Consider the following 288,358-nt stretch of genomic DNA (forward strand, 5'->3'; position numbering starts at 1 on the left):
CTTGGTTGAGCATTACAGCTGAATTACACCTTTTTACAGCTGAGGGTAAAACAATGAAAGACTGCAGAATGAATGGGAGGAGACCATGGGAAACGATACCTTTCTCAGAAGAAAATGGTAAGTTCTTAAAATATGCTCCATTAAAATGATGTCAATGTGAGTGAGATAGGGGCTAAATGTGAACTGGGAAGTCTTTGAATCTTATCTCTGCCATTAATTCCTTTGGTTGCCTTGGTCAAGTCTCTCTCTTTTTCTATCTCAGCCTATTATTTTACTTCTGCAATTTACTTCTGGCCTAATTTCCCAGGTTTGCAACGATTTCCAAAGATGACCCTCAGGGTCTCTTCTAACTGTACAGTTCTGTGATTGACCTGGTATATTGATGCTGGTTTATGAATATTAGTATGTCAGTAGATCCAAAGTGCAGTTGTTTGCATAATATCATCCGAAGCTTGGGTTTATTTATGCACAAAAAATAGGATTTTCCTGGAAAACAGTCTTGGTTGCCAAATTAGATTTATCCAGTCTGACTCCCAATTTGATAAATCAGCTGTGTGGTATCACGAGTATGTGCCCTGCATTTTCTAATTCCTGAGTGCATGAGAAGGTAGGGGTGGAAAGACTGGAAAGAACAGTTTGCTTCAAATGCGGAGAACTCAGCATTTGAAATGACAGACCATGATGTGGTTTGGGAAAACCTGCTGTTCATCCCTGCATATAGGGTACACAGTGATGTTGGCATGTTCATCCATTATGCACAGACTTGTACTACAGCCAGCTGAGCTTAATTTTGGTGTTCATATTTGAAAGTTAGGAAGCCCTTTTGACACTATTGACTTTATGTAGTGACAGAGATGTTTGTTTTGCACAGCAAATGACAATGAAAGCCTAACCATCTATGTTCCTAATCCCACTTACTTGGGAGGAAGCCCCATTGAATTCAACAGAGCTTTCTTCTGAGTAAAGTGGGATTAGGAACATAGCCCCAGTGTCGAACACTACAAGTCAGCCTCAGGAGATAAGCAAGACTATTGCTCCCTCCAGATCTAGACCATTGCTTTATTGGGGGAAAAACACAAAATATACCAGAACCCTGCACAATCTGAAAATGAAGGACAACTTTTCTAAAGTTTACCATCCGTTTACTGAATACATTTAAGTAAAGGAACATGATTGGCAGCAGGCAATCTTCTATGAGAAGATTATTTTAGGAAAACATTCTTGGATAATATGAAGGGCAACTGTCTGGAATTTTGCTGCTGTTTTTGGAATGGTACTGCTCTCTTCTTGTATCCTTCCTTCCATTCTCTTTCTTGCTTTCATCTCTTCATTGTTTTTATTGCCTTTTGTGTATTAGAAAAGGAAAGTAAAAACAACTGGGGGGGGGATGCATCCTCTGTCACCAACTTCAAGGATTATAACTGCAGTTCATTTCTGAAACTGGTTGAAACGTATAGATGGAGCAAATATTCAATTCAGTTTGGGCAGGGGTCCCCCGCAGTAAAATCATTCAGAAGTCACTTAGCTTTATCTAATATTCTAGCATTCAAGGACCTAGTCCCCACTGAGGTAATAAATCTGCACAAACCTGGTTTGTATGTATAGTACTACAGTGGTACCTCGGGTTAAGAACTCAGTTGGTTCTGGAGGTCCGTTCTTAACCTGAAACTGTTCTTAACCTGAAGCACCACTTTAGCTAATGGGGCCTCCCGCTGCCCCCACGCCTTTGGAGCACGATTTCTGTTCTCATCCTGAAGCAAACTTCTTAACCCGAGGTACTATTTCTGGGTTAGCGGAGTCTGTAACCTGAAGCGTCTGTAACCCGAGGTACCACTGTAGTTCATAGAATATAACTTCAGAAAGACAGAATATGCGCCTGTGAAGTTTTCAAAATTTGCTGTTAACTTTTCATTAATTTCTCTGCCTTTCTCAGGTACGATGTGTGTAATTGGTTGGCTTTCTGGTAACTGATGAGTTTATCTAGATTTTTAAACAAAAGAATTAGGAGGTGTGATAAATACTTAGGAGAATTTTGTTATTTATTCAATAAAAGTAAATCCCCTCCCGAAAGAGCTGTAGTGATTTAAAATAAGTTACTAGCTTTCTGGTGCTTCCTAAAGAATTGCAAACAAAAAATCAAATTCACACACACAAAGAATTTAACTTTCTTTCATATTAATCAACTGCTAAGCAAAATATAAGCACATCTGCTCAGCTACAGCTATCTGTGAACAAACAATTTATCATTTTTGTTGGTTTTGAATTAATGACAGCTGCAAGGTTCTGGCTTAGCTTCAAGGTTTCTGCAGAGACATATAGAATGACCCATGTGTAAATGTATCTGACAAATGCCAGTGTCTGGTTCAAGAAGAAAGAGAAACATTTAGAGATATATATCAGCAGCCAAGCATTTGTAAATTGAGGCTGGAGTACATTTATGCAACTGGACTGGTGTTTAAATAAAGTAGTGAGAGATTAACTGAATATCTTGAGCTTCCGAAGTCTGACTTACAGCTTTCTAAGATTCAGAAGATTGATTCATTGCAAAACCAGATTTGACAAGTATTTGCATGGTAACACACATGTAGGATCCAGTCATGCTGTTGTGTCCACAGAAAATCTTCCACTAGGACCAGGTAAAATGAGGGGAAAGCTTCCTATATGATATTAGTGGCTTGAGCTGGCCAATTCTCTCTCCACTCCCCACCCCGCTTCTTCCTGTACCATCTCAGTATGTCATACATTCTGGGAACTCGTGTGTCCTTGCCAGGCCATTTTGGTGGGGCGTTTATGCATTTTTTAATTTTATTCAAGCATTTGGTACACTGCTTTTCATCAAGAAAAAGATTGCAACCACTCCTCTAGCCACCCCCCTTATACTATACTAATTTTACGCACCTGTGTACTCCTCTGTGAGTTAGGGATGGACAGGATTGAGCGGTTGGATGGAGCCTTGTATTCCTCTTTCCAGCAATTCCTGCAGCCAAGCTGGTGCCAAACATATTACTCTGCTTTCCTTTGTTTCACATCCGTGAGGCCAAGAGAGGGGCATCTTGTCATCTGGGCAGCCCAGGACCTCCACACACATTGCCCAGGCTTGCACCCCGGTTTGACTTCACTCTCAGATCTAATGATCCCTATCCCAGAGTTAACAACTGCTATATTAGGATTTTTTGTTTAGGGGAGTTGATCTGTACAGAGATGGTCTACTTCAGTGGTTCCGAAGCCTTTTTCTTCATGAACCACTTGAAAATTACCAAGGATCTTGATGGATCACTCAGTGATTTTTCTGCTTGTTGCAGCCATTGTAACGCACTGTGCTAGATGCTGTAGGACTATTCACTTGTATTTTATTGCTTCTTCTTTTATTTCTTACATATCCAGTGCTAGTCCTACACAGAGTAGACCCAATGAAGTTGATAGACATGACAAGTTCATTCATTTCAAAGAGTTCCTCTGAGAGGAACTTAATTGGATAGAATTTAAACTAAAATACAATATAAGGTATAGAAAGCAATAAAAGTACAATTAAAAATCAATATGAATATTTAATGCACAGCTCTACCACCTCCTGTCTTCAAACACAAATTCATAGACATGCCATCGTCCACCTGAATGCAGCTTGTGGACCACTGGCTTCTCATGGACCACAATTTGGGAACCCTTGGTCTACTTTAAATGGTCTGCAAGACATACCAAAAGCAGTAGAAAAGTTGGAAATTCAAAAGGAAACTATTAAATACTAATTGTTGTGGTTTGCATACAGCAATATATATATATATATATATAGAGAGAGAGAGAGAGAGAGAGAGAGTGTTCCTATAAATTTTATTCATGAACATTTTGTTCTATGCTCATATTGCACACGATTCCCTTTCCCCATGCTTTTTAACTCTCAGAGTGATTCCTCTTTTTTTTGCCAAGCCCTTTATTGTATGACAGCTTATGCAAACTAACGTCTTCCAAATGTCCTTTAAACTTTTTGAATGAAAAGGTTTACTTTGGGAATAAATATTTGAGCTTTTGCATGAAGAACACTCCAGCCAACGTACATTAACTCGCACACATAATAATGTGTATATATAATGCACTGCAGTTTGGATTACTGATCTGGGAGTTGCAATTTTGACCACGCTTGTAGAAATAGTTGACTGTAACTGATTTGTTACATAAACAAATTGGTTGCAAACCAACAATGTACAATTATCCAGCTACACTCCAACAGCCATTTTCTTGTCACCAAATGTTTCTAAACGGATAGTCTGCTTTTCCACTTTATGTTGCCTATAATTCACCTTATTTTTCTAAAAGGTGGGGAGCGGAGCACACATATCCAGGAGAAAGAGCTGTCAGCCAGGCAACAAAGATATTGCAGTAAAAATCTGGAAATCAAGGGTAGTGTTTGGACCAGTGCATCATGGTGTGCTGGTACTTCAAATTGGTTTAATTCTTAATGAATTCTGTTTATGAAACCTTGAGAATTTTAATTTTGTAGGATGCTTACATCCTAACTCTAGAGCCTCTTAGGATAAACAAGTGGTGTGCCTCACCCCTTTTAATCCACCAACTCCCACCAAGTTTGCAAAAGCATTTATTATGACATTTATATCCCACCTTTCCTCAGAGCTTAAGGTAGTGTACATGGTTCCCCCCCCTCACCATTTTATCTTTACAACAACTCTGTAAGGTAGTTACAGATAGGTAGCCGTGTTGGTCTGCCATAGTCAAAACAAAAAAAATTCCTTCCAGTAGCACCTTAAAGACCAACTAAGTTAGTTCTTCTGTAAGGTAGGTTAGCAACTGCCCTAAGGATACCCAGTGAGCTTCAAGAGAGAGTTGCAGATTTGAGCACTAGTCTCCTAGGTGAAATTCAACTCTCACCACCACACCACATTGCCTTATAATAAAATGCTCCTCAAACCACAAGTAAAAAATTAAGATTTCAACACTTTAGGCAAGGCAGTCTGAGAAGCCTTGGAATTGCTTGGAATTGAGGTGAAAAGGGATGGAATATGGACTGATAGGTTCAAGAATCTCACACTGACAAAGGAGAAACAAGTTCTACAAAAAGTGTCAGTTTGAACCCAATTGGCACTTTTTGAGCAAGTCCTTTGTCTTAGCTGCTGTTACAGTGCTTTACTTCTGTTGCTTTCCTTCCAAAAGCTTTGCATAGAGCCACATTGTAAACAGAAGGAGGAGTTTTATTATTTTCTTCAAGCAGATTTAAACTTGGATGCCCTTAATCCTGCTCTGTGGCTCTTAAAGCTCATAGTTCTCCGAAGGAACAGGTGAAGATTTAGTGGACTCTCTTGACAGGGTTGTACATTCTGTTAATAACATGCTTTCACCATCCTAAAGATACCCTCAAATCGTCATGTAGGTTTGCCTACCTCATCATTGACAGCATGAAATTGATCTGAAGGTAGAAACAGTTTCTTATAATGTGTGACCAGCAGACAAAGCAATTAGCACCTTTTATTATTAAGTCTCTCTGCTCCACCCAGTTCTGTATTACAGGGGTCTAGAAAACGAACCATATTTTTCTTCAAAAGCATTGCACTGTTCTAACCAAATCATATAATTGACAAAATGAATGGACATCCAGTATCCAGAAACTCAGTGATGCAATTTTTGAGGATTAAAATTGAGTTTATTTTCGGGCACTTGTCATATGTTTACCAGATTTCAGACAATTGTGTGGGATGGATTGTTGATAAGCCTCTGAATGAATGGAAGACTGTGGTGCCTAACTGGAGTTAATGCAATCAAACTGTTTTCAATATGTAATAGATGTTGGAAGGGAAATACTGTGCATGCTATCACTCACACCAATAATAGTCATGAGAAATGATTTTGAAAAACAATATTGCCAAATTATCTGTGTTCTATTAACAATCTGTCAGCATAAACTTCACATCAATGCATTTTAGATTTCTGAAAGGGCGCCAAATTTGTAACATCCAAACTAAGGTATTGTGGTATTTAATCCAGTGCTAGATGTCTGCTCCTGCAAAGAGGGCTTCCCAAACCTTCCTAAGCACACCACTAAGGAAAGGCCTAGGATGTGCTGCAATAGGATGGGAGAACTGCTTAAAATCTGATTGAGGTAGCTTGCAAAAGCTACTTTTGCAAGCTCTCATTCTCCAGTTCTTCCCTCTACTGCACTGCCTTGCTCCACTTTCCAGTCCCCCCCCCCCCCAAGTGTCCCTGGTTCCTCAAGAGAGGTTTTGGGGGGCACAATAGGAAAGAGAGAAAGAGAGGTACCCTACTTACACAGCACTGGATACTTGATGGACAGTGCCAACTGCTGACTAGAAGCAGCAGCAAATACATCATCCAATAGACAATAGTATTTTGGTTCCTCCTGTTAACCTAACACTATAATGCAGTACAGTTATGTTAAAGTACTATCCAAAAAAGGGCAAAGCTTCTTTCAGAAACCCAATACTGTACTGAACCTATGTACATTTTTTTAAAATGAAAGTTGCAGGCCTGCACATAAAGATTTACTTCTATTGGCTGTAAAAAGAAAGAAAGCTTGTTGACATTTGGTATATTGAGGAGAGTACAAAGCAGTAAGCCAGAAACTTGAACTCATTTGCAAAGACCAAGAACAGTGAGATACATGAAGTTATGGACATTTCACAGCTGTTTGGCCACATGGGAAAACAACAACACTTTTTTTCAATTTCTGTAAAATTCCTGGGCTTTTTTTATGAAAAGAGAGATCCTGCATTTGAAACCCTAGCTTCCCCCAACCCCAGTAGGTAACACTGAAAGATAGCACAGACATTCCCAGATAATTTTGCTTGGTGCAACAGCTGCTGAATTCAAGAAGCTGCATATATACCCCATAAAATGCATTAAACCGCACCAGACAGCATTATTCTTTTAATGCTGATTTTCTAGGCTGACCCAAGTGAGGTAAAGCATCTTAAATAATGAATCAAAATCTTAAAAAGTGGAAAAGATATTTCTGTATCATTTCCCACTATCTACACCCACTAGTTAGAATGCAGGAAACAGCATGTCTTGAAAAACATTCCTTAACACTGCCACTTTACAATAAATTACTTAGTACTGCTTTTTTTTTTAAAAAAAAAAAGTTCTTGCTTTGGTTTTTTTATTACAGAAGGGTTTCAAGAAATATTATATTTATTTGCTTTGGTGTATTCCAATATTGTTGCAGAGATACATGATAGGCATTCTTCAAAAATTCATGCTTGTCATACTCCAGGAAAACATGGAAGCTGCAGAAGTCTGGAAAAAAGAAAAAAAGTTAAGTATTTCAAGAATTCCTTTTTTCATTGTTTGAAGAAACATGTCTTTTTTTGGTTCTCTACTAAAAAAGGATATCAGACTGCAAATTATCTGTAACATTACTGTGCTTGAATTATTTTGCCTGGAGGGTAAGTAAAGCAAAACACTTAACTGTTCTACATGGTGTAGTGTACTTTCTCCTAATATAGACAGATCCCTAATGTATTATCCAGGTCTGTGTATGTTAGAGCAGTGAAGAAAAAATTATTCTCATCTTTCATATTTATGTCAGTGCAGCTACTCCAATCTCATACATGGAATAAGTTTGCGAATGCCTTTTTCTCAATTAGAATAATTAATTAAATGCTACAGAGAATTATAATTACCAGCATTATTACCAGCTAAGGTCCAATTCTACATATTTTTCCCCTGCACCATAAATTCCTGTAGAGACCGGAATACTCCACATCATTGATCCTTGGAATTTGAGGTTGTGCTATGCGAGTGTGGCCAGAAATAAAGGGCATGCAGCAGCTCACTGCAGCCAAGATGCTACTACCCTGCAGGCCAGGGTAGAGATTTTTTTTCACCCCTGAGGACTGTATTCATTCATGGGAAAGTGGTTGAGGGCCATATGCAGTGGGTGGTGCCAAAGCCTGAAGTAGGTGAGACTAAAGCCCATTCACACACACTGTTTCCTTTCGTAGCTTGGCTTCCTTGCTGTGTTCCGAGAAAGGAGCACAGCGAAGAAATGTAGAAGGGAAGAGATCACCAAGCGAGCATCTCTCTCCATTGTGAGCTCTCTGCAGGTCAAGCAAGGAGGAGGTGAGGGAGAAGGGATATGGCTTGGGGAAAATGAAAGAGGTTGGGTTAGGAGACTCGTGGAGCAGAGGTTCCCCATTTCAGCTGTAGGCCATGAAAATTGTGTTTTCCGCCCCCCTGGCAATTCTGCGCATAGTGTCAATGGTTTCTTTTAGCAGATATAGATGCATTAGCTATCATTTTATAACTTCAAGGCTTGAAAATAGTACTGCACTCTGAGGAGGTGCCTATTATGATGGTCTGCAAGCTTCAGATTGGTGCAGATCATCACAAGCTGATCCTTTATTTTGTGGGGGGAAGAGAAATGCTGAAAGCACCAATGTTTCCAGCATTACCTTCTGGGTTTATGATTAAAGTGCTGGTTATGATCCACCCTTAATGTCCTAGTTGCTGTTGGAGTGACTGCCTCTTCTCTTACATCCCATTGGCATCTCCTAAACCTGATGCTTGCTATAGTCTTATTTGAGTATGCTGCTTGCATATACACCCATACTCATAAGTGAGGACAAGTGCATTACACTCCACTCCCACCCAGCATCACTCCCTGTCACCTTCCACAAGTTGGAGGGCCAAGTCTAAAATGAGGGTTGGGTGTGTGTGTGCTCCTTTGCACATGGAGGCATGTATATGCCAGCAGCATGTCTGAATAGGGCTTACCTGTACACTGAGTTTATGACCACAATGTCTGTAGAGATGTGGTCTGAACAGTGGCTCTATAGTTGTAGAATTCCTTTCCCCCTGTGTTCATCAAAGTCCAAGCATATTTCAGGAATGTAGGACTGGGTGATCCCAAGTAGCTGAGATCTTAATAACCGCTTTCCAAACGCTTAAGCACTTTGTGTGCAATTCAGAGTAATTAAAATCAATGGTTGTTTTGCAATTGACTTTAATAGGATGCGACTACGTCCCCGGAGTCTTAAAATAATCCACGGTGCATTTGTAAGGAAGGCATAAACTTGTTTATTCAATACTTGCTGGAATTCTCTGGAAAATTCAGGCAGTACTTTTTGTACTTGAAATGGGAACGAAAAGTATAATTGCAAAAAGGCACTTCATAAAGCCTGGGTGCAGAAGGTTACACAAAAGGGCTTTTGATATTCCTGTAAGAGAAGCTGGACCAAACATAATATTTTATTTTTTTTTAAATTTTTATTTAGCAGCATTTATATAGTGCTTAACCATCCATAAACTGTAAGTGATTTACAAAAAAATCCAGTTTACAAAGAACTGGATGCCACCCATAAGATTTCCTTTAGCCAGTATCTGAATTGTTGCCATATTATGGAATGTTTTAAATGCTGATGTGCAAGATGTCACAAACTGAACTCAAAGTCTGGTGAATGAAGTGGGATATCAGCCTGACTCAAAGAAATCTGTGTAGGTGCTAAGGACAGGAAGAGCTGTGTGATACTGTCAGGAAATGGGATAGGCTCTCCAGGTTCCCCCTCCCAGCTGACTCCTTGGAATGCGGGATATTAAACCTTGGGTCTTATTCAAGCACAACACGAGGCTCTACCACTGAGCTATCTTCCCCAAAGAGGTTAGATAAGGTTGGGATAGAGAGCAGTATATATATCTCAATAGTGCAGAAATTAACTTGGTGGAACATACTCCCTCAGCCTTAATTCCCCATCTTCTAGAGATACTTACTATATGTGGTGAGGGACACAGCAGGCTAATTTCTTCTGGCCCTCCCTGACTAACCAAGTCTCAGCTGCTCTCAACTGTAGACTTAACTTAGAGTCATGCAGTTTGCTGGACTTCGCTGGATCCTGTTTCTTCCTCCCCACCTCCTCCACCCCATGGTGAAAATGAGAACTACAGTCATACCTCGGGTTACAGCCGCTTCAGGCTGCGTTTTTTCGGGTTGTGAACCGCCAAAACCCGGGAGTACCGGAACGGGTTACTTCCGGGTTTCGGTGGTCGCGCATGCACAGAAGCGCTAAATCACGCTTTGCGCATGCACAGAAGTGCCAAATCGCAACCCGCGCATGTGCAGATGCAGGTTGCGAACATGTATCCCGCATGGATCACGTTCGCAACCTGAGCATCCACTGTACCAATAGAAAACCGATGGGGCATTGGAGGAAATGATAAGCACTTAGTGAATTTAGATTGACCTTCCAAAGCATACAACTATCAGCAGTAAAACATAATCACATTCAAATCTAAATAAATAAATAAATAAATAAATAAATAAAATAAGTGATTTCCTATGAAACATCCTTAATATATCTTATTAAAGATTTGGGTATGACACAGATGAAAGCCACAAGGTGTGAGAAAAGAAACATTAAAAGTCCATTTGAAATCTCTTTAGCTCATTACTACTGTCAAACACCAAAGGGACCTTTAACAAGAACTTCCACTCACCTTATTTTTGTGCTTTTATTAAAACAACCCCTTGACTTGTTCCGTTTCAGGGTCCAGGTCAATGTCATAGAAGCAAGGCCTTGTAGGCAATCCTGGCATTGTGCTCATCTAGGGGAACAATGAACTAGAAGTTACGGTCCTGCAATTGTAAGCTGATAACCACACTGTGCATATACACCCATGATGAAGTGAAAGACCATATTGTTCTTCGTGGGCTCATAATTTCACATGCATTGAAATGAAAAGAATCAAGCCATCTGGTACTCCAATCCCTTTTGCTAAATCAGGTTCAGAAACTTTAAACAGATTCACTTATGCCTCAGATTGCTTACAAATGTGTACAAGAACTTACGGAAAAGCAAAGTAAAAGCTATACTGTGTGAAACCCTGTGGTGCAGAATTTTAGGAAATGGTGCATTCTTCAGGAGGAATATGGCAAAGGAAGTAGGAATGTAAATAGTTAACAACAAAAAAGACATTCAGATACCGCATTTTTTGCTCTATAAGACTCACTTTTTCCCTCCTAAAAAGTAAGGGGAAATGTGTGCGTGTCTTATGGGGCGAATGCAGGCTGTGCAGCTATCCCAGAAGCCAGAACAGCAAGAGGGATTGCTGCTTTCACTGTGCAGAGATCCCTCTTGCTATTCTGGCTTCTGAGATTCAGAATATTTTTTTCCTTGTTTTCCTCCTCCAAAAACTAGGTGCGTCTTATAGAGCGAAAAATACGGTAAATGCTGTACTAACGGAGAGGCCTGCATTCTGTATTAGGCTCCTCTAGCCAAGACACATTTGAAAATGAGTTATCAATACCTAGATGTTATTTAATGCACACGTAGAGGTTATAGGCACACAACAGCATTTTCAACATCAAACAATTGTTCTGTAAACAGAAATAACCTTCCATAAATAATAAGTTAACTCATTACACAAGTAACAATAATGTTATACAATATTTTATAATTAGTTGAAACTAATTTTGGCCCTGATAGTGCAAAATAGTTTAGATTAATTTGTGTGTCAGCGAAAAGAAAAAGTAAACTATATGAAGGCTCAACACAAATTCTGCAGATGTTCCTACATTTAAAATTATGCTGAATGAGAGGAATGCTTAACCCTTCCCAGCTTCCCCTGCAAATACCCTCCCCATTTCATCCCATCCCCATAAGCTCTGAAACAGGAAGGTAACCCAGCTGGAGGAAACAAGTCCCCTGGGAGACATTTGCAGGAAATTATGTCTGTGTGTGTATGTATGTGTGCTTAAGGGGGTTAAGTACTTCTCTTTCCTTTCCACAATTTTTTCCTGCAAGTTTTCCTTCCCTTTATTCCCGTTATGTCAGTCCTATAGTGTTGGGACGATACATTTGCTAAGAATGTCTCTTAGCTCCATTCTAAGATCATAATGATGGAAAACAAGACCCTTTCTCCCAGAGCACAAGCTGTCACTGGCAGAATTCAAAATCCCTTACTAAAAACTAGATTAATACAGAATTAAAGAGAACCACTGCCAATTTAGAACAGCTTGCCAAGCATAATCTCTTAAAATAAAATGTCTGCTTTCACTAAACATAAAGGATTTCTTTTTTTGGCAAAAGTGAGAGCACCACTAGGATCCTCCAGAGATACACATTTAGAGCATGTGTGCAGTGCCTCAATTTGTATTTGGATGCCATGCAGCTAATTTCCCTTTAAAACTGGAGCTGCCATCTTAAGCATGCTTTCTTAAAAGTGTGCTTAATATGTTTACTGTTCAATTCTCAAATTCATAGTATGCCATTGTTTTGTTAAAACTAATGATACTTTGTTGTTTGCTAGTTATTAGTTGAAGTTAAATCTATTTCTTATTAGGTTATTCCAAAATAAAAGATTCTATCAAATTTCCCCTCTGATTTCATTTAGACACAAAAAAGTCTAAAGCATTTCAAAGTGCAGGTTTTGTGCCACAGTCATCTCTAAACCAAAGCCAAAGCCAATACATTTGCTTTTACAACATCTCAGCAAAGTGGGTTACACAGATCAATAATTGCCTCCTTCCCTCAGCACTGTTGCCCCTTTCCAATCAGCAGTGGCAATTTATCATTTAAAAAATCTTAACTGCAGAGCTCCCATTTATTTGGTTCTTAGTTAAGGGCTTTCTGCAGGCTCTGCTCATACATATTCATTGTCCTGTATCAGGGCTCCTTAGTTGGCCCCCAAGTCCTCTCTCTAACAAACCATGGCCACCTGCCCCACACCTGTTGACACACATAATGAAAACAGGTAAAAATGTGGCTGCAAATGAATAGTTGGGAGCTTTAAAGGGTGCTCTGCTGATTGCGCCTTGGCAAAGTTATGCATGTTCTTAGCGCTGATCAGCAGTCCCATAGAGATCGGGAACGCTGTAGAGCAGCCAATCTTCCCTAAGCAGGGCTGACTGTAAATGCCAGTCAGCTGAACGGTGCTTAGAGCCAGCCCCCCGCAGGAAACGCTTCCTTCAGCAGCATGGTTCAATTTCACACTGTGCAGGCAAAGGGTCTGAGGTTGGAAGTTGCCGCCAGTCACCACCAGCAGTTGCAAACCTTGCTTCCTTTACCTGCAGTTTAAAATTAAGCCATGCCAGCAAAGGAAAACAGTGCTCTTGGCATTATGGTGACGTCAGCTGGATCCAGTTCCTCAATCCTGTCCTATATGTCAATAGCAAACTCATTCTTCAAGTGTAGTTCCTGATACAGGGGTGCAGGGGAGAAACCGTTCACACACAAGAACAAGGTATCAGCAGGCTTGGGAGAACTCCAAGCTTTCCAAAAGTACGGGAATATTTTAATAGAAAACACAGAAGGAAGGGGCGTCACAAGAATAGCTCAATGAGACTACAGTTGCTCAGTGGGCATGGGATGCTGTCTGATTGTAGGCAGACGTAGAAATGGGAGGGAGGGAGGGGAGAGAGGATGAATGGAATAGAACGAAGTATCCTGGAAGAAGACATGGCTAGCTGGAACCCTGGACAGCTCCACACACTGCAACGTTTTGTTGCAGAATCACTTGTGGAGAAGAATAAAGAATTTGGTGAACACAGAAGGTCCAACTGATACTCTGAAGCTTCAGCCAACCCCACTTACATTGAACAAATTGCAGCCACAATTAGCTGAAGAGCAGGTTTTTATTTTACCTTTTGAAAAATGGAAACATTCTCAAACGACTAGGTGCACCACAACTTCTGCACAGTGAAGTACACAGTACACATACTCTGCAAATAAGCATCTTTCCCCCAGTAGTCCTGGGACTTTAATCAGTTACTTAAAATGGCCCAATAGATTTGAGGTATCGTGTTCCCATAATAAACGTCAGCACTCCTTGTTGTACTCAGTACGACTGGGAAATGGTTAATGCTTAAATAAAAGGAGAAAAATTATGTGAGAGGGGTATAATTTAATTAGGCTTTAGTAGTATAGTTTGGCTCAAAGAAACAAAGGGCATATATACTGAAGCTTTATTCAAGATGGAATTGGTTGTCATAGGCAATCCTCACAAAGCTCCCTTTCCTACAAAAATATAAAAACAAAATCCCAAAACCTCAGATTGAAAAAACAGATGCTTGGGGCAGGCAAGATGGGGCTGCCTTGGAAAAGAGTCAAGATTTTAAGAACTCTAATAATTTCAGACTTTCAGGCAACATTCTTTTCCCAAAACAATTGATAATACCTAAACAATTCTTTAAAAACATAATCTCGCTGTATACATTTAGTACCTCAAAACAAATACATGGGTTTATGAAAGCCATTAATCACAATTTTAAGCAGTTGGGGTGGGGGGAGATTAATAATGCGCTTTTCTGAAGTTCTGCTTGGATTTGACTACATTTTTAGCCAAAGGTAAGAAGGTCCTAAACCATCACCACAGGAACCATATTAGCCATGATGGATACAGAGGAAAAAATGCTATCAAAACCCCACCCTTCCTAGCCAGGTATTTCTTCAGAGATACTTTATAAAAATCAATTTCATACAAAGAAATGTAAATATCTAAATAAATAGTCACTATGATGTTTCTCAAGTAGTAGGCTGGGCAAAAGTGAGATTCATGAGCCACCACAATCCATCTATGCATTAATATAGTGAATTTTACAAGCATAGTAACATTTGAAAAGCACAAAATACATTGTGCCACATAAAGTTAAGAGATGCTTCATATATCCTATTCTCTTTATTGCAATCTGTTATGTTTTTAATATATTTTTTAATTGTTATAACACGCCCTGGGACATTATGGTGAAGGATGGGCAAGAAATAGAAGTAGCTTATATGTAGGAAATCGGAGTCTCCATCTTGAAATCAAGCAGTTTGTATAAGAATTTAGCAGTGTCGGTTTTGAGCCAAATTCTGGGATTAGAACACAGTTGGGGACACTTTTCATCTGTCACTGCACATCTGTTAGTAACACGCTAATGACAGGAAAACTCATTTATTAGGCCTGTTAATGTGAAGCAAACTAATTGTTCCCTGAAGTAACAATTCCTGAATACAAATGTTCATATTAAGCACTAGTCCCCTAACTGCTTTTCTAATAAAATATTATTTTACTATGTTTTCTGCTAAGCATCCAAATAAAATTGTTTTACTAGAACAGCCAAAGGAGGAAACAAGCGCCTGTGTAATCCCAGCCACTGTATAGAACATACTTCTTCCAATATCTCTGTTGAAATCTCAACTTAGTTGTGGACTTACTGGGTGACTAAGACAAGTTAATGCCTGAAATTTTGCTCCCCAGTCAGTTAAACAGAAACAGCACTCCCCTCATCTCCTCACAGGGGTATCCAAAGAGTTTTTGGCACCCATCTGACTTGAGAGACAATGGAGTAAGCCTCAGGGGGTGAAGTGAAACCACTGTGTTACCAGCACTGAAGTGACCTCCCTGGGGCACGCACACCCCAGGGTTCCCCCAGGGAAAGCCTTTTTAAACCAAAGGTCTTCAATACCTGCCTAAATATCAAATTGGTAGTGATTTGTCTAATTTCAGTTGGTACCAGGTTGGGCCTGCAACTCTAAAAGTCCACTAAATTTACCTGTAGGGCATGAGCTATACAGTGGTACCTCGGGTTACGTACTTAATTCGTTCCGGAGGTCCGTTCTTAACCTGAAACTGTTCTTAACCTGAAGCACCACTTTAGCTAATGGGACCTCCCGCTGGTGCTGCGCCGCCGCCATGTGATTTCTGTTCTCATCCTGAAGCAAAGTTCTTAACCCAAGGTACTATTTCTGGGTTAGCAGAGTCTAACCTGAAGCGTATGTAACCCAAGGTGCCACTGTACTCCCACCAGAGGAGCACAATTGCTCAGCTGGTGAGGTGGTCACATTAGTGTTTATAGCCTTAACAACTCCAGCCCAAAATATCTGAAAGGCCACTTCCTTCTCTGTAGACCCTAAGTTTCTAGAACTCCATCCCCACAGAGGTGTGTCTGGGAACATCATGATGCCATTTCCCATGAATGCTGAAGATGTACCTCTTTACCCTGGCTTTTAAGTTGTTTTTAATGTTGCAGGTGAAGGGTGGGTAACAAATCAATAATCTGCAATCTTACATGCTTGTTCTCTGACCCTACCTATTCAGTACCGTGGTGACTGAAGCTATCCCCTGAGCCAGCATTGCTTTGACAACGTTAGAATCATAGAAGCATAGAGTTGGGACCACAAGGATCATCTCGTCCAACCACCTGCAATGCAGGAATCTTTCACCCAACGTGGGGCTTGAACCCACGGCGCTGAGATTATGAATCTCATGGTCTACCAACTGAGCTATCAGAACACATCTTGCAGTTATAGCTACATCTTTGCATATACTAGTTTATTCATTCTCCAACTACCAGGTAGTCAACATGGTACCTTCCAGATATTGGACCACAGTTTCCACTGTTCCTGGCCATTGCCTATCTTGACTGGTGATAATGGTAGCTGTAGTCCAACAGCATCTAGAAGGTGCTATATTAGCTGACCTTGCCCAAACATCCGCAGCTGGGGTTGGTAGTATTACTGAACCACAAAATAAACATATTTAATACATTGTTTTTTAAAAATATATATGTTAAACTGATTCAGGTTTCAAACAAACAAACCCAAAGGATGATAGATCCATTTTTCTTAAATCAAAAGGAGCTAATTTCTGGTGAAGCATTTTTGGCACAGAAGCCTTTCTACAACATCACTGTTTAGCCAGAGGCAAAATCAGCCAGGAATCATCTAGAGTTCAGCTTGCCTCCTATTACTCCCCCTCTTCTGTGACCTCAAGTAAATTAAAGCTTTCCATCATGACAGGGTCTCAAATAATAAGCAGCTCAAGAGTTTAAGAAATCCTTCAGCATATTTAAGGGAAAGTGATGCCATCAACCAACTAAAGTATTTTCCCACAGAAGGCATCCAAGTAAGTTCACTGTTCCTCCTAGAACGTAACTCCTTGTACATTGCTGGCAAAGCATGCATGTTCAAACCCAGCCAGCATTTCCAGCCATAGCTTATGTTGAGCAATCTTTTGATTAGAGAGAATAATATTTTGACATTACCTTCTGCTGCATATTTTTGTACTTAAATGTACAACATAGCTGTGCAGAAATGGTTGCTACCTAAAACACAGTTATCATTAAAAGAGCGATCATCCATGCCCTTACTACAATTAGTCCCCTGCTAATGACTACGAATTGCAACATGTGACCCTTGGAGGGGTTACTTAGGAGCAAGTTTAAGCTTAAGCCTCTATTAGTTTCCAAAGTTCCAAATATAATTGATTTTATTCCACAGCTAGCCAATAAGAGTCAGTCAGTATGAGAACCCCCCACCCCCTGCATACCCCAACCCTCTCCTCATCCAGTCAGTGAGGATAATACTTTACACATCTGAAGAAGCAGGCCTGAGTTCATGAAATCTTATGCTGCAATACAGCTCGAACGGAAAAGTCAATTTAAGAGCAGAGTTAGTGTGGTGTGGTGGCTAAAATGTTGGGTTTGAATGTGGCATTATTCAAATCCGTACTACCCCTGTGAGGTCACAAGCCAATTAATGTTATGTCCCCTGCATCCACATCCCAGTGAAGGAGGACTCAGGTTCAGATGACTCACAAGTCAACCCCTGCTCAGTGGGGAGGTGGAACCCACAGCAACCCCTTCTACCCCATCCTTGCCTGAGGACACAGCTCTTCCAGCATCCCCCACTCTGGGGATGACTCCTCCGTAGCTTCTCCTGTTCCACAGCCATGCAGGAGCATGCAACTAAAATGAGCTACTTAAAAGATTGCACCCAGCTCACCCAAGATGGTGGAACCACTAGAAGGGAAGCCTTGGCACTCTTCGGAAAACTTTGGTTCTCAGCTGAAACACCATCTTCCAAAGCTCAGCCAGAAGAGTCCACTGGGAGTAGCTAGAGTCCTGATAGGCCCTTGTTTTACAGGAAGAGACTCTGGGAATCTCTATCATTTCCCTGGTGAGCACCAAATCCCAGCAGAACATGATAGTGTATCCCAAGCTGAGCCTTCCTCGCAGGGTTGCTTGAGACGAACACATTGCTCTGAATTCCTAAGTCTAATATGCAGATGAAACAATAATAAAAGTCGGATAATTCTCGCTGGAGACTCAAAGCATAGAAATAGGACATCCAGTTCATATTCAGGTCTATCAGAACACAACAGTATGAAGCTGTTGTTTTAAACGGTAGATTCAAGAGGAGTGCCATTTTCCTGCCTCCAATCTCCTTTTCTCTGTGCCATTTGAAATTGCCAGAATGTATTCAGATTTTTGAAATTGTGTTTACTTAACATTCAAGGAGTGAGTCACAAGCTTCACACCACCACCACGGTTTGGGTCACATTCCAACTTGTGAATTCTAAAATGAGGAGCCTTCCAAATTAATGAAAGCTCCCCATGAAAAGCTCCCCATTTAGAACTCCATAGTTCTAAATTTAACACTGACTGTATATTGGTTTATAAATTATGACAGTAAAAGTAATTGCAATCCTATGCCAAAGCAATACCTCCAGAAGGTAGGAGGCATCATTTTATCAGGTACTCCAGGGCACAAGAAAAAAATTGTGATCTATTATTGTGAGGTCAAGATACCAGAACTGGCATGCTGTGTAAATAATAGCCTAAATTACATATTTCAATGTTTCCTTTCATCTGGGTTACACACATTTGCTGGTTTAGTTATTAGAGTTTGGGGTTCCAGCCGCACAGCTGAAGTGGTGCCTGGGTTCTCTACAGCATAATTAAAAGCCTTTATTTCCCCTGCCCCCTGTGTCTTCTGGGGTTACCAGAAGCATGGCAGAGCATAACAGCCCAGTTTTAAAGGAGATAGAAAACGAATTTAAAGCAAAATGTAACAATGATCTAAAACACAATACACAATTTTTAATATATCAGTATTTTTTTCTAGCACAAAGTGTTTTATGTTAGTTTTGTACATGAGGCAATCAGGCTCTGAAAACAGTTGAAGGTAGTACTGGCACAGCTTGGAAAAGTCAAGATTGGGATTTGCACAGATTTGTCGCACAACACCTTTTCGCAGAGCCAAAGAGCTAGTCTGATAAATAGCCAAACACTAAAGAAGGGACAGCACAGGCTGAGTAACTTGCAACCTGAACCCTTTCCCTTGTATACTTCCTGCTTTTGCAGCTGTAACAACCATGTAAAACTAAATCTCTTGTTAGGGAGATTTGCTACAGAGCATCTTATTATGCATTGAATTGTTTAGGTGGCCTCAGTGGCCCAGAGTTCCTTCCATCAGCTTCAGCTGGTGGCCGAGCTACGCTCCTATCTGGACAGGGATAGCCAAACTACTGCTGACTGTGCTCTGGTAACCAGTGGCAGAGGAAGCCTCTCCAGCACCCGGGGTGGGGTGCAGCGGGCAAATTGTCCAGCTGCGCAAGCATGGTGCCCATATGGACAGTGCTTGAGCGGCAGCCGTACAGACGGTGCGCACGTGCGTCCTCAGCTGCTCTACACGGGGGGGGGGGGGGGGCGGGGCGGGAGGCAGTGGGCCATCTTGTCACACACACACCCCGGGGTAGCACCCGGGGCGGAGCGCCCCTCCTTCGTATGCCCCTGCTGGTAACCTCAGGGTTAGATTACTACAATGCATTATACATAGGGCTGCTTCTGAAGACGGTTTGGAAACTTCAGCTAGTGCGGAATTCAGCGGCCAGGTTGCTCAACAGAGCAAGATGGTTTGAGTATATTACACTGATCCTGGTCCGAGTGCACTGGCTACCAATTAGCTTCTGGGCCCAATTCAAAGTACTGGTTTTGACCTTAAAAGCCTTAAATGGCTCAGGACCGCCTCTTTCCATATGAACCTACCTGGACCCTGAGATCATCTTCTGAGGCCCTCCTTTGTGTGCCTCCTCCTCAAGAGGTCCAGAAGGTGGCAACACAAGAACGGGCCTTTTCTGCTGTGGCTCCTCGTCTGTGGAATGCTCTCCCCAGGGAAGTTTGCCTGGTGTCTTTATTATACACCTTTAAGCACCAGGCAAAAATGTTCCCTTTTAACCAGGCCTTTGGTTGATTTGATTGACATCCTATGCCCTTTTAAAATGTGGGTTTTTTGGGGGGGATGTTATTGGGTTGTTTTTATTTTGATTATATATTTTGTGGTTTTATATTTTGATTTAATTCTGTGAGCCGCCCTGAGACCTCTGGGTATAGGGTGGCATAACAACAACAACAACAACAACAACAAAAATAAAAAAGAATAAATAAAAAATGCATTACATTAGTCATTTATTAATTATTATTTTTTATCCTATTTTATCCTATCCTCCCAGAGGAGCCGAAGGTGGCAAGTAACAAGTGCACACACTCTCTCTCTCCTTTATGGCAATTATTATTATTTCTGTGTATTAGAAAATGAAATTTAAAAAAAAATCTTGAATCAAAATCTTAAAAACCATTCCAATACACATGCAGACTGGGAAAGATCTCAGCTTTCTTTTTTGAAAGAAAAAAAAAAACTTCAGTAGACAGAAGAAACAACAGAGAGAGTACCTGTCTAATATTAATATTCAGGAGCAGGGGATTCCCATAGCTATGATTCCTGCGTTGTGTGGAATAGACCTCTGAGTAGACTGAGTAGGTATGAAAGGAGTGAGACAATCTTTCAGGTATCCTGGACCCAAATTGTAAAGGACTTTATACACCAAAACCAGAAACAGTAGCTAATTGTCAGTCAATGCAATTTTCTCATCAGCAGGGTAACGTGGTAATATCCTGCCCCAGTGAGCAGCTGAGTCACTGCATTTTGCACCAGCTGCAGCAACCCACCTAGAGTGCATTGTAGTAATCCAGCCTGGAGGTTACCAGCACATGGACAACAGTGGTCAGGCTATCTTGGAGACCCAGCCAAAGGAGACCCAGAAGCACCCACAGACTGCAAACCTCCAAAGCAGGCAGTTGTCCAATTATCCTGATACAGAATGCACCCACCCATTGTGCCTCCATCTTACCAGGATTCAGAATCAGTTTACTGGCCCTTATCCAGCCCACCACTGACACCCGGCCTCATGGCACCTCACAGCACAGCCAGGCGGGCAAAAGAAAATCACCCAGTTTCTCTGAAACTGACCCTGAAGATAGTATTGAAACCACTGCTTAATTGTCTCCAACACCCATCTCACTAAGTTGGCTCAGTCAGTATTATCAAAAGCTGGTGAGAGAACAAGGAACAACAACAGGGTTACACTCCCCTGTGCTTATTCCAATAAAGGCCATACGTTAGGGCAACCAAGGCTGATTCAGTCCCATAATCACGATCCAGCTTTCTATAATTTGATTTACATTTGAGGTACTGTATATTTAAAACAACCACTACTGAAATGCAAAAATGTGTGCCCCGTGCAGAAACAGCTTAGCACAGTAAAACAGTAAATCATTTTGACTTTCTCTTACTATATGTTAACATGGAGATAATGGCATGTTTTTATTTTGCTTTTTTACCATGTTTCTGAAAGACAAAAGGTTAACTTGTACTCATGTAACCTAAAGTCTATATCCATATTCATCCTTTTGTGGGGGGCGGTTCACATACCCCCTTGAGTCAACATTAATGCTCCAATAAGTATATTTATCTCCCTTTGCCAAACAGATAGCTATAATTTCCTGCACAATGGAGGGGAAAGATTGGAACTAATATATCTGTTTGGATAGCTGTGTAATGCATTCCTCTTCTGTTTTTCCTGTACTGCATTTGTAATCAGAGCTCTCTCTCAAAATTCAATTAAATGGAAGCTAATAAAAATTAACTAACTTAGTCTTTTGACAGCAGCATCCCATGGAAGGAATACCTTATTCAATCAGAGGAAAATAGTATAGTAGAAAAAATACAAAGCACATTCTCTCTCGCGTTCCTGCTTTGACCTCACTTAAAGTCCTTTCTCAACATTACCTTTGTGATTTAGGAACAGCGGCAGCAGGCCACCTCCTCACACCACCAAGGGAACCAGGAGACCTGGGCCACATGGAAGGACCCACTGGCATGGCTTTCTCTCTATTAGCATTACGCCAGCTTCTGAAAGGGGCTATGCTAACATGGAGAGGAATAAAAGTTGAAATTGCCTCCTGCAAGTTTATTTCTCAGGCTATAGGCAGACCCGGAAGCTGTACGCCAGCTCCCTCGGCCAATAAAGCGAGATGAGCGCCACAACCCCAGAGTCGTCCGCGACTGGACCTAATGGTCAGGGGTCCTATAGGCAGGCTAATGCCAAACCTTGGTTGAACAAAACTATGCTTTAAAATAATGATGTCAGATTAACAGAACAGAGAAGAGGAGGTATATTGATTTTATAAAACAGAAAACTGAGCTGTAAAAACAACTTATTGTTGCTTGTGGCTGCACTGCATGGGCAGCCAACATCAGTGTGTATATGAGAGAGAAATGAATAGGGTTTATCCATGGGGACTACTGGAATACTTCACACACACATGAAGCCTGTTGGAATAAAAGGATCCTAATGCGACATTGTGACCTGAGGGATAGCTCAGTTGGTTGAGCATGAGACTTAATTTCAGGGTTGTGGGTGAAAAAATTGGGTGAAAGATTCCTGCATTGCAGGGGGTTGGAATAGATAATCCCTGTGGTCCCTTCTAACCTGCTTTCATAACACTGAATACGCTGGTGACTTACAGACTAGACTGAACCAAAAAACTATAGGGTGTGGCAACCACATTGTAAAACACTATCAGCTGGTACTAGTGAACTGAACATTTAGATATTCAAACGTAAGTTAGTGACATTATCAAACTAGACAATCAGTGAATGCTATCAAATCAAGAAGAACTAATTTTGATGGTAAAAGTTAGATTTCATACATGGAATCTGGGTTCTGCCGTCACATACCAGATCAATGGTATATCTACTCTTATCTGAGAGTCAAGACTAGGAGTCCCCTGACACTGTGAACCACTCCAAATCACATCCTGCATTGGTATTTTGAGGGAGGATACTGTAAGGCATCAATGGGAGCTTGTATAATGTGAGAATGCAACTTGATCATTAATTGCTCAGGTCAATCTCTGGATACCTGAAAGTATACAGCAAGGCAGTCTACTATAGCAGCACCTGCTGCATTTCAAAAAACATATTTGTGGTATTTATCAGATTTAAATGATTAATCAACATTTAGGGACTAAAATGGCCGACTAGTAAAATGTAAGTTATTTGTACAGCTGTCCATTTCTTCCTCCTTTAATAACACTGTATTTAATAATATATTGAACTTTTAAAAAGAAACACACACATGTCCTTTCTAATTATGTGTTGTTTGTTCTCCTATTTATTATCATCATCATTAGTAGTAGCAGTAGTGGCATCAATTTTATACAGTGTATAACATAAGCTAGCTACTTACTTGAGTTACTGAGATAGATTACCTGGAGCTACTTTTCTATTCTGTTTATATCTGAAGGATTACATTTTAAGCAGTGCCATGCAAGACATTGATTGTTTTTCTTTGCTAACTACAGTAAAAAACAGAAGAGCAAATCATGAGGAGTAACTCGCTAAAGATAGAGAAATAAACTGAATTACAGCTAAAGCAGGAAGTCTAAAATATGTTAGGAGGTCATTTGGCTACCAAGCCAGGAAAATGATATTACGGTAGAGAATTAACATTCTGCAACAGTCATCTTGCAAAGGCCAAACACAAACAAATGCATCATTAAGAGGTTTTAGAGCAAACCAAGGAACCAAATGAGATAATACTTTAGGTACTTCTAATACGGAATTTTAGGTTTCCTGGTTGTTGTTCACTTTTAACGTTCTAGCCTAAACATACCTGTTGTCATAATCTTCATGCATGCCTTGCATTCCAATTGCCTCCTCCTCTTCCTTGCTCTCTTCCAAAGCCACTTTAGTCTTTCTTTTTTTTTAAGTGTCATGACCAGAACTGAGCACAAAAACACCATCTGACATTTCACGGAAATGAAAATCAACTGACAAATCTGAATGTGATCTAGTACATAAATGTTATAAGCATTCAATTATATCTCCTTCAAGTATCCCATGACTCAAGTCTTTCACAACTAAAATTCACCTTTGATCTGTTGTGCTTTGTTTTGCTTTTCAGGAGGTGCATTCCTGCATTCTGGATAACTTTAGAGCATGGGTTTTAAAAAATATTTCTAATGCACTCACAGCTCCTTCCTTTCGTTTCTCTAAGGAGATATTCCTGATAAACAAATGCTTCCAAATTCCAATGGCCCCACCATTAAGTTTCTTTTTTTATGAATATTTTTATTGAAATTTTTCGACATAAAATAAGTAAGAAACAAACTAATTTACAGATCAAGAATATTAAAAAGCCAAAAGATAAAAAAAACGAGAAAACAGAAAGGAGAGAAGGGGGGAGGGAATATGTATAAGGCATATACCATATTTATAGCATATTTATCCTGTCATTTATCTGCATGCAGAGAGTTAGACCCTCCCATCTCCCAACTGGGGACCTACTTCTTCTCCCAGTCTCTCACCCTGGATCTGTTAGCCTGCCACCTAAGTTTCCAACTTACTGTTCAGTAAGGTGAGGAAGCTGTGTGGGTGTTTAATGTATGCTTCAACAGAAAACATTCTTTATGGATCCCAGGCACATGGTGATTGCAAAGTGGGCAGTGGAGGAACATTTGGTTAGATGCATAGGCCCTGAAGGTTAGGGAAAGAAAGTATGACTGAAATATAAGGAAGCTGTCTTATACGGAGTCCAACCACAGATCCATCCAACTCAGTATTGTCTATGCTGATGGCAGCAGCTCTTCAGGGTTTCAGACGGGATATTCCCTGCCTGACCTGGAGATGCTGTGGACTGACCCTGGCACCTGTGTGCAAAGCAGGTGGTCTACCACCAACTTAAAGCTCTTTCCCTTTTCTGTACAAGCATTGATTAATTAAAATGTTAGCATCATAAAGGGCCAGGTGAAATTGCTTTTGAGGTCAGAGCCAGCCTTTCAGTTGATCACCTCTCACCCACATCAGTGTTTAGAGAGACTCTCCCTTCCTTCTTGGCTTTATGCTCTCAAAAAAGGAAGGAAACGTGATCTGGTTTGCCTCTACGCCAACATCTGTAGGCACAGCATAGATAAAATGATCTGATTTAATGATTGATACCCAAAACATTTTACAAACTGTCAGGGGCTCAGGAGCAGAGGCACAGGAAAGGGAGGAAATAGAGAGCGAGGGGGAGGAATCCGAAGGAAATGTTAGCGATGACAGCGGTCCGAGGTCTCTGAGTCTTTCCAGCGAATCGGAGGATTCACAGAAAGGGGCTCCCATGGTCAGAGCAAGGGGGGTGCCTAGGGGGACACCCCAGGAAGAAGGGGCCAGAGGGGACTCAGAGAGCAGCAGTTGGAAATCAGGACCAGCTTCCCCACCAGAGCGCAGTAGGGGGGAGGAGTCCCAGGTATCGGGAGCAGGCGGCTCACCGCCAGCGGGAGGACATGAGTCAGGATTGGCCACGCCTCCATCGGGGAGCGAGGAAACGGTCAAGAGGAAGGTTGAAGGCTGGGCGCGCGCGCCAAGTTCAAATGTACAGGAGGGCGGCGCAGTTGGCAGCCCGGATAGGGAGCCAGGTCCCAAAGCCCGCCGAAAAGAGGGGGAGGAGTCAGGGGGGTCAGCGTCAGAAGAGTCCAGAAAGGAGGAGACCCCGGGGGGCAGAAGGACCCAGAGGAGAAAGGAGAGACGGAAGAGGTGGAGTAAGGTTAGAGTCTTAAGTTGGTGTACAGGGGGTGAAGACTCAGATGGAGCTTCGCCGGTCTAGCCTCCAAGACGTAGAGCTGGGCGCTGCGGCTTGAAAATGGAAACTGTACTGCAATAAAGACTTTTGTACATTACTACCGGCTAGCGTTGGTCCTCTGTGAGCTGGGACCTGGAGCCAGCTCTGACACAAACTATGTCAGATACCTGTAATAATGTGATCAGCTGAATAAGAGATTGGTATTAATAACGGAAACTCACCAAATTTAATGGCATGCAATGACTGGTACTTTAGTGTGAGTCTCCTGGAAGCCCATCTTCCTATGTCCAGTGCAAAGATAAGCACAACTCACTCATTCTCCCTCGTTTCTAGTACATTTGAAAATACATCTTCTCTTCAGACTCCCCCCAAGATCACTGTAAGCGGGGTTTTAAAAAACACCATTGAAAGAACTGTAAAGTACAGCTACAGCTTCATTACAATTCTTACGGACCCCATATTGGGATGTCATCTGGATTGTGTCAGCCTTTGGAACTTTCATTCTGACATATATATATATAGAGAGAGAGAGAGAGAGAGAGAGAGTGGTCATTTGTTGGAGATTAAGGGATTACAATGGAAAATGACAAACAACAAGTACACTCTCATAATTAACCCTGAAAAGCTAGGGCACTCAAGCAAGACACACTCTGCGAACCTTAAAATGTGACACCCCCGTCCCCTCTCACTGCCTAGAGGGGGAGGGTGGACTAGTCAAAGCAGAGTATTAACAGCTGCCACCACCCCAGTCTCCTTCCTTCAAACAGACTCAATTGACTTGTCATTCAACCACCCAGCAGTGATTTTTGCCAGCCTTCTGTGGCTGCTCCATGGTGTATTGTTTGCTCACGCTTTCCCTCTGGGTAACGAAGTGAAAAGTCTTACAAAAACCATTGCTGGATGGTCAAATGTAAGTCTGGCTGCAGCAAGGAGAAAAGGATTGTGGCAGTGAGTAGAAACAGCAGCAAGCTGGCAAAAATACATGTTCGCTGCACATGAAGCAGAGCCTGACCTGTCAGGCAGCAGCTGGAGATGAGTTGAGACTGAATGCACAAGACAACAGATTGATCAGTGATCAACAGCAGCAGTGACTTCAAACCTGCCTATCTAGACGTTTCACTATCCTTGTGGCAAATTTGCCACCAGTGTTGTTGCCATGGGTAGACTTGGAGCACCTAACAGGATAAACAATAGTGAACAGTAGGTTTGGTAAATGTAGGAAGTTGCTGTCCTTTAAATCCCTTCTTTCCATGCCCTGTCTGGAATCCAAAGGAAAGGAGTAAGCTTAGTGGTGCTGACAACTTCCAACAGATGGTTTCACCCTTTCACCAAACTGAAACTCCCCATTGTTTTGAGGTTGTGTAATCTGTGCATCTCATAACATGGTCATAAGATTAAACTTGGTGAGCCAAGCCATGGGAGTAAGCAGATGATAGACTATGCTGACCCTCAATGCCTGATCTAGTTATCAATATTTAAAACAGATGGGTCCCTCCACTTCCCCCCAAAAGAACTGCCACTGAACTAAATTGGTTTGGTTGTGATGAAAGTGAAGATCATGGTTACATATAAAATGTTTTGAAGTAGAGCTTTTTGCTTTGATCACGCTTGTGTTCAAATGATGAATAGGACAAGTTTCAGAGCCAAAAGATGGCATTAGTTCAATCAGATTTTCAAAGCCACCAAATGATCTTCCCAATTCTCATTCAAACAGCTACCCAAGATGTGTGCTGAGATCACCTCAACATCTTTGAAAATATATCAGACTATGTGTTGCATTATTTCTGTCATCAGTTTCTTCCCTCTAAAAAGCTGCCTTCAAACTGTAAGAAAGCAGAGTTTCCAGATGATCAGTGAACTCTGACAAAGTGAAGAGATCTCATAATGATTGTAAACTTATCTGGAATTCATAAAAAAATTGAGGCGCAGCAGAATAGTTTTTCCTTCATTCTGCTGGGTTACTTTTCCCAACTGCTGACACTCTTTAAGAAGCAATCAAAAAACTAAAAGATGAAGCCCTAATCTACTGAAAGCAGTTGTGCTTAGGGTACTTAAGACAGAAAAGTGTTCAACAATTAAGCAAGTATATGCAAAATATTTGTACCCTGGTCCAGTCATAGTGACAGACAACTAGCACAATGGCCTGCAAGCAGACAGCACCTCCACATGGAAGCAGGAGCTCCACGGTCTACAAGTTCTAGTACCTTACTGTACAACAGAATTAGAATCACTTTTATATATTAAAGTGGGAAATGATAAACCAGGGTTAACATTTTCTTTTCTTCCTACAGGCATTTATTTTTCAGATAGTTCCATGAAACTCTGAAAATAGCCCCTTTCCACTTTGTAATACTCCCTCCTTGCATTCCTTTCTGAATGATCTGGATAAGAGCAAAGATGGCTGGCTAGTAATGAAAAAAGCAAGAAGAGGGACTCTCCTGAGGAAAGGAAAGCCTTCACATCAGTACAAAGGCATGCCAAAACTTTCTAGCAATGGATTAGATAAGGAATGTGAGCTGACAGTTTTCCTGACTGTAAGAGAATGGAGAACAAGTAATAAGATATGACCAGTAGAATAAAGCAGCCAGACCTCATGGGTATGAGAAGCTCTGGATTGGTAACTGGCAAAATAGTATATACACCAGTGGAGGCTGGACTATTAGGATGGATTATTATTATTACCACATTTGTTAGTCGTTCTTTCTTGCTCAAGGCAACCCAAAGCAACTTACAAGCAAACAACCCCCCCCCCCCAATCCCACATAGATACATGAAAACCAACATTAAAAGCATCATCCCACCCACTTCTAAAAGGCCACAGATAGTTCAAGGCCAAAGGCCTGGTTATAAAGGAAAAGTTTTTGCCCAGTGCCTAAAGGTATATAATGAAGGTGCCAGGTTTTCTAAAAGGGCAAGTATGTTAAAAGTATGCTTCCCCCGCCTATATTGTTACTTCCTCATGATGGATTCCTCCCATTCTAATTTAGACATATTCTTGTGGATAGTCAACGAATTCCACTGCAATTCTGGTTCAAAGTTGCTTTTGCACTGCAAGTAACAGAGCAGCCCATGCTGCCACAGACATTGTACATTAAAGTAAAGGTAAAGGTACCCCTGCCCGTACGGGCCAGTCTTGACAGACTCTGGGGTTGTGCGCCCATCTCACTCAAGAGGCCGGGGGCCAGCACTGTCCGGAGACACTTCCGGGTCACGTGGCCAGCGTGACAAAGCTGCATCTGGCGAGCCAGTGCAGCACCCGGAAACGCTGTTTACCTTCCCGCCAGTAAGCGGTCCCTATTTATCTACTTGCATCCGGGGGTGCTTTCGAACTGCTAGGTTGGCAGGCGCTGGGACCGAGCAGCGGGAGCGCACCCCGCCGCGGGGATTTGAACCGCCGACCTTTCGATCGGCAAGCCCTAGGCGCTGAGGCTTTTACCCACAGTGCCACCCATGTCCCTTTGTACATTGTACATTGCCTATCAGTAAATAAGAATTTTAAAATGTTCTGGAGGAGAGAATGAACAAAACTTCAGTGCCCAAAGTCGGAGTGTGTCATTGTCTCATTTCCCCTTAAACTTTCCCTCTGATATTTCTGGCCTCCAAAAATGAACACATTCCATTCTTTATGTCAAACTTATCAAAATTAAACTACCACCAGCTGCCAAAACAGCTACGGGGTGGGGGGTGGGAAGCATTGTTATTATATTATAAAGTGCTGCTAGCTAGCTGTGGGACTTTTTCCCATCTACTACAACAATACAGTATTAATAAAGCCCAACATATGCAAAAATATTGCACTGAATAGTACAGTACACATGGCGATTAAATAATAAACATGTATGCTACCCTAACACATTATATAATTAGAACCAATTGTCAGAATCAACTGAAAGTAGTCTGGAATGTAAAGCAGGAAATGAGAATACTGTTTTCCTATTGGACTCAGTGCAAATGACCTTTATAATGCAATTATACTGAAATAAAGCCTACTTTACCATTGTGCTTAAGGTTATTATGAGAAAGTTTTCACACATCCAAACACAACTAACTATACAACTTCTCCAATTATAGAATTCCCCCTCAATTTTTACAATTCTCTCAAGTGCACAAATGAACATCTTGTCATTCAGAGCACGTTTTTCAGCTGACAAGTTTTCAAGAGGAAAATAATGACACATACACGCATTATAGCAATGTGTTCTCAGTTACCAACTTTGGGGCAAGCAGCATGGAAGCAAGTTGAGATATCTGATCAGATTGCACACTGAGAAAGCGATAGTGAAAACATAGGGCTATATTCAACTAAATCATTGCACTAGTAGAAGCCAGCGCAACAGTCCCCCCTAGCACAGCAGGACTTGCCCCCCTCCCTCCCCCACTTTCCAAATCTGCTGTGGAGGGTCAGGAGAACCCCAAGAACAGTTGGGTTATGCTTGCCTGACTGAACAATCACCTTAGCGCTATGTTGAATTCAATCCACAGTGTGCTACCAAGCCAGTCTTTTGCATTAAAGTGTAGGCAGTGGAGCGTGCACTTAAACTGCATGGCTGGTAAGCAAGGGACTTTGTCACCTCTGGGCCCTCCTGGTATTCTGCACTATATAGATGTTTGGTGGCATGCTTTGAAAAGAAAGATCTTTTACAGAGAAACGCTTAAGTATACTTGCAACAAAAAGGGACAATCTTTTCCACTCCTTAGATTATTACAAGGAAACATTTTAACCAGCAGATGCTCATTTTCGCTCTCCTGTTTTAACAAATATAGTTAATACTTTGGCTAATAAACAATCTATTCTAAACTGATGCATCAGTAAACATTAATAGATAACATTTGAACAGAAAATAGATTGCTGAAATACTATTTTTTTAAAAAACCATTCCTTACCCTTTTGTGTCAGTAAAACATGACTAAGTAGGGTACAATGAACAGTCTCCTAATATTTTGTTATATATAAAATTTTAATTACATTGATAGTTTGCCTTTCTTCTATTAGGTAACCAAAGGCAGATATCCAAGCATTGACCAGACTTACTTAGCTCCCACAGTTTATGGCCTTGTGTACCTTCACTATAAAACCAGAATAGCATTAAAGTGCTGGAACATCAGTGTACAGTTTAAGCAGCTACACTTCATTGCACTAAGGATTTAATGCAATGCATTTTATTGGTTCCCTATTGATAAAATATTTGGGTTGTACGCAACAAAGCTGTCCTGTTAGCACAAACACTCTGGCTTGCACAATGGAACTTTCCCCCTCCCTCTCCACACCCAAAATCTGTCCTGGGGTTTCTCCCAACTAGAGATGTAAAATTGGCTTGATAAGAGTGACTTCAAAAGCTGGTACAGTGAAATGTTTATCTTGCCCCTATACAGAATACAGCCCTGCCTTGTCTTTAATGAGTGCTGTCACAAGAGTAAGCCAAAGTTGCATACTTAAGTACTGTATGGAATACACCACCATCACAAAAGCAGATTAACAGAAAATGTGGGAAAATACAAAGCTGCAATAACTTTTGGGCGGAGATGACTCTGTTTGCATGCACTAGAGAATCCAGTGATTCTCCACCCAAACATAACTCACCAATGACCTCACCAGTTTCCTAAACACACTCAACAAGGCTTCCTGCCTGTTCTCTCTATAGCCAAGCCATGATCTCAACAGTCCACCTGCGAGTATATGGTAGTGCCGTGATCAGGGTCAAAGGGAGAAGAGATAAAAGTCATGCCAGTGTTAATTAACCCCCCCCCCCCCAGTTTTACTGCCTACTTCCTCTGATAAAGCCTGGTACATTTTTTTCATAAAAAGACTTCCCCATTGCACACGGAATTCCCACTGCGGGAAGAAGTAAAGCAAGTACTGTTTATTATAAAGGAAGTTCCAAGATTATAGGTTGCTTTAAATTTATGCATTACAGGAATATGCCAGAATATCATTAATTCCTCCTCACATCTAGCTTATAAAAGCAGGTCTGACAGCCAAAAGTGCATTGTGTGGGCATAGAAGGGGCTAGACTTGGCCAGCTCATATCCCTGTGACTTCAGTGAGGCTTAGTAGTAATTCAGCATTTCAACTTGCTCATAACATTCCACGAAACATGAACACATTTCCCAGGAGTGCACAAAAGGGCTGAAGTCACATTATGGATTACCTCCCTCTGCGGAAATGTTAACAATTTACTGTGCTTGTGGTGAAAGGAATGTTTCCTGATCGTGTACATCGAAAGCACACCCCCAAGGCCAGAGAGTCCTCATGACGGAATTTCCTGAACTCCAAAAACACATCGAGTCAGGAATCACTTCCTTCCTTGCTCCCTTTCACTGGTAATGCAGAACAATAAGTCAGATACTCTCAGTCGCTCCCCAATGTGTTGCTAATGTGAGGAAGCCGGCTTGTACTCTGGGATAATGAGATAACACTGCAAGAGCACTCTCTTTTTACGTTTTTGCTTGGTGCCTGGGTTCCATTTCTAGCACGGCTACATAAGAGGTCTTCCAATTAGAAATAATCAGTGCCAAGGAATGTATAAAAAATAAATCAATCGATGAGAGCAACAAGATCAGTCTGAAACTTTAAAAGGGGAACATATATGCTAAATAGGGACGCGGGTGGCGCTGTGGGTAAAAGCCTCAGCACCTAGGGCTTGCCGATCGAAAGGTCAGCGGTTCAAATCCCCGCGGCGGGGTGCACTCCCGTTGCTCGGTCCCAGCGCCTGCCAACCTAGCAGTTCGAAAGCACCCCCAGGTGCAAGTAGATAAATAGGGACTGCTTACTGGCGGGAAGGTAAACGGCGTTTCCGTGTGCTGCGCTGGCTCGCCAGATGCAGCTTTGTCACGCTGGCCACGTAACCCAGAAGTGTCTCCGGACAGTGCTGGCCCCCGGCCTCTTGAGTGAGATGGGCGCACAACCCCAGAGTCTGTCAAGACTGGCCCGTACGGGCAGGGGTACCTTTACCTTTACCTTTATATGCTAAATGTTTTGTAAAGGATGAAAAGCTTACATGAGCAGTTTTCTCAAGCTAAAAGAAATGGACAGGATCCCACAAGGAAGCCTTGTGAGCTGGCCCAGCTGAATTCTTCCCTTTACAACTGATCCTCGAGAAATAAATTATTATTATACGCCCTGTGGAATGCCCTCCCATCAGATGCCAAAGAAATAAACAACTATCTGACTTTTAGAAGACATCTGAAGGCAGCCCTGTTTAGGGACGCTTTGATGAATTATTGTATTTTAATATTTTGCTGGAAGCCACCCAGAGTGGCTGGGGAAATCCAGCCAGATGGGTCGGGTATAAATTATTATTATTATTACCATCATCATCATCATCATCATCATCATCATCATCATCAGAAATTGCTCTCCCCGCAGTTTCAAAAGCAGCATCTGGTAACTGCTGTTTGAAGTCGAAAAGCCCATTTGGGTTTGTGAAACAAATTTTACACTTCTTTAGATCCTAGTCCATATACGTTGAGATTACAATGTACTGGTGTAACTTGCAGGCTAAGGCACTTTCTGATAGGTGGTGTCGTATTGCTATTTATATTTTATGAATTTCTATACTCCTTTATATCAAGAGCTCCCAGGAAGATCTTCAAAGCACATAACAGCTAAGGCACAGATTGAGAATGAAGTGGACCCTACTCACCGTTCCCACCAGTGGATAAATGAAACCAGCTCCAATACTGGCTCTCACATCACTAATAGGCAGGATGAAGCCAGTGGGGACACCTTTCTTCTCAGGCATGTGAGAGAGGGACAGGTGAGTTTTTGCCATACAAATTGGGAGATTTCCAAATCCCTGACAAATGACAAATGGAAAGGACAGATTACTGTCAAGTTTGTATGTACGCTGTAATGAAGGAACAACACTCCTTCCAAGATCCTGTGCCAAAATAACATTCTTCAATGAATATAGCTAAATTCTATGACTAGTAAAAATTAATGGAGTGTACAAAAAGAACTTGGGCCCATGCATAGTTTTTTGTGGCCCAATGAATGTGTATGCACATGCTGCATCACACATGCTTTTCATGCTTGTGAACTGTATGAACTGGATCTCTTGTACCCAGAACATTAGAAGCCCTCACTACAAACTAGATAGTTCTCATTCATCTTCCAAAAATATATACGCAATTTATAAAACAGCGGGGAGTGACCCCTACAATATATCCCACAGCATACACCTTTATTGTTTTTACCTGCTGAGTATAACGATTTATCTGAGATTGTGCTGTAGGAGACAGCTCTATATCCTCTGCTCCATAGATTTTCTGTGCTATCATCCTTATTTTTTCAACAATGGGAAGCTGTGGAAACAAAAAGGATGACAGAATGTTAACGCACATTGCCAAGAGTCTTAAGACACTCTCCTGATAATTATTTCAAGATAATTATTTCAACATTTTATATTGCCCAAGAAAATGTACATAATTCAATGCTAATACAGTGGTACCCCGCAAGACGAACGCCTCGCAAGACGGAAAACCCGCTAGACGAAAGGGTTTTCCGTTTTGGAGGCGCTTCGCAAGACGAAGTTCCCTATGGGCTTGCTTCGCAAGACGAAAGCCCATAGGGAAATCTCCGGGACAGCGGGGAAGCGCCTCCGCTGTCGCCCGCCAGCATTTTAAAAAGCCCCGGGACAGCGGGGGACTTCTCCGCTGTCCGGGGCGATCTTAAAATGCTGGCGTGCGGGAGCAAAGCCTCCGCTGTCGCCCGCCAGCATTTTAAAAAGCCCCGGGACAGCGGGGGACTTCTCCGCTGTCGGGGCGATCTTAAAATGCTGGCGGGCGGGAGCGAAGCCTCCGCTGTCGCCCGCCAGCATTTTAAAAAGCCCCGGGACAGCGGGGGACTTCTCCGCTGTTCCGGGGCAATTTAAAAGCCCCGGACCATGCCCCGATGCCGGGCGGTGGGGCGGGAACGCCTCCCCCCGCCGCCCGCCATCAGGACCATGCCCCGATGCCGGTGGACGGGCGGGAACGCCTCCCCCCGCCGCCCGCCATCGGGACCATGTCCCGATGCCGGGGGCGGGGCCGCGAAGCCTGGGCGTGCTGATCTCGGCGCGCCCAGGCTTCAGGATGCCGGCATCTCTCCGCAAGCAGCGGCAGCGCTGCCGCTTTTTGCGGAGAGGTCCGCGAAGCCTGGGCGCGCTGATCTCGGCGCGCCCAGGCTTCAGCATGCCGGCATCTCTCCGCAAGCAGCGGCAGCGCTGCCGCTTTTTGCGGAGAGGTCCGCGAAGCCTGGGCGCGCTGATCTCGGTGCGCCCAGGCTTCAGGATGCCAGCATCTCTCCGCAAGCAGCGGCAGCGCTGCCGCTTTTTGCGGAGAGGTCCGCGAAGCCTGGGCGCGCTGATCTCGGCGCGCCCAGGCTTCAGCATGCCGGCATCTCTCCGCAAGCAGCGGCAGCGCTGCCGCTTTTTGCGGAGAGGTCCGCGAAGCCTGGGCGCGCTGATCTCGGCGCGCCCAGGCTTCAGCATGCCGGCATCTCTCCGCAAGCAGCGGCAGCGCTGCCGCTTTTTGCGGAGAGGTCCGCGAAGCCTGGGCGCGCTGATCTCGGCGCGCCCAGGCTTCAGCATGCCGGCATCTCTCCGCAAGCAGCGGCAGCGCTGCCGCTTTTTGCGGAGAGGTCTGCGAAGCCTGGGCACGCTGATCTCGGCGCGCCCAGGGTTGGCATGCCGGCAACTCTCCGCAAGCAGCGGCAGCGCTGCCGCTGCTTGCGGAGAGGTCCGCGAAGCCTGGGCGGACAGCTTTTGAAGGCAGGGGGGGAGCAAAGACTTTCGCCCCCCGCCGGCCTTCAGAAGAGGTCCTGGACCTCTTCTGAAGGCCAGCGGGGGGCAAAAGTCTTTGCTCCCCCCTGCCTGCCTTCCCGGGAGAGCGGAGAAACGCAGCGCGTCCCGGAGGGCTTTTGAATGCAGGATGAGAACAGAGATCCTAGCGCAGCGGCAGTGGCAGCAGGACCCCCCATTAACTAAAGTGGTACCTCAGGTTAAGAACGGACCTCCGGAACAAATTAAGTTCGTAACCAGAGTAACCACTGTACTCCAGAAAATCATTTTCTAATGATCCCTAGCACTGAATTTGCCTTTTCCCCCACAGCTGCTGCACACTGGGGTGACATCTTCATCAAACTACAATCCCAAGGTCTCATCCCAGGTCAGTCTCCACCAGTTCAAACCCCTTAAGAATATATGTGAATTTAAGTCTTATTGCCCTGGCATGCATAACTTTACACTGAATTGCATTTGCCATTTTGTCCACCAATTCATTGGGTTTGGAGAGGTTCTTCTAGAACTCTTCACAGTCTCTTGTTGTTTTAATGACCCTGAACAATGTAGGACCATCAACAAACTTGGTCACCTCACTCACCCCTAACTCTAGATTGTTTATGAACAAGTGAAAAACTTCACCTCTGCTCTTTCTTCTTATGGTTCATCTTTAAAATGGACTTGGGACAGGACTAAAGAGAGGACTGTCCTCCGCTTATAATGTTGCCTGTAAGGCCTTCTTAGCTAGACTGGCTTACAACAGCTGTGCTTAAGCAAGTGTAAGGTAATTTTAACTCATATATATTTAACTATATATAGTATTTTATTATATAGGTACTTCCTTTTTATTGCAAGTTTGTCAACCACTTTGAAATGAACTGGGATAGAAATGAGAATAAATGCCCACCCCCATAGGAAAAGAGGATAAAAGGATGAATGAAAAATCGGAACACAGGTACGAGTTAACACAAGCAAGGCTCCTCTTTCCCCGCCCCCTGGCCACGTAACAGCAGTTACCTCAGCTACATTTCATTTTGTGATTAAGGAGACACTATAGTGAAAGCCTGATCCTCATAGCAGAGGGGATTTTACAGCAGGATGCCTTTGAAATCAATAGTGCATTGATCAAACTGTGACCAGCTCATGCTGCACAAGCTTTGATTGCTGCACTTATGCCTGTAAAGCACTTACAGGATCCCTTCGATTAAAAGTACCAAAGAAACATAATGCTTCATTGCTTTCCTGTAAAATGACAGGGCTTAACCTGATCATTATCCAATTTGAGAAGAAACCTCATTATCACATTGCTTTTCAACAGAGAAATTCCCATTCCCTCCTCAAACATGCATTCGAATAAAAACCACAAAATTGCTTAAAGAAATACCCGTGGAGGCATCAGATAATTTCCCCCTCTTTGCGTTCATTTTCCATTCACATCCTATCCTCTCCGTTTATCTTTACCTGCTGTGTGTCACTATGCTGGCAAGGCCTGTCAGCATAGTGACAGGGTATGGATTGGATGACGAGGGTAATGGATTGACCATTGTCATCATTGCTGCCAGTGAGGAATTTCCCCCAAACCAAATGCCAGCTTCAGAAGAGGAATTTTCTCAGGAGAAGAGCAGGGAAAGGGTTAAATTCTTCCCCTACTCCTGCTCTGATACCATTAGGGAACACACAAGTCTAGCAGATGCAATTTGCTCTGAAGCAAAGATTCACTTAACTTCTTATGTTTTTTGGTCCTAAGAGGAGGAGGATAATTAAACTCACTCAGAAATATTTTTCTTTTCTTTTGTGAACTTGAAATTGTGTCCCTTGGAAGATTTGTCACTTTCAAGTATGCTGAAAGATGCAAGGTTTGATAATATTCTTTAAATTGATCCTTTTAAATCCAATAACTTCATCTATTATTTTTTTTAGGGCTGAGCAAAATGTTTGGAAGTAAACACTTTGGGCTCTAAGAGGGACCTTTGGGGAGCCCAAAATGTTTCACAGAAATAGACCTTTTGCACACTGGCTTAACTACCCTAATTGTGGGTAGCTCTCACTTTAGCACTTTTGTTTGTTTCTTTGGGGGTGAAGGAGTTAAAAATCAGTTTCCCTAGAAATTATGAGGTTGTCTTGTAGTCAAATCTAACACATCAAATGACAACACTGTAATGGGCAATTTTTTAAACAAACAAAATCATGCTGAAGCAGCAAGTAATTGGGTTCAGGAAGGAACCAAAAGTGAAAAGGCTTATTTTACTGAACAAAAATATTTGTAAAATGTGTCCCCTATTTCATCTCAGCCTCTGTAATACATATCTTTTAAGAAACTGCTCCTAATACTTAACCCTATGTCTGCTTGAAGATCTTAAGCTATTTTATTGATAATAATCTTATTTCAATGCTTTTGTGTTGAAAATAAGCAATTGATGTCATTTTAAGTACTATCACCTGCATTTCTAAATAGCCGGATACAAATATGGCTCAACAAAATCTAGTTTGTGTTGTTGTTGTTGTTTAGTCGTGTCCGACTCTTCGTGACCCCATGGATCAGAGCACGCCAGGCACTTCTGTCCTCCACTGCCTCCCGCAGTTTGATCACACTCATGCTGGAAGCTTCAAGAACACCATCCAACCATCTCATCCTCTGTCGTCCCCTTCTCCTTGTGCCCTCCATCTTTCCCAACATCAGGGTCTTTTCCAGGGAGTCTTCTCTTCTCATGAGGTGGCCAAAGTATGGGAGCCTCAGCTTCACGATCTGTCCTTCCAGTGAGCACTCAGGGCTGATTTCCTTCAGAATGGAGAGGTTTGATCTTCTTGCAGTCCATGGGACTCTCAAGAGTCTCCTCCAGCACCATAATTCAAAAGCATCAATTCTTCGGCGATCAGCCTTCTTTATGGCAATCATCCTTCTAGTTCATGAGTTACCAATAAAGATCTTACTAGCATCCCCATATAAAGGCCTACAGACAGTGGTGATATATATGAAGTTAAGCCACTGGAGAATCACAGTGCCTGTTGTGGCTGCAGAGACCAGTCACTCGTAACTGCTGCCTCCCATGTTGTTTTTTGCTGCATGAGCAGCACCAAAGTGCCCACGCCTGGGCAGTGTGTTTGGAGGTCCTGGACTGCCCTTACAAATCTAACTTGTAAATATAAAATCTGTCAGTGGAGACTACAACAAGCCATGAGTAGCACAAATAAAACCAGCTCAGGGAATCAACTAGAACTGGCATTTGTAAGCTTTGTTCTTTACATGGTAACTATAGGAAATGGGCTTAATGAAATCCATGCCTCAAGACATTTTTTGAATCACAAGTTACGTGCTTATTGTGGTTAAACTGGATAGGCTGGTGTCACATGCTGGATTTCAGGCGTTTTCATGGATGCCATCAAGTACAGTACAATATAATGAATGTCTGAGATAATACCTCATGAATAGCTTGGATATAAATCCTGGCAACCTGGACCCAAGGAGAGTATTCCAGCTGGCAGAGTTTGCCATCATAAAATTGTGACTCTTGTTACAATACCTCCATGTCAGCTGTCATTGCGAATGAAGGGGAAGAAATGCAAAACATCCTCATTAATGTAACTTTTGATTGCACTCTGGATACAGCCAAGAACGAAAAGTTGTAAGGAAAGAAAACATTCCACTGTCTTTTCTCAGAAAGCTCCTACTTGTAGTTCAGAGTTCCTTGCTGCTCTACTGTCTACTTTGCAAAACTTTAAAATATATATATATATATATGAGAAATTTGCCGAAATCTTCCTGATAAAAGTAGTCACATAAGGGTGATGAGGCTTAAATTATATTTGATTTCAATCTCTACGATAACATATTTAGAGCAGAGAAAGTTAACAAATAAAAAAAATATCTGAATGGGCGATGGACAACTCAACTCAGCTACAGGTGAGATACAGGTCCAAAATCACATTATATAGCCCTAATAGCCCTACCAATTTTTAAACCATCTTTGGCAATAACTTTAATCGACTTTAGGATACTAAAATACATGTCAATGCAGAAAACAAATCTATAAAGGATTAAGGAATACTGCTTCTTCTGCTGCAAATAAAGCCTAGGGGCTGCCAGCTGGTAGAAATGGCAGTAGGACTGAAGGATCTCCACCCACAAATATAGAAGGCATTTGGGTCAAGGGATCACTAGCCACAGGCAGTACAGAATATGACCTTAAACCCCAGGGACTCATGGTGCCAGATTCACAACTGGAACTGTCAGAAATAGGAGGAACTGAACTTAAGCAAGCTTATATACACTATGGATGAAGCCGGGAACTCCGGTCCCTTCTGTTGGGTATCAATGAAGATACATCTAAATTAGAAAAACATTAGCTCCAAACCCATGGTGATCAGTGACAACATTATGGTCAAGTTCAAATGACAGGGCTTGCTAAACCTCTGTAAGGAATATAAATCACAGAAAGGCAAACAACCCTCTGCTGCAGTTGGAGTTGCATGGATGACTGCAGCTATGTGGTTTCAAACAAATGCCACTTTGAGAGAAGATCTTGCAAAATCTGAATCAGATAGGACTGAAGAAGTGCAAAACATCTTAAAGCTCAAGTCGCTGATGCTAGCATGCTTCAGGTATGCACTACAGTGGTACCTCGGGTTACAGACGCTTCAGGTTACAGACTCCGCTAACCCAGAAATAGTACCTCAGGTTTGCTTCAGGATGAGAACAGAAATCGTCCTCTGGCAGCACGGCGGCAGCAGCAGGCCCCATTAGCTAAAGTGGTGCTTCAGGTTAAGAACAGTTTCCGGTTAAGAACGGACCTCCAGAACGAATTAAGTTCTCAACCCGAGGTACCACTGTACTGAAAAATGGGCCAAATTACGCCACGTTTGCCAAGCTTATAAACAGTGAAAGGTTATAAGCCTCAGCTAAACAAGTGCCTGTCCAACAAGGATTAGTTAAAGAACTGACTCTTAAAAGTCAGCTCTGTGGCACCAGCTACTGACTGTAAACAGCATGAGCGACAAATTAAATAACGTGAACAGAACAGGCAGTCAGATCAGTACAAATTGCTAGCATCACTCAAGACCAATTCATTTAAAACAAAACAAAATGTTACTGAACATATGACCTAGTAATTGGAGTCAGACTGTGCTGATAAAAATTGGCCTTATATTTAATGTCCACATAAATACATTTTGCAGTTTGTTTTTAAAGAGATGGTGAGCACCACCAGTTTTAAAACAAAACTATAAATTATCAAGTCCCAACACAACAAAAACTTTTCATAATGCCCCCTACCTCTATGCTGCTTGGAGACTATGATATTTTACAATCTTTGCCCATTAGAAAAAGTTTACATGCACTTTGAGTTAAATTCAAATATTTAAGCATCCAAACATCTTGTTTCTTTCAATTAGGCCGGCAGGACATTTCTGCATGGAATCATTATTGTTGTTTATTATTATTTTATTAAATTTGTATACTGCCTTTCATTCAAAAATCTCAGGCAGCTCACAACATAAAAATACAAAAATAAAAACACAAACTACATTTTTTAAGAACAAGATCAAGAACAAAACAAACCAATAACCCCACACACCCTCACACAAACACATTTTAAACGACATAGAATATTAATCAACCAAAGGTCTGGTTGAAGAGAAACATGCTACAAAACTGTTCTTCATTTGGCCTTAAGCCAAAGAATTTGGAAGTGAGGTTATGATGTGTACCTTCAGCAAATGTAACCAGTTGGGCACAATTTACATCTAAAAAAATGTAAAACAAAACTTACCCTTTCTATTACAAACAGAATTCTCTGTCCATTGTGAATATGAACCTTTACAGTATTTACCTCATGTTACAATGTTTTATACTCAGCCTTCCCTCAGAAGCCCACCGCAGCTGTGGACCAGAAAAAGGCATTTTCTGTACAAAGCTGACCCAAAGGCAGCAGCAGCATGTGTGAATGTGCCCAGTGACTGAAAACTGTGAGACGCTGTACAGCTACAACAGTTTATAAATTCTGGATTAAGGCTTTAGACTCTTCTGCAAGCGTAAAAGGAGTGTTTTAGTGAAACAGAACCAGGCTGGCAAGAGTGCTTTTCAGCAGTGGCAGAGCTAACTGCTCCGGCACCTGGAGCGGCGACGGGGATGCGCATCCGGGGTGTGGGTGTGTGCGCTGCCCATGGTGAGCGTCCCGGGGTGGTGGCAATGTCACCCCCCTCAGGATGACACCCAGGGTGGTCCGCACCCACCTTGCTCCACCTCTGCTTTTTGGCTCCCCTTTTTATCACCCTGTGAGCTTTCAAGCCCACAACAGCCACAGAGATGAACACAAAGATATAGCAGCCATATTTCATAACTGGAATAAGCATTGACTTCATGTTGGGTGGACCTGGTCCAAGTCACTTGCGAGACTTCCATGACTATACAAATCCACTGTCTACTTTGCTATAGTAAATGTGTGTTTTAAAACCAAACATTTATTATGATTCAGTACATTGTATCCTGAAATCAATTGGGGTAACTAAAAAACAACAACAAACAAACCAAAAAATGTTATGCAAAACTGTCAGTCTTTCACATGACACTTCTTGAAAGATCCTGCAGCATTCAGTTCAGTTGGACCTAATTTGAACCTGGGTAAAGGTAAAGGTACCCCTGCCCGTTCGGGCCAGTCTTGACAGACTCTAGGGTTGTGCGCCCATCTCACTCAAGAGGCCGGGGGCCAGCGCTGTCCGGAGACACTTCCGGGTCACGTGGCCAGCGTGACATCGCTGCTCTGGCGAGCCAGAGCCGCACACGGAAATGCCGTTTACCTTCCCGCCAGTAAGCGGTCCCTATTTATCTACTTGCACCCGGGGCTGCTTTCGAACTGCTAGGTTGGCAGGCGCTGGGACCGAGCAACGGGAGCGCACCCCGCCGCGGGGATTCGAACCGCCGACCTTTCGATCGACAAGCCCTAGGCGCTGAGGCTTTTACCCACAGCGCCACCCGCGTCCTGGGTATAGTGGTGCTTAAATCTTACATTGACCACATGGCACAGCTCCCTTCAGATTCATGGTGAAAATGGAACACATGCATCCTGACCATCGGGATCAGGTGTGCTTCAGCCCAGAGGTGGAAAGCGATTCAGCCAGCCGTGCCCTGTTCTCCCTCTCCCAGACTCTTTACACAGGTGATGGTGTTGTGAATGAAATTAATGAAAGCTTTGCAGTCCGGGATGTTTATATCCTATAGTGAGTGGATGGGTATCCTAAAAAGAAAAGTACCTGCCCTGCCTGGGACATTTTGTGAGGTCCAGATTATGTGATACTATCAGACTGGAAGCCCAGGAGAAATATGATATCTACATGCAATGCAGAATTTACTATGGTGATAGGTAACAGCTGTACACCTCAAAGGACGCAGGTATAGTATTCTCCCCGTGTAGAATGCATTCTATCTTGTTTCAAAGAGCTGCTTACATAAGAATTTGCTGTGTAACACAATGACTACTACTTATACTGTTCATCCCTACATTGGACAAAATAAAGTTGCCAGTATATGTCCAGGATGTGAGGAGTGCTAAGTATCCATTCAAAGGAGCTGGACAAATTAAACTGACAGAATATATTTTAATACACTAGGGCTGCCTAAAGAGTCCTGGAAAAGTATATCTCAATGTGGTTTGATGCAAGTTTTGTATTGTTGGAAACATGACAGAAGAATAACAGACTTTTTCATTATTAATTCCTTAATTTCGGAAACTGTGCTGTGGTTTTTAAGTGTTGTATAAATTTATTTGTAGCAAAATACCAGGGCCTTTCTTCCAGTGGAAGTGTTTTGTGAAATCTATACTACGAAACTGTCAATGTAAGCTTATATTGAACATGACACAAGGTACCATGAGGGTCAAATTACAAGCATATTTGCCTATGGCTCAGTAGCTCTGGTGCTGCTTTGAGGAACAACAGATCCCTTCCAGTTTTGCTATGAAGCACGTAGCCTGACTGAGACTAATACTTTAAGAACAGTATAACTCATGTGTTTCTTCCCATGTGTATGCAGAGTGTTGAAATATGCTCATTCAAAACTGCCAGCTGTTGGATCAATATACAGAATTTACCCCTTGATTACATCCTAAGCAACAACTTAGGATGCAAAAAGTGACAGTAAATCACTTTCATCAGTGAAGTAACAATGAAAATCATGTTGAAAAATATCAGCTGCAATTTTGTTATTTTGGGGAAAATTCACTCTGGGAGAGGTGCCTATGAAGACACGTTTATCCTTAATAATTCACCTTTAGCTAAAAGCCAGGGAAAGTTGGCGATCAGCTCACCCTGGGCTATGGGGCAATTTTATCCGGTCTCACATTCAGTCGTACCAAAGCTAAAGTTAAAGTGTGGCTCACAGTTTCACTCACAAAAAGAGGGAGGAAAGATTTTTTATTCCCAATATGTACGAAAGAGAAACCTTGCAATTTCAAATGTTACAAGACTCTGTCAGATGTTAACCCAGAGTGGCTGCTTGAATGTTGTCCCCCACCCATACATTCCTTTACATACTCATGCTTTCCCACTCCTCTTCTCACGGGTGGTGTTCAATTTTTACTCAGAGTAGACCCTCTGAAATTGATGACTAAGTTAGGTCCATACTGAATACCATTCCATGTGTACAAAGTGAATAGACATTGTTTTCAGCTACAGAAATATCTTCTGTCTCAGCTTTTATACACCATGGAGCAAGACAGAAACAAGGAACCATGGGCAGAAGCATGTGTGGGGAGCAATGTCTGAATAATGCAACTTGTGTTCAGTGTCATGTGATTAAAAAGATTTAAAATAAGCCTTCTGTTTTGTTTTTAATCTTTTAACATCATGAGGACAAATCTTTGGATTTGTTATTAGTAATATTTTCATATTCAATATATATATATATATAATAGCCTTGAGCTTAGGGATCAGTACTTCTTCATTTCTACACAGACTGGGAGAAATAATAAATAACCAAGCCCCAGCTAAATGAAGCCATCTATATCTTCCTCAAATCTATTGTGAGGAACACAGCCAAGACAAAATGCATAGTTCAAGGTGCTTTGGATTAATATGGCTTGGTGCTAAAATAGCAGCTGACTCTGCACATTTCATCTTTCATTACTTTTTCTTGTTCCGTTCCCATTACCCTTTCCTAAATCTGTTTGTAATTTCAGCCTTCTCTTTTGATTCCACAAGTTCAGTGGATGACAGAGGGCAATTCCTAAACTCAAAGCACCCTCCTTAGCTAGATGGCTGTAGGACAGAATTGGCGGCCTAATGTATGGAAGAAAATGTTCACTTAAAAGTTTAAACTGTTATGTGAATCTACACCTCCATCTGTGGCCATACGAGATTTGTTTTCATCTTCCCAACATGGAGCCACTTCCCACCCCGTGTTTGAGAACATGAAAGGAAGGGAAAATATTTAATAAAAACAAATATTAAAAGTGCCATGCTGTCACGTGGGATGGGCGGAGTGTGCGAATAAGAAAGGGACAAAGCTAGCTTTCAAACTCATCACTTTAAAAAAAAAAAAGATCAGGCAAAAAGCACATCCAGATTTTGTTTGAAAGAAACGCACATTAGGGGGTATTGTACACTTCACTGTATTTATGAATGCTTTCAAGTGCCATGCTGACAGATGTGATTCCATGGAGGGGGTGGGGAAAAAAGCAGGGTGGCCTACACTTCAGATTAATATGATTTGAAGGAGCAAAGAGGAGCAAAGAAGCTTTATTCGTCTCCCCACTGTGACTATCCATGAGCAACATCTGTAACAGGGGTAGCCAATGTTGTGCCCTCCAGATGTTGGATTACAACTCCCATCAGCCTCCACCAGCATGACCAATGGCAAGGAGTGATAGGTGTTGTAGTCCAATAACATTTGGAAGCACCATGCTGGCTATCCCTGCTCTATAAGGACCAAAACCTCAGTGCACAAGCATAAAATAACATCCTTGGGTCACAGCCAAACACGTATCTATAATTCCAGCAACGTCAGATGCTGACTTAATATCCTGATTAGTTAACTGAGATCAAGCCAGAATTCCCTGGTATGGATATCACAGGGGACTATGGCTTAATACAAGTACCAAAGCCAAAGAGAAAGGAGAATTCAGTCCATGGACCACGTGGTGAAGGATGGGCTATAAATGTCTATAAATAAATAAAACAGATAGTTGTTTCATAAAGGCCCTAGCTTGGCCACTTCGTTTTGCATAGGCTAGCCCAGGAATTCCTCTGCAGTTTGTATTCTCCCTTCATATCCATAATAATAATAATAATAATAATAATAATAATAATAATAATAATAATTTATACCCCGCCCTCCCCAGCCAGAGCCAGGGAGAATCACAGTAAAAACATAATAGGGGGGAAAGAGGGGGGTGGAAATCCAATTTAAAATACAGGTTAAAATGCAATCTAAAATGCAGCCTCATTTTAAAGTAGCCGATAAATCAAGACCATAAGGGGAGGGAAACATAAGGGTCAGAACGAGTCCAAACCAAAGGCCAGGCGGAACAGCTCTGTCTTGCGGACCCTGCGGAAAGATGTCAAGTCCCGCAGGGCCCTAGTCTCTTGTGACAGAGCTTTCCACCACGTCGGGGCCAGTGCTGAAAAGGCCCTGGCCCTAGTTGAAACCAATCTAACCTCCTTGAGGCTCGGGACCTCCAAAGTGTTGTTATTTGTGGACCTTAAGGTCCTCCGCGGGGCATACCAAGACAGGCAGTCCTGTAGGTACATGGGTCCTAGGCCGCATAGGGCTTTAAAGGTCAAAACCAGCACCTTAAACCTGATCAAAATCCTAGCATTTATTAATTTCTAGGGTTTAAGGTGGTCCTCCTCCCAAATCTACAACACCATTATTGATTATTGATGAAATTTATATCTTACCCTTTCTCTTGGATGAGCCCGTATCACTAATATGGCCAGGCAAAAACTTTCCTGTTTCCCACAGGCTTTTGGCCCTCAGTTTGAAGGGTTTTAAGTATTTGTGGCCACATTTAGTGGGCCAGCATCTACAAAACCACTCTTTTTTATTTGTATAGAGGTGTGTTTTTTGTTTTTTATTGATTGTGCTTAATTTAAATGGTTTTAGTATTTCCAGTGTGTCTGGAAAACGGCTTGAATCGTTTCCATTAGCAAAGTGGCTCATGAATAATAATAACAAACATTTAAAAAAGCATTCTAAAAGCAGTTTAAATCATTCAACCCAGTGATTTTAGGGTTGTCAGAAATCCTTATATCCATCAGGGTTTGGCTCCTGATCTACAAACCCTGCATCTGTACCGTATTTGAAACTGCTTCAGTGTCGTTACTAGAGTTGTACCTTGGTTCTTGAACAGAATGCGTTCTGGGAGTCCATTCAACTCCCGGAACCGTTCGAAAACCAAGGCGCAGCTTCTGATTGGCTGCAGGCACATCCTGCAGCCAATCAGAGGCTGCGGAAGCCATGCCGGACGTTTGGCTACCGAAAATCGTTCAAAAACTGGAACACTCACTTCCAGGTTTCGATTGTTCGGGAGCCAATTTGTTCAGGATCCAAGGCATTTGAGATCCAAGGCATAGTGGTACCTCGAGTTACATATGCTTCAGGTTACATACGCTTCAGGTTACAGACTCTGCTAACCCAGAAATAGTGCTTCAGGTTAAGAACTTTGCTTCAGGATGAGAACAGAAATCGTGCTCTGGCGGCATGGCAGCAGCAGGAGGCCCCATTAGCTAAAGTGGTGCTTCAGGTTAAGAACAGTTTCAGGTTAAGTACGGACCTCCGGAACGAATTAAGTACGTAACCAGAGGTACCACAGTATGACTGTATTACATTACTATTATTTTTGTCCACCTTTCATCCTAAAGTCCTAGGGAAGGTTCCAGCAACTCACAATAATATAAATTTAAATCAACAGAAATAAATAAAACAGATGAAATATTTTTGAAGCAGAGACCCATGTTTACAAGCAGACTCCCTGTGTTCAATATAAACATTCTCAAGGGGGGGGGGGAGAAATTATGCAACTTTGTAGAACTTGGTTCGGCACAACTCTGATTGGCAGGTGTCCAAGTAGTTCTATACTTTTTCCTATCAAATTAATAAAGCAAAAAACAGGCTGTCTCATTTGGGGAATGGTAGAGCATCTGCTTTGCATGCAGAAGGTCCCAGGCTCAATGTCTGGCACCTTAAACAGGACTGGGAAAGGCTCCCTGTCTAAAATTTTGGAGAGCCACAGCCTGTCAATGAGGACAATACTGAGGTAGACAGACCAATGGTCTGACTCCATATAAGGCAGCTATGTTCCTATATACATGTACATGCAGCCTTTAAAAAACAAAGTGCTTGCCTGAAGCGTGAAGGCAGAGCGAGACTCACAGAGGAACCAGCATTTGATTTACTGGTATGCGTATCTGTCAATCAAATTGTGAAGTGAGGAAAAAGCTAGGCTCATTCCATTGCTGAGGGACATGCTGCAGGCTCTCTTTTTAATTATGTCTGTCTTCACCCAAGTTGATGTGGTGAGAGACGGCTTGTGTCATGTTTTCTGTACTTTGATTTCTTATGAGGAGAAATATGTAGTTCTGACAAAAAATCTCCAGTCAGCAGAAATCTCTGAGAGCCAAATGGGATTTCGGCTGGCCGCAAGTTGTGAGCAATAGGAACCTTACGCTACAATCTTGTAGCACAAAGGTAGGGGAACTTTTTCAGCGTTCCCTTCTGGACGACCACATGGTGGTAGAGGGCAAGGCCATGGGCAAAAGTAGGTGGAACAAGGAGTGGAAACTTCCCCTTTCTACTGCTGACTGGGTGCTACACACACCTTCTCCATCCAGACAAATAAGGGGCATTGTCTGAGTTCAAGGACCCATTTGCATTTAAGCAAAAATACTCTAGAAAGGTGTGAAGCAAGGCCAGTGAGGAGTGTTCAAGGACGCATTCCAGCCAAGAACAACACTCAAGGAGGGTGGCAAGAAGGACCAACAAAGGGGTGTCAGAGGGGAGAAAGTGTGGTGTGGAGACAAACCCAAGAGCCAGAGCTTACAGCAGGCTTCCTCAACCTCAGCCCTCCAGATGTTTTTGGCCTACAACTCCCATGATCCCTAGCTAGCAGGACCAGTGGTCAGGGATGATGGGAATTGTAGTCTCAAAACATATGAAGGGCCGAGGTTGAGGAAGCCTGGCTTAGAGGGCCACATTTGGCCCCTGAGTCTGAAGTTCGCCACCCCTGTATTACTTAATTACTGAAGCCTGGAAGGTTTGGGAAAGGGATGTATAGGATTCAATATCCACCCTACCCTCATTCTCTAAGCTTATTGCTAATGAATGCACTTATGCTGAGTAATAGCTTTCTGCTTCAACTTAAAGCCTTGTTCAAAACACTGGAAGGGCAAAAGTAGTCTTCTTAGATGGGAGCACTGATATGTTGATGATCACTATTTGTATTCTAGCTGATACTAAAAAACAACAACCCCAAATCCTGTGAAATACAGATTGCTTCATACAGAATTCAGATGGCTTTCGTGGGCAATTCTCTTTAACAATGGGAAAGGAATAATAAACAACACAGAGTCAAACCATTTAGATGGGTTCTTGTGTGAAGACAAACATTGTGAATATTGCAAACTTCTCTGTGGTCTTCTCAAAGCCGCTTGCCGCCTGTCTGCATTTTTGCAAAAATCCCTTGTGTAATTCCCAATCCCACAATTTATTTGGATATCTTTAGCTTCACCTTATTTCTTAGTATTTCAGCCCCTTGACAAACGATGTAAGGCTTTTCACATCTCACTCACGCTCTCAAATCAGGGCACTGTTGTTTCTTCACACCACATTCCAACTATGCCAGAAATTTAATTACTAATCTTGATGCTAATTAACTTGCTTACATCAGCTGACAACGCACTGGTTAATCTAGTGCTATACGCTCACTGGTATAAAATGGTAGGATTTAGAAGAAGAAACAGAGAGCAACTGCATAAAATGGAACTAAAATTAAGACTGACTGTTTAAAAGGGCAATAATCTGGAGAAATCCAACAATAAACAAATGTTCAACATGTACTTACTTCTTAATTATTATTTTAAATATCCACTCCTCCTTAAAAAGCAAAGATTGGCTCCCAGTAGTCTCCTATCTAAGCAATCATCAGCTCTCCTTCTCTCCGCCCCCACCCCCGACAGCTTGCTTTCACAAATACTGCAATATCAGATGCTCCCAGACAGATTAAAGATTTGAGCTAAGGAATATCCTATTAGGCAGAGGCATATGAATTAAAATGGGACGTGGGTGGCGCTGTGGTCTAAACCACTGAGCCTCTTGGGTGTGCCAAGCAGAAGGTTGGCGGTTCAAATCTGCATGATGGGGTGAGCTCCCATTGCTCTGCTCCAGCTTCTGCCAACCTAACAGTTTGAAAGCATACCAGTGCAAGTAGATAAGTAGATACTGCTGTAGCAGGAAGGTACATGGCATTTCCGTGTGCTCTGGCTTCTGTCACGGTGTTCCGTTGCACCAGAAGTGGTTTAGTTATGCTGGTCACATGACCTAGAAAGCTGTCTGTGGACAAACGCCGGCTCCCTCAGCCTGAAGCGAGTTGCCTTTGACCGGACTTAACTGTCCAGGGGTCCTTTACCTTACCTTTTAACCTAATGAATTAAAAGGGTTGCATGTGTGCCAGATCCTGAGTTAGACGTTAAAACAGAGCACAATTCAAAACAATGCATACAGAATTTAGATTCCATCATATATATTTGAACCTAGTTTTCAAAGTGTGCAGAGTAAGAACGCTTGTAACAGGACATGTTTGAATTAGAATTTTGACAAAAACCACCAACATAGATACGATCCTAACAGGAGTTATGTGTACACCTAAAGATTCAGACTGAACAGCTACAACTTCCACTATGTGGAAATAAATGCACATACCACAAAGAAATTGGTTGGATCTTTTGCTTACCTCCAGGTCATAGAGATATCTGAAGCTATTCTGCTGATTGGCAGCTCTTCTTACAGCCTGAGCCAATTCCACAGCTCCTCTGCCCCCATATGACCAGTGACTGCATGGCACTGCATCAGAAGCTCCAGACTGCTTGGCAATCTCACAGACTAAATCAATCTCAGCAGGAGAGTCCGTACTGCCAACAAAACAATCATTTCATTTACAACTTTATTTATCAGTCAAATTTGCTAAGTGGCTCTCCATACTAATGTACTTAGGGACAACAGCAGTTCATTAGATAAGAGCTGGGATGGAGAGCCTGTAGCCCTATAGATATTTTTGGTAGACTCCAAGTCCCATCAGCCACAGCCAGCATGGCCAATGGTCAGGGATGATGGGAGTTGTAGTACAACAATATTCGTAAGGCCACAGGTCCCCCTGTGCCTGGGTAAGAGAATTATACAAAATATCTAAGCAAAATGTCTATTCAAACTTAGCACTATTCACAGTTTTAACTTAGGCAAGACTAAAAACAATATGGCTTTATACACCATAGGTGCAAGGTCCAAGGTCCATTCACCACTGACTCCTACAAAATTGAAGAAGAAGAAGAAGAGTTTGGATTTGATATCCCGCCTTTCACTCCCTTTAAGGAGTCTCAAAGCGGCTAACAATCTCCTTTCCCTTCCTCCCCCACAACAAACACTCTGTGAGGTGAGTGGGGCTGAGAGACTTCAAAGAAGTGTGACTGGCCCAAGGTCACCCAGCAGCTGCATGTGGAGGAGCGGAGACGCGAACCCGGTTCCCCAGATTACGTGACTACCGCTCTTAACCACTACACCACACTGGTTCTCGTGGTAATTGAACGTGGTAACTGGCACTGGGTTACTGAAGAGATGAGAAAACTGGTTTCTCCTCCTTCCATGTGTGCTGCTACATATCAGATTGGCTACCTCTATTACTTTTTTAGTCTCTAGTTGCAATCAGCAGCCACTCTCTGGAGGAAGGGCTCACAAGTCAGAGGAGCAAGGATAGCTGCAGACCTCAGAAAGTACTGAGGTACACTATTTCTAAAGACCCATAAGACCCAGCATGGATTTCTAAAAAACAAGTCTTACCTGAAAACATTGAGAGCCACTACAACTGGAACACCAAACTGCTGGGCAATTTCAATTTGTTTCCGTAAGTTGCTGCAGCCATCAGATACCAGCTTGAGATTCTGGTGGACAGAGAACAAAAAGTCAATATAAATTTAACTGCAATAAAAATACTTTTCACTTATCATTCAATGCTTTTTTTTTTTACACTAAAGCCAGATGGTACAGTGAATTTCTCCTCAAGATCATCTTATTAAGAGTTCTTAACCGTCCTTCATTCTAAGCCCCCAGGGTGGGTTGCAACAATGTAAGAATGCAGTATTAAAATCAGTTAAAACAACTTACATTCAGACGAATTGGCAGCAGCATGGCAAAAAAAATAGACACTCAGTCCTACTAGCCACGAAAATGATGCCTATCATGCACTATGTCTGTGGATTAATAAAAACAAGCTCCTGGAAGTTGTATAGGCCACAGCCAAGTTTCCCCAGGTCTAACCCACAGCTCCACCTAAAGGGTTTATATGGTAAGCAGGATTAAATAAAGAGATTTCTGCTTATCTCCCAAAGGTTGCAATCCTATGCAGTAAGCCTACTTCTGAACAGAAATACATAGCATTGTGGTTCTTATTAACTATATTCCATACTGCTTAGAAAACTCTGTTCAACATGTGACTAGTTCAAGGAAGCTCAAATCTGGACAGAATCATGAAATCCAGTCTGCTGAAAAATCTTTCAAGCCTATTATGTCTGAGATTCGAAACTAATTTTGGACACTGCTAATCTATAGATCTCAAGATCTTTACTTGTAGAACTGGTATGGCTGCTGAGTGAATCCACACCTGCAGTTCACATGGGGCTGTTGGTGGTGCACGATGTTATCAGAACAATGAGATTCTTGCTGCTTCTAACTTTTCTGGAAGCACCCCTCAAAAAAGGTTCTACATACACATCCCCTCCAGTCTTGAGATGCACATAGGATTTCAGGACAAAGACTAGGTGATTACCAAGAGATATTTTTTTTAAGGATGTATTGAGAAAGGGAAGCCAAAGAGGATATTGAAATGTGGATGTGGGAAACCGTTAACACTTTATGAAGTGCATATGCGAGAGAGACAGCAAAGGCAGGGGACACTCCTTCCAGTGCTGCTGTTTAAGGGAACCCTGATGGATCTTGGGGCTACCAGAAGTCTAGATCCTGCTGTTAGTGTGGGATTATCAAATTGGTCCCAGAGTCACTCACTGTAAAACTATATGCATAACCTATGGTCAGAATATTTGTGGCATGAGCTTTGAGCTTTGTGGCCGGAAGTCTACTTCCATCAAAACCATGAAGCAATAAAAAAGTGTTTTGCGGGGAGAAACTAACCAAATAAACAACACAAGAGCTACAGATTGTAGCATCCTTGTTTCTTAAGCAAGAGTTATAGAAACAACCTGCATTTATTAGCTCATCGAAACAGGAACACACAAACACTGTTGCACAATTTGTTAATGCTACAGAAAGGCCTGGACAATCGCTTTGCTTTTTCTTATGGAAAATCTACGAAGTCCTGTGCATTCAGTTATCAAAATGAAGGAAAATGAATTTTTGTTGAAAAGTATTTGGTTACATCTATTTTTATAATCATTTATATCCCGCTTCCGTAGCCCAGCAAGAGTGTTCAGACACAACTAGGTGACTAACAAATACAACAGAAATGCCAAAAGCATATAAAAACTTGGGGATTTTCTAAATTAAGAGTGGTAAATAAACAAACACACAAACAAACAAACAAACAAAATAGGAGCATAGGGAGCTGCCTTATACCATTGGTCCATCTTTCTCAGTACTGTCTACACTGATTGGCAGCAACTCTATGGGATTTCATGAAGGGAGGCTTCCCCAGTTCTGCCTGGAGATGCTGAGGATTGATCCTGGGACCTTCTGCTTGCAAGGCAGATGCTCTACCACTGAGCTGCGACCCTTCCCCTCCGTCCAGGAGTCTAGTCTTTGTAAATGTCAAATTTAATTCCTCTGTTACCTTGACTGCCTACAAAGTGACAATGAAAGATTTAAATCTTACCTCTTCTGTATATTCTTTCTTAAGAGGGGCACCAGCTGTCACCTAAGATAACAAACAAGTAGTTAAACAATGGTCATAGAACAGACCTGTCAAAAGAGGTTGCTTCATGTAATCTTATTTTGATACCTTTATAAAAAGCAGCGAGGGTCAGCATTTAACAGTATCAACAATGGGAATATTAGAATTTCACATTGCTTCTTTCATTCATTATTGTATCTACACAAGCAGATCATTGATGTTGTAGTGTGATTTGGCAACATCTAGTATTCTTCAAGCCAGCACTAGCTAAACAATGTCAGATTCAAGCCCCAAGTTCATTTTTAGGAGACCTCAGAATAAAACCATTAAGTTTTACCAAAATGTTCATGCTTCCATTTTGAAACTGAAGTTACATTGCATCAGCCACTGCTGGAGGAAAATGTGGCCTGTGAGGAGAGGTTGTAGGGGAAACTCTGCAAGTAGGGGGAAGGGTTAAGCACCCCTGCTTTTCCCCTGCAAAAGCCTCCATCCCTGTGTTCACACCATTCATCTCAGTTGGAAACTCCAATAACATGTTCAAATAACATGCTGTTTCAGGCACATTTTAAGACACTTAAGGTGACTGTGAAACTTTAAAAAAAAATGATAAGAGACAAATATGGACCACCTATTGCCTGTCATTTTTACCATGCTATATAATAAATTGTTCCCTGCTAATGCCCCAATGCCAGATGAGGGCTATCCAACAACCACAACCATTGTTACACACTCCTCTTTAGCACATGACCTAGGCAATGCTCAGCATCCTATCCCATTATTTTGCCAAGACTACCACCTGAATGCTAGCTGGTGTTGGCTTCCAGTAGGGGGGTGGATGAAGCAATAACCAGGGAGAAAAGGTGGAGGAGTTGGATGTTGCTGGCAACATGATAAGGAGAGGGTGAGAAAGTGGAAAATCAGAGGAGGAGCTTATGGAGGGGAGGGGCTTGCTAGTAAGCCTCACTGAAAGGTACAATTGGGGGCAGGGTTTATTGGGTTTGCCTCTTGCATAGGAGTTGTCAGGAAATGTAACCACTGTCCCACTTCCCTCTTTGAAATCTTATTCCTTGACAAATCTTGAACAACCCTGTTGCTTGAAAATAATTATTTTAAAAGTTCAAGTCTGCGAAGCTACATTTGGCAGTTCTTCAGAGTGGAAACCCAAAAGCACTACGCTAACAAAGTAAATTGATTCCTGTTCCTGAAAACCAGCAGCCCAGCATAAATATGAAGCACACCTCAACTGGAAAAGTTAAGGAAGGGAAGTGAGCTAGAAATATTCAAGGGGGCGGAAATCTATTTACATTCTAATTTGTGAATTATATGGCTTGGTGCTTTCCTTGCTCAGAGTGAATGCGTCATTTGGCTAAGCGAAGAAGCTGAAACAAGTGTTAGAGATTTCAGTGGCCGTGCTCAGCCTGCACGCAGCTATTCCAAAGAAGCAGTCTTATTTCAACCCAAGTTCTTAGACAAGTAAATACATCCCCTTCAATTGGGGGTTGGGGATGGTTGCGTGCAAAAGGACTGGTCATTGTTACCCAGTCGACAGGTATCTGCAGCTGGATGATGAGAAGAGTTTAATAAATAATATTATGATTGTATTCCAAAACATACTCACATAGCAGTAGGTGTCATTGAGATCAATGGGGCTTTACTTCTGAGTAAACATGGTTAGGCTCATGCTGTAGGTAAGAGAGCGAGTGTGCAAAGTATTAAGCAGAAAAAGTAGTTTGCAGAAAAATCTGAAAGGTGGAATCAGGACATGCATTCTGTGAGAGAGTTTCAGTGTAACATGAAATGGTGCATCCGCTACTTTAGGAACAAAGGCTGCCAGAGTGAGCATGGAAGATGAAGAGCCAGGAAAGGCAAAGGCAAGAATCTGGTGAATGCGAAGGCAAACTGCAGACAGGCTGAATGTGGGCCATTGCTCACAATGTGATCATAGCAGCTACCACACAATCTTGGAAGCAAAAATTCTGCACAGAGGTTAAGATAGTTGAAGTGGGACCAGTAAATGTTTACAAACAAATAGCAATGGCCCACAGGGAAGTGGTTGCAAAAGCCCAGGAAAAAGATAGGAAGTCCAGCTCTAGCGAGAAATTAAAGTTAAGAAAAAGAGGGCAGAAAGTGACGAAGTAGATGAAAGCCAGACTGCATGCTTGGGTGACAGGATAAGGGAAGGGAAAGTACTCCAAGAACTCGAGAGGCAGGAGAGGGAGATTTGGTTGTAATACATCTACCTTGAGTACTGCTATGATCAAGATCAAAAGAAGACAAAGAAATAGGGGAAAGCTCAGCACTTTTATTTCCAGGGATTTTTAGTAACCCCATGAAAAATACTCAGAGTCGAGAGTGGATTTCATGGTCTTTATTCAGCTCATAGTGGTGAGGAGGAATGAATGTTCCCCCAAAATATCTGCTTTATATACATTATTTACACAATGGGCTGCACGTGATTGGCTAATTCCAGGATTCTCCTGTAGGCCAATCAGGTTGTGGATTCACTTCCACCTGGAGCTGGTTTGGGTGGCTCCTGCGGACCAATCATACTGCTGCATTGTTCTAGGACCAATCAGACTGCTGCATTCTGAATCCTATTGTTCTAGGACCAATCAGACTCCTGCATTTTGGATCCTATTGTTCTAGGACCAATCAGACTCCTGCATTTTGGATCCTATTCAACTCAGTACATAACACCCCACCTCATTATATTCAGCTGGTCTTAAATGTACTTAACAGTAACTAGACTCTAGAGGATATCCCTAGTTAGTAGTTCAGGACTTAGGTAATGGCAGAAACAGAGCAGAGTGGGTAGCAGTTCAGACTAGAGGACACAGTGGGTTGGTCATGCTTAGAGAAGCCTTAGTGAAATCAATGGGATGCCCATCAATTTAATTGGGTCTGCTCTAAGCACGACAATACTCAATTGTAACCCCACTTACCTGGGAGTAAGCCCCACTGAATTTGATAGGACCTATTTCTTAGTAGGCATGGTTAGGATTGTGCTGTAAATCTGGATGTAACCCTGTGAGTTTAGCCATGGCATTTCAAAGGCCAGTACTTGCGTGTAAAAAAAGAGAGAAAGAGTGGGGGAGAAGAAAAATTCCAAACAGACCTAATTCTCCTTGCTAAATTTTTAGTCCTTTTTAGAGCTATCCTCTTTAATACGTCTTAATCCAACAAGCAACACAGATAATGCCACATCTACATGATGAAAGACAGTGAAATGAGAGTCTTTGTTAAATTAGCTTACATTGAGAACTATTCCAGCAATTCTGAAACTAAAGCGTTTATACATATTTCAAATGATAAGGGGCTTTCTCAGGCTTAGGGAGTTCTAAAGATTTATCATTTGTTTTATGAGATAGGTACAGAAACTTACATTTGGCCCACCTCCATGCATCTTCAAAGCCCGCACTGTAGCAACAAGCACAACCACACTGGGAACCAGGCCAGAAGCTCTGCATTTGATGTTGAAGAATTTCTCCATCCCAATATCAGCACCAAAACCAGCTTCAGTTGCTGTTAGGAACAAGGGGTTAGTTTAGAGGGATCAAAGAGTCAATTTGGCAGTCACTAAACACCTAGTGTACACAAACAGAGCTCCATATGTGCAGGGGCTTCTTCCTTCTCTTTTAGGAGTGGTGAGATGCTTTGCATATATGTGGGGCTGCTAATGGTCCAGAGTTTTCAGCTGGTTCAAAACACTGAGGCTAGACTGTTGGTGGGGACAGGCTATTGCCAGCACATAACTCTGGTGCTCAAAAGCTTGCACTACCCTGCCCACACATTTCTGGGTCAAGTTAAATGTTCTTCTATTAATTTGCAATGCCCTTTATAATTTGGGTCTAGGAGACCTCAGGACCTCCTGATCCCTTAGATCTCTACTTGATCACTGAGGTCTTCAGCTGAGCCACTGTTTGTGGTCTGCCATGGCTCAGATGCTCAGCTCATATCCACCAGGAGTTATATGTTCAGTATTGCAGTATTTTGTGGAACTCCCTCCTGTTGACCTTCCAGTGCTTACTGAAGACTTTTATTTCAGCAGGCTTTTAAAGTGAATTCTGATTTTTAGTTTTATTTCATTTTTAGTTTCATTGTACAGTGGTACCTCGGGTTAAGTACTTAATTCATTCCGGAGGTCCGTTCTTAACCTGAAGCACCACTTTAGCTAATGGGGCCTCCTGCTGCCGCCGCGCCACCAGAGCACGATTTCTGTTCTCATCCTGAAGCAAAGTTCTTAACCTGAAGCACGATTTCTGGGTTAGCGGAGTCTGTAACCTGAAGCGTATGTAACCTGAAGTGTATGTAACCCGAGGTACCACTGTGTTAGGTCTCCTGTACACTGTTTAGAGATTATAGTAATTAAATGATAGACAAATAGTTAAAATAAATGTATAGTCATGCAATCTGTTGCAACAAACTTATAATTAATGGAAATTCTATAATTATATGTAATTAAGGGCAGGATTCACCTCACTGGCCCCATTATCAGAAGATCTGTGAATGGACCTCTGTTTGCACAATAGGGCTTCCCCACTCTCTTCCCCCATGCTCCTCATTGGTTTGGGGTGTGTGTGACAATCCCCAGTTGAGAACGTGGAAGAGGAGAGGCAACTCCCCTTGCAACCAAGAAACCAAAACAAGTAACAACCCCCAAACCTCATTTTTAAATAATACATTTAAAAACTGGGGACAAGACACCCTAGTGGATGTGAAGGGAGTATCTGGGGACATGGCCACCATACTGTGGACCCCATCTGGCTTGGGGAGGAGAGGAGGAAGAGGAGGAGAGGTGGTGGCAATGTAGGGCTTATCTCAAAAGTGAATAGAATTTCTTATTTAAAAGACTCAAGTGTGACAAACACAAAGCCAGGAGTGCCAGCACTCCAACTTTCAAGAGAGGAAGGAAGCAGGATGCTGTACAAAAGCTGCTAGGATGAAGGCTACCAACTGCAAAGGAAATAAAACAGAGAGTAATTCTGAAGATAAAGCCATGTGCCAAAACCATGTGCTTTGAAACCTGTTTGTGCTCAAATATTCAGCACAATCACTTTTGTATTATTTCCTGCCTGTAAATCAGAGTGCCAATGAAAACATGAGCAACTGGAGGCCAAAGAGCAAGAAAGAGTCATGATAATCCGTAGTTCAACAGTGACATAAGTATGAATAAGTCTTCTATTAAACCAATGGGAATCAAACAACAACTTGCAATACATTTCGCTGGAAACCCACAATTAGCCACTGGGACAAGCTAGGCCAAGAGAACCTGCATGCTGTGCAAAGATCCACTGGAGGTTATCAGATTTACTTTCTCCTGATAGGCAGCATGGGAATTCATCACTAGATTTTTCTCTTTGCAATCTACAAGACTATCTGGGCTGCTTTCTCTCAGGAGTTAGAACAGGTGGCAGCAGTAGCAGGACAGGCAATTGAGGAGGGGTTAGCTCTCCAGTTGCTAGAGCTTCTTTCACAGAACAGTTTAATGCAATTCAGCCAGTAGTTCAAAAGACGCCAGGGAGTATTTTACAGTAGGTCATATAGGAAGGCACTCTATGTAGGGCTATTTTACAAGCAGCAGTCCCAGAGTCAGATCCTTGCTCAGCCATAACACTTAGGGACTTATCTGACAATATCCAATGTCAGCTTAAGGATGTATCTGTGATCTGATCTGAGTCCTTAGGCTAGGGGAAAAGGAAACCTATTGCAATTCCACAGCAGCCAATTTTAGCTGCTCATAAGAGTGTACACTTAACAGAGGCCATTGCCAATCCCAGCACTCTATGTATATACATACATCATGTATATGAATGTACACATATGTACTGTATATGTATATGTGCATTTCAGCACTTGTATATCACTGCCGCTTAAAAATTTTAGGTATACACTTAAAATATCACTAGCATACAACTTTAAAATGTAAAGCATGAAGTTGTCCTAAAATAATGCAGTCTGTGCCCTGGCCAAACACTTAAATATTTCAATCTTCTCACTTTAGGTAATAATTTTATTCTCCTGACTTTAGGCATCCTATTAGTGTAAATGCTGTGAGGAAATATAATTAACAGCATAACAGAGTTCTGTCTTTTCTTTTTAAAATATTACTGAATCTGAAGAGAACTTTTCAACGAATAAAGTTAGGGAAACAAGATGTCCAGAATTAAACATTGTTATAAGACTAGTATTATAGGTTTGTAAGGACCATAAGAGTCATCTAGTCCAGCCCTCTGCAATGAAGGAATCTTTTGCCCAATGTGGGGTTCGAACCCACAAACCTGAGATTAAGAGTCTCATGCCCTCCTGACTGAGCCACATATATATAGAAGGAAGAATGAAAGGCTAATTAAGGGAAATGCCTTTAACTTTTTCATTATTACTTTTAAAGTATATACTACATTTTGGTGAAATAAAAAAATACTTCAAACCATTCCAGAGACTCAGCATTTGTGGATTATTTCATCCACTTTCTCAGTGCAAAATGTTCTTGGGAAATGTATTATTTCTTTTTTAGAATCCTGAATGTCAACGGCTGATTGGATTTCTCAGCCTTCAGAAGAAGAAAGCAGCAACTATGTTCACTACACTGCAGTTTAAGCAGCTACATATTAGCCCTCAATGCAGCAGTGTTTTGACATGGCAGGGAGCCCTACAAAAAGCAACCACATGTTTCAGTTTGCAAGGCTACAAATGGAACTGTCACAAGAAAATTCATTTATCCCACAATAAAATTCCCTGTAAACAGAAGCAAACTTTAATGAACGTAACCTTCCTGCAGTCAGCATTTACTATCAACATATCTAAATCAAAACAAAGAGTATGCACTGGAAGACCCTAAAGAGAAACATGCACACTAGGCAAAGTTTCAGGACATGGAATTATGGAGGCCAAATTCCAGAACAATACAAAAGGAAATGGAAATTCTGAATTGTTAGCTGCCATCCACTTCTATGATGTAAACATATTTGTCCTGGTGCAGCTGTCAACAAGGAAACCATGGAAAGGAAGAGTTCAAAGTCACAGAAGCACATGAACTCTAACCCTCTGGATCCAAGGCATTTTGGCTGGTGCTTCTTGTATGCAGCAAATCACCAAACTGAGCAGCTGCCAAAATAAACCAGGAGATATCATGATTCATCTGAAAGGACACCACATTTATGTTACTACAGCAAGGGTAAATGAACTGGCTGTTTGTACAATGTGACCCAAGATCTCTTCCTTTAATGACTGTTCACGGAACTTAATGCTCAAAGTTCTATCCAACTATTCCAAACGATCCCACAAATCTTTTATTTTTTTCTATGTATTTGTGAAATGTTCATGGTGCTGGAGTTATAGGCTTAAAAAAAATTGTAATACAAGCCTGTGCAGCAGGAAAAAGACATGCCCCATATAAAAATAACATTTAGTTTTTATATTACATTTTTAAGTGTTTAAAGCATTTGACATTCCAGTAATTCCTACAGCAACCTTGTGAATTTTGTTGATATTATCACCTCCATCTTCAAAATGTGCGGGGGCTGGGGGGAGAGTTGAAAGATAGAGCTCACCGAAGACTACTCTGTGAGTTCGTGGCTGAAGTGAGATTTGAACCATGGCTCCCTGACTCAAATATCACACACTAAGGCACAACCGCAGTATGTTGAAGAGTAAGGTTACCGTAACTTCTGTCATAGAGCTTCAGTATGCTGATGACAACGTAGTGTGCACACACTCAGAGGATGACCTCCAAACCATCCTAAATATCTTTGCAGAAGCTTATGAAAAGCTAGGACTATCACTCAACATCCAAAAAACCAAAGTGCTGCACCAACAAGTACAAAATAACTCCTCTGCAGCGCCACAAATCCAACTCAATGGTGTAATGTTGGAAAATGTTGATCACTTCTCCTACCTAGGCAGTTATCTTTCCATAAGGGCCAACATTGATGCCGAAATCCAGCATCGCCTGGCCTCTGTGAATGCGGCTTTCTCCCGATTGAAGTGCAGATTGCTTTAGGACCAGGACATTCGCAGGGAAACCAAAATGCTTATTTACAAAGCGATTATACTACCAACCTTACTATATGTTTGTGAAACATGGACCACTTATAAACGCCATCTCCAACTCCTTGAAAGATTCCATCAACAGTGTCTCCGAAAAATTTTACACATCACTTGGGAAGACAGGCAAACTAATGTCAGTGTACTGGAAGAAGCAAAGATCACCAGTGTTGAAGTAATGATTCTTCAACATCAACTTTGTTGGACTGGTCATATTGTGCAGATGCCTGATAATCATCTTCCAAAACAGCTACTCTATTCCGAACTTAAAAATTGAAAGCGTAATGCTGGTGGTCAACAAAAGAGGTTTAAAGACTGTCTCAAGGCAAATCTAAAAAAATGTAGTATAAACACTGACAACTAGGAAACATTGGCCTGCGAGCGCTCCAGTTGGAGAAAACCCTTTACCAAAGGTGTCATGGGCTTTGAAGACACTCAAACTCAGGATGCAAGGGAGAAATGTGCTAAGAGGAAGGCACGCTTGGCAAATCAACATTGTGATCAACTCCCAGCCGGAAACCAATATCCCCACTGTGGAAGGACGTGTGGATACAGAATTGGCCTCCACAGTCACCTATGGACTCATTGTTAAAACCGTGTTTATGGAAGACAATCTTACTTGGCTACGAGTGATTGCCAAAGAAGAAGAAAATGACAGCTCTGTACACTTATCTGTCAGGTGAATAACATATGCTAGCAATCTCCTCAAGGACACAAGGGGAGAACAGCAGCTGGAGGTGGGCTGGTAGAGTTTGAAAAGAAAGGATGGGCAAATATTAAGCTCATTCTGGCCAGCCATTTCTCTGCTCCAATGTACATCTTCCTAAAGCTGCTTTTGGCCTTTAAAAAATCTGAGAAAAGATACCCATGACTGCATGTCAGGTCTATATTGGCTCTGTACGTATATGGAATCCATCCTATCATTGTGGATAAACACATAAACATTGTGGCTAAAACAATCTTCTCTTTCCCTAATGCCATATGGTATAGCACCATGGGCCTTACATACGCAAAAGGCAGGCATTTCCTCAGTGATGACTACTACATTCAGACTCCCAGCACCTTGAGGGCCCTGTCCACCTGCACAGTGGCTTGCACAGTGTGTGTTGGGCACTTTTGATTGGATCCAGTTCCCTCCGCTGGCTGCACTCCAGGGTCACCATATCCAGTCAGCTAAAGCCTGGATCTTCTATTGCTAAGTACCAAATTGTTGTTAAAGGAGGAGCCTCTGCTCACTCACAGAAAAGTGGTGTGTATATTCAGAGTGCAGCTTACCCTACATAGAGATAACAGCAGATGCCACAACACTGAAGGCAGTGGTGAATCAGAATGATCAATGTCTCTATCATTTGGTGCAATCATCCAGGACACAGCAAGTTTCGGAATCATCAATCACAACAGTGCAAGGCTGCACCCTAATTCAAATCGCAGGCTGCTTCAAGCTGCTGAGTGGTAAAAAATGTCCCTTTTCTGCCTGCCTTTTCTCCAACAATAAAATAAGTAGGAAGAAGACTCTCTTCCCATTCCGGGAGCATGCCCCCCCCCATTGCACAGAGAGAGCCCACTCTGCAGAGATGGTGTGTTTGTTTATTCTCCCACCCCACCTCAATGCGATCATTATGTTCACTGTGATTTCTTAGGACTTTTATTACAGTACATAGCCCCAGATTAATATCACACTGACATATAAAAAGACTATGAACAGCCTGACCAAGAAGGCTTGGTGCAAATAGAAAGGCTTCAGTTCTCAATTATTCAGTAAAATCGACTGCCATAAAGGCAACTCTGAGTGGAGTTTTTTAAGAGGTGAAAACTCAGTCATTATGGAGGCCAAACTACATGCTATACAGAGAGGTGGATATTAATTAAACTTTTACTCTAGCACAGGCATCAGTTAACATAAAAGAAGAGGGGGTGACTTTTGCCAATTCCCCCTTCCCATTGCGGCCCCCCCTCCCCCCCCCCAGATCCAGAGAGTTGACCAATCCTCCAGAACAATGTGGAAGGTGGTGCGGGGGAACACAGGCTGCAGCAGGAAGGGGAAATTGGCCAAAATTGCCTCCTCTTATCCAATGTTAGTGGATGCCCCCACTAGATCAAATGCCATTCTTCAACTAGACTGGTAGCATTGGATATAATCCAAACATGTGTAACAGTAACCCAAGAGTAGCCCTTTTAGGGAGATGAAAAGCCACTTTAGGAGGGGACTTTTTTGGGAGCACATAAGGAGTGGCAGAAAAGGATACTATTCCTTTCCCAGTCTGCCATTTCCACCTCCAAATCTCCTTCTCAGCTGTCCCACATGGGCTTTCGATTGAAAGGTATCGCTATTCTAGCCTTGTTCAAATAATATAAGTTGATTCACCCATGGATTTTCTTATGTTCGGTTTGTTTATGAGAAAATAAATTGCAGAAATGAGGTGGAGGGGAAACAGCTACTACTCTTTTTTGCCATGCATATCTAATTGGAAGCCCCTTATTTTGTGAATTGATAGGAGTGAGCTATGAGAAGCAGCACTTTTGACAGTGTTGCTGGATTTGATTTATGAATTCTTAAAAACAGAAAGAGAGAGACTGACCTCTAGTATTTTTTTTGCCTGTGGGAGACAAAGAATTTTCCTGTGCTAGCTATATTTCACAGTGGGGGGAAATCTGCTGAAATGGCTTATATTGGAGTCTATAAATTATAATCAGAGATGGCGCTAGAGCAATGTTTGTTAGCAGGCATCTAACAGGATATTTCAATTATCAGCAGAGCAGTATACATCAAAGTTTTCTAAAAACACAAGTGAAAATAAATATTAAAAAGTAAACTGAAAATAAATATTAAAAAGTAAAAAGTGTATCTTTGAATATCTTTTAAAAACAACAACAACCAATGGTATTTATATAACAGAATATAAGAGTTCAAGTCTAAAAGCTCTTGACTTTTATAGTGGCTTTCAATATACTGTCCATCACATCCTTTGAAGTCAGGCGGAGAGACCATTCTTGTGGTTTCATCCCAATGGGATGCTAGGAGGGTGATATGGGACAGGACATTTTCCATGGTGCCCCCCAGCTGTCTATGTGGAACTACAATCTACCCCCTCCCAACCATGGATAGTTCTGATCTGCTGCTGTTATTTGCCCTGTAGCTTACATAATTTTACTGGTGATTTTATAGTACAGTAGTTTTATTTGTATTGTGTGTGTGTGCGCGTGCGTGCGTGTGTGCGTGCTTTTGTGTATTTTTGTTTTGTTTTGGATTGTGACCATTATTAATTTAACATTTGACCCCCAAAACAGGAAAGGATCATTTTTACTGCTTCGGTAAGCACTGCATTTTCTTAACTATGAAAAGAAATGGAGCTACAAATGCAAGAGAGTGAATGTTATGACATAAGATAGCAAGGATTTTTGAATTTAACACTCACTGGAGCACTCGACACACAGTGATTTTTCAATGAAGTCAAGCAAAAACAACTATAAAGAACGCTGAACAATGCAAATATTAAGACATCACATGTGCTTTGGTGCCAAACGGGGTTTAAAGCAAAGCATTTACTTCCTTTTTTGGAGAAAGAACTCCCACCAAAGAAATACTGCAAAGCATTTTACAATCTATTAAAAAAATTGCAGATCATTCTTTCTTGTTTCAAACACATATGCTGCACTATTTTTATGCAGTGATTTATAAACCTTTTGTATAAATACACTTTTGAGCATAGATAAGTATATATAATATAAACTTAAATACTTTTGAGCATATATACAAGGATTTTTGAAATACAGCTGTGCACATTCTGCACAGATCACTAAGCAGCTACTGCAAGTAGTTTTGTTCTGATGAGCATTTCCACTGCAGAATAAAGCAAGTAAATTATTCATAAAACTTATTAAAGCTTACTTCTGCTTAGGTTTACAATACACGCAAAGCATGCCAACATTTCTCCAATTATCTGATAGTGCAAGCACAGAAATACTCCTATTTTTCTATATGGGTGGGGGAAGGGTGTATTGGGAATACTGTGTATGTTATACAGAGTAGGTTGCATCCAACGTTGCACAATCAGAAGGCAGCTCATGCAACATATCTTTCCCTTCTCCTTCCACTCCACAGTCCCCTGTGTCCTCTAAAAAGCCTCTCCAGAGGCTCGGGTAGAGGGGGACCTACCATGTGTTATCTGAATCCAGGGCTGCAGAGGGAGAAGGGAATTGCCTCAAATCAGGGGGAGGTATTAGAACTGACCATGCAGAAAGTCTTGAAATGGAGCCCTTCAGGGAACTGGGCTAGTCCATGAGTTGCCACATCTTTCTGCATATTGTGGCCCTCTTGAGCTACAAGAACCATTCACAAGCTCCCTGCACTGGCCTATCCCTCCTCCGTGTGACTGGTCTCTGCCTTTGTTAATCACATTACTTTTTGTTCATTTTATGACTGACTAATTAGTGTCAGTTGAATTAAAAAACTTATTTGTATTGTTTATTATGAATGGCTTCACTCAGTAGAGGTTGTTGTTCTTATGAACATTGTTGTTGTTCAATTCAACTTATTGGTCACTTTTTCTTGCAGCAGCTTACAATCATTATGTTTATTTCAGATGATAGCATGAGTCAATGATTTCAAGCTGTATCTCTGTTTAAGATGTCATTCTGCAAACAGACCTAATTATAAACCATTTGCTTAACTTGGCCATTTACATAATATTTGTCTGTCTGTCTATCTATCTATCTATCTATCTATCTATCTATCTATCTATCATCTATCTATCTATCTAGTCTTTTGTAGATATTAAATATTATCGTGGTCCTATCCAGGGCTGGTGCAGATGTAATGGCTTAACATTGCTTTGGCATTTTGCTGCAGAACTTTAGGTTCATTGGTCCTTGCTCCTTCTGACTGCACTTCACCACCACCACCACCATCACCCTGTTTGTCTTCCCTAGCCAGTACTGCTTCTGATCATCACCAATTTTGCTTCTAGAATCCGCTGAACTTCTAAAAGGTACACTTTTCAAGAAAAAATGTACCTTTGAGATCCTCATTGCTAAGGATAATTTTAGCAATGGAATTCAACAAAAAGTTCTCTTTCAATCTGCATTGCTTTGGAACACTATTAAAGAGTTGAAAGCACCCCTTTAAAACCAACATTATCCCACTGTGAAAACTGAGCAGAAGACAGGAATACTAGCCTGCCTCTGGTTTCAGTGGAAATCTAGCTAGGCAAATGGATCCAAGTATAAACAGGGAATTCCAAATCAACAATACCTTTTGATCAAGAAGGTATCGAGATCACACACTAAAATGATGCTACATAAACATGATACACATCACTTGAGTTAAAACAACACTTAATCATTAATTTCAAATGAAACTACTCCAGCTCCACATAAACATTCCAAAACAAAATGAGCTTGTACTCACCTACAAATCCTTCTTTGCCAACCAATTTAAGGGCAATTTTGTCTGCCAAAACCGAAGAGTTACCATGAGCAATATTTGCAAAAGGCCCAGCGTGCACAAAAACTGGGGTTCCCTAAAAGTATCAAAAGCAAATGCAGAACTGTAATCAGAGCACAAGAAGAAAACAACAGTTAAGACCTTTTACATTGTACTGTACTATATTCTACGTTGCTCTTGTGGAGCAGTGAGGCTTATCGTCTGGACTGGAGCAGTGGGCTGCAGTAGGACAACAAACAGCCTTTCTGAGTGACCTCAAGGACCATAAGACTGTATCCACAGCAGCAACAGAAAGCTCTGCATCCTGCTTCTATCAGGATAGTTTAGTAACAGTGTATGCTAGGTGTTCCAGGAGGTAGACTGAGAGTTAAGGCAGCTTTAGTAATTAAGCTGGTATTCATATTTAGGGTTCTGCTTTACTTGCTCAGGAAAACCATTCTTTATAGCAGGCATGGAAGCCTCTGATTCCAACTGGGACTGTGGCAGAGGCAAGGTGTTAAATCCCCTATGCCATCCCATGCCACACTCCCAATTCAGCTAATTTTTTCTCTCTGCCCAACGCTGGCTATTGCTGTTTTTGTTATTTACCTATATGATAAAACATCATGTCTAGTTTGGCCCCAAGAGCTTTTAGAGCCCCTCCAGCAGCCATGCTAACCAGGGCTGATGCAGAAAATATGGCGGGAACCAGGTTCTTTTAGGGATTAAGTTGGTATCCACATTCAGGTAGCTGCTTTACTAGTTAAAAACCTTTTCTCGTAATACTCCAGCTGCTGAAGCAATTCCTGCCTACTAAAGAACTCTGAAAAACGCCTTCTTTCCAATTGCTTCTTTTTGCAGGGAAGTGTCAGGTCTGGCATTGCAGCTTCCAACTATTCATTGCCACTAGTCAGCTGCTTTAACTTAGGCTCCTGAGGCCAGTTTCACTGAGGCTGCAATCCTATACCACACTTACCCAGGAGCAAGCCCTATTGAACTCAGTGGGGCTTATGTCTGAGTAGACACATATAGGACTTCAGTATTCACAGTAATTAAAAGAAAAATAGTGTATCTGGTAGCTCTTTTTAAGCTGCATTTGATTCATGGGATTCTAATAAATGTCTATCTGATTCAACAACTCTAAAATTCCTCTAGGAGACATATGAAAGGGAGAACCTATGGTGATTCCACCTGTGAAAACACAAGTTTTCTTTCATTAATGGAGGAGGCCAGGGGGGTGAGGAAAGGAATGTAATATAAAGATGGGGTGGGGTGGGGGAGTTATCCAAAAGATGGCATTTTGTATCAATGATCTGATAGCTATTCTGCCATGTGTGCTTTGAAACTGAAGCTGGAGAACAATAACAGAAACAGCAAAAATAGTCTCCTGCGGTATCAGTATCACTGAATAAATACAATATACATTTATTCTTTTCAAACTAATAGAAACTGCCACTGATCATTTGCTATCAGGCAAATAAATTTCAGTAGTTTATGGGTGTCACTCAGTCAGCAAGCTGCTTTGTACAGCAAGCCTTATACAGTGGTACCTCAGGTTAAGTACTTAATTCGTTCTGGAGGTCTGTTCTTAAGCTGAAACTGTTCTTAACCTGAAGCACCACTTTAGCTAATGGGGCCTCCTGCTGCCACTGTGCCGCCGCTGCATGATTTCTGTTCTCATCCTGAAGCAAAGTTCTTAACCCGAGCTAATATTTCTGGGTTAGCGGAGTCTGTAACCTGAAGCGTATGTAACCCGAGGTACCACTGTAGTGAATATTACTGTGCTTGGGTCCTCGCTTGCAGAGCAGTATTTGATTAGTGTTATAACCCATTGAAAGATTTACAGTGCTCCATAAATGCATAGCAGTAGTATTTGAATACTTCCTGAGGGGCTGACAGGAAACAGAAAAGGGTACATTTCAAACTTTTAAAAAGCTATAATACACACCCACATTTATCTATCCATTCTCAGAGACCCATCTCCACATGCTCTCACCAGGTAAGAATAGATGGGTGAATACTGCATTCACTTGTTGACTACTTTTCTGGGTTTTCAGGACCAAGTGAAGACCTTTTTATTTTACCAGGCTCTTTAAACTTTGTGTTAAATCTAAAGTTCATGTGATTTGTTTGTGTGTGTCTGTGTGTGTCACTGAGATTTCCCCTTCTCCCATTATACTGATTCTGCTTCATATTTTATTGTTCATAGTTGTACTTTTTATTTGTTATTCAGTAACATATAAATATTGTTAAGATAACAAAGTGTAAAAATTATCCATAGTCAAACACAGGCTAGAATTTGATGTGGCTTCCTCAGGCAGATAAATTATGTTGGGGTTTTCTGAAGAAGGAGGTACAACAACACAATAATGTTATAGTGCTTTACCAAGCAATATCTTCTAACAGCTATTTCATCATGATGCCCATGATTCCCAGTTTCTTATGGAAATATTGTTAAAACATCCATGTACATATCCTATTTGACCACTTAATTGTTGTCTAATAAAACCAAACCAAAATTAGGCTCAGACAAGGTTGGTTGTAAAAAAAATAAATCACCACATAACTGTAAACCAAGAAATGTGATAATTCAAACAAGTTTTCAGCCAAGCAATCATGTGTTCTGTTTTAAAGTACACATATGTTATGCAAAACCACTCTAAGTAAAGATCCAAAATGAAAATATAATGATTTAGGTTCAGAGTGGCTCTTTCTCAAATGGAAGGTGGCTTTCTATTTGTAGAAGGGCTGATAATCTGCACCTTCAAAGACCATCTCTTCCAGAGCCAGAAGTGGCTCACTGGTTGGGGATGAGCCACTATACTAGCTTTCCAGTATTTATTTATTTTTTTCCATATTTTTTTTACCTTACTTGATTGTAGGAAAAACCTCAGAGCAGTTTACAATGACCAGTAAGCAGGTCACTGTTGCTTACCAGGAAGGCTAAGGTAGCAGGGTGGTCAATGCAGCGTAAATGCATTGGTGGGGCCAATCTGGCACTCCTCCTGGATTCTCAAAGGTCATCGGAGGAAGCAGGAAATTGACCCCTAATTGCCATCCCTCTCCTTCTGTGAACAGAGCAGCACTCACAGTTTCTCTGGATCCAAACCAACAGATCCTATTGTTTTTTCCTTGCCATTTTGCAAGCCAAGGGGCTTCCAAGTAAAACTGCCATGCTTAGAAGTAAGCATTCCCTATGCTTCTGTTTCTGAAGTTGCACCAATATCTTTTCTATGAATATATATTTGAATATGGTAAAAGGGTATGTCTTCACAGATACCATCTTTTCTTTAAATAGACATCCCATTTATTTACTGTTTATTTATGACAGGTGACACTTCATTTCAGTTCCTATAAAAGCTGAGGCTGTGATCTCTGTGGCTTTTATGTATGCTTAACTCCCATAGAGTGGGCTGGGATTTAAGCTTGTATAGATTGCAGCCTCAATTCTTAACAATCATGTGGATCTTAAGAAGGGTAAGTGGAGTTCTGATCACAGAATGGAGCTTCCCTACCTCTCCCCTCCACCCCCTCTCTTCCCAGGCTGCTCCTGAGAGCATCTCAGAAACGATGTGGGGTACGGCAAGGGGGTGCTGAAAGGGAGGTGGGAGGAAATGGCAGAACTCCCCTTGGATCTGCATTTCTAGCACAGGTAATGCTAACTGAAATTCAAATGTTCTTGGACTTGGGAGAGGGGAACCCTCTCTTAACAACATGCCTTGTGAAATGCCCATGCAAATCAAATATGAAAAGGAGGAGTCATGCAGTATAAACAAGCAAATGTTTAATTTCAATTTAAAAAAAGACAGCACTTTGGCAACTTAGATATAGTTCTTTTAAAAAAGGGAAGAGAAAGGTTAGGGTCACAGATGATTTGACTGACCTCTAATGTCTGCATCAGTGTTGGTTTAATTGCATCCTTCATCAAAACCGCCAAAGCACCAGTTACTCCCTAAAAAAGAAAAAAACTGCTTATAACTTGCAGCTTATAAGTTCAAGTAAAGTGGTTTAAAAATCAAAGTGCTTAGCTAAACACAAACCAACACACAGCTGTGAAAAACATTGTTATCTCTATGTAGGGTGGTGCTAAAAGTTCTGGAAATGCCACCTCCATCACTATAAATTCTGAATGGGAGGTAACAAAGCTTCTGAGTTATACAATTCAATACAACACAATTTTAAAAGTAATACATACACTGAACATGGAAATATTTTAAGGCACAGACCCACACATTGTAGCTTGCCTTTCTTAGCCAGCTATGACTTGTTATTGTTACCAGCCTCACCCACTTCCCCAAGATCATTGTACAATATATGGTGGTGGTCATTTGCTTAGAGGACATATTTACAGAAGAAAGGTCTTTCAATAGCTTTCACAAAGAGAAGTGTGGTGGGGCTGCGCCACTCACCTGAACCTCCATTTGGTTGACTAACTACTGCATATGTATGTTGGGATGGAGATGGGGAAGGAGAAGGAGAAGATATGGTCAGTGTAGTGCAAATGCACTGGAAGGAGCACTGAATTGTATCCATCAGGCGTGTTTGCACTGCACCAACCTTGCCACTCCCTCCCTCCGACAATCCATCCCAGTAAGCAGTAATGCCAGAGCTAGGTCAGGTGAGCAGCATAGCCACACCACTTGATACTGATAGCTACTGGTCATCATAGTTTAATGCAATCTCCAGGTTCAGAGTATGGTCTTCAGTATGCTTCTGAATACCAGTGTGGCGAATTGATATATTGGGACCCCGCTAATTGATTTATTGGTCCTCAATTAGCTATTTATGGCAGCCCGGTCCGGCGCGCTTCCCTCAGCTGCGCCACTCAGCTCCGTCGTCCGGTAGCTCTCAGTCACGCCTTAGCAGAGATAAACACAGCGGTGATGAAACTGTCACGTCCTTTGCTTAGCTTCCAGACAAACACACACAGAGTCCAGGTTTGTCCATTTCAGCTCTTTATTCCGACATTCCCCCAGGGATCTCCTGGGCTCCTTGCAGCCATTAGGAAAAACTGCGACTTTCTCCCTCAAAGACCAGAGGGGAACAGACAGAAAACTCCTCCCAGCTTCTAAAAGCTGACGTCAGAATATGAGGCATCATGGGAACTTCTTAACCTGTTAAGTTCCAAACCTCATACCCCCTCTTGCCGAAAATTCTGACAAGACCTTCTGAGCTCAACACCTTCCCCTTTGCCTTGTGCCCCTTCCCGGCATCTTTCCCAGGCACCTGTTGAACCCCTTCAACACTCCCAGAATCACACTGTGCGACACTTTTCCACGCACCTGTGACCTGATACCCTACTGACCCATTAGGGCCAGTAGTTGTGTCTTCTCCATCAGACTCTTCCCCCTCTGACTTGACAACCCTTCCGTGAGCTTTCTCCATTACGCTTACCGGAGATGAAGCCTCACACCTGGACACTCCTTTTACAACCCTTGGAGATGCCCAAACCTGCCCTGAACCCTGACCCTGGACTTGGTCCCCATCACCGGGTTTGGAACCCTGATTCTGGACCTGATCCCCCGTCACCGGGTTCAGTAACAGCCTCCCTTCTCCCTTGAGAAGACTTTGCACCCGTCACCTGGTGACGTATTCCCTTTTCCTTGAAAAATTTCTCCAGAGCGGACCCAGTAAACTGTGACCCTCGGTCGCTCTTGAACCCTTGCACCTTGGTGGAAAACTTTAGTTCCACCTCCGCAACCCAATCCTTGATCAGTTGCGCCGCCTCCCCCTGTGACTTGAGAGAGAGACACCAGCCAACCTGGCTGTGGCCATCTGTCAGCGATGGCACATACCTGGCCCCACCCAGACTCTCATACCTCATGGGTCCTGACAGATCTGTGTGTGAACAAGCTCAAAAGCTTCTTCGGCTACCCTCCCAAACCCGGGAAAACCAAGTACCTTTGCACCTTTGCATGCCCTGCACCCTTGGGACCTCCCACATTTCCGGAGTTTACACCCTTTTGTGCACCTGTGCAACTTTTGCACATCTTTGGGAATTTTAGCACACTGCACCTGTGCTTTACCAGCATTCCCACCACCCTCCAGAGGTGTCTCCAGAACAAAGAAATTGTTCTCCCTTTTCGTCATGTTGACCCGTTGTCGCCCCCCTCTGAAAATGGAACAGGTGTCATTTTCAAAGCATTTTTGAACCCCTGCTTCGTTAGAGCAGATACAGATAACCGACAACTATTCAGTCCCGGCACAACGCAGACCTCTTGCTCCTCCTGTAAAGGAGAAAAACACGTTAGCCACACCACAGACTGATTTTTTGTGCTCCGTCTGCGAACATAACAGTCAATCCTGTTGAAACAGTCCTGCAGTTCCGCATTCCGCCTGCAGGCTTGCCTATCAGGTGCTGCCTGATAGCAGAATCCAAAACACCCAGCGTGTCACCGTGTCCTGGCTGGAGTTGTTCTTCACAGTTGCCATAGAAGCAACAAACGTCCCGCTGCCTCTGTCCTTGACAGCGTCCGAAACCGCAACATCCTGCGTTGCTCTGAAGACTGGACTTATCTCAGAGTTCCCAGACAACTCTGCAGCACGTATCTCCCGCTGCAGCAGATGGCTGGCCTTGAAGCCTGTAGCTGTGTCCTGTTTCCCAGGCCTCGACTTTTGACGCAAACATCTCTTGGCAGCCTTTGGAAAAAGAGGCTTTTCTGTGCTTTTACTGCTCACCGCCCCCCCACTGCTCCCAGGGCTCCCAGGACGCTTTCCTGCACCCCCAGTGGTAGGTAAAGGGCTCCCAGCAGCTTGCCTCTCTCCAAGCTCCTCACGCAGATGTTGAACTCCAGTGGAAAAACACTGCCTTGGGCTCCTCCCGCTGGCCTCCTTCTCCTTCTTCCGGAAAAGCACTCCTTGCCAGCTCCGCCCACTCTGAACCTCCACTTCATTCCAGCAGGCTTCTTAAACTTGCCTTTGGAAACCTTCGCCCCCCCCTCTGGGGCCCACAGCCCTTCCCAGCTGTGCACCGGCTCTCACGAAGGTGGTCAGCGCCATCTTGCCTTTCTGTTCTGAAGCAGCCATCTCCCGGCCCTTGCTGTCTTCCTCCAGCCTCACAAACTCCCTGGAGCACTAGGCAAACGGCCTCTGGCTTCCTGGCACCCAGAACAGTAGACTTCAGATCAGCAGCCAGGTTGCCCAACTTCTTAAAGTGAGCATGGAATGTCCTCCAAGACCTGGCAGCCTGCCATCCTCTTCCGTTCTCCCAAGGGGCCCCAAGCTGTACTTACAGTTCACAAGCTCCTCTGGCACCCGTGGAGAAGCGATTCCTCAGCACAGGCAAACACTTTGCGTTTTTCAGCCAGCTGCTTTTAGCTCCGCAGCTCCCCTTGCCTCTTAACACCAGGCAAAATCCCTCGACATCAGGCGAGACTCACTGAAAGCAGCCTCCGACCTCCGGCCAGCTTCCGTTTCTCAGATCGCCAACTTCAAACGCATTCCGGCACTTCCAGTGACAGTTTTACAAGCGGTGATTAGTACCCATAACCTGTGGCGAATTGATATATTGGGACCCCGCTAATTGATTTATTGGTCCTCATTTAGCTATTTATGGCAGCCCGGTCCGGCGCGCTTCCCTCAGCTGCGCCACTCAGCTCCGTCGTCCGGTAGCTCTCAGTCACGCCTTAGCAGAGATAAACACAGCGGTGATGAAACTGTCACGTCCTTTGCTTAGCTTCCAGACAAACACACACAGAGTCCAGGTTTGTCCATTTCAGCTCTTTATTCCGACATTCCCCCAGGGATCTCCTGGGCTCCTTGCAGCCATTAGGAAAAACTGCGACTTTCTCCCTCAAAGACCAGAGGGGAACAGACAGAAAACTCCTCCCAGCTTCTAAAAGCTGACGTCAGAATATGAGGCATCATGGGAACTTCTTAACCTGTTAAGTTCCAAACCTCATAACCAGCTGCTGGGGAACAGGAAAAGGCTATTGCCATCATCTTCTGCTTGTGGGTTTCCCAGAGGCATTTGGTTGTAGGAAACAGGGAGATAGTCTAGAATCTAGATGGAGTCTGACATAAGACCACAGGGTAGATGCCCTTTTCTGTAGGTACTCAAACAGTTCCAGCCAGGAAGCCAAGTTCTCCATTAGGTGGCACTGGACAATTTGCTATTGATAAAGAAGGCTGTAGTCAACATCCGCTTCTTCCTCATGGCCATTCCTAACCCATTTTCCTGCTCTTTAGGGGTTGATGCAGTGTCTCTAATAACACATTGTTTTCACTGAGGAACAGAGGTTCAGAAACTGCCCCCCCCCCCGATTAAACATTGAATTCTGTTTGATAACTGTCTCAATGCACATTTATGGTATGATAATCCAGATACTCTCTCATTGGATATTTTGCTTGATTAAGTTTGAAATAAAACCTCCTAGGAACTGGTTGTTTTAAAAGGAAAGAAAGAACTCCATAAAGAATTAAAACATGCCTTACATAAAGACACCACAAACACAACTGGAGCCTAGGGTTCCAAGACAATATCCTCACCTGTATGCTATTTGTAAAATGAGTATATTCAATGTGAAAAAGAGTCCTCATGCAGTAATTTGAGAAGCTTCCTTACTAAACAAATAGCTACATATTTATTTAATATTCCTCATGGCCGCTGAAATACTAATCTTGGGCATGCCAGTTTAATTTGCCATGGAGATATGGCATCTGTCTATCAAACATTTTACGATAATACCGCAGCCAAATTGCAATCTAGTCTTTAGAACCCTGCTCAATGAGCACCATATTTTGGCAACAAATTCTGTAGTTCAATTACAGAGGATGGCTTTTAAAAATCCATTACACTTGTGAAAGGAGCCTCTGAGTTTATGAAATATTCAATTTATCTTTTCTTTTCTGCCTCCTCCCACCTCCAGCCCTTGCAGCATCTGGTTTTCATCTCCTAGTGTGTATTTTAGATTTTATTACAGTACACTGAAAATGTGGTATAGCACCCTGAAATTAAGAGCAATTGCATATTTGCATGGTATATTAAACATTATTCACATATGAAACAAATGAAAGAGAGGAGGAATTAGAGTTTAGGTTGAACATTAAATAATGAATTGAAAGCTACTTGTAAAAACATCAATTCAATATAGGGAAAGTTAAGCAACTTTAAAAATGGGTTCATTTTGAACCCACGCTGAGTGTTAATAGAAGCAGGCACTCAGAGTGACATTAAAATATTTCTGAGACCTAAAATTTAGGACACTGTTCTATTCTACAAAAAAAAAATTATTTGCAGCTGCACTCCCAACGTTTAATTTGCAAACTCCAGTCCTGCTTTTGAAGACTCAGGAATGTATGCATGTAAGTCATGTTTTCCGAACTATTTATTTATTTGGACATTTATATCCTGCCCTTAGGACGCGGGTGGCGCTGTGGGTAAAAGCCTCAGTGCCTAGGGCTTGCCGATCGAAAGGTCGGCGGTTCGAATCCCCGCGGCGGGGTGCGCTCCTGTCGTTCGGTCCCAGCGCCTGCCAACCTAGCAGTTCGAAAGCACTCCCGGGTGCAAGTAGATAAATAGGGGCCGCTTACTAGCGGGAAGGTAAATGGCGTTTCCGTGTGCGGCTCTGGCTCGCCAGAGCAGCGATGTCACGCTGGCCACGTGACCCGGAAGTGTCTCCGGACAGCGCTGGCCCCCGGCCTCTTAAGTGAGATGGGCGCACAACCCTAGAGTCTGTCAAGACTGGCCCGTACGGGCAGGGGTACCTTTACCTTTACCTTTATCCTGCCCTTTCTATGATAAAATCATACTTAAGGCATGTTACAGATAAAATTAAAAACAATCTTAACAAAAAAAATCAAAACAAACAGCAGTAGAAACAGCATCATGAAGCATCACTTTCTAAACTTGTTCTCTTCTCTTAGCCCATTCCTCAAAGAGAGCATGCAGAGATGCTGGCATGTAGTCATATGCATATAACCTGATTATCTTTGCAAAGATCTGTGATTAACAGCAGGGGTGGCCAAATGCTCACCTTCCAAGTATCTCTGTCTGCCCCCCTTGGACCCTCCCCTCCAGGCCACACCCTTCACTAGTCTTGCTTTGCTTGGCTGGAATTCTGACAATGCCTCTTACGTGCTTTGATGGAGAACAGAGAGTGGTGTGTGACCATATACATAAACTAGTAAAGGTAAAGGGACCCCTGACCATTAGGTCCAGTCGCGGATGACTCTGGGGTTGCGGCGTTCATCTCGCTCTATAGGCCGAGCGAGTTGGCGTACAGCTTCCGGATCATGGGGCCAGTATGACAGAGCCACTTCTCGTGAACCAGAGCAGCGCACGGAAACGCCGTTTACCTTCCCGCCGGAGCGGTACCTATTTATCTACTTGCACTTTCATGTGCTTTCGAACTGCTAGCTTGGCAGGAGCAGGGACCGAGCAATGGGAGCTCACCCCGTCACGGGGATTCGAACTGCCGACCTTCTGATTGGCAAGCCCTAGGCTCTGTGGTTTAACCCACAGCACCACCCGTGTCCCATAAATAAACTAGCCTTCTGTAAAAAATTACGGTAACTGCTCTGTCCACTTTTGCTTCTGACCCCACCCACTACTGGAATGTGACCTCCAGAAGATTGTCCAGAGGGGAATGTGGCTCTGTGGCTGAAAAAAGGTCCCTCTCTCAGTTTAGAGTATTGATCCAAGATAGCATTATAAAGGGGAACCAAACAAGACATCACTAACCCCTCGCAAAACCATACACAGGGACATATAATTAGAACAAAGCTGCAGCTCTCCCTGAATCAGGCCGGTGTGATGGGACAGGTGGGAAAGCTATCAACCTGCCCTGGTTGTATGTGAATTAATAAAAATCCTTTGCTAAAGTGAATTAATCCTACCATATTTTGCTGGCAAAGGTGAAGAAGGTGAACAGAGTCTCTCCGTTCCTGAAAACTTTTGCCCCTCTGCCAGTCTGTTGTTGTCCACCTTTTGAAAACCACTGATATAGGTGGGATGAGTTGTTCGAAACAGAAAATAACCCACAGTTTTGACCAAATTTGACTCTTCTGGCAATAAGGTGCACCCCAGATACACACTGTCTCTGAATGTGGGTTTTTTTATAAGGGCTGCATTGTCTCTTAATAAGCAAAAGTAACAAGAAGAATCCTGGGGTGATCCATACCAAATCCTCTGCTGTCACTGGTTGTCCTTTTTTGTCGTTAGCAACAACAATTTTCCCCATTCTTTCTTTCATATCTGACAGACCACTGGCCAGCGCTAGGATTGCCATGATTTCACTTGCAACAGCTATATCAAACTGAGTCTGTAAAAAGAAAAGTACAAGTTTATGAGACAAGAGACACCTGGAGTTCTAATCCATAGCTGGGAATCTGATGAATGCCACCTTGAGTTCCACCATGGAAGAAAGGTGGGCTACAAATGAAAGCAATAAAAGAAGATGGCATACCACCAGTGGGCAAAGCTGATAAGGATCAGCACAGAACATGGATAAAAGAACATGGATAGTTGCCATCCAAGTTTGGATTACTGACTGTATACAGATGAGCTCTGTGGCTTGAGCACATAGCCACTTCACTCACTTCTCACTTTGCATGAGCCAGCAAACTAGTTTCATGTGAACTTGAAAACTAAGGTTAACAGCTTCGGAACAAGACAGGGTATTAAGACTTAATACTGGCTTATTGTTTTTCATTTTTAACCTTTCTGCTTTTAAATTCTATTAAACTTTTTATGCCTTTATCGTATGTTTTTTTAAAAAATCTTGTTAATGCTGTAAACCACTTCCTGATAGGCTTTGTGATCTAGTGGTATATACATACTTTTATATATATATATAAATAGATAAAGCCATTGATACTATTTACTTGGTTCAGGTGGACTGGAAAGTTATAGTTAATTGAAGAGTTATTGGTTTGTCCACCAGCTCATGCAAAGAGAGGAGAAAAGCAGCTGCATCCATGTTCACAACATTTGTTCATACCTCCGCTCATTAAACTGGAATTTGATTATCCAAAAGCAGCCTTTATCTGGACAAGTTCTTAAAAAGATTGACAAATGGCACCCTGTAAGGCTGTGAGAAGGCTTTTCTCTTCGGGCTCAGCCCATGCAGTTAAGCCCAACATTGTCATCTCCCTCCATAGCTGCTCAGATCTCTAGGGAAGTGTATGTAAAAAAGCTTGAGCTGGTTTTGTGACACTTCACCCAGAATAACTGCCCTCTGTCTTCCACATTATACTTGGAAGTAGATTATATTTTCCATCTGGTAAACTTTCGCTTAGATCTAACATATTAAATATGGCTACTCTTTAGAAGTAGGCTTGCCAAATGCAATGCTCACTGTTTAGTAATGTCACAACAAAGACGGTGTGCAGGAAAAAACAACAATAAACTTGGCTTATCAGCAGAGTTACAATGATGAGTTCTCTTTAGGACACTTCTCAAATATTGATATTGCATTGTTCTGTTTTTTAATGAGATTTAGACTACATTTCTATGAACATTTATTTATTGATGTATTTTCCCCATACATCAATGCAATGTTGATTACCATACTTGATAACTACATGAAAACTCTTGCTTTAGAATCACTACTATACACTAAGCCAAGATTAGCTGCAAATTAATTCATATCTAAAACCATTAAAAGCAACCAGTTCTTCAACAATATTGAAAATATATTAGGAAGGAAACATTTTTAATGATCAAAAGAAATGTCTTCTCCAAACACAGTCAGAACTTTACCTACCTGACGAGAAAATCCTTTTTCTGTACTTGCTTGTCCAACTGTTATTTTTCTAAGAAATCGATCGTTTGTATCCACCACTGAAAGGAAAAAAGAAACATTTAGCAAATAAAAGAGAGAAGGAACTATTTCCACATCTCATCCTGTTAATGTGATACATAAAGGCATTTATTTTTAAATGTGTGCATCTTCTCCTGTGTAACATATCTAACACTTCTTTATAAGACTGGAAGCTCTGCAGCATGGCAGAATATTGTGAAAGCCTCGTGATGGTTCAGGTTTGCTGCAAGCTCTCAGGTAGGGCTAGAGCAATGGTGCTGTCACCTTATCACAACACAGTCTGCTACAGAGATTGCTCCTCCTTCTGATTGGCTAAATACGATTCTGGCTTTTGTTAGGAAACTCCTCCTTGACTTCAAGTTGTCAACACTCTAAAATGGATGTAAGATCAGAAGATACTTCCAGAAAGATGCTTTGTAAAAACTGAAAATTAGGATGTGAAACAAGAACTTCTATAATATTTTCTACACCCTATCAGTATGTTCAATATACTTTTGAGTACAGTGGTACCTCGGGTTAAGTACTTAATTCATGCCGGAGGTCCGTACTTAACCTGAAACTGTTCTTAACCTGAAGCACCACTTTAGCTAATGGAGCCTCCTGCTGCCGCCGCGCTGCCAGAGCACAATTTCTGTTCTCATCCTGAAGCAAAGTTCTTAACCTGAGGTACTATTTCTGGGTTAGGGGAGTCTGTAACCTGAAGCATATGTAACCTGAAGCGTATGTTACCCGAGGTACCACTGTATTAATGTTCAGTTCAGAGCATGATATAAAAGCTTTAAAAATCTCAGAAGATTTAAACAACTTCTGATTACTCTTGCTGTATATCGTTTATTAGACAAATACCATCTGAATAATCCAGATTATGCTTTGAAAACAGACATGAGGGATGTTGGGAATGTGTATATAATCTGAAGAATTTAAACAACTACATACTTACTACAGTATGAACAGAAACATGAAAAGGAAAATGTTAGGGGCTTATTCTTATCTACTTGAAAAGATGCAGCTGGTTTTCTACTGCTACTTAAAATGCAGAAATTTAAGGGAAGACACTTTTTAAAAAACAATACATTTGACAATGTCCATGTCCAATGGCAAGGGTCAAAAAAGCATGGTACTACCTACAGACAAATAGGTTATCTGCGACCAGACTATCACTAAATCATTTTGTTTAAAACTCCATTGTTTTGAATCACTACCCTGCTGAATGTATGGATGCCAGGAGGCATAGTCAGTAGGTACAGCAGTGGGTTGTAGCCAACAAGGGGGAGTCTGAAAGTGTCTACAGACTAGCAAGCTGCTGGTGTCTACTTCCAACACCATCCTTTCACCAAGTCCTATGGCAGGGAAGGAAAGTGTGTGGTTTGTCTTCCTTTGGGCTAGGCTCTTTTTGCCTCTTGAAGGAGATTATTCTGCAAGTATTCTGCAAGGAGAAGGCAAATTCCCAGCCTTTATTTTGGACTTTTGCAGAAAGCACAAACAGTCTGGATTCCTAGAATCACAGCTTTAAAAACATTTTGGGATTCCAGGATTTGGAAAAGAAAGAAAAGCCAAAGAAAAAACAGTGGCATTTTCTAGCTTGCTACAAGGGATATTTCTTCCATTCGCCACAAGGAAATAAAAAGAACATACAGAAAAATCATGGCCATGTTTATTTAGAAATCTGTTTTTTTTCTGGCAACAGTCCAAGCCAATAACAAGGGCATAAATAATAGCCTATAATAGTTGTGCCTGCTATTACCAAGAAAACTTAGTTCAGTTTATATTTTCACAAGCATCTGGCCCAGCATGGCACAATATGCACTTTTGATTTTATCCAGCAGGATCCTCTTATATTCTGACACCTACCTCTTTGCCATGTTATCGTGGATGTGTCTATGTCTAGTCTTGCAAATCTGCTAATCTCATCATCTGTTAATGAGCCAGGATCCGTTTTTGTTATTCCCAGCCTCTAGAAAAAGAAACCAAAAAGAAGAAAAATTATACATGAGGAAGATTGCTGCTTGAAAAAGCTACATAAACACCTACTCAGTTCTAAAACCCACCACAGTACATACTGTGGCCAATTCAAGCCACAATGGCGTGTGCTGAAGAAGTCACATGACCAGCTCACACATGCTAAGCTCAATGGAGATTGGCTTTCAGCTCATCACTACAAAGGCTAGCTGACATCCAGTTATATTTTTTAGTGGAAGTCCATAGTGAAGGAGCTTTGTGCAGCATATTGTATGCAACCTTGTTTCTAATTCTCTTGTGAAACTGTCCATAAGGCCTACTGCCCTAAGAACTATTGATCAGAAATAGCCACATGCAACTGAAGGGGATATTACTCTCTGTCCAGTACTGATCAGTCAGGACCTTGTTTGCTTGAAGGGGATATTTCTCTCCGGTTGAATTCAGACACCTTTTATGATATCACAATGCTACTTGTATACAATTTTTTTCCTTCATAATGAAAAGCTCATTTCAGGGCTCATGGTTATTATTGGAGTTGGACTCTTTTAATAAAAAAGAGCTGAGGCATTACCCTTTAAACTCATTATCCTAAAAATATATATTCAATTCCTTTGCTTTAGCAGACCTTACGGTCCAAAAAATTGGCCTCAGCAACATCTCCAATTAGCCTTACTATTTCTACCCTTTATTCTGTAAGAACTAGAGAATCACAATTCAAAAGCTGGAAACAAAAAGGGCTACAAACAATAAGAGACCTCTGTAGGGGAATAAAAGGTATTACTGGAGTAAAAATAAAAGCACAATTAGGTAACCTTGAAACAAATTGGTGGTCCATACACCAAATTATAGATTTCTCTGCTAACTCAACAATATTGTTTCAAGCCACCAGAGCCTTAAAACCTATTGAACAACTAATTTTAAATCGTATCTAGGCATCCAAAAATTTACTCTGAAATATCTACAAGATTATGTGTGATGTGATGACAGGGGATCTAATCTCCTTAAAATCTATATGGAAAACAGATTTACTCAGTGAAATTGATAATGCAGACTGGCAAAAACTTTGGAGGGAAAAATATTTTAAGTCAGTGTCAGCTAAAATGAGAGAAAATAGTTTAAAAACAATTCACAGATGCCACCACACACTTGTAAAATGCCACAGTTTAAGCTCTCATTCAAGTCCTTTTTGTTGGAGAGGATGTCAACATTTAGGTTCATATTTCCATATGTGGTGGGAATGCAAACCTGGACATTTACTTTGGAAAATGGTATTTATTATGGAACAGGTGATGCAACCTGATCTGAGGCTAGGTTTATTAAATCTGTTTATAGATGGCTATAAGAATTTACTGTTTAAGGACCTACTAATCTTTTCACGTCTGCAACTAGAAATACATTAATACAATATTGGAAAACAGGTACTAACTTAACTTTAGAGACATGGTGGGATAGACTATGGAACATAGCTCTTATGGAAAAAGCAGAAAAGCATCAACCAGAAGAGCACTAATGAGTGCTAAGTCCAAATAATATTTTGAAACTGTATGGTACATGTTTAATCAGCACACTGGAAAGGTGAATGTTATTCCCCTACAACCAGCTAACCATGGCTCACACTGGGACAAACTTTTAAGACTCCTAGCTGCTATAATAAACTCTAAAGTATCATAAAATCTGCTTAATGTTTGACTTTGTACATGCATGGGAATGTTTCTTGAGGGGTAGAGGTTATATTGAGATTGTTTGTTACATATATTTTCAGAAACTGAAAGTTAAAAAAGTAGAAATACACATTTTTTAAAAGTCAATGACAGTTTAGAATTTAAAAAGCATTGGGCTACATTGCCATTGCCACCCAGTGATAACAGGAGACACAGACTGGTGTCATATATTGACTGGGGTCACTTTCCTTATGGCCACCTGTTTTGGGGAAACTGGTATCTGTTGCAAGCAGAGTTTCGAAGCGCCCTAAGTAGTGTTATTTGCAGGTTTCTCCAGACCCATAAAAGACTCCAAAGCACAGAGATAGTTCATTGGGGCTGATGGAAGGCGTAAAGTAGTTTCCAAACAACCAGGTTGCTTCACTCACCACCAAAGTCACTTAGATGCTGCCTAGTGGGAGTTTGACTAGTTTGTCTGATTGGATACATTTTCAACCCGCTCTAACAGTGTACTCCTATGTGTGTTTACTCAGAAAAAAACCCCCTGGGTTCAAGAGACCTTTGTACACTGGATTGCAACTTAAAAGCTGAGACACTTTCTATAAACTGTGACAATCTCACTTACTGAATATGTGATGAAGTTGAAATACATCATATAATGCCTTCCTGCAGAGACAACACAATTCTATCTGACTACATAAATCACTATGAGATGGGGACAAATGATTGATTCATTTAAACCTATATTTGTTTGGGGACTTTTTGACCTTATTAGTTCAAAAATAGGAAACTCTAATTATTATAAGACAAATCAGTTTAAATTCATTATTTTTTTTAAGAGACCCAAGGTCTTCTAAAAGAATCCATAAAATATTACTGAAAGTTTAAAAGGCCACTTACTTTCAGGCGTGCAAGCTGAATGGCTGAAAATTTCCTCTCTCCATGAACTAATGGAACCAATCTATTATATAAGGCCTGCAAAGAACATACAGTATAATGAAAATCAGAAGGCAACGTGCCAGTCCCCCATCAAGGATCATAAAGTGCAGTCCTGATCCTGCTAATAACTGAGCATGCATTTTCCAATTCTATTCCAAATTGGTCTCCACCCAATACAGCTTCTGAGACATTCTTCTTCCCATTTAAAGGGCAACTGATACAAAATTAACAACTATCATAACCAGCAAAATGTCTTTCATCTGCTCAGGAAAGAAGGTTTGCATACTGCGAGTACTTCCACCACACAGAGCCCATGCGGCACTTCCTTTGGGATTACTGGACCCTTAGGGAAGGACTTTAGAGCTCCACTCAGCAGAACTACAAGGTTCCCCAAGCATGGCAGTATTGGCTCACCACATTTTGAAGTAAATACATATTACAATCTAAAAACAAGGGCTCCCATAAGGCCACAAAGGTTCTGCAATTATCAGATGGCACTGCTCCTTAGGATCCTTATCAGTATGGACTAAACACTCAGTTTCTGGGACAGAAGACGAGAGTTCCCTTAACTACTGCCATGCCCTCAAGAACAGCATTTTTCTTCAAGAAGTGAATTACAACCTTTCCATTATAAAGGAGAATATAAAGGGGTATACTTGGGAACACTCTTGGAATGCAGCCTAAGCCTCTTCTCTGGCAACCTCAAAAGCCCACCACTGAGAATCCAAAATGCTGTTTCTTGGTCCGTCTAGAACAGAGGTAGCCAGTGTTTTGCCCTCCAGGTGTTGCATGTCTACATCTCCCAGCATTTCTAACCATTGGCCGTGCTGGCTAGGGCCGATGGGAGTTGGAGTCCAGCAACATCTGGAGGACAGCATGTTAATTACTTCTGCTCCAAACTGTGACAAAAATGCTGGCTCTGTATATAGATGAACCTTGAGTGGAAAAGGTCTCTAAATCCACTGGATTACACCAAAACATATACACAAATTATTAAATGGTCAATAATGAATTATTTAAAATGCTTTTAACTGCTGTGTTTTAGGAAATGCAGTATTCACAGTAACAATCAGATAACATTGTGATGGAAATTATAAAATGTTTGGCTTTACCTTATCAGACTGAGTATTTTCATGCAGAATCCTTGCATCTATAGCAGCAGCCAGCAAATTATTTGCTGCAGTAATGGCATGAATATCTCCAGTTAAGTGAAGATTGAACTACGGATGAATTAAAAATGAGAAAAACCTTCATTTTGAGCCGATTGGTGAAACCCATCCAAGCCCTTTCACTTGTGGGATTAACAGCTCAGTTGAACAACTTTCAAATTGTTGTGGAAATATGATTAAATCATCATCATTGTAGCTGAAGAGATTTAATAGGCGAGAGAGGGTCTCAGTTCAGTGGATGAGAGTTTATAGCCAACACAACCAAAGTACAGATGAATTAAGACGAGCTGGAAAATAAGTTTTTGCTAGGATGCAGCAACCTGCAATTTGATTCATACATTCATGCTTTTTTATTTATGATGTGAATATTGAAGGACAGAATATACTGTGTACTTCAAAATGATTGTGTGAACTTATATTGGAAACAGAATGCTGGGTGGATGGCTGGTCTCATGAATTTCATAACACAATTGAGCAAAAGTGTCTCAAACCAAGACAAAAAGTACAGCATGAGAAAATTAATGGCATTACACAAGGGATGAAAATTAATCTGCTGATTAAAGAGATTTCAAAGCAATTAATATTTGTCTCTGTATGTATTTACTCTTTGACAACAGAGAGGAGCTAAAGTCCATCTTCAATGGTGCGAAGAAAATTTTAGCTTACCTCTTCCATTGGGATGACTTGAGCATATCCGCCCCCTGCTGCTCCACCTACGCAGCAAATGAAATGCTTATGTTACATTAGTAAAACTATTCTGAAGGAAGGCTTGAATAAACCATAAAAGAAGAAATGGAATGATGCAAAATTTTGAGTCTCTAATGAGATTCAGAAAACAAAGAGTATCCCACCAAGCATGGCCCACAAGTATGGATGGGAAATATTGAGATAGATTTCAGAGGCAGCAAACTGAAAGTGTGGATGAAAATGCACAAAAGTACACACTGAAAATTCTACCCACATACACATTGACACCCCGGTGTGGAAACAGTTTCAGCTGTGTATCTATGAAATAGATAATCACCCACATGATAGAGCTGTCTGCATATTTTAAAAGTCTACAAAAATTATTATGCACCATACTCTCTGGACATGCCTTTAAAATCAAAGAAACAGAACAACTCTAAAACACACGAATATTTCACCAGTTTCCTTTGGCCAAAACAGTCCAGAAGCTATATTATAAAGTACTGTATAATATGAAAGAATGAGTACCTTTAACACCAAATGTAGGTCCTTGAGAAGGCTGCCTCAGGCAGGCAAAGGAATTTACTTTAAGGTGGGCTGTCAGAGCCTGAACGAGGCCAATTGTCACAGTGCTCTTTCCTTCTCCAAGTGGGGTTGGTGTAATCCTAACAACACGGGAGGATGAAATGTATAAAATCAATAGGCCTGCTGACATCGGTTTTACTATGAGTATGGAAAAGCTACCAATGCAAGCCAAATAAAAATTAACAGTATAATCAATTTCAACTAAACGATGCTATTATAAAACAGGCAATTTACATCTGTTACACTAACTTTGGTTGACATCCCATGGTATCAGCCTGCTAGTGGAACAGGCTTCCTCTCCTGCCATGGGATTTTGTCCTCCTTTCCTTCCCCCAGGGCCCTCATGTATCTCCAAAATCTGCTCAAGAGTTGGGAAACCCATTGGAGAAGATTTGGGGGTGGTGCATGGGGCTACAGCTGGGAGGAGTGGAAGGGGAAGTTCTATTGCATCTGCATTCATGACGTTGGATATCGCCCAAATGTCAATACCTCTTCTGTTAAAGCAACTGACTTAAGAACGGGGAAAACAAATGGTTTTGGCAACTGTTCTGAATACCTGGCACATACACTGAATTTGGTATAGATTTACATGCAAGACCAAAGCCTCTCCAACTTTCTTGAAAACTCATTCTTCAGCATTTAAGGGGAAATACAATGAATAGGCTTATCGAGTGTGCCATTATGTAGTGAACGATTATTTCCTAACCTCTCCAACATGAATGAGAAGGGGGGGAGGGGAATACATTTTGTACAAAAACACACCACAAAAAACAAGCAGTGAGAATAATATGTTATAATAATAAATAAAGACGTGTTAGTAAAGTGCAAATAATGATGCTTGCAAAAGCCTAAATCTACATGAGCCCTTGGGAGTTTTTAAACAGAGGGGAAGTATATTCATATGCTAGATAGGAGAAAGGAATAAGAACACTATTTGGCCTACCCTGCTCCCAACAATAAAGTGGAAAGGATATTTCTCCCATGTAGCTATATCCCACTGTCACAATTACAGCTGTGCAGCTGCATTCCTTATTTCAAGTTGTACATAGATACTTGCTAATCATGTTCGCCCTCAACAGCAGCTCTATTTTATCAAGGAACATCAGATATACAACCATCCAGATGTATGTTTTCCTAAAACCTTTCAGCTTTTAAAACAATGATCACAGACAGGGAAAGATAATCATACAGAAGCAATTAAACAAATACCATATGAATTGAAATAAATGTAACTAGGTATGGTTCTAGTAAGATTGATGGCAAGAGAACCACGATCGTATCCTTTTCTGATGGAGTTCTAATTTGAAAGTCTACAAGCTCAGTTTGAAGATAATGGGATGCACACTTGAACCACTAAGTGTGTCACATTCTGAACCAACATACCTAGAAATTATGGTGTAATTGGAATCAATAAAGTAAACTGAGATCACAATGGTTTAAAGAGAAAGAGAATTCAGCTAAGTTCTGATAAAAAATGAAGTTATATGGGTGATACGAAACTATATTTTGTTCCATCTCCTAATACAGCAATGCTTGGTTAATTTCTATTCTGTCTTTTTAAAAAAAACCACCCTATATACACACACCTAAAGTTAAAGTATGATTAATGATTTTGAATTACCCTAGAAAGATTTCAAAACCAGCCAAACAATTCATCTGGGGCATCTCTCTCATCAGGCAGAGAAAATTCAAGTTAAGAACAAAACAAAATAAGATTACGTTTTCATTCACATCACTCCCACTCAGTTTCTAAGGGAAAAGCTTGCCAAGATATGCTATACTTAACTGTTTAAATCTGTGATACTTTAGTACTTGCAGTGAAATAAGTAGTTTATTAAAGGAATGTGACATTAAGGATTACATTTTCATTCCCAGGGACATACAAGTATTCATGCATATGCTAGCCAAAAGGGGTAACTCCTATAGCATGACCTCCTGAAGACTCTAGCTAGAAATCCACCTCTAATTAGAAACATCTTTCCTTCAACATTAGAAACTATGCAAAAGGTCCAGCTGTCCTCTGTATGCTACGATCACTTCTGGTGAGAGATACAGTCTGAAATATTTGTTTTATAGATTATCATCTTTCAAAAAAAAAAAATAATAATTGAGTATTTTGCCCCCACAGTTGCTATGAAATAATGTGTTCTGCCTATTCTCTCTTACGCTGCAGCAGAACACAAACTCTCAAAGGCATAAAGCTTTTAACTATGATCACTGGTGCCAAGAGGACTGACCAGTTTTCTTTTCCAGCCCATCTAGTACCATGAAATATGTTGTTTGCCAGAAGCCAATCGTGGATTTTGAACCTGGAGGCTTGCCGATGTTGTGGATCCAGTTTGTGAACTATCAGCACCAAGGACCCCAACAGAAGTAGTGTTAAAATGCACATGTTGTCTATGGAAGCGTGTCCAGAAATCTCTCCTTCCACTGGCACATGAGTCGGTATATAAAAAAGCACCATGGTGTAAATGTAAGTCCTAAGAGACATGACAGAAGTGGAAGCTAGATATGGGGCTATTTGCATCAGTAGCCACATAGCAGAACACATAGTCTCATTCCATAATTTGGCCAAAGAGAGAAATTGACTGGTCTGCAAAACCAGTGGAGTAACAGGGTCAATGAGAAAGCCTATTTTTTGTGAGCTATTATTTGAATGTTCTGTTACTTCAGACAGACAGTGAGAGAACAGTTCATGCTGTCCTGAATAATTATTAAGAAATAACCCTTTTCCGAAATACAATTGTTTCTACTGAATTCTTTGCTATCTGACAATGTGAGCTCATAGAATGTTGCCAATCTGCTCTCTGTGGAAAAACACACACGTTCTACTATATTTTAATTAAAAAACAATGAAACTTTCAAATTGTAAGGGCATTCTCTCATTTTGTAAACTGGACATGTAAGGCAGTGGAGGACTAGAAAGTAGTTAATATAGTATTCTGAATCTATTAGGACACTTCAAAGGAGAATATGGAAATAAGTTGAATTCCTCTCACTTTTCCTTTGGTTTAAAACAGATTTGCCAAGGGCTTAATTTGAAAGAAGCCCTTTCTAAAAATGGACTAGCAAGCTAAACTTAGCCTTTGGCAGTTTTTCTTTTACAATTCATATAGTCAGTGTCCTAAAATATTTTAACCTTTTAAAGAAGTGAAGCCTAGAAGAATCTCTCTCCTAACCCGATTGCTAAACATTATTCCTATTCTGCTATCACTTGCCCTAGATTTATTTTATTCATAAAACTATTTATTTACCATTTTAACATAACACACATGAAAGCGGTTTACAGTAATATCTATATATAATAGAAACACATACAAATTTAAAATCAGAAACCATCAACTTGTATTTATGGAAAAATGTATTTTTAATGGCCAGCATAAACATGGTAGAATAACTGTTTTAAAAACAGGAAGCAGAGAACAGGAAGAAGATGGAGGACTGTAAAAAGTGGAGATCCAAAGGATTGGTATTGGGGCCTGTGCTTTTTAACTTATTTATAAATTATCTAGAATTAGGGATGAGCAGTGAGGTAGCTAAATGATAACAAATTGTTCAATTTGACAGAGGTCTATAAGACTGTACATGGTAAGAAGAAAGTAGATAAGTATAAGTTTTTCTCTCATAATACTGGAACCTGGAGCTGAATGTTGAAAAGTTCAGGACAGACCAATGAAAGTACTTTTCACGCAGCAGAGGAGAAAGGGAAAATTTGTGAAAATCATCTCTTTCTCCACTCCAATTTTTAGTTCATGGAAGTTCCACTGAATGAAAGAGCCTTCAAGCAAGACTCAAATGGATAGAACCCAATGTACTTAAAGCTACTTAGCAGAACAGTCATAATTCAGAGCAGTGAGACAGGATAGGTGGATTCATGGCTTAAAATGGAGAAAGGTGAAACACGTAAGAACACCACCTGGTATACTCCACTAAGTCTGAAAGCAGAACTGCATAGCATCTGCTGCTAATCCCCAGAATAATTGGAGATAAAATAAGCCCTGTGCTGATGTATATTTGCAAAGGGCTTATCAATTACACAGGGCACTTAAGATGGAAACAAGCATTGTTATTTTAATTCCTTCTATTCTAAAAATAATTTATACTTTTTCTTGAGTAGTTCCCCATCCCCATACCTATTTCCCCCCCCCCCCAAATATAAATGGACTACAAGAAGAGAGAGAGGGAGAATATTTTTAAGTGTTGTGGCCTTAAAATCTGGAAAAATACATATTCAATAAGTTGAAGTGCAAGTTGGGAGGGTTTAGTAAGAAAATGAAACAAAATACTTCTTACCCAGCAACCAGCACATATTTTCCATCTGGTTGATCTTTTAACCTTTCCAGCAGGGACAGACGTACTTTGGCTTTGGTTTGGCCATAGATTTCAATTTCATCTGCAAGCAATCCTATCTCCCTAGCAAGGACATCAACAGCTTTTGGGTTCTGTCCTCGGGAAATCTCAATATCACTGCAAAGGAAAACAAATTAGAGCCAGGAGATCTCTGTCAGCTTAGATGGTCGTAAGCAAGGAGGCAGATGGCAGCAAAAAAATACTGAGAACAACAGAGTTACTATTGGCATGTCATGGTCCTCTCGTTCATTCATTTTATTTTGTGAACCACTGTGAGATCTACGATGAAGGGCAGTATATAGATTTAATTAATAAACAATAAATAAAATTGCAAACTTACACTGCAATCTTACGCATGTATATTTACTCAAAAGTAAGCCCTGTAGGGCTTCTTCCAAATAAATCATATGACTGAGATAAAATAAGTTATAAAACATTAATACTACCATTTTGGAAATGTCTTAATATATAGAGGTGGCTAAAACTAATTGTAAATGAAGGGCCAGAACTCAGTTGTAGCAATTATGGGGTCTGTGAAAGAGAGACAGGAAGAGTGTGAGAGAGTAAAAGAGAGAGAGATGAGGATGATAATGATTTATTAAATTTATATACTGCCCTTCATCACAAGATCTCAGAGAAAGAGAGAGAAGGAAGGAAGGAAGGAAGGAAGGAAGGGGACTGAGTCATACACGCATATATATTTAATAATATTCTACTCTTTAGAAAAGCCCCTACAATGCTTTCACATTTCCTTAGGCATAAATCTCTTGGCTGATTGATATTTATAAAGGGAAACCCAGGGATTCATATATTTGAACTTGGGAGACAGATGCTAACACACACACACACACACACACACACACACACACACACACACTGTGCTGTTGCTCCCCCATTAGGTAGTATAACTGGGCAGATACAAAGAAGCAGATACCTAACCAAACAAGGAGGAAATGCGGTGGGGAGAACAACAAAATGCAAAAACAAGCCAAGGCAAGGATATTGTATTTGTGTCAAGCTTCATAGAGGGCATACTGTAGTCAGGATAATGTGAATCGTATCAGTTGTGCTCGACATGGATACAAAGAAGAGCTTTGCTTGTCCAGAAGATTACAAGGCAATCTTCCATTTTTAGAAGGCATCGGACTACTGTAAATGTAAATACTGCTGGGAGGAAAAAAGCTTCAAAGATTCACTAGGAGGTTTTTCCATCTCTGCCACAAAATCATCTCAAGCCGTCTTCCCTTGCAGCAATTACTTTCATTCTGCCTGCCCTCAGCATGAGCTACTGCTATATGATGTTTCACATGAAAAAGCTGTGTGCTGGTAACAGCAGGATTCCAATGAACTGGTAGCAATAGATGGAATCATAATTGTTAACCTTCCAACACTGAATCCCTTCAACTTGATACAGGGGGATTCATAAGGGCTCAAACTGGGTAAATGCTGGATGGCCAAGGTGCGTTGGGAAAGCCCTGAGCACTCTTCCTTCCTGGCTCCTCAATGACAAACTCAACATATTAGGAAGACATTTAGCCCTGGCATATTTCATTTTAAAATATACATAGCTAGAAGGGGACGTAGCAAGCTGAACTGGGGTCATGGGGGCAAGGAAGCATTAAGCTTTTGCCCCCCCCCCCCCCGTTTGGAACTGCCTCCACACTTGGCATTCAAAATGGGAAGAAAGGCCCCATGGGTACCACCTGCTTTCTGCTCAGCACAGCTGGGGCCAGGTAAGGACTGAGTGACAACACAAAAGCATCAGCAACAGTGTAACTTTGTTTTGGTCACCGTCACACTTCTTTACACAAGGCAAGATGCAGTTACGTCATGCACTGGCAAGCTCTTGGAAGTAGATATACTGCAAGTCAAGTCTTTATGCCTAGCTGTTGCAGTCTGCAATGTTTGCCAGAGTGTTTTAGATAGCAAGTGTTACCAGATGTTAAATGTGTCAATGTATTCAAGAATAACTGCAATGTGCTCTTTCAGGATTCAGTCGCCCCCACTATCCTCTGCACCGATACACTGAAGTGAAAATGGACCGATGCTTCAGTGTTGGTTAAGCCAAGCAGGTATGTGCCTCATGGGAGCCCCATGCAAGAACATGACTGAAGCACAACAAATATGCAGAGAGATTGCACCTACTTTAAGAATTTTATTATTGAGTATTTTGGGGAGGAAACCCTGCAGATGTTACAGTAATATCTTTGGAAATAACTCTAATTAATACTCCGAGTTCAGAGAGAGCCTAACACAGATGCTCACAGTTTCAATTTGCATGTTGCTTTCTTGTCACTTTTCAAAGAATGACTCATCTGTTTTACTATAATACAGCATATTATTGAATGAGGATACTTTATATCTTCCATCTGTCCACCAATGTTTCATTTGTGTGTAAAATAAACAGTTATGTAGTTCCAATAGCCAAACAGAAATCCTACAAATCATAAAATATTTACATGTATTTTAACCTAACCCATAACGCAATATACACGTTGACCTAATTTAAGGGTTTTTTTGGTTTTTTTAATTGTCTCCTCCCTGCCCGTTTTGGCATGCTGGAGAATGCATTTATTGGATCTGTGAAAATTTAAAGATATTGAATCTTTTTCCTATAGCCATCTGGAAATGTTCTGTTCTGTTAGAAGCCTCAAACGCTAGAACTCAAATTGGTTGTAAGAACATTAAACAAAACAAAACAAACAGCCCGAATACACACTCTCTCTCTCTCTCTCTCTCTCTCTCTCTCTCTCTCTCTCTCTCTCTCTCACACACACACACACACACACACACAGTATTAAGGCTTATTAAAAAAAATTGGGGGGAGAAAATGTTATTTTGTCAAAATAATAATAAAGGCAATTTATGCACAACTCCTCTAGAGGTGTGGGACAAATTATGAATACTCTCACCCATCACCACACAGGTGTGTATGCACAGCCCTGACTTTGCTTCCATCCCACCCTGCCCCAGCAAGCTGTAGTGATGCTGGGATCAGGAAGGCAGCTCCACTCCACCTCATAGCCACTACTGATGAACGGCAGCCTGAGCTTCTTAGAGGAAGGGATGAATTTTTAAAAACCCGCAGGCTATTTAATAAATAAATAAATAGTGTTGGCAAACAACTTACAAAACTGACCACTTTGGGGTCAGAAAAGACTGGGCTTAGTTTAATACTTGAACCGCTTGTTTGAAAGCAATGCCCTATGCTTCTTAACTTTGTACCCAGGCACTACAAATAGTTTGCCGTTGCTTTCATTTTAACTTTCAATTCTTTGGTATTAATATTAATTTTCAATCTATACCGTAAGTCACGCTTACAATATTCCTGCATTTGCAGGCAGTTGGACCAGCTGACCTTCAGAGTACTTTTCATCTCTGCAAATTGTATGATTCTATGTAGCTGAAAAGTGGGATAGAAATAGTTTAAATACATACAAACATACCTGGGAACGGGTGAAAGGGGTTGCAGCTTTAAGCAGCGAAGATTCCAGCTCTTATACTGTTGGGTCTGTATCCACTGCTCACTGATCTTTACAAAGTTCTTTTTTGAAATTGAAAGGGGGGGGGGGGGAGATTGTAATATACAGTTGGAAACCCATATTCTGTTTCTTACACTTTTCAAGTCCATTTCCTGTTTTCATAAACTTTGGGGTATGAAGGAGGGGGATTTTGTTGTGGGAAATGCCTAATTAGGGATTGTGTTCCATGGGTTCTCTGTGTCCCACGCTGTACACTCCATCTGCCTTCTGGGTTCTAAAATTAATTGTGCAATTGTGCATGCACACTTTGCCACTGTTTTCAGTTTGCAAATTTTTCCTTATAGATTGCTAATGAATACTACTAGTACATGTGCACATTGATTAATTCACAGTACAAAAAGAACTCCTGCTCGTGAGCCTGTGGGACTGTCTTATTTTCTCTCTCTTGCACTTCAAGGGCCCAAAAGGTAGTACATAGTCTTACAAACCTGCATGCACATTGCCATTGCCAGCTGACCTACATCCTCACTCAGAGGGGAGTCACTGCTCCTAACTGACTGTTCGCCAGACGCATTTTGTCCTGCAAAATATTTTTTGAAAATAATCACATAAATTAATCGGGAAAGACAATTAGAACTATGCAGGGAGAAGATGACTTGACATCATTAGCAAAATTGTCAATAACTGTAAGGATTTTAATCCCTTCAGTATTTTCAGTTGGAAAGATCCTAAAAATAGGAAAATGGCAAATATAAAGCAAGATTAACTGTACCTACCTGCCAGGTTTTGATCTCTAAAGATGTGCAAATAACAAAAGGAGTAACCACCAACATATGAAGCTACCTCAAGCAGCTGTCACACAGTAGCTATAATATATGCCTCACCCCTTCTAATAATATTTTTAGGAAGTTTGACAGACAGTTTACATAGTGAATCCCTAAAATTAACACTGACTAAGGAAAGAAGGTTCATAACCAAACATTGCTATGGAAAGTTCCATAAAATGTTCAGAAGCCCTTACAATAACTTGAGAAAAACACTATGAAAAAACAACAACTCATAGTCTTTTCCAATACATTTTTCATTGTCAATAATCCCCTATACAACACCAGATGTTGTACAACATTCTAGTGCAAATGTATTACATTTATGATCTACCGTATTCTGATTTCATCAAGATCACTTTCAGGCATCAGCTGATGCTGCAATCTTCAAATGATTTTTAAAAAGACATTGACTTTGTGATAACTTGCTCTCTGAGAAGATGAGCCTCTCCATTATACTGTGACTACAGTGAATATGAAGTTACTACAGCACAGTATCAGTGAACCTGAATACCAAAACCAATAATTAACCTTAAGGAAATTAAAAAATGAGTAGTTCTCTTTTCAAGCCCAAGATGGAGAGAGAGGAAAAAAACATGCCTGGCTTGCAGCAGCAGTCAACAGGAATGGCCAGTTGGTACCCAGTAGCAAAGAATAGGCAACAGGGCAACCATTTTGTTGAGCACAAATAATGCTGACCTGGAACTGTCCATTAATTTCCTCCTAAACATTCATAATTCCATATTTTTACCATCATTTCCAGTATCAGTTAGTCAGTCATTCTATCTATCTATTTATAAACAGCTTAATGTTTTAGAAATCTATGAGCAGTGTGAGTCCAATTCTTTTATGCCACTATGAAATGAGTTAATACAACAGGGAGGGCTTACAACTTTGCACAGAAGAAAAAAAAATTAAGGGAACAATTAGCTGTTCACTTTCAGGTGTACGTGGTGAATTAGTTACCAGTGTAAGGAGGTTACTGTGGTTTTACCACATCACAGCTATATAATTTCTATAGCTCTTACCTTTCATGCAAGGAACTAACATATAGCAAAATATAAAATAGCATCAAATAAAAAAGCAGGAGTCAACAAAAAGAAATGACAAAATTGTTCAATGGTAACTTTTTACTCCAAGCAGCATTTTCACTGTTATGGTCTTACAGACTATAAGCAGGGCATTCTTATAGAATGAAATAACACCAGGCAACTTTTAAAAATATAAAATAATAAAGAATTTAATATACATATAAAAATTAAAAGGAAAGGAAAGGAAACATGCAGATTCTTTGGTGCTATGGTTTCTGTCAGGTAAAAGCAATAGGTGCATCAATAACTATATTGCAATTAAACTATGCACATTCTTTCTATCAGAGGTATGTGTTTAATACAGATGCACACATTTAATATACATATACTTCCCCCCACAAAACAATAAATATATATTTAAAAACAATAAATAAGCAGAGTGCTTCTGCTGTTCTTCCCAGGCTATTCCAGGAGACAGCCTATTACAAAAACATATGCCCCAAGGCACACAGACATTGTGCAGGCAGTAAACAAAACATATTTCTTTTATTAAAATCTTGTGACTCCTCTTTTTTTACCCCTGTATGTTCGTTCTGACACTGAAATATGTAGGTAAAAATCCATGTGTGTTATTGGTAGGCACAATCTGCACTGGCACAATACAGACTGCATTTCTGAGTTGATCCGGACAATTTAAGTTTTATGTACCAAAAGGAAAACTGATAGGGATAAGGTGGAAGAAGGGATAAAAATATGAGTGGACACAAATATATTAGCTATTCAACACTGCACAGCTTGAAAGGAACTCACCCCATAAAATGTCACGTGAACAATCCACACTGGTCATCTCAGGTTTCATCCAAGTAGCTGGAATCTCTTTAGGTTTGGCACTACCCACTATCACCATATCAGCATCATGTAGCTAGGAGATGGGCATGGAGAGAAATGTCGTACAAATAAAGCATTAGCTAACAATAAAATGTACTAGATTGTGTTGTCAGATTGACACCTAACGTGCTGTGTGGATGCTATGCTTAAACCATTGTGATCAGGTGAATCCTCCTCTTCCTGGCCCTACAGCCTCCCAAAATCTACTCCACAGGGAACAAATGTTCAGTCCAAGAATAAATTATTCGCTTCTTCCACCTGGCAAGATTTTTAGTGTACCAATGCAATGGCTCCAACAGTTCCCCACACTGCAGATGTTCTGAGGCAAGGTATGTCCTTCATCAAAATTAATGCAAGCAATGTGCCACTTGCAGACAAAAAATTGTTTGGCAGATGCTTGAGTGGATGTGAAAAGGTCCCCATGGGACTCAGATTGTGTCATTGTTCTAGGGACATTGTTTCCCCCGTATGATTTAAATGGAGTGAATATGTTCAAAATTAAAATAATTAGAAAGGTATATCCAGTACACTTAAATGTAAAACTAAATTGGAGGTGTAAAGACCAATTCAATAATCAAGTTCATCTCCTTGCATATGCACCATATGGTTTCCAAACAGACAGTGAACTCAATACAAAACAGATGCTATATATAATTGCAGCCAAATACTATCGAAGATGCAGGGAAGTGCTCACATACTTCCCAAGGCTAACTAGTTATGTTGTAAAATGAGGTTTGAGAAACTATTATTGAAATCACATGGCAAAGAATGAAGAAATGTCATATGAAACAATCACTTAGGCGAAGATCTCCAAAGACTCACTCTCAAAAGTATAAACCATTCTAGCTGGCATTTTCTTCCTCCAATCTGGGGGAGATTAACACCAACAAATACTTTGAAGCTTTAGCTTGTAGCAGCACACAAGCTAATTTCAATGAGATTTTTTATTGATGTAGGCTTAGAAGACCCACCCATTCCCCAGATAAAAAAACTAAACCCTAAAATAACAGTAATACAAGCACTTTAAGCCAAAATATAATGATAATGATGCAACGTAACTGCAAATGTCACACAATTGGAAACCCTACTTATGAAGAGATCAGCATAAATATTACTTTTCCCTGCAGTTGGAATCAATATCTACAAAATTACACCAGAACACCCCACTATCAAATTAAAAATGTATAGTTAAGATATTAATGGGTTGTATGGAGTGTTAGAGAAGGGGTAGTACCTCTGGTGGGGGACATGTGCTCCTCCTGGGGTAGTTTGCTCACTTTTGGTTCCCATCCTGCACACACCTGTGGCTCCTAGAAGCTGTCAGCATGTGACAGCGGCCACACCCCGGGAAAGTCTTCCAACTGGCCAGCTAAACCCGGCAAGGGTAGCTGATGGGACTCAAACTCTTGCTGAGTTAGGGACTTCCCCTGCCTGCAAAGACAGGCTCTGGAGGATTGAGCAGACGCGACCAATAGTGAGTCTAATGGTCAAGAAGGTCGTTTCCACATGTGCTGCAGAGGGAAGTGAGGGACAGAAGGGGCACATCAACCTGGAAAGGTAGCCCCTCTAGGAGAAGGAAAACTCTGATCCTAAACCTCCACTGTCTTGCAGGATATCTTCAGAAGAAAAAGCTGAGGAGCAAACCCTACCCAAATCTGGAGTGGAGTCTCTTCTTAATCTAACATACATTTATGTTGGAGTTCATAGTATACGTGCAGCTTGGCAAGTAAGCAATTAGTGTTTTGACTATAGACTAGGGAGACAGAGCACGGGAGAAATTTGCCTGGAGAGAAGAGGACCTAGTAACAGCTTGGTGGTTGGCTGAGGTCTCTCATATAGGCAGCATGACCTATGACATCATTTGGCTAGTTAAGAGTAATCTGGAGTGCTTGGAGAGTGATGAAGTTCGTGTCTGTATATAGTAACTTGTATATAGCTTGTGAGTTTACTGCCGTATATAATAAACTACAAAATCAAGTTACTAGTCGCCAACTTTGTTCCTGATCATCGTCCTGACTGAGCGGTCTCGATCGTTGCCTAGGAAAAGCTGCACTACTCTGCTAAGTTGTGCATCACTGAAGATGCCTCCTTCAAGCAACTCCTGCAGCCCAGCTGGTGCCAAACATATTGCTCTGCTTTCCTTTTTGGACCACATCAGCGAAGCCGAGAGGGGGGTCATGTTGTCTGGGCAGCCCAGGACCTCTTTACATACTGCCCAGGCTTGTGCCACAGAGAGGTCATTTTGGTGCTTTTACAGCAATGGTTTTACTTCACCCCGAAAGGTGCACTCCATTGTCTCTGGCAACAAATGGATGCCCACAACAATGGGTGCAATAAGGGCATGTGTTAGTTAAGAATGATGTGGACTATAGGTGGAATATAATTTCAATTTAATTTTCTCTCCACAAGGAATACATTATGTATGTTTGTCAAATAGCCATTAACAGCATTTCCCCTGCTAGTAAAAGGGTAAGAGCATATGATTGAAAGCCATGGAAAATTATTGTTATTACAAGGCAGTATCTAACAGCAAAGCAGAGTCTACTCTATAGGATCTCAGTCTTTGCCATCACCTGCTATCACATCATACTTTTCATAAACATATAAAGTTATTTTTCTACCAACAGGATTATTGAAAATCAGTTTGCTTCAGGAACACAGTTCATCATCCCCTCCCTCACAAGGCCAGCTGAATGAATCATTGATTTTTTATTCAGGAAGCACAAATTTAAATATTCCCTGGCGTTATGTGATTGAAGTATCTGAAAAGGAAATATTGTCCAAACAGTGCAGTGTCTGCAAGTTTTCTACATAAATTTTAAGAGAGATAATAGGCAAGCATATCTTACCTAAAACATTTGCTATTAAATGTTTCCCTTCTTAATCAAACACACATTTATGATGAATTGGCATTTAATAAACAGTTGCTCTTTGTATTTTGCCATCACTGATCAAGTAAGAATTCCCGGGGGGGGGGGGGGACCTGAACACTCCTCCTCTGTTTAAAGACCATGCAAGCCTTAAGGCAGCTGTGCCAAGACAAATGGTCATAACTAAAATCAAGTTGATCTGTAAGTTAAAGAAATATGACTTGGGTGTCCACTCCACCAAAATCAAAGGAAATGAAGAGAAATAAAATAAAATGATAGATGGCTACAAAATAATCTCAAGGCCAAATTACACATTACGCATGAGATCTGTGATAGAATCTTTCATTGTTCCCCTTCTTCTTCAAGGCAGTCACAAGGGCCTCCAAATTTGATCACAAGAATGGGAGAGTTTTAAGCTTTTCTCCTGCACTGTTTCCCTGACCTAAGTACTCTCCCCAATGAAAGCTGCTTTTCCTTGTGGTGGGGGGGATATCACGGTAATCCAATCTTGTTGAAGGTGGATAATTGCCAAGTACACTTTTTCAGATATGTATTTTGCTGATGCTCTGTCTTTGGAGGCCAGCAGAGATTTAACATTTGCTCATCCCTGCAAGAGCACACAGTCCATTTTTCCAGCACTATAGCTATCCAACTCAAATTTGGCACTAGTCATGGTTAATGCTCACTATATTTGCTGTTAAGGAAGACTGAGAAGCAAAGTGGTTTCAAAACCCAGCAGCTGACAGGAATGGTGCTTGCAATCTGACAGTGTGCTCTTGAACGATTATTAAAGGATTGAGAACAATGTGTGTGTACTGAAGCTCACAGGTACTCTTGGCACTCTTCTAGTAAACCCTCAAGCTTTGTTATTCTAAAGAGCACTAAACTCACACAGGTTATAGAACAATGTGGGAGAACAATTCACAATGGGGGACCAATGTAGCTAATTTTTTTTTTAAAAAAACCTGTTTTATAGATTTATAGCACTACTTCTTAGTAGGATAGGATGATAATTCTCATTTCCCTTCGATATATGTAAACCATTCTAATGGTTTACAGTGGTACCTTGGTTCTCAAACTTAATCCATTCTGGGAGTCCGTTCTACTCCCAAAACCCTTCGAAAACCAAGGTGCAGCTTCTGGTTGGCTGCAGGAGCTTCCTGCACTCAAGTGGAAGCCACATCAGATGTTCAGCTTCTGAAAAACGTTCACAAACCGGAACACTTACTTCCGGATTTGTGGCATTCGGGAGCCGATTTGTCCGGGAGCAAAGCTGTTTTAATACCAAGGTACCACTGTACTTGGATTTCACGGGATCCAAATGTTTTGGGTCTCCTATAGGTTTCACTAAACAGCCGTGCCTCCATTTATGTAACCCTATGGTCACGTAAACTTTGGGATGCGCACATGGGAAATCCGGAAGTATGTTACCGGGTTTCACTGCGTGCATGCTAAGAAGCAGTCCTCAGGTTGTGGAAACCTCGGGATCCAACCAGACCTCCGGCACAGATCCTGTCCGCAACCGGAGGCACCACTGTACTTAAAAAGAATGGCTCTGTTCCTGAAAGTAGGTAATCTATCTTTAAGAACCAAGGAGATATTATTTGCTTGACAATGCAAGTCCGGCTTATGAAATCTATTCTGACTAGTTTTTAAGTATCTGAGGGCACTGAGCCGATTCAAAAGTATTCCATTCTGTAGGGGAAACTGTGTTTGTGCGTGTGTGTGTGTGTGTGTGTGTGTGAGTGAGAGAGAGAGAGAGAGAGAGATTATATTATGTTATGTTTTATGTTTGTTATGTTATGTTATGTTATGTTATGATGTTATGTTGTTATGTTATGTTATGTTATGTTATAATATTATAAACACATACATACACAAGCAGTGCACTTCCCAAGTAGATTTTCAGGCAACAGCAAACTGGATGAAATTGCAAAATTAATTGGCAGGTCACAGACTTTCTGCTACCTGATTCTTGAATTTTGTCTTCCCATCAAAATTAAGTTGTAGGATTTTTCAGAAAATTTACTATGATTATGAGAAATTGTTGTTTTCATAATAAAAATAATAAGATAAAGGAGAATGGGAGTGATTGCAATTTATTCCCTGGATGGTCTGTTTGAATTAATGAGGATTCTTCTATATGAGTCGCACAACCTATTGTTTTTTTTTAATGCAGTTGCACAAAAAATGGACACAAAATTCAAAAATGAAATATCAATAAAACTGCATGGTGTAAGGGAAAATAAGACAAAGTCAAAATCTCTAAAATCAGAGAGGCTGTTTTACCATTGTGGATTAAGTTTATGCTTTTTTAACTTCTCTCCATCACTTAAACCATGTAAAATGTTGCTGTAACATCAACAGCTGTAAAAACAGTGCCGTGCCAAAGGAGAAATGTGTTAGCATCACAGCTGCTTTGCTTAGGGAAAACATACTTTGCATTTTGAGTATTGAATCCAAAAGATGAACTCCAAAGTCCAAAAGATGAACTCCCATGTAAAACTTTTTTACTTGGCTTGACTTGGCTGCCACCTTCTGGGAATGTCTATGAAACATTGGGAAACTTGAGCACAGAATATAAAGATGACGAGCAAGTTGTCAAGTTATAAATAATTCAACATGAGCACACTGAAATACCAGTGAAATAACATGAAGCAACAAACATCAGCAATCAGTCAAATTAAATATAAAACACTCTAAAGAGCATGGCAATGGTGGGAAATTTCAGAAACGGCTTTTATGCATTTATGATTAGTTCCATGGTCAACAGAATTCTGTCAGTAGGATAAAGCAGGGGCAAAATTAGGCTTTATTTCACCCAGCTCAACAACGCAGTTTGGCACACACCCCACACACATTTGTGTACACACACAAACAGAGGCCGGAAGCCTCAATGGCGCCCCTCTGGAAGCTTCACCCAGGGCAAAAATCCCAGCTAGCTCCCCTGTAGCTATGGCTCTGAATAAAGGGAATATGTGCTTCTATCCCAAAGCCTGTTACAATATTTCTCCCTCCCTCCTCCCCTGACTTTACACAGACTTAAATCAAGAGCAGATCTTAGGCTCACATGCTTCCACCACCTCTGACCCTGAATAGAATGCAACACAACAAACTTGTCTTTCCCACGCTTATCTGAACACAGGGTCTCCTCTAACTCTGGATATTAAAACCCCTCTTTTATAGCAATTTGAACATGCAGGTTGAGGAGAGAGCCCATGCTTAGAAATCTGTTGCGCTGCCTGGATCAGAAGTTATATTTATAAGGAAAGGCAGGAGAGTATGTGGGAAGGCTAGAGAACATGAAGCTTCTTCTAAATATCACTATGTGTAGAGGATAGGACAGAAACTGAACAGGTCATTGTGCTAAGGAATGCAAAGAAAAATAAATGAGTGAAGTTTATTTAGTGAGCAAAAGTTCTTGGAATATATATATATATATATATATATATATATAATCACACACAGTATATAAAAATAAAAATGAACCTGGCATCTTGCTAAGTAGTAAACGTGAGAAAAAGTATGAAGCATTTGGTATATTTACCATGGTCTCAAGCTGCTTCATTTTCCACATGCAACTCATAGTCATGACCCCTTTTCTCTGAAGAAGGCACTGCAAAGAGACTTCTAAAGGTCCTTGAACTCCCAAAAGTAACACCTTTTTTCCATCTAGGGTAGTACGTGCTGGATAGGAGAAGATAACAGTTGCTCCAATTAGCTACACTGCTAGCAAACTGTACTGGGGAAACAAGTGAACTACAAACATTAATACAGAAGCTTGCCCCCTTCCCCCTGCCCCGCAACAATCTCTCATATGGAAAATGTTACAATTTTAAAACCTTGAATAGGGCAGCATTATGCTCTAGAAACTTTTTCTGATGACCAAGACCATCATGTAAGCAGGACAGAAAGATATTTTATCAACTCTGACAGATTAATGGACAGAAGAAAGTTTCATGTATTCATAAAAGGAATGACAGCCCTGGCTTGAGTAGCAGAGACGTTGATGGCATCTTGCTAAATTAAATAAGCTTGCATATGTTGATAATCTAGGTAAAGGTAAAAGGACCCCTGACCGTTAGGTCCAGTCGCGGACAACTCTGGGATTGCGGCACTCATCTTGCTTTACTGGCCGAGGGAGCTGGCGTACAGCTTCCAGGTCATGTGGCCAGCATAACTAAGCCGCTTCTGGCATACCAGAGCAATACACAGAAACGCATTTACCTTCCCGCCGGAGTGGTACCTGTTTATCTACTTGCACTGCGTGCTTTCGAACTGCTAGGTTGGCAGGAGCAGGGACCGAGCAATGGGAGCTCACCCCGTGGCGGGGATTCAAACTGCCAACCTTCTGATTGGCAAGCCCTAGGCTCTGTGGTTTAACCCACAGCGCCACCAGTTGCTAATCTATCCAATTTTAATTAGATCCAGATCCACACAGTCTCAAATGCATCTGACATTGCTTTGCTTACACACCTTGCCGACAAAGCCGTTTCCCTTCCCGGGGAAACGAAGTTGTGGGCTGGTCGCGAGCTAGCCCCATGCACGGAGGACATAGCTAGTCCCTGCGTCATAGGGAGTCCCCGGCCATGTCACCCTTAGGCCGACCAATCCGGTCGACCAGGGTGTGTGGCTTGCTCCATTTAAGCAGCCCGTGGCCGCGGACTCGCCCCTTTTTCCTGGTTCCCACTCGCACAGTTCTTCAGCATAAATTGACATCTGAGGTCATTCCATCAAGTCTTTCCTTTAACATTCCATAATCCCAGTGACAAAACATACTACTTTCCTTCCTATTTGCAATTGCAGGGTGGGCTTTAGGAAATCTAGTTCCTCTTTCCGCCTTCTATCATAAGCATTATGAGTTATTAGCATACCATATTCAGAAAGTAAAAAATAAATAAATTTTAAAATGTGAGTAAATGCCCACTGCAGTGTTACCACACCAGCAAATGTCACTTCAGTAACTGCAACCCCTAGAAATCTCAGTCACCTCAGTAACTGACCATTATAAATCTTTTGCTGCAACTTGTCCTACTTCTGCAATTTCACCAGGCGTTGCTTAGACTTGTGAGGATATTTTCACAATCATAAGACCCCAAAACCTGCTTTAAAATACCACAACTGAAGTAGATATTCTTAGGAACCTGAATTCTCTGACCAACTAATCACACTTTCATGGTTTTTCTACATTTCCACAGTTAAAGCAACCAGGAGGCTTTGCTAATAGGTTAATGTAGATCTATATACATATCTTATTATGATGGCCTTGCATGATAGAGTCACTGTTTTTCGAGGGAGAAACCATTATCTGACCTGGCCAGATTAGTCACTGCATAGCTGAGCTAGCATGTGAACAACGTATTAAGCACTGTTGCTGAATATAATAAATAACAAACAATTACTTGTACCTAGTTTTTCCAGAAGCTTGACCACAGCACTAGCAGTGGAGGGAATCACACATCCACGCATGTCTCCATGTACCAACCTTGCCAAGTTAAAATCTGTTACTCTGCAATTAAAAATATAGAGGGGGGGGGGAGAGAGAGAGTATGTGAAAGACAGCATGTGTATGTAAAATATAGAAATAAATGCTCATTTATTAACACACACAAACTATAATGGGGTGGTGTAAGCTAGAGTACATGCTCATGAAAAACTATAGCTTTATTAACCCATTTTCTCTCTGCAGCATTGTAGCTGCATCCACTGAATGTGCATAAATGCTTCCACTATATTTTGGAATTGCCATTACCAATTTGGTTTGAAACAGAACATCACTTCCAGAGAAACTTTGTCCCCATGCCTCTCAATAGTTAATAAAATTCTCACTTCCTCATCTGTTACAAATTAAATATCTGCTTATACTCAGGTCACTTCTCCTGGATTTTTTTCAAAGTAAATGAAATGAATAATATCTTTGAATAATATCTTAGGCCATTAGACTCCACAAAGGCTGAAAACAAGAAAGTAGATCACAATTTGTCAGGCCAAACTGGAACATACTTAAATTAAATCCTTTATCTATCAAAGCCAAATTAATGGATGCCGTATATATTTTGCTGTCAAATTATTTTCAAAATTAGGAACTGGGAATTATGCCTAGGCTAGGATAAGGATTAAATTAAAACCCACTTTCTTTTGTTTTAAGAGAACAGTCAGCCGTGTTGATGCTCAAAGGCATGCATTTACAGCTGTTGCAAACTAGGTGGGTGGGTGGCACCTCAGAGAGGGTGTGGCCTAGAAAACATATAGGTTTGGTTCGTACATTAAGAGAAATATACTCATTGACTGCATTCACAGTAACCCAATGATAAACAGTTCACCATGAATGCAGAGATTATGCCCACTTTGCTCCCCCTTGCTAATGAGCAGGCATCGCAAACCATAATCCTTGGCTTAGCACTACATTTGGACTGAGCCATCATGGTTTATTTCACTGCCACAAACCACAATGGTCAAGCCAAGAACTAACTTTGGCTTCAGAACATAGTTCGGTACAAAACAAATGACAATCTCCAGTTTGGATGTAATGCTAAGCCAAGGATCATGGTTTGTTGTTCCCACTTGCTAGAACAGGAGCAATTTCCGCATTCACAGCAAACCATTAACCATGACATACACTGACATGCAAATATGCACTTTAAACCACACATTCGGTCATTTGTCATTTTAATACAGATTATTACAAATGTATTAAAAATGAAATGAAGTAAGCAAAGTTAATAAATATTTCTGACTGCAGGGGGAGTGGGGAATCAGCAAGTCCTCTCCCCTCCCTTTCACTGGTGGCAGCAACATCTGGATCCAAGCCCATATGAATCCACATTTTATGGAGACTGAATAGCATTTAACTTGCCCATTCACATCTTTCTCTGGTTTCACAGCATTCAGTATTTTGCTTGTGTATGACTCTTTACTGAGGCGAAGGAGAAGACCATGAATTTTAGGATTCTCATTGAGCTTTACAATTTCATCTATAACCTAGAAAACAATAGAAGGTTAAGAAATCAGGATTTAAAAATGGATCAGCTTGAAGGACATTTTCAAATATTAAGAATTTTAATATATAATGAAAATTGGATCATTGATAAATGGAATCAGACATGATGTTTCGCTTGCAGAAACTGAAAGAATATAGCAAAAGTACACTCACTATTATGATCATGTGTTGCTGTAAAAGTCCACCTTTGGGCACTTGAACCTTGCTCTATCATTCAGAGCAATGAAATGTATACTAACTGCTACATCCCACAGTACAGTTGTGAGTCAGTACTATATTAGTCTAAAGATACCACAATAGGCTGAAGATGGGTGGGAGCTGGTCAAGTAGGGGATCACAGCACAGACACAGAAATACAGTATTTCTCAGAACTAGAAGGAACCCGCAACAACCCACAAGGGAAGGACATGGTCACAGGCCAGCTGCAAATTTATTATTTGAAACATGCCATTTATTAAGTGAAAATGAGACAACAAATATAAAAACATCATCATGACAAGGAAGAATGTCGAATGTATAATGCTTCCAAAATGTGGGCATACAATTTTAACGGAGTGGATTATTTTTACCACATAGGTGAATGTCTTCTGTTTGTTCTGTGGAATTTTCTGCACTTAAGAACAATACATGGAGAAGAAGCTTGTCTCATGGTCAGTGGTAATAGTGTGTCTCATGAAAGCAGGTCTAGGAACAGCTCTAGGAAGGGGAAATAGGTTTCTAACACTAACGTCAAGATAAGGTGGTAGGATTGGCAGAGGTGGCAACCTCCCCTCCACCCACTCTGCCTCCTCTCCTCCCACCTTCTTTGTAGCTCCTGCAACCACCACTAGCTGCTTCTGATTCTGCTTCTCTCCCTCATACTCCCACCAGCACAATCTCTCTCCTTTCTCAGAGCATGAGACACTGTGGGATGACCAGGCAGGATAGTCTCAAAGAGCTTTGTAGAAGTTTTACATTCCTCTCCATTGTTAGAAGATCTGTTGATATTGTAAGTGTAGGTTATGACAGCTACTTAGGTAGGAATACTGTAATAACTGCAGATTGAAAGCTCGTCCTTATTAATATTCTATTGGTAATGGTCTTACCATGCAATATAACGTACTGTAACTAAACATAGCAGATTTCTTATTGAAATAATGTCTGGGTGAGAAACCTGCAATCAAACAGCAGGCAGCCCTCAATAGTACACAGCTCAAGTTTTCAGAGATAATGTAAATCTGTAGGCAAATGCAACACATAATATATGATTAACAGGGGTGAGCTGAGGACTGAAGACTATCAATCTCAACTTTGAATTCCTTTGTTATTTTTAGAAAGAGTCATGCTATCCTTAACTACTTCAAAGGGACTAAACATGTAATCCACAAGACTCCAACTCATGCCTACTCAGAAGTATGTTCTACTGAATACATTGGTCTTACTCCTAGGTAACTGGGGTTAAGGTAAGGTAAAGGTACCCCTGCCCGTACGGGCCAGTCTAGACAGACTCTGGGGTTCTGCGCCCATCTCACTCAAGAGGCCGGGGGCCAGCTCTGTCCGGAGACACTTCCGGGTCACGTAGCCAGCGCAGCACACGGAAACGCCGTTTACCTTCCCGCTAGTAAGCGGTCCCTATTTATCTACTTGCAGCTGGGGGTGCTTTCGAATTGCTAGGTTGGCAGGCGCTGGGACCGAGCAACGGGAGCGCACCCCGCCGCGGGGATTCGAACCGCCGACCTTTCGATCGGCAAGCCCTAGGCGCTGAGGCTTTTACCCACAGCGCCACCCGCGTCCCTAACTGGGGTTACCTCTGAGTAAACATTCCTTAGGAATAAGAGAGAGATATTGTGCTAATGTCCTGTTTTTAGGCTTCCCAAATGCAGAGCTGTTCAGTTGCAAAACTAAGTGTACTTCCTCACAAGGATGTAGTCCTCTGCACACTTACACTGAAATAAGCCCTACTGAGCTTGTGGACTTATTTCTCAGATGCATAGACTCAGGCCGGACACTTCAATGATATTTGCAGGTATACGTGCTTTGGATCATACTATTAGGCAGTTTACAGGCATATACCATAGACAGTGCTGGGAGGGGGGGAAACCCACATATACAGATTTTTGCTCGTATTTCAAGAAGCACCTCTGGAAGGACGTGGGCAGAAGAATTTTGCGGCCCCTCCTTCTCCTGGCAGCCCTTCAAATCCCCCAAGAAGCAAATGAATAACTATATAACCTTTAAAAGACATCTGACGGCAGACCTGCATAGGGAAGCTTTTTAAGGTTTAATGTTTTGGTATGTTTTTATATATGTTGGAAGCCACCCAAAGTGGCTGGGGCAACCCAGTCAGATGGGTGGGGTACCTATAAATTGTTGTTGTTGTTAGGTGGGGTACATATAAACTGTTGTTGTTGTTGTTGTTAAGCCTCCTGAATGTGATGGGCTATGATGCAGGGAACAAGAGGAAAGTGAGAGATCCTCTACATAAATTTTCAGCAAGCCTTCCTGCACCACAGTCCAGCCCAGCTCATCCAGGAGGACCCTCAAACTTCAGGTAAAGCCTTTGGAAGCTGCTGGGGGAAAGGAGGGGTAGGAAAACCAACAACCCTTTTCTATGAGTTTTTTTTTCTGAATTCAGTCAATTAGCCATTCAGCACTACTGCATCAGGGGAAGCACTAAATTCATAAATTATTACCTCATGTTCAGTATAGTTGCGAGGGAGACAAATATGAACAAGGTTCAGGCCAATCTGCAAAGAAAAATGGGAAAAAAATATTTGCTATAAAGCCCAATAATTTCTCACTTTAATTTGGAAGAAACAAGTATTTCCATACTCTCACCTCTTCAGCAATGTTTTTGATAATTTCTTGCCCCAGATCATCTTCACCAACCTTGAAGGGATTAAAGAAAAGTAAAAAGAGAACTGTAACAAGTTAGGAATGGTGTCAAAGAAAATGAGACTGTAAACAATTTGTAACTAAAGAAAAAATTGCAATCAGTACTCGATCAGAAATTTGCAACTGGGTAAGAAATACAATTTACTGAACTGAATGGAAACGGTGAGTTTCTTAACATTACCAGGAGTATGTCGCACAATCAAGCACCTTTGGGCAAATTATTGGCACTGAGTAGCTTGGCTTTGCAAGCCCTATTCCCAGTCGCTAAAAAACCTATCCCTGATGCTTGCACATTCTTGTGGTTATATAGAAGTGAAGCAATCCCTGACAAGATACAAATGGAAACATACTAGCTTGGCTTCCCAGAGAACTCCATAGAAAATTAAGAGTACTGGGGAGCTGTACAGAGGATTATAGTGTTTGGCATGTTTTCAGGATGCCAGTAGCCTTACTGCAAGAAGTCACATCTGTGGGTTGCTTTGTACAGAAGAGTTATTTAGTTATCAAATCCAGCTTTGAGTAAGAAACCAATGTTTTAATTTGGACTACTCTTGCACCCTCAGCCCAATTCATCTCCTATCAGGTTGTTGGAAAGATAAAAATGAGATAGGCCACGTATTCCGCTGTGAGCTCCTTTGAGGAAGTATGAATATTTGAGTGTAGTAAAGATAATATCTCCTGAAGGTTAGATATTGAACAATCCTCTTACTTGGGAGTGGGTGAGTTGATAGCCCCAGAAGAAGACATTCCATTTGTACCAATTTCCCTGCTCAAGCTTTAGCTAGCTCAGCATGCTGGAGAGCCTCCCTGTCCTCAGAACTCTCACCACCCTTAACAAATTAGTTCCCAAGATCCAATACAGGGAAGCCATGATAACTGAAGTAGTGTAAGAGTGCTTTCATAGAATTGCAGAGTTAGAAGGGACCCTGAGGATCATCTGGTCTAACTCCCTGCAATGCAGGAATATGCAGCTGGCCCATATGGGGATAAAACCCACGGCCTTGGCATTATCAGCACCACACTCTAACCAATTGAGCTAATGTATGGTGTGGATGTGACCAAGATTTTCAGAAGCTGTAGCAGGAAGACCATACAAGAAGATTTTTATTTAGGGGAAGTAACATTAAAGATTGTGAAATGGAAAAGTTAAGTCCAGCAGAAATATGGTTTCAACAGCTTCTACTACTGGCCATGTTGGGAATGATGAGGCTTGTAGTTTAGCAACATCTGGAGGCCAAAGGTTCCTCACACTATCAAATATACCCAATAATGCATTTATCTGGTTTAAAGTAGCTCTGTAGTTAAGAAGATGTTATGGTGTGCAAGATAAATAGCCATTCACAGATCTAGATCTGTGTTCCTAAAGTACTGGTTTGTTGTTTCACTTCTGAAATCATCATCTATAGGGTTTTACCTGTACAACAGCAAGTGCGGGTTTAAATGTAGGATGCTGTCTCTGCAGTAAATTCAGGGCTTTCCTTGAACTCTCAATGATTTCACTTTTAAAAATAAAAATACGATCTGTATTAGTATATAATATAACTTTATTTCCATGATCTCACCAGCTAGCACATGATTACCTTTCTGGATTACCCACCAAGACATTTGCTCATTTTGAGCATATTGTGAGCCAATATGCAATATCTAGCAACTTCAAAATACCAAAAAAATCATCCAATCCCACAGCAACAGTTAAGATATAAAGGCTACAATCCTAAGCACACTTACTCCCATGTAAGTCCCATTGAAGATACATCAGATTTACACAGGAAGTCTTTGTTTTCTGAATGTTATTCACATTATAATTAAACATTTATTTAAAACATTTTTACCTGTTTAGCCAAAAAGGCCCCCAGGGCAGCTTACAAAGATATGCAGTATGACCACTACAGTGGTATCTCTGGTTACGAACTTAATTCGTTCCGGAGGTCTGTTCTTAACCCGAAACCGTTCATAACCTGAAGTGCGCTTTCACTATTGAGGCCGCTGCACTGCTGGCACGCGACTTCTGCTCACACCCAGGGGCAAAATTCGCTACCAGAAGCATCTACTTCCGGGTTAGCGAAGCTCGTTACCTGAAGCGCTTGTAAGGAGGACGGTACGTAACCCGAGGTTCCACTGTAGTTTTGGCCTGTAATTAGTTCTATACCAAGGTTTACTAGTATACAATATATATCTGTATAGTTGGTCATCAATGACTGATTTCCCAGTACAAAATACCCCAAGCTATGTTATTTACAAATGAGACGCACATGTGCAAAAGTGCACCTTCATAGGAACACAGAAAGCTGCTTTATACCCAATCAAACCACTGGTCCAACTTGCTCAGTAGAGTCTATACTGACTGGCAGAAGCTCTCTTGGATTTTAAGCAGGGTTCTCTCCCAGCCATAGCTGGGGATGCTGGAGATTGAATATGGGACCTTCTGTATGTAAAGCAGATGCTCTACTATTGACCCATGGCCCTGCTTCTAATACACATATACACACAATATTGTTACATATTTCCCCAATCTCAGAGCGGTGTGAGAGTCCAGGAACTCCAGGGGCTTCTCCACGGTCTGTGCTTCCTTTGGCAATGAGGCACAGCAGAGACCGTGGTGTTTTTATGATATATGACTTATTTACACACATATACAATTTGAGCGGTTTAAAGCATTAAACTTCAGATCGGCTCCATTTCTTCTATTGCTCCAGCTTCCAATTCAAACTTTGTGCTCTGACCCTGCTTGCCACATTTAACAGACTGACACATTTTCCCCTCCCGATTACATCATCCCAAACTGAAATCCCTAAACTCCCTCCTAAAAGCTCTGGCATTCTCTTCTGCTAACTTCCCAGAGCTCAGGGCAGGGCTCCACCCATTTGCGGTTGGCACATAGTCTTCGCTTTGCTGATGGCTTATCTCTCTGTCTGTGTACTCTGTTAACAACTCATACTTAGCAGCCATTATCAGGCTGGCCTGTATTTTGACACTGCTAAATTCAGCCAAGCATTGATTAAACTTCAACATTTATCAAATCCAGGAATTATGGGTGTCTTCAACCCACAAACTCTGGCACCCACAAATTCATTAACAATACATTATAGATAAATGGCGGCCAGATTAAAAAAAAAAAGGCCAAGGCTCCTACAGCTTTAGTAGTTGTGTGGATGTAGGAGTTTGTACACCTGCTGAAACTGCATATTCTACACAACTGTTAAAAGTTTTCCCTTGTGCATCTGGCCACCCTACATCTATTAACATAAAGCCAGAGGTCATGCTTTGTGAAACCAAGGTGTCAAATTGATGCTGCCTTGGGAGACCTTGATCCCAAGGTGCTAGTATCTCAAGAGGTTCTTTCTGCACGTATACCTGAAGCGTGTTCCTGTGCAAACCTGTATTTGTCTACTCAAAAGTCCCATTGCACTCAGTGGAACTTACTCCCTAGTAAGTCACCACAGGACTGCAGTCTTAGCATTGCAAACTGAGAAGATTCTGCCCTGCAGAGCTATTCCAGAGTGCACACTCAAGAGAGGCACTATTCCTTTAACACCACCAGTCTTAATTTGATTACTTGGAAGCAAATTTCAATGAGCCGAATTTGGCTGACTTCTTACTAAACATGCTTACATTTATACTGTACAAGCTCCACAAAAGGCTGAATTTCTAGAACTGCCAGCTTTTTCCATCATCTAATATACATTTAGCAAAAGAAGCTTCTTCTGCCACAGAGAACAAATTATGGAGATAAACTTCCAACAGATTAACTGCTACCTGTTAAGGGAGCCATAAAGGAAAAGGAGTTTTTTACAATAAAAAAAATCGGCAGTGCTGCATACAGCGATGGAAAAAAGCCAAAATAGGTTGGATAGCCATGTCTATGTGGCAAATCTGAAAACGGCAACTGCCCTCACAGGATCCAGTCACTTTATTTTATTATTGTGTTTTTTACTGGGTTGTAAATCATCTTTGGGATTTATTCTATTTCAATTTATATGTATATTTATTTCTTTTATACCTATCCATCTGTTGGCATCCGTCTTTCTCAAGAGACGATGGAAGAGAGAGAGAGAACCTATATATATTTGGCGCGCGTGTGTGTCTGAAGACAGATATAAATAAGCAAGTTCCAATGAACCTAAATGAACTCCGATTTGAGTTAGTAGCTCTGGAAGCGGGGAGAGTGAAAGCAGGCGCCCACGGGGCCAATAGGAAGCCGTGCTTCCCGCTTCTTCGCAGCGGATTGGCTGCCGGAGACGCCACTCCCTCCTTCCCCTCCGCAATGTATCTGCGTTATTGCATCAGACACAACAGCCAGCCCGGAGGCGGAGCCCTCCTCCCCACGTGGAGGCGAGGGGCCGAGTGCCGGCTACAAACTAGAAGCGCTGGCGGCGGGACCAGGCACTTCCCACCCCCACGTTCTGCAAAAGGGAACCGTCCGCTTACCTGGCCGCCGAGCCCCGTAGCCCTCCGCTGCCGGACCCTCGCTGCTTGTCCAGGCGGCCCCACGTGCCGCAGATGCCCCGGGGGAGCAGGAGCGCGCCTGGGCAGCCGCTTCCAGGGCGCAGCAGAGGCAGAACCCCGCAGCTGACCACCTTCTTCCCGCCGTGCTTGGCTGCAGCCGGTGCCGCCGGTCTCCACGCCAGGCGACGGAGGACAGAGAGCCTCATGGCTGCGAGAGGAAGGATGGGAGGGAAGCTGCTGCTGCTGCTGTCGGGGCTCCCTGGCGGGGAGGCGGAGTTGTTGGCTTCTGGGGAAGGACGTGGCGCGGGGAGGGGCGCCCGACGGGCAAAGCGTGGCCGGCTCCAAGAAATGCCTGCGAAAGGCGGGGGCCCAGCGGAGCCTCGGCGCCTCGCTTGCACCTCCGGGCATAGACTCGTCCGCAAAGCTCCCCTCAGGTGGTGAGCGAGCGGCTTGGCCTCTCCTGCGGACCCAGGGCATGTGCCATGGCCCTCGCTTCCCCTGAGCAAACGTCGTCACTTGGAAATATTGGCCTTATAATGAACACAGGGGGGCATGTTAGCCTTTGCTAACTTGGAAATAAATCCCACGGAAAGCAGCTGGCCTTACTTCAAAGGAAACGGGAAAAGAGGGACGAGGAGAAAAATTTGGTAATTAAAACTGCCAACCACCGCTTCAGCGTCTGCTGCTGCTGCTTGGAGAATCTTCCTTGGAAGAGCATCTAGCCCGCTGGCAGCAGACTCTGGCTTTTCCCACAGTACCTCTGCGTTGTGCCTTTTCTGGGGCATTGTGGGAAATGAAATTTGAAATGGTGGCCACCCACCATGGCTTACAAGGGGCCCAGGACAACACTTGGCACCAATTATTAGTAGGAAGAAAGGCTGCTGCATGATCAGTAGGATACCCAGAGTTTTGAAGAAGCCCTTTGGCAAGGAGGGGAAATGGTTCTTTCTTAATAAAAGCTGGTGCTAAAAGGTAAAGGTACCCCTGCCCATACGGGCCAGTCTTGACAGACTCTAGGGTTGTGCGTTCATCTCACTTAAAGAGGCCGGGAGCCAGCGCTGTCCGCAGACACTTCCGGGTCACTTGGCCAGTGTGACGAAGCTGCTCTGGCGAGCCAGCACCAGCACCGCACACGGAAACGCCGTTTACCTTCCTGCTATAAAGCGGTCCCTATTTATCTACTTGCACCCGGGGGTGCTTTCGAACCGCCGACCATGCGATCGGCAAGTCCTAGGCGCTGAGGTTTTACCCACAGCGCCACCCACATCCAAAAAAGCTGGTGCTAGAGCTCACAAAAGCATCTCTCCATGTTTCTACAGCTTTTATTGGTGCCTCAGTCTTAGTGGTCCCAAGTCAGGGGTGCTTCCTGTCATCCTAAACCACAGTGTCCTACTGGTACATGGATACTATGTTCATTTTTCTACTCTGGGAGAACCTGTGCTACTCCTAGCCTATGAACTACACTAGCTCTTCAGGACCCCAGAGATTGCTAATACCTGGTGTCTGAACAAATGAACAACAAATCACAGCTCTCACTTCACTTGTTGACTAAAAATACTGAGGGGCAGAAGCAACCTACTAAGCTGGCTCATTTCACAGCAATTGCTTAGAAGGATGCCTGTATATTTTGCTTCATATTTCACCCCCCTCTTCCTGGAGGGCTAAAGACTTACCCTTTCCCTCCAAATGAAAGCTCACAAATCCAGACCCTCTGCTCAGGGTGCCAATGAAGGCCTTCACAGGCACCATGGCACCCACAGGCTTTAGCTGGGTGACCCCCATAATACATTATACTAGAATACACTCTTTGTTTTGGATATGTATCTTAATATGTTCACCAATGCTGGCCCTTCCCAGCTGATTCAGTAAATGGTAAAAGCCAAGTAAAGGAGGCAGTGGCAAAAGTTGCAAAGGGGTGAATCCCCTTGGTACACTGCACAGTGTGAAACATTTAATTAACAAAACAGACTACATTTTCTTTTTTCAATTTTGCTGCAAATAGTATTTATTTTCCCCCCTAGGCAGCTATTACTTACATATTTTCAGGTTTGGCATGCTTTAAACTCAGCTTTTAAGCATAACAAAATGAGAAAAAGCTTTACTGAAGAATATTCTACATGTACATACATTTTTTACATCTTCCTTAAAAAAAGACTCCTTACATGAAAAAAGTGCAATGTAGAGGTTGTCTCTAACCAGTAGAATAAAATGCTAACAAATGATTTGCAGAAATTAGGAAACACGCAGTGTGAATCCATCCAGAATGACTTCATTGTGAACCCTGTCCAGTAGAATCATGCTGACACTATTAACAAATAGTACAGAAATACATTAAAACCAGAGTATTTTACAAACAATGTTACATGGTTAAAAATTATAAACCTCCTTTCAAATGTTCTTTACAAAAAGTTGCAAAAGAGAGGTATGACTCTTCAAAAGAAAAGAGAAATCCACCTTTAAACTAATAAAAATGTGATGAGTCTGCTATGACCTATCTAATTTGCAGCACATGTCACATTGACTCCTCTGCTGCATCCTTAATTCTCTGGCTCCATTGTTCCAGTTTTAGTAATGGCTGCTATTTCCCTACTGTGCCCTCACATTACACTTTTGTGCTACCCACTGCCTTGAATGAAGTAATGTGCTCAGGAGAGTTCAGACAGTAAAACAGACCCACTAACCTACAATGTGGGTGGTGGTCTTGAAGAAGACCCTCAAATGAACTCGCCTTTTGTGTACCAAGAAACAGCTGCTTTTGATTCCATTCACATTTGTATTGTCCTGAGGCTGCAGAAAATTTATATAATTTGCTCATTTGAGAAGGCTGTGCAACAAAGTGAATTTAACCTTCTATGTTACAATATGAAGGAATATATATTAGTGTCTTCAGAAAAAAAGATGCATGGTATTTCCAACTGTTCATTTACCAAGTTCAAACCAGGTTAACAATGGCATTCTTTTGCTATTTTGGCTACATAAGTTTTGCGTGAGGAACTGTAGTATTTATAAAATCTAGATCTGCTTTTTTGGTTGGGGGTAGTTTTTTTCCTAACTGGTATTTTTGGGGAAATGGCAATTGTAGATGTTAGACAGCGTAAGTCAAGCTCCCTACAAAGCATGAACTAGATACAAGGTTGGCAGCTCATTTGAGAATTGAAAACCAGTATTGCCCTTGTTTTTATGGAAACATTTTCCAGGGGTTAACTACTTGTGAATTCAGCTGTTTGCTTTTCTCTCAGAAAAGCAAAACGTACCCCAAACATATTATTGTTTTTTTTTTTACAAAGCTATGTGTTCCATTGAGCATATATCTCATTATTTTATCAGATTAATAAAATCCCTCTGTCATTACAAAGGAACCTAAATGTGCCTATTGTTAATGCACTCAAATTAATTTCTTTTACTATTATTTACATTATTTTGCATTTTTATTAAATAAAATTTGAAGTTTGCTAATTTAATATATACTTGCATTAGTCATTATCTATTTTACTAGACATAGCTTGAATTGCAGTCAGCTCTTCTATGTAACTGGGACAGCCTTGTATAAGAAATTTTGAGATCGTGGTAAACCAGAAATAAAATCCCAACATTCTTGAAGTAGTATTTCAAAAATTAAAAAGCATTTGTTGCATGAAGTTCAGATAAATTCAGAAACCACAAAGCTTTCAATATCTATTTTTGGTAGAATGGAATATACACTCATCACTTGTGGGATTTTATCAGAAAATGCCTGTAAAAGCAACTTGTTGACATTCTAAAATGTATGAGGGCTACTGTGCCTTGTGCTAGAGCAAAGTGGAGTGCTTTTAAGTGGAAAAGAGAGAACTCCCAGCCTTGGCAAAATGCATTTCAATTTCATTTATATCACTGTTATATGTCCTTCATCTGAAAACTGGTTAAACATTGTGTGTTTGCACATCGTATTTTTTTTTCAAGTAAAAACACTACTGCTTCCAAGCTAAAGCTATGCAAAAAATAAGACGACAAGAATACACAGCAGCATAAACAGTAAGAGTCAACTCTATTCAGGTATTTGGTACCTGCTCATACTAAATCTGCAAAGGGGTTATTGAGAATGTACAGACATGGGTGCCTTTCATGTTCTCCCAGCCCATGTGTGATAAGCACCAGTCTAAAAGGTTGGGCTATGTGAGCATGGATATGCAAGTGAACAGCTCCTGCCCCAGGAACAGCTATCAATCAGCTCTGTGGAGGGAGCCATACCTGCATACAGATGGACCTATTCAGATGGATGCCAAGACATGGCCAGCATGTGTGTCGGTATTTAGATGGCGATAACGGCTTGTGCTATCTCAGTGTTCCTTCGTATGTTTGGCATTTATGGGTACTAAACATCTGATTAGGGCTACTTACTACTTTCATGTGATAAAAGGGAGACAAAAAGGAATGTAGTGTATTGAAATAAAAGGATACCAACTTAAACAAATAGGGGAGGGGTCTCTAAATGGGCCTGAACTATCTCTAGTTTGTGTTCAGTAATGTATAGGTTTGAATTACTAGTGTCAGGAAATTGTTTCCAAAACAGGGAGTTCCAGCTACCCTGCAGGCTTGAATTGGAGAAAGGTGCTTTGCTGCTTGATCCCACAGATTCCATTTTGGTCTGTACAACAAGTGCACATTTTATTAATCAAACCTACTTGGAAAAGTGGGCTGCAGAAACGTAAGGAGGGGAATCTTAACGCTATTGGAGTTAAGTGACAATACAACAATAAGCTTCAGTCCAATCACAGTATTTCATACCTCACTTGATGAAAATATATGTGCAGTCCTTTAAGCAACTAAACCTGAGAGTACTCTTTCTTTATCTTTCACTGATATTTCACTGCACATTTCACATAATATGCCAGTTCCCCCCGCCTTCCTTTTCAGCATTAATGCCATTCCTAGAACAAAATCAGAATTCTGGCCTACATGACTGGCTCTCATAAAATCATTGCCATGATTCCAGCATAGGGGACACGGTTAAGAATGGGTGCAAGGAAAAGCTAGCCAGAAATCTGCCTGTAACGTAAAGCCAGTCAATAACTTGACAGTGCAAAACTAGTCACTTTAAATTTCTTACTACATAATAGTTAAAATATACACACTACAATGTACACTACCAGTACAGGCAGCCCTATTATAACTTTGTCAGCATTAAGGCATAACGTTAGGAATAAAAAAAATCAAGCAAAGCTGCTTGAGCTAAGACACTGAAATTTTTCCCTTAAGGACTGGACAATGTTCTGCTGATTAGGAGATGGTACCCTCCATAGGTAATCATTCAATTTATCTGAATCACTACATGTGGCCAGGAAAGAGTCTGATGCCTTAGCAGGAGCCAGGGGCATATTTTTGTCACTACAAGTTTCTGAAGCGGCGCAATGTACATTTATGTTTGGATCTGAGAGTTTTGTTTGGTTGTAGAAACTCTCTAAATCGGAGCCCTCATCTTCAGATTTTATTTCAACATAGTCGTCGTCATCCCCTTCTCCATCATCAGTGTCTTTGAAGTTAGAAAAATAGTTCTGGGTAGCAATTTGTGCATTTGAGAGCAAGTTTCTGTTAACTCTAAGAATTTTTTGAGAATCCTGCAGAATCATTTCGGAGCAATTCTCGAGGCTCTGCTTTGCTCCATCACATGCTGCAAGTCCTGGGGTGGCACCTGGCACAGATTCTTTATAGTGTTCAGAGAGAAAGTTCCTGTCTGAATGCAGCTGCTTCTTGTCCATTTCATGTGGATAATTTATGGACTCCCCAGACTTGCTGGCCACAATAGAGGAAGATGATTGTGACCTGCTATACATCTGTGACTTTGCATTGTTTTCCCGTCTTCCTAAAGAGTTAAAAACCTGACTGTGGTGCAAGTTCTCTTTGTTAGGCTGACTTATAATTGCGCTCCACCTTTGTGCAGGAATGTGCGGGCGAAGAGGAGTCTGAAGGGAAGGCACTGAGCAGGCTGCTGGCAACTGTCTCTGCTTTGCACTCATTTCCGAAGGGGAGCTTCTGGCCTTCAGGTGTGGGACTTCCGACCAGGGAGAGAAATCTGAGAGTTCCACATTACTGTATGTTGAGTGCAACCAGTCTTCTGCTCTGAAGCATTCCGCAGCTAACTGAGATGTTGACACTGGTGAGGAATACCTTATGTTTGATGGGTCTTGAGAACTGGTCTTTTGGGGTGAGGTTTCCCGAAAAACAATCTGATCGTAGAGCTGGGAATATTCAGCAATTCTGGCACCTAAAGAAAAGTGTGACAGAGGACACAATGGTCAAAACAAAGTTGCATTGCATATTATAAAAAGGCTGTAACATGGGAGTTAAATTTATAGCGTAGTAAGGACGCATCTTTTTAATAAGTCCTGTTGATTCTAACAGGTCTTACTGACAAGTAAGCATGCATAGGATAGTAGCCTTAGCTAAATTTCTCACTCTATTAGAGCCTTATTTGGATGTTATTACTACTATACATGGTGTTTCAAATCCCCACAACGGGGTGAGCTCCCGTTGCTCAGTCCCTGTTCCTGCTAATCTAGCAGTTCAAAAGCACACAGTGCAAGTAGATAAGTAGGTACCACTCTAGCGGGAAGGTAAACGGCATTTGCATGCGCTGCTCTGGTTCGCCAGAAGCGGCTTAGTCATGCTGGCCACATGACCCGGAAGCTGTATGCCAGCTCCATCGGCCAGTAAAGCGAGATGAGTGCTGCAACACCAGAGTTGTCCATGAGTGGACCTAATGGTCGGGGTCCCCTTTACCTTTACCCTTTACTACTATACAATTAAGATCACAGAGGGGAGAGTGTGGGGTTGTATGTACTGGCTGCCGCAATGCCCACACCTACACTGTCCACAAACTAGGGGTTTCTTTGTAAAGGGGGACATGCATGGGCTGCTAAGCTACCTGTGTGCACCTCCTCCAAAGGTACAGACATTCAAAGTATTCAATGTAAGAATGGTTTTAAAACAACAACATTGTCAGCATACCAATGGCTGGGCCTCCTTGTTTCTTCTCTTCCAAAATGGCTGCTAAGTCCTTGTGCCTTGATTTATGTTGCCGGCTCAGAAGTTGCTCTTGCTCTGGGCTTTTTACTTTCAAAAGCTGGTTTGCCTTCTTAATTTTTTGGCTGTACTGTCTTGCCATAGTGAAGACCCGGTTCTTTGTTTTATCCACAGCATCCAGTTCATTGTCAGTACTTTCTGCATTTGCACTGCACAGAATACTACTGGCAGTTTCATAAAGACTATCTACAAAAGCTCTCTCATTGGAGAGGGAAGATCTGTTGAGACTCATCAAGGAATTTGCTCTGCATGGTGTTTCCTTACATAGCGATGCTTCCTCCTCGAATCTGAGGTTGGCTTCACTCAACCTGGCAACTTTGTTGGGCAAAGCTTTTGGGAAAACAGGTGTTTTTGGCAGTGAGAGAGGGGGGAGTGAATATCCCACATCTTTATTTAACTCACAAGTAGTTCTAGCAGGAGTGTTGTTGTCTATGTCATCTTTGCAAACAGGAAAAGCTGCAAGGACGTGGTCTCTCGTCTTTTCCTCATTCTTCTTGATGTAATTCTCCAGGTCATTCCAGATTTCATCCACTTCCTCAGATAACTTGTCCGCAGCAGATTTGTGAGAGTGTGAATCAGAGTTTGATGAGCTATCCACTAAGCTCAAATAATCATGATCTAATGGAACACAATGATAGGGATTTTCATCTTCACTGAAATGGAGGCTTTCTTCAGAAACAAACTGCCGCAGGTGGTCACAGCATGCAAAATCTGTTTCCAGACCCAGAAAACTCCTCTTTTTGGAACACTTAAGGCGATCACATTTGAAATTTGTCAGTGATTGCTCTGGGAGGACTATGGTATCATAGATATTTTCCTCACTGATCCTTAGATCATGAGAGCTTACAGGTGGAGTTCCTCTCCTGGGAGTAGTTTCATTTCTGCTGGTAGAAACAGAGGTCCTGCTTTGAGGTGCCTGTCTTTTATTGAAAGCAATGTCTTGGTCTTGAGCCTCATAGAGCGAGTCTCTAGCTGACCCTTGTGGAGCACGGTCAGACGCTTCCCTCCGAGTGAGACCCATTAGTTTCAAATCTTCAAAACTTATATTGTCATAGACATGATCTATGTCATCAATAGTCAGTTCTTCTGAAGATTCTAGGTACACCTGCAGATTGTCCATGTCACTCCTGGAACTTTTTATTTCATTCCAAGTAGCATTCTGACCAAGGTCGTTTTTTCTGGATCTTGAACCAGACGGAGAAGTTTTACTTTCCCCAGCACTGCTGGCCCGCCTCACAATTCTGTGAGAGTTAGAGCTAGAAATGTCCCTCTGATGAGCTAGCCCTACGTGCCAGCTGCAAGGGCGGCCCGAAGGCTCTCTCTCTTCACAGCCAATGGAAACTAAGTTTGATGTAGATTCTGACGGTACAAACATCTGATAATCATCTTCGTCCTCTGTGTTCTCTTGCGGGGGGCGTCTGCTTGGGAACAGGGCTTGCCGAATCTGGTGGTCTGTCCAGATGTTTCTCACCGCATCTGTTCTGCCCAAAATATTCGCCATAAATGAGCTGTTTTGTGGTGCAAACTGCCGAGATGAATGGCCACCTCCACTGCAGGAAAATGAAAGCTTTGCGTTGACCTGGGAAGGTGCTTCATTTGCAGGCTCCTTTGCATTCTATGAAGTTTTGAAACAGAGCACACTATTAGTCTATGATCTAACTAACAGGCAGAATCATAATCACATATAAGAGGAGGGAAAACTTTACTGAAGTTGAGAGTCTCATTTCCTTGAGGGAAACTGGCTAGGTGCTACATACTGGTGCTGGACAGAACCAAGACAAAAAGTGGGTGTGGGCACCTCTTTTCCTTCTCTTTCTGCCTTTAATCCTCCCCCCTTCATCATCCATTCATCTCTCACACAAACCCCATGCACAAACACATACTCCATTCATCAACCATCCATTCTGCCTCTCATATACCCTAGCCATTCACAAGCATTTGTCTGCAGGCCCCTCCAGATGGTTCAGAACACCCAGGAGCCTCTGGGTTCTGTAGGCTACAATCTGGAACACACACACAAATGAGTAAGTCCCTTTACGTGGGATTTACTCGCAAGAAACCAGGGATAGGAGTGCACTGCATTTTTTTCCTGGCTTTTTAAAAGCAAAATTTGAATGCTCCTTTCCTTAAAACCTCCTTTGAAAGGCCTGCAAAAGACGACATTTTATTTCACACCACTGAATACATTAAGTCGACAAATTATACAACCACTTTTCCATAAAGACTGTACCTGAATTTCACATTTACTGAGATTAACACTTCTTCGTTTCTCAAAATTTTCAGCAACTTGACTGTTTAACCTTTTGCGGCCTCCCTTTGGTTTCTGCTGGGAATTTTGTTGTGTGGTCTGTAGAAAACAGAAGGGTTACAGTATGACACATAGTCCTTTACACAGAAAGCCTTCAGCCAAAGCCAAGTCTCAGAAATGTCAAATGTTCAACAAGATACTGCATTATTACAGTGGAAAGGACTCTCTGGTGGGGCCTCCTAAGCTGACAGAGGTCAGCAAAAGGCAGTGTGCTAACACAAAATGTTTTTGACAAAGGACATATATTTTGCTTGTTGCAGGGTAGATGGTGGGCTCCAGGAAGAGTATTCTGGAAGACATTGCTTTCTGATTGATATGGTAGCTGTGATGCCATCATCCTGAAAGCAAGAGGCTTCTATATTTCACGAAGTTTTGGGTGGTGGTATTTTCCTCTCAAATAAATGTACAACTGCTAGGAACATATGCAAGTCTTGTTACAAGCACAGAAAGGCTGCCTGAGCACAGACAGGGAAAAGAAGAATGGCCCTTGGCCTCTAGAAATTTCCACAAAAAATGTAATGGAGTATTACTATTTTTCAAAATAATATTATTATTTTAAAATAATAATCATGTAAAAATATTTTGTACACATATACACAAGTGGTGTATATTGTGTATAAATATACACATGCAATATTTTTTTTCAGTATGAGGAAGGCACTGCAAAGGGAAGATGATGTCCCCTTTTCTCTCCTGGCATGAAAATTCATTCATTCTCTCTCTCTCTCTCTCTCTCTCTCTCTCTCTCTCTCTCTCTCTCAGTGTATGCATTTCTAAATGTGTTTCTCTAAACAAGTGATTTAAAAATGCTTTTTAAACAACAACAACAACAACAACAGAAAACTGCATCACAAAATTTGGGGAAATGAAAATCCAAATAATCATTACATTCCGATTCACACACTTCCAATCTGGGAAGTGTGGATCAGGTAGGTTTGCATTGGAATTAACAGAAATAAATCCTTCAAGCACCAGTAATTCTCATCCTTTATGTACCCATATCTGACACACACCCTACTATTAATCTTTCCATTTCACAAAGCAAGTTGGCTACCTGTTCAGTCTCTTCCTCATCGTCAGCATCAGTCTGATCCATAACACCAGTGAGGGCATTATCCTCTTGGTCGCTACTATAGGCCACTTCATTGGAGTCCAGTCCTTTGTGATTCAGTGAAAACTTTTTCCTAGGACTGAGGAGGGCTTCAGCCTGAGATAGCAGGGTTCCTTCAATACTGATCCGCTTGGAAGGAAAATATATATTTATATGAAGCACCGGGTCCCACCCTTCTCATTTTAAAGCTATAGCTAGATCAGCAGCTATTCTGATGTGTAGCACATTCACAGATATATACACATATGCATCTACATAAACATGCAAATATATGCATATATAAATGTGCACATACAAGCCACACATCATGTATTTGGTCTCTTTTTAAATCATCTCTCACATAGCTTTTATTTCTCAGTAGTAGACACACACATCCTTCTGAAGATGACACACCGATGTGCAGTGGTACCTCAGGTTAAGTACTTAATGTGTTCCGGAGGTCTGTTCTTAACCTGAAACTCTTCTTAACCTGAAGCACCACTTTAGCTAATGGGGCCTCCTGCCGCTGCGCCGCAGGAGCCCGATTTCTGTTCTTATCCTGAAGCAAAGTTCTTAACCTGAAGCACTATTTCTGGGTTAGCGGAGTGTGTAACCTGAAGCGTATGTAACCTGAAGCGTATGTAACCTGAGGTACCACTGTATAGGAAATGTATGTTGCTTAATATCAGAACACGGAGCAGTAAAAGGGAAGTGAAATGACCACGAGTTTAGTGCAGAAGTGGGGATATTGCTGCCTTCCAGATGTTGTTGGGCTCCTGTTCCCATCAGCCACAGCCAACGGTCAAGAATGCTGGGAGCTGCAGTCCAGCAACATCTGGAGAACCATAGGTGGCCAATTTCTGGCTTAGAGGCATCAAGAGAGTATGTGGTAGGCAGCACTACTTAAGTCTCTTTGGTCTCTTTCCCCACCCTTTGTTATGTTCCAAAACTGCCCTACCATGACACCCAGCGGGCAACAGAGCTGGGATACCATTGAGGGGGGCAAAACGGGAGACAGACATGTTTGACGCATGGCACATCAAGTTATTGCATAGCTGTATTCATTTCAGTGGTGACTGCACAGGAGATCTTCCAGGTGGATTGTTTGCATGTTATGGTTTGGAGAGGTGGGGGAATATTCAGATTTCCTGCCTCAGGTATAAAATGCTGTATGCCAACCCTGAGCTTATTGTTTGCAGTTGTGCACAACTGGAGGTAAAGAAGGGTAAGACCATGACAGCCACTAGGTGGCAGGCATGGATAACAATTGTAAGTGGAAAAAGGAAAACAAACTGTTCTGAAGTTATAAGAAGTATTCAGTACTTCAAATCTATCTTTTTCGAAAATCACTTTCAAGCCACTAGGGGTGGGGAGAATGAGATGGCTTACCTTTTTCGTGTCTGGATCCATTTCTAAAATTATTAGTGGGAAACAAAAAAACAAAACAATCCTAAGTATCACTTAGTAAAAAATTATGTTCCGCATTTGTGGAAAACAGGTTTAAGTCTAAAGTACTTGACTTTAAAATGGAAATTATAAACCAAAGTACTGCGTTTAACATGGGCCCCATCAATAGATAAGGCAAGCATGCTTGAACATTTTTGTAATAAATTTATCCCATGTGAAAAACTCCCCCTGCATTCAAAACTGAAAGGTTTGCCTGCTGATTTTGAAGGTTGTTATTTTTGTGGGTCAGATATTTAACAAATCTGGCATTTCTTCCCTGACAAGAGATTGAACACGACTCCTGCCCAGGACAACTGGGTTTTGTTTTTTTATTTACATAGACTTAATCAAACACTTAAAGGTGCCACATGATTTGTAATAAAGGTAAAGGTACCCCTGCCCGTACGGGCCAGTCTTGACAGACTCTAGGGTTGTGCGCCCATCTCACTCAAGAGGCTGGGCGCCAGCGCTGTCCGGAGACACTTCCGGGTCACGTGGCCAGCATGACATTGCTGCTCTGGCAAGCCAGAGCCGCACACGGAACGCTGTTTACCTTCCCGCCAGTAAGCGGTCCCTATTTATCTACTTGCACCCGGAGGTGCTTTCGAACTGCTAGGTTGGCAGGCGCTGGGACCGAACAACGGGAGCGCACCCCGCCGCGGGGATTTGAACCGCCGACCTTTCGATCAGCATGCCCTAGGCGCTGAGGCTTTTACCCACAGCGCCACACAATGCATAATATCACATACAGGACACATTGTAACTCACCACTTGGCTTGATGATTTTATGGGCTCTGGATGAAGGTTCTGCGGGGAAAACACATGTGCTTTTGTTTAAAATGTTTATGCTGTCTCCTGATTTAAACAATATTATAAAAAAGTATCCTAAATAAACCCAACTACAACCAACAGCAGCCAAAAGAGAAACAGTAACACCCCAGAAAAACTTAGTGGACTGCCCTGGACTTCGGTTTTACACCAAATTAGATGTGTTAGTCAGTGCCAGGCAAAGAAGTTCTCAAAACAGGGATGGAGAACATGTGGCCTCCAGATGTTGTTGAACTTCAACTCCCATCAGCTCCAGCCAGCATGGCCAATGGTCAGGAATGATGGGTGTTGTAGTTTGCTAACATCTGGTGGACCACAGTTTCCCTACCTCTTCCATAGGGCTTGGTGCTGCTACTGAAAAGGCACAGCACAACTCACCACATTTCTGATGGTGGGGGACCAGGAAGTACAAGGACCTTTTCGGATGACTTGACTGTAAAAGAATGTTCCTATAGGAAACCACAACAAAATATTTTATTACCTGACTTCCTTCTCACCCTCTGTGGGGCGATTCCTTCTTTAGAATTACTCGATGCTTTCATTTCTCCTTCTGGGCTATAATGGAATCCTGGGTGATCTATAAAGAAATTAGGGAAACAATATGTAAGTATGACTTCATACATCAGGTGAGCTTTTGGAGAAGACTTTATGATTACAGCATTACATTTCTCAAGGCTTCGTAACAAACAAAACCTAGAATAGGACAATGCAGGGAGAAGCAGGCTTGGTTTTAAAGGCTGGAGCAGGCATAGGCAAACTTGGCCCTCCATATGTTTTTGGGACTACAAGTCCCATCACCCCTAGCTAACAGGACCAGTGGTCAGGGATGATGGGAATTGTAGTCCAAAAACATCTGGAGGAACGAGTTTGCCTATGCCTAGGCTGGAGTCACCTAGGAACAATTTGAGAATGCCCCCTGATTGTTCCCAAGGATACTTTTCAGTTTTATTTCATATTAGTGAATGGCTTTGAGAGGGATGCTTGGGAAATGTCTTGGGTAGCAACATACAAGCTACGTAAATGTCTTTCACTCCACACACAATTTTGGAGAAGACATTCTGCATGCATAATAGCAGTCCCCTGGAAGGGTGATATTAAAAATGAATCGAAAAGACAACATAATTCATCATTAATTATTTAATGTGCTCTTATTAAGAATCTCAAAACACAAGGTGATGTGCGAGCTGGCAAAACTTTCCTAAGCAGAAAACTTTGATCCGGCTTGTGGTTGCCAATCTTTTATATAAGGGAAATAGAGAGTCACACTGAACAACAATGTTGCCAAAACCAGTTGTTGTTTAGTCGTGATCGAGTCTCCGTGACCTCATGAACCAGAGCATGCCTTGGAAACTCTCACTTCCTTCTCAAAGCTTCTCCTTTTTTATGTCCATGGAGTTCTCTTGGCAAAATACTGGAGTGGTTTCCCAGTTCCTTCTCGAGGTGGATCACTTTTAGTCTAAACTCTTGGCTATGACCCGTCTGTCTTGGGTGGCCCTGCACGGCATAGCTCATAGCTTCTCTGAGTTATTCAAGCCCCTTCGTCACGACAAGGCAGTGATCCATGAAGGGGCCAAAACCAGTACACAACCCTAAAACTGGGGTGGCTTAGCTCTATGACAGAGGGAGAAACTGCCTCACCTTGTAGAATTCTCCCCAACAAGGAGTATAAAAGCTCTTCATAAATACACACGGATGTAGAACATTGCCTATCATATAATTTTGCTAGTTCTTAATAAAGTTCAAAAATGAACAGGCTATATCTTACTGAAATTCCTTACGAAGTCAGGTGACAACTTCAAAGGGTCAGGTGACTGACATTGATAGTGTGCTTTCAAAGGGACTTGCTGTAATCACCAATCAGCCAATGGGGAACTGCCTAGCAGAGTCAATCCCACTGGAGCTCACCGGCAGCACCAATCATCCAAACACTGTTGCTGTTCTGCAGCCGTGTCTGAAAATATTTAATTAACTGCTACTACTAGCAAAGATTCTCTGTTTGGGGTCCTGTAAACCGTGGTGGTAGCAGCAACTTTTCCTGAGTGTGTTGTCATGTACATTCTCAGTAATCCTTATAAGAATTCTGTAAAACAGGCCAGCAATATTATTCTCATGTTAGAGATTTGAGTTTAGACACTGTGACACATGGAAGCTTGAGTTTGTGGCTAGTGTATCTACCTTACTGAAACAAATTGTACAAGAGGGAAAGTATCTAAAAGTCTCACCCACGTTCTTATTCAAAAGCTCTGAGCCAGAACCAGAAAACATTGTGACAGCTAAGATTAATGCATCCAGTTGTCTATTACATATTTTCCAGAGATTTTTTATTTAAAAAAAATATGCAAATGAATAGTTATATGCAAATATACTTACAGATAGCATCCATTTCAAGAATTGCTTGCTTGGCCTGAAAAAACAAAAACAAATATTTTGCATAAACCATGTGAACTTGCTTAATACCTCAGGGCAGCAATAGTCCTTCCCCCAGACTCTGGGTCCTTGGCTGGTGCACCACCACACCAAACCTTCTAAAACCTGAACGGCAACATTGGTTTCAAAACTGTCCTGATTCAAGTGAACTTGGTGGAATGCAATTCACATGCTGTTATCATAATGTGGCTACCCAGATGCATCTGTCACAGAAGACTAAAATACACATATTTTATTTTTAACATATCCACACTCTTAAAAAGGCACCAAGCAAAAAAGTTCATTTTTTAATCAGGCCTTTGGTTGATTTGATAGACATCCTATGCATTAATAATAATAATAATAATAATAACAACAATAATAATAAAAAATGTGTGAGGGTGTTATTGGGTTGTTGTTTCTACTTTGATTATATATTTTGTGGTTTTATATTTTGATTTTGTTCTGTGAACTGCCCTGAGACCTCCGTATATAGGGCAGTATATAAATTCAATCAATCAATCAGTCAATCAATCAACCAATAGAAATACCAAAAAAAGGAAACAAATAAGGCAGTTGTTAATGTTTTACCTTAGCTGGGATTTTGGCAGGGTGGTTTTCAAGAATTAATCTCTTCAAGTGAAGAATCCAAAGGCGCTTATCTTGCTGTGATTTGGCCTGTTACAAGTTGCAAGAATGCAATGAGTTATAGCTAGACATGAAGGAGTGTAGGTAACACCAGACAATAAGTTTAGCAGAGTCAAGGGTTGAGCGTGAAGAAGGCTCTGACTTCCAGTGGATGGGATAGGGGAGAGATGTGGAATCTGTTGCCATCCCCATCATCTCTAGCCATGCTGCCTGAAGGGGGCCGAGAGTTCAGCAACATCTGAGAGAGTCATGTCTTGGCTCCACTACATCCTTCTATGGCCATCAGAATAAAATGCTTTTAGTATATTTCTGAATATTATTCTATGTCTGGTAGCTGACAACAATTTATAAAACCAAATTTAATTATTTAACACAATTGGTAACTAACATGAAAATGATGAGACAGCAAAGCTGAACACCACAGGCTGTAATAGTGCCTTGTGTGTCTGCATGCCCTAGTTCCTTGTCTTTCCCCCTCTATGAGGTTATCATGTTGCTCCTGTGCAGATTAGTGGTTTGGGCAGGATAAGAATTACTTCTGCATAACCAGTATAACACGCTGTGTGGTGCAGCACAGGCTGGGTTGCTTGTTCCTGAAGAGATCTGCTAGAATGGGAAGCAGGCACTGTTTCTATATATATATATGTATCTATTCACCCACAAAACCCATCCCATTAGTCATTTTATTTTCCAAGTCACAGTAATGTTCATTGACCTCACTATACTTTTCTAAAATTGACCTGTGGTTTCTTCCTCCAAGAATTAACCAAGATCAGAATTGAGGCATACTGTTCAAAATTCAGTGAAATAAAGGGTTTCAGGCAGACATGTCTAATACTTGTCTAATTCTCAAAGTGCAAAGATGAAACAGAAGCTGAGGGCCAAACTAGATGTGCACTTAAATAGGTAGAATGCAGTTACATCTTTTGTTTTTTCCTTCATTAATTACAGGGGCTAGGGAGCCCAGCTGGATGGAAGATCATAGAGATCCTAATGAAAACCATTCCTCTCTCCCAACCTTAGGAAAAATTCCCCATTGGAGCAACATTTTAAAGTGCATGTCCAGTTTGCCCCTTAGGGTATTAAAAGCAGTTCCTGTTCCCACTGCATGAGTGCATTAATTTGGGATTGTATTGCTCACTAAAAGGAAGGGGGCAATTGGATAGAATGAGATCATAGGAAATAGGGCCTGGTTTTCCTGCACAAACCTGGAAGTGAAATACTATTTACATGGTGCAAACTTCAGTTACAATACATAGGATACAAATCAGGAAAATTATATCCTTAATAACATGTTTCAGAATGCATTCAGTATGTTATGGCTTTTAAATACCTGAACAGTATGTTGCATCTTGGGATTTTTGTAATGGAAGACACTAAAACTCAGAGGCTCCTTTGGTATGACTTCCACTAGCATGAGATTGCCACACTGCAACACAGAGAAAGGCTTGTCAGAGGAAGATCTTGTGCACAGAATGGGTATTTATATTTTGGACATTTTGAAATAGACCATTTCCTCTCCTTTGCAGCCCTTGGGCTGCTTGTTCCCTCCTCCTCCTCCTGCAAGTACAAACAGACCTACCAAGATATGAGCTTTGTAGGTGAAAGTCTCTTCCCTCTTCTTCGTAATGAGCAGCAGCTTGTCAAAGAGGAACAGAGTGCGCTCATTTTTGGCTCTCTGGATGCGGAATGTTCCTTCCAAAACCAACTCGCCGTAACTAGCAAGGTCCGGTCCCTTCCAGTTAGTGAGTAAGCTTTGTATCTCCTGAAAAAAGGGAGGAGGGTGGGATAATGAAGCAAACACTTTAAAAACACAACGTTGGGAAATATCACATGGCAAGTGCTGTGTAATGAAGCCACTATCATGTTCCTCTTCTCTAGTCAACAGTGTGAAAAAGCATTGCTTCTACCTCAGGGATGACTAACCAAGGGCCACATTCTCTGTTGACCTACCTTTCAAGGGCCACACCCTAGCAGTGGGCATGGCCAAAGTGGGTATAACCATTTCACATTTGCTCTCCCTCATACACACATATGCACCACCACACATACAGGAAGAGCTCAGGGCAGCAGAAATGGCAGCAGAACCACCACAGGAATTGTGATGCAAAACTGGTCCTTAGACCAGGAGGCAGGCCTCCATGTGTTTTCAGAACCCTAATGCAGCTTAGGACCATTTGCATGGATGTGTGTGGATCAGGTCCCCAGACAGAGAGTTTGCCTCTCCTGTTCTACATGAACAGAAATACTACAGCTGTCTCACGGTACGTTGCGGCATACAGGCATTTGTCATATGATAGGCAAACAGAAATCTATTTCTAAATGTCAGAGTTGGCAGATGTGTATTTTATGACACGCAGCCAATTTGCACTGCACTGTTGTCTGATTATCATACACGGTCCCCTAGAGCAGTGTTTCCCAACCGGTGTTCCGCGGCACACACGTTGCCTTGTGTTCCGTGGGAGGGAGGCGGGCGACTCGGGTGGCGAGAGGCGGGGCGGCGGCGGCGAGCACACGCGGGGCGGCGAGCGAGCTCCCTCCCACATCCCATCGCCGCTCGCTTCGGCCGGCCTACTGGAGCGAGCGGCGATGGGATGTGGGAGGGAGCTCGCTCGCCGCCCCGCGTGTGCTCGCCGCCGCCACCCCGCCTCTCGCCGCCCGAGTCGCCCGCCTCCCTCCCACGGCACACCAGCCTACCTCCGTGTGCCTTTGCCCAAAAAAGGTTGGGAAACACTGCCCTAGAGAAGATGCATGAGAGAAGGCTGGCACAAGGAGAGTTCTTAGCAAGCCATAAGGTTGGACATTAGAGGGATAGATGGGCCACTATATGGAAAAGAATAGGAAGAAAGGGAGGGTGTTTTATAATGGTGCAATATGTGAGAAACAACTTAGGTGATCAAAGGGTCTTTGAAGTACACAAGAAGTGGAAAGTACTAGCTACTTTTCCAGGCAGCCTGCAATTGTATACTTCCTGTTAACCTACTGTAAGTTTGCATATGGTTTGGAATATGCATTTGTGAGATGTTTTGGGCAGTCATAAGCCATGTGAACAAGTTTTTAAGACTACAAATGAATCACTGACTGCAAAGAACCTGGGTGGGTGTACAAGCAAAACTTCATCTTCTGACAGAGAAGGAAGATCTACATTTGGGTTCTGATCTCTCCAAAGAAAGCTTGCAAGCACAATTGTGTCTTTTGTACATTCCACAGACACAGATTTCAGAAGAACCTCTCAAGCACACTTTGAAGGTACTTTCACATGTAACAGATAACACATCTCCCAATATTAATTGGGAGTTGCCATGGTTGAGTGTGATGCTTTAAAATATAGGAAGATCAAATTCAACATATATGAAAAGATGTTGTTATTGTTAGCATGCACAGGAAAGCAAAACCATAGCCATTTAGAATGCTGGTGCCCAATCTACATAAACCAAAAACCAGATAAAAACGACTAATATGGAAAACTTGTCAACCCACCTGCAGCCTGACAGCATGTTCATGTTTCCTCTTCATGTCGTTAATATGCCACGCCACTCTCTGCATCGTATCTATGGCTTCTAAAACCACATCATAACCTTCAGTGTCCTTGTCAAGGTGGTTTTCTATCTCCTAGTAAATAAGCCAATGAAGAGGGAACTATTTACAACTCCTAGAGGTCTGCAAAAATGTTTTGATGGTAAACTACGGTTAATAATCTGACACTTAGCCCCTCCCAACTGCAGCTCACGTCTTTTGTCTCTACAGCAGAGTTCCCTGGTCTATAAAATATGCAGCACAGAACCCCTTATCCTGCATGCGGGAGATTTTCCTTCAGCCCCATTTTCCCACTGATAGCCACCTCCATTGTATATGTGTCTTTTCCCTTTTTCCAAACCCCTCTTGATTCCAGGATTCCAGTAAAGGCACTGTGTTATACTGGGATGGAGATAGAAAAGTTGGATGAGACTGGCATATCCTCTGCTAACAGCAAGCCCATACAATTTGTGACTGATCAAGCCCACCAGATACGTATTGTGGCATACCAGGTGTGTGACATTCTGGCCATTTTTGAAGTCTCCAACAAGCTGCAAAAAATAGGCGGCTTGCTGAGCCTTTGATGGGCTGCCCTAAATGGCTGGGGGATTGTGTTTGATTTCATGAGCCATAAGTAATATAGGCATCCTTACAGCAACGGCATTACTCTGCTGCATTATAGTAGCAGCTACCTAAGCAGAATTTATTAGCATTCAATAAGAGAAATGAGTCAGTCATTCAATATGCTTTCTTGCCTCCAATTTTTGGCTACAGAACCTCAGTTTGATAATTACATCTGAGCATTAGACTTAGGCAGACACTACAAATTAAAATTTCTGGACTCTGAAATGTAGTTACGGGTATAATCTCCTAACTGAAAGCACATGATAACCATTAAAAAGAAACCAGATTTCTGAAAATGTTGTTAAAATCATGGGAAAGAAAGGAAGAGATATGTATCATAGAATCATAGAGTTGGAAGAGACCACAAGGGCCATCGAGTCCAACCCCCTGCCAAGCAGGAAATGTACTTTCTCTACCACCATGCATGCATGCAAAAAAGCGGGGGAAACCCTTTTTGTTGGGCTTAGATGACTTCATACAGGCCCACCCTCCTCACCAGCTGCCCTTGTCTGGAATTGAAACGGCACTTTTAAACACACCAGCTAGTGCAAGAGCCCCAATGAGCACAGTATGTAAAGATGTACAGGACTGCACTGCACTCTTTTTATGAAAATATGTATAGGTCTGTACTGCATGTTTTCTGAAGAAGCTGCAGCATCAGGGAAGAAGCTGTTTGATGAGCACAGGAGGGGAGAAAAATGGAGAAAGGGGCAGGAAGGGTTGAAAATTCAACATCTGCAGAAGCCTAGCATGTCAGGGTGAAGGCTAGGTTACAGTACTTCTTTCAGGCATATGTCCTTTCATCAGAAAGTTTGTGCTTGCTTGTTTTTTGACTGCAGCACAAAAGCCTAGCTACACATTATATTATTTGCACTCTTCAGCAGGCCTCCTTCAAACTAGGCACTTTAATTTTGAATAAAGAGCAACTGCAGGGCCCAATGTGAAACACACCGCTGATCTGGACTGCCACCCCATGCCAGGTTCCCATTGACTATCCGAAGAGGAGGCACTTAAAATGACAACGTACATGCAAAAGAAGGTGATACTTGAGTATCCGCTGAACAGGTTTTAAGAGGTAAGATCCTAAAGGCAGAGAATGTTGTAAAGCTTCTTGTCTCTCTCTGAAAAACTTGGCCAGGGACTTGTTCCTCATGCATTCGGTAAGTACAGCCACTGACCTGTAAAACAAATCAATAAAGCTCTCAGAATTATTATTATTTTTATCCTATATTATACAGAATTCCACAGCTTTGGGTGCATGATAGGTCCTACAAGTGACTGCCTGCTTAGGATCAACTTCAAGCATTATGCATTTCTTGTGCAAGATAAACAGGAGTGTTATGTGAAGTTTACAAACTTGCGATTGCCATGCATGCATGCCACACAAGTAACAAGTCTTAGCATCCTACTTTCAGAATAACTGATTACCATGCAACATAATTAAAATAAGCATACAATTACTTGCTTGCATTTTCTAACGGGCAAGGAAGCATTCATCCTCTTTGCCTTACTAATATAATCCACAAACAGTAAAGCATACCGTTCGGATTAAATGTTAGTCTGAAGCATTAGGGTCACATTCTCTATTCACCACCTTTCAAATGATAAAAGGGAAAGAGCACAAAAATAAGGTAATCCTACCTTGGATAATTGGTGCAATACTGTGTGTATATGTGGAACTCTTCACTCTGAATATAAGGAAAAGGGGGGAAGCTGATTTAGTATACTGATTTTATTACCGCTCCCTAGAAATTCTGAAACCAACACTTATTTGAAAGCACTAAAAAAATCCCAACCTATTACAAAAAAAAAACAAAAAAAAAAAAAACTCTTCCCTATTGATAGGCATGTAGTTCATTAGCTTTATTCCAGTCTGCATGTGAATTGGATTGGAAACTGATTTTAAAGTAAGTTTTTATTGTTGATGCTTTTATTACTTTTTAAATGAAATAAATGTGTGATCTAAAATGAACCAACAAAGCTGACTTGTGCCAATTTCCCCTGCAGCCATTTCTTATTTGCTACAGGCAAGTATTGGTGCTATACAGAAGCTTATTTGAAAGTGTACATACAATGCCACCATTTGGGGTTTCCCCCCTGTATAATCTTCAGGAATAGGGAACAGGATTTCCCATTCCGCACCTAATGCACTTTTCACATAGTTCCAAACACAAGGAGCAGCTCCTGAAGACTCAAGAACAAAACAAAAACAGTCTAATTCTGTAATTTCAGCAGTTCGTAAGGTCTATTTCATGCAAACCATTTTGCTCTGCACCAACTTTAACATGGGATGCGGATGGTGCTGTGGTCTAAATCAGGCTTCCTCAACCTCGGCCCACCAGATGTTTTTGGCCTACAACTCCCATGATCCCTAGCTAGCAGGACCAGTGGTCAGGGATGATGGGAACTGTAGTCTCAAAACATCTGGAGGGCCAAGATTGAGGAAGCCTGGTCTAAACCACTGAGCCTCTTGGGCTTGCCAATCAGAAGGTTGGCGGTTCGAATCCCCACGACCGGTTGAGCTCCCGTTGCTCGGTCCCTGCTCCTGCCAACCTAGCAGTTCAAAAGCACATCAAACTGCAAGTAGATAAATAGGTACTGCTCCGGCGGGAAGGTAAATGGCATTTCCGTGCACTGCTCTGGTTTTGCCGGAAGCGGCTTAGTCATGTTGGCCACATGACCCGGAAAAACTGTCTGCGGACAAACGCTGGCTCCCTCGGCATGTAAAGCGAGATGAGTGCCGCAACCCCAGAGTTATCTGTGACTGGACTTAAAACTGTCAGGGGTTCTTTACCTTTAACTTCAACATACATTCACATGCAAGTTCTAACATGCAAATAAGAGGACTGCAGTTACAGCTAGCCCATTTCATCGTCACAGCTGAGGGAAAGGGCTGTCATAAATGCAATTTGCTTTACTCATGAGCCTCCAGTTCACACCTTGTTTCGTTTAGTGCAGTAGATACTTGAAGCTGGTCACCTGTTGCTCAGTCTTGTCTTAATTGGGGGATGGTGATAAGGATTTCTGTAGTGTTTCACAGTTTGTGATAAAGTGCATGATAAGTGTGTGGTAAAACATAAGCTATCTGCCTTTTTTCCTTTTAGGATTAGTAAAAACTCCTTATCCTGCTTAAAATGCAATCCAGTGACAATCCACCCAATAATTATGGAAGATTACAGCTGAGCCTCTGCTGATATTTTATCTTTTATTTAAAATGGGAAGACTTACAGCTATCTTCACTGGCATGACACACAATAAGCTTGCATCACAGCCTATGACATGCACACGCTTTTAAAAACAACTCCAGCTATAGCGGAAACCTGCACCTACAAATAACTAGTAATCAAGTGAAACCACAATCTGCAGCAGAGACGTTACAGTCTGTAATTCACTGGTGAAATCCAGTCACCTTCTAGTTATCACATGTAATGGGGCAGGGGCCTACCAATGGCTTCTCAAATGCAGAATTCAATATTAAAATTATACCCAAACTGTAAATATGAATTTAAAAAGGAAGAAAGTATGAAAAAGCAGAAAATAGCAGTCTAGCTTACAATAACTGTGCTTAGATTTCATAGTTATTAAATCATAACGTTATGAGTTGGGGGGAGGATAGGCTGTGTGTTGAGACCCTTCTAAGTTCCATCAAACCTGCAGTTCTAGTTTGCATTACTATACTGTGGTACCTCGGGTTACAGATGCTTCAGGTTACAGACGCTTCAGGTTACAGACTCCGCTAACCCAGAAATAGTACCTCGAGTTAAGAACTTTGCTTCAGGATGAGAACAGAAATTGCGCAGCAGCGGCAGCGGGAGTCCCCATTAGCTAAAGTGGTACCTCAGGTTAAGAACAGTTTCAGGTTAAGAACAGACCTCCAGAATTAATTAAGTTCTTAATCCGAGGTACCACTGTAATGTATTCCTGAACCTGTAGCAAGATCCTTTGATGTTCAGCAAGAGCTTAGAAACATGGCCAGCAGAGAGCCATAAATACTGCAGACCATGAAAGTGTTAACATCATGCAATACTTAAAACATAGAAATCTGTGTATATTTTATTTTTAGACGTAAATATATATTTCCAGATGATTCTACTGTGTGAAGTTTAACATGACGAATAAAATCTCTCGTAAAAAAAATAAAAGGGGGGGGGGGGGTGAACAGGAGAGGGGAGGATGCGAAACAGATGCAGCCAGCTCACAACTGCCTTAAACTTTCCCCTTCTGATGACCAGCTGAAGGGACAAAACTGTACTTTCTTATTTCTGAAGCTAAAAGACATAAAGCCCATGGACCAGAGTCAAAAGTTTGGACATTTGCCTCTCTTAAAGCACAGTACTGTTAGTTCAAATGCCTCAGCCAACCACAGCTGATAAGAAGAAAGAAAAGGATGTTCCAGTGACAAAGCCAAGAAAACTAACCGTATCCACATTGAAGAAAATAAGTACAGTACAATTCTTCTGAAAGGCAATAATGCATTTGTCACTTGAAACCTGAAGCAAAATCCAGACTGAACTGAAAACATTTACCCTGCAGAGCTTCAAGTTTCAAAACTAACTGGCATTTGTCAGTATATTTGCAACACAGTAAGGAGAGCTCTGGTCAGGGGTCCCTTTACCTTTAAGGAGAGCTCTGGCCAAGTCCCACCACCACCCAAGAAAGTAAACTTCCTGATCTGACTAGGACATAAAGTCTTGAATTACAGTGGTACCTCGGGTTAAGTACTTAATTCGTTCCAGAGGTCTGTTCTTGACTTGAAACTGTTCTTAAGCTGAAGCACCACTTTAGCTACTGGGGCACTTTAGCTACTGCTGCTGCTGCTGCGCTGCTGGAGCACAATTTCTGTTCTCAACCTGAAGCAAAGTTCTTAACCTGAGGTACTATTTCTGGGTTAGCGGAGTCTGTAACCTGAAGCGTATGTAACCCAAGGTACCACTGTATGCCAAGACTTAATGCATGGGGAAAAGTAGTTAGAGAGGGGAACTTCCAAGTTTCCTAGACTGTCCTTTCTAACCTAACCCGTGCTGACCTTCCTTAGGTGCCAGACTCTTAGGGTTGCTGACCTCAATTCCTATTTTCTACTTCTTCATCCTAACCAGCTGCAATTGTAAACTATGGCATGGCTGAATCAGGTGGAAGAGGCAAGAATAAAAGAAGTGTTACCTATGTGTTTCACAGCTGATGTTGCAACATGGCAGCGTAAAGCAGAACCCCATAAGGACATTAAGTACAGGGTCTAAAATTATGTAGCTGCACCTTGGTCCTGATCAGACCTTGACCTGTTCAGCTTCAGCTAAGGATCACCCTATGTACCTACAGATCATGTCAGGAACCATAGAACTCATTTCACCCAGATGAAATGGAATGCTATTACTATCTATCTATCTATCTATCTATCTATCTATCTATCTATCTATCTATCATCTATCTATCTATCTATCTATCATCTATCTATCATCTATCTATCTATCTATCTATCATCTATCTATCTATCAATATCTATCTATCTATCTATCTATCTATCTATCTATCTATCTATCTAATGTTGAAGGACCCCAGTCAAAGGCGACTATGGAGTTGCGGTACTCATCTCACTCTCAGGACAAGGGAGCCAGCATTTGTCCACAGACAGCTTTCCGGATCATGTGGCCAGCATGACTAAACCGCTTCTGGCACAACGGAACACCATGACGGAAACCAGAGAGCACGGAAACGCCATTTACCTTCCTGCCACAGCAATACCTATTTATCTACTTGCAGCGGTGTGCTTTCGAACTGCTAGGTTGGCAGGAGCTGGGACAGAGTAACGGGAGCTCACTCCATCGCAGGGATTCGAACCGCTGACCTTCTGATCGGCAAGTCCTAGGCTCTGTGGTTTAGACCACAGCGCCACTCACATCCATAATATAAAACATTAGCAGTCATGGTAAAAGAATAAATCCTACGCCAAATACAAGAAACAGCTGAGAATAGAATACTGTAGAATACTGGTGACTTCATCCACCATTCTCTGAAGCAGAATGTGGTTTCCAGTCCACATAGCACATTGGATAATCAGATATGAATTATAGGAGATGGATAATTATGTGTAGTCTTTGCAAAAAAAAAAAAGTGTTAACAAAATCACTCAGGCAACTCATTACTCATACCATGGGATACCATATATGAAATAACAGAAATGTACAAGCAGTCCCCATGTCTTGAGAGAAATTCCCACTCTCCATTGCCACTTCAAGGATGTGGGGAAGAGGGGCATTAGAGGTATTTCTTTATATGGGAACCTAATTTCTTCCTGTTTACTCAAAAAGGTTTCTTATACCAGAGTTTCATAGCAAATGTGAGATTACGTCACACACCACAATAATTTGAATTACTAACAAATACGGCATGCAACTATGGATTTTTTAAAAAAAAATCCTTTTGACAAATGTGTTCTCAGTCTATTTTATGACAGTTCTAGAAGAAAATATTGAAAATATTAAAGATGATAAATATAGCTTTAGCCCAAAGAGATGAGTCACATTTGCTTTTCTTCCTTTAAATGTAATAATATACAGGAATTTAGCAAAGCTGTAGCAAAAGACACAGATGTACAATTGCACAGCTCTTAATCATTTCAATAAGTCTGTCCTGGTAGTGATCTGTGAGGAAAAAGGAAATGGTCTCAAAATGTTTTCTTAGTTCTTGATCTGTTCAGAAATATTTAGGGAGGGAAGGAAATAATATATTTTAATGTCCATAAAAAAAATATTTCTTTTAACTTTGAAAAACTTTACTACACAGCTAACTCAATTGCAGACATTTGGGAACTGACTGAATCATCCTGAGTTTTATATTCAAAGAGGCTGTAATATGCTATAGCTCAGATCAATATCACCTTAGTATTACTCACCTTAGAAACAAAACATTCTGCTATAGCTACAGGATCATTTTCACAATTTTCCAAATCTTGCAGAAGTTCACTAGAAAGAAAGAAAGAAAGAAAGAAAGAAAGAAAGAAAGAAAGAAAGATTGCATTTTTAAAATAAAAATATGGAGAACCACACACTGATATATACCAGCTACAATCAAAATTAGCATTGCACTTGACATAATATTTGAAATAAAGTAGCCTGGTTAATATTATGTCTTGCTATAGGGCTAAGTCCTCATTAGTTATTGGGGTTACTAATATTCTAACACTTCCTTTATTCTTACCCTATCAATAAATTATGCAGCATTTGCCTTCGTTTGCCCAACATGCCTTCACCATTTTGCTTGTACTCTTGCCGCTACCACCAGTTCTGTCTTTCATTAAAAGACAGCCAGTTCTTTTCTGTACTTTCTGACTACAAGAAAGTGGGAGCATGGAACTTGCGCACCTCCACAGCAGCGGAGGAAGCAGCTCGGGAGCCTAGGGGCAGGGGGAGCCACCCATAGGGGCGGGGTGAGGGTGAGGCACACTGCGGGGCCTCCGGAGTCTGCCTGCCTCCTCCCACTCAGCCGCACTACAGCGGGGGGGGGGGGGGTAGGCAGCGGGTGGACCATTTGGGCAGTGCGGAGCCTGCGTATGCCTAAGCGAGATGTGTGGCTCGGAGAGATGTGGCTAAGGAGAAACACAAACACAAGGACAGTGATCCATGCACGTAGCACCCATAGTGCTGCTGTATATTACGGGGCCACATGCCTATCTCTCCCTCTCCTATTGAGGAAGGATTCTCTCTCTAGCCACTTTGGTTGCTACTCCCTTCTCAATTATGTACAAAAACCCTTGAATCACAACGAGGAGAAAAAACATAAGTCATTGCACTGCTTACACTACTTAGGAAAGGTGGAAGAGAGACAGCAAAGTATAAAATGGTTCCTTGCACTAGGCCATACGCTCAAACAACCCTGCCCTGTTGTGTTCATAAGCAGGCTCTCACGTGCGAGCTGTTCTTTTAACTTTTGACACGCTGGTAGCCAAATAGATTTTGACATTAATTGTTCTGTAAGTGGATGCATGCTTATTTTTAAACAAAACTGAGTGAATAATTAGCAGGGTAAGTTTATAAGCTTTACAGCAGATTTAGAGGCACCAAAGATAATCAGGATTGCCACAGTCTCATTCGTCTGCTGTTGGGGAGGAAATATCAAAAGCATCCATCAGTAACTGAACTTACAGTTACAAACCTGATTCTTTGCATTTGACTTAGCAGGCCCTTTGAGATCAGTGAGGTTGTTGCTACGGAGCAGGCATAGGCTTGCAACATCCAGAACAGACTAACACAGTGCACACAGTTGTGCTTTATCTCCACCCCAACTGTTTTGATTTGACTGTGGAAGAAAGAAGCATATGTCTCTGTGTATCATATTTAGCCTAAGCTTCGGCATGTGATCCTAACCATGGTTACTCAGAAATACATTCCACCAACCCCCAGGTAACTGTGAAAACAACCCAGGTGTTATTGTATGCAGGTTGCATACAATGGGCAAGTTGCTGTATATTGGCTAGGAGATGAATGGCAGATTCATCCCAGTGAGACAGGGAATGGCAAGCATTCACACAGCTACACAGCAGCTTATAACGGGGAATGCTGCTTTTGGTTGTAAAATAATGTCAACCAGCAACTCCAGTGAGGAACCTACCTCACATTATGTTCTTTACAAGAGGAGGAAAATGGGTAAATTCTGGGCATTAACTTAAAAGGTCAGTACAGTTGTGCCAAGGGGCATCTTGGCTAGTTATAATAATAATAATAATTTATTATTTGTACCCCGCCCATCTGGCTGGGTTTCCCCAGCCACTCTGGGCGGCTTCCATAGAAACCAAAAAACACTAAAATATCATACATTAAAAACTTCCCTGAACAGGGCTGCCTTAAGATGTCTTCTGAATGTCAGGTAGTTGTTTATCGTTTTGACATCTGATGGGAGGGTGTTCCACAGGGCGGGCGCCACTACCGAAAAGGCCCTCTGCCTGGTTCCCTGTAGCCTTGATCATCTCATTTGAGTGGGTTCCCGGCATCCCTTCACACTTTGTCTCATTGGCTATGTTCTCGTTCCCACATTTCTTTTAAGTCATGGCCTATTTAATCCCTGTCCTTGGTGCCCACAGCTCTGTACTTCCTGTTCCTGCTTACAATTACCCTTTCCTGAAAGAGTTGCATAGTATTGGGGAGGGGGGCTGTTTGTAAAAATATTATTAGGTCCTTGCATCTCAGTAGGATCAAGACATTACAGAATAGTAAAGGGAGGGAATCCCTCCTTTTCTCCCGGTCCATGCAGAATGTTAAATTTTACAAATGAAGAATAGCAAGTGGCTTCAAAGAATTAATAATCCAAAGCTGACTGTCATTTTTCAAATGCCCTGACAAGTCTGTGCTGTGCCTAGTGAACTTCAGGCTGCCAAAAACTGAAAAAGAGAGAGAAATGTAGTAAAAAGTGTAGCAGCCAAAACCACTTAGAGGGCCATTCTTTTACACGTCTTTATCTTTTGATTTAAATTTCATGTTTGTATGCATTGCCTGGCACTACTTAGCAAAGGCTTTTCTTGACAAGAAGCCAATAGGTCAAAGTGGAGAAATCGTTCAATATTGCATGTCTGCAGAAATGACTACATAAAATGTTTTTAAAAGGGGCATACATTTAAAAAGAAGGGGCAGAACCCTATGCCGGCCAACTCTTGATGCAAGATAACAGTTATCTATGCCAGCAGCACTTTACACTAAAGCCCATATTAGATCTTTGACCCTGTATTCCATCGCTCTTTAATTACATAAGCTAAATATGAACATGGAGCACTATTGCAATACAAAGCTACATCGTCAGGTGTTTAATCTCTGGACTAGAAGGGTAGTATTTGTGGGAGAACAAGTGCATGTGCACAACTGAACTGTTTTGGGAACCAACTATGGAGGAATGTGTACTTTTATGCTATCTTCAACTACACCACAAAATCTGACAAAGTAATGACTGGGTATTCAGCTTGTTATCCCCCTGACTCCACGACATTCATCTGCAAAAGCTAATTAGAGGTAGTTAGAAGGTAATTAGAAAAAGAAATGGAAGGGTTCTTCTTACCTTCAATGAAAATAAGCAGTGCAGGAAAATGCAAATAAATGAATAAAAAGAAAACCCCAAACAACACCCAGGACCTCTCTGACTGAAGCAAAAGCTTCCTGCCTAAAGAACTGGTACAGAAACTCACCAGCAGGTATTGACAGATTGGTCTTCCCTTGCTCAGGGCTGCTGTCTGTAAGTTGTTCGGGGCTGATGCCAAAGTGAGAGAAGGTTGCCTTCGACTGACCTTCATTTACGGGGGTTGGAAGCTGAGAGCACTGTTACGCAGTGGTTCCACTCCTTCTTCCTAGGCCATGTCCAGAAAGTGGTGTGGGAGGATGAGAGTTCGGACCCCTGTAGGGTGCCTCAGGGCTCCGTCTTCTCCCTCATGCTTTTCAAAGCCACTGAGAGATATCTTCAGGTGATTTGGGCTGGGTGTTCACCAGTATGCGGATGATACCCAACTCTACCTCTCTTTTAAAACATGCCTCAATCCCTACCCATTCATATGCAGGGCTTATTCCAATGGCACTTGTTCCAATGGCAGTGGGAACTCCCGTAAATGTCTTGTGCTAGCATTTGTTTTCAGATACCTTTAGGGGGACTTTGGTCTGAAGCACCAACCACCCCTATTTTAGTATTACTTTAATATTTAATCTGTTGGGGGGAGTGCACGAATGAACAAAAGCTTAGATTTGTGGTCCCCAGATATGTTTTCATTTAAGTAAAATATTTACTCACCTGTTGAAATGGTAGATATCTTTTATGTTTCCAAACAAAGCTGATCGTTCCTCCATCCCCAAAGAGAGCTTGGATTGGTCAGTGATACAATCAAGGTAATCCTATGAAATAAATGAAAAGAGTTGTCTTAAACATGTCTGCTCTTTTCTTCCTCGGTAAATGGAATTATCTTTAATTGTGGAAGAGGAGTCTGCTCCAGATCAATTTCACTTTATATTACACTAATCCCTTCAGTAGCGCCACACTGAACAGTCCTTCCATTATGGAAAACCACAATACTTATCTGTTCACCAATACCAAAGGAATAAACCCAAAGACTGAATGCTTTGCTGCTCAGACTGTGCACTGCATGTTTTTCAAGCTGCAACGTATTCAGATTTCACCCACAGTGACAGCTTAATTATCTCCATTAATTACTCAATAAGGTCAATGACATCTTCCTATATTGAGCAGGGTTTCTTTTAAAAACAAAGTATCATCACTAAAGCACATTCACTTCATACAGATAAGAGGAGACCTGGAAAAGTATTACCATGTTTCAGAGCTATTGAAAAAGCACTTTTAAAACTCTCAGACACAATGCAATATAAACGCCCTGGTTCCCAGTTTATAAAGAACAAGGTCTCTCTTCTTCTGCAGCCCCCACCTGGTATACTAATGAGAAACTGCATGTGCTTGGGAACATATTGCAGAGAAGATTCATCTGCATGCTATTTAGTTGTGGACATTACATTTTAGGTCACACAAGCAAGAGAGTTATAAACTAATTGGGGAAGATATACTTTAAAACAGTGATTTGCAGGTTACCAGACAGGCCCTTCCAGAACTGTAGTATCAAGAGTGGTTTAACGAATGTTTTTTTCTCTAAAAAAATGTTTAGGGGTACTCTCATTTCCCTACTCATATTGAAATACTGCTCCTCAATGAGACCAAACTTAGATTTACAAAATGTTTAGGGGTGTGCGTACCCCTGTGTCCCCCCAGAAAAAAGCACTGGGTTTAACCATCAGTCTCTCTTCACGAGGATCTCTGGGAATGACAGCTCTAAGAGAGGAATAAGGGTCTCCTAACAGCTCTCAGGACCCATACCCAACTACAGCTCCCATAATTATTTTGGGGAAGCCATGATGGTTTAAAATGGCATCATATTGTTTTAAATCTATGGTGGTAGTGGGGTTTTAGTGTGGAAACTGACTCCATTGAAAAATACTGCTTCAGGAGACTTTGAGTGCCAAAGCTCTCTCATTGGTGTTAGAACTCGAAGTTGTCCTGATATTATGATAATCAAATACCTGTGTGAACTAGCATTAAAACTACTATTTAACACAACAACAAAAGGCCTAGTGTGCTTCCATAACATTTATAAAGAAACTCTGCAGGAGAAAGGAAAACAATAGACTAAGAGTGAGAACAGCTGGAACCATGTTAACAAAACCCTGACATGATCCTGAGCCTGAGGGTTTAGACAACGTGTGGTGGCATTTTACCAATGGCAACACAACATTCCATAGCACCGAATTCAAGGGATTCTGGGAAATGTCAGCTACACCATGAGGATCTTGTTATATAGTAACTGAATTCCAAAACCCACATGAGAGAATCAGATAAAAACAAAGGGGAAACTTATTTGAGAAAAATCACTGGGCATGTTCACAATAGGTTTACTTTTCTAAATAATTTGACCATTTAAACAAACAAGCAAAACAAAATACTGTAGCACCAAGAACAGCACATAAAGATGAACATGAGTTCTTAACCAGTTCTGTCCACATATAAGCAGGTTTTGACTTCCAGCACCGAAGAGCATCACCTAACCAAAATGCAATTTTATATCTACACACCGGGGGCTTTACAACAAGGAAGCTCCATGACATTAAACATTCTGGCATACATGATCTACACCTCTACATTCCATTCCACCCAGCCTCCATTAACTTATGACCTCATCATTAAATCTGTTCTCTTAAAATATGTTTGTGCATTAAGTCATTATAACAATGTCCCGGGGGCTTCCCAAAACTGTGTGTGACCTTTTGTTTTCACTCACAGTTTCCCTTGGAGCAGAGACTTAAGAGGCTTCATGAAGCAGAAAGGATTGCTCCACACACACACACTCTGCAACCTGGGTCAAAAGGGTGGAAAAAATGAGTACAAAACAGGAAAAGCTCATTCCCAGTTGTAATTTCTAACACATATTTGCGTTCAATAGAATGAGATGTAACAAACTGGGCCTGTCCTAACAACAACTACAGACCCACAGCAACCAGCTTTTAAAAAGGGACAAAAACTTATATAGAAACCTTACTACTTTAAAGTGGTTCATAATTTGCTTTTGTAAGAGCAAATGTTGTTTGATGTGAAAAAGAACAAAAGCGGAGGTAGCAAGTGATGTTTTCCTATCATTTCTGTCCCTTGGCGATGCTGGTGAATGCTAATGTGAGTTAGAGTCCAACAATAGTGGGAGGGCACTACTTTGACTAAACCACACTAAAATATCATGAGAATACAGATGCCAATATTGCAATGATACATAATGAAACACACAATATATTGTAATACATAATATCTGTATTGCCGAAGTACCTGATGATTGCTTTATAAGCAGGATAGTCAAGTTATCTGTTGGATATTTGGCACAACCATCAATAGTTTTGGACAAGTATTTGCAAGTGACAATACTGAACTAGTCTACCTAAATTCTGATTCCTGCTCCCCAGACTTCCGGCATCTGGATAGCCACAAGATAATGTCACTGTATAACACTACAAAATAATCTTCAGAGAATTATAAAAGCTTTACTTTGCACAATAAACACTAGGCAGGAAATGGATAAAAAAATAAATAACTGCATCAACAGGGTTAAAGGAGAGTGTGTTATTTCTTCTAACAGAACTTCAATATCCCCTTTCCTCAGTCTGCAGTTCACATCACATGATACAGAGCTACTCGTGAGGCCCTCTGGATGTTTCCCTACCAAACAGCTGATTAGAAGGGTTCCCTGTGCATCTTTCAGGTACGTCTGGGGAACAGGATTGAATAGTACACCTGTGCACAGGTCCACACACCTGTGTGCTTTGCAGAGAGATGCAACTTATACCCTATTGGCAGGGAAGACTTATTTAGCCCAAGGGCCATCATCCCTTCTGGGCTTTTTCACTGGCTAGGTTCAATTCTAATCCTTGTAACCTCCTTTGGGGTAGGTTTGCAGGTATGGCAGAAGGAAATAGGATCTGCCCATGTGATGCCCACCTGGTAGAAACTCTAGCTCACATGGCCCTTAAATGTAAAATGTATGAAGATCTCCGTCAACAATTTTTAGACCATCTACCGTATGTATTCCAACATGGAAACCAGAGACAGAGGTTATACGCTTCTTATTACAGGGGAGAGACCAGGAGCTCACCAAGACAGTAGCTAAGTTCCTCTATCTGATTTTCTGTCGCCGAAGTACGCTACAGGGTCCTGCCCTTGCTGGAGATCCACAAAGATGAAATAGATTGCTCGCCTCTTCTTCCCTTTGGCAAATGACTGTACTGTTGAAATGGTGACAAGATCGCACTGGCCTATTTATTTTGAATGTTTGTATGCGATGCCAATAACGGTTTGATGATGACATTCCCTTCTGGACAACTTTCTGAGGGCCACATGTCAGTGGTGGGCCGGTCCAGGGCAGAGGCAAAAGGCAGAGAATTTAATGTAAATGTTACCTTCGTACAGTAGGCTAGCTTCTACCCACCCACCCCTCTCCATTCTCTATCCAAGTAAGCAAACGGTTCATCAGAGTTCATGGACAAATTCCAGCCAAGCAAAAGCACTTAAGGAGTATATAATGGAGAGGTGGTGAGCAATGTGCATGGAAGGGTCTACAAGTCATAACCACTTTTTCAGCTGGCAGGGGCTGAAAAAAAGTTGTTGGAAAACTCTTAGCAGGCAGTAGGTTGTGAGGGTTGTAGTAAGAGTGTGACAAGAGAAGGAACAAGTCAACTTTCGCATGATCATGAAGTGTAATACAGCAGATGGAACCAAAACAACAACAACAACCCAGTCCCCAGTCGTTGCATCGTTGCATCATGTTATGCCTGGTCATTTAATAGCTCTGCAAACTCAACCTGGAAACAGAAATGTCATTTAGAAATAAACTTGATCTCTCAGTGAGTCTCTGAAGGAAAATGATCAAAGCTATGCAACAAAGATTCTGGGTTTTTTTCTGTTTAAGGATTCTTTGACCCTTTAAGGTCAAACAAAACTGCAGCGGCAAACAATGTCACAGCAGCTGCAAGCATATGAAGCCATAATAAAAAGGCTGGAAACTCCCTAATCGCATAGCTGGCAACCGTCATAATGAAATGGTCTATGAATCTTTATTAAAGCTATCAGAGCCAAGTCTTATTGTCTCCCTGAAATTACAGCAAAACATTCACTGCTCTTTCTGGAGAAGAAAAAGGAGAAATGTTATCTTTTTGTGTTTTATTTATTTTTTGGGGGAAGCACAGGTGTTTTGCCCTTTTTTCTGTGTGTGAGGGGGAGTGTCTTAGCATCACTAGTTTTGAAATGGGTATTTCTTAGTTTCTTAGATTGTCAAATATGCTCCATGGGCATCAAAAGGTTAGGGACCTCTGTTCTATAGCCCAAGCAGCATGATAAACATGGGAATGTCTGAGTTCATAGGTGTAAGCCCCAGATGTAGGAAAGGTTTGGGCATACACTGTGGGTAAGCATAATATAAGCCATACAAAAAAAAATCAATGTGAGAAAAGGACTGTGGCTTTCCCATGCTATTTTCTCAGCCATGTAATAGTGAGGACATCAGATCATTTACTATTCATAGCACTGAGAAGAAAGCCTGTTAAAAGATTACTGTGTCTCGCACATCAACAAAGCTGTATCAACAAAGACACTTCAGCCACAGAAACAGAATATGGGAATTAACTAGATTATTAACACATTTATCACTTGCTATATAAACAGTGCTTACCTGAATTGAGAAACAGGTTTAGCAAGAGGCAATAGATGGGCAATTTTGATCACTTTCACAGACATGGAAACAAAAACAATTCTTTGTTTTTCAATATCTATGTATATATAAAATAGTCCAAGAGTGGGCTTGGTTTAAGCATTTTTGGAAGACTATAGATTAAAAGCCTTTTCCTGCTCTATGAAAAAATATGCAGGGTTACAAAAGATCAGGCTTTATTTCTATACAGCTAGCCTCTTTCCTCAGCATTTCAAAGTTTCAAATTTAAATAAAGCATGTTACAAGAGCAAAAAAAACCATTTCCTTGTGAGATGCTAATGTCAGGAGGCAGAGAACTGAAGCAACGCAAAGTGTTATCCTAGGCTAGTTTTGCTAGAAAAAACCCTTAAAATAATGCTTATCACTACAGATATTTTTGAAACGGCTGTGCAGTCACACCAATATAAATCAATAGCCATGATCAGGACAGCTTAATCGGGTTCAAATCAAATACACTTGAAATAACCAAACTAACAAATTGAATTTCAATAGGGACAAATGTAAGTTTCTACACATAGGCAGGAAGAACCAGCTGCACAAATATAAGATGGGGGTCACATGGCTTGTCAGTAGTACAGTCATACCTCATGTTGTGTCCGCTTCAGGTTGCGTGTTTTTGTCTTGTGTCCCATGGCAACCCAGAAGTACTGGAACGGGTTACTTCTGGGTTTCACCGTTCACGCATGCGCAGAAGCGCCAAATTGCACCACACACCTGCGCAGACGTGGCGCTTTGAGTTGTGGGATTTTCACGTTACGGACGGGCCTCTGGAATGGATCCACTGTACATGTGAAAAGGATCTAGGGGTCTTATTTGACCACAAGTTTAAAATGCATCAACAGTGTGTTGCAGCAGCAAACAAAAACTGCTTAATGCTATTCCAGGCTGCAATCGGATCCCAGCCGCAAAACGAGGTACAACTGTATTAATGACCCTTTCAATCATAAAAAAAAGAACAGTACTGAATCGCTTCCACCTACTTTTCAAGGTGATTTCGTAAATTTAAGGAGGTGATGGGAATCCACAAAACCAATTCATCTAGAATACACAACAACCCTTAATGTCACATTTGTCATTGGCCTCATTATTTCATGTTACTCTAACAAGAAATATAGCTCTGCATGTTGCAAAACTATGCTATCCCATCTATAAAATCTATTAAACCATAGTTTACTACCTACAGAGAAGAAAAACCATGCTTCTTGACCCAGTCCAGACTTCCCTATCCACTTGAAAGGTTCAAAACATAACCATAACAATGTCAGATACCCCAGGTATTATATGTGGGGGAAAGGAAAAGATCTCTTGAATTTAACCCATGGGGATACTCTTTGGAAAGCATTCCTGCCAAGGTATCCTACTGTGGGTGAACCTCAGTCCAGGGCAAGCTGGGTCGCTACACTAACCAAGAGCAATACATTTTGGAAGTCAGATTTTGTATTTTGCAATGGTAATTCATAAGGAGGTCTCCATAATGTATTCTAGACCCTTCTAGGGACATCCTGCACAGGCTTATCAAGAAGAAAACAGTTGTGCAAAATGGCTAGTTGACAATTCTACAAGCAGCAACCTGCTTACAATAAGATAAAATAATTAGAACACTACTGCCACCAAACTTACACTCTGTTTATTTATGTTTCTCTAAAGCAGCAGCATCATTTAGTTTTGTTACAGGAATAATTTCTGGGGTGGGGGGGTGGGGCTAACCAGTTGTCCCGTATATTTCATTTAACATTCTTTTCCCTTCCTTCCTAATAAAAGAACCAGAGATTTCCAAAAGCTGAAACAGATTAACTCTCACCCTTTTTAATCTATTTTGATTTGCATACACAATAGTGCTTGCTAGTCAACCAACCAACCGTTTGGTTGAGTGATCCATTCATTGCTAACAAGAGCAGCAAGTACAATAGTGTTAATCTTCTGGGGCAATTCTATAGCTCAATACAGTTAGGAGTGCCAGCAAACTGTCTTTTCCACTCAGAAAGTGTATAAAAAAAAGATTAAGGGAGGATCTGTAGAGCATTCATTTATATTACTGAAGAATTACGTACCAATTTGTGTTGTGGCATCCCACCCAGCTGTTGAAATCAGCTTTGAGCTATTACAGGCAACTTTGAAATATTCTCCAATGGTCAGGATTAATAAACTGGCATAGTTACTTTTGACTATTGGTGTACATCCGGGGTGGGTGTGTGTGTGTGACAAAGATCCAGTTTTGCTGAGTTTCTGCCAACCGAGGCAGAAACAGAAAAACACCAAAGATCTGGAATGATGCAGCCATCTCCTTCCCAGTGGTGCTTGACCTGGACCTCCAAGCGCATCCTCTGCCCAGACCAGCAACCTATTCACACCAACATAATCACAGCTACAGAAGAAGACTGAGCGGTAACATTTCATTGGAACACAACTTGTAATGATGTCTAAGAATCATATGCTCATCAATGTTAATCATCACTAACACTTCAAGGGCATACAGCCAATACAGGATTAAACCCTGTTCTCCTGCCCATTGGCTGACATCACTGTGCGGAAACAACATGGTAGGCCAAGGTTGACTGACAGGCTGGTGTTTCCTCACTCCTGCACTAGCAGGTTATGCCCCATTCAGTCACTGCTACTCTGCATTGCAGAGGGTGTCCTGTGGGGAGCCTGCAGTATTTAAAGCCCTGCATGAGCAAGGAGTACGCCATGAGTATAGCAGGGTCCTTGCTGAAGACCCTCACCCTCTAACATGTGGAAGGTGGCTTGGTTGGGTGGCAGGGACACCTCAGAGTGTCCTGGGGGCGAAATGAGTACATTCACTCTCTCCCTCATCATAGGTAAAGGTAAAGGGACCCCTGACCATTAGGTCCAGTCGTGGCCGACTCTGGGGTTGCGGCGCTCATCTTGTTTTATTGGCCAAGGGAGCCAGCGTTTGTACGCAGACAGCTTCCGGGTCATGTGGCCAGCATGACTAAGATGCTTCTGGCAAACCAGAGCAGCACATGGAAACACCGTTTACCTTCCCGCCGGAGTGGTACCTATTTATCTACTTGCACTTTGATGTGCTTTCGAACTGCTAGGTTGGCAGGAGCAGGGACCGAGCAACAGGAGCTCACCCCGTTGTGGGGATTCGAACCGCCGACCTTATCAGCAAGTCCTAGGCTCTGTGGTTTAACCCACAGTGCCACCCGCGTCCCAACTCCCTCATCATAGCACCCCTTTAATGCTTGAATAGGGCTATGGCAGAAATTGCTAACCTGGGGCTCTCCCAAACATTGCTGGGATCCAGCTCCCATCAGCCCCAGCCAGGATGGTTAGGAACAAAGGGAGCTGCCAGCAGCTTCTAAGATTAGCCACCCCTAAGCCATGAGCTCACCAAATTTTGAAACCAGGTTCTGAAACAGTTGAAAATCTTGGTTAAGAATGAATGGGGTTCGTCTTAATTTTTCTAAGCTGTCTTAAAAACACCACCACACAATTCATGGAGCACAGGGCAAATGAAACACCTGAGTCTAGCAGTGCTAGAGGATATACCTATCAATCTGTGTTTGCTTCTCTGTCCTACAGATTTCATATAACCTTGTCAGCAAATATTTTTTAAGGCTCAACTGCCCTCAAAAAACAGTAATGCCTACCTCTGCATATGTTGTAATGCGCCTGTGGCTTCGAAGGGCATAATTATTCAAGTGTGCACCTAGTCTTTCGAGCTGCGTATACGTTCAAAGAGAAAATGTGAGGTGGGAGACTGGATTCTGTGGCCACAATAGCAGTCCTTCCTTTTCCAGGTGATATGAAATACTTTAATCACACCATGGAGAATGCCATCTTACTTCTAATTAGCTACTAGATGATTATACCACTTGTCATACAGCTAAGCATGTTCATGACTGCCTTCCCAGGAGGCCAAAGCGAAGGTAAAGCCTCTACCATTTTAGCTGCTTCTGACAAAGTCAAGCCGATTGCCACAGGGCAGACACTGCCCTGCATTTTTGCTTGCTCTAGAGACTACTTTCTGGGATAAAGCATGCTGCATGGGCAAAGTAAATTCCTAAGAACGATAGTTGACCCCAAATATGAGGCAGCATACAAAAAAAGGGAGCAGAGTTGTACTCTTTTAGGAAGTCAGAGGGAAAGAAGCCCCAAGACGAGAGGAATCGTGTAGTGAAACCGCCGTTAATACTGGCAACCATGTAAGGCACTACCCACATGCCACATTTACTAAAACTCCTCAGCAGGGGCTCAGCTAACAGCTAAAAAGCAAGAACAGTCAGTGCAATGTTTTTTCAGACATGGCCTTTTAAAAGCCATGTGGTGTCTTCAGCATCAGTAACTGAGGAACATTTCAAAAATCTCAGCACATGTACAAATGCATAAGACACTATGTTCTTCTCAGTCTCTATCTGAGCATGGTTATTGCTACTCCAATTCTTAACTACTCCTCAAAAATAAGAAGGGGCAGAAAAGGGATACCACCAAAAGGTGTATTTAATTCTCATGGAGATCTGTAATAAACCAGGTCTAAAATTATGACTCTTCCTTTATGCCAAATATGTTCCTACCTTCCATTAGAATCTCAAGAAAATATAGTTTTAGAGTGAATTGAGAGTCACTACTAAGTAGACAGCTAGCGAGAAATGCCTCTACCATCACATAAATTAATCTTAGCAGGAAGCACTAAAATTGCGGGAGGAATTGGTGATATCGTTCAGGACACAGAAGGTCACCCATTCAAGCTTCACGTGCCTCTTTCCTTTTGCAGCCTCTCCACTGTTTAAAAAGAGACAGAAGGGGGACTGAAAGGTTAAAGTGGGAAGGAGAGAGCAAAGCCAAATTGTGAGCCCTGAAGCATACAGACCCCCTGTAATTCAAACATGTCTAAGCTGCCCTAAGCCTTGATGAACTGCTGCAGGATGTTTTGTCTCCTGCATGTTGCAACACTGTCAGAAGGGCATCAAAACCAGCAGAATTTCCCATAATTTGGATAAAGCGGCGTCTTCCAGCAATAGTAGTGTCAGTGAGCCTCCCTCTCCACTGGCAGAGAAGCATTGTACGCCTTCCCAAGGCTACTTGGGAAGGAAATGTAAGATTGCAGCTTACACCAAATATAGCATTATTTTTTAAAAAAGAAATTCTCCAATATCCAGCACTGGAGGTCACCAATGTTATCTCTTAACATGTGCTCATGTTTCCAACTGAAAAACTGGCAGTTATTTTATGCTCTATAAGTTAGTAAACACTGTTTTTATTGTGAAAATAAGAAGATTTGAAAACTGGGTTAGCAGCTGTATTGAAATTTCTAAACCCTATTCAGATCTATGCAGGACAAGTATGTTGGACATAAGAATTGCTCGCTTTAGCAGTTTTATTTCATTCTTGTTTAAGAACCTTTAAAATGCCTTCCATATAGATGATTTTTACTATAAACCAGCAGTTAAAGAACTTAATGCAACTGTGCAGGAAAAGACTTGTTTCTGGGGATTATTTTTTTTTTAAAGAAAACATGCCTTTGTATATCAAACCTTGATAATCTTTTTTACCTTGCTGTCTGCTTTTTTGTGTCATCATCAGACTAGTATTTTCTTTTCCGGATTAGTGATGTACTTAACAGAGAGAATTGCCCGAAGCTACACATTATAAGATTTCCAGATTACGTGTTTGTCTCTATGATTTGTGTCTGCACTGGACAAGAGGCCAAAGAATCATAACTGACAAAGCAATAAATAAAAAATAGTTCACCTAGGAGCATGGATAGGGGAACATTTGGAAGAGCTGGTCACACATTCAAGAATTCCACATTATACCAAAAAGAACATTCAAATTCCACATTTGTTTGATCATAGAGAGAACTGGATGTGATATGTGTGGTATTAATACTCAGCAGAGGCAGGAAGTTTCTGGTCACTGGTGGAGTTCCGTCTCCCTTGGCCACTCAAGGTTTATGATATCCTTGTGGCTGGAGGCCCACTGCTGCACCTAAAAGTAGGAGCACCTTTCACTAGCTCTACATAATGAGGAAAACATGGGGTGTGTGCACATCCCAGCATCTTTGCTGCGGGTGATGGTAGAAGAAAACAGCTCAGAATACCAAGTACCATTTTAGAGAAACCGTAGAGATTCATGAGAGATTCTATGAACACTGGAACAGGAGCAGTTTATAAACCCTGATGACAAAGAGAAATGGGTTGAGGGCAAAACTATTCAAGAGATTTTGAAAACATGGTACAGTCGATGCTAGAAAATATCTAGCAAACAATGAACGATTTTGTAAAACCCTACTACAGGAGCTACTACCAGCAATTCATTTTGCCTGTCCAGGAAGACACCTCTACAAATAGGAATTATGCTGCTGCCCCAATATCATAACTGACAAGAGCATTTATTCACCCACAGAAAGCTGACTGAGCTGCCCACCACAACATACCCATTCAGTGCAAGACTTGCAATAAAGCCACATGCTCTTGGTATTGTTTGCAAGAGGATTTATTTTGCACATTGTCCATCCCATTAGGGTTTAAGAGTGATCCACTTACCTTCATAATACTTTTTAAATCCTGCACATACGTCCTCTCTGTCTCCAGGATTTCTTGGACCACTCTGTCAACGTACAGGAGCTTTGGGCTTGGAGGCTCAGCGATCAAGGACATGACACAGTTTCTGCTACTTTCCTTAGATTCAGCTCTCCGTGGCATACTGGGCCTTCTCCCAAGACTTCCGTCAGAGGCCTGCTCCTTTGGAGGGTTGTTTTCTCTCAGCTCCTTGCTGGAAAATCGCTGGGCCGGGCTCAGCTCTAGCTTTATGGCCCCTGCTTCCTTATCCTGGTTGAATAAGCCCAGGTGGTTGTTTGAAACTAGCGTTGTTCTGCTGCCAAAGGAACAGTGGCTATCCCTGGAGGATGCAGAAGATGAGGTGGAGCTGAAGCTGACAGGACGGTCACTGTCTGACAGTTCCATGGTCTTAATCCCACAGTAGTGGAAGTGTCCGTCTTCTCTGTGCAGGCTCTCCCCTGTTGTCTTGGGGGCCGTGCCTACCATCACAGGAGGCGGCACGGCAAGAGGCAAATGGTAGCCATCTGTAAGGGGAGGAAAAAGAAACAATGCCTTTGTTAAATGAAGCGTCATTATCATTGAGTCTCCTCCCCAAAAAGGGAGACGTCCAACCTGCTTACCTTTGACAGCTATTTGAAATCATCACTCACAGTCCCAATTTACTATAATAAACCGGCTTCCCTAGAGTCTCTCCCTAGACACTTCCTTCAGGCCTATATAAACAGCCATTTGACTGATTGCTTGTACTGAGAAAGCATACCTTACAGCAGGCATGTCCAAATTCCATTTAACAGGCCGAATGCGGCCCGCCGGTCGGTTTAATCAGGCCCCAGTGGCAGTTTATTTCCTGGGGTAAAATCCTAAAAAAACCCTCAAGAACTTCAACCCTAAAAAAAGCTCAACAATTTCAGTCCTAATAAAAACTCAACAACAACCTCAATCCTAAAAAAAGGGTTAACAACTTTGGTCGAGCCTTCACTTCATCAAATCTGGCCCTCTTTGAAAAAAGGACACCACTGCCTTACAGGTAAGGAAAGTTGGCAAATAAGCTAGTGAAACATTTGGTGGGCTAGTAACAGTTGTAAACTGGTTTGTAGAATTTCTTTGTATGTTTTCCACTGTACTCTTTTCCTCTCTCTTTCCTTCTTGATACTGTATGTGGACAGGAGAGCTTTCAGATTTAAGTTTTATCTTTATATATGGGGATGAGATTCTATTCCACCCCTCTTGTTTGGAGAAGGAACACTCAAATTAGACAGTTGAAGATCTCTTGGCATACTATTTACTGGATATATCTTCTATTTTACATGTGTAAGTAATTGCTTAGCCTGTTCACAGCGACATTACAAATTCATTAGGTTTTCATACTTTAATTTAAAATGGGTGGGAGAAGAAGAAGAAGAATATATGTACTTAAATAATAAATTTGTGAAAACTTTAAGGTGTGGACAACACTTTCTCAACCGAGTAAGCAAAAACCCTGATCCACCATGCTGGAGTGGGCTTGGAGGAATTGGGAAGACACTACCACCGAAATGAAGTGTTTTCAGAGAAGGGATGAGCCAGCACAGGATCTGCCCATATGCCACCAAGCAACAGAATTGATCTGAGTCCCTTTGGTGCACTAGACTGGGAGCTGGAACAGCAGAACAGTCTCTGTTCTCCACACTCTGCCCTGGCTGCTGCTAGCAGTGAAACTGCAGAAGGATGGCTGTGGCTATGATGCTCCATTAAGCCTCACCATTGCACTCTTGCACAGCTCTCTCTCTCTCTGTGCCCAAGAAATAATACAAATATAATGTTTTTTGTGATTAGCAACCAAAATTATTACAAAAATTAGTATATGCAGCTTCAGTGAAAAAGGAGTAATTTTCCTTGGTTTCTGATAAAGAAATATGTATGTGTGTTATCAGCATTAAAAACACCCCTAAAACCAGAATAAAAATACACTGCAGATTTAGACTGGCTTGAAACCTGGATAAATAAGATAACTGGGGAAGTCTTCCGTTAATTTATCACAAAGACGTATAACTTAAAATCTGTGACAAAGGACACCTGATTAGCTGCCTTAGCTGAGGCAGAAAGAGTTCCTGTTTCTTTCAATCACTTTGTAGTCCTTCTTCCTGTTTCACTGATACGCTGTCTCACTTACAGATAACCTGAATGAACTAGTAAGTCATGTTTACTTTGTCAACACTGCACAGTTCAGTAATATAAACTATAGAAAAGGAAGCAAAGACTCCTCAGGAGGGGCCACATTTAAGGCAATACAATCAAAAAGGAAGATATTGTGCAATGTGAGATCTTGATCGTTTTTTACAACCACTTAGCTTTAATTAAGTTGTAATGTGCTCTGCTCTTAAAAGCCTTCAAGTTAGAGGACCTTGACCCAGGGTTTAGGACAGGGATGGAGAACCTGAGACCTGCAGATGTTGCTGGACTCCAGCTCTCATCAGCTAGCATGGCAAATGGTCAAGGATGGTGGGAGGTGTACTATATAGGAACATCTGGAGAGCCACAGGTTCCCTAACAGCATGAAAGCTCTGCAGCCAAATTCATGGGATCTGAATATTACAAAGCTGTGTCTGAAAAATTAAAAACTAACAGGTATTGAGGAGATGTCCATCAAACTTGCAGATGACACCAAACTGGGAGGGGTAACCGATGCTGCATTAAAGATGACCTTAACAGATTGGAGAACTGGCTCAAAACTAACAAAATGAATTTCAATAAGGACAAATGTAAGGTTCTACACTTAGGCTTCACAAATATAATGGGGGACACATGGCTTGCCAGTAGTACATGTGAACAGGATCTAGGGGTCTTAGTAGACCACAAGCTTAATATCGCACTAGTGCGATGCAGCAGTGGGGAAAAGCTATTCTAGGCTGCATCAACAGAAATATTGTGTCCCAATCAAGGGAAGCAATAATACCACTCTATTTTGCCTTCGTCAGGCCACACCTGGAGTACTGTGTCCAGTTCTGGGCACCACAATTTAAGGATATTGACAAGTTGGAATGTGTGCAGAGCAGGGCAACCAAGATGATAAAGAGGCTGGAAACCAAGCCTTATGAGGAACAGCTGAGGGAATAGGGTATGTTTAGCCTGGAAAAGAGGAGACTGGGAGCAAATATGACAGCCATCTTTAAATATCTAAAGTGCTGTCACATAGAGGATGGAGCAAGTTCTGGAGGGTAGGTCCTGAATCAATGGATTCAAGTTACAAGAAATGAGATTCCGACTAAACAGCAGGAAGAACTTTCTGACAGTAAGAGATGTTCAACAGACTTCAATGAGAGGTGTTGACTCTCCTTCCTAGGAGTTTTTAAGCAGAGGTTGGGTGGCTATCGGTCATGCATGATCCAGTTGAGATTCCTGCATTGCAGGGGGCTGGACAAGATGATTCTCAAGGTCATAGTAGCAAAGGAAACTTGCTTATGCCAGGCCAGACCATTTAGTCAAGTAGCTCAGTGTTGTGATTGGCAGCATCTTTCCAATGCCATAGGCAGAGGTCCATCACCTGCAACCCAACCATTTAACTGGAGAGGCTAAGGATTTAGCCTGGGGCCTTCTGCATACTGCAATGGTCCTTTCTTTTGTCCTGTCTTAGAGGCCTTTAAGTAGGGGAGACCTGGCCCAAGGAAAGCAGTAAGTGACACAGAAATTTTTAGTTCAGGTGGATATCCAGGTCTGCTGCTGAATGGTAATGCATAGAGGCAACATTTGTTGCAAAAAATAATGTTACGATCATAAATATATGTGAGTCTTTAAGGAGATCTAGAATTCTAATAAACGTTAGACCAAAAGAACAGGATGCTGCATTTTATGGTCTATGAGATCCCTTTAAACACTGTAATCCCATGGTACATACCTCTGCAGAAAGCATATTTCAGTGGAAATACCCAAGGTGCTTGACATGTGGTTGCTGCAGAAAATGGATGTTTGTGTCAAGCAAATTGTCCTACTTTATAAGATTTGGTTAGGCTTAACATTTCATTCCCCCAAATTCTGCCACCCTGCTCCATATCACTGGCTGCCAGTTGTAGAGGCAAGGAAGTATTGGGGTAAATCTGGCAAAATTATACTGGAGTGGGGGTGGGTAACAAGACGACAGCATTTTGGGCAACAGGTTTTTATCAAACATTAAATCCATTTTCACCCTTTTATTGTGCACTGGGGCAGGGGGAAGAATGCCAGCTCTATATGCTTTCATAGATCTACAACTGACAGGGCTATGGTTTGGTTTGTGCAAGCTAAGCAATGGAAAGAGGGCTAATTGCATGTTTATCAACACTCACAGATAAATGTGTTTCAGCAACATGATCCCTTTCTTGCCCATACCTTTCCACAAATGTAGTTAAGCTCCCCACCCTGTCTGGCCTACTGCCTGTGAAGGCACATACCGCTGATATGCCAACAAGAGACTTTAAACACAAACAAATGCACAGAGTGAACTAGAGAGACAGTGTTACAATATCAGGCTGGGAAATGCACTCACAGGTAACTTTAGTACTAGAAACTGTATGTTGCAAGATCAAATATGAAAAAATAAGTTTCCCATGGTTAATAGTCTAATATTAACTTACATGAGGTTTTGATATCAAGCATGCCACATTCAGGTTTTTGCCATTCATTATGCATTTTAGGAGATGCTGATGCTTTCGATGGTTATGCTGACAGCAATCACTGAAAGCGCTCTTATTTCTGACAATTTCAAAGGTCAAAATAATGTAGCTTGATAAATCTAACAGTGCCACATTTGAGACTTCACACTCATTTGCATTCCTTATACTAATTGGTGAAACTACATGCGGACATCTGCATCCCACATTAAAGCACACGATTCATGCTGTTGCCTCCCTGAAACACTTAATTTTAAAATTATTATCCACATAATCAGCATTACACCACTAAATAATTATCATTCATTCCACATGAAATCAAATGTTAATCTGAGCTATTTCCATTCTTAATAATTTAATTAGGGAGCTTTTAAGCAATTAAGGTCATGCTGCTGCACAACACAAGAGTAAAAAAGGTTGCTTGTAAAAAGTTGTAATCAAATTTTATTTGAAAGGTAAGGACGACATGCTCCAGAGCTTGACCACCTTACAGTGCGCACACACTCACAGATGCTGTTACTGTCACAGAAACTTCCCACACAGATACGGCACTCTGTCCTGAACATAGATGACATCAAACACCACTTTGCATAGGCAGCATGGGCAGTTTAGCTGCAATGTAATAAAAAACAAACAAACCACAATCATCTTCAACAGTCTTCAAACAGGGCCACTAAAACTGTATTCATTACAGCATACAAAGCAAATTCAGCACACTACAGAAATATTCAACAGCCCATTCAAGAACTGCAAAACCTGCAGCCAGTGATGGGCTCCTTTCAAATGCTCCCAAATGCCCTACAAACTCGCCCACCAGTTTGCCTTTTGTTTCCCAAGCTCAAATAAGCTACCTGGCTCTATCACACAGTCTTCTGTCATAGCATACAACACGTTTGAGTCCCCAAGCACTGTTCCAAAGGAAAGTCCTCTGCGACGGTATCTCACCACTGTGGAATGTCTTCAATGCTCCTTACGCAGTGAACGGACAAGCTCCCCTCTCTCTCCCTTACGCTCCCTCACACAACTTGCAACCTACCTGTGTAATAGAAGATAAATGCATTCTCCAACTCCGGCAGTTCCCCCAAATCACCTCGCTCCGGCACTAAGGTAAAATGAGATGGTCTCGCTAGCCTATTCAGCTCCTTCGGTAGAAATACTGCCTGAGTCAGCTTTCGGCTATCGAAACCCTAATGCACAAAAGGCTCCACAGGAACCTGATTCACCACTTTCTCATTGCCCACACCAAATGCAGTCGTCGGCATCGCTAAGAGCCTTAAATGAAACATGACATCATTCAATTCAGGAACAGGACAATAGACACCACTGTGGGTAACTTTAAATGCACACTTCACTGAGCAACACGCCACTAACTAGTCTCTTCAGGTGGGGGAGGGAGCAGCTCCCAACATTCTGATTGCTTTCCTTCAACCAGTGATTAACTCTATACAACACTGAGAAAAATGCAAAGAAAATATGAGCTGGGACAGATAAAATCATAACTGTCCTGTTAGTGCAGGAGAATAATAGTTTTAAAAGTACAGAAATAGGTAAATTGATACCCCTTAATTTGCACCAACATGTGAAGACAGTTTTGGCATATTAAAAATGGCTGATGCTGCACTGCAAATTTAACAGCAATATTTTGGCCTTTATACCTTAACTTTTTATCTGCCCTCCCCCACCACTGCAAAAAATAGAAATCAAAGATTTTCTTTAAATTAAAAGGATGCATTCTTGCTAAAAAAAAATTTTAAATATAGGACAGAGAGGAGTTTGCATATACATATACCTGATGAAGCATTTACATTTTTAAAGAATATAAAAATATGAACAGAAAACACTATAAATATTTTTAGTGGGTTTTTTAAAAAAATAAATAATTCAAACTATGATATGCAGCCATACAACAAAATAAACACCAATGCCAGGTAATGGTATCAGTAATGGTATCAGGGCACTTATTATGTCCAGTCCAGTTCTGCACTACCGTTATACCTGGATCAGGTACTTCTAAAATGTTAGTAATATCAAAACTAAGGTAAAGGTAAAGGTACCCCTGCCCGTACGGGCCAGTCTTGACAGACTCTAGGGTTGTGCGCCCATCTCACTTGAGAGGCCGGGGGCCAGCGTTGTCCGGAGACACTTCCAGGTCACATGGCCAGCGTGACAAAGCTGCATCTGGCGAGCCAGCGTAGCACACGGAAACGCCGTTTACCTTCCCGCTAGTAAGCGGTCCCTATTTATCTACTTGCACCCAAGGGTGCTTTCGAACTGCTAGGTTGGCAGGCGCTGGGACCGAACAACGGGAGCGCACCCCGCCGCGGGGATTCGAACCGCCGACCTTTCGATCGGCAAGTCCTAGGCGCTGAGGCTTTAACCCACAGCGCCACCCGCGTCCCTAATATCAAAACTACCAGGCCACAATTTCACAAATTTCAGTCTGTCTAATAATTGCACTGCATACAGATGGAGCACACATCTTGAATGTAAGAGGTCTCCAACAATCTCATCAAACCATCATGGGTCATATAGTTTCTGGTACAATGGTACCTCGGGTTACAGACGCTTCAGGTTACAGACGCTTCAGGTTACAGACTCCTCTAACCCAGAAATAGTACCTCAAGTTAAGAACTTTGCTTCAGGATGAGAACAGAAATTGTGCAGTGGTGGTGCGGCGGCAGCGGGAGGCCCCATTAGCTAAAGTGGTGCTTCAGGTTAAGAACAGTTTCAGGTTAAGAATGGACCTCCAGAACGAATTAAGTTCTTAACCCGCGGTACCACTGTACACCTATGGGAGATTGCAGTCAAATCCAACAATGCATATTCTTGTTAGTTAGTAAGTTTTGGAAGTAACGACCACAGAGGTGTATTGCTGATAGGCAGAGACTCAGACCATAGAAATATAATTGGCAGAGAGGGCTCTTTATGAAGTCATTTCCCCTCCTCTCTGGAGTGGGAAGAAACAAAGAAGCATTTCATGTTCCCCCCTCCCTTCCTTTGACCAGCAATGAGGGCATACATGCCCTCTGCTTGCTCCAGCTCAGGCACATGCCTAAGACTGTTTCTTCTGTAAATATAAGCATTTTACCTGCCTATAGCCTCTCTTATATATTAAAACCCATCCCACAAAACCAGCTATCACATATTGATTTCAAAATATGCTGGACCTTGGTATGACCCAGCAATGTTTTTCAAGCAAAAGTCCATACTCAAACAGCACTACATACATATTATCTATGCCTTAAGTATTAAGAGAATGTGAGTATGTCATACTGGTTTTTAAATTAAAAACCCAATTATCTTGCCTTGGCTATATCAGTCCTTGGTGACAAGGCTGCATCCACCTTTGCTGCCTTCTACTTTATTTCCACCACCACCCCACCCGCCATCAGCTGATTGGGGCCTTCTCTAGTCTCCTATGAGGCTCTCCTCTCTGTCTGAAGGACAGAGGGGAGAGCTAGCATTCCTTGCTTCCTGTTCCACAGTAGCAAGATAACTTCCATCATCCAACCCCAGTTTCTGCAACACTCCTCCCCAATTCTCCTTCATCCGCCTCATCTGTCTGATCCTGCCAATCCATGCCTGATCCTGATAGGGCCTCATGACTGATGACATCACTTCAGGTTTAGGCGATTGACCTTAGAAACCCTCAAGCTGATACAAGATAAGAATCAGAGAAATTGAAAAACTACATTTCAAACAATGCACAATGGTCACATAAGGGACGTTGTCTCAAACTGTTCTGTGGACATCTTTCTGCAAGGTACGTGTCAGGGCTCAGGTGTGCTCATTCAGCATGTCTAAACCCAGCATAGTGTGTCACTATGCTGATCTCCATTACCATGTGGTACACTGTGGACCAGAGGTTTAGCACACTGAGTAGCGGTTCATGTAGTTTTGTTTTTACATTAAAAGCTTAACTGGCAGCATGTGGAATTCCCACATAGACATGGTTTATTGCAACATTGAAATAAAGTTTTCTTTTTAATCTACAGTAAAGTTATCTTTACTACTATCCAATGTAACGACCTCTGAAAATTCACAGAATTGCCAGAGCAGGAAATGGAAGATGTGGACATTTATAAAAGGATATTCTATAAAGAGAATATTATTTTGTCCAAATGGGATCTCAGTTTTGTTTATTGCTGCAAGTCTCTATTATTATTATTATTATTATTATTATTATTATTATTATTATTATAAAAAGCTGTCTGTTTGAAATGTTGAGAAATGTATTGTTTTGAGTGCCCCTTTGCCATAAAAATTAACCATGCTTTCAAAAACATATACATTTCCTAAATGCAAATCAACTATAAATGACCGAGGGGAATATTGTGGTCTCAATTTAATGATTTGCAAGCATTAAGTTTCCTACTTCAGGAATCTTAACAAACCATAAATGAACTACAGTCAACTCAGGATCTTCTAGAGGACATTCTGACTTCTTCCCCAAAGTGCAGGGCAATGTATTAATAACCCTCTGCAATGCAGTGCAATGATTATTTAAACCTGTACATCATACTGCAGAGATTTCTATATAAAACAAAAGCTTTTATCTTGCTGATATGCTAAAAACCCAAGTTTTGTACACACATTGTATATACATTGATTCCAGTTTGCAGAAAATGCTTTCTTTCTTACTTTTAAAAGTTTAATAAGATGCTTGACAGAATACTGTTTGAAAACCCCCACCCACCCAACCTTATAGCCAAAATGATTCCAGTTGTGATCTGCAAATTTTCCACTATATTCCAAAGCACTATGGAGGCAAATACATTATCCTTCTAGTAGTAGACTGACAACATCACTGCTGATTCTAGGAGTGCAATATATTCCCACCAATAAGATCTATTTCCAGTTTGTTCTTTGTCAGTCACCTTATTTTCTTTCTCAGGGTCATAACACAGAAATGCTAGAAAGGTTTATTTACACAATGCTTTTGTTATTTTTGTAAACTCTAGATTATGGTTCTGTTCATCAAAATGGATTTTTCCTCCTCTGCAACTTACAGCAAGAGAGGAAGGGCTCCCTCCAGACTTCCTGCAATAGACTTCCTCACTCACCCCTTGCTCAAAAGCTTCCGTCTGTGGAATTCAGTTTCCCCAAACCACCATCACTAGGTTCCAGTTATTACCCTACTATTCTTTGAAGTCTGCACAGCTATCACTTCTGCAGCTGAAGAGATAAGCTTTTTTATTTAAATTTTAAAATTTGTACCACCAAAGACTAGCTTGTCTCTTCAACAGCCAAACCAGGGGTCAGCAAACTTTTTCAGCAGATGGCCAGCCCACTGTCCCTCAGACCTTGTGGGGGGCTGGACTATATTTTTTTGGGGGAAATGAACGAATTCCTATGCCCCACAAATAACCCAGAGATGCATTTTAAATAAAAGCACACATTCTACTCATGTAAAAACATGCTGATTGCCGGACCGTCCATGGGCCAGATTTAGCAGGCGATTGGGCCGGATCCAGCCCCCGGGCCTTAGTTTGCCTACCCATGAGCTAAGCAGTTAAATGGCCAGTCACCTAGACTTTGCTATTCTTACTTTCCCATTAAATTAACTGCACTTCGGAGATAACTGTACATGAAGACAAAGCAATTGACTTAGCCTCTTCCAAAGAAGATTACTCCACAACTTTATGACAGTTCAAGTCCAGCTTTAGCCTGCTCCTGAATTCAAAACACAGAGACATGTCTTCCTTCCCACAAGTTATCCTTGCATCAGAGTGAATTCAAAGGGTGGTGTGGGATGCTCTATTCATGCTGGGCAGGGTAGACAGAACTCTCTTGGCCACCCAGTCACTCACCTTGTGCAATGCTTTAGAGACATTTGGAAGCACCAAGGTTGATCCTTGCTGCTTGAATGCTGACGAACTTCGTAATATAAGTTTGTATGTGTTAAACTGAGCATCAACTTTCCAGCTAGAAAGCAAAGGTAATATACAACACATGTGCAGTTGGCATTCATGACTACAGGGGTGTTTTGCCGGCATATGAACAAAAGTGGGGGAGAATCTTGCATTCAACAGCTAACTTCCACCCCTGAGAATTTTCAGAAAATGGTGATAAATACTAAACCAATTCTGACTTGAGGTGAAGGATCATGAATTGTCTCAAAACAAAGCAAAACCCAGATGAAGTGAAACTAACTCCTTCCCTGAATCCCCTTCTCAGCACATTTTGGAATAATAAAAGGATGTGAAGCGTTTGTGGCAACCACCAGTAATGCCCAGTTACCAATGACAACCAAAACTGGTTGACTCCTTTGGATTAGTTTGCACTTTTAATTAACAGCTGGGCTTGAAGCCTTGCCTCCAGCCTAATTCCTTACCTTACAAGCTTTTCGACCCACTAGCACTTAGGTCAACTCCATTTCCAAAGTATTCCCCACTCCCTGAGAGAAGATTTGGAAAAGATGTTGACTTGTTATGTTTTTGTAGAATACACCCTCCTTCCACTCACATTGCTAATGCTCCTCCAGGTAGTCCTAACACAGGTGATGGATGAGCATATGGAAAGAAGGAAATCTTAGAATGAGAGCATATAATCAGAGGGTAAAGATTTTCCTAATCCTACACAGATATGAAATGATTTGGAATATGGTAACATTGCTGGAACTTACGTATCTTAGGAAACAGAAAAATTGGACAATTAAATTTCTAGAACAAGGGTCTCAACAAACAATGTTTGGGAATGACAAGTTCCTGGATAATATATATGTTTATAAGTTATTTACAATGCTTTATTAATTGATCAGGTAAAATTTATTATTTATATATTAGGATACTATTTTTCTAAGGTTTGAAATAAAGTAAGGTAAGCCTAGGTATTTGTAGGTGGCGTACTCTGTGCTATGATTTTTTGATCTGCTAAAAATGAAGACGTCACATTTTTTTGGAATGATTTGGGGAAATCTAGCTCACCAGTTTATCCTTTGCCCATATAACTAATATCAGCATATTTCACATCAGTGGGGAGCAAAAGCTAGCAAGAGAAAGAAGTATCTAGGTATATGCTATAGGGAACACTGGGATTGACTGCTATAGCACTTTCCGTCTTTCTTGCGGGTTTTCCACGGGCATCTGGTTGGCTAATACAGGATAGGAAAGCTGAACTAGATGGACCTTTGCTCTGGTCCAGCCAAGCTTCTTACATTATTAGGAATCTAGATATGAAGAACAGAAGACTGACTCCCTGAAGCTTTCTCCCAAGAAAATTGGTGGACTCCTACTTAAATCAGGGGTGGGGAAACCTCCAACTCATGGGACAAAATTGACCCACAAGGCAATTTCCTAAAAACACACCCACCAGCTGTCACTGGTGATGCCAACTGATAGGTGGGAAGGCAGCATATAATCCTGCACTGGCAGGGAAAAGGATCGTGGAGCCAAGGCAGCGGTATTTAATCCCTGCTCATCAGCTGGGAAGTGAGGCTTAAATCCCTTAGCAGAAATGCTGTTTGAAGCAGCACACACTTCTCCTTTAAGTCAATGGGCTGGCAGCAGTGGAGTAAGGAAGAGGAGTTGTCCCCCCCCCCCACTGCCACTGACTGCCCACTTGCTTAAAGAAGCGCAAGCTGTTTCAAACAGCACTGTGTTAAACAGGCTAATGCCTACAAAATCTACAACGAAGAACATTGTCTAGTTCGAACGGACTTAAATATAACTGCCGTATTTATTGTCTTAGGCGTAAAGCAGCCAACTGTGCGAAAATAGTTTAAGGGGCATTGGCGAAGTTGCCATTTTTAAACGCAACTGCCCTAAACGTTCATGAATACATTCAAGTGGCACCGGGCTTTGCTGCATTCCACCCTGATCTTTCCCTACCCCATGGGTCGGCAGAAGAAAGCCTTCCACACAAAGTTTCCAACACAAATGAGTAACAGCAAAAACACTGACCACACAGAAAGGTCAAGCTGCTCTCATTACATGTGCACAGCAGGGCCACAGTATGGTAAGCATCAGAAATTTTCCCGCAGATATAAAACACTGCACTTTTTCACTTTACATTGTTGATTCTATTTTTTTTGTAACTGAAGGGTGCATAATTAGGAACTTTCAGAGTATATTCATCTATTAGCATGAGTTACATTCAAGAGCAACAGACACAAAGCTTCCTTCCCCCTTATCTGAGGTAATGGACTATCCTGGATTAACTCAATAAACTATAAATTTACCTCTGTTTTGCAATTTGTAACTAATTTATGAACTGATCAGTACTGCGGTTCAAATCTTGCATTGCAAGCATGCTCTCAAAAGCCTTTCCTTCTTGTCTCGAACTTAACACTGAAAGGGTTAGTGGTGGCACAGATATGTCATCTGTGATAGCGAAGTCAGAAATGGAGCTTGTAATGAGGGAGGACTACTCCACATTTATGCACAAATTTGGGTTTCCGCTACCCTGATGTCCACCTTATATACCCCACCAGTTTTCATGTCAAATAAATGAATAGTTTTTCAAATAAGAGGGATTTTTCAATTCATAATATACTGTGTATTATGCTGATGTTACTCCTTCCAAATGACATTTCTGACCTTTAGCTGCTATGGAAACAAGTCACCTATATAGGCCAACTCTTTAATTATGCAATGATCCATTTTCAAAAGAAAAAAGGGGGTGTCCCAGGCTATCTGCTTGGCAAAAGACACTGAATGTTGAACACTGTTCGTTCTGTTGTAAAGACTTCTAAATTTAAGTGTGATGAACAGTACAAAAACAATGTATAAATTGCTGCACAATAAGGGGGCAGGAAATACCCTACTTTTGCACCCAGGATGCAAAGTGGGGTAATTCAGGCTACACACAGCAGGAATCTACCATTTTCAGCTGACTGCAATAGGTAGACTAGACCAGGGGTGTCCAACTTCCAAGAGACTACAGTCTACTCCCACTATAAATAAACTGGCAGTGATCTACCCATTTGATTGACCAGAGTTTTTGAGCTTTTTGGAGGGAGGAGGACAAAAGTTGTGGAGATTTTTTTAGGGGGAGGGACCAGAGTTGTGGAGCTTTTTTTAGGTGGAGAGATCAGATCAGAGTTGTAGATCAACCAGGATTGACTAGGGACAGCAGCCCATGATCGGCCAGTTGGACAGGCCTGGACTAGACCATTCCTAATATTTTCAATTGCTGTTTAGCCTTGCACAATGGAACATGAAATCAGAATAAAACTGCTTTTAAAAATGCAAAATACCATATCCAGATTGGATCTCATAATATTTCTATTCTTTCTGAGTGAAGTCGTGGGCTCAGGGAGGGGTCTGTACCCTCTCACTTTAAGATTAGAGCAAGGCACCAAAATCTTTTCTTAAACTTACCTGCCAACTGCAGAACATTTAACTGGTCACTTTCTAAAGCCCTACAAGAAAGACTCCATGACTTAAAAAATATATAGCAGAGAGCACAGTCACCAGGATACATTAACAAGAATGTGGCACCTCTGGAAAGGACAAATGAAAGCCAAGGGCCTGCTACCAATGGAAGAATGCTGCAGTAGGCCACTAGGATCAAAGGAGTAAAGTAGTCAGTGATCCCGCAATCACATAAATTGTGGGTAATTTGCGGGAAAGCATAGAAATGAAGCAGCTAAAGAAAATACAGTGGACGCTCGGGTTGCAAACGTGATGCAAACGTGATCCCTGCGGGAGTGCCGCGACTGCGCGCGCACGGGTGGCAATTCAGTGCTTCTGCGCATGCGCCGAAACCAGGAAGTAACCCATTCCGGTACTTCTGGGTTCGGCGTGATGCACAACCCGAAAACGCGCAACCTGAAGCGTCTGTAACCTGAGGTATGACTGTATAGTTGTGCCACATTATGATCATCATGCAAAGACTGCTGTAAGTGGTGTCTTGTGTGATGATTTACCGTATCATAACACATCGTTCTGGCACGAAGAGTTTTCACACTGGTATCAGCCACCTTCTAGAAGTACTAATGCTAATTCTGGTTACATCACTGAAGAAATGAGATAATTGCTACTTCTCCACTTTTAAAAGGAAACAAAAAGCCAGTAACTCTCAGCCTGTGCAGACGTTTCATTGCTGAACAATGCGGCACATTCACTACTGAATGAACCCCAGAGCATGGCGAGTCTCTGGGAGGCCACTAGACTGGTTACTATTGCACTAAGCATAACCCTCTCATAAGAGCTATTAGCTGGCATGCTTGGTGGAAAATCAGTGTTTCTCTGGAAGCAGCTGTTAACCACTACCACCCCACTTCAATTCTCCTTTTTATTTAAAAGGATAAGGAATGACTAGGCTTGGCATACTCCAAGTTTTCCATGCAAATTTTGTATCTTTTAGAACTCTCTCTATGCAAATGATATCTACAAAATATCTGGGCCAGAATCCAAAGAGTTACTTACTATGAAATAGTTTTGCCCACCCACTCCCCATCTCATGCCATATAACAAACTGTTCTTTAAAGTACCCTATGTTTCTAAAGCAGTTTGTCATGCCATATGCTTAAGCTTAGGAAACACAAGTCTAAGGCCGGCTGGATGTTTGGAACTGCTTATGCAGTTTCTTTGGGTCCCAGACCTGCCAAAATTCAACTTTTTTGCTTTGGTACTAGGTAAAGATTATGGTTTTTTTTTTTTTTTTTTTAAGTATAATGCAAGAGCAGTGAGCAGAATGAACATGTGCATTAAGGACAGAATCATTTATACAGCAGACTTCAGCTTTGCATTATTTCCAGCAGCAGTTCACAAAGAGTCTAGCTGTTGTACATTTATTTTTAAAAGAGCTTGCCTCTTTGGCAGTGAAATAAGCCAGCTAAGCAGTGACTGCATAGAGACAATGCAGCTACAAAGCCACAGATGAAGTTCAGTAAAGCCTGTAACTGTATCCAATGGTTACATTTAATTATACAAACTAATGAGGGAATAGATACATTGTATGTATATTGCTTTAACTGTTCAGGACAAATAAACACAAAGTGTGGAGTACCCACAGCAAGAGAGATTTTGATCAGATGTGTATGTAAAAGGTATATATGTAGCAGTGATCATGCTAAAGCAAGAGCCCTCTCTTAATTTTTGAACCTTCAGCCTTGCAGTGCAGTCCCACCTGTCCAGGAGAGACCCCATATCCTCTGGAAAGAGTTATTGGGGACAGGGGAGGAAGGGAAAAATCAGTTTTGCAAGCTGCCTTTCACTCACACAAGCAGTGGAGACAACTCACTAATTAATTAACAATAGAGTTTGGAATGCAGCATTCAAAATCTTCTTGTAACCTTGCAACTAGTGGGGAATGCTTTGTCTGGAAGCAAAAAATGGCATCCTATTATAGTTGCAAGGATTGTGGAAAGCACCAGACAAAAGGATTATGGATCAAGATGACAGTCAGGATCTAAAACCCTGATGCTGATGCAGAACAAAGTGTGAAAAAGGTTCACCTCTGTCTGTCCTGAGACAACTGCACTGAGAAGTACAGTGGAGAAAAGTATCATGGTGGCAGGCTAAGGGTTTTTTTTGGGGGGGGGGGCAATTGCCCTTCATTCCTCTTTACCAAGTTCATCAGGTAAAGGAAGAGGAAAATGGACACCTAGCCTCACTAAGCAGGAGGTAAGAGGTGGCTTCTCTCTTTGGGAAGGCCGGGCAGAATGAACATGCGTCTCTTGAAATTAACTGAGGGGGGTTGGAGGAGCTGAATTGAGATTTGAATGTTTTTAGCTAAGTTAGTTGAAGGCAAACTGATTTGGAAGGTTGGGAGTTTCAGAAAGCTCAGACCTCTCTCTGCCATGAACCATAGCTGTCAACTTTTCCCCTTTCTTGCAAGGAATCCTATTTGGAATAAGGGAATTTCCCTTAAAAAAAGGGAAACGTTGACAGCTATGCCTTGAACTCAAGTTTGTGACCTTGGGCAAGTCACTTGCCATTCAGCCTCACTAGTCTGCCTTCTGCAGACCGGGTGGTGCAGAAGCAAATGTGGGATCAAAGGGAGCAATTGAATGTTGAGCCCCCACCTCTGCCTTGCACTCAGACTGTAGTCTTGGGATATTCCATTCAATGCCACAAGCCAAAGAGCAGTGATACCATCCCGAAAATATTTTACATAGTTTTCAACTAAAAGGAATTGTCATTATGAGATGGCTGCATTTATCTCCAAGGATATCTAACTCCTTTGGAAGAAACTTCCAAGATGCTATTATCTGAAGACTGAAATGCTTATTTCTGGACATTTATCAGGTTTCTTTCCTAAGCTTTGGTCACCCCAAACCCCTTATCTATTTTCTTAGATTGTTGACTCTATAACACTCACACACACACTTATGATAAAAGCAAAAGCAAAGCTGCTGCAGTGTGTTTATAACCTTTTTGAATCTATAAATATTACAAGCAATAGGACATTGTTTTCATATATTTTCATCCTAATCCATGCAAGTTAAATGGGACTTGTTTCCAAGGAAGCAAGCCCAGGACTGGAGGCTTTTGGCAATCACAAGAAAGCAGGCTATGAAAAGGCATAAAAGCTGAAGCTGACAAAACACAGTTATATTCATTTTTGAGCAAAATCCTTTCAAACGTGCTTAAGACACACAGTTATAAGAATGCAACACAGTACGTGTAAAGATGCATAAGAGGAGAAAACAGACACAGAGGAGAGTTAACAAGAATCAAAGGAAGTACAAGAAAAGAATTGCTTACCCTACAGATGCTTCCTCTGCAACAAACAAGCTCATTTTTCACAGGGCTGGATGGGTAAGCCTACCCACACTCCATTAAATCAATTGTTCATTTTGCAAATTGGCTTAAAGCTGCTCTTGGGCATTTTATACATAGAGATGCAGCTGCCTAGAAATGCATCTGCAAAGTGAGGCAAAAACAAACAACACCACATTCACATACCGATGAGAGAGAGAGAAAGAAAGAGAGAGAGAGAGAGAGCGCGCACGCACACCCACGGGATCGCTAATGAATTCTCCGAAAGAACCAGCCTAAATGGCTATTCACTGAAAGGTGTTCAACACAAGATTAACAAGTGGCTAAGAGCCACCCTCCGGTTTTGATTTTTAAAGCTGCAGTTTTTTGATACCACTGCTGGCAACCAGCCATCACTGCAGGCCTCAAAAAGTAGTGGAAAGCTTAAAAGGGGGAAAGAGCCTGCCGGGAAAATTCTTCTGAGCCTGCAGCTCTGCAGCACTCTCGTTCTTTACAAGAAGGAAGAGCAAGAACCCTCATCCCATCGCCAGTCTTTCAATGCAAACTCTAAACAGGAAAGGTAAGGAGGTCTATGTGACGAATCACTTAGCCCAGCTCTAATATAGTAAATATTATGACTACTCTTATGGGCTACTCTTAAAAATAAAACCACACACACACACAAATATCAAATATGCTCTCGCCAGCAGCAACATGAGTAAAACAGGGGAAGAGATTGAAGATAATAAAGCTAAAGAAACTGATTTTCTCAGGCATTTCTCCTGACTGTTTCAGGAACTGACGAAGGGGGAGTTCCATAATCAACAGCATCAACCATCAAAGAAATCTTTATATTTTACATACATTGCAATTTATGGACAACCACTTGTTTCAGTCTGACATTAACCACAGTCCTTTATATACACAATGTAAATAAGGTATGCTGTGCTAATAAAACGAGCCCCCTTTCCCTTAACAAGGAAAGACACAAACCTAATAAATATATGGTTTTACAATATAAATCACAGTGGAACAGCTTTCCTTTCATATGTTTTACAGTCGTGCATTTCATTGCTTAGCTCTGTCTATATTTTAGGATACTTTATTTATTTAGGATACTTTAAAGAATAGCTTTATTCTTCTTGGAAAAATTATCTGTGTAATTTCCCTATTAACTTTTATCTTAACTGCTGTCACACTGAAAGAATTCTGTAGAAGGTTTTAGGAAATGTGAGTTTAGGTTAGTTTCCAACATATTAAATTGCTGTGATTTAATGTTCTATAAGTCTTGCGAGTCAAAGAAAAACAAAAACAAAAAATCCTGTAAAACACAAATGTCTTGTGTATAGATGAAATCTAAAGTTCAGCACTGAGACTTGAAGAAAGTTTCCAAGTTTCAGTAAACTGGTCATAAGACACAAGTTTATTTGAATGTTCTTTTGCTTGTTACATTTGCTGGAAAAGTGGGGAGATAAATAGTTGCCTTTAGGTGGCAAAAAAACCAAGTCAATGGTAACTTTTTAGAGAGTGTTAGACTAAGTCAGACTTGCCCAGCCTGGTGCTCTCCAAATGTTGCTGGCCATATTGACTGGGGCTGAGGGGAATTTTAGTCTAAAACATTTTGTTTGGTGACTGCTGCCTATGTCATAATCTCAGAATTCCAAATCTGCCCTGGGTGCCAAAAAAACTTGTGACAACCAGATAGTATATTTTCACAACCTGGTTTAGTCCATAGGAGCCAATTCCTATGGGCTGAGGTCCCATTGCCCTCCATAAAACATTTGAGGGGGCTGTGCCCCAAAGTTGATGGGCATTGCCATTCAAATGGTGTTTGTGTGCACGCTGCATCTTGTGATCAATTATACCTGGGCCCCCCAATATTTTATTCAAGTTGGCACCGCTGTATAGAGAGGAATAGGATTCTCTAAAATTATACCCTCAAACCTGAGTTTTAACCAAGCTTAGCAAGTGTCACAATAGTGCACTTAAATCAGGAAGAGAAGGGTGGGATGCTATTTTCTTTAATCACAAAATAAACTTTCTGTATTCAAACTAAATAAGCCACCAGTGTTTAGGCTAAACATATTTGATAGAATTATTACAAAAGTAACCAAAAGAGAGAAATGTTTGGATATTACATTCAGGGCTATTTTGTTGAGAAAGAAAAAAGTGATGACTTTAGATAAGAATCATGTGGATGTCCCAGCACAATCCTGTGCTGGAATGTTAAGACCATCACGTTTTTCTTTCCTCAGTTCTCAAATATACTCAGTAATTATTTTAACCTGAACTTTGCATGGCCTTAAATGTAAAAAGCAAGCACACAGAAGAGCTCTACTCAGTGCTATTTGGGTGGTATAATAAATAGGCATGATACTTGAAAATATCAGCTAACTTCAAGCTGAGGTCAGGAGGAAGCTCCTTGGCGAATAAAAATATCTTGCATCATTACATGCTACATTGCGGTGAAAGATTAATGACAAATCCAGTCCAGGAGGGATTGTTGTTTGAGGAGTGACACCAGACAATTCTTAAAAATACTCAATTAGGAGATTAAAATGACTGATCCCATTTTGATCCATACCATAGATTCAGGTTCTTTAGTCTGAACAGGTAGAACAGAACACACTGCCATTCAGCTATCACTTTAGCTGATTTAAAACTGGTGTTTACTTATTCTTTCAAATTTTCAATCCATTACCTAAACTGATGGACAAATGTATTCTAAGAACACAACAAAGGCAAATAGTCTACCTTCATACTTTCTTTTACTGTTCAGAGTAATCTTTGTCCAATCTTGTGAAGGCAAGATGCAATTAGAATTAAAGGAAAATAAATCAGATGTTAAAGCCATTACCAGCAAGGTTTCCTCAATGACTTGTCACAGGAGCCTTTCTTAAACCTTGACGTGACCTCAAAAAAGATGCTTGGTCTTGATGACAGCACCGTTTCCTTAACACAAGAAGCCTTCACAGTGATCCTAAGGACACGACTATCACCAACAAGGACTACCATCAAAAGATAAGTCTTACTGTTACTTGTTGCAGGGGTGGAAGCATGTAATTTTCCAGATGTTGATGAACAACAATTCCCACCAGCTCCTACTCTTGGTCATGTTGGCTGAAGCTAATGAGAGCTGGTATGTAACATCTGGAGGCCCACAAGTTTCCCATCCCTGGACTATTGAATGGCCATGTTCAGCCAATCATATCTCAGCTCATTCAGATACGATGTGCAACAACCTTTTGACCCTGTATGCTGTCCACTGATCATGAATGAGTACTAGGCATGATGGCTATGCTGTGCCTCCACAGCTGGAGGCGGTTTGTTTCTGAATGCCACTTTCTGGAAACCACGAGAGGAGAGAGTGCTCTCTTGTGCACTGGTTGACCACTGTGAGAACAGGATGCTGGACAAGATGGACCACTGACCTAATCCAGCAGGCTCTTATGTTCTTAGGGAGTCTTAGATGTACCTACATCAGGGTTGTTGTGAGGACAAAACGGGGGAAGGGGCGAACTGTGTTCATCACTTTGAGCTCCTTGGAAGAAAAATGGGGAGGGGGGGGGTATGTTTTACATAGGACTAAGTAAAATTTCTTCATTGAGGCTTTAGAATATCCATTTAACTTTTAGATATAAGATTTCAAAGGAACCAGGATGCGATGCACAATGTCTGAGTTTTAAAGGAGCCAGAACTCTTGCAATACCTATTACAACTGAAACCAATACCCTAAATGAATATTTGTAACAATTGTGTTTCCCAAGGCTGAAATATAAAGCAGCAAATAATTTTGCTTTTTGGCAGATGGCTAAAATACCTCTAGCTCAGAATCTTTGAACTGGAATTCTAGTTTATTCCATGTATCAAAGTCAGTCCGCCAAACACAATAATTAAATGCCTCCAGAATAAAGGAAACTTGCCAGAATTTGCAAGTTCAATTGAAAAATAAGCATCAACTTGCATAGTCAAGATGCAGCAAAAGAAGTTGAACTTTATACCTCAAGTTATAGATGAAAGCAGATGCTAATATTTTTGTTTGTGCTGTCTCCATAGGAACTAAAAGTAACAAAAGATGAAGATTTCCAAAGAACAGTTATCAGGTTTGATTTAGTACCTCCAGTTCACACATACTAACACTTCCCTTGAGTCACAAATATTGAAATAACGTGAAGAGCAGCAACGAAGACCCATCTTGAAGCCTCCCAGTTATCACTAATCTAAAATATTACTTCCCTCTTGGGCTGGTCCCAATCTTTTAGATAAAAGTTGGATCATAGCAGTTAATGCCAACTTAAACACAGATACATAGTTGTGTCCAGGGGATCTGGACTGAGGGATCTAGCCTTCAATAATACTGGTCTCATGGGGAGAATCCCATTCACCACCCAGTCTCAGGAAGCTGGATATGCCGGATCTATGTATATGCAGCTGTTAAGGCACACCTCTGCATTATTTAGGATGAATGCATGGTTGGGCCTAGTATCATATACCCCCAAAACATTCCTCAGATGAAAATAGGGACATTTCTCACTCCCCTCCCAAACTGTCTCTCTTTGATCCCTCATTTTTTGTCCCTCAGCCAGAGCATTTCTACCACCACTACACCAATGGGCCTTGGCACCAACACCCTTCATGATTCTGAAAACCCCTGAACCCTAATTTTATTATATTCATTGGTAGATTTGCCAAAAGAAAAACACAAGCCAATAAATAAATTTTAGAAAGGGGCAAGTTTTTTCTGGGGGTACGCAGGGGTACGCATACCCTAAATATTTTGTGAATCTAAGTTTTGCCTCATATTTCAATATGAGTAGAAAAATGAGAGTACCCCTAAACATTTTTTAAGAAAAGAAAACAGTGTGAGTGTGTGTGTGTGTGTGTGTGTGTGTGTGTGTGTGTGAAGACTCTTCCTTTCTTCATGCCCAGGGTGTCCCTGCCCTCTGCCTGCTTCTCAGAGCTGGTGTGTCACAGCCACTACTGCTGCCATCGCTCAGAACAAGCACCAGCTCATTCTCCATCCCGAGCTTGGTGGGAAAAATAGGGACATTTTGGGATCAGATCAGAAGCTGGGATGGCTTTCATACTTCCAGGACTTTCCCTGGAAAATAGGGTCACTTGGAGGGTATGAGTAACAATGCACCAAGAAAAGTTGTCATGTTATTGGCAACCAACTATATGTACCTCCATGCAAATATGTGCAAAAGAGGACGGGGGGCGGGATACGAATCTTAGGTGCTCTCTATATACAGCACCTCCTGTCACAGTTTTTCTGCTATAAGACCCAGTTCACACCTTACTGCAAAAAAGAAGCTTCAAATAAATATGAACTAGTTAATACTATGGGTACAGGATCTGACTTTTGCATTATTCTATGATTCTATGTCTTACAGCAACCCAACTGGTATGCCACCATCTACTCTATTTTCCTCATTCTCCCTTAAGTGGGATGAGAATTGAGCTGCAAATATAGTTTGGCAGAAAAAGAACTCTGCTCATCCCAATAGTAAACTGGACCAAGGGAAGACATATTCCCTACACACACAAACCCAAAGCCCAAGTAAAAGGACTACAATTAGCTGTTGTGGTTTTCAAAAAAAGCTAGTAAATTTTAAGTCTTACAATTGTCAATTACTTAAAGAAAACACTGGGTGTACCTTGGAGCTTTGGGGGGGGGGGAGGGGCAAATCCAGCATGGAGATTTTCTGAGGTTCCCACCCCTATGGTTTGCTATATCAGCTTGCCAGTTCACCTTAAATTTGAAAGTTAACGTAATAGCGACTATACCTCCAAGCCTGATTTGCTGAAGAAATAACAGTTTAGTTGTTTGACCAATCTCACAGAAAGAACATATGCTTTTCTATTAATATTTTATTGCTTATAAAACATCAAAGCTGGCTGCCTTCCTACTTTGCCAGCAAGCAACAATTCCCCCCTTTTAAGCTAATTCAAACCGCAGGGAGCCAATTAAAAAAAGTGAAGCTTAACACAACTATTTCCTTCTAGTAATCTCTCTAAATTTAGGGTTTATCAGGCCTTATGGGGTCTTCTTTCCAGAGCAATTGGCATTTATTCATTTAACTACTATGTGTATAGCTAAGGGAATGAAACAAGTTCAAACTTTACCACTTGACTTCAAATTGAGAAAGACAGAATTTATTTAAAACACACTTGAGATTTCTTCTGAAAAGTTTTTCTTTTAATACAGGAAATATGTTACAACATTCCTTCTTCCTTTGTCAAAAAGGGGCTAAATTAGTATTTTGGCAGGCACCAAAGGCTTTTTCCAGTAATATTAAATTTCGCCATGTTACAGGATATGGACACTAAAAGGCTACTGAAGGCTAATGTTGCTGTTATTTTAAAAGAATCCTTAGTTGTTGTTGTTTAAGGCAATTATGTGCTTCAATGAGGTAATACGAAAACAACATTTCCCTGTTTTTTTGTTTTCGTTTTTCAGTGGAAAAAAAGTTGGGAAGGGGGAAATAGAAGCATATACAGTCGTACCTTGGAAGCTGAACGGAATCCGTTCTGGAAGTCCGTTCGAATTCCAAAACGTTTGAAAACCAAAGCACGGCTTCTGATTGGCTGCAGGAAGCTCCTGCAGCCAATCGGAAGCCCCGCCGGATGTTTGGCTTCCAAAAATAGTTCGCAAACCAGAACAGTCACTTCAGGGTTTGCAATGTTCAGGAGCCAAAACGTTCGGGAACTAAGCAGTTTGACTTCCAAGGTATGAATGTATTAAATTCTTAGGAAATCTGGTGAAGTTTCAACTTCTGTTATTTATTTATCTGGTGTTTTTAAAACAAAAAGCACTTTTATCTGTCCTGACCACGCAAAATGAACTCAGTAAACTCAGCAAAGGAATGCAAACACCAGCAATGCACAAGATGAACTGCAAGTCCCGTGTTAAAGCTATCCAAAGCTTCAAAATTTACATGCAATTGCATACTGAAAACCTGCATGCAATTGCAAAATGCATGGACCTTTTTTTTTTTTTTTTGCATTATGTAAGGAATGTAGATCTGCCTCTTTGCGAGACACTTTCACCTCTGCTTTAATTTTAATTTAGTAGTTTGTGCAGAGAAAGGAGATACAATTGAATACACAATAGCAAAGCGCTTTTTGGCCTGAGGGCAGCGGCTTCCATACCCCTGGGCTAAAGGTTAAAAGATTCTGATAAACCTTCCTAAAATAAGCCAATCACAATCAGAGAACAAAGTACTGTGTTGCATGAACACAAATGTTTATTTGAGCAGCTAACAACCCTTTTTATATCATTCTTTTCCATTTTGTTTGCATTACATTTTCGACTCAGAAATAAAGCAGAATGGAAAATAAAGAAACCCTACAAACATGTGTATATATATATAAAAAACTTGGCAAAGAGGAAAGTGGGACATCCAACAATTTAAAAATTGTTCTCTATGGTAGAATTGACAGGATGTCAAAATAAACTGTTTTTAAAAACACCTTCATGTGGTAGCAATTTTATCCAGCAAAAATCCTTACTTGAAGCAAAGAATTCCAAACAACAGAGCTGCATAACAAATTTCCAAATCACCCATGATGTGTAACAGGTGAAAACACATGAGCTGTGTTATTTAGATTTGTTTAAAGGAACGTATAAAATGCTTAGCCTCCAATAATTTGTTCAATATCAGATCTAGTTGGTTATCTTTAGAATAACAATTGGCAGCTAACTGCAATACAGTGGACGCTCAGGCTGCCAACGTGATCCGTGCGGGAGGCACATCTGCAACCCACAGCACCATGTCTGTGCACGTGTGGGTTGCGATTCAGTGTTTCTGTGCATGCGCAAAGTGCGATTTGGTGCTTCTGTGCATGCGTGACCACTGAAACCCAGAAGTAACCCGTTCCAGTACTTCCAGGTTTCAGCACATCCGTAACCTGAAAAAACACAACCTGAAGTGTCTGTAACCCGAGGTTTGACTGTAATGAAACGCTCAGGGCTGCATCATGCATTACAAAATTTGTTTGTAGAAGGCTGTTTAATGAAGAGAACAATGCTATTGTTGGTATTTCACAGACTGATGCTCACAGCTTCCCTCCCCATGTCCACAACAAAAACAAACAAGCCATCAGCATATGTAGTAATCAGATTATCACATCATTTACAGACTAGTCACACAATATTTTTTTCAGAGGTGCCTTCTGCCTAGGAATTCTGTAAACATGTGAGGAGAGTCGGAATCTACAACACGTGGAAGCTTTCATCAGTGACAGCTATTTTTAGCCACCTATATACAAATCCAAATTGCTGCTAAGAAGGGTAAACAACATAGTAAATTCATGGCTATTTTTAGAAAAAGGTATTTAGCATTGCACTTTGACATATGTATCATCTGACATATATTTAGTACCTTTCACTAGCAATAATCCATTCGCCAAACCCGTGTGCTGGCATTGATATCAGCATGTGATACCAGAGTGATTTAAGGATTCATGTCTCCTACCAAGAAACATTATTATCTATAAATGACAAGCAAGCACCCAATACAACTGGTACATAAAACTCCAAATATATTAATGTACTCTAGATTGCAGTAAGTATCTGTGAACAAGCCCCTTTAAAAACTCTCTCCTTATTTAATATTTACACTAGACAGCTCAGTTGGTTAGAACATGGTGCCAAGAACACCAAGGTCGCAGGTTCGATTCCCATGTGGGACAGCTGCACATTCCTGCATTGCAAAGAACTAGATGATCCTCAGGGTCAATTCCAGCACTACAATTCTTTGATTCTTACTATAAGTACAAAAGAATAAATCTGCTTAGCAGGTGAGAGAGTGGATTTTCATACAGCTATTTAAAATAAAAAATTGTATTACGTTTGAGGCCAAAAATAAAGCAAATCAGGCAACTTCTCTCAATACTTAACCACCAAAAGCACTTCTGTCTAGCATGGGGAGGGATTTTAACTGATCTCAAGATAAGGAAGGGTTAACTTTCATGGAAAACTCACGCAAATAGGCTTGTGTCTGAATACATCCCCAACTTCTGAGCACAATTAGCGGCTGTGGAATACTGCCTGTGCCAGACTGCTGGAAAAGCGAAATGGATATCCAGAGGGGAAGGAGTATCCTGGAAAAAGGCATGGATGACTGAAACTTTGTACAGGAGACCTCTCCACAATGCAACATTTTGTTATAGATCCCAAATGTGCTTATATATTACACACTATGATTTATGGTGTATGCTGTTTGGGATTTTTAAGAAATATTTCAGAACACTGAATATTTCAGTCCCACCACCCATCTAACAAAGATTATATAACACACACACATTTTGTGTGTTTGTGGGTGTGTGTTATAAAGTCACACACACCTTGAAACTCACAGGCCATTCAGATTTTACAGGCATGATTAAAAGGAGTATTAGCTCACAGCTGACTGGAATGCTGAACTCCAGCTGGACACCAGCCAACTGGGACTCATGGTAACCATTGTGTTTTTAAAGATCCATTTTAAAAGAGTCATTAATATTCTCCTCAGGACTTCAAATGCATGGCAAGTAATCCAACTTGGCAACAAACCTATGGAAGATGGTGTTACTTTCTTCTTTCAGCCAACTCACTTTCTTGAGCAGATTTGAAGGGTTAAGGCCCAACACTTGTTTTCATGCATCAGGGCATAACCAGCAAGACTTCATGATGTAAACGCAAGTAAATATTTGTTTTGTATTCTATTTATAAATACTTAAATTAAAATTGGTTTAATCTAGGGTGCACCAAACACTATATAATTTTGATATTCCTTCAATTGTAGCACATTCAAAGACAGCTGAACCCCAAAATACCTGCCACAAGGTTTTCACATTCAACTTGTTTATCACAGTCTTTTTTACTTTCACAAATATTCTAAGCAGTGTTGGAAACTGATCTATGAAAGCTAGGAGCTAAATGGCACCTTAAGCCTAGGTTATGGGCACAACAATGGAATGTCTAGGCCCACTTTTTTATAACAAGGATACAAAGCTGAAAATGAACGAACTGCAGCTAAAATCTTATATTCATTTTTCACATGGTCTAGTCCTCATTTGAAGACTGCAAAAAACCCAAAGCCATGCTTCCCCTGCCTGCCTCACTAATACAGTGGTGCACCGCAAGACGAATGCCTCACAAGACGAAAAACTTGCTAGACGAAAGGGTTTTCAGTTTTTTGAGTCGTTCCGCAAGACGAGTTTCCCTATGGGCTTGCTTCGCAAGTCTTGTGAGTTCTTGTGAGTTTGTTTCCTTTTTCTTAAAGCCGCTAAGCCGTTAATAGCCGCTAAGCTGCTAAGCCGTTAATACCCGCTAAGCCGCTAATAGCCTTGCTTCGCAAGGCGAAAAAACCGCAAGACGAAGAGACTCGCGGAACGGATTAATTTCGTCTTGAGAGGCACCACTGTATTCTTAAAAGAGGGTCTCTTCTCCAGTCTTCAGAGAGTGGCTGGAAGTGGGGAGGCAGAAAAAGGTCCTCCTTTTCTTCCACTCTACAGTTTTAATCTGAAACCTTAGGTGCAATACTGCGCCCAGAGCTCAGAAATGGGTCTCGCAAATGAAATTCCTTGTCGCAAAACGTGCCTAGAACAATGGAAGTTTTGAACGCTGGCTTTAAGATAGCAGCCCAAATGCCTCTTCTTAAGCAATGTATATGGATTAGCTTGAAAAATGACCTCTCTACAATTACCGTATAGTGGGAGTAATTTCTACAAGCAGACCAAAGGAGGGGTAACAGCACCAAAGCCAATACTTTTCAGATTTGAAAAAAAATAACAACTTGCAATGCTTATGACGGCCTCATGAGTTGTTCTTCAGTGTAGATTGTAAATTTATCCAGAGAAGGAACCCTCTCTCCCTGCCCAGTTCCCTCCCAGCTGCTCACTTACCTGCCCTGGAAGTAATAGCAACAATAGTAATAAATTTCTGGAGGTCTCTCTCCCTGATATCTGGACTCTGGAAAGGTTATTACAGTGTTCCAGGAGCAAGATGCCATTATGCACTCACTTCAACAAAACTAAGTTTTACATCAGCTCGAGCAGTGTTTCCCAAACTTGGGTCTCCAGCTGTTTCTGAATCACAACTCCCATCATCCCTAGCTAGCAGGACCAGTGGTCATGGATGATGGGAACTGTAGTCCAAAAACAACTAGGGACCCAAGTTTGAATTCTGAGCTTGAACTCTGGACAACCTGTACGGAAAGAGAGGCCCAAATTTAGAGAATAGTTGTTAAATATGTCTGCCTCTCTGCCTTCACCATTCATATTTAAAACTTGACAGATTCTGGCCCATGTTATTTAACATCTTCTGCATTGAACGGGAAGAATAATTCAAGGTGTTCATTCAGGGACGCGGACTTATAAAAAATATTGGGGGGGCCCGGGAAAGCTCATGAATAATAAATAAGCTCATGAATATGCAAATAAAGTGGCGCCGCCTCCTCGTGAGCGAATAGGGGAGAGCGTGCTGCGCCTATTAATCAGCTCCAAAGGAAATTGGGTGGAGCTTTTGCTCGGGAGGGAGGGCAGGAGGCATGCAGCCCGCCCCTCCCTGTGCATTTTGGGCTGGGGGAGGGGCGGCGATGGCGCTCTGCTGGAGGGGTGCCGGAGATTATTGGGGGGGCGGAGCCCCCCCAAACGAATTTTTGAGGGGGCTCGGGCCCCCTCAAGCCCCATGGAGTCGGCGCCTATGTGTTCATTGTCTATATGCAGGTGACATGTAGCACTTTTACACTTTTACACTTTTCAACCTAATACAAAGGAAAGCTGTTGAGGTTCTGAAGTGAAACCTGGAGAAATTAATGAGCTGGATGAGCACTAAGAAACAGAAGGTGAATCCACACAATACACACATGCTCCTGATCAGGAGGGAGATGGCTTTGGAACAAGAATTCTGCCTGGTTTGAATGAGAATGCACACACATAAACACATCTTGAAAAATCAGGTTCACATTTGAAAGTGTTCCTAGACTCAGTTTTCTATCTAGATGACCTGGTGGCAAAAGTGGCCAGTTCCAAGAGAGTCAGACCAATTAAGAAGAAAGAGAGCCTTAGTTAAATCAAGATCAGATTAGTGCAATGTGCTTTAGAAAAACCTTTAGAAGACACACTTTATCCAGAATGCAGCAGCAAGGACCATGTTACACCTGCAACCTCTGTGCCCACTGCCATTTTTTTCAGACACAACTCAAAACTTTGACAATTACCTTCAGATAGCTGAATGATTACCCATACCATCCTGTTTGTTCCCTAATATGTGGAGAGGTCCTTCTGTGCGATGTAGCTGTTTTAATGGCTGCATCCATATTGTGGGACATTTTGCTTCATAAAGTGTGGATGTCCCCTCTCAGGCTGTCTTTTGGCAGTAGGGAAAGACATTATTATTTAGATACGCGTTTACTCAAGTATCTGCTATAAATAATCATGGTTTATCAATGTCTTTTATTATATTTTATGATATTGTTGATTCTGAATTACAGTAAGCCACTCTAGTGGGATAGAATTTCTATGGGAGTATCACAAGAGGACTCTGGTACACCAAGGAGATCAAAATGGAATATATAAGCCATACCTGAGCTACAATTTTTAACAGCATGTCATGATCAAAAGTTCTCCCCCTCCCAGAGTGACTTTTTTGTATTCAGAGGATGGTGTGGAGGGTTGTAGTAATATTACTCATGACAAAGGATCCTGCTGAGCAGGGAAGATTAGCTACTCCGGTGGTCCAGAGTGTCCCATTACAACCCACTCAGGGGGGGGAAATGGAAATATGTTAGATGCTGTGTGACAACTTAATCTACTACTCCTTACAGTGTACAGACATCTGGCTCAGCCTGTATAGACATAATTTGACAGAAGCAATAGAGAAGGCAGAAGTTATCATCAAACACACACATTTACTATCCTCTGCATTGTCATTTGAATTATTATTAGTTTAAAATGTGACCTCTTAAGTTTTTATCTACACAAGAATTTTATTCTCCATTTGCAGCAATCTCTTTGTGTTATAAATTACCATGAACCTAGCCTGTTTATTTGGATACACACACAAAGGAAGATAAAAAAAGGAATACAGAGTCTGGATAAATTTGTCTCCTACAGCTGTCCAGGAAGAGATGCTAAAAATGATGGTTTATCCAGATGCCCTACAAAATCTAGGGGAAGCAGTCTTCAAAATAATGTGAAAAACTTATCTGGCTCACCAGGAGAATACAAATGCCTTGTTAGGTTACTACATCCCACAAACTAGCCAGCTGTGAAGGAAACAGCCTGGTGACAAACCATACCACGAAAGCAGGTCAGGATTTCCTGCTGTAATAGAGCCTGCTACTCAAAGAGAAGCTAAAAAGAGGGTCAAGCTGCAAAAAGGTTTTCTCCTAAAAGCTATGTCATAAATTGATAATAAGTAGCAGCCTAGAATTGGATTTCCATTCCACAGCATTTTCGATTTTGTGCCAACTTTATACTACCCAAATTACCTTGGTAACCAAATTTTCCATAACCTTTGCACTACAGGTGCAAACATACAGCTTTAGCTTCTGAGTAGCAAGTAATTCCTTCCTAAACCCAAGGTTCTTCTATGCAGCCCACAAGCTTCCGTTGAAATGCTGATAAACTCATGGACATTTTTAAAAAGGCTCTAGCCCTCACAGATTTGAATATATGAAGGTCAAGTTTCTAATATGAGGATTAATGCCAACCAGGATGCTTGTGACATATTTATACAGAACTTATTTCAGATTGCACCAATTCTCATTCATACGCAAAGTCACCAACAATTTTAAAAAGGAAAATATCACTGAACAGAAACACTGGAACTACATTAGGAGCAATCTGGGCTAACAATCTGCATAACAATCTACTCTTGCAGTTCTAACACACTTCTCTGTTTCACTATGGACTAGCATAATAGTGGTTCACTAGAGAGTGGGTTTCAAGGCTGTGATTAAGAAACTCACAAATAAACTGCTTAATGTATTTGTATCTCTCAATAATGTTTCCATATATTCCTCATGTGCGCACACAAAACAAAACAAAACAAAACAAAACAAAACAACATTGCTTTGGTGAAAGAAAGTAGACCAGAACATTCATAGGTAATTTTTGTTGACCAAAAGGGCTTGGTGGGAGAGAAGATGAACAAACTATCTGCCAATTTTTAGTAAAGTAATCACAAGACTCTATTTTCTTTCATTCACTTCTGTTTATTGTTTGTTTACATGCGTATGCAGTGGCAGCTGGTAGCATTTTGACATGGTAGAGCTGCAATGCTTAACCTTGCTTTGTTTAAACTTTAGGAAAGTGTGCCAATACACATGTGCTAAGTGCTACTGTCTTCTCCTCACTAAATAATAATAATAATAATAATAATAATAATAATAATAATAATAATTCACCCTAATGTCTCAAAGCGAGTTACAACATTAAAAGACAATTGGAGCTACACTTCTATGCACAGCTGGCTGGTGGGAAGAAGCTGGCTGAGGCTGATGGGACACTGAAACGAACCAAGAAGTTCCTTAAATCCCACAACCTGTAGCAGAACACAAGATAAGCAAACCAACGCTGTGGAAAATACTGGCTGCTTTCAGGCTAATCCTTAGCAACTAGTGAATTTACAATATTCAGCAGGCAAGGGAACTAATTGGATATTGATGAGTTTCTGTGCTGAAATATTAAATATCAACACATGTCATTGAAGCAACTTGCACTGCAAGAGAATGAAGCTTCACTGCTCATTTTTCTAGAGTACAAAAAATAGCTTTTAGAGACTCTTCCCTCATCATAACAGCATCCTCTTCTATTTTTGAAGCACTGTCCGGAGTTCTAAGCTATAACTTCACATGAAGGACAAAGTCAGCAGGGCAATAAAAATCTGAAACACAATTAATTCCTTGTTTGACTATCTTCAGAAAAGGATAAGTGATAGCAGCACAGAACCCCAAACAGATGACTGACATTACCAGATAACAATTAGCTTAGGTTAATGGGTAACACTTTGTCAGGCTCCTACAAATGTCAATACAGCACATCAATAGCTATAAAACACCCAAGGGAATGGTTAATATCACTCTAAGGCAAACTGCCTTATTGAGGAAAAAGATGGACTGGCTGATCAAGTCATTACTACCAGTCATGGTTAGCAGTAGTAATGCTTCTGAACTCTGGTTGTGGAAACCACAGAAGGGGAGAGTGTTCCTTTACTCAGGTCCTGCTTGTGGGTTTCCCATAGGCTTCTGGTTGGCCACTGTGAGAACAGGATGCAGGACTAGTTGGGCCATTAGCCTGACCCAGCAGGCTCTTCTTACGTTCTAATTATCTTACCATCCCCCCAAATTAGAAAGCAAAACAACAAACTCCAGATTAACGTGGAAAATGCAGAGCTTAGGCCTTACTTTGCTTTGGCTATTTATTGTGTTCAGTTTTACAAAACATGGATCTGAAGTGAATGTTGAAGTATCACTACAGGCTCACAGTATCATCAAGTGACTTTATTACTATTCAGGCTGCAATCCTGTAGCCACTATAGAAGTCAATAGGACTTATTTCCAAGTCAATACATACAAGATTACACAGTCAGTTTAATTTTGCTGTGCAAGTGGACTTACACAGTTGTACCTTGGTTGACGAACACCTTGCGACTTGAACATTTTGGCTCCCGAATGCCGCAAACCCAGAAGTGAGTGTTCCGGTTTGCGAACATTCTTTGGAACCCGAACATCCGACACAGCTTCCGCAGTTTCCTTCAGCCAATCGGAAGCCACACCTTGGTTTCCGAACGTTTTAGAAGTTGAATGGACTTCCGTAATGGATTCCATTTGACTTCCGAGGTACCACTGTACTTACCAAACATTGGCTATTACACATAAAAACTTACCAAGTCACCAAATACCACACACACAGACACACCATAAAGTAACACACACCATACAGGAACCTAACATGTCCCTAGCCACCCAAACATTGTTTGAATCATCTCTCTCACTTTCCCTCACCACAAACTAACTTTTCAGAAATGAAACATTTTTACATAATCATGCTTAAAATAAGCAGGGAAGGAGAGAAACACTACATTTGAGAAGATAGTTTCACCAAAAAAGGATTGATATTATATTTCCTACAATATGTATTCTGAGAAAATGAAAGAACAAGTTTTCTTAAGAGAAAAACAATACCGACCTTCATTCCTGGATAAGGTTTCTTTACCCTCTGGTGTTTTATCTGGCATCTCAGCCGAGACCAATTCAGTGAAACCTGAGGGACATAAAGAAAGAAAACTGTTCTCATACCAAAGCCAGCAGGGGAAAACTTTTCTATAAGTTCAGGATACTGTTACAAGCTAATTCACACACATCCTATAAAACACTTCAGCAAAAGGGCAAACAAAGCTAACAAATTAATATATGTGAGCACAAAGAATTCACTGACCCTATCATGTGTCGTTGAGCTTGAGTAAAGTACCAACAGTTTGGGGAAACATTTCCTTTAAAGCAGGAATAGGGAACCTGAGGCCTCCAGACCAATTGTCTGACTACAACTCCCATCATCCCTGACCAGTCCCAGCACCAGCCCAGAGCCTGACCACTTGCCATGCTGGCTGGGAATGGTGGTAGTTGGAGTCCCAAGAACAACAGGAGCTCCACAGATTAGCCATCCTTGTTTAAGGAATACACAGGCCCATATAATTGAAAAAGGGTTTTTTTTGGGGGGGGTGAGTTACCTTAAAAATTCAACAGAGAAGTCCTACTAGTGAACACTAGCCAGTGAATCAAAGATGAATGAAAATATCTGGCAAACCCCTTAGGGGAGGCATAGGCAAACTCCGGCCCTCCAGATGTTTGGGACTACAATTCCCATCATCCCTGACCACTGGTCCTGTTGGCTGGGGATGATGGGAATTGTAGTCCCAAACATCAGGAGGGCCGGAGTTTGCCTATGCCTGCTTTAGGGCCTTCAAGTCAAAACAGTAAAATCATTTTTGAAAAATAAAGCACACACCTCTCCATTCTCTGTCCAGCTAAGTAAGTCCCACCAAGTTCAATAGGAATTGTTCTCATTTGCACAGCATCAACCTCAAGACATCCAGAGGAATGCCAAGCAGAATAATTTAATCCCAGCCATTTCCCCACTATTTGCTTCACTGTGGAAATATATTATAACCTCTCTTTATCAGATATCAGGGTGATGTACAAAATAAGGCCAAAAATAGTAATAAGACCATAAACACAACCATAAAACAGAAGCAAATGTCAGTGCATATCCCTCAGGATCAATTTAATATAATTCTCTCTGGCCACACCACTTAACATTTTGGCAACCACGTTCTGCATTAGCTGAAGCTTCTGGATCTATATCAGGATCTGCTGCCCCTGTGGATCCTGCTGCCTGAGGTGGTCACCTCACCTTGTCTCATGTGTGGGCCAGCCCTGCTTCTGGGTCATCTTCAAGGGTGGCCCCACTTACAATGCATTGCAACAACCCAATTCAGAATATGGACTGCCAGGGCCAGTCTATCCCTGTCTGGGAACCACCTGAAGCTGGTAAAAGGCACTCTGAGCCACCAAGGCCACCTGGTCCTCAAGTAGCATAGCTGAAGCACCTCCAAGTTATGCACCTCCTCTCTCAGAGACAGTGAAACCTGAGACAAGAGAACCACCTGCTCACTGAGTCTCAAACTTAATGGGATTCAACTTCAGCTCTCTGGTCCTCATACCGCCCATACAACTGGAACCCAAACACAGTCAATTTAAGGGGGGAGCAGTGTGCTACACTATTAAAAATTACCTTTCTCTCTGTTCCACTGATAAGATTCCTTCTGTAAGTAGACAGTCACCAGTAAGAGTTTTGCCTCTGGTACAAGGACATAATTGGTGTCTTCAAGCTAATAACGAAACCTCACCCCAGCCCCAACCAACCAGAAATACTTCATAAATTCAATTACTTAAAATGGATTAATATTTGTTTCATCAACCAAACCGCAGAGGAAGGTTTCTATTTCCACACATTTCTGGGAATAAGCCCTACAGAACAAAATGAGACGCATAGCATTGTACGGTAAGTGATCATTTTGGATTTTTAGCAGTAGAATGGGAAAAGCCGAATGAGTATGTTGGGTTTGTGTTTTTTTAACTTAAGTGGCCTATTAAGTATCATGAAACCTTAGAACATCATCTTCACCCTTGCCAACTTCCATGACTAATTTTAGAGAGATGTGAAAACAATGTCAAGTAGCAATTTGCTCAAACTTCAATTAATCTTTCTTTGCTAACAGTACACTACTTGGCCATGAAAGCATCATGTTACAAGAAGCACTCAGTCACAACAGAACTGAAGTGATTTATTAAAAAACTTCCCTGCTTGTATGCTACCACAAGAATGAGCTGTGCTAGTTAATATCGTATTGGCTAGACACACTTCAGGACTGCATTGTTGCATTAGTTTTGCTGGTTATAATGCTAGCACTTCTGTCCTGATTTCTAATGTTCCTTTTACACTGCAGGTTGTGTAATGGAACTGTGGCTTTTTGAATGATATACTGCTTTGCTGTGCTAAAGTTTAAAGGGCAGAAAATATAATTATTAAAACAATAACAGTGGAATGTGAATTGCTTATTTCCCCCAACTATTGTGGTCCTTAAGCCTAAGGTTCCAAAAGCCTACCCGGGGCGGGGAGGGGGGGGACACATGCAAGAGAATGAACTTGAAGATGAATGAGAAATCATTAGAAGTTCAACGCTGATACAGGCTTAATTTGCATTTTGTTCACCCAACAATTATGGAAAAGGCTTCTACAGGGCCAGCACACCCACAAGGCAGAGTGAAGCACACATCTTAGGCGGTGCTTTTTTCTAGAAAAATAGGTGCTGGTATTCACCATGAAGTTGTTAGAGTAAGTGCCACATTGTATAACAACAACAAAAAGAGGTGCCTGTACTACATACCATTGAGTACCCCCTGAAAAAAACTGACACACCGGTCTTAGGTGACAGAATTCCCTGAGATGGCACCACTGCAAGCACCCTGCCTGCCCCACCACAGCTAGAGTCGTAATGCAGCCATCAGCACTGATTTCCGCTGAATTTTTGCGAGATCTTGCCAAAATTTCATGAGACCGTGCCGGAATCTGCCATTAGTGCTGCTTTGTACCGCTACAGCACAACTTAGGGAAGAGAGGCTTTGGTGAAGGCAGCATGGCACAGGAGTGCCACCATGTCAGGGCAGCACTCTCATTTCATCTCAAGTGGCAAAATGGGATGCACCGCCCCTGGACTTCTAGGTGTAGTTCAAAGATCACTCAACTAATTCAGTGAACTTTGTTAAACCAAACTACTTCATTCCAAGCACTTCACAGAAATATCAAAACTGTGTTTTTATGATTACATATGCTAAGGCATCATATTCTTAACAACTCTTAACTCAATTTGACTGGTTAAGAAAAGAATCCTCCATTATCATGAACACACAAATAATTAGTAGGGACCATGATTAGCATATAATGACAGAGACACTGGTATTTTATACTGAAATGACTTTGGTTCGTTATATTCTCAGTCTAAATGGGATCTGCCCTGTCTAAAAATACATCTCTAATATCCCTTTATTTTCTTCAGACTAAACTACCAAATAATAATAATAATAATAACAATAATAATAATAATAATTTAGTATTTGTACCCCGCCCATCTGGCTGGGTTTCCCCAGCCACTCTGGGCGGCTTCCATAGAAACCAAAAATACACTAAAATATCACAGATTAAAAACTTCCCTGAACAGGGCTGCCTTAAGATGTCTTCTGAATGTCAGAAGCTATAGCTATAGCTATGTTATACAATAGCTATTATGTATAACATAGGATATGCTTCCCCCTGCCCCCCCCCCCCCTGTCTACTGATAATTGAGAATGGATGCATATACAAAGATGAACAAATATCCAAATAAAATCTGAGTTCACCACGTCACATGCTGATTTGTAGAGCGGTTATCGACAAGCTGCCTATGAAGTCACATAGCCTTTGTCACTAGAGGGAGTCCTGATCGCACAGCATGTTCGGTAAGGCAAAACAAAAGGAATGAAAGGATGAGGAAAACTGCCAGAAAAAAAGATTGCAGGCACCTTTGAATGTTTCTACAGATTTCATCGTAAGAAATGTTTAAACAAAACATGCCTATTGAACACACACCGAGAGACACACACACACTCCCATCAACCAGCATGGCTAAAAGTCAGGCGGGATGGGAGTTCTTGCCCAGGAACACCTGCAGGGCCACAGGTGAGTCACACCTGCTGTAAAGGCTGCAGAGACAGGGCAAAAGAAGCCATTACGTAGCAGACAATACACTAGTCTTTTGGTAGCTTTTCCTTTTTTTCTAAGCAGATAATGGATTCTACAAAATATAGCGGGAAAAGTTCTAAACTCTTTCCCCTGGGGGTCACTCTGATCGATAGGAGGAAAAGATATTCCACAACAGATAATGGGTGTAATGAATAAAACAGTTTCCAATGTAAGCGCATGAAAAATAATTATGTGGGCAGTCCAAATGCATAAGATTTGAATGTTTAGCCAGCCTGACCCATTCCAGTGGATGTTTCAATTTAAGGTCTCACATTAAATGCAAGGGAGCTTACTGAGAGATGCTGATGCACGGAAAAACACTCACTCTGAAGACAATTTAAGACCTGCAGCACACAAACAACTGAACTTTACACAAGGGCAAAATTTTACAACTATAATTTGTATTGGCAAGGAGAGAACGAGGAAATGGGTAATGTTTGGCTTGGCATTCCTTATGGTTATGCATGAGCAAAAGTCTATTTAAACCTTGCGAGCAAATCATTGTAACATTGCAATGTGGCAATGCTGCTGACTCATTAATTCTACCTAACAACCTAAGGCAGTTAACACTTTTGCTATCCCAATGAAGTCAGCATAAATAGCCTTTTAATAATCTTCCAAGGTTACTTAATGTGCTACCAAACAATGTATACTCAGTCCAACCTATTTTCTTTGAACCAAAGCAGAAATTTTAATTTCAGTTTGCCGAACTTATAGCATTCAGTCCAGGAGCAGATCTGCAGGTAGAAATATGAAATGCATCCTGGAAGATTATGCTGTGAACAACCCAGACATTGAAACCAGTAAGTTACTTAGGCCCTCCAGATGTTTTTAGACCCCAATTTCCATCATCGACCCAACCACTGACCATGCTGACTAGAGCAGATGGGGACTGGAGTCCAACAACATTTGGAGGACCAAAACACCCCTCACGCTGCACGATACAACCTCATATTGTTAAATAAGGAAGTGGAGGTAAAGCTCAACGGTTCAGTCTGATCTCACCACAATTCCCAGCTCTGCCTGTGTCAGTCAGAAGGTATTTCAAGAAACAATGCCCTCAGCTATTCTCTGCAGTATAATTGCGCAGATACTGATAAAATGAAAGCAAATCAAACAAGGCCTGACAGACACAGACTTTTGTTACTGGTGCGCATCCACATTATACAAAGAATAGAATGAGTCATGCCTATTGGGCAAAAAGAGTTTAGGGGATAGATGCCAGAAAGGTCACAGTGCCCTACACCAGCATATTCAAAACAGTATGAAGACTGCTGTGCACCTTCACTGGCTGGCACATGTCAGCTTTCGAACCAAATCATTACAAGAAACAGTCCTCTTAGAGGAGAAACACTACAGGTTTCTGGTTAAAAAAAGGACTGAAGAACACATACAAACAGCCAGCTACTCAGAAATGCCAGTTTATTTGCATATACACAAATTCACTTAAACATAAGCATGAGTGCACCTTCTTGAGTACACTGCATGAGTACACTGTCTGGCAGCCAACCACCTGCCCAGCCTTTCTTTACCAGATCTGAACATATTATTAAATGGCAAAGCAGGCCGCATTTTAAGTGGCCAATTTAGAACCAGCTTGTTTTTTCTAAACATTTTAAAGAAAAATAGTGACCCAGAAATTGAGGTTGGACATGTGCACAGCAAGAGTCAACTGCCCAAAAACTTTTTAGGCTGGTATCAACCCAGCCAGTTAGAAGCCGGCTCATCAGTACTGAGTACATTTGTCAGCCACAGACAGTTAGGAAAGGAAACCAGGCACTTTCATGAATCATTTGAAATGGACTGTTGCATTTATGTCTATTAGCCAGTCTTCCTTTAGCAGCAAATTCTAAAGCCCCACATGCTGCAAATTCTGTAAACCCTTCCTCATTACCAAAAAATGATGCATTTTTAAAGTTAGGCCTTTGCCAGCACATGGGCACTCCGAGATTTTTTTCTTTTCAAGTGCTATACAAAAACACAGGGCAAATGTAGTCTAGTAAAAGTTCTTTGACTGCAATACTTCTAACCATGTCTAACTGAACAAAGTTACATATAACGCAGCAATGGGCTATGAACACATTATGTAATGCAATACTGTATTAATAAACAATCCATGTACTCCTGCCAGCGCACTTCAGGGTAGGTCCCCTTTAAAGATGATGACTCATGTGTACAGCTAAAACTAGGTCATCAGGAACAGCAGCCTTGAGCCAAGGAACCAGTTGGGTGAGGGGAACACCACGCGCGCGCACACACACACACACACACACACTATAACCTAAGAGGTGGGAACACATTATGTTGCCAGGAAACACAAATAAGGAAAGGCCTCACTTCATTCAGAATTTCTCACAGACTAGTGAATAGCAAAAGAACCCAGTATATTTCTAGCAACATGCACAATATGAATATAATGTAATTGTCCATTTCCCGATGTCTTATCTATATTGTGATGGTTATGTTTTTACTTGTGCAAACATTTTATAACTTTGCAGGTCAGGGGGGGGGGGGGACCATTCTGTTGACTCCGCAAGACTTTGCCAGAGCCCAGGCTTCTAGGCTTCCATCCATACCAACATGCTTTAGAGGGAAGATAGCAAAATAGACTGTTGTAACGTACAGAGTTCAGTCTCCACTGCAACTGTGGCTTGCGGATGCCTTTCTGCTGAATCTGCAGATTGCTAAGAGCCACAGTGATGAACTATAATGTGGAAGGTAGCCATTCAGCCAAAAGCTGTCATTTTCCCAAGCTTATCCTATGTAGAAGTCTTTAATCATCTGCTAAGATAAAAGCAAGATCCATTTCCTAAACTTGGCAAGCAAAAAAAAATGAACGTGCTCATTTCAAACCCATTAAATGCAACAATTATAATATTTCAGATTTTCATTTTTAAAGGCAAAATAAACAAAGTTTTTTGCTATCTTTCAGTTCACATATTAAAATTATTTAATGAATATTTTGCACTCCTTGTGGTACAATTGAGCTTGGGGGCATATTTTTATAGGCACAACTTGCATATGGAGCATCTACATATGCTTTTCAAAGTTCCCAGTGCAAAGTCAAGATGCTGTATTGTAGTTCACATCAAGTTTGATGAAATTTACAAAATAATTCAGAGGGGGCCAATTAGAATATGCAAAGCATGAGACTCTTAATCTCAGGGTTGTGGGTTCAAGCCCCATGTTGGGCAAAATATCCCTGCATTGCAGGGGATTGGACTAGATGACCCTGATGGTCCCTTCCAACTCTACAATTTGATGATTCTATAACCCTCCTAAGATGTATAAGAAAATATGGCCCAAGTCATTAGATGGCACAATGCAGGCAGAGGCAGAGCTAGCTGCTCCAGCACCTGGAGTGGCCCACAGGGGCAGGGCTAGCCGCCTGGGGGGGTGCCGCCACCGGGCGTCCCAGGGGGATGCACTGGCAGCAGTGTGTGTCCTGGGGGAGGCACCGCCTGTAGCAATGTCACCCCCCTCAGGGATGGCACTCGGGGGCGGACCGCCCCAATCACCCCCACCTTTCTCCACTACTGAACATGAGCATATGAGCATATATCCTGGCCATGGGGTTTCTCATTTTCCATGCAATTGTGAATGGTTGTTGTATTTACTATATGCATGAACACCAGCTGATTCACAACAGCTGTCAGCTTAGAAATTTGTGCTCACAAATCTTCAAAGTCCAGTTAGGTACCACAGCTCTCTGCTGCAATCATGTCTATAAGGTTACCAGATTTTTTTCAATGAATCCGGGGACACTTTTCAACTTCAATGGATTTTGTATGGGGACTGATTTGTAAATCTGGGGACTGTCCCCGGGAAATGGATGTCTGGTAACCTTATTCTAAAACACTTTGGTGTAGCTTTCCACACAAATGGTCAACAGATGTAATATGTCTCAGGAATAAAACCACTCTTGACTTTTGTACTCTACAGTACTTTCTGCTAAAGAGATTCCTAGTCAGATTAACAACCATCTCTTCTACAGGTCAGAAAATTCCACACACACTCTTCAGAGGTGCAATAGAGGTGAATCATTTACCATGAGATACATGTTTAAAGGATTCTTACAGGTGTTATAGTGCCACAGTCTCCTTTGCCCAGTATTTAATAACAGTTTTGGAAACCGACACTTAAAATAAGTAAAATATGAAGTTTGCATTTTCTGTGGAAATTCCACCATTGCTGGCGCAATCTTAAAAGCAAAACAAAGCCTAAACAAACAATAGCTTTGGCAATAGTGACATTCCTTTGATTAGGTTGAATGCTCAACTCCTTCAAAATAAAAACTATTAGAAAAATATTTATTTTTACAAAGGGTCAAAGGAAAAATATAATTTTTCCAGAGGGAAGCCAGATGTTTAGTTTCTCCTCCTCCAAAAGCGATACTTTTGCTGATAAATAGCATTTAGTCACTGTTTTTAAAAAGGTTCATGTTTCATTTCCTCTACTTTAAAGATCCACATCACAACATTTAAGCCAAGTATTCCATGCATGTTGAAATCGTTCCATGTACTTTTGTAGGAGAAACAGAGACAAGAAGCATTTTCCTAGTACAAGTATAGATGTTAAGGCATTCAGATATAAAATGCTGCTGCTCAACAAGTCATTATTAATTTCAGTAGCTAGTAGTACTACCTGGTTGGTACTTGTTTACATCAGCAGCCCAGTATATGCTTTGGTATACTTGTACAGGTTCTAGGTTACCCCACTCATCTCAGTAGAGGTAGCAGCTCTGCTTATTCTATTCTAATGAACAACAAAGACCTTGGAAGTGAGGGGGACTTTGTGGGGGCACATCTAAGACCCTGCAAAGGGTTTGGTAGAGATGCCAATAATTGCCTGTGATTTGGAGCTGTGCATACCCTGTTTTGGTGAAAAAGTGGCCCAGAAAATGCAGCAGAAAAACATTAAGAGAACTAGAAGATAAACATGAAACTTCTAGGTCTTGTGGTACTGAAACATGATAGATCTTAAAGGGGAAGAGGAAGAGACATTTTCTGCAGAAAAAAAGAACACCTCCTTGGTTCTCCTGAGTCAATTTGTAACACATATGCTTTTCAGTGGGGAATGCAATGCAAATTTACATCACTTTCAATACATCCATATTGACTCGATGGCCCTTGTGGTCTATTCCAACTCTATGATTCTATATCTCACAGTGAAGCTTAGCCTATATGGTTTTTATATGAGCTTCAAGAACAGAACAGTATATGATTTTAAAGTCAATCAGTTCTTGTTTAAGCACTTGTGGATCCAGTCACCAATTTGAGGATTTAAAGTGCACACTCAAGTCATATCCACACCAGAGATTTAAAGCACATGACTTCCCCCAAAGAAACATGGGAACTGTTGTTAAGGATGCTGGGAATTATATCTCTCTGAGGGGTAAACTACAGTTCCCAGGATTCTTTGGGGGAAGCCATGTGTTTTAAATCTCTGGTGTGGCTATGACCTCACACTCAAAACATGAATGCACAAGAAATATTTAGATCTGCATGGCAATTCAAACCACTCCATGGATATTTGTGGATATCCAAAGATGCAGGAAGGCAGCATTATGGAAATGAAAGATGTTTCACATAATATACCGCATATATGAGTCCAGTAGCACCTTAGAGACCAACTAAGTTTGTTCTTGGTATGAGCTTTTGTGTGTGGACAATTTATTTTTTATATATATATTTCTACTGCATCAGACCAACTACCTACCTGAACCTATCTCTAGATCAGGTAGAGAGTTAGGAGAAAGCGCTATTAAAAGGTTTATCCTGTCCTACAGAAATTCGCTTTTAAAAAGCTTCATACATTTAATTGAACTCAAATGCAAAAAGTACTTCTTAAGGCACACAAAATGCTGCTTCTACTAATAGAAAGCAGGCAGTTACTGAATCAAACTATGAAAAGCAGTTTACACTGTTTCTATACATAACATAAAACTGCTACGTTCAAAGAGGGCAGGAAAACTTGTAAGATCCAAAACTTGAAGGAAGTTCATTTTGAAAGCTATCTTGTGCACATGAACATAAACACACAATAGGCAAAAATAAAAGTATACTTGATGAAATGAACACAATGGAATGTTAGATGACCTTGTCCAGCTAGATCTCAATTCTGTTGGTTTAACCTGCACTGTTTGGCTGGCGCCATAAACAATATTTAGATATAACTTCATGCTTCCCAATAGATGCCACTTTCCATTTGATTATTTTCAGTTAAGGAAGTGCAAGGAAGGTTATAAAAATCAATGAAGAACTTATGCAAGTTTACACATAAGGCAAGCAAGTCATGCTCAGTGCACATCTAGACAAATTTACAAATATCCCTTATGTTGTGGATTAGGCTGCAATCCTTACCCCACTTTCCTGTGAGTAAGTAGGATTTAAGTCTGAGCAGACATTGCTAGGACCCTGCATCAAAGGCTTTTGAAGAAGAAGAAGAGAAGAGGAGTACAATTACTGCACAGAACTACAACTCAAAAATGCAGACTATGCAACTGTAACTTCAGAAGATGCTTTCAGTGATACACATGATACAATATACAATTTTGTGACTAGCTTGAAGGAAATGGGGATGAGGTTAAGTATTTAATTTATGTCTGTAGCCATATCTGTAACTGTTATAACAAAGCAAATATATGCCTCCATTTCACCTTTGCTGTGTGGGTGGGTGGGATATTGAAGACAGTTTCACCCACATACAGGATACTTAACACAAAACAACAGATGTGCAATAATCACAAATGTCCATTCATTTCCTTTATGTCAGCAAATACAAGCAGTCACTAATTAAGAATCTCTATCTATTGGATACAAAAGGAAGTTTACACATTTCCCTGGTCATTTTGAAATAGAAAATGTAGACAATAGAAAATGTCACAGGAAGAGAGCAATCTGCTTCCCTGCAACTACCATGTCTTAGCGAAGTTATCTTTTTCCTTTAAACTGTTTTACACTGACTCAAGGAAGAACAACTACAATAAAATACTAACTGCAAAAATGTAAGAGCAGAACTGTTAGGAGCTGTACAATTACGTCTTGCCTTCCTAGAACTATGTGGGGTTCCCAGAAGTCTCCCACACAGACAATGGCAGGATTCCAGATCTGCTTAGCTTCAACAAAGTGACTGCATTGCATGTTCTCAGACCATGGCAAGAGATCCAATTTCAGCTCAGGGGTTGGAATTCTAACCTCCTGAAAAGAGCAGGTGGCTGTTGGATGCTGTGGACCATAGTTGGAGGCCTCCTCAGAGAGGCTCCAAGTTCCACTGTGGTTGCTGATCTGCCTCGTGTCCTAAGGTCAAAAAGTGGGTGTTCCAGGGGAATGACAAGGGAGCATTAGGGGATGCTTTGGATCTGCTGAATCCATAGGCCCCTCATCCCCCAAACATGCTTATGGAATAGGCGATGGGGGGGGCTATGCCAGCCTTGGAGCTGGTGTGGCTATTTTCCCTGCCACTGGAACAAAAAATTAAAATTAACCCAACATTTAAAAGAGGAACCAGCAACAAAAAGGCAAGGGACTAGAAAAAGCCACATATAGACACCAATTCTGTCCTGGCTCCAGCAGGAATTGACAGCCCATTGGGTCAGACTCCTTTCCGTTCCAAAACCTCTGAAGGACTGCTCTATCCAAAACTTCAATAATTTCCCACAGAAATAAAGTGAGACTTAAGGTGTTGGCCTTTCTGTTTGTACGCAGCAGCTGGCTGCGATCCAGCTATTTGGCATGTCCTGTGTGGTCTATTTTGCCTTTTTTTTAAACTAGTATGTCAGGCTATGGCATGTCAAGCTATGCCGTACTACAAAAGCCTATTGAACTAATAGTCTTTTTTTAATAAAAAAACCAGTGGGCACTTCAGTTTAGGAATCCAACAGCTTATGAAGTTCTGGCCCATTTTGGGCCAGTGCAGCCAATGGCCTCATTCATACTGACCTTCTCAGAATATACGCACTGTATATACACACCATAGCTATGTTTTTAATATGGTAATCTGTTTTCTACTTCTAAACCCTTAGGGAGCCATTTTGGCAAGCAAGTGCTTTACTAATTAGAAGAATAAAATCAGAAAGTCTTAATTAACCACAGTTTCCCATTTTTCCAAACCAGGAAACTATAACCACCAGCTTCGGAACAAACCATGATCTTAAGCCACAGTTTGAAATTTTAAGATTCTGGCTTGTTTCAAAGTTGGTCACCATAGTCATCTTGTTCAGCAGAAATGGGAAACCACAATTTATTTCTTGCATTATTGAAGTGCACCATGAAGAGAACAGCGAAGGGTTTGGGTGCATGGGCAAAGGGTTTGATGTTTATCTCAGTTTAACAAGCCATCGATACAAGAATCTGATTGCTTCTGTCAGCATCAATTGCTTCTATCAGAAGATAGTTGGAACGACCCAATATTAGGAACCCCAAAACTGATTAGTGTTTGCCTCTGTGGTGCTATGTATTATTTTCCAAAGCAAATATTCGCTTGCAAAGGCAGTCATGATTTCTTTCTTCCATATTTGGTACAAGAGAAATATAATTTTAAAAAACCACTAGAATTCTACTTTGGCATGTTTTCTAACAGGAATTTGACTGAATAATTGTGGCTAATATGGTAGCTTTATTCATAATTACAATTCAAATTAAAACCACTGAAAGATCTGTAACCACCACAGAGAAAAATCCATTTTACTCAAAACGCAACTGGTTTTTTATTTACTTCCACAGAAAGAAGCCAGATTTATTTATTTTTAAAAAGGGCAATTTAAGGTTGGTAGTAAATGCTTTGCCACAAGCACTCTTTAACACTTCTAGCTATTTTGGGGGGCGGTGCTTTTCAGCAGCAAGCTACTGGTTTTCAAGCATATTATTAATTCAGTTATGCAGAGATGCCCATCACTTACCAAAAAAAGGGAAAAGCCTATTTTTATATAAATATTTCATTTTGAGAACCCACGTGTCTGTTTTGTCCAATATATGCATTTTAATCAATGCTATACATAATTTATCGAAGCTTTTACAACTCAGTTCTAAAGTCAATAGGGGTGAGCCAACTGATGTTGCCCCCGAAATCAACAGAAGAGAAATTTATTATTGCAGGCAACTCCCAGTTTACGCGGGCGTTACATTCTAAGGCATCCGCATTTAAGTGAAATTGCATATATTTGAAACACTATAGAAAAAGTCTGCAAACACCCTGTTCTGCGCTTGCCCCACCCCTTTTTGTGGCAATTTCAGGCTACTGATGCATGGCGTGATGCATGTGTGTGCAGTCACACACATATCAGACACCCCAAAAATAGTTGCTGCCTGTACAAGTCTGTGTCTGGTATAAAGTTGTACAATCAGGATGTAGCTTTGAAATGAAGGAGTACTGGATATGGTGAAAGTGTGCAACTCCACTGTCCACGCATATCTGTTAGGAGTGGTCTGAGGCTCCTTAAGGCACAACGTGTGCACACACACACACACACACACACACACCAACAACCAAAACATTATGGGACTCCCTACTAAGTTGTCTACTAAACCTGAGATTACTAATTTCAAGCTCCACACAGGAATTATCTTTAAAGATTATATTTTGCTCAAAAGTGTGGCTGTAAAACACAGGATTCCCCCATGTCTACTGCTCTGGAATTTTGTATAAGGGGTAGTCTATAAGTAAAAGTAAATAAATAAATAAATATGGAAAGCACAGTTCCCATCAGCCATAACCATTCTGTAATTAAAATACACTTCCTGGCAAAATACAAATATTGGTTTCGATCCAGAGAAGGGCTCCTTTCATTTCTACAAGAAGTTGTGACTCAGTAGAAGCTGCTACTCATGTATGGGGGGAAAGAAGCTGAGTTTTTACCAATTCCCTCTTCCCCAGCACCACCTCCCATGCTCTTACAAAGGGTCCTTCAATCTTCTGGAGAAGGTTTTCAGAGACTGCAGGGGGAATCAGCAAAAAACACTTCCTTGCCCCTTTCTGGGAGCTGAATTTTGCTCATGTGAACTGCAGACCCATACTGCTTAAGGATACGCAGCAGCAACCTTAGATGGTAAAGTAAATACTGTCAAATAATTAGCATAAAACAACAAGTTGTAAATGTATTTAATTTACACCATACAGTAGTAAAATAAAGTGGTTGGAGAGATGTGGATATTATTAAGTGTATTATTTCTGCAGAACTCCTAGCTAAAAGCTTTCAGAACTTCCTTGAAATGTGTGATTAATTACAATGATAATCCTTCTCATCCAAAGGATAGTATGACTGCACTAATTCTCACCAGATGTAAGTTATGGAAGGCATTAATTTAACGTCTGCACCACCAAAAATCTGGGAATGAAAATGCTTATAAGTAAGGCTGTAAACATAGTTGAATTCTCACTTTCATTATTAAAACCATTATGACCGCCTTAAAAAGAACCCGCAACACCATCATATATTTTAGTTCTCAACACATTTTTAAGGCATGAGAAGGCCTAATGGCAAATAAGTGACAGCCATGGTTCGAAATTAGCAGGGTGCCAGGCACATTTTGCACCTAAAGATTCTCCATTTGTGAAAAGTCCAAAAGTCTGTGTTATGTACTGAAGTTCTCACCCTGGGTCAGCAGGGGGATACTGTAGATAGTTATGCAAATGAAGGATCAAAAGTGACATTCAGTGATTGGATAGTTTGTATGCAAATGAAGGATCGAAAGTGATGTTCAGTGATTGGCTAGTTACAGAAAATGGTTACTGTTGCATTCTAGTGGAGCTCTATATAAGCAGGCTGACTGAGCTCCTCAGTTCAGTTCTGTTCCAGCTTACAAATAAAGAGCTGCTTTGGAAGAATCGCTGTGTCGTCTGATATGTTCACCCACGACTTAACAGTCTGGGTGCAATTTTTTTTGCACCTGGCTGACACTCAAGAATTACTGAAATGAATGTGCTTTGAAGCCTTGAAGTATATGTTAAGGATAGACAATATGATAAGGAATTTAACAATAAAGAATACAGTGTTTTGAAAACTGAAGTATGGTACCAAATTAAACATGTATTAACAATTTCTGTGGGGAAATGTGATAGTAACAATGTGTCTCTAATGTGAATTCCATATTAATTCATGCTTATCAAAATAATAAATACAAAGTGATGACCCCACCCCCCACAAATGGTGGCTAGACATTCTGTTTTGGCGCCTACAACCCAGATCCCAGGAGCCACTTGGCTCCTAGCTTTTCTGTCTCAGTTTCTAACACTGGTTACAGCTTCTGCTGAAGAACAGGTTCCAACTGTAAGAACAGCTAATAAGAGGGAAAGAGGCAGTTTATGCCCATATGTCTTCCACTGGAATAGCTGTAAGAAAGTCATATGAAGGACAGATTAAGATGGAATGTAGGTGCTCCCCTAGAAATGCTGCTATACAGTGGTACCTCGGGTTACAGACGCTTCAGGTTACAGACTCCGCTAACCCAGAAATAGTACCTTGGGTTAAGAACCTTGCTCTAGGATGAGAACAGAAATAGTGCGGTGGCGGTGCGGCAGCAGCGAGAGTCCCCATTAGCTAAAGTGGTACCTCAGGTTAAGAACAGTTTCAGGTTAAGAATGGACCTCCGGAACAAATTAAGTTCTTAACCAGAGGTACCACTGTAATCCAAGAGAGGATTATACATCTACCATCACAACTACACTTAGGCCTGGTTTGGAAGTGACACCAAACCATGGTTTAACTCACTGCTATGGATATGAGCAGCAGCAAGTCTCAGCAGTTCTAAGGATACTGGAAGCGTCCACCTTTAAACTAAAGTTTATCATTATGTCCAAGCTGGAGGAACTCTGGTAAAAACTATGCTTTGTTAAAAAGCCAGAAGCTCAAGCCACTGATTTCACAGGTGTGCTGAATGAGGAGTACATGAAGCACATAATACTAAACCATGGCTTAGATTTATATCTGAAAAAGGACCACTCTATTCAGAGGAATGAGCTTCTACAAATTTATTTCTGAGCAAATGTGTAGAACAATGGGCTTTGAACAATGGGCTAGTAGGACAAATCTGGCAATGTTGTAGGAAAAAAGTGAGCTTTGACAGAAAAACATGTGAAAGCAAGATCTAGGGGTTCTGATATAAAACTATTTGGCAATTGGCATTGACATCTCAAGCTCCTTGACAACTGTGAACCTAACAGAACACAGTTTGAAGATACCTATACAAATGGTGTGTGATATCAGGAGTGCTCTGATGGTGTTTCCTGCTTGGCAGGGGGTTGGACTCGATGGCCCTTGTGGTCTATTCCAACTCTATGATATCCTACCAACTAAACAAGATATGTAATTTGGTTACAGATGCTTGTTGAAGACATGGGGAACATGGTGCCAACTTAATTCATCTCTTCCAATAATGGAAAAACATTAAGAAATTTTTGAACATCATCTGGTTCCAATTATGGGATGAAAGATCCCAGAAGACCCTTTGATGAACTATTTGAAGAGGATTGTCAAAAATAAGATATTGAAATACGTTATTAAAATCAGCAATAATATATATAGTCCATTGTGGGAGCTATGTATGCTATGTTATTTAGGTTTTTTAGTTGGAGAGGCAGAAGAGAGATCTGGAGCTAATGGCAGATCACTGTATTTCCAACCCATTAAAACAAAAGAGGTTTCCCCTTTCCTAAATTAGGCAAATTCTCTAATATGCAGTTACTTACCCCATATGGATTTGCATGTATATGCATATGTGCAGGTTAACTCAGTTTGTGGCTCATGGGACTGAATACCAAGGAGAAAGGGGACTCTTTTAAATATGAATTTGATTTGTCCCTGAGCCACAGCGTTTGCAACTTGGCTCTGACTGAACATGCCCAACCTAATGCATTGAGATGGTTATTTCCTGCATTTAGCTGTTTCCTAGGGCCACAATATCTACAGGAAGCATCAGGACTTGAACTAGGATCCCAAGAGAGATGTAGATATAGAGGTCCTCATTAGTCACAAAGGGCTGCCTTTAAAAGAAAGGCTTCATGTGTGTTTTGAACCCCATATACCACATTGCCAAAATAACATGTTGTTGTTGTTTAGTCGTGTCCAATTCTTCGTGACCCCATGGACCAAAGCACGCCAGGCACTCCTGTCTTCCACTGCCTCCCGCAGTTGGGTCAAACTCATGCTGGTAGCTTCGAGAACGCTGTCCAACCATCTCGTCCTCTGTCGTCCCCTTCTCCTTGTGCCCTCCATCTTTCCCAACATCAAGGTCTTTTCCAGGGAGTCTTCTCTTCTCATGAGGTGGCCAAAGTATTGGAGCCTCAGCTTCACGATCTGTCCTTCCAGTGAGCACTCAGGGCTGATTTCCTTAAGAATGGATACGTTTGATGTTCTTGCAGTCCATGGGACTCTCAAGAGTCTCCTCCAGCACCATAATAACATAGTTTCTTTTAAAGGCAGCAACTTTTAAGAAACAAGACTCTAGTGTCCCCCCCCCCCTTCAGTCTTCCAAGTCACTTTTCAAGGTAAGGCCCTGGATAAAGAAAAAACGTTTTTAGTAGAACACTAAAAGGTGTGTTCATATACTTGGAGTGGAAACTCTGTGCATCCAGCTGCAATTGATTTCCTGCATGGCAAAATACTGCAGGCATTTTACTAGATGGGAACATTACAAAGGCTTCCTACACATCACTAGGTTTTCAAACCAGGAAGGTATTCCCACATGGCCATTCCTTTGTCAGAATAAACAGCCTCTACTGATCTTTCACTGTATATGGTTTGCTTCTTCCCAAACCATAAAAAGGTGGGGGAAAAGTGGTTTCAAAACACCCAATGACATGAAATATTCTCCTCTTTTGAAGGAAACAGTAAATTACAGTATTTAGGTATTTCTTCTTTCCTCTCACCAGAAAGCTATACAACACCTAGCAACAACACATCCTTTCATACTTCTTTTAAAAAAAAAAAATCTAGCCAAAACCATCAACGCTACAGCAAAAGCAAGCCATGGGAGAATTTCAATGAAACACACTATTAAGACTTTCTGGAGTATTTATACTTCTAATCTCATACATGGGAGAAAAACTCTCTGTACATGTATATAGTGAAGAAGGACAATTCTCCAGGAAAGAAAGAGAACATAAGGTGAACCCAGCACCAATGGTGCCCATGCCTCTGGGAAGTACACAAGCAAGTTATCTATGCACAGTCCTCCTTCCTTTATTGCAATAAGCAGGAAAACTTTCTGAGACCTTTAGAAATTCCCTTCTCCAAGATGCCTCCTTGAATGGAATGGGCCATCTGTGCCTCAGCTTTTCTCCATGAACTTTGCTACCAGTAAGAATGTAGCATACTCACTCACAGTATTTAATTCACATTTACAATTTGGAATTTATAGCTATATACTTTCACAAAAGGCATTAATCAATCTGAAAGCACAGGAACTGGCAGTGTGTATTATCTGGGAGCTGAAGATCAATACTAGAATTTAAAGTGGAAGAGAAGCCCAATACCAGTGTCTAGATGTCTTTTTTTAAAAAAAAAAAAAAGAACTTATAAACAAAAAATAAATTTAAACACAAGAGACAGAGCTGTTTAAAATCTAAGTTGGCAAATGGTTATCTGGTAACGTCCAAGTAGTCAGTGCAGAACTTTTGGCATCTCATGCTTCACTCGCAAAGAGCCAGAGATGTGAAAAAATAAATTCTACTGTCAAACATGTGGCAATTCAAATCTGTTATTTCTTGACTGCTAGCAATCATGTTACTTCCTAAAGAAAAGGGTGCTGTGTTCAAAAGGTTCAGCAGCCCAGTTCCCAAGCTGACCCAGAGTTAAAGGCCCCACTGAAAAGAACGGGGCTTACAACAGTGGGATGTGTTCATGATGCCAACAGCAAGTTCAAGTTGAAGCACAAGGCAGAGTTCACACTAACACATCCTCAATCAAAGGCATATGTTGCACTCCTCCTATTGTGGCAATGAGGGCCAAAACTGTGGACTGTACATTTCATGTTTGCCAAAAGGAATGTACATTTTTAAAAAACTTCATCAGAAGTCATTCAATCCCAGACTGCCATAATTTCCTCCCTTCATGACCTAAAAAGTAATCAAGCCAAGACCTCCCAAAAAACCATCATATGTTTTCTGAATCCTAGCCAACTTACAATATCTTCCTGAATTCGAAACCTCTCCTAACAGATGTGATGTCAGTGTATCAAATCAGCATTCCAATCTAGTTTCTGGCTATAGTATACCAATATAAAACTGTTTCAACATTTGGTTTCAATTGAACAATTGAAGCAAGCCTGTAATGAGCTCTGAAGTACAACATCGTCTCCCCTTTTACCAATAAAATATGCATTCACTGAAGCTTTTGTCATGAATTAAAATTGGCAAAAAGGGACATATCCAAAAGATACAGCTACATTCATCGCAATAAAAATTACTTGGAAATGGCAGCTATTAATGGTGTAGCTATCAACGGTTTCCATTAATGACTTTTTTCCTGCAGCAAGACAGAGAAGCATGGCTCAAAAGGCAAAGTATATTGCTTTTGCTTACAACGGGACACTAGGATTTCCCAGGTTAGGGATGGGTAGAAGTGCTTTGTGGTGATTCTACCTATCTTGGGTGGTCATTTCCATAGGGTGATGCTTGGGGAGTGCTCTTTGGTCCCATGGAGCCTTCAATGTGGGGTTCCTCAGCATTCGATTTTATCCCTCATGTTATTTAACATCTACATGAAACCTTTGAGTGGAGTTATCCAGAGTTTTGGAGTCCATGGTCAGCAATCTGTTGAGGACACACAGCTCTACTTCTCCTTTACATGTGCAGGTGTTGCAGTGGAAGTGCTGGACCATTGTCTTGCCTCACTAATGGAGTGGATGAGAGCCAATGAACTGAAGCTCAATCCTCCACCTTAGGGTGGTTCCCTAAACCGGATGGATGGGAGGTTGCCTGCTTTGATGGAGTTATACTCCCTCTGAAGGAGTGGGTGGTACACAGCTTGAAGGTACTTCTGGATCCATTGCTGTCACTTGAAGCTCAGGTGGCACCTTGGTGGCACAGAGTGCTTTCCATTAGCTTTGGCTGGTGGCCCAGTTGCACCCCTATCTGGATAGGGATAACATAACTTCTGTTGTCTATCCTCTGGTAACCTCTAGGTTAGATTGCTGCAATGCATTGTATGTGGGGGCTGCTTCTGAAGATGGTTTAGAAACTTCAGCTGGTGCAGAATTCAGTGGCCAGGTTGCGATGATTTGAGCATGTGGCGGCAGTCCTGGCCCAATTGCACTGGCTGCCAATTAGTTTCTGGGCCCAATTCAAAGTGCTGCATTTGATCTATAAAGCCTCAACCTGCTCACAGCTGTAGTACTCAAAGGACCACAACTCTCCATATGAACCACCTCAAGACCCTGTGATCATCATCCAACACTCTTCTAGGTGTGCCTCCTCCACAAGAGGTCTGGAGGGCAGCAACGAGAGCAGGCTTTTCTGTGCTGGTTCTCCACTTGTGGAAGGCTTTTCCAAGGGAGGTCTGCCTGGCACCTTCATTACAAATATTTAGGCACCAGGCAAAAAACGTCCTCTGTTGGACCTAGTGGCTGCTTGAGTTTGGACTCACTATAAAAATCAGCTTCATAGGTCATGATTCCACACAAACCATAATTCCATTGCCCAATTCCATTTTTGGAAAGCATTCAGGAAACTTCCACAAGGCCCAATAAAACTTAGCAGGTTGCACATACTGAAAACCACTTCTGCATGTAGGGAGATGTCATGCATTTTTAGTTTTATTTAGAACTTTCAGGTCAGGGCTTCTCAGATAAAAGCAGGGTTCCTCCATGCTAAGCAAAAGAAAACAGTAAAGCCAACTTTCTTCCAGCAGTGTCTGGCTGAGATTCTCTGGAAGCATCATTAAAATAAACAGAACCATGTGCAACAGCCATGTATTAAATTACTTTATATATATGTCTTGTTGACTTCAAAGCAGCCTGCACAACAGAAAAATACAATTATGAGTGTAAAGAGGCTAGCAATATTGACAGAGAACCAACCTATCCATCTCAGAACCTGTGTTTTTCATATGCCTTCAAAGGTAAGTGATCAGAATTAAACTTTTAACTTAATAGTTCTAAAATACTGTATGATTCTCCTGAAGATTCAAAGTTAATCTCCTGCCTGAAGTCAGAGGCTTCAAACGGATATGGCAGGCCTGCAACCTATGTGAGGGTTACCGTATTTTTCGCACCATAGGACGCACTTTTCCCCTCCTAAAAAGCAAGGGAAAATGTGTGTGCGTCCTATGGAGCGAATGCAGGGGGGAGGCAGGCGGGAAAAGCCCCCAAGAGCCGCACACAAGCTCCGTGCACTCTTGCGGGCTTTTCCACAGGAGGGAGAAGGGACTGACTGGCCGCATCAGTCCCTTCTCCCACCTCCCAGGAAAGCCAGGAGAAGCCGTGCAGCCCTTTTAAAGTGCGCGCGGCTTCTGCCGGTTTTGCGGGAGGTGGGGGAATTCCCCCACCTCCCAGAAAAGCCAGGAGAAGCCGCGCAGCCCCTTTAAAGAGCTCACGGCTTCTGCGGGCTTTTGTGAGAGGTGAGGGAATCCCCCCACCTCCCAGGAAAGCCAGAAGAAGCCGTGCAGCCCTTTTAAAGTGCGCGCGGCTTCTGCCGGTTTTGCAGGAGGTGGGGGAATTCCCCCACCTCCCAGAAAAGCCAGGAAAGCCCTGCGCAGTGTCTCCCGGCAAGGAGAGGCTGCACGGGGCTAAAGGGGAAGGCAAAACTTGGCTTGCTCCATAGCTGCGTGCAACCCCTCCGGCACGCTGCTCTTTGGGGCTGGGGGGGGGAAAGATTTTTTTTCTTGATTCCCCCCCCCCTAAAAACTGGGTGCGCCCTATGGTGATGATGACCCCCTAAAATCACTCATGGTTGCCAGATTCCTGATCAGCGTCCTATCCCTAAAGAAGAGAAACGGTCTCCTGTGTGATTCAGATAACCCCTTTAAACCATGACCTATGTTTTAGGTGATATCACCATTGTTTTAAACCATGATCTATGTTTTAGACGATATCACCATTGATATCCCTGATTAATTTATGAGCAGAGGGCGATGTATAGGTCACAAATTTATTGTAATGTATGATGGTGGTTTCTGTTTTTGTATGATGGTGGTTTTTGTTTTTGTTTTGCTTCGATTATTGTTTGTCCTTTGTAAGTTTTGGCGATTTTAAATTTGGAGGTTTAAGTATAATATGTTGGTATGGGAAACTGTCGTGTAACGGGCCAATGGCCGTAATAAAGATCAATCCAATCCAATCCAATCTGGTGCGCCCTATGGTGTGAAAAATACGGTATGTTCTGGGGATGGCACCTGAAGCCAAAATTGTATACAGTCAAAACCCATTGGGCTCAATGGAGAGTGGGATTTCCAAAGTCATTTTTCCTGAGACTCTGCCCCCTTTTTAATTTATTTATTTTTAATTGCCATACACATCAAGCTAAATGCACATAAGTTATGGGCTTACTTAGGGTTGCCATACGTCCAGAATTTCCTGGACATAACTAGAATACTGCAGTTGGAAGCGGAAATTGTAAAAATGACCAGGAAAATCTGGACATATGACAACCCATGTTGCCAATGTCGTTTTTGGTGAATTTTCTTAGCGATAGTTCAAAAACTTCTCTCTTTTTTGTGAATTTGAAACTTTTCTGTCCAGATTTTCACTGTTTGAAATATGGCAACCCTATCTTACTGCACACACATTCAGAAAAGGTGTGTGGTGTGGCCTTCCAAGGACTGTACCACCAGAATCTGAATTGTGGAATCACTTGTGCTTGGCTATTTCATCACATAAATAGCAAGCAATGTACAGTAAACTAACACATCTGAAGAAGGTAAACTAGAACTTGTTTCCTAATATGCTACTTTTGCAAGGAATATTCATTCATATATTCCCAATCATACTCCGATGTGGCATAAATCCAGATAGGTTGCACGGTTTTCCTTTTCCAACTGTATCAAGATCAGGTCACAGGGACAATACACATAACCACGTTTTAGGGTTATATTTGGCTTATCGTGCTTCTTTGGTGAATTATGATTAAAGGAGCCATCCTATCGTTAAATCAGCATTCATGCTTAAGGTAGTGCACCATGACAGCTGCCTCGCTGCCTTCACATTTCAAATCTCAGCTGGCAACAAGGGAGTTACTCAAAATAAACTCAGACTGTGGTTGTATGAATTGGCTCCTAAAATTAAGACAAAGATTAAATTTTCCATGCAGACTTCCAGCTTTCAAAATCTGTTTAGACATCCATAAGAACAAATATTTGTGCTATGTGAAGATGCTGGTATAGTATATGAATATATATAATTCACACACAGAGAGACACATACAATGTAAAAAATATTCTAGTACAGTACTTCTTTGCCAGTCAAGTTAACTGAGCATATGGTGCCATATTAATTTAGGACTACTGGGTGTCAGGAAAAAAAATTAAAATGTAAATTGTAAAGTTTAAAGGCAGTCCTATGCTTTGCCTTTCCAAATACAATTACTTATATATCCCATAGCTGCTATTTCCAGATTTAGCTTTACTACAAGCAAACAGGATTCCATTATAAATTTAGCTAGAGGCCAGGACCACAAGCAGTTGTGGAAATTTGAACCACAAGCCTTAATCAGTAAAGGCTGTTCACTCTGAAAAAGGAAGGAAGGCATTAGATGAAGACTTCTTCTAACACTGCTATTTTATTCTAAAATGTTGTATTTTCAATTATTATTTTGATCACATTTATAAATATGTATTTTCATTTTTTATTATTATAAAAACTGAGCAAAACAGCATTCATGGGAGGAGCTGAGGAGCTAGGCCTCTACTGCTACTGAAAAACATCAGTTTGAATCTTAACTTCCATTAATGGAACAGAGTTCATAGCTGAGGAATGGGGCTTTCTTGCTTCCAATTCCAACTTCCCTCTGCAGTGCCTTGTGTTTTCACCAAAAAATAATCCTGGGATTGGGAGAGTGCTGGGAATGGAACGGAAGCTGCAGGCAGAGGGATAATTGTGAGTAGTCAATGGAAAAGCAACTAGCACTCCAATCCTTTGCAAATATTGAGTTGAGCTGTTGTCCGTCTGTCTCAGGAAACAATGAAGGACTGCACCTTTGAGGGTAGAGTCAAACTGTTGGAGAGTCACAGCGCCTGTGGTGGCTGTCGAGTCGAATATGGGAGAGACATGTTTTGTTGCAGCTGAGGCAGATGAAGGTGTCCGGTTGTGCAGATGCAGGTGTAGCACAGCGTTTCTTCTTTCTGGCTTCCTCCCAGTGGTCATTCCTCTTCTGGTCACTGCTGTCTCCAGGCACTGAAGTAATCTGCCTCCCATTTGGTGGGGTTAATGTTGCCAGTCTTCATGTCACATTTGCAGACATCTTTATAACAAAGAGTTGGTCTGCCAACAGTCCTGGTACCTGAAGCCAGATCCCCGTAGAGCACTGTTGATGGTTTTAGTCTAACACTGTTTTAACTGAGCTTTATTTTATTTCTTGGTTCTACTTACCCTCTATAGTTTCAACTATAAAAGGTAAAGGTAAAGGTAAAGGTACCCCTGCCCGTACGGGCCAGTCTTGCCAGACTCTAGGGTTGTGCGCTCATCTCACTCTATAGGCCGGGAGCCAGCGCTGTCCGCAGACACTTCCGGGTCACATGGCCAGCGTGACAAGCTGCATCTGGTGAGCCAGCGCAGCACACGGAACACCGTTTACCTTCCCGCTGGTAGCGGTCCCTATTTATCTACTTGCACCCGGGGGTGCTTTCGAACTGCTAGGTTGGCAGGCGCTGGGACCGAACGACGGGAGCGCACCCCGCCGCGGGGATTCGAACCGCCGACCATGCAATTGGCAAGTCCTAGGCGCTGAGGTTTTACCCACAGCGCCACCCGCGCCCCTCAGTTTCAACTATACTTTTCATTAAAAGGAAGAATAGAAATGCTATAAATAATACAGTGTTACCTCTGGTTACAAACTTAATTCGTTCCGGAGGTCCGTTCTTAACCTGAGGTACCACTTTAGCTAATGGGGCCTCCTACTGCCGCTGCGCCGCCGGCACACAATTTCTGTTCTCATCCTGAGGTAAAGTTCTTAACCCAAGGTACTACTTCCAAGTTAGCAGAGTCTGTAACCTGAAGTGTTTGTAAGCTGAGGTACCACTGCATTCAAAATGAGCTGAAACCCAGGAATGAGGGTTTATTGGTCTTAAGTTCCACATTTTACAACTTGTGCTACACAGATAGGATTATTTACTATGCAATCCTGTACATGTCTACAGTGGTACCTCGGGTTAAGTACTTAATTCGTTCCGGAAGTCAGTTCTTAACCTGAAACTGTTCTTAACCTGAAGCACCACTTTAGCTAATGGGGCCTCCTGCTGCCGCCACACCCCCGGAGCATGATTTCTGTTCTCATCCCGAAGCAAAGTTCTTAACCCGAGGTAATATTTCTGGGTTAGCGGAGTCTGTAACCTGAAGCGTATGTAACCCGAGGTACCACTGTATTTGGAAGTAAACTCCATTGAACTTAATGGGGCTTACTCCCAAATTAGTGAGTTTAGGATTACAGCTTTAGCCTCCAACAAAAGCACCTCAGCCAACTAAACTGAAATCTGTTGGCATCACTCCATCATCACCTCAATTCTTTAGTCTTTCCAGCTTCTGACTGTAGGGCTTAGAGTTTACATTTTTTCCCCTACAAATGTATGCATACTTTGTCATCTCGTTTGTATCTATATGACTGTGTTAAGTGCCTCAACTGTTATCCAACAGACGGTCTGATTGTGTTATTTGTATACAAGACCATCACTAGGAATTATTTATACCATTTTGCTATGAGGGGTAAGTGGGAGGAGACAATGTTATCCATTGGCCACAGTCAGTAGCCTGAGAGACTTAGATTATAATCACATCTTTGCTATGAACTCACTAGGAGATAGCATGAAAAGTATCACGTGTCACACAATAGCCTTGAATGTTAATGCAAGGAAACCGGATAAAAAAGCAAGTCATGCCTCTGACATAATCCAAAGGGCAAATGACTTTTGTTCTATGTGATTCAGAAGAATATTTTTAGAAAAACGCAACTTAAAAGGACATATATAACACTTGACAATTAATAGCATTTTTCCAAATTGCTCATCATCTTCTAGGTACCATTTAGCAGAATAGAATTTTTTCAGATAAAAACAAGCCATATAAGTTAATCCAGTTCAGATATCAAAGCCAAACCATTATTGTTCATCCTAAAGAAACTTTGTACCTCTGTACTCTCCTCCTCCCAACTTCCCCCTGTACACTCCAATTCTGTCTGTCATTTCCTGATTCACATAACTATGGTTTGCTGTTGTGTCTGAAACAAGCAAACTATGGTTACTGCAGACCTCAGTGGAACTCTAAATCATAATTGGAATCCCAGATCAAGCTGTACTTTGCTGCTGTATCTTATTTTCAGTTTGGTATGGGCAACCTGTGGCCTTCCAGGTGTTGCTAGACTATGATTATGAGCCAACACTGAGATAGCAGTTTGTCTAAGGCAGTGTTTCCCAACCTTGGGCCTCCAGCTGTTTTTGGACTACAACTCCCATCATCCCTAGCTAGCAAGACCAGTGGTCAGGGATGATGGGAATTGTAGTTCAAAAACAGCTGGAGGCCCAAGGTTGGGAAACACTGGTCTAAGGCTGCAGAGTGAGCTCATAAGGTGACATTTGTACCAAAGGTCAACCACCTTCCTGCCTGCCCACTTAAATACTGAACTGCACTTGCTCAGCACAGTAGCACATCATCTCTACACTAAGATGCATAGCCGTCATGCATGTAGGCACCATGTATCACACAATGCCTTGCATGTACCGCCCCTCCTATAAGCATTCGCCAAAAGGACAAAAGGTGGGTGTGTTCATGACTCCCATTTTCCATGCTTCAGCATGGCATCCCAAACCACCTGTAGCTCTATGAGAGACAGAATAGCACTGACACCTACATGTATTGCAGTTCTGTGAGAATGAGAGAGGCAAAACTTGTAAAGTGACCATGTTTCAGGAACTGTGATATAAAACTATCAGTATTGAAATGCAGCAGAATTCAAGGGAAGGCAGACCAATGGTCTTCCTTTGCTCTCTTGCCATAACTCTTCCTAAGAACTGACTTCACTTAAAAACACAACGGCTTTGATTCAATGCAATGCAAAGTAAGCATCTTATTAGTGCAAGGATGTCCACTTCTGTGGGGGGATTTTCTTGCCTCTCCACCCCCCCCATGCACCCTCTAAATCTGTTCTGGGCTTCCCCTCTAACTTCCAGAGCAGATTTAGGGAGGGAGATGATGGGGGGGGGGGGATCCTGTTGCACAAGAAGTTTCCCTTGCACTGATGGGATGCTTACTTAGCACTGCATTGATACATGTCAAAATCTCTCTCTTTTTAAAAACCTCTCCTCTCCTAGCTCCCAATGAGCATATCATCCCCACTGCAGTTTGAAACTCAGAAATTCAACATAATCTGCTTTTCTCATCTGTGAAGCTCTAGGACCAAAAAAAAAAAAAAAAAAAAAACTTTTTCGATTCCACATCTTCATTTAGTGTTTAAAAGCTCAAGAGCTTGTCTCATTAAAAAGTTTGCAGTCCTAGTAAACATGTGACCTGGTACAAACTGAACCAAGAGAGCCAGTTGTGAAGGTGGAAGATCTAGTTAAATAAGCTAGTGACTGATAAACCACTTCATTAACTTCACGTACTTTTTCAGATGAGCAATAACACCAAGTTTAGATGCAGTTTTAGAGCAACAACAAATATCGCAACCAAGATGTCACTTTTATGGAGTCAAAGATGTTACAAAGATGACTATTTGCAATATGCTACTGAATAGGATTCCAACGTGATTTCATCATCAAAAGAAAGCGCCGTCCCAAATTAACTGTCCATAGCTCACATCACATAGCAAGTCCTATGAAAAAGTATATGAGTTCTGTGTAGAACACATACCACATAAAACAGATTTTTAAGAAAAAGAAAAAACAGGAGCCGTTGTTACAAGAGGAAGAAAACAGCTTATGCAGTCTAGACAAATTAATGGGTGTTGTTCATCAGAAGATATAATAACCAACTGAGTGGAATTTATTCCAACAATCCTCTAGTGTGTATGGAGAAATCCCTTAACTAGAAGTGAAACACTTTTATTGAGAAGTTTCCACTGGCTGCATGCTTAACAGAAAGAAATCAGAGAATCTGTCTACATGCCACCTGGAATAGCAGTTACTTTCAAGAAGAGGGCTAGCATTGTTTTAAGTAGCAGCAAGTCTTTCTCCTCAGATGTCAGAAATCCAACAAAGCTGCAAACCACCAGTTATTTTTTCCCCATGCCACCTGAGCATATAACCATATATTTTAAAAAGGCTCATTCCAATAAGAACAAAGTGAAAGGGAGGTGTTATCAAAAATAAAACATTTGCCCAGAGATCTGACTCTACAAACATCCAGTGTTCTTTCTCTTACAGCTACTTCATATGGAACATTCAACCTACAGATGTGTCTGGGTGAGATGTGCACAGCCATGTAAGCAGTCATAGGTCAGGAATGCACACCTGTCTATTTAGCCATGCACGCTCACTTCACACACCCAGTGTAGCTAAGTGTAAGCTTCGCAATGGATGGATGCAAGACGGACAAAAACCAAACAAACCCCACATTATTCAGAACACAACTGTATACACAACCTACCTCTAGTGCCAGAGATGCAGGTTTAAAATAAATTTACACACACAGCCCAATGCCAATGCAATTCCTTGCAGGGAAAATATGTATGCTGTAATGGGAGAGCAGCTCTCTCTCTCTCTCTCTCTCTCTCTCTCTCTCTCTCTCTCTCTCACACACACACACACACACACACACAGTTACAAGAGCTTTAAAAACACTCCTCCTTTGCTGCTGTACAGTGTCTGTTGCCAAGTCTTTTCAGGTAACAACAGATAAGGATACTATGGGCACTTTCTGAACTACCCCAGCTTTTTGTTTCTGCCTGCAACCTGAGAGCACTTTACATGGGCGTGTGCAGATTGACTTTTACCGTTCACCTCTTTAGCGGGATGTACTGTTTCCAAGCTGATAAGCCACAGGGTTCCTGGGAACCTAAAGGGAGGAATGATGCTGTTGCTGTCGGGGGAAAGAGAAGAGCGAAGAGGGTGGGGGGAAACGGAGGCTTCTACAGTAGAGAAAAGCCCAGGAGAGAAGGGGGAACCTCAGGTATATACTTCCCCAGTCGCCCCCCTCTCTCTTCCTTGCCCCCATCAGCTAAACTCCTCAAGTGAATCCATGTTCGGCCCCCTTCTCCAACAAAGCCCCCCTCCAGGCCCTCCTCCCCTTTCAAAGCAGCCGAGGGAACAATATAGAGTCTCCGCAAGTCAGGAAACAATGGGGCGATCAGGATATAGCATACCTCGCGCGCAGGGCATTTAACCAAAAAGAGAGGGGTGGGCGAGCGAGGGAGAATCAAGTGGCGCCAGATGATCCGCGCGCGACCTTCCACTGCTACCCCCCGCCCGCCGGTCGGTGGTTTCGGCGATAAAGAGATTTAAAGGGAAGGAGGCAGGGAGCCCGAAGAAGAAGGAAAGCTCGCCAGACTCTCTCGCCCACTCTGAGAAGTCCGGGGCGTGGAGAGGGGAGAGAAACAAAGCGGCGGCTCTTACTGGAGTGGCGGGCGGCAGCTCCGAGCAGGCGCGAGGGTCGCCCCGACTCCGCCGCTTCGGAGCCCGGCTAGCCGAGGCTGCTAAATCCAGGCGCAGCAGGCGGGGAAAGCGGCTCCCGCTCCTTAATTCATTCGGAGGCGCCGAGCGGCTCGTCCCACCTCAGCGCGCTGCTCCGGCGACTGCTGAGGAACCCGAGTGGGCGCGCTTTAGAGGCGGGCGGCAGTAACTGCAGCAGCAGCAGCAGCAGCAGCAGCCGCCTCAGCCTCCTTTCCTCCCCGACTGCTTCCTCCCTCTCTCGCGTAGGGAGAAAGCCGGAGTTCCTCGCCAGGCCGCTAGGAAAACTCCTCTCCGGCGTCCCTCCGGCGCTCGCCTTCGAGGGCTTGGCCCCTCCTCGCGGAGGGAGGCCTGGCTTCTCCTGGGGCTGCAGCTGGAGTTTCCCTCGAAGGAGGAGGGAGGGCGCGGAGTTCACCACTTGGCTGTGGAGCGAAGCCAACGAGGAGAGAGAATCACAGGCTCCGCAGAAATTAAAACAAAAACAAACCCGCCAACAGCTCGGCCACTGTTAATACGCGCAGCGAGCCCTTGTTTTAGCCCGACAACTTCTGCTTCCATATTTCTTTCAAGAGGCATTCCTTTTCTTTAAACATCCATCCCCGACCCAGTCACACTAGCGTTGCAGTCCTCCCATTGAACCCAATGTAACTCGCTTCCGGAATTACCCTGTTAGCCTTTGCCCGTCTCAACAGCTCTTTTTCAAGTAAAGTTGTTAGTTTTTCTCCCCACTTACTCATTAGGGTTTCTCCGTGTAACAGCCAGAAATTATTCAACAGGTGTAGTTTCCCAGCCAGATGGATGGGGAAACTAGACCAGCTGAATAATTTCTGGCTGGTAAGCGGATGGTGACAGCAGTCACGAAATTAAAAGACGCCTGCTCCTTGGGAGAAAGGCGATGGCAAACCTAGACAACATCTTAAAAAGCAGAGACATCACCTTGCCAACAAAGGTCCATATAGTAAAAGCCATGGTTTCCCCAGTAGTGATGTATGGAAGTGAGAGCTGGACCATAAAGAAGGCCGAAGAATTGATGCTTTTGAATTATGGTGCTGGAGGAGACTCTTGAGAGTCCCATGGACTGCAAGAAGATCAAACCTCTCCATTCTGAAGGAAATCAGCCCTGAGTGCTCACTGGAAGGACAGATCCTGAAGCTGAGGCTCCAATACTTTGGCCACCTCATGAGAAGAGAAGACTCCCTGGAAAAGACCCTGATGTTGGGAAAGATGGAGGGCACAAGGAAAAGGGGACGACAGAGAATGAGATGGTTGGATGGTGTTCTTGAAGCTACCAGCATGAGTTTGATCAAACTGCGGGAGGCAGTGGAGGACAGAAGTGCCTGGCGTGCTCTGGTCCATGGGGTCACGAAGAGTCGGACACGACTAAACGACTAAACAACAACAAAGTGGATGCTGAAGAGCACTGCCCAAAGATAAATCCCAATCGTTTTTTATAAGGGCAAAATCCTCCTATCCCATCTATTTCTTCAGGGATGGGAAGTTTGGCCAGAGGGCAAGATTCTCTTCTGGACAACTTTCTGGGGGGCCACATCCCAGGTGTTGGCAGAGCAATGAGTACAAGTCTTACCTTCATTTATTATTTTGATCTATGAAAGTATATATACCACCCTGTTGCAATACAAGCAGAATTCCCTAGAGGCTTGGATATTTTAATAAAAAGCTTATGACTAGGATATGGTTAACATATAAGCAGAAATTTTAAATCTACTGTATATTAATCAAATTCATCTCTTCATTTAGTAGTATAAATTGAATTCTTTACTAACATCAGTTTATCTCATGCAACTGCTAGGAATTAGTTGGAGTTCATTCATGTTTCACTGAGTGCATATTTAGTGGTGGCTGATGTCCATTGGTGGGGCCAAAGGCAGGGAATCCAACAACAGATAAAAGTAGAGCCAATGATAGGCGGAGCGAAATAATTCTAGCTTTGTCTCCATCCTTCTCTTTGCTGAGTCAGTAGAGCATGAGACTCTTAATCTCAGGGTTGCAGGTTTGAATCCCATGTTGGGCAAAAGAGTTCTGCAATGCAGGGGGTTGGACTAGATAACCCTTGAGGTCCCTTCTAACTCTACAATTCCATGATTCTATGAACACTGAAACTAAGAAAGGGAGGGACAGGCAGTGCTACCACCCTCTAGACTGGTTGCAAGTAGGAAAGGGGGGGGGCTGGCTGAGTGTAGACTGAGGATAGGGTTAGTCACAGTGGAGCTGGTCTGTTGGAGCTAGTGGGGAACTCCTGTGTCTGTCAATTGTTTTAAGTCAGTATATGCAGGTATTGTCTACTGATGGCAGCTTTTGTGATTTATTAATCGTGCCTTTTCACATTAGCAAATACGGTTCTTTTCCTCCTGGCTAACAGTACAATCTTGCTCCATGAACACTTACAAGCGTGTTGGAAGCACTTATGCCCACTCAGTTTCATTGACTTAACTGGGTGCCTATTTATGTAATCCTTATTACACAAGGTTAATCACCATGCTTGCTGCTTGTGTTAAGTCCTTTATGCTTTTTAAGCTCACAGTGTAAAGACTTTCCCCTTAGATCTTGTGGCCTTATAGCTTTGATTTTTATTAGACTAGTCACATGCCACATAGCCCTAGATGCTTTAAAAAAAAAAAACAACCATGAAGATAAGCTGAGGCCCAAATTCCAACTTCTACACATCTTATAAAGATATAGGAACATTGTCGGTTTTTGTGGTTGATTCCCTCACATGTCTGTATGAAGATTTCTCTATCCTTTTAGTCGTGAGGGTTCGTTAATACTAGAGTGCATTCCACTTTATTATAATGGACGCCACTTGGGGAGGTAGGGTGAAGCATGCCTCTAAAAGGCAGACAGGTTCATTGTTCAAAGCCATGCAAAAGCACTTGAGATGGATGCAGATCAGGGTGAGCTAGAGGTGCCCCCTAGGCATGAAATGTAGCTTGAGCAGAGTCCTGGGGTCCAGATAGAGAGACCTGGTGGGCCCCATTTGGCTCCTGGCCTGAAGTTTCCTAACTCATAGGAACCTCACATACTTAAGTCTCTGAAGCTATATGTTTACTGATACAGCAAAATATGAATATATTCTGAAACCACAACAGCTTGAATATAGAAATGTGTTTTCTTTTTATGCCCCATACCTTAAGGGCATCCTCACAAAGCAATTTTACAATAAAAATGATATAAACAAAACTATTGAAAATGCTACATTCACTGATTCCTAACTGGCATTCAGCTGTCCTGCTGCAGTCACAGAAATACCGGGGCTGCCTTGTGATGAATGGTTAACTGATGGATGGATGAACTATATTTTCCACAGTGCTGCATACATGGTCAGATTGTTGCAACTGCTGTTTGTGATTTTAAAATTGTAGATCTTTGATTTTTTTATATGTTGATGATGACAGCTGAAAGACTAGGGAATCAAGTGCTTCCATACACTATTGAGATCCTTCAGTGCCAAGGGTGTAACGTCACCTTAATTCTAGCCTTAACTTCCAACCATTGTGACTCAGCAGATTACATGATAATTGGGAGGAGAGGGAGTGACCCTGGAGATGTGCTTAGATGGCAAAATTACTTCCTTCTATCCTCTGTACCTAAAGGTTTCTAAGGAAGAGCAGAAACACCTGCATCTAGTATCACCAATCTTGATATATGGGGAAATGAAAAACATATAATACCTCGTGTTTCCTGAGGTGGTGGTTGTTATTGTCATTATCATGATTAGCACTTTAGAAAATGGAAATCTTATCCAAATGAGGTGAACAAAAGGAGCACAAACTTGCACACACACACACGCACACACGCAGAGAGATAGAGACGGGCAAGCAGAAAATAAGGGGTTAAAACAAATAATTTGAGGTGCATATTACTAAAAATAAACACTCACTAATTAAAAAATAATTGAAAAGAAGAAGTGGGGAACTAGCTACAGAAGTGGCTGGATTGTTGGGTGACAAGACAACTAAAGGTGTAAGTTAATGCAAGCCCTGCTAGGAATGGTTCTGCTCAGGAGGTCCCACTCAGATCTCCCAAGTCCTGAGTGAAGCTGATTCCTGCCCAAAAGCAGGAGTTGCATTTGCAAGTCAGCTGATTGGCAGTGGCTGCATACTCTGCTTCCTTGGTTTGAAATCAGACATCTTCTATCTGTCATTTTCATTCTGCATGTTAACCACGTCAATGTGATTCAGAGATCAAAGAAATTGTCTGCCTTTTACTAAAACATACTAAGTAGCCCTTTGAGGACGTGGCTTACAGGCCAACTTTACTAATTAAGCACTGTCCAAAGGTCTTGTTTACAAATCAGCAGCATTGAAACTGATGGAATAGCTCACTAATGAGCTCAGGCCATCATTATGTTTGGGCTACATCCATTAATCTAAGCTTTTTATTGAATGCATTTCTTAAAGCATATAAACGACATTGTTAATTTGGGTTGGAGGTAATGACCACACATGCCCCCCCCCTTCTGACAGTACTGCTGAAAGTGAATTTTTGATGTTTCTTAGCTCCAAGAGCATAGTGCCCTGGATCAGTTGGTTGTGAAGAACTGCAATAGTTTGCAGGTCTACTCATAAATCAGTCTCATTGAGTTCAATGGGGCTAACTCCCAGGTAAGTGTGTATTCAAGTGCAGCCTATTATTTCCAGGATGATGAAGGGCAGTATGTGTTGGGGATGTGTTGCAGCTGATACACACCACCATAGGCTCTACTGTCTTTCCCTGGGGTAACACAATCTTTAGCACTGAATCAGACCAAAAGTCAATAGAGTTTTTTGCAGATTGCCATTTGTTCAGATTTACTGCTAAAGAGCGGCTTTTCTGGGGAGAGTGAGGACTCCAACTCAGTGCTTTACATTGATAGGTGGGCCTGAAACACTTGAGAGCTACAGTACTGCTACGTGAACAGTGTTGAGCTACATGGAAGAGTATAGGGCAGCCTCCTAGTTCCTTATCAATAGAAGTAACTCCAAGTATTCAGGTTTCTATCATGTACTGAATGCTTGGCAGCAATATGCCGAAGAAAAGATTGGAACCATGAAGAATGGGCCCGGTTCCATGAGATTAGAATGACTCCAGAGCAAAGGTGAACTTTCTTTGATGTTGCCTTAGGCTGTGTAATGACTTCCTGGAGGAAGTTCAGTGTTGTACCTCCTTTTTAATCTTTCAAAAGCAGTGCAAGGCTCTCCTATTTGTTTGTTTTGATATTATTATTATTATTATTATTATTATTATTATTATTATTGCTTGTAATGAGGCATATATTACAATAAAGCTCACCAATCTGTGAAAAACTTTGAGGCTAGAGCAGGGATGGGGGACCTGTGGCTTTCCAGATGTTGTTGAGCTACAACTCCCATCAACCCCAGCCAAGGTGGTCAATTTTGATAGCTGAGGAGGACCCCAAAATGCACCCCCTCCTCACCATGAGCATAAGGGGTGAGGGAAGATGTACATGAGGAACAAGGGGGGAAGAAGATCAACATTGGGATCTGCTGGCCTCGTGAATCCTGCTACCTGAGGTGGTCACCTCATCTCATGGGTAGCCCTGAATAACAATTTACATCAGGATCTGCTGCCACCTGAAGTGGTTGCTTCATGTTGCCTCATGGATGGTTTGGCCCTGTGGTCAATGGTGGGAGATGATGAAAGTTGTATCCCGACAGGATTGCAGGTTTCCCAGCCCCTGGGCTAGATATACTATGGTTGGCTCTCATGCTCTGATTCTTCCCCCCCTGATATTTTGTTTTTCTTAATTGTTGCTTACCGCATGAATCGAGTATTGTTATTTTTAATGTGTAAGATTGTCACCTGAAGTTTTATAGAGAGGCGGGAGAAAATGGATAAAATCAAACCTTTGCAATGTGCTGCTCACATAGGTTCCACACAGAAGAAGGCCCGGCACATCTGGGCATGCCTACCACCGTATCACCATACCTTTGCTTATGCAAAGATTACTGCCCCACTGCTGGCCTTCTTGCTTTCTTCTCTGCTCTGCAGGATCCAGTTCAGGCTGAATTCCCATCGGCACCTGAGCTGGAGGGATTTAATTTCCTGAATGAGCACACTCAGTCGGAGTGCAGGTAGGGTTTTTATCTTTTCTTTTTGTACAAATCATTATGCCAGCCCTTGCTAACCTGGTGCCCTCTGGGTGCTTTGTACTACAAGTCCCATCACTGCTATAGCCTTTCCCATCATAGAACAAAACTGGTGGGACAAGCTTTTCTTAAAAGGTACGGCTGCACTATCAAGGCCTGACAACTAAATAATAGGCTTAGCTATCTGCTCATCCCTGCTATTGTTATCCAGCTGTTGCTGGCTGATTTTCCTTTTAATGTAAAGTTCACTTCTGAAAAGAATGATGCATTGCTTTTTAAGGAGGCTGTTCAACACATTGTCTAGACTAGGATAGCCAACCTGGTGCCCTCCAGATGTTGTTGGAGTGCATCTCCGATCATTGGCCCTGCTGGCTGGGGCTGAAGGGAGTTGGAGTTCATCAACATCTAGAGGGAACCACATGGCCTATCCTGGGAAGTTTTGTTATCCATGGTAAATGTAGCTTGGCTAGAGTCAGAGAATTGGTTTTACATTTTTAAAAGCAGAGGGCTTTTGCTATAAAACTTCTGAGGACCTTTGATTACCAGCTGGTAATACTTAAAGCAAGTAAGTAAGTAAAAAAGAAAGAAAACAAGATCCAGCTAGCAAGATGTCAAGGCTCCCGCCTGTTTCCTTTTCCTTAGATAACAAGGCCAATAGCGCCAAGTCGGACTTTTTCCAATACACAGCTATTCTCAAAAGGCAACTCTGCTGAAGTGGTGCTTCACTTCAAGTTACCTGACTCTAACAGCTGGGTTTTTATAAGCTGCTGTGTTGTCCAATGTGACACTGGGTATAAAGGTGGTGACCTTGGCGAAACACTGAAATGAATCCTACCGGTCTACCCAGGTTATTACAAAATGCTATACTTCTGTGTTGAAGTGACTGTCCTAGCAACAGATATCTCTGGCACATACACACAGTGGGTTTATGATGTTGAAAAGGTAGAAGACATGGTGGAAGACATAGTGGCTGTAGCGAGGTTGGGTGAGAGTGGGGGTGGGGGGGAAGAGCCTTGGGGGCCAGCAAACAGCGCTACACCCCTGCTCTGAAGCCCTTTTCTCTGGTTTACATACCTGTAAGATCTGTTGGGTTGGTGAGTCCCAGTGACCGGGCATTTTCTAGGGTGGCCACATACCCCCTGAATACCCTCCCCAGGGAAATATGTTGCACACATAGTCAAGAATTTTTATAGTCAAACTGGGCTTCTGCTGTGAGAAGGCAACTTTGCAAACCAGCCATCTCACCTCCATGATCACTCCCCATTCATTTCCCTTTCCTCTTTCCATTTCAGGGCCATATGCATGCATAGTTATCCTCCTGTAGGCATATTGTATACATATGCATACCTCGTCTACATAAGTGATGAGGGAACTCTCCCTCTGAAGCTTGGAAATGGTGAAAATTAGGATAATCAGATAAGAGCCAGAGAGAAAAAGTAAAATTAATGTATGTTATTAAGCCACGTGCTGCCTCAGAAGCAAGTTTTTTTTGTTGATAAATGTTTTCCCCTTGACTATTATAGACACAACCCAAGAAAGGAGCTTTTTATAGAAATTAAAACAATAATGCTTAAGTTAACAGTGTAGGACAGTGTTTCTCAAACTTGGGTCTCCAGTTGCTTTTGGACTATAATTCCCATCATCCGTGACCACTGGTCCTGCTAGCTGGGGATGATGGGAGTTGTAATCCAAAAACAGCTGGAGGCCCAAGTTTGGGAAATACTGGTGTAGGGCAACCTGCTGTCAGTTACACATTTGTACAGCCTTCAGCTATGTGAACATAATAGGAACAGACATGGGCATAGCTAGGATTTATGTTGGGGGGTGCTGCTGGCTTCATGTTAGACAGCTGCCCCCCCCCACTTGACTACACCCATGGGAACATAGGAAGCTGCCTTATACTGAGTCAGACACTGACTGACTCTTCCCTTCACATAGGAAACATTCATCTTGGTCCTGCCTGGTGATGACAGGGATTGAACCTGGGAGCTTCTGCATGCAAAACAGATTCTCTACCACTAAGCTACTGCCCTTCCCCAAAATTAGAAATGTGTCCACCCGGCTAAATGTGTCAGGAATTGGAACTAGCTAATGGACCTGAAGTGAGAGTAGAGCCACAATCCTCTAGGATCATCTGCTTCATTGAATTCAGGTGGCCTTGCTTTCAAGCAAACACACATAGGATCAGGCTCCACTGCTGTAATCCTATGTGTACACTTATATTCTCTCCAACAGCAGTTTTCATGGTCCCATGCCAATCAGTGAGGGTTTCCTCACAGCCAAAACCCTTCTGTAGGAAAGGAACACTAGCTAAATGCTCTGAAAGTGATGAAGGCAAGAGGAGTGGGGAACTTGGTCAGGAAGGAGGCCTTGTCAACAAAGATAAAAAGACGGAACTTCTGCATAAATGTGGATAAGTTGCCTGCACGTTTGGCCACACACTGAATGTAACATTTGAACAGTGCCTTTGCATGAATGACTAAGTGCCCACCAGTTATTCATCTATAATTCTGGCACAACCCAAACAAAGTAAACTGCTTTTCAGCACAATTTTCTGCAGAGGTTTACTTGAATGTAAGCCTTGCAGAGTCAATGGGGTTTCCCCCCCAAGAAGGTATGTGTGGGACTGCAGCTTTTAAATCCCCTTCTTTACAATAGGAGATTTCAAGGATGTGCTTCAGGCTGCAATCCTATACTCACTTACATGGAAGTAAGTGTCAGTGAAAATGGGACTTCCTTCTCTGAGCAGACATGTACAGAATGGTACTGAGGTTAGTCTGACTCACTGAAACCAGAGGGACTTTTAAAAAATTACCTTGCACAGAAACAGACCAGGTTAAATAGTACACTTTAAAGGAATAAAATGCAAGCTCCCCACAATGACCTTTCTCCATAGGTAACTGATTACTCACATAGTGGTTTCGGACAATTATCCTAATGGTAGTTTATGTGGTAATTGAAAGGGAACACCTGAATGTATATAACTATAGTCTTCTCTTGGTTGCCTTAACGATTAAGAGAAAACAGTATGAAATTGTGCTTTTGTAATGCAAGCTATGCCTTTCAACATTGCAACGTTGCAGTATAATTAACCTAATTGGTTTAAACTACCATGTGCCTAATGAGAAATAACCATAGCAAAAAGTAATAAACTGAATCAATCCCTTGCCTCAATTTACTGATTCTCAGGAGACACATGCAGTCATGGACTTGGTATTCTTGATTTTTCAAGCATAATTTTCTGGTTAGGAATGAAAGTATCCTTAAAGGAAGTATCCTTAAAGGAAGTATCCTAGTGACCTGGGAGTAAGTTCCACTTTCATTCAGACTTTCTTCCTAGTAGACGTTTATATGATTGTTCTATTGAAGATGAAATAGCCCAAAGCTGTTAAAAATAAATAAATTAAACCCAGTGCTTTGAGATCCTTGGACAGTTACTATTTTTTTTGTTGCTGATCTCAATCTAGGGATTGGGATTGCTAGAGAGCATCATAGCCCAAGGTGTATACTGAATGGGTGGAAGACAAAAATAAATTTACAATGCTGTTGTCTTTCAGAAAGGAAGTCGCCAGGCATTTTTTGTGTTTAACATTGTTGCAGACTGGGAGCAGTTTTGAATTATAGCCAAGGGGGGTGTTACTGGATTGTTGTTTTTATTTTGATTATGTACTTTGTGGTTTTATATTCTGATTTTATCCTGTGAACCGCCATGAGACCTGCAGGTATAGGGTGGTATATAAATTCTAATTTAAATTCTAATCATCAACATTATTATTTATGATGATGATGATGATGTCACTTGGTTCATCGACACCTTTTGCAATGCAGGCCCTTGGGTGGCTTGAGCTATATTAATGTGTCCCAGAGTGATTATAAGGGATATTCTAAGAAGTCTGTGAAAGGAGGAAATTGCAGACTTCTTAGGAACTGAGAATGGGGAAAGAACAAGCGGGGAAACTAGGTGAGTCATCATACTTCTGAGATGCACAACCTGCCTTCCTGACCTTTCCCAGTTTCCAGGTGCTTTGCTTACATTCTTTGAACCTTCATCAAGGCTGTGTCAGCATTTCTTAATGGACAAGGGCATGCAGATGATCATCACACACAGTGTTTTGTCACACAAGACCATTGTGATCTGCATCATCATCTGGTGTGACTCCTGGTGGGTGGCAGCTGGGAAGAATATAGACCCTGTCACTTCCCCTGTGTGTCATAACTTTTAGGAATTAATCAAAATGAGGGGTTCTTCTGGAGTTCATGTCTGGGAGGCAGTTCCAAGCATGAGTGGCAAAAAGGAGAAGGACTTGAGGAAGCACGAGACCTTCACATATCTAAGCACTGGAGGAGTGAAGGTCAGCAGCAGGGAGGTATCAGGATGGGCAAGACCATAGAGGCCTTTGAAAGTAAGGGAAAGGAGGTTGTGCCTGATCTGGGAGGAAGCTAGTGTGCAGATCTAAAGAGCGGCTGTCACATGATTAGAGTGATGAGGGAAGTGAGCCGTTTTCGCAGCAGAATGGTGGATAGAGGTGAAGAGAGCAAGGTGTGGCAACAATAGTTCAGAGAGGAGAAGATTACAGTGGTCAAGGCAAGAGATGATCAGGGCATGAACCATGACGAAGGGGCAAAGCTGTTGTTTTTCTATGGCTGGCTACATCAGAGGAGATCAAAGTTTTTGTTGAATAAACTCTAATTTACCTGAACAAAATTATGTAGCTGATGTTAACTGATGGCACAGTTAACGTACAGCTAGTGGATTTAAGTGGTTATTGGCTTCTTTGTCAATTCAGATTGTGAAATTAAGCTTTTTTTCTGGGCCTGCTGTATCTCACCATTACATAAAAAAATTGTGATGTATAGCCATGTGGAGAACTCTTTGGACTTCATTGCTCAGGAAGTGGAGCAGAACTTCCCTCATCAATACATCAGTGTATTATTCAATGAGCCAAGGGTAGGGATGTTTTTAAAATCATTTAACCAGAAATTTCGTGGAGTGTGCTATTGCCTTGACAACTTAGTAATAGCCTCCAGTAAAAACCAAACATTAGTTTGGCAAAATACAGTAATCTTTTTGGAACTTGCAGACAAGAGGCTCCAGAAAAAATAACATTATTACAAAGCAATTATATTTGCTTTTTTATAACAGCCTCGGCCCAGTATACCTGAAGGAGCATCTTCACACACATTGTTCAGCCAGGACACTGGGGTCCAGCACCAAGGGCCTTCTGGCGGTTCCCTCACTGCAAGAAACAAGGTTACAGGGAACCAGGTAGAGGGCCTTCTCAGTAGTGACACCCGCCTTGTGGAATGCCTTCCCATCAGATTTCAAGGAAACAACTATCTGATTTTTAGCAGACATTTGAAGGCAGCCCTATTTAGGGAAGTTTTTAATGTTTGATGTTTTATTGTGTTTTTAATATCCTGTTGGAAGCCACCCAGAGTGACTGGGGAGGCCCGGCCAGATGGTTGGGGTATAAGTAATAAATAAATTATTAATCAATAATTAATTAATTAATTAATTAGGGTGCATCTAAGGTTACTTTTGCAAAGCAGAGAAACTGTCATGGACATGCCACACACCCCTTACAAGGGTTAAATGAATGAGAGGAAGAGGGCATGGGTGTCTAGAGGATCTTGATAGGGGAAGTACACTGGGAGAGATTAGATCAAACCTAATAAGTTACTGAACTTATTAATCGCTTGTCACAACAGACAGTTCTGAAACAATTTACAAGAATACAGTACAGTTGAAAATACAAGATGTTTTTTTAAAAAATCAGAATAAAAATATCCAATAATTGGTGCTTCCCATTTCCTTGGGAAACAAACAAAAAAATATTTCCTTGGTGGAAAGATGACAAGTTAGCCTCCTTTGAGAGAGCATTCCATTGATGGGGAGCTACTACAGAAATCATTGCCATCCTTTGGAATTCCCTAGGAGGTGGCACTCAAAGAAGGGCCTCAGAAGACGATCTCAGTGTCTGAGCAGGTTCATATGGGGAAAGGCAATCCTTTAGTTATAGAGGTCCCTGAGTCGTTTAAGGATTTAAAGTTTGAAATTTGAACCTTTAAATTGGGACCAGAAACAAATTGGCATCCACAGAAATTGGGCCAGGACCAGCGTTGTACATGTTTGTACCTTCCTGGCCCAGCTAGCAGTTGAGCTGCCACAATCTGTTTAGAATTGCACCCTCTCTGGAATGACAGCAATGGCAGGATATGCATAAGAAAAGCAGGAAACGTTTCCTTTACTTGCTGAAAACTAAATATTTATACAATACAATTGCAATATTCTCCCATTGGCAGCTATTATATTTCATTGCATTGCCAGGTAGATTTTGTAAAAATTATGATGTCTGTGCAGGTCATATAAATAATGCCTTTAATGTGAAATGCTTAAAAAATAGAAATTGGGTGATGACCAACTTTAGTTGCAGTCAGAGCAGACCCTCTAAAATAAATCGGCTTGAGTATTAATTTGCTGGATAGAACTCTTTATTTACTATGTATATCAGATTTTACTGTGATTAAATTACACAAAAAGGACCTGACATAAACTCTATTCAAAGTTCGTTAGGAGTAAAAATCCTGGCATAATCAGGAGCTCTTGATTCACTTTCTTTTCAGTCCAGGATAAGTGGTCTCAGAAAAACATGGATTGTTATTTCTGGAGTGTGCACTTCACAGTTTCCTAGGGAAACACAGTGACAAGATTGCCAGCAAGGGCAATCTTCTCTTATCCTGTAGACAAATACTCCATATAGAAAATAGATTTAATTTCTGTTGCCTCCGTCAGATTTCCATACGGCAAAGGAACACTGGGTATGTTTCCAGCAGTAAGTAAAAAGCACAATCCAATCTCAGGCATGCTTCTCCGATTGAGTTCAATGTGTACATAGATTTGCATCTTTAAAGTATTAACAGTATTCCCAGCATGGGGAACAGAAAGTTGTTGTTCCTCAGGACGGTGGGTAGGTGGGTGGGCTTGGTGGGCAAAAGGTGTGAATGTGAGCTGAATTTCTCTCTGTCTGTGGCAACGGAGGGGAAAGCGAGGCACAGACCACAAGAGGAAAAACAGATGCTATGACTATACTCCAAGCCATTGATCATATATACCAACTAGAACTGAAATAAGAAACTATTGAAATTTGCCAGCCTAGCATTCATATATCTTGGAAAGCAGTGTTTGAACGCACACTTAGACACATAATGAGGACATTTTTAAATGGATATTTTGCTAAGACATTATATTAAATTACATGAGGCCATGCTATATTTTACAGAATTTTAAACCTTTCATATAATTGATTTAGGAGTTTAGGCTGAACTTCTACGGCAGTGCAAGGGGTCACAAGGCAGTGCAAGAAAATAGAATTGGAGGGCAAAGGGTGAACTATACCTTGAATTACCGGTAATTTAAAGATAACAGCCCTGTTATGGAAAGACAGCAATCCAGAAATTTGGAAACACAGTAGCTTTCAGCCCACACCCCTTGAAAAGAGGGCTAATGAGAAGGGAGACAAAAGTGTCTCCAGTACTAATAGTTTTGGATGTTACAGAAGTGGTAAAGTCTATAGGAGCCAACTCTTGGGGGCTGTGGGGGATTTACCCCCCATAAAATATTTGAGGGGGTTGGGCACCCCAAAGTTGATGGGCATTGCCAGTCAAATGGTGTGTGTGCACCGCATCATGTGATTGATTATGCGGGGGGGGGGGGCTTACATGGGACCTCACAATATTTTATTCAAGTTGGCACCCTGGTATAGCAGAAGCATGATTGCTTCATAAATCCTGTGTCTGTATTTCCTAAGTAATCTCCAAAGGGAAATGCATGCATCTCAGGGCCAGATTAAGACATTTAGAGGCCCTAAATATTTTGGTGCCCCCTTATATATCTAATTCAAAAGATTAACAATAATAAACCATAAAATAAAGTTTTATTTTTCAAAATGGAACAAAACCTACAGTGTGATGGAAAATAATGTTTATTTTTACATACTTCCACTTTATTTATAGTTGAAAAACATTTCTCCTATTTTTTCTAATTAAAGAATCTTTGATCAGATCCTCAAAACTAATCTTATGTAACACATTTGCTTCTATACTTAGTAGAGATAAGGCAACATCACATTTCTAGCTGTCTGTCCATTAAACAGAGTGGCAACTCTAGGTGGGAACTATAAGACCATGAGGAAGGCCTTGAGAATTGCACCCCCAAAGTCACCAGTGAAAAATCCTGAGGTCCATAAGCAGGGCTAAGCGGGTAGGTCTATGTGTGAGAGAGCCAGCCTTCCATTGGCAAAGGAAAGCATATTTTGGTGACTGAGGTCACAGTTTTATGGGGGGAACCCACAAGATGTTGTTGAACTCCACCTGCCATCAGCTCCAGTCAGCATGGTCAACAACATACAGAGGGCCAAAGGTTCACTTTCCCTTCTCTACAGTGACTTGCAATAGCTCTCCAAGATTTTAGACTGTTTCCCCCTCTTTCCCTGGAGTAGTCAGGGACTGAACTTGGGATATGTGCTGCACCATTGAGCTATAGCCCTCTCCCCAATTGGCTCCTGCAATTCCTGGGGCTGCTAGATACAGAACAATGGCCAGTAGTGCAGTGAAGATGTTTCACAGGGTGCAGGTTGCCCTGCGTGCAGTAGATTGTCATTGCTGGATGCAAGCTATTGGTTCCAACCATCAGAGTGCTCCACCCATGGAAGTTTCACATGTTTCTTGATCACGCAGACCTTTGGCAACCTGAAGTTTTGTAGGTGCCCAGAATATGGTTTGACAAAGCATAGGGCCCTCATATTTTAATCCAGCAGTGCTAAACACAAAAAAACAATGGAATTTCTGGAAGTACTCTCTGATTTCACTGATGCAAATTCCTGGCACTCCATTGCCAGAGTCAGGGCTAAGCTACAGTAAACAGAATAGTTCTCTGTGTGAAAACAACGGATTCTGATTATGGAATTATGGAAACTCTCTTAATATGGAAAGATCTGCTATTAAGAACCTGTGCAGATTTGTTTGATAATAACACATGGGATAGTTGCAAGTTGTCTTCCCCCAGACTTTGGGTTTACTGTTAAATGATCTCTTTTAATGTTTATGGGTGTCTGCATGTGTGCAATGCATGGATGTTGTTGTAAGCACAAGCATATGCTATATGCTGTAAAGATTTTTTTAGAAATTATCTCTGTCTCTGCGTGGTTTCTCAGTTGCTCATCAGCTTCTTGGCTCTGTTGTGCATTAGCAAAACAAAGCTTTTCTTGTGCTCTCAGCACGACTATTTTTACAGCAGGAGCGTTTTCAAAGTGCTGCCCTGGTACGCTTCCACCATTTTAAGAAAGGAGAAAAGTAGCCCATTGTACTTCCCAGGGGAGGCTGGAAGTAAACGTATTGCCAGCAATATTCCCCAGACGCCTTAACTGGACAACTCAATATAACAAAAATGGAACACTTTCTAATTCATAATAATGTAAGATGCAGTGTGGGGAAACAAAAGTAGAGACTGGAAGATTTATACAACTCAGCTTTATGAAATTATCACTGGCTAGTAGGACTCTGCCTTCATTTCTAGACTGAGTCCTCTTCATAGCCCTGGTTCATGCATTCATGGGCCAGAATGGTTGAAGCAGTAGTATGAATTCCTTCCCTCCAACCTGTAAAAAAGCCTTTAACGTGAGCTAATGCTAAGGCTAAGTCTGCCCCAGTTTGGCTTTATCTTCTTGACACAGAAGTTAACACTCTCGTAGTGCAAATCTCGTAGCGGCTAATGGATTGAGGTTGAATCCTGACAAGACAGAAGCACTGTTTTTGGGGGACAGGGGGCGGGCTGCTGTGGAGGACTCCCTGGTCCTGAATGGGGTAACTGTGCCCCTGAAGGACCAGGTGCGCAGCCTGGGAGTCATTTTGGACTCACATCTGTCCATGGAGGCGCAGGTCAATTCTGTATCCAGGGCAGCTGTTTACCAGCTCCACCTGGTACGCAGGCTGAGACCCTACCTGCCCGCGGACTGTCTTGCCAGAGTGGTGCATGCTCTAGCTATCTCCCGCTTGGACTACTGCAATGTGCTCTAAGTGGTGCTACCTTTGAAGGTGACCCGGAAACTACAACTAATCCAGAATGCGGCAGCTAGACTGGTGATTGGGGGCGGCAGCCGAGACCACATAACACTGGTCTTGAAAGACCTACATTGGCTCCCAGTACGTTTCCGAGCACAATTCAAAGTGTTGGTGTTGACTTTTAAAGCCCTAAACGGCCTCGGCCCAGTATACATGAAGGAGCGTCTCCACCCTCATTGTTCTGCCCGGACGCTGAGGTCCAGCACCGAGGGCCTTCTGGCGGTTCCCGCATTGCGAGAAGCAAAGCTACAGGGAACCAGGCAGAGGGCCTTCTCGGTAGTGGCACCCGCCCTGTGGAACGCCCTCCCATCAGATGTTAAAGTGATAAACAACTACCTGACATTCAGAAGACATCTTAAAGCAGCCCTGTTCAGGGAAGTTTTTAATGTGTGACACTTTAGTGTATTTTTTGTCTCTGTGGAAGCCGCCCAGAGTGGCTGGGGAAACCCAGCCAGATGGGCGGGGTATAAATAATAAATCTATTATTATTATTATTATTATTATTATTATTATTATTATTATTATTATTATTATCATCATCATCATCATCATTATCATTAACACTGATTTCTTATGTCCTTTTGGGAAGAAAAGCCCTATTAGGTTACTGGGGTACATTGGGGCTCTCTTATTATTTACCATGAGACAAGGCACTTCTGCATTTGTTTTGCTCTCTCTTCTGTTATGAGCCCAGCATTTCACAACTGCACCTTTGTGAACAGCTTTTAGATGTTTTTGGAATGCAAGACCAATAAAATTCTATTTTTATTCTACACTGGAGTCATTTAAAAACCAATCATTAGCTTTATTTCCAACTAGGACTTTAAAGGAGTTTGTTTATTAATAGATTGATAATATCCCTTGTGCTTGATCTGGAAGCTGCAGTTAGTGCAGAATGCTGCAGCACAATTGCTGACAGGAGGAAGACCTTGTCAGCATATAACACCTGTGCTCAGAGATTGGCACTGATCGCCAATCTGCTACTGGGCCAAGTTCAAGGTGTGACTATAAGTCTATGAAGCTCTTAACTTGGGACCAGTTTACCTGCTTGATTACCTTACTCCATATATGGCCACTCAACTGTTTTGATCTGTGGAACTGGCACTCTTACAGGTGCCATATATACCCATTCCATATTGATCGTTTAGCATGGTAGCAGCACCTACACTTTGAAACTCCCTGCCTATTGATATCAGGTAGGTGCCTTCCCTGTACTCTTTTCTGCACCTGCTCAACACATTTTTTTTTTTTTGTTTAGAGAAGCCTATCCTGACAGTTATGGTATGTGTGTTTCAGTCTGCTGTTAGTTTATTGATAATTCCAACCTTTTTACTGTTTAAAGTTGTTGCTATTCATTGTTGAGGTTTTGTACAATCAAGTGGTGCATAAATTTTATGAAATAAATAAGATAAGCATAGGTAAGGAAACGGATGCAGTGAAAAACATGGAATGGAAGAGCAGAATGATGAATTGATCGAACCTTCCATGGCATGAGGAACTAACTTTACAGCAGTTCCAGAGTAACTGCACACACAGAGAGATACAAATCCACGCCCCGACTTTTCCAACCCCCAACTGAAAATGCCAGAGAATGAACCTGGGACCCTCTCTGCATGCAAGGCACGTGCTGCACTACTGAGCTCAATTTAGAAAGTATAAATTACAGCCTAAACAGGCTAATCACAGTATAATCTAAGCTTATCGGCTAACACTGGGACCGTTAGTTTAACATTAGAGCTTGATGTCAGGGGAACAGGTCAGATTTCCCCAGAGATGCCCAATTCAGCTCAGTTTACAGTTGTCTCTCAAGGTCCAGACCACTAACTGCACTGACTGCAATGTGGTCGTTTAGCATTGACAGAGACTTGAAGCTGAGCCAAGGAAACCAGGTTTTGCATTCCACCCAGCCATGGACTCGCTGGGTGGCCTTAGACAAGCCACTGTATTCACCATGTTTTAAAACAGGGATAATTGGTACCTACCTACCTCATAAGATATAGGCTCATAAAACGCTTTCCACATGAGTGCAGTTGTGTCAAATAAATCATAATAGCTCTCTGACTGCTAGCTATGTCTCTGAGCTTTCATCCAAGGCTGCTCCTTAGCCACATCTAGAAACATGAGGATTTGCTGCAGCTGCTACTGAGGGTTGGGCATAGGCGCCGACTCCATGGGGCTTGAGGGGGCCCGAGCCCCCTCAAAAATTCGTTTGGGGGGGCTCCGCCCCCCCAATAATCTCCGGCGCCCCTCCAGCAGAGCGCCATCGCCGCCCCTCCCCCAGCCCAAAATGCACAGGGAGGGGCGGGCTGCATGCCTCCTGCCCTCCCTCCCGAGCAAAAGCTCCACCCAATTTCCTTTGGAGCTGATTAATAGGCGCAGCACGCTCTCCCCTATCCGCTCACGAGGAGGCGGCGCCACTTTATTTGCATATTCATGAGCTTATTTATTATTCATGAGCTTTCCCGGGCCCCCCCAATATTTTTTATAAGTCCGCGTCCCTGGGGTTGGGACAGTAGGTTAAGAAGACAACAAGAGCTCTGCTAGGTGGGCCTTTTGCCTGATTTGGTCCAGCACCCTCTTCGCATGGTGGCCAACCAGATTCCTGTGGGAAGCCTGCAAGCAGGGCCTGGCTGCAAGAGCGCTTTCCCCACTTGAGGTTCCCAGCAACTGGTATTCAGTGCCATTCCTCCTCTGACAGTGGATGTAGAACATAGCTGTTGTGGCTAGTTGCCATTGATAGCCTTAACATCCATTTTTCCCCCCTACTATTCCTCTTTCGAAGCCACCCAGCTTGCTGGCCAGTGCCACCGCATCCTCTTGTGGGAGTGAGTTCCATAGTTTAAATATGTGCTTGTGAAGAAGAATTAAAGAATGTCTGTCTTTAATCTTCCAACATCCAACACCTTTATTGAACATCCAACACCTTTATTGAAAAGACCCAAAATCTAGGCTTATCAGATAGGGAGATCCCCAAACTCCACCCTGTAGATACCTTACTATGCTTATTCCAGTGGTGCTATCAATTTTAATTTATTTTTTGTGTTTTATATTCTACCTTTACTCCAAGAAGCCCAAAGAGGTTTACATGTCTCTCTCCCTTTCCATACCTGAAGGAGAGTCTCCACCACAATCATTCAGCCTGGACACTGAGGTTCAGCTCCAAGGGCCTTCTGGCAGTTCCCTCACTGCGAGAAGCGAGGTTTTGGGAAACCAGGCAGAGGGCCTTCTTGGTGGTGGAGCCCGCCCTGTGGAATGCCTTCCCATCAGATTTCAAGGAAATAAAAAACTATCTGACTTTTAGAAGACATCTGAAGGCAACCCTGTTTAGGGAAGTTTTTAATGTTTGATGTTTTATCCGGTTTTTAATCTTCTGTTGGGAGCCACCCAGAGTGGGTGGGGTATAAATAATAAATGATTGTTATATTATTATTATTATTATCCATATAACCAACCCTATGGCATAAGTTAGGATGAGAGATGGTGCATCTGCTGCATCGGCATCCCTGGAGAATTCAGGTTACAAATCTGTACTCCAGTGAACCCAATGCATTTAAAACAACATGGGCAGCAGTTCCAGTTCTCCACCTGAGGTGAAATGGGAATGTGGCATCGTAGTGCCACATCTCTTACTTTGGTTGTGCCACCATTCTCACAAAGTGGCTGTGGTGATTTCTGGTGAGATCTTGCAAGATTTTTGTGAGATCTTGCTGGAAACTGGCACCACTGCCAGTGTCACTTCTCCACCGGTGGTAGGGACTGGCAAGATGCCTGCAGAAGCACCACCTCTTTGGCTTCCACCGCCTGAAGCAGCTGCTTCACCCTGCCTCTTAGGAGGGCCGGCCCTGTCCTGTACTGCTGGGTCAGTTTAAAGCTTACCTGAACAGCAGTCTTTTTCCTGCCTCCCAACTAATGGGTGATCAGCTGAGCAGTGGGGGAAAGTGAGCATAGCTTCCTTGGGTGTTGCAGTCCACACTGAGAATAGACACATGCAGTCCTTGGCCCACAGGTTGGCCACAGGTGTTTTGAGATACCTTTCCTGCATTGTTTTGCACTTCTGAAGTACTGTGGTCTAGATTGCACCAGCCAAATTGGGAGGAGGCAAATTTGTGGGTGGCTGGACTAGATAACCTGGTTTCTGCCAACTCTATGACTACTCCCTTCCCATACCTTTGCCTTTTCCAGCTGCCCTGAGCCCTGGTGAATTTGGTGTCTCTGGTGCTTACACTTCTTACTAGCCTCAAAGTTTGGGTCCTGGGTCCTGACACAATAGTAGTGTTTCTTTGGTTCCTCTCTGACTTGTACTAATAAGGGACTACACACTAGAACATGGGTAGGCAAACTAAGGCCCGGGGGCCAGATCTGGCCCAATCGCCTTCTAAATCTGGCCCACGGACAGTCTGGGAATCAGCGTGTTTTTACATTAGTAGAATGTGTGCTTTTATTTAAAATGCATCTCTGGGTTATTTGTGGGCCCACCTGGTTTTTTTTTACGTGAGTAGAATGTGTGCTTTTATTTAAAATGCATCTCTGGGTTATTTGTGGGGCATAGGAATTCGTTCATTATTTTTTTCAAAATATAGTCCGGCCCCCACAAGGGACAGTGGGACAGTGAACTGGCCCCCTGCTGAAAAAGTTTGCTGACCCCTGCACTAGAGGGTCTCTTTAGGGAGTTCATCCAGGTCACTGCAGAGGGTGCTTGGAATGTCTTGAATAGGAAGAAGGTCAGTCCTGGGGCCATGCCAGGGTCAATGACAGGAGTTTCAACACACTCCCAGCTAATCCAGGATGTTACAGAGATCTGCCACATCACACTGCCACATTTTCTCACTCCACCCCCTACAAACATGTTCTGACACATTTTTTTCTTCAACCACCTGCTTATAAGCACCATGGCAGAGGCAAGCACCTGTAATTTTCCTTATCCAAGCATTCTTGCCCTGACTCTCTGTAATCATATTGCAGTTTAGAATTAAAGTTCTTACACAGTATTGCCTCAAGGACTCTTACTGAGGCAACAAGCAGGAGACAGAAAGTCCCACAAAGAAGATGAGGGAGAGATAGTCATATTGCATTGCTATTAGTCGGAAGTAAAAAACAACAACACAAACTTGTCATCAAACTTCCATTATGATGGCTCTTTTTCCGCATGCAGAACCCTCCCTTCCTGCCTCTCTGTCTTAAACTTACCTAAACTCACAGGCACATACCACCAGATCTCTCTATTTTAGTCCTTAAAATATAATAATGTTATAAATGATATTAAAAATGTATAGCATTTCAGAAAATACAAAGACAAGTGCCACTTGAGTACATATATCAACATGAGAAATTAACACAAGTGCTAGGGTTGTCAGATGCAAAAGAGGAGAAGGCTGCTGCACTTTTAATTACTTTGTGTGGAAAAGGGAACTTTGGTGGGTACAGCTTGTATGACCAGCCACACCTGCTGAAATTCCCTTGACTCCCACCCTGGGAGTCAAGATCCCACTGGATGCAAGTGTTTTTATCCTCAAAATGCTTTGCAAACAGGCCACAGTGTACTGCTGCTTCTGCCAACTCCTCCTGGCTATCTGTAAAAAGGCCCTGCACTACCCAGAAAGACTCTGCTGGATGGAGGCAGGGGATGCAATGAGGATGCAATGGAGGCAGCCAAATATGCCTTCTTTGCTGCCTTCACTGCCACTGGGTAGGCTCTACGGTGAGCCTTTGTCAGTGTCTGATTGCATTTCACTGAAGTCAGTCCAGCAAGGGGGTGGTTTGGCAGTAGCACAGGACAGATCCACTTGATATTAGCCTGCTTCAGATGACACAGTAAGTCAAATTATGGCTTACCAGGACCATGAAAAGATACAGGCTCCCAGAGAGGAGCTGGTAGATGCTCTGCTCCTTCCCAGTCCTTTTTACTTCCATGCCATGCTAAGCTAAGGTAAACAGAGAGGAGCAAATTGGCTGCAAGCTTCTCTCTGGCACCTTGCACATTCACACAGCCCTGGTAAGCCATAGTTCGACTTACAGTGCAGAGTGAATCAGGCCACTGTGTTGTTCATCTTTAAATGCTTTTCAAATGCTAAGACTAGGAAAGTGGCCCACAACAGTGAAGGAGGATCTCTGGCCCTCCAGATGTGGGATTTCAATTCTCCTCAGCCTCAGCCAGTGATGATGGAAACTGTGGTTCAGCAACATCTGGAGGGCCACAGGTTCCCCACCCATGATCTAAGTTACACCAAAAGCAGCTTGGCAGTGGAGGGGACCTTTGCCCTATGACATTACACTCCAGTGAAAAATGTCACGCTGCCACATGTTTAGAACAAAGCTTGCACTCAGGATAGATTTCATGAAGGACCCAGATTCGTACACAATATATGGGATATTTCATCAGCATGGTGTGCAGAAATTATGACAGTCTTTTGGAATGAGACAGAGAAAGAAATCTTTCCTGGAATACTTTTTGCAGTTATACCATAACTTGATGATATATGGTTTGAATTAAACAGAAGCTTTGAATTAAATAAAGGCTTTTGAGCTTCCAAGTTTTGCACAAACTCTTGAAGCCTTTTATTTTATTCTCTTTCCCTTCTTATATGATTTAACAAGTGGGACCTATAACAAAACTATGTGTATATGCACACACACCAAGAGGTGTGCTCCAGTTCAAAATCTTAGTGGTGCTTTTCAAGACTGGGGACATTTAAGGAGGGCGTAAATCAGAAGAGGACAGCTTTTTCTTTCCTCCTCAGCCTTCCCATGGTTGATCAAATGCAAAAGAACATAGGACTTCCCTTTAGTAACTGCATAAAAGAGGGAATTTTAGCAGGTGGAACTTGCAGTGCAATTTGCTGAGAAGACAAACTTTTTTAATTAAAAAAACAACCTATTTTGTAACTAAGACACTGCAGCAACAACAATTCAAATTGTGCATCAAAGTAATTGGCAATCCGCTTTTCCTTCATGTGCTTGCTCCCTTCCAACTAAGAATGAAGCTGACTTCTTTCAGGGCTATTAGATGCACACATCTGAGTAAACTGCAAAGCCATATGTCTCTCTGAAAGGGAAATCTAATATGTTTTCCATATCTTCACTTCCTTAACTTACAAAGCAGCTCACTCCTTACATCCAACATATTTTTAAATTTAGGATGTAGTCTTTAAACACACTCACACTCACCAACACCCCCCCATCTCTCTCTTTCAGAAGCCAAGTGTACATGCATGTGATTGAACATGTGATCTCCATAAATATATTTTCCTGAACTCAAAATAAAGGACAACTGGGTTATTTCTGTTGGCACTCAGCTGGTTCAAAAATACACCAGTTTACAATTGTTCAGATATTTTTCTGAATGAATTCCAGACAAATGAAAATAAGTGATCTTGATGCAAAATCCAGATGGATTACTCATCTTTCTCTGTTGAGACTTCAATAAGATCTGAAGCCAAAAGGTCAGGAACATGCTGACAAAAAAGAGAGCAAAGACCACACCTATCGTGATGGGGTTATTATGTTCAGTGGAACTCAGATGCAGCCAGATGGCTGGATAATTGTGTGTCTCAGTTGTAGACCAAGAGTAGCCAATGAATTGCCGTCCACATGTTGTTGGACTACAGCTCCTGTCATCCCTGACCATTGGAACCAATGGGAGTTGGGGAAGGCAACAACATCTGACAGTGCATTTGTCCACTGACAGTGCATTTCTAGGCACAGTTACCTGAGAGTAAGCCCCAGTGGACACAACTTCTGAATACAGGAAGCTGCTTTATACCAAGTCAGACTGCTGGCTCATTTTGTTTAGCATTGTTGACATTGGCCAGCAGTGACTCTCCACTGTTTCATACAGGAATCTTTCTCCAGTCCTACCTGGTGATGCCAGGATAAAACCTAGGACTTTTTTTACATACAAAGCATGAGCTCTACTGCTGAACTATAGGCACTTCCCATATGCATAGGACTGCACTTTGTTTTTATTTTTAAAAGAGAAATGTTTTGTTGTGTTTTTGTCTTCAGGGACATAGCTTTTCTTATTCAGAATATTCAGTTTCCTGGGATGGAGATGGGAGCATGGTGCTTTGTTATTTTTCCTGCTTTGGTCTGGATTGAGTGAATTCCTTCCCCCTTTGCTCTATGCAGCCATTTTTGCCCACTACTCCCTAGAGCCTTGGCTGGGTTTCTTGATGTGGCCTGGTGGGACAACTGGTACTCTGTTGTCTGCATCTAGCAGCTCAATTCTGCCCAAAAAGTTGTCGGGGACAAGACTTTGTGGGCAGAATCGAGCTGCTAGATTCTCAGGGATGCCAAACTACAGGTCACCCCTCCCCCCGGCAACACCCTTTTAATTAGGCATTGGTTATTATCCATGCTCATGGTGATATCAGGATGGTTACATGCAATTCTGCTTTCAATACTGTACGCAGAGCTAGCCCAACACATTTTGTCACCCAAGGCAGACCCCAAAATAGGAACAGGGAAGAAGGGGTGAGGGAAGATGTACGTCAAGAACAATGGGGGGGGAGAGAGAAAGATTGACATTGGGATCTTCTGCCCCAGTGGATTCTGCTGCATGAGGCAATCACCTCACCATGATTTGCATCAGTTAATAGCCTGGACTGCTCTCATATATGAACATGCTGTGGAAATCTTCATTTTTTTTGAGGAAGAGGAGAGGATGTTAAATTGGCATGGGGATTTGAAGATGCATCAAGTTTTCTCTGGCCTAAAAAAGGAGGAAAGCTGAAACATCTGTTGGATTCGTGACTGGCTTGCTGGGATCATTTCAGTAAGCCAGGATGTCTGGAAGAGATCTCTCCCATCACCAGTAGGCGTCGGTGCAATCATCAAGGATAATTGCTGCAGTGGACTCCAGGGCACACCCACCAATAATGAAAATGGTTTGAAATTGTAGAAGAGCCACTAGAGTAATCACTTGACAGAGAAGCCAGCAGCAGATTCCTGTATTTATGCATGCATTTTTATTAAATAATAGAAAGAGCACTGTTGACTTTTGAGCTGAAAGTAAGCTAACCTGCGAGGATGTGGAACCTGTAGCCCTCCAGATGATGATGGACTCCTACTCCTATCATCCCTGACCTTTGGCTACAGTGGCTGGGGCTGATGGGAGCTGGAGTGCAGCAACATTTGGTGGGTCACTGGTCTCCCATCCCTAGATAAGGCCATACTCATGCTATACACCTTACATTGTTTTTATACCACTTTAACCATCATGGCCTCGCAAAATAATCCAGGGGATTGTAGCTTATTGATAAGCGGCAAATGTTAGACTCCTACCACACTGCTACAATTCCCAGGGTTCCCCGGGAAGAAGGAATGATTATTAAGCCACTTTTAAGTCTGCAGTGCAGATTAGTAATGCATAAACACTATCCTGCTTGATTGGCTCACACACCCATCGAAGCTAAGTGAGCCTGCCTTTCATGTGCCCAAGAAAACCGTGAGGGATTTTATAACTGGTATGCTCACAAAACCCAAATACATTTGTTATGCCTTCTCTCCCCTGCCGGTTTGACAGGCACATATGCATAAAGGGTAGTAGACGAGGACATAGTTTCTGGTTTAACAGGCAAAGGGTGGGAGGGATGTGGGATGGGAGCAGTTGAGGGGGGGGGGCTGCTTAAGGGGTTATGTTTGCCATGATTGGGATTACTCTTGCAAAGTCTAACCCCCACCCCCCGTCAAATTCTTGCTGCATTTATAGACCTAAGAATGCTTTCCTAAGTTGAATATCTACGTCTCAAGACTATGTTCCCCAAATCTGCTCCACCACTGTGGAATATGTTTTCTGTAAAACTTGCCATAGAAGTCTGAGCATCTTCTGTTAAAAAGGAAAGAAAGAAAGAAAGAAAGAAAGAAAGAAAGAAAGAAAGAAAGAAAGAAAGAAAGCTGACTTTAGGTAGGATACGGATGGGATAACAGTGACTTCTCTCTGTTCTAATGACCAGTTTATATGAATTCTTTATGAATTACAGGCGACGACTGATTTAGGCATGTCCAGATGATGCATGATTGTGTACACGCACATGATGCCGAACATGGAAGTAGCCCCAAAATGTCATAAAGATTTCACGAAAAGGCGCAGAACAGGGAGGGCTTATGTGTACTCCTCTGACATGCACAGGGGTCCAGAATGTAACCCCCACAGAAAAAGAGGGTTGCCTGCAAACACACACTGAATAAATAACCTAAATTGTTGTGGGTTTTTAAAATCGTCTATTCAACCTAATGTAAGAAGGCCAGTGTTAAGCTCTGATAGTACAGCAAATATTACATTGTTAATGTAAGCCTTCATCAAGCCAAAGTGAAGTTCCATTGCTCTTCCTGAAAGAGATAGTCTAGCACTGCCATGCCAAATAGCATTCTTTCACCATGTCCGTCTGCAAAGAAGTAAACCAAAACCTGTAGGGAAATATCTCGATTTCCAGTAAGAGTGCCTTTCCCCCCTCTCCCACAGCACGCTGGAGGCACATGTTCTCTGCAGTCATGGCCTCTCATCAGGAGCTCACATGAAAGCACTTGGGCTGATTGTGTTTTGCATTAGCTTACTTGTATAAAGTCAAACCACCCTCCAAATAGTTTCTCCAAAATGTGTACTGTCTAAATGATAGTCTGGCAACTTGAGTGGAATCTGAAACCACTCACTGAAGTGACATGATACCAAATCTGCTTAATGATTATATGCAAGAGCTCTTTCTGAATCAAATAGTTCAAATTGTCCATATCTGATTGGTTTTTTTTTACAGTTTCCTCTCATCCATGCCTCTATTTCTTAGCTATTAACGTGACACTGTAGACACACTACCCAAAAAAACCCTACTGGATATTTTACACAAGGTGGCTTGAGAAATGTGTGTGCAGCTGCTTACATCAATGTGCATAACAGATTTCTTAAGTAAATGTGTCAAATTCTGCTCTGCAACTGCCCCAACTTCTCTCTGCAGTTAAGCTGTGGAGAAAGATCAGCTGCAGCTGCTGCAAATAGGTTGCTGCTCCTCGCATACTGTTAGCGCAAGATAAATGTGTAGCACTACTACAAAATCCTTCTTTCCTTTGTATATTTTCCGAGCTCCTTCCAGACAGGTGCTTCCTAGCATGACTCACTTGTTGCTCTTCCACTTTAAGCGCAAGTGGAACTGCAATTAACACTCTACACTATCAGAAGTATTACTAACTACATAGCATGAAATATGCCTATACATAATTTTGTATGTGTGCATTTTGCTGTGTTCATTCCACATCATGTAATAGCTGTGGATGGGGCCATTAGAAGCTCAGTGCACATCCACTATAACTCTTGCGGTGGTCACCATTTTATGATACCATCTTTTAAAAAATCAAACTTTCAATTAATGCTAAAGTGTTTTTCCCATTTACAAACCATGTGCAGTAATCCAAGAACAAACCTTGACTACACCTCATGGTTTGTTTAAGAACAGGAGTCCTGCTTGCTGGTTTCCAACAGGCTACTGTGAGAACAGGATGTTGGACTAGATGGGTCATTGGCCCCATCCAGCAGGCTTTTCTTATGTTCTTAATGATGACTTTATCAAAAAAAAATCTACTTGTGTGCTCAGTGTGCTAGAAGTCTAGAGCAACTGTATACAACAAGAATCAGAAAAAAGGAAATTGGATTAAAACAGGTGGGAGTTAATGCTATGACTTCTGTGACTGAGCCAGCAGGCAGTTATGTGTACTGCGATTAAGTGGTAATTCTCCTACTGTTGCAGATTAACAATGCAGCCTGTGGTATAGAGATGGAATACAGCATCTCCTGTGCCACGGCCATAATTACTATAATTCTGAGCAGCTTGCAAGCCAAGCCTTTCGTAAGCTATTTGACAACACAGATGCACTTATCAGTTGGAGTGTTGTCAACTCCTTTATGTAGAACCAGCATTTAAAAATATTTGCAGGGAGGAAGAAACTTTATCTAAGAAATACTTCTTACCATTAGTCTGGCAGGCTTTTTAACTAAATACATATAACATGGATAATTGATTCTGTGAGATAAATAAGCTCTGGCTCATTATATACAACTGGAAATCATGAACCAAGGTAGGTTTGGCCATGGAGAAGACTTGATAGCTTATGGGCAACTTGAGTTTTTAGCAGACACTTTGAGGTGCCTTCTCAGCACTGCTTCTCCCAGTGCAGCTACCACATGGCAGTTTGTTCAAGAAAGGCCTGTTGGGAAAAGCACCATAGCAGGCATACAGCAGTGGTTAGATATGAGCATGTTATACTTAAGATAATAAGCGGAAAGAATTGCCTTGCTAAATCAGGCTGAAAGACCATCTTGGCTGTGAGTCCTGGAAGACTCATTGTTGTTGAGCAATTTGAATGCTGGTAGTACTTTTCCTTAGTCCCAGAAGTTAATAATCCAACTCTGATCTTTAATACTGTTTCTAATGGTGGGGGTTGAGCAGTGAAGAGAGAGAAAGATGGAAAATCACTTTGCTGAAATGACAACACTCCATTCACAACCAATCCACTTCCCTTTGAGCCTAATTGGTAAGGTACAATAAAGTCTTTAAAATATATATTTAGACAGGGGTGCCAACTTGAATAAAATAGGGGGGGGCAGGTAAGCTCTGCCCTGCTTAATAAATCACAAGACATGGCACACACAAACCATTTGAATGCCAGTGCCCATAAATTTTATGGGGGGGGGCAAAGGCACCTCAGCCTCATAGGAGTTGGCTTCTATGTATACAGAGATACTTAATTAGCTGCTTGCAAACAAATGTAAAGAAATGTGAAATGAAGATTCTGATCATTCAACAAATGGAGAATCACTGGCTGCTTAAAACACCCAACAATTGTGGGAGGCTAGTATTTTTAATGCACACATGCATATTATAAATGAAAGAAATGATAAAGAATGGGGTACACGGGAATGTTCTTTGAAAATTGCAAATTGCAATGATAATTAGTCTCCTGCATGTTCATCTTTTAGCAGAAACACTAAAGCCCAAATGGTAGCATGGACTAGACAATCCACTGAGCACTTCCAATTTAATGATGCCTAACTATAGATAGTTATTGTTCTGTGCTTGCCATGGTATTAATAGAACAGGCAAAGCCCGTGAGAAATGCTGAGTTTTCAAACTTTTCTAATTTGAGTAGGGAAATGCAGCTGCATCTAGCTTCTTATTTGATAAAGCCTTAAGATCAGGTGCCATATGTCTGACCTAGGCTTCCTGCTATGAAAACTGCCCTGCGAGAGCTAAATATGGAAACCAGGCACTGCAGCTCCTGAGAGATATCCTCCCAATGCCAAATGATAGGTTACGGTTTAATTTCGCGGAATGATCTGATAGGGCCAACCTAAAAGCATTTTAAATTTTACAGAGATGGTGCCATCTGTATGTGTGGCAGGCTAATGGAGTGACAGAAGCAAAGCCCAAGCAAGGGGCTTAGAGTCTACATTTAGACATTATGGAAAAGTCAACAGGTGGGAAAAGCCCATCAAAGGAGCCAGAGGCAAAGATACACAATAATGAATGGATGCGAGCAAATATGATATCTTCATTCATGGATTGAAGAATGAGGGTTAAGCCAAAGCATACAGGGAAAACATGGGTTGTGATCTGGGTTCTGCTTTCTAGATTGCAGTGTGATTTGTGATCATTAACATGTTAAGTGTTGCAATAATTGTGCTATGGAGTATTATTCGTACTTTATTTTTTACCACACTTCTGAGCTAAAGAAAGTATCTATCCTAAATATATTCATAATAGCAGTAAAACCAATAAAAAGTCGGTTACACCTCCAGGCTCAGTTTAAATGGCAACATGGGACCAAAACAATCCCATGCAGCAGTTTGAACCAAAGTTTTAAACAGTAGTCTAAGAGGGCAACACTATTCTAACTATCCACTCTAAATATAAGTAGGACGCTGGCCAGTTGGGCCTCTCCATGCAAGGAGTTGCCTGGAAGAGGTGGCATCATGGAGAATGGCCTCAGCTTGATAACTATGCTGTGTAGTTTTTCTGGCTGATATCAGTGAGCAAGAGGATATACTGAGTAAGAGATGCACCTTTTGATATAGAACGGTATGAGGCTTTGAAAGTAAAGACCAGCACTTTAAATTATTCCCAGAGGTGTAGCGGTACAATTACCTGAGAGCAGATGCTTCATGTCCTTTTTGGCTGATGCCAGATGCCAATCTTGCTACCATCATCTGGATTAGCTGTAGTTTCTGAGCACTCTTCAGAAACAGCACTATATAGAATTCATTGCAGTAGTCTCTCTCTCCAGTTTGTTTAAATTTTGTCCCTTTAAAAAGAGTAACATAAACAAGAACAATCCAGAACAATGATGTACATATTTTTGCTTATGTTATAAATTAGCTGCACAGTATCTATGACAATCATAATATTTTTCAGACGAATACATGTGCTGCCGCTGTGGTTTGCTGCAGAAGCTAGAAAGACTGTTAAAACCTATATATATATATATATATATATATATATATATATATATATATATATATATATATATTACAGCACATCACTGTTAGCAGTATTCCTCACACTAAATCTTTACTTGGTTCAATAGCTTGGACTCTTTCCTTGCTTCTTTACTGTCTACCTGTTTAGTAGTTGGCTTTGCCTTACTATTAGCTTTATTGCACCCTTTGCAGGAAGGAAAACAACAAACAGAATCCAATTGTTCAAGCGGGTTGCAGGCATGGTGGGGGCAGAGTTCACAGCTACTGCAAACTAATTGTTTAAGGACATCAGAATGAAGAAATTGCTGGAGGAACTGGAAAAGGCATATCCTGAGGTTGCCTTTGAGGCAAGAAAAACAGCAGCAGCAGTGGGACAGGAAGTGCACCACATTAATGCACATCTTCCCCCAAGATTTCATCTATTTGGATGACAAAAGAAATCTAATTTTGCCTCAGGAAACAATAGGAAAACAGGAACAGTTCTGGATAATATAAGGGAAAGGCAAACTCACTCTGCAGAGGAACTTCTCCCAGTCCCGATAGCCTTTCAAAGTGGAGCATATAGTTTCATGCTCTCTCTTCCCCCAAGCAGTGGGAAGTCCAGGATAGCTTGCACAGAATAGATTTCCTTTAGAGAAGGAATTTCAGTCACAGTAAATGTGCAGTACAAATTTGATGTACAAATTTAAATATTGGGCAGATATTACAGCAACAGCAAGCACGCAAGCTGCACCAGATTCGCTTCATCGTCTATTCAGTTTCCCAAAAGTTTTTAAATGTCATTCCACTTCCTTTGCACACATTCTGACAAGCAATGGATTTTAGCCTCTGAACTAGCAGTTGTTTGCAGGGGCGGAGGAAGGGGTGTGTGGTCCACCCCAGGTGCCACCACTGAGGGGGTGTGTGTGACAAAATTCTGGGTGGCACTCATCGCAGGGCCTGCAGTGTTCCCAAGCCACGTGTCTCTCCTGGGAGAGACGCGGTGGCTTGGGCTCACACAGGCTCTGCACTGCCCAAACGGTCCGCCCGCTGCCTCCCCCCAGCTGTAGGGAGGCTGAGTGGGAGGAGGCAGGCAGACTCCGGAGGCCCCTATGGGCGGCTCACCCTGCTCTTGGGCACGCCGTCCCAGGCGCCCGAGTGGCTTCCTCTGCCACTGGTTGTTTGTCCTGGAGATGAGCAAAAATGCCCTCCTAAAATTCTCCATACTATTGGAAGTGGCAAAATGCGGGGGGTTGTGACAAATATTCCTTAGAGTGTGGGTGTGGGATCCTACATCTGTCCATCCTCCCCCCCCCCAAAAAAACCCCCTCTCTTTTGAAAAATTTCAGCTCATTTAATATTGAATGAAACTATTTTAGTTCATATTGGTAAGTGAAGGAAGCAATGAGCTAAAACAGGAGGGCTAAAAAAAGGACCCAACTCCATTGCTCCTTTCAACAATATTAAAACTATTATTAAATGATATTAAAACTGAATCCACAGATGTGAACCAAGCTGACTCAAAACTTTTTTCTACCTGAGGTGAAGGGTAAGATGACATCAACTTCGTATTCCATTTACAAAAGCCAACTGGACTGTCAGCTGAATCTTACTTCACCATTACAGTATTTATTATTTTCTACATTTTTATCCCACCTTTCCTTCAAGGAACTTGAGGCCATGTCCATGATTCTCCCCACCTCCATTTCATCCTCACAGCAACCCTACAATGCAGCCTAGGCTTAGAGATAGTGAATAGCCCAAGGGTTCATCCAATGAGCTTTCTGGGTGAGTGAGGATTTGAACCCTGGTATCCCAAGTTCTAGTCAGTACAATGTGCTTTATCACACCTGAGGGCAGCAGGGCAGCAAAGGGGACACAGCCAGAAAGGCTATGTGGTGCACATGCCTCTGTCTTCCAAAACATTGCTGTCCCATCTCCCTCATTAGGCTGCTACCTCACTGTAGGGCCAACCCCGGTTCTGCCAGAAATTCTCCTCCATCCTATTCTCATGTGGCAAAATTCTGGGGGCAATGTCACCAAATATCATTCAGGAGAGGATGAGGTCAGGAAGCCATTAAAACAATATTTTTTTTTAATGGCCAGAAAATCATTTTCTGAATTTTTTTGGTTCAACCTAGATTGTAAAAGGCTTGTATTCCAAACACTTGGAAGAGTCACTTACTGCCCTCTAAGAATAATTCTGCCATGCCAATCCCAGTGGAGATCAATTTTCCTTTTTCCATAACAGCACGGCTTCCAAAGTTAGCAATGCAAACCACAGACATCCTCAGAGAACAAGTTATACTTAAGAAATGGTCTCGCTGACTGTGGCTTTGAATTTTTAAAAAATAAAATCTACTCACGGGCTTATTTGATACTAATCTCTTCTTTCTCACAATAGCTATGTGAAATGGGTTGTTGTTCCTAGTTTATAGACTGAAAAGTGAGGCTGAATGAAGTGACTTAAGGCTGAGTAAATCTAATACTTAAAGCATGCCACAGCTAAGGCAGGTGGTGGGACAACTGTGGCATCTTGGGAGACGCAAGGTTAGCAATGACAACAAAAAAACCCAAGGAATTTGATAGGGGCCTACAGTGAACTTGGGTGAAGGAGCTTGGAAGGCAATCCATAGGAGAGAATGAGGAGCACAGTGGAGACAAAGACCACATTCACACCATACACTTAAAGCACCATGGACAGTCTTTGGACAATCATGGCTTCCCCCAAAGAATTCTGGGAGCTGTTGCTTGTTAAAGATGCTGAGGGTTGTTAGAAGACTCCATTCCCCTAACAGAGCTGCATTCCTCAGAGTGACTTAACAGTCAATCCCTCCACCCAGGGAGTTTCCAAACTGTAGTTCTGTGAAGAGAATAGGGGTCTCAGCACCCTTAACAAACTACAGCTCCCAGAATTCTTTGGAGGAAGCCATGGCTCTTTAAAGTGGTACCATAATGCTTTAAATACATGTTGTGCATGTGGCCAAAGTTGGTGGGACGGGGTTAGGAGAAAGGTGAAAGGTGGTGAATATTTGGCGCCCTGAAGGAGATGAAGTATTAGAGGCCTTAAGCATACAGGAAAGAGGGTCATGACCAGAGTGTGCAAACTTCTTAACCATGGACTCATTACAGCAAAGCACATGGTTGTTTCAAGTTAAATCCATCAGGATTTGGACCAGAAGCAATGTAAGGTATTAAAGTGAGGAAGAAAAGCGGGAGCTTTGCTGTGAAATATATCTCTCCCTTTCCCTCTTATGAAACTCTAACCAAGACATATCATGTACGATCTTTGGAGACAAGAATTAAGCTATGGAATCTTACACAAATGTTGAGAATGAAAGCCGTGTGTTCTTTGGGAATATTGGATTTCAGCCCCCTGGAATGATGAAGACAAGAGACAACACAGACTGCAATGAAATAATTGGAACAGAGTTTCCAGCCAGGGCACCTTTGTGATCAAGCGGGAACACTATTCCCAGTTGGCCCAGGCCTTCGATGGCTGAACAAAGAGGAAGAGAACAATGCAGATGGAGGGGCTCCTTGTTGCCAGCTCTAATTAAGGCCAAGGAGATCTCTTTGCCTGACCTACATTACGTGGGATTTACACTTGACAGGCAACAAGATGCCTATCTGCTTGGGTTAGTTCATTACCGGAAATCAGTGGTGACTGGTTTGAAGTGAACTTTTTAAGCATGTCGAAAGTGTGGGGTGGGTAGGAGTAAGACCAGCAATTCTTTTGCTCTTTATCCTGATAGGTCATGCCCATTTTGGATATGGGTTATCTAAAGTGCAACACTGTTTAAGCCAGCCGGAATAAGCTGTCATCGTACACATGCTAATGTGAGACTGACTTATTTTAATTTAATATTACATTGATATGCCTGTACCAATACAAAAGGGAAACATACAGCAGATATAAACAAAACACAGCTGTAACAACAGCAAAAACCTCCACACTGCAGTCTCCCTCCACACTGCTGTTCAGGGTGATAAGACAATGATGGTCAAGAACTGGGCGAATAGGGCCCCATCCAGCAAAAGCAACAGAGGCAGGACATCACCCCACAGGTTGCAGCAACAGAAAATAAGTATCTTGTGAATTCTACCAAATGAAGCCACACTTACTCGGGTGAAATATAAATCCAAAGTGATTGTTTATATGTGCTATGAAAGTTCACCAGACAGCCACAAAATTGTGGGACTGACTTCTAAATGAACATGCACAGGATTCAAACTATTTTATGCATGGTGTGAAAGTGTTCCCCACCCCCTACGTGCAGTGGGTGGGAGTGTAAAATCTACATGGGTTACAGTGTTTATTGGATTTTAAAAATCAGGTTGCACAAAAACACCAGTCAATGAAACCATACAAGAGCGACAAAGGTTCTTCTGGTGCTATGTGCAAAAAAATCCCTCAGAACCTTTAATCTCTTTACCGACTTTTTCTTTCAAAAAGTCATGGAATGATACTCGACTATTTGTCTTTGAGCCTCGTTTCCCTGTCTCTCTTCCCTTAACCACTGGTGTTAACAACAAAACTATGTAAAAGAAAAAGAAAAACACCCAACACGTAATTCTCTCCATCATCCATACTGTTGTTCCACCCTGCCTACCCCTCAGTCAACCCAGTTGTTGAATGACCTTTGACATCCCATTTCCCTTCCGCTCTCCTTCCCCTCCCCCAACAATTCATTATTTTCATCTGAATTCACGCTTGGTTTGCTTTACTGAATTTGGCACAGATCGGATGGCCCAGATGCTTTCTCTCCTCCCTGCTTCTGACAGTGTTTGCTGGGTCCTGCCCCCTCCCTCTAATTTATATCAGTGCTGAATGGCTTGGAGAGTTGCGGTAGACAAAACTGGACCAGGAGACCATTTTCTGGCCCTCTCACGGCTATTGTGTCTGCTCGATACCCCAAACAAAGGTGACAGCCATTCAAAAGAAAGAAAGGGAGAGAGAAAGGGGGAATAAAAGCATGGAGGGAGGGGAGAAAGTAAGGAGAAGCCATTGTGTAACCGATCACAATGAGTGAATACGCTGGTAGTCAAATTACTGTGAACGGAATGGGTTAAGGGAGGGGAGACTAATCGGAGACATTGTGAGGCCTTGAGGACTTGCGTTGTATAAGAACAGGGTATACCAACTGCTCCCAATACAATTAACAACTGGCATTGCCAACTCTCCTCCCTCTCTCTGCTTGAGCCCCTCACTGTTTCCACACCCTTGTCATATGTTGAGCCAATACAGTTTTGACTGATTTCACATCCATCGTTTCAGAAGTATGCAAGGCCAAGAGCAGAAGGAAGTCGGGGGCGGGGAATAGAACATTGACAATAAGATTAAATTTAAGCATTTTGTATATTAAGCATTTTGTATAAAATATGAAATAAAGTCTCACAATTTTTGCAGGCAAAAAGAAAAAAAAAATCAAGAAATTTTCCGCGCTGGGTACCACCTGACCTTGCTACGCCACTCTACAGAAAAGTGGCTTGGAGTCCAAGCTGTGAATCTGAAAGTCCCTGCTTCAAATCCCATCTCATAATGGCCTTGGTCAATCATCAGCCCTCCATCTGCAGTAATAATGCTGACCTACTTGATAGGGTTGAGAGATATGAAAGAGGACAAGGCGCTTGTACCTTTAATAACTCTTTCTTGGCTGGATGGAAAGATGCTCAAGTGCCGAAGCCTCTGGCATGAGAGTGGCTAGACTGTAGCGGACTGTGCAAGTGTAAGAGTCACACTCTTTGTTGTGCCCACTTTTGCCTTTTCCTCTGATGTCACCCACCACTGGCACCACTGGAAGGCTTCCCATGAGACAATGCAGCTCTCAGACTGAAAAAAGAGTTCCCTCTCCCGCAGTATACATTTTCCTAGCAGATAGTCCCACTCACACCCACTAGAGCACACATGGGGGACCTGAGAGCCTCCCGATGTTGTTTAACGACAGCTCCCTGTATTCTTGACTATTGGCCATGCTGGCTGGAGCTGATGGGAGGTGGAACTTCCCCTTACTGTGTGCCATGGCTCCAATCCAGGCCACTTCTCTCTCCAGCTGCTTTTGCCATGGCCAGGTTATAAGCATCGTAGTGAAAAGTGCTTTCAACATTACATGTAGTTTGCCCCTTGTGGCACAGGGTTGCGTTCCAAGAGTCTACAATGTCAACTGCAAACTAAAATTGGCTTGTTTAATTCAAAGCTGTTTGCCATCATAGGGAATACTGAGATGGGCAACCTTGAACGGCGGCCTACAAAATAACATGTTCAGTATAGTGTTTTGTAATAAAAAAATAAAATATTAAATATAGTATTTCTTTCGACCAATTGTTTATTAAACTGCAAATCATCTAACAATGTATATATTTCCTTTAGGAACCTCAAAACATCACCTTCATTTAGAGTTTGCAATGCAAGGAGGACATTAGATTAAAATGCCAGCTAATGATGCTTTATTAAAATAAGGTAAAGGTAAAGGTACCCCTGCCCATACGGGCCAGTCGTGACCGACTCTGGGGTTGCGTGCTCATCTCGCTTAAGAGGCCGGGAGCCAGCGCTGTCCAAAGACACTTCCGGGTCACGTGGCCAGCGTGACGAAGCTGCACTGGTGAGCCAGCACCAGTGCCACACACGGAAACGCCGTTTACCTTTTTGCTATAAAGCGGTCCCTATTTATCTACTTGCACTTAGGGGTGCTTTTGAACTGCTAGGTGGGCAGGAGCTGGGACCGAGCAACAGGAGCTCACCCCGCCGCGGGGATTCGAACCACCGACCATACGATCGGCAAGTCCTAGGCACTGAGGTTTTACCCACAGCGCCACCCACGTCCCCTTTATAAAAATAAAAAATCCTTAATTGGTGGCTTCTTGACAAGTGCCTGAAGCAGCTGCCCAGCCCAGTCTGGAGAATTGCTTCTTGTTTTCCAGATCAGCTGCCCAGGACTGCTCAAGCATCTGTTGTATGCGTATCAAAGGCAAACGACTTTGGGACAACATGAAAATATGCTTGAATCTCTCTCTTGTTTATTGTCTGGATGGCTTCTTTGCGGCCTGTTTTTGTGCCACTGAGAGAACTTAATGAGTCTCAGCTTCTCTAACATTCATGAAATCCCCAGGATAATGAGTATGCAAAATATATTACTGCTGCTTTTAAAAGGGTCTGCTTAGGCGTTCCACCCCCTCAGCAAGCTCATCCAGGCTTGAATAAAAGCACGATTAAGTGTGAAATTGGCCCAAGCAGCTGTTTTCAGCGAAGAGTTTCTCTAAACCTCCCACTGCTGTAGGAAGAAGAAGGAGCCACAAGGTATTTCATTGAAAAGAACAATGTGGAGCGGCATCCACAACATCCCTCGACCTTTCCTTAATACCAGGTAGCAGCTGAACATTCAGGTCAAAGGTTATGATGGGCTGCTGTCTGGCTCCCTGACCATGGACTAGGGTGCCTTATTGTGCTCGTCCCGGGGGGAGGTTACCGTGGGGCGAGGTCCAGGACCTGAGTCGAGGGTCGGCAGACAGTCCTCCACGGGCGAAGCGGGGTCCACAGCGAGGAGCCGGGCAAGGACAGGAACACTGGAGGAACAGGACTGGATGCTGGCCGAAACAGCTCTACAATGATGACATTGCTCCCGCAACCTGGGACCGGGCTGACTGGCCTTTATCTTCTCTGAGGCCAGGGGTGGTCCCGGCCCCCAGGAGACCCGCCTCTCCTGGCCTTAAGGCGAGCACTCCTCCTGGGAGAAACCAGTTCCCTTCGCCTCTCTGCCCTGAGCCTCTGCAGTTCAGGAGAGGCTGAAGGGTTACTGGGCCCAGGGGGAGGCTCACCTGTAGGCACTGTCCTCAACTACCTCTGGAGCCAGAATGGGTTCACCTGGTGCCTGCTCCTGAGGAGCACAGGTGCAGGCGCCTCAGAATCAAGGCCCTGCCCCAGTTCAGCCGGCCCTGGAGGTGGGGACTCCTGTGCAGGCTGGGATTCCTCCGGTTCATCCTCTGAATCGGATTCCCAGGCCATCACACTTATCATCAGCATCATCATGTGTGGTCCTATGTACAATTAGTAAGAAGTAAGTACGTATTTTTCGCTCTATAAGACGCACCTAGTTTTTGGAGGAGGAAAACAAGAAAAAAAATATTCTGAATCTCAGAAGCCAGAACAGCAAGAGGGATCGCTGTGCAGTGAAAGCAGCAATCCCTCTTGCTCTTCTGGCTTCTGGGATAGCTGCGCAGCCTGCATCCGCCCCATAAGACGCACACACATTTCCCCTTACTTTTTAGGAGGGAAAAAATGAGTTTATAGAGCAAAAAATACGGTACTCATGAGATCAGTTATGCTTATAAAAACTGCAGTCTCAGATAGTTTGAAGCAAGAAAGTTGCCACTTGCAAGCTTAAGAAGGACTTTGACAGTATTTCCCTACATTTCCAGGTCAGTGCTACTGCAGCAGATGAAAAATTTAGACTGCTGGCATTTTTATCCAAGTTGCACGTTAAATGGATCCCATACCATACGATGGCGAAGAATTCCAGCTATTTCCAACCATGTTTGTGTGTACACAGTCTTTTCTTGGCAGTTTTCAAAACTTCATTAATTTAAGAAATAATACTGCATTCTAGGAAGAAATATTTCAAATTGCTTGACTGAAAATGAAGACCTGCCATTGTGACCTAACAAACCCTGTTTTATTCAGAGGAACAGCATGAGGTCCTTGCTTTTCTAGTTCATTACCTTCATGCTGAAAGGTTTATCTGTAGTCCTGTGACAGCCAATAGGAAAGCAGGCACCTGACATGACATTCTTCACTAAACGTGGCCATTGGCTTTATAAAGTAACAAGGTGATGAAATCTCCCAGTCATCCATATCCTCTCTTCAGGCAAACTCGCCTTCCTGTTAAGCTGTCTGATTCTGACAGCAACTTTTTTAGCCATCAGATAAACTCACCTTAAACAGATAATGCCAGGTTGTTCTCCCTGTAGTTTATTAATTAAATAATGGTGTCTTTAACTGGAGATAAATTAAGGTGTCATTTAGAAGGCTTACTGTTCATTGAAATATCATGCTCACAGCAAGAAAAAATAGCTTCAAATGTGGTTAGTTTATCTGTGCAGTAGTAACTTCGACTTTTTGTGTGTGATTTTACTCACAGTCTAATTATTAAGTTTTCCTATGAGGATGGGACCAGCTGACAGTGCAAGTGGTCAGAGAATTTTAATCCACTGCCTTTGTTCTTAGATGCAGCTAAGAGGCTGCTATAATATGCAATGCAGTAATAAGAGACAGCTTTACAGCAATTCAAAAGTGCTGTCACCTAAACAAGGGGTAGGCAAACTAAGGCCCCCCGGGGGCCAGATGCGCTCAATCACCTTCTCAATCCAGCCCAGGGGTGGTCCAGGAATCAGCGTGTTTTTACATGAGTAGAATGTGTCCTTTTATCTAAAATGCATCTCTGGGTTTTTTGTGGGGCATAGGAATTCGTTCATATTTTCCCCCCAAAATATAGTCCAGCCCACCTGAGGGGCAGTGGACCGGCCCACGGCTGAAAAACGTTGCTGACCCCGGACCTAAACCATGGATTGTGATCTGGAACAGGCAAGATTTTCAGTTATATTCTTCCACATAGCTACTGGACATCCAAACATTTATGCATCACCCCAAAGATGAAAGTAATCATACACACCCAAAAGAAGACGCATAAAATTTGCATATGCTGATTTATGTGTAGACAGCATATGGAAATTTAGAAATAATTACAGTAATTTACATAGAAATTCAATATATTTTACCATAGTGGAGAAGCCTGTGACCAAATTGCCTATATGCTCTCCAGTCTTTTGGGCAGGTACTAGCTGTTGATGAGCAACGTCAAGGCATCTGCAATCCATTCTTACAGGGTCCCCCCCCCCCCTTTGAGCCGAACAGACAACCTTTCAAATAAAGGGCTGTTCTCTGGCTACTCTTCAGACACTGTCCTCTAGAGTGCAGGATTCACGTCAACCCTGTTCCTCATTCATTACTAACCTGCACATTGAGAAAAGCAAATACAAGAGTCATACTTCCAAATCAATATGGGGGGAAATCATCTGATTAATATTTCATTTGTTTTAACTGTGATTTACTACCCCCGAATCACTGGATTGTTGTGAAGATGAATGAAGCAAATTAGTGAAAACTTGAGGACATGACATTGTCAAGAGCAGGCTGATACATTGGCATAAAGGTAAAAGGGTAAAGGAATCCCTGACCGTTAGGTCCAGTCGCAGACGACTCTGGGGTTGGGGCGCTCATCTCGCTTTATTGGCCGAGGGAGTCATGTGGCCAGCATGACTAAGCCGCTTCTGGCGAACCAGAGCAGCACACGGAAACGCTGTTTACCTTCCCGCCGGAGTGGTACCTATTTATCTCCTTGCACTTTGATGTGCTTTCAAACTGCTAGGTGGGCAGGAGCAGGGACCAAGCAACAGGAGCTCACCCTGTCGCGGGGATTCAAACCGCCAACCTTCTGATCGGCAAGCCCTAGGCTCTGTGGTTTAGACCACAGCGCCACCCTGGCATAGTATCATTATTAATGTTGCCACAGATATGTCTTAACCACTTCGCTGCCAATAAGCTACACTACAGGGATGAGACAGCTAAGGGGAGTGTTTGCAAGCCTGACCTAGCTACAGGTTCCAAGCCAACAACGAAAGAGGAACTTGACTGGGAGAAAGGAGCCAAATAAAAATGTACCCGCAATGTCTATTTTCAGTGCAAATCTAAGCACACTTATTCAAAATGAATGACATTGAGTTCAATGGGACCTACTCCCAATTAAGCGTGTACAAGATTTAATTGAGGAAGGGCCCCAGTTCAATGGAAGACCATCTGCTTTGCATGCAAAAGGTCTCAGCTTCAATCTGTGGCATCTCCAAATAGGGCTGGGAGAGACTTCTGGCTGAAATCCTGGAGATTTGCTACCAGCAAGTGTGTGGACAACACTGGTCTGGCTCCGTACGAATTAGCTTCCTATGTTTCTCGTTCGCCTTTGTGTGCTGCTCTTTTCCTGTCCCATAGAGTCTCTGTTGGCAGCGCCTGTGGCGTACAACTGTTTATATTTAATGTATGCTGTCACTCGCTTCCACATTAGTCATAAATCAGCTGAAAGGAACCAAATGACCAGCTTCCTTCCCATTGGTTGTGGCAACATGCCGTTAGTCACACAGAACATTCAGCAGATTGTTTCTTTTCATCTCTTAAAACAGGACCTGCAGAGTTCTTCACTTGGCTAGATTTGAATTGGTGGAAGTGCAAGCAGTTCGTGTATCTGGATGACTTCACCGCTTTCTTTTTCAGGTTCCCCTTTTAAGGTTCCCACTCATAAAAGCCATCAGTGTATTGTGATATCATAGCCTTGGTAGTACAAAGGCTGCTCTTTAACGTGTAGTTTTAAATCCATTTTTCAAAAAGCTGTTGCTGATGTGAGGGAAGCCCTGATCTTAAATGTAATGCAACATGTTAAACATGGCTCAAATGATTTGTATTAATGTTTCCATCTGATTTTTTAGTTTATAAGTGTTTTGAGGACTTAAAGCATTATGTTTTACCTTAACAACAGAATTTAGGGAGCAATCCTAACTTCAGCTGATGCCAGGTGAGGCTGCTGTGAACAGGCGGATTGGACCCAAATCTTTATTATTTTATTTTATTTATTTATTTGGTTTTTCAGATTAAAGTTTTACAATCACATATTCAACATACAACATAAAAACAAGATTCCAAGGAATCTCTTGGACTTCCCTCCTCCCCTTTGAGGGTCCTCTTGTTAATCATTTCCTCCTGCATCTTTTATGATAATCCAAGTCTTTTACACCTCCATTATGCCCAAAATTCACCATTAAACTACAAGGGTTATTCCAGTCCTACAGATTTTATCTGTTTACAATGGTTTTTAAGATAAATTATAATTTTTCCCATTGGACCCATATCTGTCTCAATGCCATCACCTGACAGCAGTGGGGTTGGCTTGGGATCCAATGGATCTGAGCCAGCTCAGCCACTCACCATCCTTGGAATGCCCCATTTTGAGGATCCTGCCAGTGACTCTCACCCACCCACGCCTTTGGAGGGTAGAAGTCGATGTGAGGTCTGTGTCGACGGACTGATGCTACTGTCTCTCCGCAGGTGGTGGGCACTGGAGGCCAGCATGGCCAGGCAGAGGGGTATCCCCACTCAATCCACACACACACCCTTCAGACCAGAGCAAAGGGGCAAAGACTGCTCTAAGAAACTAGCTACCTGGTCTGGGGGTGGGGTGAACGAACCATAAATATAATTGTTACAATTTTCTTTATCCTGAAAGGCTCCTATTAACAATCCAGGCATAATGTTATGTACTAAGCTTAGATCCTAGAAAAATAGGCAAGTAGAATCCTAGAATGCAACAACTGATTAGCCTGCAGGAAAAGACCAATCAGGCTCCAGGAGGAAGTTAATCAGCCTATTAGGCTGGTAGGATCGTAGAATGCAACAACTGATTGGCCTGCAGGAAAAGACCAAACAGGCTCCAGGAGGGAAGCAGAATCAGCCAATCAGATGGGACCCGTTGTGTAAATAATGTATATAAAAGCCTGAGGTTTGGAGGGCAACTCAATCACCGTTTTACAAGCTGCAATAAAGAGCATGAAATCACTACAGGACTCTGAGAATATTTCACATAAGTTTGACCCCATTGCTGGGATGCTGTGTTCATTTTTGACTTATTTAGAATCATGGCATGGGATAGTGCTTGTGCAGAGGCAATGAAGAGGACAGCCATGGTGTGTGTTTTTTACTAGCAATGAGTTGGTCTAGTTTCAGGGGCAAGCTTCAACTGATAAGTCCCATCAGAGGAAGCTCTGCACAAGGACTTCCACTTGCACAATGGAGGTTTCCTCCCTCACCTCCCCCATGGTGCTCCCTGCATTCCCAGAAGTGGCTTGGGGGGTGGTCAGGAAAACCTGAGATAGCACACAGGAGCAGGAGAAGGGTGGTCATTCTGCTGGCAAGCCCAAAAGCTTTTGCTGGTAGAACAATCATAAGAATGTGACGAGTTCCTCCAGTTATTTTATTTATTATGCACTTTGGAATAGACAGAAGCCAGCAACCCACAGGTTCCACCCATTAGGAAGAATAAGGGTAGCAAAATGTGCAGTGGAGTAAGAAATGAAGAACAAGCTTTCCATATGGTACACAGGAGAAGTGTATGTGTGTTGGGAGGTGGGGAAAATACACTTAGGTAGGAGGTGTCTTGTGTTAAGGAGACAGACTTGTTCTTTGTTCCGTTCTCTATAAATCTGCATCCCCTCCGTTCCTTTCCCCAGAGGATCTCTTTCCAGCCAATCAGCATAAATGGAGACATAGTCCTTATTCACACTGCATGGCTCCTTGGGGGAGGGTGGATGTCATAAAATACCAGGAAGGACAACCATTAAATCATACAGAAGGTTGTGGAATTTGCCAGTATTAAATGGGCTGATCTGAAACCTAAGAACTCAAAAACAAACAAATGCTGTTTTCTGGCCACCCCTGATCTCCCACCCTCCACTTTTCCTCTCCCCCTTTTGGATTAAAAACCCTCCAAGAACATTCAGTCTCTGGGGATCTGGGGAGTAATTAAACATTTTGTGCATCGTTTCATCCTCTGCCAAGCAGCTGGCATCGCACAAAACCTCCCCTTGCCAGCCTTTTTCACTGATGCCAAATAATATAAAATCCACCAGTTGGAAGAAATATCCAAATGCTTCTGAATCACCCTTGAGATCCCATGTGACTTAAACATATGGATGGTGTCAGGAAAGCTGTGGATCTGATAGCTGTGCTGTCTCCACAAGATACCATTTATTTGAAGTAGAGCCTTTGAGTAAGACGACTTGCACTTAGAAAGTCCGGGTTCAAATGAGCCCTCTCACTGTGTACTGTTGCAGACGGCCACAATATTGACAACTCAGGCTGCTACAGTCAAATAGCACTGTGTGCAAGGGTGGAATTTTGGGAGGGCAGTTCCTCCACACCATGTTTTAGCACAGAGGTATGGAGAAAGAAGATCCAGATCTACAAACAATTCTGAGGGGAGTTTTTGTGTTAGGGTCATTGATTTGCAGTAGCTTTTAAAACACATGGCTTCCCACATAGGATTCTGGGAGCTGTAGTTTGTTAAGGGTGCTGGGAACTGTAGTTCTGTGAAGGATAACACTACAGTTCCCAGGATTCTCTGTGGAAAGGCATGTGCTTCAAAGGCAAAACCAGTCACCGCTGTTTTGATGTGACTGCAGTTCTGTACAGTGGTACCTCGGGTTAAGTACTTAATTCATTCTGAGGTCTGTTCTTAACCTGAAACTGTTCTCAACCTGAAGCACCACTTTAGCTAATGGGACCACCTGCTGCCGCCGCGCCACCGGAGCAGGATTTCTGTTCTCATCCTGAAGCAAAGTTCTTAACCCGAGGTACTATTTCTGGGTTAGTGGAGTCTGTAACCTGAAGCGTATGTAACCTGAAGCGTATGTAACGCGAGGTACCACTGTATTTGCACCTGCAGGTTTTACCACTGGATAACTCCTGGTGTTATGCTTAAAATTCTACAAGGCAGGCTTAAGCAGTATGTGGACCGAGAACTCCCAGAAGTGCAAGCTGGATTTAGAAGAGGCAGAGGAACCAGAGACCAAATTGCAAACATGCGCTGGATTATGGAGAAAGCTAGAGAGTTCCAGAAAGACATCTACTTCTGCTTCATTGACTATGCAAAAGCCTTTGACTGTGTCGACCACAGCAAACTATGGCAAGTTCTTAAAGAAATGGGAGTGCCTGATCACCTCATCTGTCTCCTGAGAAATCTCTATGTGGGACAAGAAGCTACAGTTAGAACTGGATATGGAACAACTGATTGGTTCAAAATTGGGAAAGGAGTACGACAAGGCTGTATATTGTCCCCCTGCTTATTTAACTTATATGCAGAATTCATCATGCGAAAGGCTGGGCTGGATGAATCCCAAGCCGGAATTAAGATCGCCGGAAGAAATATCAACAACCTCAGATATGCAGATGACACAACCTTGATGGCAGAAAGTGAGGAGGAATTAAAGAACCTTTTAATGAGGGTGAAAGAGGAGAGCGCAAAATATGGTCTGAAGCTCAACATCAAAAAAACGAAGATCATGGCCACTGGTCCCATCACCTCCTGGCAAATAGAAGGGGAAGAAATGGAGGCAGTGAGAGATTTTATTTTCTTGGGCTCCATGATCACTGCAGATGGTGACAGCAGTCACGAAATTAAAAGACGCCTGCTCCTTGGGAGAAAGGCGATGGCAAATCTAGACAACATCTTAAAAAGTAGAGACATCACCTTACCAACAAAGGTCCGTATAGTTAAAGCCATGGTTTTCCCAGTAGTGATGTATGGAAGTGAAAGCTGGACCATAAAGAAGGCTGATCGCCGAAGAATTGATGCTTTTGAATTATGGTGCTGGAGGAGACTCTTGAGAGTCCCATGGACTGCAAGAAGATCAAACGCATCCATTCTTAAGGAAATCAGACCTGAGTGCTCACTGGAAGGACAGATCGTGAAGTTGAGGCTCCAATACTTTGGCCACCTCATGAGAAGAGAAGACTCCCTGGAAAAGACCCTGATGTTGGGAAAGATGGAGGGCACTAGGAGAAGGGGACGACAGAGGATGAGATGGTTGGATAGTGTTCTCGAAGCTACAAACATGAGCCTGACCAAACTGCGGGAGGCAGTGGAAGACAGGAGTGCCTGGCGTGCTCTGGTCCATGGGGTCACGAAGAGTCGGACACGACTAAACGACTAAACAACAACAACAACAACAACTCCTGGTGTGCAGCAGGTAATGATTCACTCCTCCCCTCCCCATACCTCCTTGCTCCTGTTGGCTTTCTCCCATTTTCACTGCTGGGTGAAAATCAACGGGAGCTGAGGAGTGTCTTGTTCAGGATAAATGCTTATGATTGTCCAAATGTGGGAGAGGTAGAGCAAGGCAATGAAAATGCAAAGGGACATGATAGCAATCCAAAGAGGCCAGAGCCCCATAGGAAAAAATGCACATTGCAGAGGCATTTTTGAAGAGACAACATGTATATTTGTTTTTTATGCTGTTGCTGTAAATCTCTGAGCCAAGATGAGCAAGCAGAAGAGCTTGGGTTTTTGTTCTGGTTATTTTGTTTTTGTTTAAGAGCATAGTTATAGTGGGCGTAACGGAAACCTGGTGGAATGGAATGGAAATCTGGTGGAAACTGCTGGACGCGGTTGTCTCTGGATACAAACGCGGTAGAAAGTTGCTCTGGATATCAAAGAGGACATAGAGTCCAACAAGATAGAAGTTCCACAAAACAGCAGCGGATGGCAACACTGGACTCCAAGAGTAATTTTGTAAGGGGACTGCATTATTGCCCTTCTGATATAATGACAGGATGGTGTTGAGATGGAAAATGAAACCAAGGAGGCATCAAAAGAACGTAATGTAGTAACGGGTAAGTCCAATTACCCTGACATAGACTAAGTGTGTATCCCTGCACTGTAAAATTTCTGGATCCTTAAAATGACATTTGTTATTAAACTGAGCAGACGAGAGGTGATCCTGGACTTAAGTGGTGTACTGGTCCCGCTACAAGATGCAAGTCTTGTTGCACCGCTTGGGATAGAGGGACCAAACTGCAATCCAATTCAACAGATAACACCAGTGGACAATTGACAATAAAGCTCAGTGGCCTCACATTTTACTTTAAAAGAGAGGAAGTGCTCCACAGTAAATGTAGCAGTCATGGGAAACGAGGACAGGTTCTGTTATGGATCAACACCTGGTTAAACAACAAGAAGCAGAGAGAATGGGGAAATGGACATTTCTCATAATGGAAGGGTGTAAGAAGTTGGGGGGGGGGGGGTTTCCCCAAGGAGTGGCACTATATTAGGAATGGCGGTTTGCAACTTGCTCGTGAATGACAGGGGTGAACCATGAGGTAGCCAAATTTGATGACACCCAATTGTTCCAGGTGGTAAGAACAAAAAGGTATTGCAGGGCATTCTGTGTACAAAATGTAACATAGGAAACAGCACCTAGTCCTGGACATATTCTTGTTTCATCTCAACTGGGGGAAACCCCCACATTTTATATCATTCTATCTATGGCAATAGGTTTTGTTAGTGTGTGCTTATTAGACATGGTCTGTTCATAATTACTTGCCCTGGCAAATGATACAAGAATGAATTCATCACTTGATTGTTTGTTTTCAACATCCATCTAGCATTTGATTTTTCTCTCTTGCGGCTGGCATTGAATACTGGGCCAGACCTTGAAAAAGTACTTCCTTCCTGCTGGGAGTTGGTCAACAACATGACCAGGAATTCCACATCTGTTTGGGAACCACCCGGAATCTCTCTTTGCCATTCTAGGCTGCTAAGTGTGGCTAAGTTCACGTGTATCCTGAGCAATTATGCATTGATTTTCTGCAATTGTAAAAGCAGTATGATTGGGATTGGTGTGTATATTTCGATGATGAACACTTTATATGTTTATTGGGGAGAGGGTTAAGAACAAAAGAAGAGCTCTGTTGGATCAGACAGAGGTTCCCTCAGTAAAATCCCTTTTCCAGCATTCACAGTTGTTCTACTCTGTTTTTTCAGTTCTAACACCTTTGCAAAGCTCATGTTACCTGGATGCTAATTATGTTTAATAACAGGTGGGGGAGCTGAGTTCTTGCAGTAAGTTCTGTCTCGAAATAGCAGCCCAGCTTTTGCAATAATGATGCAACTCCTCCTAAATAAATGTTAGATAAAACGCTCAAGCCAGAAATATAATACAAACTTCAAAACTGATTAGGGAGTTAGATCAGTCTTTCTCATGTTAGCCTGCTTCTCAGACAGACATGGTTTATAGCAGGCATAGGCAAACTGCCCTCCAGATGTTTTGGGACTACAACTCCCATCATCCCTAGCTAACAGGACCAGTGGTCAGGGATGATGGGAGCTGTAGTCCCAAAACATCTGGAGGGCCGAGTTTGCCTGTGTCTGGTTTACAGGAATGGAGTTTAACTTGAAGTAAAAAGTCTAGGTCTCATTTCCTTCTAATTGTAAATCTGTAACACCCACTGACAACCACGTGAAAGTGGTTGCTGATTCAACTTCACATATAAAGTCTCATTCACTAGCATAAGAATACTTTGCAAATGAAAAGTATAAGCAAGGGAGCATAGGATACAATCAAAATGATAAACGAACCATATAGGAAGTGATAGTCAACACCCTCCTTTTGCACAATAAACTACAAGGAAAGGATTATAATATAAATAGTTCTGTGTGGTTCACTTGGAAATGTTAAGCATGATTTCCTGGAATTACATTCACTTTGTTGCCAAACCACCAAACAATAAAGAAAGTCCTAGAAAAAGTAACAGCAAAACAATGCCTCGGCTTATCTAAAGCAGACCTGTACAACTTGCGGTTTACCAAGCTGAAAAGAGTAGCTTACCTGTTTATGGTGCCCTCCTATGAATAGGACCTTCATAAAGCTCCTGTTTTGTGCCTGCCTGGGAATCGTAAAAAAAAACCCCCAAAAAATGGATGGTTGTCAAGCACTAGGCATGTCATAATTCCTAGTTGATGGGCTGTATTTGGCTTGATAGGTCATAAACTAGGTTAAAGAGTGCACATTTCAAGCAGAGTAATTGTGCCACCTAGTGGTCTAGAGATAACATCACAGCTGCATTTTTTGGTCCAGTAAATTCTATATGGCCTTGCCTGTAATTTAAAAACATAAATTAAATGATGCGAATTTTATTTTACTTGTTTAAATTTATGAATTGTCTTCCACATAAGTCTCAATGTGATTTAAGTAATTAAAAGTTACATCAAATTCCATAAACTTTTCACAAGAAATAACCAGAAAAACCCACTACATACTCTTCAACAGCATATAGAAAAACATAATAAAACATTAAACGTTACAATCTTCCCCATACAGGGCTGCCTTAGATGGCTTGGGGGCTGGATGACTCCATACCCTCCAATGTTTCTCCAATGAAAATAGAGACATCCTAAGGAAAAGAGGGACATTCTGGGATCAAATCAGAAACTGGGTCGGCTTCTGTAAATCCAGGACTGTGCCTGGAAAATAGGGAGCCTTGGAGGGTCTGCCACTATATCTAGGATTAGTCCTGAGAAACTGTGTAGCTTTTCCATTAAGACTTCAGAAATAATTAGCATTTGATGTCTGTTATTTATGCCTTATGCCTGTCATGTTTTTAAAATTGGTTTTGGAACCATATGTATGCATATAAGATGTTTACAACATGCAGGTAGGAATTCCTCCTCTCTCCTTAACAAAAATTACTGGTGCCCTCATTTCACTGTGTCTAAACTGTGCCAGATACTTCATTATTGACATCACAGCAGCTTCTTCCTTTTTTTAAATGAGAGACTACATTTTTAATGGCAGGCAGGCTTATGCTTCTTCAGGAGATTTCTCTGATGGTATGGAAATCATTTATCACTGTGGCACTTACATCTTGCTATATATCACGATGGATTCACATTGGGCTTGCTATTGTGGCTAGAGAATTTGTGCTGGGATGGTTGTTAAAATCAATGTTCTCCTTAGTGCAGCATTTTCACATTCTTCCTTGTTCAGCAAGCCATTACAGAGAAACATGACGTCTGAAGAGATTTTCTTTTTCAAGTCTGCTTACAGAAATCCTCCTAAAATAGTTGTCTTTTGGCCAAAGATTACAGTGGACGCTTGGGTTGCGAACGTGATCCGTGCGGGAGGCACGTTCGCAACCCGCAGCGCTACGTCTGCGCACACGCAGGTCGCGATTCAGCACTTGTGCGCATGTGCAAAGCGTGATTTAGCGCTTCTGAGCATGCACGAGCACCAAAACCTAGAAGTAACCTGTTCCGGTACTTTTGGGTTCGGCATGGTGCACAACCCGAAAACACAAAACCTGAAGCGTCTGTAACCTGAGGTACGACTGTATATGCACTTTATCCCTAATTACAGACACCCAGAGATGAACCTGAACTGAAGCATTTGAGAGACTCTCCTTCCTAGCACAAAGAATGGTCAACCATCATAACATTTGAACTGTTTAGTGTTGTTAATGTTACAGCATAATAATATTTTTTAAAAAGAAAAGCAACATAAAGGATTTAATTAACACAAGTAAGATAATTACATATTGATTGTTTCATTTTATCAAAGATATTATTTTAGGAGGAAGTATAAAAGCAAAAACATCTATCTTTGAATTCATAAGATGTGGCTGAGTATTGCCAACTTTAAACAACAGTGGTGTAGGAAATACCGTATTTTTCGCCCCATAGGACGCACCGGCCCATAGGATGCACCTAGTTTTTTGGGGGGGAAATAAAGGGGGGGAAATTATTTTTTCCCCAGGTGCGGGGCTGGGGTGGGGGAAGCCCGAGCTTTCCCCGACCCCAGCCCCCAGAACAAGCTGCTATCCGCAAGCCGTGGGAGAGCTGCGCGACTTCGCACAGCTCTCCCACGGCTAGCGGAGGGCTGCGCGAAACCCGAAGCTTGGGGAGTGCTGAGCTCAGCGCACCCCAAGCTTCTGGGTGCAGGCAAGCTCTCTGCTAGCCGTGGGAGAACTGCGTCTCCCATGGCTAGCGGATAGCTTCCTGAAGCCTGGAGAGCAAGAGGGCTCGGTGCGCACTGACCCCCCTCGCTCTCCAGGCTTCAGCGAAAGCCTGCATTCGCCCCATAGGACGCACACACATTTCCCCTTCATTTTTGGAGGGGGAAAAGTGCATCCTATAGGGCGAAAAATACGGTACCTATGATTTTTTTTCCTTGGAAACAATTATATTATTATTATTATTATTATTATTATTATTATTATTATTATTATTATTATTATTATTATTATTATACTGCCCTACACCTGCAGGTCTCAGGGAGGTTCACAGGATCATTTGCCATACCAGTCCTTAAAAGTAGATGTGATTCCATTTTTATGCCTGGCCCTGCAGGCTGTGACTTGATGGCAATTGTGATCCAGCCACATGTGTTCTAAATGTTCCAAATGTTCCAAATGTTTTATGCTTCAAAATCCTGAAAAACATACTTTCAACCAGCATATTTACATCTTTCCATCACAGCTGATAACATTAGTTGATATAATTGCATCTGCTCACTCTGAAAAACTCCTGGTTGCATCACATCACAAACAACCATCAGACTTCAACACAAGTTGGCTGCACAGCTGCAGTCTTATGCATAGTTACTTGGATGTCATTCAGATTGGAAAAGAGTGGTATTTAATTACTTTTATCATGTAGGTGGGTGGATTTCTGTGGTGGGTGGGTAAAAAGGTAAAGGATCCTGGATGGTTAAGTCCAGTCAAAGGCGACTATGGGGTTGCAGCACTCATCTCGCTTTCAGGCCGAGGGAGCCAGCGTTTCCACTTTCTGGGTCATGTGGCCAGCATGACTAAACTGCTTCTGGCGCAACAGAACACCATGACAGAAACCAGAGTGCACGGAAACGCTGTTTACCTTCCATCCGCAGCATTATCTATTTATCTAATTGCACTGGTATGTTTTTGAACTTCTAGGTTGGCAGGAGCTGGGACAGAGGAACGGGAGCTCACTCCTTCACAGGGATTATTATTAATCATAATCATAATAATAATTTATTTATACCCTGCCCATCTGGGTTTGAACTGCCAACCTTCTGACTGGCAAGCCCAAGAGGCTCAGTGGTATAGAATCATAGAGTTGGAATAGACCACAAGGGCCATCGAGTCCAACCCCCTGTGTTTAGACCACAGCGCCCCCCGTTCCCTGCTTTGGGTCAACCTATCACTGGCATCTGGGTCCCAGAAAGTTACCCACAAAAGAATGTAGCTCTCACACTAAAAAGATTCAGTACCCCAGCTTAATTAATTCATTAATCAACATGCAGCAGAAACGTGCCTTATGTTACTACTATTCTGTCCTTAAAAGGAAACAGATGACTGGTGTTGTAACTAAGGGAAGTGGGAGTTGCACAAAATAATACATTCATGTTCAATATTTAGCTGTCCAAAAAGAAAGATGCTGGTGAGCTAAATCCTGCGTAAACCTGCTGTGCTCTGACTTAAAACTCACTTATCCTAGATGTACTATAGGCATCTGCAACCTGGTGCTCTCCAGATGTTTTAGACCAGTACCCCCACAACCCTAGCCATTGGCTATAAAGGCTGAGACTGATGTTAGTTGTAATCCAAAACATCTGGGGGCCACCAGGTTTGGTAATGTTGTTGCTATAGATGCTTTTTTCATGGCCGTTCAGCTCAGAAGCTCCCTTCCCTATGATGATTTCACATGCTCCCAGACGAAGCTGTGAGTGACACGTAAAACTATCTCTGTAAATATTAGCTTTCTCTTCAGAGCTAAAAGCAGAGAGGATGATGCACTGAGCAATAGAAACCTTATTCATATTCAGAGGGCATTGCTGAAGACTGGGAACTGACTGTCCTAACACATACATATTCTATGCAAATCAAAATCACCAAAATATTAAGAAAAGGTATTATGCGATTTGGATCAGGGGACTGTGAAAATTAAAGTGATGAAGGTCATTGAAATGCCATTGCGTATTTGCCCTTGGAGTAATCAATAATACTGATCAATTAGCTACTCTGTACTCACTTTACTAATTCTGATTGCTTACTGTTATTAGCGAGTGCACCTGTTGTCATTATTGGAACTTGGATGGTATCTGGAACTAAACAACTGCAGAGATACACATAAAACGTAGCTAAGAAGACAGAAAAGGTGTATAGAATATGCACTGACTTAGGCATGCTGCTGCCTCCGCTAAGTGGATTCCTTTGGACTTTACTACACTTTTGAGATTGTGGTGGATGCTACGTGCAAAATACACACCCATTTACAATTGTGTGAATTCCATGTGAGCAGGTTTGTACGTGCACCATTCTCCATGTGATTCTGGATGCACACGAGCTTGTTGTCAATGAGGCTCCTGCCCGCTTGAACGTGCCCAATGCAACTGGCCAAAGGAAGCAAACAATTTGCAGAAAACTCTCGACAGCAACACATTTTCAAGGGTCTCCTTGAGTGCTCCTTGCTTATACAACCACCATAATGTCTCCCAGTGGTTTCCGTGTCAGGTCTGGCACGGTAGCATCTTTTCTGGGGTAGCCGACAGGTAACAGCAAGAGTAGCTTTTCATTTGTTGGACGCTCAAGCAGCACCCTTAGGCGTGGGCCGCAATTCAGGGGTGTAGAGGTAACCGTCACCAGACCCACATTCTAAAGAAGAAAAGGAAATACTGGAACACTCTAGGAACACAGCATCTATCACCTCCCTTATCTGTGCTCTATAAACTTCCTTCTTTACATGTTCACAAAAATGAATAAATGTGTTAGACTCTTTTCTCCTTTTTGCTATACATAATAGTTATTTTGGTGGTTCCCCTTCCCTTTATGTAAGGGGTAAAACTCTGCAGCTCATGAAACTGCTCTCATAACATCAAGCCATAACCCAGAAGTTATGCGTGATGACATACAGCATGCTTTTGCAGCTGTTTTAGCTCACCACATATGAGCTCACATGGTGCAGCCACAGAAGAGCTGGCTTTTAAAGTGTTGTTGTTTTTAAATTCCTCTCAGCTTACTGTGCAGCCTCAACCGTGTCATTATCTCCAATCCTAGCCTACCTTAAAGGATTGTTATAAGGCTGAAGTGACCCTCTTATAAACTCCACAAAAGAAGGATGAGAAGCAAATGTGACTTGCAATGGTGTGCATAACCTTATTTGAAGACTGGGGGCTGGGTCCCATTGAAACAAACAGCACAGTCAAATGCTTGAGGCTGACGTTCTAACAAGCCTGCTTACTAAAATACAGATCCAAAGACTTACTTTGGAATAAACGGAGAAGGGCCACAGTAGCTCAGGGATAGTTACGTGCTTTGCATGTTGGAGGTCCCAGGTGCAGTTAAATGGATCTGACTTAGTATAAGCTTCCCATGCTCCTAAGTATGTTTAGTATTGGAGCCCCAGTGGGACTTAGGCATGCTCAGCTTTCTCAGGTTTGTATCTAAATATATACTGTATTTTTTGCTCTATAAGACTCACTTTTTCCCTCCTAAAAAGTAAGGGGAACTGTGTGTGCGTCTTATGGAGCGAATGCAGGCTGCGCAGCTATCCCAGAAGCCAGAACAGCAAGAGGGATTGCACCTTTCACTGCGCAGCGATCCCTCTTGCTGTTCTGGCTTCTGCGATTCAGAATATTTTTTTCTTGTTTTCCTCCTCCAAAAACTAGGTGCGTCTTGTGGTCTGGTGCGTCTTATAGAGCGAAAAATATGGTACTTAGGTATACTTTATGTTACAGACCACAGTATTTCTCTGTGTGTTTTTGCTCAAACTTTCACCGCAGCCTATGCTAACCTAACAGTTGTGCCTGAGCATCTGCTTCTCTGTGTGGTAGTCCTAGGGAACTTCCAGACTGTTAAATTGACAAATTCAGATTGCGCACTTTAGACTTGATGCTCTTGTGCAACAAAGCCACTCCCCTCCATGGACCTTTTGCATTCAGGAAAATGACAAGCATTGGGAATTGCCTGATGCCACAATATCTAGCCTCTCTGCAAACAAGTCAGGATGAATGCTCAATAGAGAGATGGCCTGGAAATAACCCTAGGGTTCTCCCACTGGTGTTTTTCCTGCTCTGGGATACCTGGAAATATGGTCTGTTTCCTTTTAAGCCCTTCCCTGCCTTCCACACCTTAGCCAATGTGACCCAGAACACAATTTACTGAGAGGCTTCCCTAGAGGCTACTATCTTGAATACCTGCTGCACATTTCTTACGTTTCATCCACCTCTTGCTTTTCCCCAAATTGCAAGCATACCTGGAGTGCAGCGAGGAGGATGCCGCAGGCAATAGACACACTGATCTCATTGTAGTAGTGGGTTTTCTTTTTCCCATTTGGAAGCCTTCCATACACCTGCTTGAAAATAAGAATCAGGTAGGGAGCTGCATCCAAGTATTCTTTTATCCAGTTTGTCCTAGAAAAGGATATTTGTAAAATGTTATTTAACCTTTAGCTCCACATAAAATATTTGCATTGGCTAACCTTCCTCCCCTGGCTATATACAACACTGATAAGTCTGGCAGTCTGTGCTTTTCGGAATCAAAATATTTAGCAACTGGTTGCTCCTCATTTTTGGTCCTAATTGCTTCTAAAACATGTGCGTAGCTTGGTTGTAGTTTTCCCTATCTGCAATATAGGTCCTGCGTTATAATCTAAGGTTACCAGATTCTTTTCAATGAATCCGGGGACATTTTCAACTTCAATGTATTTTGTATGGGAACTGACTTGTAAATCCGGGGACTGTCCCTGGGAAACGGGGACATCTGGTAACCTTATTATAATCTATATCATTAAAAGCAAAACAAAAACAAATGGGATGTCACAAGGAAGCAAGATATTTTGGAATATTAATGCTACAAGCCCTTCCATCTTATACTCAGATTGTATGCTTGCGAAAACAAAACCATATACAGTATCCTAAATACACCATGATATCCAGTGACATCCGTTCCAAAGAAACCAAACCCTGCGTAAGTGCTGGAATCTCTTGGGTCTCTCACTGCTTGTGGGTTGGGCTGCACAAAACTATATATATATATATATATATATATATATATATATGCAGGTTTTGGTGTCCTCGGGTATCTTCCCGTGTAAAAGTTGGGGTGTCTAGGCGACGTTTCGACGAGGTCTCACTCGTCATCTTCAGGCTGGTGCTTTCGGCTTCTTGTTACTGGAACAGATGGAATATATATATATATATATATATATATATATATATATATATATTCCATCTGTTTAAAAAAGCAATACTAAGCTGCCAGACTTTTATGGAAAAGCATGTGTGTGTGGTCAGAGTCTTGGACTGGACCACCCACAGGTTACATTTTGCTCCTATTGCTTTTAGCTGTCGTAGGAGGTGTCAAGGATGCCTTGATGGACAGAAAGTTAGGATATAAACATTTTCAATAAAAAAATAAAGACATGGCGATGGATTGATGCTATTTACATAGTGAACCCTGAAGTCTGATGAAATTAGAAAAGTTCCCTTTTCCAGCTAGAAGTCGTTCCCTTGAGCTTTCTTTTTCAGCTTCAGAAAGCAAGAATGGAGTGTTAGAAATACATATTTAAACAGTGAAATAAGTGAGTTGCTTTTAAAGGGCAGCCAATCTCTCCAAGTCCTTTACTGAAAACCTAATCTAATCTGGAAACTTTCAGCCTAAGCTTTTCTAAAACAATTCCATCTCTCAGATTAATTAACATCCCTGGCACTTACTAATTTTTAGAAAATATATATGCTGCTCTTCAAACAATAGTGTCTGTTATTTATTGAAAATAATAAAAGAGGAATCAGCCACATACAAATAAAACATTGAACGGGAGCTGTGATCCTATAACCACTTATATATGGATAAGTCCCATTAAAATATATGTGACTGGCAAGTAAATCCACGGTTGAAATCAGGCTTAGGCTCACAAATGCTGACATTAGCCTTCTTCAAGTATTTTTCTGATTCAGTAATTCCATATGTGAGTGGGATACAGGCATCTTCTGCCTGCCTCATTGCTGTGACCTTCTATGAGCTGAATGGATGCTGCCTGAAGTGTCGACTTCACTTATGTAGGCTCCCTGCACAATAGAGTTTCTCTGATTTTACAAGGTTCTACATTGTACAGGGAGGCTCCGCAGATCAGACATCCGTTCATCAACTCATGGATGGTCAATGGGACACAACTAGCGCATTTGTACCATTGGCCCTCCCTCATATTCTAAGCTTAGAAGAACAACTGAAGATACCAAACCCTTTTGGATTTTATGCCACTATCTATGAAACAAGAGCTATGTATGCACACTTACCCATTTGTAGCACCAAAATGTAGTTTACCTGACTCTGGAATCATTCATGCTCATCCGCAACATGCTGCTTTCAATTTAAATTTATTCTGGATCTTGCCATCCACGTGGGTGGAATATGGTTAATTGATACATGTTTGAAAACTCTCTGCTTGATTAGGAAATTCTCCAAAATCTGCACTTCTGACATGAGTTGCCATATGTCTGGATTTTCCCCAGACATTTAAACGATTTCCACCAGGCTGCTGTTACAGACGGCCTAATCCTGGCTATGTCTGGGAAATTCCGGACATATGGCAACTCTGGGTTATCAATGTCCTTTCTGCACTTGCCCCAGGTGAATGAAAAAGTGGTGATTTTGATCTTAGTATACTCCTACACGCGACATCATTGCACAGATGTGAGCACACACACACTCTGCTAGGACTACAAACATCAGTTTTTATCTGTTTTCCAATGGATTCATTGTGGGATAATGCAGAATTTATCCGCACCAAATGTTTATATTGGGAATGAAACCACTTTCTCAAGAGGCACTTTCTCAGGGCAAAAAGAAAATGCAGTAAATCTAGATTGTGTCTGGACTACATAGAAATAAAAATACTCTGTTTCCATTGTTTCCAGAATAAAATGTTCTTTTAGAACATTAGAAGAGGGTCTTGGAAGAGGAATCTAGAAGATTCAGGTGCTCACCGACATATACTGCTCCTATACCCATTTGGAGATTTGAAAATTAAAACCAGCACCTTGAATTATATCTATAATATCCTGGATTATATCTATAATATCCTGTCCAATATCCTGTCTCTCACACATTTTGATTCCAGGCCTTCTCCAAAAAGCATAATAAAAGACATATTTAAGCCACAGAAGCTGCCTGGAGCAGTCAGTATCACACTGGTATTGGTACCTCAATCTTTTCAGGTCATTAACCCATTTGTCCCCCATCCTTTTTTTGTAGTTTATTTCTTCTTCATCTTCAATGATCTCCCGGATCTTGTGTTTTATTTCTGCATCTTGCACTACTACAAAGGTCCAAGGCTCCGTGTGTGCCCCACTGGGAGATGTTCCTTTAATCAAATCAAATAAATGCTCATAGTAAAGGAAGCTGTGCCACAAAAACATAAGGAAAATTAAACCTTTTGACACCCAGGAGATCTCACCCTAGTTCTTCAAATTCCATGATTTATTTGATTTTCATTGGAGGGGTAATGTGGGAGCAAGGAAGGTGTCTGTGGGGAGAGGAAACAAATTCTTATAACACACTTTGCAACCCAGTGCTGAAATGCAGCCTGAGACGTTTAGATCTACTCTAGGCTCTAGAGCAAGGATGGGGAACCTGTGGCCATTCAGATGTTACTGGACTCCAGATCCCATGTGCCTCAACCAGCACAGCCAATGGTCAGCTGCAGTCCAGCTGCAGGGCCAGTGATCTAATGCCAGTGTTTCTGGGCTGTGTCTCTTCCTGTGTGGTCCTTGGTTTCTCACATTACCCGGGTTGCATGCAAAGCTTCCCATCACACCAGCATAATGTAAAAAACATGTACACAGTTAGAATGCTGGGAGGGGATCCTTTGAGGAATATTGAAGTCAGCTGTGAATTTTGACACAAAGGGGTGCCCTCCTCCTCCTCTTCGCTATGATTCCTATTGCAGACATCATTTCATAATATCACTTGAACACATTTACCATAAAGCCAATGGGATACTAGAATGTCTGCCCAACGTTTTTGTCACTCCCAAGGAATCCATTCAGGCAGTGTAGTACCTGCTGTTTTAATCACGTTGTCAATGACCTCTCTTGGAACCGGCTCGTCACTTATAAACCGTACCGATCGTCTCTTATTGAGAAGCTCGTAGAAAGCCTTTGATCTCTTCACCATGTCTTCTTCAGTATATCGCTGGGTTGAAAAGGGGACGTGAGCAATGTTGTCATCTAAGCCTTGCCATTCACCACCATCATCTGAGTGGGGAGAAGGGGGGAGAATGTGGGGAGAAGGGGGGGGAAAGTTACCTATTTTCCAGAAGAGATTTGCTTAACTCGCTGTGAGAAAATTATTAAACATGTTTTTCTGATATATATCAATGTAAAGCATGATTGATTGATTGATTGATTAAATCTGTATACCGTATAACCGTGGGTCTCAGGGCAGTTCACAACACAAAACTACACACAAAATACATAATAGAAACAGAAACAACCCAGGAATGTCAGTCAACACGTTTCCCATGGATAAAAACAATCTCTAGCACAGCTCATTGCAAAGACAGCCCTGGAAGAGTGCAAGGGAACTCTGGGCAGAACACCTTATGAAAAAGGAGGTCTTCAAGCAGGGGAAGGTGGGACAGCCACCTGTTGAGGACATCTGGCTCTGGGTCAACTGCATCAAGATGAGGACTAGATTTGATGACCTATGAGGTCCTGTCCAACTCTTATGATTCTATGGAGTCACTGCCCCTCTATGCCTCTAGTGCTCCCCTACCCCTCCAAAATGCCTATCAAAATAACCTACACATTCTGATGGCATTGCATTTCATAGCCCCCACCAGTAATGGCAGAGATGTATAAATACACAGCATGATGATGTAAGGGCATGGGGGCAACTTTAACTTCACATTACAGCAGGAGAAGAAGAGACCCACCATTTTGGTTGGCAGTTCTGTCTTTTTTTGTAACAGGCAGCTCTGCACCAAGAATATAGATTAGGTAGAGATTCTGCAGAGACAAATGTGTGTCACTGTGTGGGAGGAGCAGTGCTTGGGAGTTGTGATGATTTTTGGAGTCCCAGGAAAAAGAACAAATAAAAAATGTTACTAATAATACATGCCATGAGTTATATTTTCTAATAACACAAATTGTGGTGGGACGGTTATAATTCGACCTTATAAAATCAATGAAAGCTGGTCTGCTTTGTAAACACTCTTTCCAGTGCCCTTGCAAACCCAGTAAATATGAGAGTGATATCGCCATTACTGTGTAAGCTATTTAAAAGAGATTAAAAATCCATTCTGAAAAGGGGTGTCCCATATAATGCAAATTTAATACTAGTAGCTGATATTGACTAGTCTAAAGTTCAAATTGGACCTGTTGTGATACAATAAGGAAGTGTAAAGATCTCCATTTCTTATTTTCTGGTTTGCAAAGTGATTATCAGTTGAAATGGCCACAATAAACAGAGTTGTGCAGCTTTGTCCTATATATGTTTGCTTGGGAAACAAGTCCCACTCATTCAGAGAGGTAGCCATGTTGGTCTGACGCAGTCAAAATAAATTAAAAAATTGTCCAGTAGCACCGTAGAGACCAACTAAGTTTGTTCTGGGTATAAGCTTCCGTGTGCATGCACACTTCTTCAGATACAAAGATACAAAGTCCCACTGTGTTCATCTTTACTTACTCTCAAGTATGCATTTTCTCATAATAATATAAAAGAAGAAAATGTGCACAGGTTTGAAACAGGAGAACAACATTTGGCCTGCAGCAGTGACATTTGTGATGCTAAAACAGTATGTTCTGCACCTTTTCCACTTAAAAAACTATTGAGCTGCTGAAGCTGGTAAAGAGTGTCTCCTTTAGCTGCAGTCAAAAATCACAAAAATTGCTTTGAAGCATTCTTAACCTTTCCCAAACTGCTACCTCACTCCATTAAGTGAGTCTAGCGACTCCATCCAAGCAGTTCAGGGGGCTCAAAATAATGGCCTGCTGGGTTAGAGGTATGTGATTTCATTGGTTTCTGACGTCTCTCACTCACACACCCTTCCATTGTCCTGAATCTCCTGAGCCAAATCCTAAGGGCATTCTGGAAATATATTGGTGCTAACTATGGTGTATATAGTTCTATGTGTTGGATTAATCTAGCTTTAAACCTATTCCTGAATCTTGAGTTATTCCAAGCAGCAATAGACGCATGATACATCTTCATTGATCCAACATAGCAGGAACAGCGAACTTGTGCTCTCTCCCCCCAAAGCAGTTGGACTTCAGCTCCCATCAGCCTCAGTCAGGATGGACAGTAATTATTAATTATGGGAGTTGGAGTCTGGCAACATCAGGAAGGCCATAGGTTCCCCAGCAATGTATTATCAAAACCACCAATGAGGACTTTGTCCTGGCAACAGAATATCCACACCACATTTCTTAATGTATCTCCAGTAAGACATGAAGTGAGAAAGGTGTTTGTAAAGCTGGGTGATTGACTATCAAGATTGCTACTGTTATTATTCTTGAAAAATAATTGTAGAAGAATGCCATCAAGTCTCATAAATAGATTGATAATTTCTATACCTCCCCCCTTTTTTACTAGGTTTAATTGTGTATGTTCCAAGCAGACGTGGACTATTTTCAGAATGTGAGTTAATGCTTAATTTAAAAGGAACTTTATAAATAAAATACTAAGCTGTAACCTTTACTGGGTTCCTACCTAGGCTTCCTCTGCTCTATGAAAAATCTACAGAGCTCGGATATAAAACTTTGAGTAAATCAAAACAAACCTACCATGTCACTAATGAATGGTATACATCCCACAATCCTGGTTGTGGAAGCTGCTTATTTTCTCTGACTACGATGGCTGCAGGTTTCCATCATGTGGGTTGCCTGACTCATCCACCACAAAGCTTTTAACATGGTTGACATGCAAAATGTTAAGCATTTTTTTTATTTTCTTTTTACAAATAATGCTTACATTGGACTTTGCATCCCTCCAACCTAAATCTGTTATTAACTCTCCCCCCCCCCCCATTTCTTACATTTGGATTTCCTACAAACCTTCATTGGCTAAAATACACATTTCATTTGAAAAAGCTTTCTCTTCCACTTTCTGTCCTCAGTCAGAAACATTAGCATGTGCATGCAACCCAGTTTAAAGCACAATATTGTGTAGATGCCTGTTGCACTCAGATCAGACAACCTGTCCGCCATGGGCAGGCACCTGCTGTGGGCACAAAAAAGGACCAAAAACTGTCCCAAGCAGAATGGTTTTTCCTTCTGCTCCCCAAAAACACTGCACAGAAGGTATTGTTCTGAGTTATTTTGAGCCCTGCAACTGCAAACATGGGGATAAAAGACTATTTTCTCACAGAGGTATTAGCTTAGCTGCTTTAATTTCCTTAGAGATAAAAGGTGCTTGACTGGCAGCGATCTTGGACTTTAATCAAGTGCAGCTCAAGCAGAAATTACTGTTCTGTTGATAAGAAGCAAAGTGTGTGTGTGGTGTGTGTGTGGTGTGGTGTGTGTGGTGTGTGTTTGTCAGAGGGGTGGGGAGAGAGAGAGAGACCATGCTAAAGGGCTTCAGGAATGTTTTGCAGTTGTGTGTTCATTATACAGCACACACAACTGGAGATTTGCCCATTACCTTTTACTTATAAAGTGTATTCTAATCTGAGGGTGGATATTTAGGGCAGCATTTTTTATTTGGATCATTTAAATTCCTAGACAGAGACATGGGCATAGCCGGGGGGGGGGGCAGAGGGGGGCAGCTGCCCCACCCTAAATCAAGTAAAGCAATAAAAATACTTAACTAACTGAGGTTCTGCCCCCCCCAACATAAAGCCTGCCCCCCTAATATAAATCCTGGCTAGGCCCATGGACTGAGAAGTAAAAAGCAAAAGGAGATATGGAAGAAAAAGAGAATCATTTAGGTGACACATAAAAAATGGAGACTTATTTCACATCGGACACTTCCCTTTGTTTTTGTTTAGAAAGGATTAGGGCACTCACTGTTAATTATTTAAAATCTACTTAGGATCACCAGCATCGCAGACACCATATAGCACATGTAATTGACATACTCTCCATCTAGAAAGCTCACGGTCTATGTTAGGCAGACTTACAAGGCAATTCTATACATGGCTTCTCAGAAGTAAGTCCTGCTGAATTCAATGGGGCTTACTCCCAGATAAGTGACTATAGGATTGCAACTGAACTGTTAGCTTTAATGCAAAATTATCCACTCTTTGTGAGTTGAGGAAGAAGTGAAAATCCCCAATCCATCCAGGGCCAGACATACATAAAAGCTGTACTTAGATCTGGAACCTCTTTCATGAACCCTGCAAATTTCTTTAACGTGGTTTAATCAGTGACACGTAGAATCAGTTTCAATTGGTGACGCATATAGTGTTACTGTTACAGATCTTGTTCCTCACAGCCCATATAATCACCATTGCTTATTTTCTCTTTCAGAATCATCACTACCTACATACACTATACAGCCATAGAGGAGGCCCCACAGACAGAGATGCTGCAATTACCACTTTGGGGTCCTTTTCTTGGACCCCATTGGCAACACTATGTCAAATGAAATGCACACAGTTAGGAACTCTCACTAATTTTCTCCGTCACTCCAAGATACGGGTTTTTACTGCTCTTGAGCCACAGGTGACTCCCAAGCCACCTTTCTAATTCACCCTTCCTGAAATAAATATATGCACCCAAATTCAGCTGCTGTTCAAAATGCAGACTTCTCCAAATTGTGGGTTGCAGTTCTCCAGCCAAATAATGTGTACAAAAATGCATTTATTAGAGGAGACTGTGCATACAAAGGCATGCTATTAGTGAAGAAAGTAAACAAAAATGCATTATGTTAGAGAAAATTGCTTGCAAATATGCATATATTTGGCAAAACTGCAGACACCAAAATAGCATATTAGTAGAAATGGGCACAAAAATGCTGACAGATCTTCCTGGGAACTTCAACAATCCACATTTCCATATCTGTTTCAGACTGGAAAAATGAGAAGCTCAGAGAAATCAAAACTGGCAGATTTGCCATTGCCTAACTATGAGCAGGGGTGCGGGTGGCGCTGTGGGTTAAACCACAGAGCCTAGGGCTTGCCGATCAGAAGGTCGGCAGTTCGAATCCCCACAAAGGGGTGAACTCCCATTGCTCCCTGCTCCTGCCAACCTAGCAGTTCGAAAGCACATCAAAGTGCAAGTAGATAAATAGGTACCGCTCCGGCAGGAAGGTAAACGGCGTTTCCGTGCGCTGCTCTGGTTCGCCAGAAGTGGCTTAGTCATGCTGGCCCCATGACCCGGAAGCTGTACGCTGGCTCCCCTGGCCAATAAAGCGAGATGAGCGCAGCAACCCCAGAGTCGTCTGCGACTGGACCTAATGGTCAGGGGTCCCTTTACCTTTACCTTTAACTGTGAGTAACCAAAAATTGGCTTAACCCTGGGATCACATCTTTCTTTTTGTCCAAACTAGAGGAACATCAGCATGCAAATGCTGAACTATTCTCTTTTTTCTTCCTCCTCTTGCATACCTTCTTCATCCACAGGCAGATCGGTGCTGTCTTTTAAGTCTTCATCCACCCACGGGCGAGACTTTGTCTTCTGGCTGGCTTTGCTCTGCTCTTTTTTGCTGCTCTTCCTGCTTCCTTTCAGTATTATTACAATCAAGACACAGATTATTGCTACAAAGACAGGAGTTAGGGGAGAGAATGCCATAGTCCGCACTCAACAAATGCTTCCCTTTCAAAAGAGTGAGAGATTTGATGAGATCGAGACTGAAACGCACAGAAGGGGTGGAACTAATGGCGCATTGAATGAAAAAGAGCAATGTTCAGCTCTCTTGGCTCCCTGCAGCCAGGAACCTTTCATAACTGTTTACACAAATCACTTGCTCTTCAACCTTCAGCAGTTTCTGGATACCTTCCAAAGGCTGGAAGTATTTATTTTAGCCCAGTGTTAGTTAGACCTTTCTGAAAAAAATTGACTCAGTGTTAGAGTGCTCAGCAACTTTTTGACATATCAAAATTTAAAAACTGAATTGAGTTGGACACAAAGGATTGTATTCAATGTAGCGCTAAGCAGAACATTCCATCAGGGCAAGGATTTCTCTGTGTGCAATGGAATGTACTCCCAGTCTCCTACATCTGCCTGCCCTAAATCTGTTCTGGGTTTCCCCCAATGCTCCAGAGCAGATTTGCAACAGTGCAGGCCATGCACAGGGGAAGGAGAGATGGATGTTTCAACGGTTCTCTCCATTCCACCAGGTTTCCGTTTTTCCTAGTATATCAATGTCATATTCTAAGACCAAGCACTCAAGTTCATCCATCTTGGCTCAGAGGCTTCTAGAATTTGTGAATAAACACTTGTGTACAGTCTCTTTCTTCAAGTGTGTTTGGCACTTGTTTTGACCTGTGATGCTCTGGCCTCTCTGAAGTGCTATCTTGCGTCCTTGCACGCTCAATGCCTACACGGTCCCTGTTTACATGTTCATCTCATTCTCCCTGACAACAGGGGAGCTATCACCATGGGAACAGGACACAGCTATAATGCCCTTGAAGGTTTCAAGGGAACCTCTCCACCAACCTCTCTGCCTTTTTTAGCTTTTCCAGGTCTGCTACCTTGGCCTCAAGGGAATGAACTTGTTCCCATAGTCAGGAACTCATAAAAGTGGTGACCATATTGCATGTGGGTTCCATTCCTGGCTCCCACACGCATTGGCGGAGTGCGCAGAAGCCTGTTACACCCCATTATGCCCAGTTATGCTCCTGTTATGCCCCGCCCCTGCCCCATCATGCATCAGTTGGACACATGCAAAATGGCCGCCGTCTGTAGTACCTTGGGCACAGCCACGACTTCTATCCTTCAGGGACTTATGCGACAGACAGTACAAAACCCTGGAAAGCTCCCACTCCCCTGCTGCCATTTTACCTGTATAATTGTTTTTTTGTAGGTTAAGTTACTTTATTGAGAAGCTGGGTTTTCTAAAAAAAAAAACCTGCTTGATCTAAGTGTCAGGGAGGGTCGGAGTGGAGCATTCAGGCCTCTTCACCTTGCTGCCGAATTTGCACGTCTGCTTAACTCGCCTTGACGCTTTATCAGCTGGAGCCAAGAGGCTTTGTCAGCGGAGGGTCCCTGACTGTACTTCTCACACAGATAACTTAAAAGTTACTTTCCCTGAGGTAATGTGGTGTTTAATTTTCGAGTGCAAAGCAAAGTGAAGACAGCTCATAATGCTTGCAAATCCCTTTCCTATTAAATCTTATTTGGTAAGTCTTTTCCCACTCTTTAATATTTTCTACTAAAGCATACACCAAGCCTTTATTTGAAGCGATTGCGTTACGTTGCTCTCCAACCTCACAAAACTCCCGCAATGCCCTGATTTATTAAAACTAGACTAAGTTTAATTAAATTCTCATACACACATTCAAACAAAGATCCCCTCTGGGGGCTGGTAGTGAGGAAGAGGCAAAAACAAATGATTTGAAATATTGCCGAGTGTCTCCCTTAAAATGCAGATTATTATTGCACACCACCCCAACCTCCAAGCAGGGGTTCCAGGGGCTTCCTCAAGGTTTCCTTTTGTGAATGAGGCACAGTGGAGACTGTGGGGTCTTCATGATATATGGCTTGTTTACGCATATATACAGCCTGAGCCTGCAATGCTTTTCCGTGCTTTTCCACACAGCTGGCAGAAAAAGTTGCACAGGGAGTAAAGCGTTACTTGGTTACAAACTGGTAAAAGTTCCTAAACTATTGTTCATCTGAAAAAGACAGAGGTTGGGTCAGGGCCGAATTTAGGTTTGATGAGGCCCTAAGCTACAGAAGATAATGGGGCCCTTTATATGTCCAGCTATCCTTTGTCAACAGGAAATTTTCGCTGTTTTTTGTGTTGAATATATGCTATAGGGTAATTTATGGACCTAATAGGTATCTAAAGCCATTTGACAAGCAGAATGTAGGCACCCTATAAGGAGCAAAACAGTGATATTTTAGGGAGCAGGCTAGCAGGCGGGGCCCATTACTTACATCATAGGAGCCTACACATCACAAAACACTGCTGTATGTAGGTTTTATTTTATTTGTTTTTTATCTTATATTTTAGAAATGTACATCCAGTTTTTTCCCTTTAAATTTTTTGGGGGCCCCCAAGAGAGGGGGCCCTAAGCTATAGCTTGTTTACCTTATTCGTAAATACGTAAATCCAGCACTGGGTTGGGTAAAGCTACACTTCATAGAGTGGTTCAACAATCAATCTCTCTTCCCAGGGAACTCTGGGCGTTGTAGGTTGAAGAGAAAATACCTGATAAAAGTGCAAATGAATGTTGGAACAGACTGAGGCACATTCGTACATCCCAAGAACTGAGTAAGCTTTGTGCAAGCAAATCAGTATGAATAAAGAGGTTGTTTGGAGGAGCCCCCCTGTTTCCCATGAAGAGGATCATTGAATTGAAGCAGAAGTAGTTCGTGTTTCAGAGGCAAAAATTAATGGATTGCTAGAAATTCCAGGCAAAGATTGGAGCATGTGCCATCACTGAGCTGGCTCGCATATCACATTTCTCAAAACAAACCACAAGTAGTAAATCAAAAACAACGCTTGGCTTCTCCTTGTGGTTTGTTTGAAGAAAGCCAATCGCAAGCCCAGGTTTAGATGATTTGATGAGCCAAACAATGGATTGCTTCCACAGCAGTAGAGGAGGAGCAAAATGCTTATGATTTCAGCCCACTGGCCATTCACATTGACCCACAGCTTATTTTAACTATGGCTTAATGTGATGTGTGAGCCACATAAGAAATATGTATCTGCCTCTATCTACTTAGTGTGCTTAAATTTATCTTTTTCTGTCATGTGGCCTTGTCTCCATACTTTTAAAAAAGCATTCTGAACTGGCCACTTTTGTTTTGAAGAGGGGGAAAAAATCATGGGGTTCTAATTCAGAAAGTGCTGCTGATCCTGGTCCTT

General features: G+C 41.9%; 3 protein-coding genes across 6 annotated transcripts; all 3 read right to left on the reverse strand.

Annotated features, from left to right (window-relative positions):
• Positions 1-7,098: 7,098 nt before the first annotated feature.
• Positions 7,099-115,019, reverse strand: MTHFD1L (methylenetetrahydrofolate dehydrogenase (NADP+ dependent) 1 like). The gene is made up of 28 exons (XM_028723667.2): positions 114,516-115,019; positions 111,502-111,586; positions 110,031-110,081; positions 109,886-109,939; positions 107,070-107,194; positions 105,622-105,722; positions 103,761-103,900; positions 97,266-97,377; positions 95,089-95,180; positions 94,565-94,662; positions 91,062-91,235; positions 86,712-86,848; positions 86,163-86,209; positions 85,440-85,547; positions 84,289-84,363; positions 81,620-81,722; positions 79,712-79,788; positions 78,128-78,268; positions 70,891-70,959; positions 66,993-67,104; positions 56,925-57,064; positions 53,525-53,566; positions 51,481-51,581; positions 50,381-50,558; positions 33,883-33,990; positions 33,330-33,482; positions 10,456-10,563; positions 7,099-7,260 (listed from the first exon to the last, which is right to left on the reverse strand). The coding sequence occupies exons 1-27, from the start codon at positions 114,737-114,739 to the stop codon at positions 10,474-10,476; spliced, it is 2,937 nt and encodes a 978-aa protein (XP_028579500.2). The 5' UTR covers positions 114,740-115,019; the 3' UTR covers positions 7,099-7,260; positions 10,456-10,473.
• Positions 115,020-119,003: 3,984 nt separating this feature from the next.
• On the reverse strand, positions 119,004-220,300 carry PLEKHG1 (pleckstrin homology and RhoGEF domain containing G1). Of its 4 annotated transcripts, none has more exons than XM_028723660.2 (19): positions 220,045-220,300; positions 190,209-190,283; positions 156,743-157,281; positions 145,217-145,317; positions 141,348-141,417; positions 136,100-136,146; positions 135,486-135,636; positions 133,799-133,930; positions 131,901-132,083; positions 131,652-131,747; positions 130,262-130,348; positions 129,635-129,668; positions 127,746-127,841; positions 127,205-127,243; positions 126,380-126,402; positions 124,955-125,140; positions 123,823-123,939; positions 121,518-123,207; positions 119,004-120,774 (listed from the first exon to the last, which is right to left on the reverse strand). In XM_028723660.2, exons 2-19 carry the CDS (start codon positions 190,255-190,257, stop codon positions 119,723-119,725), a joined length of 4,692 nt encoding a protein of 1,563 aa, XP_028579493.2. In that variant the 5' UTR covers positions 190,258-190,283; positions 220,045-220,300; the 3' UTR covers positions 119,004-119,722. The 4 variants fall into 4 exon arrangements, with proteins under 4 accessions (XP_028579493.2, XP_028579491.2, XP_028579494.2 ...); XM_028723658.2 differs by lacking the exon at positions 220,045-220,300 and adding an exon at positions 219,795-219,935; XM_028723661.2 differs by lacking the exon at positions 220,045-220,300 and adding an exon at positions 174,036-174,194.
• Positions 220,301-273,402: 53,102 nt separating this feature from the next.
• IYD (iodotyrosine deiodinase) lies at positions 273,403-285,185 on the reverse strand. Its single transcript, XM_028723657.2, has 5 exons — positions 284,931-285,185; positions 279,445-279,639; positions 278,588-278,747; positions 275,640-275,796; positions 273,403-274,039 (listed from the first exon to the last, which is right to left on the reverse strand). The coding sequence occupies exons 1-5, from the start codon at positions 285,112-285,114 to the stop codon at positions 273,857-273,859; spliced, it is 879 nt and encodes a 292-aa protein (XP_028579490.2). The 5' UTR covers positions 285,115-285,185; the 3' UTR covers positions 273,403-273,856.
• Positions 285,186-288,358: the final 3,173 nt, after the last annotated feature.

The sequence above is a fragment of the Podarcis muralis genome, chromosome 3 (assembly GCF_964188315.1).
Source record: "Podarcis muralis chromosome 3, rPodMur119.hap1.1, whole genome shotgun sequence".
NCBI classification, from domain to species: domain Eukaryota; kingdom Metazoa; phylum Chordata; class Lepidosauria; order Squamata; family Lacertidae; genus Podarcis; species Podarcis muralis.

Coding starts and splice junctions, on each gene's coding strand:
- MTHFD1L (XM_028723667.2), bottom strand. CDS start 114,739: ATGAGGCTCTCTGTCCTCCGTCGCCTGGCGTGGAGACCGGCGGCACCG. Junction 79,789..81,619: donor CACGATAACATGGCAAAGAG/GTAGGTGTCAGA, acceptor TTTTCCTTTCAG/TGGTGGATACAAACGATCGA. Junction 51,582..53,524: donor AGAAAGAATATACAGAAGAG/GTAAGATTTAAA, acceptor TCTGTCCACCAG/AATCTCAAGCTGGTATCTGA.
- PLEKHG1 (XM_028723658.2), bottom strand. Junction 133,931..135,485: donor AGTATCACCTTCTTTTGCAT/GTACGTTGTCAT, acceptor CTTATTTACTAG/GAGATAGAAAACCACCTTGA. Junction 127,842..129,634: donor TCTTGAAATGGATGCTATCT/GTAAGTATATTT, acceptor ATTTCTTTATAG/ATCACCCAGGATTCCATTAT.
- IYD (XM_028723657.2), bottom strand. CDS start 285,114: ATGGCATTCTCTCCCCTAACTCCTGTCTTTGTAGCAATAATCTGTGTC. Junction 278,748..279,444: donor CAACGTGATTAAAACAGCAG/GTACTACACTGC, acceptor ATTTGATTAAAG/GAACATCTCCCAGTGGGGCA. Junction 274,040..275,639: donor TCCTCCTCGCTGCACTCCAG/GTATGCTTGCAA, acceptor TTTCTTCTTTAG/AATGTGGGTCTGGTGACGGT.